The sequence below is a fragment of the Trachypithecus francoisi genome, unplaced genomic scaffold, assembly GCF_009764315.1.
Source record: "Trachypithecus francoisi isolate TF-2019V2 unplaced genomic scaffold, Tfra_2.0 Lachesis_group17, whole genome shotgun sequence".
Taxonomy (NCBI): domain Eukaryota; kingdom Metazoa; phylum Chordata; class Mammalia; order Primates; family Cercopithecidae; genus Trachypithecus; species Trachypithecus francoisi.
The window spans coordinates 41,144,256-41,431,591 of NW_022681462.1; the positions used below are offsets into that span (position 1 = coordinate 41,144,256).

The window sequence follows — 287,336 nt, forward strand, 5'->3', positions numbered from 1 at the left end:
ACTCAGGAGGCTGAGACAGAATTGCTTGAAACCAGGAGGCTGAGGTTGCAGTGTGCCGAGACCACACAACTGCAGTGTCCAGCCTGGCGACACAGCGAGACTCCATCTCAAAAACACAAACAAAAAGTATCAAAAGAAAAAATTGGAAAAAAACAAAACAAAAAAAACAATACCACGTGTGCTAACATGAAGGTGTATGGGCTGTGTTACTAAGAGGGAAAATGCCAGGTTGCTATTAACAGTCCCTATGGAATAATGTCATGCATATTCTGGGGACACAAGAAACCTAACAGGGAGGAGTGGGGAGCTTTAAGTTGGACAGTAGCCCTCACTTGTTAAGATATTCATATCTCCTAAGAATGATAGGCTAGGCGCGGTGGCTCACGCCTGTAATCCCAGCACTTTGGGAGGCCAAGGCGGGCGGATCACAAGGTCAGGAGATCGAGACCATCCTGGCTAACATGGTGAAACCCCATCTCTACTAAAAATACAAATTAGCCAGGTGTGGTGGTGTGTGTCTGTAATCCCAGCTACTCAGGAGGCTGAGGCAGGGGAATCGCTTGAACCTGGGGGGCAGAGCTTGCAGTGAGCCAAGATCACACCACTGCACTCCAGCCTGGGCGACACAGCGAGACTCTGTCTCAAAAAAAAAAAAGAATGATATAAGGTGAACTGTTCAGAAGCCCAGGTGATTCAAGTATGAATGAAAACCATGAGAACAAATTTTCTAAAAACTGTAGGCTTTTTTATTCAGTTAAGAGGTAGACAGATGAACATGGAAGGCTGTCCCATTTAACTTGACCAAAGTTCACATTCCACTTCATTCATCCATCCCACACTGCCAGAAATCTTCAAGATTGCCAAAAGGCTTTTCCTTCTTACTTCTTCTTAGCAGTCAGTCAATGAACTGCTTTAAAAAAGTTACTAATTTAAATTTTCACTGTGTTCAAAGAACCTCATCCCTCTAAGAAGCTCCCACATATGCCAATAGATCCTGCCACTACTGACAGGAGGGCAGAGTACCAATGACTCTACTTATATAAGAGACTACAAGGGAAGTTTTAGTTATATTTTTTTGTTGTTAAATCCCTGTGCATGTTAGGGCAGAAGCTGGTGAAACCAACAAAGCAGAGCATACTCTGTCAAATGGCTCTGCATGGTTGTTTAAAAAAAAAAAAAATCACAAGTCATCTTCAGAGACAACATTAAAACATAATGGAATTGAAGCCTGATACAAAAAGTAGAGAAATATGTACAGGAATTCACAGCCCAGAAGGAAAGGGGACCTCAGCAGGACCCAATGGAACCCTGGCTATTTTACATAGCTAATTTTGAGACAATTCATATTTAGCACAAAAGCAATTATAGCACAAGTAACACTTCCTTCCTCTGGCTCCCAAATAAAAAGACTCTTGTCAGTCTTCAATAACACCGTAATCATTCTTCAGGGGAGCAGGAATACCTAAGGTGGTCCCAAACATTGACACAAATTTTAATCTCAAACAGCTTCACATTCTGAGGATGACATATCTGAAGACTGCCATGATGGCAGCACTGATAACTCCAGAAATGGGGACTGTGACAAACCAGGCCATAAAAATGTTACGAAAGAGACGCCAGTCAACAGCCTTCTTGGACCGGAGCCAGCCAACAGACACAACAGAGCCCACCTAAAAGAGAAACAGACCAAGGAAACAGGTAATTAAACTGGCAATGGTATTTTGGCAAACAGACACCTGAGACTGTTTGGACAAGGAGCCCAAGTCCAAGTCCAAGACCAAGACAAGACCAAGTCCAAGAAAGCCGGTTTACAATAGGTTAAGAAGATGGGAAAATGAAGGCAGTTTGAAAATCCAATCATAATCTATACTAACGGTAGTAAAAGGACACAAGAACTATTTCTTTTCCCCTTCTAAGCTACTAAAATTTAATGAATATACACTGCTTATTTATTTTATTTATTATTTTTTTTTTGAGACAGAGTCTCACACTGTTGCCCAGGCTGGAGTGCAGTGGCACAATCTCGGCTCACTGCAACCTCTGCCTCTCGGCTTCATGTGATTCTCCTGCCTCAGCCTCCCAGGTAGCTGGGATTACAGGCACCTGCCACCATGCCCAGCTAATTTTTTGTATTTTTAGTAGAGACGGGGCTTCACTACATTGGCCAGGCTGGTCTCAAACTCCTGACCTCGTGATCCGCCCGCCTCGGCCTCCCAAAGTGCTGGAATTACAGGCGTGAGCCACCGCGCCCGGCCTATACACTGCTTTTAACAACAAATTGTGCTGTAAGTCTTCCTAATATTTACAGAGTGGCTGATATTAAACCTAATAAACGATTGCCGGGAGACACAACCTGGCAGCAAATAGATGACTCAGCAGGATCCATGATGGACCAGCTTAAATGCTCTTAAGGAAACCAGTTTCTTTCTTTTCCTATAATTATTAGATTATCATCAGACAACCTTAAGATTTGTTTTGTTTCTCAGTATTTCAATCCCGAGAGGCCCTGAATATATGCCTTCTGTAAATAAACTGCCTTGCCAACATTTTGGCAAGCCTCACAGACTTGTTAGAACCAGGCCTTCAGCCACCACAAATGGCAGCAGAAACCCACCTGGCCAGAATTAAAGCACCCACCAGTTTTTAAGCATACACCTACCCTGCTCTGAATGGCTTCCCCAAAGACAAAGAACACAATGGTGTCAGCTGGGAGCAGTAGCTCATGCATGTAATCCCAGAACTTTGGGAGGTCAAGCCAGGTAGATCACCTGAGGTCAGAAAGGAGTTCATGACCTGCCTGGCCAACATGGTGAAATCATGTGTCTACTAAAAATACAAAAATTAGCCAGGCATGGTGGCAGGTGCCTGTAATCCCACCTACTTGGGAGGCTGAGGCACAAGAATCACTCAAGCCCAGGAGGCGGAGGTTGCAGTGAGCCAAGATCACTGCACTCCAGCCTGGGCCACAGAGAAAGACTCCAACTCATAAGTAAATAAATAAAACATAATGGTGCCAAGTAGAAATGACTCTTGAGATTTTAAAAAAATATATATATTATAAAGAGACTACAATGAGAGAGGATTAAGTAACAAAGGAAGAGGTTAGTAACCAGAAATTACAGTAAGCTCTATATAAAAGAATGTTTCTATTATTTGGGGAGAATATCTATTTAATTGCTTAAACAAGAATAGACACAAGAAATTGCATGCTTGTCCTAGATTTATGAACTCTTCAAGATTCCAACTGCACAAAACCTTCTAAATCAAAGTATCAGAGAAGCAAAATTAAAAACCCTACATATTAGTAGAAGAACCATTTGAAAGACACACATTGGCATTACACTTACTTTACAATGTGTTGTACTGATGGGAAGGCCAATATTTGATGCAATCACCACAGTGAGGGCAGATGCCAGTTCAATACTGAAGCCACTATAGACACAAAAGGATTCTTGTCAGGAAGTAAGTTTGACTTTTTTGAGAAGCTAACACTACGCCTCAAGTTAACACAGTCCTGTTTTGTTCTACTCAGTCACAAAACCTCCACTGACATCTTTATGTGCTATAACCCCTAAGATCTATCTACTTTATTTAAATCAGGCCACGGATGCCCAGTTTCCTTATTCGAAGGTTTCAAGTTTTACGTTTTTCTGAAATCCCACTATTAAATAAAATTTGCCCTTTTATTTTGAAGAGTTTGGTAAACATTGAGTCTTAGCTCCCAAGTAAAGACAAATAAAAGGCAAGGATATGGAACTATCCCCTCTTAGCACACACAGCTTTCTCAGAAAAGTCATTTTCTTCAGAGACCCCCAGAGCTGAATGGGTAAAATGTCTGACCAAAATGTTTTAAGGGCCAGACAAGTAAAATCTAAAAAGAACACACCGACAATAAGAACATCAGGAACTTGGTTACGTTCAACAAGAGATTTGTGTTAGCACTCGACAGTATTGTATCTCTGAAAAAATGAGTACTGACATTTGTAGAACCTGCTCCACCTACTTACCTAGAGGGTGTGATCGGTGTCAGATCCTTGCCCATGGTCTGGATAACTCTTCTTCCCCAAACCCACAGACCAATACAGATACCAACACCACCATAGAGTAGAAGCCATATTGGTGTTGCCACTTTTGAAGAAACATCTCCCGTGTCATAAACCAAATATAAAGCAACCAGAGGCCCAATGGCATTGCTGGAAGAAACAAAGAGGACAGAAGTGACTTTTCAGGCAGAACTAGATCTTGGCAAGACCCAATCTGCTGAATGACCTACCAGGTTGTCTAAAGTACAGCTTTCAAGCTCATCTGGCAAAAGAGCTTTTCTTTCTAAGGAAATAAATGGAACCCCAACATATACAACAGAAATATGAACACAGCTCTGATGGAGGGAATGCCACACAAATGGTGGCCTCTTTCCTCCTATAGGCAGCTTAAAGCAACTCTCGGGTTCCAATAAACAGTTTACAAACCAAACTACAAAATCATTCTATATGAAAAACTTAAGTTTTCCATCTTACATCTTATCTTACATTCCACAATTCATTATCAAAGAACTGAATCTCATCCTGATAGACAAAAGCCTTCTCTGTGAAGAATATCTGTTTATATTTATCAACTACAAAAATAAACATTGTTTGTAATTCCTCCAAAGAATAAAATTGTACTGTCTCATTATGTCAAGAACTACTATTACCTCATCCTATTTGGATTATTTGGGGTCCCATAAATGCTAGGAGTACCACTACCACAAGCACAGGCTATGACAAGGACAAACAGTTTAAAAATAGGGTTAGCAACACTAAGATCAATGTCAACTGACCTTACGTCATTGCCACCATGGGCGAATGACCCAAAGCAGGCTGTAAGGATCTGCAGGAACTGGAAGAGGAGAGAGACTTCAGGCTTATCCTGGTCATACCATTCTTCTAGAGAGCCATGACTTCCTTTTCTGTCACCTAGACCCATCTCTGCCTTGACACTCATGTCTATCTCAGATGCCGAGTGAAGGTCAGACACAGCATTGCAGTAACTAGTGTAACTGTCCATTCGAATTCGCTTCCTGGAGTCTGCATTAGGCCACGTCAGCTTCTCTATTTCTTCGCCCTTCTGTTCACCTTCTTTGGCACGGAATGAATCCAGAGGCATGCCACATATTGCCATGGTATAGGAAGTATAGCTATTATTGCGCCTTAAGGGTTTGTCACCAGAGTCTCCCATGCAATCTCCCACCTTGGCCAGATGTAATTTATGGAGCAACTCTTTGTACAAGCCAGAATCCTTATGCACGGTGTGATACTGGTAGTGGCCACTGGAGTTTATTTGGTTGCTGACAGCTTGACTGAACTGGACAAGGTTCCCATTAGGCAACTGCACTGCACCTAGTCAAGACCACCAAGGTGACATTCAATACAAAAAGCATCAAATCCAAAACAATAAGCCTCCTCACCACCGCAGGTAACAAAGTGAAACCAGAAATTCCAACTCACCATTCACGGTGCTATCTATGCTGGTTTCCTCTTTCAAGTCCACGCTGGGAAGCCTCTCTCGCTCTGGAGCTTCCTCCAAATCTCCAAGTTTGAATGAGACTGTTCTCTCCTCCACCACAGCCTGGAGGGGCAGAGTGGCAGGCCCTATCTCAGAAACAGGATTCCTGTTCTCAATATCACTGACAGACAACTTTGTTTCTTCATGGTCTTCTTTCAAGCTATTCTTTTTTTCCATTAAGGGGCTTTCAGAAGGACTACACTTTATTTCTCCTAGGGAAAAAGAAAAGGGTTTTTTTGGTTTGGTTGTCACTATACTTTTTCCTCCACCCCCAAAAAACTCATCTCAAAACAAGAATGTATGTGAACTTCAGTTAACATTCAGGAACATTTTTCCTGCCCGCTTTATCATTTGCCAGCAACTCTCACTTGGGAACAACCAGCAATGCAGAACACCCTATGTCAGGGGTCCCAAAGTTTTTCTGTAAATATTTTAGGTTTTATGGGCTTCTGCAGCACATTCTTGTTTTGTTTTTATTTTTATAACCCTTTACAGATATAAGAACCCTTCTTAGCTCCCTGCTGACTCATTCTGTAGTGGAAAGTAGCTCAATCATGGGGCTGATAATCTGAAACTAAAAATCTTGAACAGTATCGAATTCTGTTCTTTTGAAAAGAGGATTCTCTCAAATTTCAGTCCAACAATTCAAGCAAAGTGGCACAGCTCAATGCAGGGAACTAAAGATGACAACTTTAATTTCCATCTCCATAAAACAAAAAGATGTGCATCAAGGCTCTAAATCCCACAGGCAGACCAGAGTATCTTCTGCCTCTCTCTCATGCCAGTGCTCAGTATGCTGACCTATCCATTCAGGCACCTCGAACTACAGACTTTCTGACATAAAGCAAGACGTATCTCATCTCCTCCCAGAGAGGGAAAATGAGGTCAGAGAGTCCTGAAAGCCTGGTTTCCACCGTGCACTCGGCACAGCCAGACTAGCACAGAACCTCTCGGAGGCCCCTCGGTTCAGCTGCGGTGACGCAGCATTCTTCCTAACGCCACTGCAGTCTGTGCATCCCTCACCTTCGAAAGGATAAACTTCAAATTGCTAACCCAGCCTTCACACAGATGAAAAGGGCAGAAGGATAAACTTGAAATTGCTAACCCAGCCTTCACATAGATGAAAAGAGCAGAAAATGACTCTTTAAAGGGGGGGGAAAAAAAGCCGGATACTAACCAAAATTTACCCAGTATTACAGGAGTGTGTTGTAATGGCCTAAATGATTCCTTCACATGACACCTGAAAATGTTTACTTCTAGAATCTGTGCTACAATTCTAGCAGACACGCAATGTGCTTGTATATGTATTTGTATTGTATACTGCAATACAATGTCTACATGTACTCTAGCCCATATACAACATGTACACATTAGACTTAGCTTTGCTTGTCTGAATCTGAAGTTATACACAGAAGTAGTTGGGGTATTTACCTCTACGAAAATATCTTGTATCTACCCCTTATTTTTCATTAAGGTATCCTTGTACTTCTCAGTAAATGTAGGCTATGATTTCTCAATTTATCTGTCATGTCACTGGCAACTGATCAAGGAACATTAAAAAAAAAAAAAAAAAATTCAATGCCCAGATTGTCTCTACAGCATAGACTGAATACTCTCTATCACTAAGTCTTAGGTCATGTAGGTCCATTTAAGAACACAGTTTGGACAACAAACCCGTATCCTCAAATTTCTCTTTAAAATCTCTTATTTTGCCAATCTCTCCTGATAGATTTTTACAGGTGGCCAAATAAAAAAGAAATAAACACAACATTATTAGATAAACGTTTCTGCTATAAGTTATTACTTACGTTCAATTTTTCTCTTCATCCTGGGACATACAAAGAACCAGACGATAAGGGCACAGAAAACTGCACATCCCACCGAGATGAGGATGGTACCCCACAGAGGAAGTTTGTCAAAGCCCAGCACTAGGAGATAAAATGGTGCATCTTGAAAACCCCAGGGCAACAGCCCCCTGCAATACTGTGTAAACCCTCCTCTGGGGACTGAGGCGTTCCCCATGCCAGCCCATCACCCTTGACAACTGCTGCCAGATTTAAGTGCACAGGATTACTGTGCTAGTGCCTATACAAATTTGGGAGAAAAACTCAATGGTCATCTGAAAATCCACACCAGCCTGGCCCACTTGAACACCTGCGGGACTCAAGTGTCCTATGCTTCTCAACATAGAGCCTTTTTCCTTTCTTCACCTTGGAAGATAACAAGGATCACTATATGCTAAGGACCTATGACTAGCTATGAAAAAGAAAGTGTCCCACGCCCTAGCTCATGATCATAACTGCCACATATTCCATTACCACCTACAAACTTAATGTTAAAACAATGTCTCAGTAGTCACATTTGTCATGCTGACAGAATTCTGTAAAAAACTGATGATATTCATTGTACTGGCCTTTAGTAAAATGCTTTAATGAGATTATCTCCTTGAAAGCAATATCAAAGATACAGAAAACAAGGATATTATCTATCAAAAATTATTTAAGGAATAGTTTTAAAAGTTTTGTCTTTCGGCCAGGCAAGGTGGCTCATGCCTGTAATTCCAGCACTTTGGGAGGCCAGGCGGGCAGATCACTTGAAGTCAGGCGTTCAAGACCAGCCTGGCCAACATGTCAAAACCCTGTCTCTACTGAAAATACAGAAAAAAATTAGCCGGGCATGGTGGTGGGCGCCTGTAATCCCAGCTACTGGGGAGGCTGAAGTGAATCACTTGACCCTGGGGGTACAGGACGGAGGCTGCAGTGGGCTGAGATTGCGCCACTGCACCCCAGCCTGGGTGACAAAGCGAGACTTTGTCTCAAAAAAAAAAAAAAAAAGTTTTGTCTTTCACATACACAAAAAGTTTAGTGGTCATTTCACTAACAAGTCTTTTCTTAAAAAAAGACTTGCCTAGCAACACTGGTCACATGGTTTAAGGATGAGTAATATTAGTCATTATCTGATTGTCATATGCATGCCAATATGCTCCAAACCATTAGCCTGTACTACAGACAGAAGTAAAGCACTGGCCAGGCACAGTGTCTCACACCTGTAATCCCAGCACTTTGGGAAGCTGAGACGGGCAGAGCACCTGAGGTCAGGAGTTCAAGACCAGCCTGGTGAAACCCCGTCTCTACTGAAAACACAAAAATTAGCCAGATGTTGTGGTGGGCACCTGTAATCCCAGTTACTCGGGAGGCTGAGGCAGGAGAATCACTTGAACTCGGGAGGTGGAAGTTGCAGTGAGCCAAGATCGCACTACTGCACTCCATCCAGCCTGGGTGACAAGAGTGAAACTCCATCACAAAAACAAAAAAGAAGTAAAGCACTATATAATCCTATTTAAGTCTAACAGATGTTATAATGATCTCTGGCTACTCAGGAGACTGAAGTGGAAGAACCCCCTAAGCCCAGGAATACAAGGCCAGCCTGGGCAACACAGCAAGACCCCATCCCTGAAAAAAAAAAAAAGGTAAATAAAAATATAAAAGATATTATAATGATCTGTAGTTGATATCTAGAAATAGCTTAGTTACTTCTGCTTGTTTTGCTTTATTTTGCTTGCTATGTATGAAATCACAGATGTTCCTCAACTTACAATGAGGTTATGTACCTATAAATCCATCAAAAAGTCAAACAACTGAAGACTGAACCATGAAGTCAGTAACTGTACTTATAAACTGGAAATTCTATTAAATCCCAAAATGATTAATCTTTAAAAATAGATACAAGGCCAGACGCGGCAGCTCACACCTGTAATCCCAGCACTTTGAGAGGCTGAGGTGGGTGGATCACCTGAGGCCAAGAGTTCAAGACCAGCCTGGCCAACATGGTGAAACCACGTCTCTACTAAAAATACAAAAATTAGCTGGGGCGTGGTGATGCACATGTGTAATCCCAGCTACTCTACTCAGGAGGCTGAAGCAAGAGAACTGCTCAAACCCGGGAGGTGGAGGTTGCAGTGAGCCAAGATCGCACCAATGCACTCCAGCCTGGGTGACAGGGCAAGACACCGTCTCAAAAAATAAATAAATAAATAAATCAGAAACAAATTGAGGTCCCTTCAAAATTGTAATTCTTTTTTTTTTTTTGAGACAGCGTCTCACTGTTGCCCAGGCTGGAGTGCAGTGACACGATCTCGGCTCACTGCAACCTCCACCTCCCAGGTTCAAGTGCTTCTCATGCCTCAGCCTCCCAAGTAGCTGGGATTACAGGCGCCTACAACCACACCAGGTTAGTTTTTGCAGTTTTTGGTAAAGACAAGGTTTCACCATCCTGGCCAGGCTGGTCTTGAACTCCTGACCTCATAATCCACCCACCTCGGCCTCCCCAAGTGCTGGGATTACAAGCATGAGCCATGGCAACTGGCACCAAACTACAACTCTATGGTGACTATATATCTTTTAATTTCTGCTTTCAATTTTGATCATGTGGTCACACAAACTAAAATATACATGAAAGTATTGTCTATCACAAGTTGGTCTACATTCCAAGTCAAAAAGGGAAGAGACTGGTTTTTCTCATAAACGATCCATAAAGGACAGAACAAAAATACCTAAGTTTCTGTTTCCAAATGATTCTAATTTCACTCAACTCTGAGCTTTGCTTCTACCACGTAAACAATGAGTGCTAAGAGCCTCAATAGGAGACTTTTTAGCTTATCACAAATAACTCATTTGACAATGGAAATCTGGCATACAAGCTTCTCTTCACCTGCACATAAGAGTTCAGTATATCCTAAGAACAATATTTTCTTAAACTTGTCTGTTTTGTTCCTGATCATTCCAAGAATAAAAGCAAGATTAAAAATACTTAGCTCCATCTAACAAAATGCACATATAATCCCTGAATCTAAAATAAGATAAAAAATTAAAGTATTGGCCGGGTATGGTGATCATGCCTGTAATCCCAGCACTTTGGGAGGCTGAGGCAGGTGGATCACCTGAGGTCAGGAGTTAGAGATCAGCTTGACCAACATGGAGAAACCTCATCTCTACTAAAAATACAAAATTAGCTGGGCGTGGTGGCGCATGCCTATAATCCCAGCTACTTGGGGAGACTGAGGCAGAAGAATTGCTTGAACCCGGGAGCTGGAGGTTGTGGTGAGCCAAGATCATGCCATTGCACTCCAGCCTGGGCAACAAGAGCAAAACTGTCTCAAAAAAATAAATAAAACATGAAAATATTTAGCTAACTCTATTTTGGGTCAGCAACTTACCACTTCAGTGCGGTTTAAGCAAGTCACAACCCATTAGTCAAAACTGAAATCATATCAGTGGGCCACAACAAATGTTAAAAAAAAAAAAAAGAGAGAGAGAGAGAGAATTTGAAAATATGGGTGCATAGCACAGAGTAAGCATAAGTGGCTTCACGACACTATTTCAGTTATCTTTTTCTCTGCATACATACACGTTTGTCCTCTATTTCATCCAGTGGGTCACAGTATAAAGAATAAAAATCATTGCCTATGTAGTCACAGACCATCAGGTTAAATGAGCCAAGATACCAAAACTGTACTGTCTTGCCAGTTATAAGTTACCCATCTTTTGTTGTTGCTAAACTTGTAGCACCATAATTTAATCCATGCCTTGCCTTAGTCCCAAACATGAAAGTCATCAACATTTCAACCTTTATATTCTCACAAATTATTTTTCCTCTTAGCTGCATGAATTCTTCTTCCAAGTGCACTTAGAGCAGGTGGTAAACATCCCAACTCTTCTCATTCAAGCAGATTCATGGGAGTTTAGTACTTAGAAACAATCGTATCTCCATTTGGGAGAGAAAAATGAGAATATCCAGCAAACCAGTCCTAAACGACTGATTACTGAAGATCAGATATAACTAATGACTTCAGTAGTTGAGGTCAGTATTAATTCCAGCATTTTTAGCATAGACAGGAGAAAGGGAAGGAGATGATCATATTATCAGTAGATCCTGTGAAGACTAAAGAGGAAAGGTCTGTAGTGATTTAGAATCTGAGCAGGTGTCTTTGGTTGAAAAACTATCTAGGTTAACTCAGCGTACACTAGCCTGCAGCCTTCTGAAATGGGCGCAGGCCAGCCACCTTCTAGGAGATTTCAGCCCTGTAAAGCAAAAAGGGGTAAATTGGGCATTTAATGCAAGTTTTGTAAACAACTTTAAATTCACATTTAAATATTTTGATAGGTACTTACACGGTGCTCCAGTATACATGATGGAAAAGAGGTTTATTCCAACTGTGCAGGCATAGAAAACTGGCAAAGCTCGCAAACCATTAGGAACTGGATCTGCCTGTAAAACATTATTAAGATCAGTATCTTAAAAGGTATAAAGGTTAACCCATTTTCACAGAATCTTAACAGGGTAGGTTTGGGAATTACAGTGCCAATAACTGTTCCTCCGGAGCAGTTTCCAAGGACAACTGGGTTTTACCTGCATTTGCGCTTGGAATTCTTCCTACAAAGGCTAATTCCAACTTCTACCTGTTTTTTTTTTTTTTTTTCTATTTTTAATAACAAGGCTAACTGTACCAGTGACTGATAACATCCTGAATAAAGACTGCAATACCCACATTCTAAGGTACCTAAAAGCCCTAATGTAAACTTGAGCACACACCTGAGGATAGGCTATACTCTACGTCTGTAAGAGATGTCAATAAACAGACTATGTTAGGATTTTGCTGACCTGACTTCATACCTTCAAAGACTAAAAATTCAACATGCAGACTACACCTACGGCAACCATCTTATCTAAACATCTGACAAAGATGCCATAATTGATGCTTCACCAAAGTTCAATGATAATAACTGATTGCACACAAGGTCATCCACTCACTCAACAGACTGTGTGCCAAGCACTATTCTGGGCACTGAAATATAGGAGGAAGACCAAGTTCCTGTTCTAATAGAACTGACACTCACCTGATTATTATTATTCACACTCACCTATATTATTCACTTCTAGTATGGAATAATATAAAATAGTGACAAATGCTGTGAAGAAAAATAAAGAAGGGTAAGAGGAGACTGATGGCGGGGGCACCATTCGGGTGGGGAAGAGTCAAGGAATGAGCATAAATGTAGTAAGCTAGCAAGTTGTGTATATTAACTAGGGGTACAGAAGGGGCAAACCACCTGATTATTTGGGTGCTGAATGTTCCAGACAGAGGTATCAGCAAGTGCAAAGGCCCTGAGGCAAAAATTTGAAATGTTTAAGGAACAGTAAGGCCAGTGACTAAAAACAAGAACTCTACCATACCTAGTATGTATTAATTCTATAGAACACCCAAGTCAAACACCAAAAGAATGGGAGGAGGCTGGGCGTGGTGGCTCACATCTGTAATCCCAGCACTTTGGGAGGCCAAGGTGGGAGAATCATAAGGTCAGGAGATCGAGACCATCCTAGGTAATACAGTGAAACCCTTGTCTCTACTAAAAATACAAAAAATTAGCCAGACATGGTGGCAAGCATCTGTAGTCCCAGCTACTCAGGAGGCTGAGGCAGGAGGATCACTTGAACCTGGGAGGCGGAGGTTGCAGTGAGCGGAGATTGGACCACCTCACTCCAGCCTCGGCAACAGAGCAAGACTCCCTCTCAGGAAAAAAAAAATTGGGAGCAAAGATCTGAATAAATACATGGGAAGGCTAAAAACTTTATAAACACCTTAACCTAAAAGGCTTAATGCTATCTTGATCACAATTCCAATGGAAAATCTTGGGCAGCAAAAACAAAGAGTAAAACCCTATAGCTTCTACCAATAATCAATACACTGGAAAGTTAGTAGCTTAAGACCAATGAAACAAGGGAAAGCGCAGACCCAAGTGTAAAGGTACCATTTCAAATTAGCAGAGATGGGCGCTCACTGAAAACCACTCTAAAATTTAACTCTTGTCTACAGTTTAATAGAGAATGTTAACAGATAGTGAAACAGTCAAAACAAAAACAATAGCCTACAGAAATCAAGAACTGTTAAGCATCCTGTTAAGCATCCTTAAATAACTAACTCAACAGTGGTCAAACTCTGAGGCCAGTCAACAAAATTAGGAAACTAAGGTGTGTATTTTTATTCTAAAGACTAGTCTTAAGAAAATGCAGGTCAGGTGTGGTGGTGGCTCACGTCTGTCTGTAATCCCAGCACTTTGGGAGGATGAGACAGGGGGATGGCTTGAGCCCAGAAGTTCAAGACCAACTTGAGCAACAGAGCAAGACCCCACCTCTATAAAATATGAAAAGTTAGCCAGATGTGGTGGCACACACCCATAGTCCCAGCTACTCTGGAGGCTGAGGCAGAAGGATTGCTTGAGCCTGGGAGGTCAAGGCTGCAGTGAGCTACAATTAAGTCACCGTACTCCAGCCTGGGTGACAAGACTTCGCTTCTTTTTTTTTTTGGAGACGGAGTCTCACCAGGATGGTCTTGATCTCCTGACCTCGTGATCCACCCGTCTCGGCCTCCCAAAGTGCTGGGATTACAGGCTTGAGCCACCGCACCCGGCCAAGACTTCACTTCTTAAAAAAAAAAAAAAAAAAAGGCGGGTGCGGTGGCTCAAGCCTGTAATCCCAGCACTTTGGGATGCCGAGACGGGCGGATCACGAGGTCAGGAGATGGAGACCATCCTGGCTAACACGGTGAAACCCCGTCTCTACTAAAAATACAAAAACTAGCCGGGCGAGGTGGCGGGGCGCCTGTAGTCCCAGCTACTCGGGAGGCTGAGGCAGGAGAATGGCGTAAACCCGGGAGGCGGAGCTTGCAGTGAGCTGAGATCTGGCCACTGCACTCCAGCCTGGGCGACAGAGCGAGACTCCATCTCAACAAAAAAAAAAGGGGCCAGGTGTGGTGGCTCAAGCCTGTAATCCTAGCACTTTGGGAAGCCAAGGTGGACAGAGCACATGAGGTCAGGAGTTCGAGACCAGCTTGACCAACATGGTGAAACCCTGTCTCTACTAAAAATACAAAAATACTAATTGGGTGTGGTGGCGCGCACCTGTAATCCCGGCTACTCAGGAGGCTGAGGCAGGAGAATTGCTTGAGCCCAGGAGGCGGAGGTTGCAGTGAGCCCAGATCGTGCCACTGCATTCCAGCCTGGGCGACGGAGTGAGACTCTTGCCTCAAAAAAAAAAGCCTCCAAAAAACCCAACCCAAGACTCCCACCCCCCAAAATTAAAACCCTTTAGGGTTTTAAAGACATTATGTGCGGACTTCTCAATAGATTTCGAAAAATATTTTGTAATATGGTTATCTATAAATCAAATTGTAATTGACTAGTCAGAAGTAGCAGCCTGTGTATTTATTATCCTGTATTATAGCCCAATTAAGTATTCCCCAAGGTAAACAAGTCTGAGGTACTCTCTATGCAAAGTTGTTGGGGATGGGGTAGGGTATGAATTACACTACTATACCAATCGTTTATTATGAAATACGGGTTCATGGTTTAAAAAAATAACAAAAGTTCCGGAGAAAGTTTCACAGAGTCTAGGAAGAAGGTAAAACAAGGAAGGTCTCTCATCATTGTACAGATCCACCTAACACACAAGTAAAACTTCACCTAGAAATAATGTGAATGCCTCCTCGTCTAGTCATGTGGGATGGGAAAGGTCTTCACAAAACCCATCTTCACCAGAATAGTTCACTTTTACGTATTGGATATTCTGGTTTTGTCTAAAGAAAAGGGAAGATATCCTAGATATATTTTCTAACAAATAAGAATGCCAAAAGCCCTGTTTCTGTTTTCTTTGACTAGAATTTAAAAATACTCAACAGGAGCACTGAAGAGTATTCCTTCCGTGCAATGCCAGTCCTAAACAGAACTAACTCACCTCCATTCTGTCTGTTCCCACCAGATTCCCAACATGCTTGGAACAAACATTCAGAGAATAGAAAATGTTTAAAAGCAATTTTTTGAAATTAAAGAAAAAAGTCATTTTAATCTTAATTTTCAAGATAGACATTTAAGAGTTGGAATATATCTTAAAAGTCAACTATTCAGATTTTAGCAGTTAGGATACCCAAAGCTTACCAGTCTAAGGATATTTTCTTGAAATTTAACTCCTAAAAGGAAGCAGAAATATTCATACTCATCTGAAAAACTCCTGCGACTGAGGGATTGGCCTGCAAGAGTGTGTGTGTGTGTGTGCGTGCACAGAGTGGGGGGACACCCTCAAAGTCAATACTGTTTTAAACACTATGCCAATCATTCGTCATCATTTGATCATGCCCATTCCCATACCCATATAAGACATATACAAATAAGAAATCAGCTACTACATCTAACTTCAGCTCTCACTAACACCGCAGGGGTATGCATTCCTCAAATGAGAGGTTCTGGGCACCTGAGAATCCTTCTTTGCACCTCAGAGCACCAGCATTCCCCCTCCGGGGAATAAGTGTTTTGTGGAGGCGAAACACACAAACCCTCTCCAAAAACAAAATGATCTACTACTCAGTAATCAACACAGGGCCAGTATAAGCCTTTACCAAGCAGGAGTTCACAACAGGAGATCCTACTAATGCTTCTGACTCTCTGTTAAGTAGCAAGATATAGGGTTCTAATAAAAACACTAAAAAAAAAGATCTGGTCCATCACTACTGGTAAGCCTCTAATTTAAGCATCCTAGTATCATACACTACAGTTGTAGGGAGGGGGAAGGTAGATGCTTGTCGTACCTATCTGCTGAATAAAACAGTACCAAACTTTAGAGTTCATAAATATCAATGAACTGTTTACTCTCAAATTATACCAAGCTAAAGATATTTCAAGTTTTCAAAGTGTTAAACTTTTTTTTTTTATTCTGCCAGATTCCAGCTATGGAAAAGTGATCAGTGAATCACTTTACTAGTCATAGAATTTCTACAGAGAAGAGACTAATCTTTCCCTAGAGAAGCTTAGAACTAGACCAGACAAGTGGGTCTGAACACATTTTTACCTGCTGGGATTTATGCTATCTCACTCAGATTTCTACAGTTTAGGAACATTTCTAAGAACTTACAATGGATTGTTAAGAGCCATTCACCTCAGAAAAAGGACAACTTTGTGTCCTGAGAAAAATGCATTTATTCTCACTGTACCTCAGTCCTATGCCAACATAATCCCCTGTCAACATTTATTCTGGAGCCAACATGACTTCTTGATAAAATAAATGCTATTGGGTCACTTAAAAGGGATTTTCAAATGGACAGGAAATTAAATGGTTGCCTGAATCTTTTTTTTTTTTTAGCCAAAAACTGCTTTTAACTGGTTCTTTTCACCTATTCTGAGAAATTGGAGTCAAGTCACTATGGGAGGCAGAGTCCTCATCTAGAAGCTTATAAACTGGTTATGACAATCAGCACTGCAGAGACCCATTTAACTGGCAGCTTACTAAAAAAGCCACAGGGAACACGGTCTTGAACTCCAAGCTTACGCATTATATTAGCCTGAATATAATGGTGGTTTAAACAAATAATCTGTATACAGCTACACAAAGCCACCCAAAATAAATTTCTGTACTTTTTTGCTCCCAGCTTCTCCTATTTCTTGGCACATCATAGTATTCAATTCTTCCTTCCTGACTGCCCTCTTGAGTATTAAAAACTTGCTTTCAGAGAACTCCACAACACACAAGACACGCACAGAACAAATAACTTTTTTTAACTTTCCAAGGCCGCATATCTATACACCAATCACATCTGCAAAAATACCACTGGGTTTGAAATCGATTGGGTGTGCTCCATGAAAGGTCTTCATACAGGGGAGAAAGGTTACCTTATGGAGGATGAATGCACGAACTAGGAAGAATAAAATTCCAGACATAATTCCAGAAAGCAGCGGGGACACGAACCAAGACATCACTGGAATAGAACACATTAAGAAAAAATATCAAATAATGAAAATCAGAAACCAGAAACCACTTTAAATGTTTAAGAGTTCAAAATTCTTTGGTCTGTCCCTCCACGTTAGAACACATACTCCCATATCTAATGCCATGGTAACAAACGACAAACACGAAAATGAAGAAGCCATTTGGAATTAAACATACCAATTTTTATCAGTTCAGACCACTTGACACCCTCCTGCCCCTTTGCCACGAGGGAGAAACCAATGGTTGCACCAACAATACAATGAGTTCCAGAAATGGGGAGCTTCAAAAACGAAGCAACGAGTTGCCACACAGCAGAACCTGAAACAGTCAAGTTTTATTAAGTAAATGGCAAAATTCCATTATGCAAGTGGCGCATTCAGAAAGGTTAATCTGAAAGGTTAAGCACAAAAATGGAACCACCCATGATACAAATCTGCTCACCCACCACGAAGAGGACAAAACATAAAAAGAACTTACCAAACATAGCACTGACTGAGCCGGCCATCAGCAGCCCTTGAGTCGAGTTGTACATCTCCACGTCAATCAGGCCCTTCCGGATGGTTTCGCTCACTTTGGCCCCCAGTAAGACAGAGCCCACTGTTTCAAAGATGCTAGCTAGGATGCAGGCTTGCTTCAGGGTCACTACACCTGAGCCCACAGCTGTACCAAAAGAATTTGCTACATCATTGGCTCCCACGGAGAATGCCAAGACAAATGCAATAACGAAGCCCAGGATGAGCATCCATAGGTGGTCCACCAAAGGACCAGAAGCGGCGGTAGCAGCTGTAGTACTGGTAATCAGCGTTGCCATTCTCTAGAGTAGTGGTTGTTTAGTAAGAGAACTACTGAGCGGCTTTCAAGATGTGTAAACAGAATATGAGGTATCAAAATTGCTATAATAAATAATATATATTATATAAAATTAAATACTGTAAACTACGGCACAGAAACCGAGCTGGGGAGTTACTGCTATACGCTGCGTATGGGCATCTGTTGTCTGGGGTTTCTTTGGCTCAGGAGGACTAAAAGCACGGAGCAGAATTCCATGGCGGAGAAGAGAAAGGACGCAAGTTCATCCTGCGGAGGAGGGGGGAAATAACAATAGCTGCGTGTCCCTGGGGGGCCAGTGGGGCACCCCGCTCTGCCCACGCGCCCGGGACCCCGCAGTGGCCCCTGTGGGCTACTCCAGACGCCCATCCCCAGCAGCACGGGCGAGACGGCCGGGCACGTGGCTCCAGGTCCTCCGCGGCCCGCGCGCGCCCAGCCCATCCCCTGCACTGCCAGCCCGCGCGCGCCCTCCGCGCGAAAACCGGAAAAGGGCCGTTCCCGCGCGCGCCTCCCAGGGACCGCCAAAAAGGCCCGCGGGCGGGCGGACGGGCGGAGTGGAGGCGGCCAGCGGCAACGAGAGAAACCAGTCGCGCCGCCCACGCCGGCTGCCTCCAGCGCCACGGCGTCCGCGCCCGGCCCCCGGGAGAAGAAAGAGCCATTACGAGGCGGCGCCACTACTCACCAGGGAAAAGGGAGGGCGGAGCGGGAGACGAGGAGATCGAGGAGGCGGCGGGAGCCACGGGTCGCGCCTGCGGTCGGCGAGCACACGGCCCGGGTCGGCGGCACCGGGGACAGCTCCGCGGGACTCACGACTTACCCAGGAAGCAGCCGCGGGGGGGCCTCAGCAGCCGAGAAGAAGCAGCACGCAACGAACACCGGCAGCCATCACTCTAGCGGAGCACGCCGCCGGCCCCTACTTATAGCCCGCGCCGCGACCCGCGTGACCCGCCGCGCCTCGCGCCGGCCCCGGAGCCCCGCCCCCGGCATGACGCAGCCCTCCTCGGCCCGGCGTGCCCAGCCGGGTGAGCCTGACGGTGGCGCTCATTGGCCCGGCCCGCGCCGGCGGCCACGCCCCCAGCAGGGAGCTGGTCCACGTGGGGCGGGACAGCCCCCTCCCTGCGGCCTCGCCCTGGAGTCTCCGCAGCGTCTGGCCCCGCCGGCTAATTACCGCCAGAGACCGAGGGGGACCTCGCCGTCACCCTGGAGGCCGTCATGCGGGGTTACAGAGGCTGCTACCAAAGTCATTCCTAGCTCCTCTCTCGGGGCTCTGGAAACCCGTCCGCGCCTCCAGCCGCACTTTCAGCACACGCATGACCTGCCGCGCCCGGTGGCCACACCCGTCCCGTCTGCCGGGTGACGCTGCGGGAGATCTTGCGCCCTGGGGCTCCGGATCCAGTTCTGGCACGTTGTTGCACCTGTGACTTGTCCTTGGCCTGGCACTGTCCCTCGCCTGGGGGAAGGGGGGGATGCTCACGTGGTCGCTTTGCTCCCGCAGTCATGCACTTGGGTGAAAACAGAAAGACTGAAGAGTCACGGGAACCAGCTTGTCTCCCCAGTTATGGCGCAGAGCTGCAAGGATGGCTGTGGCTCATTAATTTCTCCGTGACTGACCTGTGTTTGTAACGCCGCAGCTGTGGCGAGGGGGAAGGACACTGCTTCGAATTCAAATTCTGCCTCCTTGCTGCAGTGTGTCACCTTGAGCAAGTCCCAGATCTCTGACTGCGTTCTCACAGTTGTAAAATATTAACAGTGGCTGCCTACCCTGTGGCTGGAATTAAATGAATTAACGTGTGTGAATGTGACTCGAATTCAGTACATGTTCAGGAAAAGCTTATTTCCGCTTTGCTGTTACCGTGAATATTCCTGTTTTAGGATGTAGAAAAGGGTGGAAAGGGATGTTACTGCATCCTGAAAGCTTATCATTTTGAGGGAAAGATTGATTTCTGGCCCCCTGCGTGGTATATAGAGTAGTTTTGACATTATTTAGATGTGTTAATGCACATTTGGGGGTTGATTATATGGCTTAAGATCAAGACTAACCAGTCGTGCCATGGGAGATTAAGGTCGTGGTCTCTTGTCAGGATTGTAGTGAGATTCCAAAATTCCAGCCAGAAATACCAGTCTTAGAATGCTGTGAAGCCCTCCCCACATTTTTGCCATCTCTAGCAGGAGGGCACTGTATAGCAAAAACAGAGACATTGTAAATTGTTGCTGCCTGAGTCATTTATAGAGGATTAAACAACCTGAATGTCTTCTGACCTACCTATAACATTTGATGGAGTTGTATGAGCAACTTACAAAGTTGTAGGTCCCAAGGTGGGTCTGAAAAAGAAAGTTCATATCCGGGAGCACTGACCCCATAGTGTAATCCTGGCACCTTAAAACGTACTGTTCCCTCCACCTTCACGTCAAGGTTATGAAAACATTGAGTAAAAAGGATGATCTGTTCAAAGTCCTTAGTGTTCTGCCAATTTAAAACAGTAATTTTCAAAGCAGTTATTTGCGAGGAAATTGCCTAGAACTTCTCCCAGTGTGCGGTTGTGTGTGTGTTTGTTTTCAGTCTGTCCACAGGCGTACTTTTATAGGTCTGTGATAGTAGGTAGCTCTTCAAGTTGGCAAACACTTGCTGGACAAGCCCTGAGAGATTCATCTGAGTGAGAGAGCACTCTCCATCCCCATCGGAGTGGGTTTGCAGAGAAATCATACGGTAGAGATTCTAAGGAATTCCCTTGCGTTGCAAATGAAAACTATCTTCAGACTCTGATATAGTATAATCCTTCCTTTTTAGAAAGAAATCCTTATCTTTCCAACACTGAGATGCCTCTGCCTCAGTGGGCAGAAAGGGTAGAAAGGGAGGTGAGGAACTGGGATGGGCCCTCACTGCTTTGCCTCAGGATCAGTAGGGTATAGCCCTTGGAGACCAGGACCTTCCTTGGCTGGGACACCTTTATCCTCCCCTAAGGGAGGAGAGGTGGAAAGAAGTAACAGTGCCTTTTAAATAGAAATAGGAGGTAGGAGGACCGTCAGTTGTCAGTTTGTGCACAAATGGCATTGTTTCTGGCCTTATCTCTGAATGCTGGGGAAACAGGTCAGAGATCCTAAAGAGAGTCTAACCACTTAGAATCCAGGCATTGGCACAAACACCCTCTGGTATCTTAGGGAGATGGTTTGGTCTAGTGTTTAAACACATAGACTGTAAGACCAAACCAGCTGCTCTATTACTATTCCTGTGACCATAGGCAAATAAATTCTCTGCCTCAGTTTCCTGATCTGTAAAGGGGAGAGAGTGACAGATCTAACTCACAGTGCTGTTATGAGGATCAAATGAATGAATACATGTAAAGCCCTTCTAAAAGGGCTCTTACTCTCTTTGTTCAATAACTAGCTGAAGGCCTGTCATACATAGCCCATGTTTAAAATGAAGTATGTGTCAGATGTCAGGACCACCTTCTTCTCCCTGCCCTCTGATCCAAGCTTTTTGAGATTTCTTCCACGGCTCATAGTGAGGGGACACGCAAAGCGGGCTGCTGCCGGAAGAAGAGGAAAAGGGTTGCGGCTCCTGCCATGTGAATGGGCTCACTGGTCTGGCCCAGACCCTGAGTGCCCACAGGATCTTTGGTGAGTCACTGTCACTGAGCCTGTGAGCTGAGGGTCCCTCCCCAACCTCACCCTCAGAGAGGACAGAACAAGATGACCTGTGGCAGGCTGCAGAACACCATGCCGGGCACTGTGGGTTTGGAGTCTTCTTGGGGACATGTCCATCATTCACTAATTAGGTGGAGTTGAGCTGCTGAGAGCTAGGAAAGCTACTCTCCCCCTGATCTCAACCTAGCCCTGCGGAAGACCAGACAAAAGAAGGAAACAGTGCCATTTCTGCACTTTTTAGTTCAGAGAGGCACAGTCAAAGAAATGCATTTGAGGTCAATGTTCAATGTACATGAAGTATGCATCCTGGAAATAGTCTACTTGAAGCAGGGGGAGCTCAAGTGGGCATGGGAATGTTCTGGAGCCAGACCAGGAACAAAGGCGGCTTCAGAGGCTGTCTATGAGGACTTGAATGGGAGCAGGGGCAAGAACATCAAGGGAAGAGAAGGTAGGAGCCTTACAGTAAAGGAGAATCGGCTCCTTTCCACGCGCCAATGCCCTCCCCATCCCCAGATGAATGAGATAATAATAATACCTGTGGCTGGGCACGGTGACTCAAGCTTGTAATACCAGCACTTTGGGAGGCCAAGGTGGGTGGATCACCTGAGGACGAGAGTTCGAGACCAGCCTGATCGACATGGAGAAACCCCGTCTCTACTAAAAATACAAAAATTAGCTGGGTGTGGTGGCGCATGCCTATAATCCCAGCTACTTGGGAGGCTGAGGCAGGAGACTCCCTTGAACCCGAGAGGCGGAGGTTGTAGTGAGCCAAGATCATGCCATTGCACTCCAGCCTGGGCAACAAGAGCGAAACTCCATCTCAAAATAATAATAATAATAATAATAATAATAATAATATCTGTGATGCAGTTGAATGCTTACTGTGTGCCAGGCACTGTTTCAGGTGCTCTGCATGGATTGTCTCAGGTGATGCTCTCAAATCTCGGATGAAGTATTTTCCCCTTACTTTATAGACAGAGAAATGGAGGTACAGAGAAGGAAGCGACAGTTAAAGCTGCGAAGAACCTGACAAATTTCAAGATTGTAAGTGCCTTTTCCCAGGATGCCAGCAAGTGCTGAGGCAAGTATGATTGCCCTAGGTGCCAACTCTTATTTGCACTTAAGTTAACACATTTATTTCCTCCTTCTTTCCCCCTCATTTTTATTAACTCTGTTACTTTTACAGCCTGTATTTTGAGCTGCGTCAAACCCTGTCGGAATAAAAAAAGGACATTTCTAGGAGATCAGTCTTCAAGATTGGCCCCAGTTTCCCCAGAGTAAGAAGAGGCAGGAAGCCAGAGCACATGTTCTCTCCAGAAATAAAGTTGTTGCAGTGGTCTAACCATGTCTTAGAGTTACTGAAAACTCTGTTCTCTTGAGACTTCTCAAGAAAGGAAACCTGTCTTGCAAGACAAAATCCACCTGTAGTCAATTCCTACAGGAAATAAGTTCAAAATAATGTTTCAAGCAAGGGCCACATGTCACCACCACCACTTTCCTACCGGCTTTGGATGTGGCTGTCCTCTCTGTCTCCAGACATTTCCCATTTCCCCGGCATCTGTGGCTCTGGCCTGGCAGGGTCCAAGGGACGCTTGGGATCCGGGTGGCTTGAGAAGGGTACTTTCAAGCACCCAGACAGCCAAGCCCTGATATGGAGACTGGTTGAGACTGGTCTCAGGCCAGCATCCCACGGCAAGAAAGCTGAGTTTTGGTTGTGCCAGGCAAACTGGCGGGTCCATTTCTCTGCCAACACAGGAGTATGGGAGGTTGGTCTACCCTCTCCAGATTTTACATGCCTCCGTCCTGGCTGCACATGGCCTGGTCTCTTCCCTTTGGCTTTGAGTTCACACATGTGGGCGTGATATGGCATAGGAGCCAGAGGGAACAGAAACGCAGTTCTTAGAACTTGAAATGGTCCAGGTGTCTCTGGAGCCAGCTTCTGGACAGCACAGCATCCTGAATACTTCTTTAGAAAGACATCTCTGGTGACTTAAACTGGGACTTCTTGTTTTCCCCAAGGCCCAGTTTTCTCAACTCTTAAACAGGGAAGAAAGGCAACTTGCTGGAAACTTGGGAACTGTGTGTAATGAAGGTCCTGCAGCGGAAAAGGAAGGGTCAGCTTGCTGCCTGCACAGTCCAGGATGTGTGGTTTTAGGCTGAGAAACTGAGGGGGCAGCAGGACGTGAGTCATCCTCACAGTCATCCCAGAAGGAGGTGGAGAGTAACAGCATCTGGCTTTGTATGGCTTCCCTAGCCTTTCATTCATTTGTCTGTTCAGTCAACAAATAGCCTGCTATGGATCTAGTGGATCAACAAGATTGACCAGCCCATGCCTTTATGGGGCATAAACTCCTTCTTGCATTGAGTTTCACACTGAGGACTGGCCATGAATACAACAGCCAAGGAGGCAAAGTCAATCTCTCACTTCCCCCAACAGACCTGCCACTTCTGTACATGAACCGCACACCTCATCTTCCAGTACATCCTTATTTATCATTGGCTGTCTCTGCAGACCAGAGCACAGGAGACTGTGCCAGACCACTTGCTGTGCAGAATGCCACTGTGCAGACTCCACCACCGCAGAGCCTCCTGCTCCCCAGCATTCCTCTTCCAGGGTCAGTGCCCCTCACTCGTTTGATCCCTTCAGCAAGAGAAAGCTCCCCAACAAGACCCCCACAGAGCTTGCTCGGCACAAAAAGCTGAGTTTTCAGGGAGGGAGGAGGGCCTGGGGCTGCACCTCAGCTTTCCTGGTCCAGAAATTCAGGTGTTTGGGGCACTCAAAGAGAGGCTTCCACTGTTAGGGACTGTCTCGTGGGAGACTGAGGTTCTGAGCAGAACCGAGTTTCTTCATTTTCAGTGGGGAAGTCCATCTCCAGTGATGGGGATCCTCTTGCCTTCTACCTAGAGCCTTCCCACCCCAGACCTGCTGAGTGAGAATCTGCATTCTAACAGGATCCCCATGTAATTCATAAGCATGCTACAGTTTGGGAAGCAATCACAAGAAGAATGACTCTTGCTACCTGGTAAGTTTAGAAACAACATGTTAACACATTCCTTTTCAGTCAGATGTTCAAACAACACCACTTTTTTCTATTTTAAGTCCTGTTTTTCTGAGCAAGCATTCCTACTTGTTCTAGGTAAGGGATAGCTTAGCACATGGGCCCTGGGACCAGACTATTAGAAGTTAGAATCTCATCTACCATTTACGTGCTATGAGGTTGGGCAAATTGCTTAACTTCTCTGTGCCTCCCATTCTTCTGTAAAGTGGAGATAATAGGGTTGTTATGAGACTTAAATAAGTAAAATGCATAACACTATCCCTGGCATTTAGCAAACACTTATTTGAATATTGATTGAATTTGGGTGTCCCCCAGTTTTGTTATTTTGTTTTTATTTATGTATTTATTTAGTTTTTGAGATGGAGTCTTGCTCCATCATCCAGGCTGCAGTGCAGTGGCGCAATCTCGGCTCAATGCAACCTCTGCCTCCTGGGTTCAAGCAATTCTCCCACCTCAGCCTCCCGAGTAGCTGAGACTATAGGCTCCCACCACCATGCCCGACTAATTTTTGTATTTTTAGTAGAGACAGGGTTTCACCATGCTGTCCAGGCTGGTCTAAAACTCTTGACCTCAAGTGATCCACCCACCTCGGCCTCCCAAAGTGTTCAGATTACAGGCGTGAGCCACCCTGCCCAGTCCAATCCAAGTTGTTGTTTTTTGTTTTTTGTTTTTTCTTTTGTCACAAGGCCTCACTCTGTTGCCCAGGCTGGAGTACAGTGGTGCAATGTGAGCTCGCTGCAGCCTTGACCTCCCAGGGTCAGGTGATCCTCCTTCCTCAGTCTCCCCGTACCTGGTACTACAGTTGCATGCCACCACAAGTAGCTAATTTTTGTATTTTTTGTAGAGACTGGGTTTCACCATGTTGCCCAGGTTGGTCTCAAACGCCAGGGCTCAAGCAATCCACCCACCTGGTCCTCCCAAAGTTCTGGGATTACAGCCATAACCCACTGCACCCGGCCTAATTTTGTATATACCACCTTTACCATATTTTAGGATGAAGTGCTTCTGTGGCTGGTCTCATCCATTTTGCACAGATTCTTCCCAGTTTTATTTTCCAAAAGTGGTTTTCTTCCTGGGGGCAACTTACTATTGCCCCAAAATATATCCATTTGAGGACTGTTCATTTATTCAACCATTGAGCACCCACCACCTGCAGGGAATATGAAATTTTTAACTGTGACCTTGAATACTGCCTCTACATTTTGTTTTGTTTTTTTTACTCCTTCCTCTCCACCCATTTACCTCTCCCTTTTTAATGATGGTTATAAAATCAAATGTTAATGCTGATTTGTAAAAACCTTAAATATATGTATAGGACTCTCTTCTGTTTCCAGATACCTTCAAAGGCATTGTTTCATTTTATCTTCACACCTGTGTGATGTAGGCAGAGCAAGTTTTTTGTTTGTTTGTTTGTTTGTTTGTTTTTTTACGCTATCACAGGGAAATGGTCTGAGAGCCTACAGTTGGTCAAATAGCAAGTGTTAGAGTAGGGCCTGGAGTCCTGCACAGGGGGCCCTGGCAGGCAATGCATAAGAGACTCCAAGTCTACTGTTCTTCCTACCACCCTGTGTTAACTCCCCATTTTAGCCAGAGGAGTGACTTACAGGGATGGGGGTAGGGATGGGACATTCAGGCCAGAGAAGGGAAAGAAAGGGACAAGGGAGAGAGTACTGCGAAGACCCTATTCCATTGTCCCCACTAGAATGCATATTTATTAGACTTGTATTCTGGTTATTTCACAATATATGTGCATTAAAACAACCAGACTAATAGGGGAAATAGTTTAGGGCAAAAGGAGCTCAAGATTTTTAAAAATTATTGTAAAAATAATACATGCTCGCCGGCTGCAGTGGCTCATGCTTGTAATCCTAGCACTTTGGGAGGTCAAGGCGGCTGGATCACCTGAGGTCAGGAGTTTAAGACCAGTCTGGCCGACACGGAGAAACCCCGACTCTACTAAAAATACAAAAAATTAGCCAGACATGGTGGAGCATGCCTGTAATCTCAGCTACTCAGGGAGTCTGAGGCAGGAGAATTGCTTGAACTCGGGAGGCAGACGTTGCAGTGAGCTGAGACCACACCATTGCACTCTAGCCTGGGTAACAAGAGCGAAACTCGGTGTCAAAAAACATAAAAATAAAATTAGCCGGGCATGCCTATAATCCCAACTACTCAGGAAGCTGAGGCATGAAAATCGCTTAACCGGCGAGGTGGAAGTTGCAGTGAGCTGAGATCACGCCATTGCACTCCATCATGGGAGACAAAGTGAGACTCCGTCTGAAAAAAAAATAAATAAATAAAAATAAAAAACATGTAAAAACTATACCATAGAGAAGAATATCAAGTGAAAAGTGCTCCTCCTTAGAATCTCAACTTTCTAACTTTCTAGTCTAACCCCCCCACACACACTTTTAATCATTACTTGTAATATACACACACATATAAGGTATTTTTACTATAATATGTAGTATATACCTTTTTCTTTTTTCTTTTTCTTTTTTTTTTGAGACGGAGTCTCGCTCTGTCGCCCGGGCTGGAGTGCAGTGGCCAGATCTCAGCTCACTGCAAGCTCTGCCTCCCGGGTTTACACCATTCTCCTGCCTCAGCCTCCCGAGTAGCTGGGACCACAGGCGCCCGCCACCTCGCCCGGCCAGTTTTTTGTATTTTTTAGTAGAGACGGGGTTTCACCGTGTTAGCCAGGATGGTCTTGATCTCCCAACCCCGTGATCCGCCCGTCTCGGCCCCCCAAAGTGTTTTTTTTTTTAAATCAAATGAAATCATACCATGGGATTTCACAACTTATTCTTGATACCTTTGCACGTCACTGCATATAGATCTTCCTGCATGCCTTCTTTTATTATCTGCCGTGGAATAGACCATTATAAAGCATGTCCTTATGCAAGTGGACTCTCTGGGTCATGGGCTATGCAAATGTTTTCATTTTATATGATATTGCCAAATGTCCATCCAGCACATAAGAGAAAATGTCAGCTTCAAGGCTGGGGATGTTTTTCAATCCCCTTCTGATTACACGTGGCTGGTGGCATCATGGCCCATCGATATCTCCTTTACCAACATTAACCCCAGCTTTGGCGTCTCTAACTCTCAATAGAATGAAACCTCTGGACGCTGATCCTCCGCAGTGTGGCATTTTCTTTGCCTTCTCTTTCCAACTCTGTAGTGGTCATTGATAAACAAGCCTGTCTGTCCCTTTCAATGGCCCTTTCCATTTAGACCCTGGCCTCTTTCCTTACTCCATCCTCCTCCCAGCCTGCGCTTTCTGGAACAGCCCTACAAGAGCCAGCTGGTGGGTGCCTCCTTCCCCAGGGGTGTGGGGTGTGTGGTTGTTTTTGCGGCAAGGTCATCCTCATGGTCACCTCCTTGCTTGTTGATGTTCCCTGCTGTTGGCGTGGTGGTTGTTATGGGGTCAGCGTGGGTAACCAAACCCTGAAGAGACACAGCTTTGCTGCTAGGAAATTTAAATCTGTAGTTACTCACCATCTTGGCAAAGGCTGGCTCATAGCTGTTGCTGCCAACAGCGCTGATGATGAAACCAACCCTCGCCCTCACCTTCCAGTGGTTACCCACTTTCACTTCCCGTTTGTCTGCTGCTGCCTGGGCCAAGACAGGGGCACTCAGTGCCTCGCTAATGTTTACAGCCCTCTGGATGATTTCTAGCCACCAGCATTGATGGGCCCCATGATAGAGGAAGAAGAGAAGAATCAGTAGCAAATGGGAAAAAGAATAATTGCTGCTGCTCTGGGTCCCAGCCCTGAGCTATGAACATCCCGGCCATTCCCAGAGAGTGCCTGGTCCATCCAGTTGCCTGACTTCCATGCTACCTAACCACAAGAATAAAGACCAAGGCTGGGGGGTAGTGGGGCCAGGCACAAGCTGGCAGGCCTGGCACACAATGGAGGGGTAGGGGATGCAGCCTGTTGTGAAATCCAAGATTAGCCTCTCCATCTACCCCATCCACCTCATCTGCCTCTTTCTGTCTCATTTTCTCCTTTGTCCTCAGCAAATTCAGTACTTCCTGCTCACTGTCTCCTTCCCTTTTGCCTCCAAACATCTGTACTTCCCTGTTGATCGTACCCATCACTTCCACTGCCTGCTCCCTGAGACAGCAGTCTCTACCAGTCCACCTTCCTTCCCCTCTGCCTGCTCTCCTCTACCCTGAAAGGTAGTGCCCCCTTCCGCACCCCTGCTGAAACTCCTATTGCCCCTTAGCTTCAGACGCCCCAGCCTCTTCTCAGCACTCTTTCTGAAACCTCTGCAATTGATCATGCTAATAGAGCACTTCCCTAGGACTGTCTTCTCCCCTGACATCTGTGTACACCCCACCTCTCCAGTTCTGCAGCAGTTTCCTTCTTCCTTATCCCCAGTATCTGTCCCTCCACATTCTTTTCACCAAATTGGGGCTTCACTGAATCCATCCCTGCCCTAAATCACCACATCCACATGCACGTTTCCACCAAGCCTCCATCTCCTGGCCCATAGCTCTCAATGTGAGCATCTCTTCTGTTAAATATAACATTTAAACCAAATGTCTCAGCTTCTCACCTCCCACCCTGAGCAGCCACCCTCTCATGATTCCCCTGCTTCAATAACCAGAGATGCACCTCTCTTACATACTCTGAAGCTTCAAGCCTGGTGTCCTTTGCATCCAACTTCCACACGGTATCAGTCTTTACATCCTCTGAGATTTCTCCCAAATCAGTGCCTCTCCCAAATCAGAGCTCCCCACTCTGCCACCTTTTCCAGATTACTGAGTCTTGGGTGGCCCAGGCCTGTACACTTTCCCCATGTGCCTTCATCATCACTCCCTTATCCAGCAGACACCTCTCGGGGCCCTCTGTGGAATGGGGCCCAGCCATGCAGATTTTCTCCAGTCCACGCCCCCGTGCCCTTCCCCACTGGGGAACCTCCCTCTCCCATGCTCATCCCAGGGTTTACTTCCCCCAGGCCCAGTGTGCACCTCACCTCTAGAGAAGAGAAGACCTCCTCTCTAAATTCAACTCAGAAGTGCGGATGCCTGCCCCATGCATTGGGTCTGCCATTGTCTGCCCTCTTTGCCTATATACTTGTTTTGTTTTCCCAGCAAAATCAGCAGCTCCTGGAGTGCCTTGCATTTCTTCATGCCCTGCTAAGATGGGGGTGGTAAATTCATAAGCTTAGGGCCAGCCCAGAATGCGTATACAAGAGGTAGACAAGAAGGACGGTGTTGGCTGCACAAAACCCATCTATAGATTGAATGGGCCCGTGGGCCGCACCAGTTTGAGAACCTCAGCCAGGTGCCTGGCCCTGTCAGTGAGTCCATGAATCCTTTGTGGTGGATGTCCCAGAGGCAGCAGTCAGTCCCCAGCGTCTGGCAGACTGTTGGGGCGGGTGACCTGATTTCCCTGACCTGGTGTAGAAGGAACAGCCTGCCTCAGCAGGCCCAGAGGTGTCAGCTGCTCACCTTGCGGGCTGTGCTGCACTTGAAGTCAGGTGCTGCCACGTGGCTCTGGCTTCCTGTGAGATCTAACTAGCAGTCACTTTTCTCACTCATATACTAAGGAAAGAGTGGGCCTGCCCTTCCTCCACTCATGACCCACTCAAAGCTTCCCAGACCAAGTTCACTTGGAGTTTGTGGGGGTGATTTTGACTGGGCAGCATCTTTATGCTCTGAAGCATTTGGGAGGTGGGGATAGGGGTGGAGACAGAAGGACAAGAGGAGAAAGGCAGAGAGCAAGATGCAGGGGGAAACAACGTCCTAGAACCGGGGCCCTATTTTCACTCCTGTGGCCTGCCTTCCACCCCTGCCCTCCCACTGCCCCAGGCTAAGTCCACGGGCAGCCCTTGACACCTCTCAGGTGCATCCCAGCCTCCAGTCTCACCCCACGGCACCCAACCTACATAGGCGGCGAGACTCAGCTGCTGAACCATGAGTTTCACAAAGGCTTTCCCCACTGCCACTGCCTGCAAGACGAACTCCAGACCGTTCTGTCTGGCTGCAGCTTTCCATGACAGGGCCCTCCACTGTCTGTCCAGCTTTATTTTCCACTGTTTCACCAGGGGAAAAATGTTCTCTGCCCCGTCCAGCTTGTCACCACCACCTCCTGTGCACTGAGGCAAGTGGCCTCACGTGGCTACCTTAGAAAGTTAACTTCCTCAGGAATGTGAGCTGCTCCCAAGTCTATCCCCTCATTCTACTCCTGGCAGCAAGCCTGAGGAATGGCATAGTTTCCCGAATTCCACAGATGAGGAGAAAGGGGCTTAGAAGAGTTCAGGTGCTTCTCAAGACCACAGCATGACAAGCGGGAGAGCTAGTCTCAACTCAGGCCCTTTTTGCTCCACAGTTTAGGGTCTTCCCATGTAACTTTACTTAAAGGAAAACTGTAAGCTCCTGAGAATGTGGGCTAGGCTGTCATTTTGTTGGCAATGTGTACATGGGTGTCTTGGTTCATTCAGGCTGCTGTAACAGAGGACTATAGACCAGGTGGCCTGTAAGCAACAGAAATTCATTTCTCACAGGGAGGCTGAAAAGTCCAAGATCAAAACGCCAGCAGAATCGATGTATGCTGAGGGCCTGCTTTCTGGTTCATAGACAGCTGGCTTCTCACTGTGTCCCTGAAGGAAGGGGAGAGGAAGCTCTCTGGTGGTCTCTTTTATAAGGGCACTAATCCCATTCATGAGGTCTCCACCCTCATGACTGCATCACCTCCCAAAGGCCGTACCTCCAAAAGTTATCACATTGGGAATTAGATATCAGCATGAATTTGAGGGAGACTTTTGTTTGTTTGTTTTTGTTTTTGTTTTGTTTTGAGATGGAGTCTTGCTCTGTAGCCCAGGCTGGAGTGCAGTGGTGCAGTCTCGGCTCACTGCAAGCTCCGCCTCCCGGGTCCACACCATTCTCCTGCCTCAGCCTCCAGAGTAGCTGGAACTACAGGCACCCGCCACCACGCCCGGCTAATATTTTTGGAGTTTTTTTTTTGGTTCTTTTTTTTTTTTTTTTGAGACAGAGTCTCGCTCTGTCGCCCAGGCTGGAGTGCAGTGGCCGGATCTCAGCTCACTGCAAGCTCTGCCTCCCGGGTTCCTGCCATTCTCCTGCCTCAGCCTCCCGAGTAGCTGGGACTACAGGCGCCCGCCACCTCGCCCGGCTAGATTTTTTTTTCTATTTTTTTAGTAGAGACGAGGTTTCAACGTGTTAGCCAGGATGGTCTCGATCTCCTGACCTGGTGATTCGCCCGTCTCGGCCTCCCAAAGTGCTGGGATTACAGGCTTGAGCCACCGCGCCCGGCCTTTTTTGTAGTTTTAGTAGAGACAGGGTTTCACCGTGTTAGCCAGGATGGTCTCAATCTCCTGACCTCGTGATCTGCCCGTCTCGGCCTCCCAAAGTGCTGGTATTACAGGTGTGAGTCACTGCGCCCGGCCTTGAGACTGCATTTCACTCTTGTTGCCCAATGCAGTGAGCTCACTGCAGCCTCCCGGATTCAAGTGATTCTCCTGCCGCAGCCCCCCGAGTAGTTGGGGTTATAGGTGCGTGCCACCATGCCTGGCTAATTTTTTGTATTTTTAGTAGAGACTGGGTTTCACAATGTTGGCCAGGCTGGTCTTGAACTCCTGACCTCAGGTGATCCGCCTGCCTCAGTCTCCCAAAGTGCTGGGATTGCAGGAGTGAGTTACTGTGCCTGGCCACAAACATTATATCTAGTGACATTTTATCTATTCCTTGTGGGTTACAACTATAATATGTAACAAAACAGAGCTAGGTAAATAATTAAGAGGAGCAGTCATGCATTTTCTTTGGTTTGGTTTTGTTTCTTCTTCTTCTTCTTCTTCTTCTTCTTCTTCTTCTTCTTCTTCTTCTTCTTCTTCTTCCTCCTCCTCCTCCTTCTTCTTCTTCCTCCTCCTCCTCCTTCCTCCTCCTCCTTCCTCCTCTCCTCCTCCTCCTCCTTCTTCTTCTTCCTCCTCCTCCTCCTTCTTCTTCTTCTTCTTCTTTCTCTTCTTCTTCTTCTTCTTCTTCTTTCTTCTTCTTCTTCCTCCTCCTCCTCTTCTTCTTCTTCTTCTTCTCTTCTTCTTCTTCTTCTTCTTTCTTCTTTTCTTCTTTCTTCTTTCTTCTTCTTTTTTAAATTTTTTATTTTGAGACATTCTTGCTCTGTCGCCCAGGCTGGAGTGTAGTGGTGCTATCTCTGCTCACTACAACCTCCTCCTCCCAGGTTCAAGTGATTCTCTTGCCTCGGCCTCCCAAGTAGCTGGGACTGCAGGCATGTGCAACCATGCCTGTCTTATTTTTGTACTTTTTAGTAGGGACGGAGTTTCGCCATGTTGGCCAGGCTAATCTCGAACTCCTGACTTCAAGTGATCTGCCCACCTCAGCCTCCCTAATGTAATCCCAGCATTACAGGCATGAGCCACCATGTCCAGCCTGGGGTTTTTGTTTTGTTTTTTTGTTTTTTGTTTTGTTTTGTTTTTGTTTTTTGTTTTTTTTTTTTGAGATGGAGTCTCACTCTGTCGCCCGGGCTGGAGTACAGTGGCCGGATCTCAGCTCACTGCAAGCTCCGCCTCCCGGGTTCACGCCATTCTCCTGCCTCAGCCTCCCGAGTAGCTGGGACTACAGGCGCCTGCCACCTCGCCCGGCTAGTTTTTTGTATTTTTTAGTAGAGACGGGGTTTCACAGTGTTAGCCACGATGGTCTCGATCTCCTGACCTCGTGATCCGCCCGTCTCGGCCTCCCAAAGTGCTGGGATTACAGGCTTGAGCCACCGCCCGCCCGGCCTGTTTTGTTTTTGAGATGGAGTCTTGCTCTGTTGCCCAGGCTGGAGTGGAGTGGTGGATCTCAGCTCACTGCAACCTCTGCCTCCCAGGTTCAAGCGATTCTTCTGGCTCAGCCACTCGAGTAGCTGGGATTGCAGGCGTACACCACCAAGCCTGGTTAATTTTTGCATTTTTAGTAGAGTCGGGTTTTTACTGTGTAGGTCAGGCTGGTCTTGAATTGCTGCCCTCAAGTAATCCACCCTCCTTGGCCTCCCAAAGTGCTGGGACTCCAGGTGCGACCCACCATGCCAGGCCTGGTCTTTAAATCTTTATGAATGATAAAGGAATTATTCATTCCCTTATGTATAACCTCAGGATGTTAAATGTTTGTCACTGAGATGTTAAATGTTGAACCTGGGAGGCAGAGGCTGCAGCGAGCTGAGATCATGCCACTGCACTCCATCCTGGGTGACAGAGTGAGACACTGTCTCGAACAAACAAACAAAAAATTTATTAAGTGGTGAAGTATCTATACAAAGTTAAGGGATAACCGAGTTCTGTAATTGAATTACATCACTGCTCCCTGCCCTTCTACTCCACCATGGTGTGCCTGGGCCTGCCTCTCCCTGCTGTGGCTCCAGAGCCAGTGGTGACCCCCTGCCCAGGCAACAACAGGGAAGAGATGGGCACTTCTAGACCCCAAGATGCAACAGTTCCTCTCTTCCCATTCACACCCTCTTTTTGGCCAGTATTTCCCTAACCAGGCTCCCTCCAGCAGCTCAGTTGAAGAGCTAGCCATCTAAAAAAGATTAGCATTACAGTACAGTGTGACAAGAGCTATCAGAGAGCTGTGCACAAAATATCGCTGGGGCACCAGGCAGAGTTTGGGGCATCTTCGTAGGGTAGGGACGGGTGTGTTAAAGGAGTGAAGGAAAGATATAAGGCACTGAACAGGAAAGCTGCAAAGAGCAGGCCCCAGGAGCTTGAAGTCCATCACCATTGTCAGTAAGTCCCGCCTTGGCTTTTATTTCTTAATGAGGCCAGACTCTCTCAGTCTGCAGATCAGAGCAAGCGGAAGCCCTCATTTGTTTATGGTTTAATCCTAACCTGATCCTAGCTTGGAAGCAAAGCTTCTCTCACTTTAGCAGTGACAGCTTCTCTGTACACTTTAGGACCATGGCTTTCCACCTACAAGTCCCAACAAGCACTTTTTAAAAAATGGAATTAAAGAAAATATCAGAGTGCATCCAACAGAGTAAGTATTATTTCATGAAACTTTTGATTCAGTGACGTGTGTGTATGAGTCTGGGTGGTAATGTCAGATGTATTTCTTACTGTGGTTTGAGGTTTTAAAAGTTTAAGTGAAACTTTAAAGGAAAACATCTGTTCATCAAATATTAAGTATGATCAGAAACTGTATCTTGTTCTAGGGTAAAGAAAAGAGCAAGACTTAACTCCTTCATTTAGGAAGCTGTGAATCTGGGGGCGAAAAGACAAACCATACCACTAGGACAGGATGTGAAAACCACACACTGACAAAGTGGTGTCAGAGTGCCTGGAGCTGGGAGGAGGAGCCACCACCTTCCGGGGACCCAGTGCCCCTGGAGGAGGTGGTGTGTGGGCTGGTCCTGAAGCGGGCTGCAGGAAGAAGCATGTTCCCGGTGGGGATGGGGGGCGTGGACGGAGAGCTGTGGCCTGGTGTGGGAATCCAGGGCAAGGGGCTGCTGGACAAGGCTTGGGCAGAGGTGCCAGGAGGACACAGGGGCAATGATGACAGGGAGGAAACGATCAAAGCAGACCAGATACGGATTTTATCCTGTGGGAGATGTGGGATGTATGTGTGTGTATACACACACACACACACACACACACACACACACACAGAGTGGCACAATCTCAGCTCACTGCAACCTCTGCCTCCCGGATTCAAGCGATTCTCATCCCTCAGCCTTGCCCACAGGCACCTGCCCCCACACCTGGCTAATTTTTGTACTTTTGGTAGAGACGGGGTTTCACCATGTTGGCCAGTCTGGTCAGACATGTGAGATACTTTTTGTTGTTTCAAAAGGGGATGACAATGGGAAGCAGCAACTTGAGGGTCACATGTTGCATTTGTCCTCGTTTCAAGGATTTTTCTGGTTTATCTGAACATTCGTCCTGATTAAAACTTGGGATACGGTGAAGCAGTGGTCTGATAGGAATTCTCCACGTTTTCATTTTGTTCATGTTTCCTCCTTGCCCTCCAGCTAGACCCAGCGTTGGTATGTGGCCACTTTCCTTTCCCACAAAGCCTTTTTGCTTTCCCGTTTTTTTCTCATTATCCCCACTGAGCACCACCTCCAGCTCCGGAAGGGACCCAGAAGGGGAGAAGTGTTTTCTTCTAACACCTCTCCTCAGCCCTGGGGGCTACAGGCAAGCTGGCTTTCGAAAGAGATGGCAGGGCTGAGAACTTGCTTTTCAGCTCAGCGAACAGGGAGTGGCTTAGGAAGTAGAGATAAAAAAGAAAAGCAAAAATAACCAAAGGAGTAAACGTTTTTTGCAAAAACATTTTTTGGTCGTAGATCCAGAATGTAGCCTCTGCCTTCTCCTAGGTAATTGGAGAAGTAATTACTTGCAGCCCAGTAATTGAAAGGGGCAGCAAATATCCAATATCTAAATGTAGCTGTCTAAGGGCTAAAGTTAGGAACTGAAATGTACCAACCTCACCCCAGCCTCATTGTGGACATCTTCTTTCCATGACGTTCACCTTGACTTGGAACTCTTATGTAAGAGTCATCCAGCAGCGTGATGGACGTCCTATTGTGTTGTTCATACCTATGCAGAAGCCTTTGCTCTTAACACACCAAGCCCCTTTCAGCCCTTTGCTCCAAGTGTCTTCTGCTCTCTGGAATTCTCCAGCTCCTTTTCTATACCTACCTAAAATCCCATATCGTCCAGGAAAGCAGACCACACAGAGTGCCCAGAATTTTGAAAATCTTTTTGGTCTTTAAATCTTTTTGTTTTGTTTTGTTTTTGAGACAGTCTCGCAGTGTCACCCCGGCTGGAGTGCAGTGGCGCGATCTCGGCTCGCTGCAACTTCTGCCACCCGGGTTCAAGAGATTCTCCTGCCTCAGCCTCCCGAGTAGCTGGGATTACAGGCTCCTGCCATCATGCCCAGCTCATTTTTTGTATTTTTAGTAGAAACAGGGTTTCACCATGTTGGCCAGGCTGGTCTCGAACTCCTGACCTCGTGATCCACCCACCTCAGCCTCCCAAAGTGCTGGAATTACAGGTGTGAGCCACCATGCCAGCCTGGCCTTTAAATCTGTATGAATGATAAAGGAATTATTCATTCCAGTATGTATAACCTCAGGATGTTAAAAGTTTGTCACTGAGATGTTAAGTATTGTAGATTCTTGGAACTCAGAGACACTAAATCATCCTTCTATGCCTGGCTCAGAGCTGAAGATGTAATAGGATTTTGGAATTGAGATCTAATAAAAAATGTGGTGCAAAACATGAGTTCAAGTCCCTGGGAGCTTGGGAGCTTCCTTTGCGTCCTTCCTGAAGGGAAATTCCTCTTTTGTAAAACTAGAATAGTCATCGTACCTACCATTTAGGGATATTGCAAGGGTTAATGAAACTAGAAAATGTTTAGCATGTTACTGGGATTAATTATTTTTACTACAAAGTGGTAAGATAGAAGTCAAAGGGTACATTTTATTTGCTTGTTTCTGTTTGTATTCAGCTTTAGGGTTTTCCCTGTCCTTGTGAGTTTTATTTGTATTTATTTTTGAGTTGTGAAATATTAAAATGATTTTAAAAGTCAGGTCAGAACAAAAAGAGGACCAGGTGTGGTAACTCACACCTATAATCCCAGCACTTTGGGAGGTGGAGGCAGGGGGATAGCTCGAGCCCAGGAGTTCAAGACCAGCTGGGCAACATAAGGAACCCCCATCTCTGCTAAAAATAAAAGAAAATAAACAAAAAGAGATATTCCTAGAAGTCTCATTCCCCCTCATTCCCTTTATTTCCATCCTATTCCTACCATTCATCTCTGTTTTTTTCTTTTTCTGTTTCTTTTTCCTTGAACAAATAGGTAAGTGTTCTGTTTCCTCCTCTCAAAGGTATACTTGAGACAATGTCCTTTCAAGACCAGTTTTTCAGGACTCTGGCCATCTTTTGCACATGTTGGTTGGGAGGTTGGGAGGTGCTAGGCAGGCAGGAGCTCTGTGACAGTGGCCTTAGTTGTGTCCTCATCCTCCCCTCATTCTTCACGTGACTAGCTGTATCATAAATACTTACCCCAGGTCCCAAAGGTGTCTCTATGATTGGTAATGGGGCCACAACCCAGTTCCTGCTACCCAGGAGACTGAGGTTCAGGTTTCCTGCCCTAATGAAGCATCTCCACCAAGCTCAGCATGGCCTGCTGATTCTCCTGGAGATGGAGGCAATGCAGGCACAAGCTTGGATTTCTGAAGAACCACTCTTGGTACCTGCAGAGCCACAGCAAGTACCGGCCACACTCCTGCGACCTTCACGCCTTATGAGAAAACAGCACTTTATGCTTCTAATCTGTATCTTTTTTTTTTTTTAATGAGATCTGAAGAATCAAGGCCAGAAGACCCCTGGGTGTTTCTCTGTAGGAATTCATTTTAAGGAGAGAAAAACCTGAGTAAATTAAAGTTCGCAGCCCTGGGGCGGTGGCCCAAGGCAGTGGAGCCCCACCACTGGAGGTATTCATTGGAAAAAGCAGTGGGAGTGGAGAATTCTGTCTCCGAGTAAGCTGTCCACAAGTCTGCTTGGAGGCTGTGACTCATTCTGAGGAAAAGGAGTGCCCTGTATTCTGGAGGAGGCTGCTTTCTCCAAACAGGAGATCTGTGGCCAAGGAAGGAAATGAAGCAATCCAAGACTGATCAGCAACCATGGGGCAGGCGAAGCTAGACATCCCCGCCACCCCCAACTCTTTCTGTTTAATATTTGCCCTGTGCCCTCAAGGAACAAACAGCACTGAAGAACTGGATTCTGGTGAGAAGGGAATCAGGCCCTATCTTGGGCCCTCTCTGGACCTTCATTTGCCCATCTCGAAGGTGTAGGGGTGGACTGGACAGGGAGGAAACTGGCAGCCAACTCATGTCCCAACTCAGCCTATAGCTGCATTTTATCTTACTCACAGTTGGAAAAACAATTAAATTTAGATGCCTTTGCACAAGGCTCTTTTCCCCAGTTCGACCTAGCCACTACCATTTCCTGCCATCTTATCCTAAGTCAGCTTCACAAATTCAGGCTCCCTGCCTGCCCTTTGAAATTATTTGAAATGGCAACTCCAGCACTAGCAGTAACCAAGTCCCTTCCAGCTCTGGGGTCCAGGATTCTATGCGTCAGAGAAACAGTGAGCAGAAGCAGGGTGAGCAGGCTGCAATGGGATGAGAAGGAGATGATCCTTAGTCTCGGGATGCTACAGAGGGTGAGTGTGGCAGCATGCCAGGGCTGAGCATCTGCCAGGCAGCACCATCACGGCTTAGGGAGAACTCAAAACAGCCTTTTTTTACAGCCTCCTGGTGCATCCTGTTTCTCTGGTGCTGCTGCCACCAGCAAGTGGGCACCATGCCCACCCTGCAGTGGGCAGTGAGGGGGCTAGGTACCGATCTGTCCCGTCTCCTAAGCAGGTGCTGGGAAGATGGCGCCTGAGCTCAGGCTGCCCACTGCTGGGTGAGCATAGAAGCTGCTGTGGGGTCTGAGACCACAGAAAATCCCGCGGGGGAAGGAGGCACTGTCTCTCAGGTTCTCCACATTGGTGAGGTGGGAATGGCTTGGTTGTGTGGGCTGCTGCATCCCTGCCACCTTCCAAAGAAGACTTAGTCTCTAGGAAGATGGCCTCGGGTCATGTAAGTCTGCGTTTTATCAAAATCTCTTTTTTTTTTTTTTTTTTTGAGGCGGAATCTTGCTCTGTCACCCAGGCTGGAGTGCAGTGGTGCAATCTCAGCTCACTGCAACCTCTGCCTCCTGGGTTCAAGTGATTCTCCTGCCTCAGCCTCCAAAGTATCTGGGACTACAGGCACCAACCACCATGCCCAGCTAATTTTTGTATTTTTCATAGAGATAGGGTTTTACCATGTTGGCCAAGCTGGTCTTGAATTCCTGACCTCAGGTGATCTGCCAACATCAGCCTCCCAAAGTGCTGGGATTATAGGCATGAGCCACCACGCCTGGCCCCAAAATCCCTTTTCTGACATAGGACCCGGCACAACGATGTGCTCAGTAAATATATATTGAATAAATAATTAGGCCAGTGGTTATCTATGGTAGAAACTGCTCCTGTCTTGTTTGGAAGGGCAACTTTATTGTTTTTCTTCCTCAACTTCCTCTAACAGGCGCTAACCCCTGATGTCTACTCGGGGTCCTGCCTGGCTCTCCCAATTCCAAGGTGGTGCTCTGGCCTGGGCATCTTCCTCCAGGCTCCCCGGGGCATGGCTCCTCCTAGTTTCTCAGCCCCAACCCAGGTTCCTGCTGAGATGAGCACAAATCCCCCTTTTCTGTCATCATTTCCTTCTGCCTTCCCTTTGAACACCTGGATTCTCGTTCCACCTTGAGCTCTCTGGACTTGGAGATACTCTCTCCTTCCTGAGGCAGCCACAGGGGTGTTTCTAACCCACTTCAGGATTAGCTGTTGTTACTTGACACATGGACAAGTGTCCATGGGGTGGGGTGGGCAGCAGGAAGGGCTGGGAACTTCTGGTTTCTAGGAGGGAACTCTGGGGCCCCCTAGGGTTGTCCTGGGATAGGGCCAAGCCCAGTTTGGGACTGGGGTAGGGCCGCGTGGGACTGAGCTGAATACCCTGTCAAAGATGAACTTTTCTTCAAGCATATTTCAGGTGTTCTTACTTAGCTGTACCCAATGATCTCACCAGATTTAGGAGGACATGGGGCTCCTTCAGGTTTTTACTATTATATGTATTTCTCTTCCAATTTATATTTCCTAATCAACAATAGAGATCTGTTTTTGATTAGTTAGATAAGATACATAGGAAAAATTTGGCCGGGCACTGTGGCTCACACCTGTAATCCCAGCACTTTGGGAGGCCGAGGTGGGTGGATCACGATGTCAAGAGTTCAAGATCAGCCTGGCCAACATGGTGAAACCCCCATCCCTACTAAAAATACAAAAAGGAGCCGGGCATGGTGACGCACGCCTGTAATCCCAGCTTTTTGGGAGGCTGAGACTGGAGAATTGCTTGAACCCAGGAGGCAGATGTTGCAGTGAGCTGAGATTGAGCCACCGCACTGTCCAGCGTGGGCAACAGAGCAAGACTCCATCTCAAAAAAAAAAAAAAAAGAAAAATTCAAAAGGCTATAGAATCAGTAAAAAGTTATAGTTTCCCCCACCCACTCCCCCATTTCCCTTGCTCAGAGACAGTCTGCCACCATTTTCTCGTGGATCCTTCTAGAAACAATATTATGAACATAGTTATATGTACATAGGCATGAACACCTGCTATGATTCAGGCACTGTTCTTCTATAAAACATATATAAATCTTTGTTCTAGAGAACTTACATTCTAATAGGAGGCAGGGAGTCAGAGAATAAATGAGGTAAATCAAACGTATGACATGTTAGATGTTAATATGTGCAATGGAAAAAAACCTTACACAGAGTAGGTGAGTTGGGGTGTGATCCCGAGTGCCTTTCCCCTGGGCCGCCTGAGAAACCTGGGGCTGCACAGCTGGTGCAGCTCTCAATTCTGGTTTCTCACACACAGGAACCCCACCCTGCCCTGGTGAGTCACCCCTTTACTTGGCTTCCTGATGTTAAAGGGCAGGCCTCCCTCACTGCCTCAAGGCTGTTCTTCATCTTCAGCGTATATCCTGGGTCAATGTTGATGAGTACTTTGCTGGCTTTAATTAAGTGGTCTATGGGCTAGGAGAATAAGGATCAACATCATCTGGGGACTTGTCAGAAATGCAGATTCTCAGGCCCCACCCCAATACTACTGGATCAGAAACTCTAGGTTGGGGTTCAGCAGTCTGCATGGTTTTTGTTTTAGTTGTTGTTATTGTTTTAGAGACAGGGTCTTGCCATGTCACCCAGGCTGGAGCGTAGGGCTATTCACAGGCACAATCAAAGTGTGCTGTAGCCTCAAACTCCGGGGCTCAAAAGATCCTTCTGCCTCAGCCTTCCAAGTAGCTAGGACTACAGACGCACCCTATTGCGCCCAGCCAAGCATTCTGTGTTTTAAAAAGCCTTCCGGGTAGCTCTGATGCATGATAAAGCTTTTATGAACCTCTGCTCTGCGGAAATGCCTCACCATCTCACATGCCTACCAGCTGTGGTCATAAGCACACATTTTATATAATCGTACCAAGTTTTGAAAAATCTTTTCCAAGTTAAATCCTAGACAGGTATACAAATTGTATGTTAAGAAGTAACAAACAGCACTTTGGGAGGCCGAGACGGGCGGATCACGAGGTCAGGAGATCGAGACCATCCTGGCTAACACGGTGAAACCCCGTCTCTACTAAAAAATACAAAAAACTAGCCGGGCGAGGTGGCGGGCGCCTGTAGTCCCAGCTACTCAGGAGGCTGAGGCAGGAGAATGGTGTAAACCTGGGAGGCGGAGCTTGCAGTGAGCTGAGATCAGGTCACTGCACTCCAGCCCGGGTGACAGAGCGAGACTCCGTCTCAAAAAAAAAAAAAAAAAAAAAAAAAAAAAGAAGTAACAAATAAATCTTACAGCCCAATTATTTGAAAATAAGAATCAAGTATTTGAGTCTGGGCCTTCGAAATTTGACATGTAAGAATATTCATAGAAAATTGACTTACTCCTAAATTCCTATCCCTAAATCCTGTTTGGTTTTTTTAATTGCTTTTTAAATTTTTTGGGTTTTTTTTTTTTTTTTTTTGAGTCAGAGTCTCGCTCTGTTGCCCAGGCTGGAGTGCAATGGCACGATCTCAGCTCACTGCAACCTCTGCCTCCCGGGTTCAAGCAATTCTCCTACCTCAGCCTTTTGAGTAGCTGGGATTACAGGCGCCCACCACCATGCCCGGCTAATTTTTGTATTTTTAGTAGAGATGGGGTTTCACTATATTGGCCAGGCTGGTCTCGAACTCCTGACCTCATGATCCGCCCGCCTAGGCCTCCTAAAATGCTGGGATTACAGGTGTGAATCACTGCACCCAGCCCCAAATCCTGTTATTTAAAAGACGACAAAATTTGAGCCTAGGCAACATATCAAGACCCCATCTCTACAAAATCTTTTAAAGAAATAGCTGGGTGGCTGGGCTCGGTGGCTCGCCCTGTAATCCCAGTACTTTGGGAGGCCGAGGTGGGTGGATTATGAGGTCAGGAGTTCAAGACCAGTCTGACCAATATGGTGAAAACCGGTCTCCACTAAAAATACAAAAATTAGCTGGGCATGGTGACACATGCCTGTAGTCCCAGCTGCTTGGGAGGTTGAGGCAGGAGAAACACTTGAACCCGGGAAGTGAAGGTTACAGTGAGCCGAGATCATGCCACTGCACTCCAGCCTGGGCAACAGAGCAAGACTCCGTCTCAAAAAAAAGAAAAAGAAAAAAGAAATAGCAAAGCATGGTGGTGCATGCCTATAGTCCCAGCTACTCAGAAAGCTGAGGCAGGAAAATCACTTGAGTCCAGAGGTTCAAGCCTTCGGTAAGCTGTGATTGCCACTGCACTCCATCCTGGGCAACAAAGAGAGTTTCTGTCTCTACTGGAAAAGAAGAGAAGGGAAGAGAGAAGAGAAGAGAAGAGAACAGAAGAGAAGAGAGAAAAGAGAAGAAAAGAAAATAAAAGATTTGGAAATAAATGAAATTAAAAGTGCATAAAATATGAGTTATTAAAATACTGCAAAATAGTAGTAGATTTTTAATAAATTTTTAATAAATTTATCTTCCTTTTTACACTTTGCAGCAGAAACGGTGAATGGTACTTATGATCATTAGGCAATGTGTAAAGCACTTGATGTGTGTAATCTTATCACATCAGCACAAATGACACACGATCCAAAGAACATTTTTGGCTCCAACTTACAGATGAGTAAGCAGGCTCAGGGAGGATCTTTTCTGATAGACACTTAGCAACAGAGAGGGCCAGGAATTGGGTTCTGTAACCTCAGTCTGTGCTCATTTTATTGGAAGTCACATGTGTAGTTACTGGTATTATCTGAGCCTAATCCCTGGAATCTCTATGGTCAATTGGAGAGAGGCTTAGGGAGGTCAGAGGATAGATAGGTCTTGGCCAGAGTCCACCTTCCACTGGGTCAGATAGGATCCCAGGCACACCGTGTGGCTATTTTACCAGCCTTGCTCTTCTTATCCGAGGAATGTGGTCTGTCACGGTGGGAATGACCAATTAGAATCCTTGAAAGGGCCACCTACAACCAAGATAATAACCTAAAAACAATTCTGTGCCTGAAGTCATTGCAGAAATTAGTTCCATAAAGATTTGAAAGATGCAGGGCTAGTGATTTCCATAACACCACTATTACCTCACCTATTTGGTCAGTGCAAGAGGTAAATGGTGGTGGGGAATGAAGGTGGATTAACACCGACATATTCACGGGTTTGCTTATCCCACCCACAGCACTTCCACCAGCACCACTATTCATAGATTTAGAAATGCTTATTCAATTGCAGTGATGTCTTACGTATAAATTATTTGGCCATGGGACATGTTTTCATGATAAAAGGTGTTAGGCTATGGGCCATGGCTATGGAGTTCCTGTTTACTACATGCCACGTCTCCTAGCAGCAGGCAGCTTCACAGAATGAGAGAAAGACCTGCTGCAGCCTTAATTATGGTGGCAGTGTGGGCTCCACACCCGCGACTTTACAACGTGTAGTGAACCTTTGGATACCTCTTAGAATTTCCCATCAGGACCTAGGCAGTCATTCCATGAGCTGCCAGAGTATGGACTGCTAATGATTCACAGGTGAAACCTCTTCTAAGAATGTCCTAGACCAGCAGGCACTGTCTTACCCAAGGTCATGTACCCTTCCCAGTGTGGGGACACACAGCCTGTTCTAAGGATATGTAATACTTCTGTCCACAATGGCAAGCGATGTTGCCATTGGAAAAATGCTACAATGAGAACAGCATTAGTGGGATGAGAGCACATCCAGGACCCACTGGGCTCTCTGAGCCCAGCCATGTAGTGTGGGTGAAGCAGTACAGACGGGGAAGAGACCACTGCACTGAGGAAAACAGCTGGCAGAGGCCAGCGTGCTTAAGAACAGTGTCCAGGCCGGGCGCGGTGGCTCACACCGTAATCGCAGCACTTTGGGAGACCGAGGCCGGCGGATCATGAGGTCAAGAGATCAAGATCATCCTGGTCAACATGGTGAAACCCCATCTCTACTAAAAATACAAAAATTAGCTGGGCATGGTGGCATGTGCCTGTAGTCCCAGCTACTCAGGAGGCTGAGGCAGGAGAATCACTTGAACTCGGGAGGCAGAGGTTGCAGTGAGCCAAGATCGAGCCACTGCACTCCAGCCTGGCATCAGAGTGAGACTCCATCTCAAAACAACAACAACAACAACAACAGTGTCCGGCAGGCTGTACAGACTGCACTCTGCTCAGGCCAGTTAACTCTAATGATTCTTTTCAGCTACAAGTGCCAATGACTGGCTACTATGTAGAATGGGGTCATCAGGCATCAGAGGAGTTACATATGGCATTACAAGATGGCCAGACATCCCTTGATCCTGTAGCAGGACAAGCAGCAGACAAAACTCCTCAGACATCGAGTTACAGAAGGAAGGGGTTTATTCGACCGGGGGCATCGGCAAGACTTCAGTCTCAAGAGCCGAGTTCCCCAAGTGAGCAATTTCTGTCCCTTTTAAGGGCTCACAACTCTAAGGGGGTGCACATGAGAGGGTCATGACTGATTGAGCAAGCAGGGGGTACGTGACTGGGGGCTGCATGTACTGGTAATTAGATCGAAACAAAACAAGATAGGGATTTTCACAGAGCATTTCTATACAATGTCTGTAATCTATAGACAACAGAACCAATTAGGTCAGGGGTCGATCTTTAACTACCAGGCCCAGGGTGCGGCGCCGGGCTGTCTGCCTGTGGATTTCATTTCTGCCTTTTAGTTTTTACTTCTTCTTTCTTTGGAGGCAGAAACTGGGCATCAGACAATATAAGGGGTGGTCTCCTCCCTTAATCCCAGAGGAACATTTTGTGCCAGCACCTCCAGCTTCATGGAGGCATTGATACACCAAGTCCCTGAGGACGCCTGAAGCTGGTTCACAGATGGAGCCCGCTAAGTTACAGGCTGGTGGATGGTTCTTGGCCCCTGCAGCTGTGCAGCCACAGGGGAAAACAAAAGCTGTTTAACATTTTGCACACACAAGAAGGTACTACCCAATGGACAGAGCTGGGGACAGTGGTGATTTTCCTGAAAAACCCCTCCAAAATGCTCCTTGCTGCTTTTTCATTGATTTAGAGATGGTAGCCAGAGGGCTGGCAGTGTGAGCCTGTGCCTGGAAGCAAGACTAAATGATCAAGTCTCAACCCCTGTGGCAGTGAACATGATGATATCAGATTTTTTTTTTTTTTTTTTCTGAGATGGAGTCTCCCTCTGTTGCCCAGGCTGTAGTGCAGTGACATGATCTCAGCTCACTGCAGCCTCCATTTCCCAGGTTCAAGTGATTCTCCTGCCTCAGCCTCCCAAGTAACTGGGATTACAGGCATGCGCCACTGCGCCCAGCCTCAATTTTATTAATACTACACCACTGCCCTCTGTTTTATGGACGTGGATGTCCATAAAACTAGCATGAGTGGAATTCAAAACCTGATCAGACTTGTGCCTTCCAGCTGAATACACCATCACAGAGGCCACGGCATTCTGTCTACAATGCAGTACAGGAAGCCACCAAAATCTGGTAAATGAGCCTGTCAGTCAAGGGGCAAAGAAAACTCCAGGGCACATATAAACCCAGGACACCAGATTCTGGACAGTCCTGGCAAATAGGCTACATAACCTCCTAAATGTTCTGCTTGGGGATACAATTAGGCATTGCCTACAGTAGGCACCTTTCTGGGTATGGCATGGCAATGTAGGTCCTCACCACAGATAGGAGATACACGTAACATATATTTAGGGACTCGCAGATGACCTGTGTTACATACTGAGATTCCCTGAATGTATCTCATCAAATGATGCTGCATTTATAGTCAAGAGTACCCAACACTAGCCAGCCACCTTGGACATTCCCAGGACATCTCAGGACCCTCATCACCCACAGGCAATAGATGTCATAAAAGGATGGAATGAGGCTGGGCACAGTGGCTCATACCTGTATCCCCAATACTTTGGGAGGCTGAGGCAGGTGGATCGCTGAAGACCAGCCTGGGCAACACGGTGAAACTCTGTCTCTACATAAAATACAAAAAATTATCCGGGCATAGTAGTACACCCCCATGGTCTCAGCTACTTGGGAGGCTGAGGTGGGAGGATCACCTGGGCCCAGGAGGTTGAGGCTGCAGTAAGCCGTGACTGAACCACTGTACTCCAGCCTGGGCGACAGAACGGGACCTGGTGTCAAAAAAAAAAAAAAAAAAAAAAAAAAGAGAGAGAGAGATGGATACTTAATGGAGAAACTAAAAAGGGTACATAGAGAATCAAAGCTCAATTCTCAATAGAGTACACACTTAAAACAGACAATATGGTTTCTAAATGTGCCATTTCCCCAAAAGGGAAATTTTAAATAGAATCTGTGTGAGTTTGAGGGGTCGGGGAGGAGGCCCAGACTGGCTGTAAAAGACCCAAACCACACAATGTACTCTCCTCATTCCTCCTTCCACTCCCATGCTCACCCCTGGGGAAACCAAACTACTGGAATTAGCAAGTAGTCAAAAAGTCAGGGGGTGGGAAACTCTAACCTAATGCTGCTTCTTTTTTTTTTTTTTTTTTTGAGACAGAGTCTCGCTCTGTTGCCAGGCTGGAGTGCAGTGGCGCGATCTCAGCTCACTGCAACCTCCACCTCCCGGGTTCAAGCGATTCTTCTGCCTCAGCCTCCCGAGTAGCTGGGACTACAGGCGCCCACCACCACGCCCAGCTAATTTTTGTATTTTTAGTAGAGACAGGGTTTCACCATATTGGCCAGGCCGGTCACAAACTCCTGACCTCAGGTGATCCACCCACCTCAGCCTCCCAAAATGCTGGTATTACAAGCGTGAGCCACAGCACCCACCCTTTTTTTGTTTTTGAGACGGAGTCTCGCTGTGTCGCCCAGGCTGGAGTACAATGGCACAATCTTGGCTCACTGCAACCTCCACCTTCTAGGTTCAAGAGATTCTCTTGCCTCAGCCTCCCAAGTAGCTGGGACTGTAACTGGGACTATAGGCGTGTGCCACCACGCCCGGCTAATTTTTTGGTATTTTTAGTAGAGACAGGGTTTCACCGTGTTAGCCAGGATGGTCTTGATCTCCTGACCTTGTGATCCACCTGCCTCGGCCTCCCAAAATGCTGGCAATGCAGGTATAAGCCACCATGCCCGGCCTAACCTGATGCTTCTTTTACTGTCCAGCTGTGCTTCCTGAATCTGGGCAATTATAGATACTGACGATATTGATCATGAGTATGAAGTAACGACTCCCAAAGTGGTCCTGGCATGGCCCACTATGTGAGGGAGTGGAAGATGTTCTAGGTGGCACAAGTTGCACACACACACACACACACACACACACAAAGCTGCACTGCTTAGGAATAAATTCAGCCATATGGTGTGTATTAGACTGAGTGAGGACTGTAGAGACTAGCTATACCTATCTCATGGCCATGAAAAAAACATCAAAAGTCCAGGATGGTGGTGAAGGGACACCCTAGATCTCTCTTGGCTCTTGCCTGCAGAATACCTGGCTTGGCCTGTCATCTCAGAATCTTTTGGTCACATTGTCTGGGTTATCGCCACTGCCCTCGGTCTAACTACTACTCCCATTCTATTGAGAGACCTTAAATCGAGGACCTCTGACTTTAGAAGTGGAGAACCTTTGCCCAAGACATCAGAAAAAAATTCATTTTCTGGACACTTAGGTTTCTTTTCTACTTACCCCTATCCTATTATAGCTGGTATCTCTGGTCCCCTTCCACTACCTAAAAACAACAAAACTTCCTTGTGTTGCTCAATCTGTCTTACCCCTCCTGACCCTGCTGACAAACCTTTAATAGCTCCTCCTGCTTGGGCTCGATGGCTCACGCCTGTAATTCTAGCACTTTGGGAGGCTGGGGCAGGTTGATTACTTGAGGTCGGGGTTCGAGACCTGCCTGGCCAACATGGTGAAACCCTGCCTCTACCAAAAATACGAGAAATTAATCAGATGTGGTGACAAGTGCCTGTAATCCCAGCTACTTGGGAGGCTGAGGCAGGATAATTGCTTGAACCCAGGAGGCGGAGGTTGCAGTGAGCCTAGATCGTGCCACCGCATTCCAGCCTGGGGGATAGAGTGAGACTCCATCTCAAAAAAAAAAAAAAAGAAAAAAGAAAAGTTCCTCCTTTGAGTACTTTGGAAGTATTCTTCCAGGAACTATTCCTTCTTGCAGTCTCTTTCTGATACTTAAATTTCCTTTATATTGTTAATCCCAGCCTCCAGTCTTGTGAGAATTGGACCTTGACCTCATGTAGGCACTGTGCTGCTGCTGTGGTCACCCAAACCTATTAGAAGAATCTAATTCACCCTGAGCAGGACATAGCATTGAGACTAGGTTGGGCTATGATAGCCGGAAACTTACACTCTTACAGTTTTCCTCAAATGAATAGCATTTCTTATGGTGGATATCAGGCGTATAATTGCCTACCACACACCCAGCTTGGGCTATCAAGTGTGAGTGGTAATGGATGATCACATTGCCCTGGATTTTCCGCCAGCCAGCCAAGTAGGACACCTGAATTAATGACATACCTAACTGGCTTGGCTCTGGATGGGAAGTCTGATTGCAGCCTATCTTTTTCCAAGCAGGCCTAATTGTCCTCCTGGGAGTCATCATCATGGTTATTCTCATTTAGTGTTGCCTAAGAAAAAGCATTTGCTCCAACCCTCTACCAGTACATCTAAGGTAAGTGATGGAGAATTTCCAATCCAGGCATGGTGGCTCACACGTGTAATACCAGCACTTTGGGAGGCCCAAGTGGGCAAATCGCTTGGGTTCAGGAGTTTGAAACAAGCATGAGCAACAAGGTGAAACTCCACCTCTACCCAAAATTCAAAAATTACTGGGTGTGGTGGTGCACACCTGTTGTCCCAGCTACTTGGGAGGCTGAGGAGGGAGGATCGCTTAAACCCGAGAGGCAGAGGTTGCAGTGAGCCAAGATTGTGCCACTACACTCCAGCCTGGGCAACACAGTGAGACTCATCTCAAAAAAAAAAAAAAAAAAAGATTCCCAGTCTTGGTGCAGTGGCTCACACCTGTAATTGCAGCACTTTGCGAGGCCGAGGCGGGCGGATCACTTGAGGTCAGGAGTTCAAGTCCAGCCTGGCCAACATGATGAAACCCTGTCTCTACTAAAAATACAAAAAATAGCCAGGTGTGGTACCACACGCCTGTGGTCACAGCTACTCAGGAGGCTGAGGCATGAGGATTGCTGGAACCTGGAGGCAGAGGTTGTAGTGGGCCGAGATTGCACCACTGCACTCCAGCCTTGGGCAACAGAGTGAGACACCATCTCAAAAAAAAAAAAAAAAAAAGAATATCCAGAATTATCAGCAGGGTATGTGGAAGGTCCAGGGTGGTGTTGTAGAGTGCCAACTCCACAGTGTCCTGGAGACCTTGCATGTCTCCACTTAGGCCATGTAGACAAGGCTCAACCACAGTCTGACTCCCCTTGTGCAAGAGCACCCGAGGCTCCTGAAACATGGTGAGATTGTAACCGCCCAGTGGGTTCACTTTGCCTGCTGCCTAGACAGAGCCCATTTTTCAAGATGGGGGAATTACATGGAGAAAGAGTAATTCATGCAGAGCTGGCTGAGCAGGACACCAGAGTTTTATTATTACTCAAATCAGTCTCCCTGAAAACTCAGGGATCAGGAGAGAGATTCAAGATGGCCAAATAGGAACAGCACTGGTCTGCAGCTCCCGGCGAGATCAATGCAGAAGGTGGGTGATTTCTGCATTTCCAACTGAGGTACCCAGTTCATCTCACTGGGACTGGTTGCACAGTGGGTGCAGCCCACAGAGGGCGAGCTGAAGCAGGGTAGGGCGTCACCTCATCTGGGAAGCACAAGGGGTTGGAGAATTTTCCCCAGACCCAAGGGAAGCCATGAGGGTCTGAGCCTGACAAACAGATACCGCACTTGTCCCACGGTCTTCGCAACCTGCAAGCCAGGAGATTCCCTCTGGTGCCTACCCCACCAGGGCTCTGGGTTTCAAGCAAAAAACTGGGTGGCCAATTGGGCAGACACTGAACTAGTTGCAGGAGGTTTTGTTTGTTTGTTTGTTTTTCCATACCCCAGTGGTGCCTGGAACGCCAGCAAGACAGAACTGTTCACTCCCCTGGAAAGATGGGCTGAAGCCAGGGAACCAAGTGGTCTGGCTCAGCGGGTCCCACCCCACAGAGCCCAGGAAACTAACATCTACTGGCTTGAAATTCTCGCTGCCAGCACAGCAGCAATCTGAGATCCACCTGGGACAGTGGAGCTTGGTGGGGGGAGGGGCGCCCGCCATTGCTGAGGCTTGAGTAGGTGGTTTTAAGGCCACAGTGTAAACAAAGCTGCTGAGAAGTTCAAACTGAGTGGAGCCCACTGCAGCTCAGCAAGGCTGCTGCGTTCAGTCTGCCAGACTGCTGTTCTCTGGATAGGGCATCTCTAAAAAAGGCAGCAGCCCACCCAGTCAGGGGCTTATAGCAGACTTAAACGTCCCTGCCTGACGGCTCTGAAGAGAGCAGCAGACCTCCCAACACAGCGTTCGAGCTCTGCTAAGGGTCAGACTGCCTCCTCAAGTGGACCCCTGACCCCTGTGTATACTGACTGGGAGACACTTCCCAGTTGGGGCTGGCAGACACCTCATACAGGAGAGCTCTGACTGGCATCTGGCAGGTGCCCTGCTGGGTCAAAGCTTCCATAGGAAAGAACAATCAGCAATCTTTGCTGCTCTGCAGGCTCTGCTGGTGATACCCAGGCAAACAGGGTCAGGAGGGGACCTCCAGCAAACTCCAGCCAACTGGCAGCAGAGGGGCCTGTTAGGAGAAAAAGAAACAAACAGAAAGGATTAACATGTCCACTCAAATGACCCCATCCGAAGGTTACTAACATCAAAGGCCAAAGGTAGATAAATCCACAAAGATGTGGAAAAACCAGCGGAAAAAGGCTGAAAATTCCAAAAGCCAGAACACCTCTCCTCCTCCAAAAGATCACAACTCCTCGCCAGCAAGGGAACAAAACTGGACAGAGATTGAGTGTGACAGACAGAAGTAGGCTTCAAAATGTCGGTAATAACAAACAACTCTGAACTAAAGGAACATGTTCTAACCCAATGCAACGAAGCTAAGAACCTTGAAAAAATGTTAGTTGAATTGCTAACTAGAATAACCAACGTAGAGAAGAACATAAATGACCTGATGGAGCTGAAAAACACGGCACGAGAACTTCGTGAACAATACACAAGTATCAGTAGCCAAATCAATCAAGCAGAAGAAAGGATATCAGTGATTGAAGATCAACTTAATGAAATAAAGAGAGAAGACAAGATTAGAGAAAAAAGAATAAAAAAGAATGAACAAAGCCTCCAAGAAATATGGGACTATGTGAAAAGATCAAATCTACGTTTGATTGATGTACCTGAAAGTGACGGGGAGAATGGAACCAAGTTAGAAAACATACTTGAGGATATTATCCAGGAGAATTTCCCCAACCTAGCAAGACAGGCCAACATTCAAATTCAGGAAATACAAAGAACACCACAAAGATACTCCTCGAGAAGAGCAATCCCAAGACATGTAATCCTCAGATTCACCAAGGTTGAAATGAAGGAAAAAATGTTAAGGGCAGCCAGAGAGAAAGGTCAGGTTACCCACAAAGGGAGCCCATCAGACTAACAGCAGATTTCTCGGCAGAAGCCCTACAAACCAGAAGAGAGTGGCGGCCAATATTCAACGTTCTTAAAGAAAAGAACTTTTAACCCAGAATTTCATATCCAGCCAAACTAAGCTTCATAAGCGAAGGAGAAATAAAATCCTTTACAGACAAGCAAATGCTGAGGAATTTTGTCACCACCAGACCTGCCTTACAAGAGCTCTTGAAGGAAGCACTAAACATGGAAAGGAACAATTGGTACCAGCCACTGCAAAAACATACCAAATTGTAAAAAACATCGACACTATGAAGAAACTGCATTAACTAACGGGCAAAACAACCAGCTAGCATCATAATGACAGGATCAAATTCACACATAATAATATTAACCTTGGATGGGACGTGGTGGCTCACGCCTGTAATCCCAGCACTTTGGGAGGCCAAGGTGGGTGGATCACAATGTCAGGAGTTCGAGACCAGCCTGACCAACATAGTGAAACGCTGTCTCTACTAAAAATAAAAAAATTAGCCAGGCCTGGTGGCATGCACCTGTAATACTCAGGAGGCCGAGGCAGGAGAATAGCTTGAACCCAGGAGGCAGAGGTTGCAGTGAGCTGAGATCATGCCATTGCACTCCAGCCTGGGCAACAGAGTGAGAATCTGTCTCAAAAAAAAAAAAAAAATTAACCTTAAATGTAAATAGGCTAAATGCCCCAATTAAAAGACACAGACTGGCAAATTGGGTAAAGAGTCAAGAACCATCAGTGTGCTGTATTCAGGAGACCCATCTCACGTGCAAAGATACACACAGGCTCAAAATAAAAGGATGGAGGAATATTTACCGAGCAAATGGAAAGCAAAAAAAAAAAAAAAAAAAAAAAGCAGGAGTTGCAGTCCTAATCTCTGATAAAACAGACTTTAGACCAACAAAGATCAAAGAGACAAAGAAGGGCATTATATAGTGGTAAAGGGAACAATGCAGCAAGAAGAGCTAACTATCCTAAATATGTATGCAGCCAATACAGGAGCACCCAGATTAATAAAGCAAGTTCTTAGAGACCTATAAAGAGACTTAGACTCCCACACAATAATAGTGGGAGACTTTAACACCCCACTTGTTAATATTGGACAGATCAATGAGACAGAAAGTTAACAAGGATATTAACTTTCCTTGTTAATATCCAGGAATTGAACTCAGCTCTGGACCAAGCAGACCTAATAGACCTCTACAGAACTCTCCACCACAAATCAACAGAATATATATTCTTCTCAGCACCTCATCACACTTACTCTAAAATTGACCACATAATTGGAAGTAAAATACTCCTCAGCAAATGCAAAAGACCAGAAATCATAACAAACAGTCTCTCAGACCACAGTGCAATCAAATTAGAACTCAGGATTAAGAAACTCACTCAAAACCACACAACTACATGGAAACTGAACAACCTGCTCCTGAATGACGACTGGGTAAATAACAAAATGAAGGCAGAAACAAAGATATTCTTTGAAACCAATGAGAATGAAGACACAATATACCAGAATCTCTGGGACACATTTAAAGCAGTGTTTAGAGGGAAATTTATAGCACTAAATGCCCACAAGAGAAAGCAGGAAAGATCTGAAATTGACACCCTAACATCAAAATTTAAAAAACTGGAGAAGCAACAGCAAACAAATTCAAAAGCTAGCAGAAGACATGAAATAACTAAGATCGGAGCAGAACTGAAGGAGATAGAGACACGAAAAACCCTTCAAAAAATCAATGAATCCAGGAGCTGTTTTTTTGAAAAAATCAACAAAATAAATAGACTGCTAGCCAGACTAATAAAGAAGAAAAGAGAGAAGAATCAAGTAGATGCAATAAAAAATGATATAGGGGATATCACCACTGATCCCACAGAAGTACAAACTACCATTAGAGGATACTATAAACACCTCTATGCAAATAAACTAGAAAATCTAGAAGAAATGGATAAATTCCTAGACTATACACCCTCCCAAGTCTAAGCCAGGAAGAAGTCGAATCCCTGAATAGACCAGTAACAAGTTCTAAAATTGAGGCAGTAATTAATAGCCTACCAACCGAAAAAAGTCCAGGACTGGATGGATTCACAGCCGAATTCTACCAGAGGTACAAAGAGGATCTGGTACCATGCCTTCTGAAACTATTCCAATAATAGAAAAAGAGGGAATCCTCCCTAACTCATTTTATGAGGCCAACATCATCCTGATACCAAAACCTGGCAGAGACACAACAAAAAAAATTTCAGGCCAATATCCCTGATGAACATCGATGCAAAAATCCTCAATAAAATACTGGCAAACTGAATCCAGCAGCACATCAAAAAGCTTATCCATCATGATCAAGTTGGCTTCATCCCTTGGATGCAACCCTGGTTCAATGTACGCAAATCAATAAACGTAATCCATCACATAAAGAGAACCAATGACAAAAACCACATGATTATCTCAATAGATGCAGAAAAGCCCTTCGATAAAATTCAACACCCCTTCATACTAAAAACTCTAATAAACTAGGTATCGATGGAACATATCTCAAAATAATAAGAGCTATTTATGACATACCCACAGCCAATATCATACTGAATGGGCAAAAACTAGCAGCATTCCTTTGAAAACCGGCACAAGACAAGGATGCTCTCTCTCACCACTCCTATTCAACATAGTATTGGAAGTTCGGGCAATCAGGCAAGAGAAAGTAATAAAGGGTATTCAAAATTAGAAGAGAGGAAGTCAAATTGTCTCTGTTTGCAGATGTCATGATTGTATATTTAGAAAACCCCATTGTCTCAGCCCAAAATCTCCTTAAGCTGATAAGCAACTTCAGCAAAGTCTCAGGATACAAAATCAATGTGCAAAAATCACAAGCATTCCTATAAACCAATAACAGACAAACAGAGAGCCAAATCATGAGTGAACTCCCATTCACAATTGCTACTAAGAGAATAAAATACCTAGGAATACAACTTACAGGGGATGAGATGGACCTCTTCAAGGAGAACTACAAACCACTGCTCAAGGAAATAAGAGAGGACAAAAACAAATGGAAAAACATTCCATGCTCATGGATAGGAAGAATCAATATTGTGAAAATGGCCGTACTGCCCAAAGTAATTTATAGACTCAATGTTATCCCCATCAAGCTACCACTGACTTCCTTCATAGAATTGGAAAACTACTTTAAACTTCATATGGAACCAAAAAAGAGCTCACATAGACAAGACTATCCCGGCTAAGAAGAACAAAGCTGGAAGCATCATGCGACCTGACTTTGAACTATACTACAAGGCTACAGTAACCAAAATAGCATGGTACTGGTACCAAAACAGATATATAGACCAATGGAACAGAACGGAGGCCTCAGAAATAACACCACACAGCTACAACCATCTGATCTTTGACAAACCTGACATACACAAGCAATAGGAAAAAGATTCCTTATTTAATAAATGGTGTTGGGAGAACTGGCTAGCCATATGCAGAAAACTGAAACTGGACCCCTTCATTACACCTTTTACAAAAATCAACTCAAGATGGATCAAAGACTTAAACATAAGACCTAGGACCATAAAAATCCCAGAAGAAAACCTGGGCAATACCATTCAGGACATAGGCATGGGCAAAGACTTCATGTCTAAAACACCAAAAGCAATGGCAACAAAAGGCAAAATTGACAAATGTGATCTAATTAAACCAAAGAGCTTCTGTACAGCAAAAGAAACTATCATCAGAGTGAGCAGGCAACCTACAGAATGGGAGAAGATTTTTGCAATCTATCAATCTGACAAAGGGCTAATATCCAGAATCTACAAAAAACTTAAACAAATTTACAAGAAAAAAGTAACCAACCCCATCAAAAAATGGGCAAAGGATATGAACAGACACTTCTCAAAAGAAGACATTTATGCAGCCAAAGGACATATGAAAAAATGTTCATCATCACTGGTCATTGGAGAAATGTAAATCAAAACCACAATGAGATACCATCTCATGCCAGTTAGAATGGCGATCACTAAAAAGTCAGGAAACAACAGATGCTGGAGAGGTTGTGGAAAAATAGGAACGCTTTTACACGGTTGGTGGAAGTGTAAATTAGTTCAACCATTGTGGAAGACAGTGTAGTGATTCCTCAAGGATCTAAAACTGGAAATACCATTTGACCCAGCCATCCCATTACTGGCATATACCCAAAGGATTATAAATCATTCTACGCTAAAGACACATGCACACATATGTTTATTGCGGCACTATTCACAATAGCAAAGACTTGGAACCAACCCAAATGTCCATCAATGATACACTGGATTAAAAAAATGTGGCACATACACACCATGGAATACTATGCAGCCATAAAAAAGGATGAGTTCATGTCCTTTGCAGGGACATGGATGAAGCTGGAAACCATCATTCTCAGCAAACTATCACAAGGTCAGAAAACCAAATACTGCATGTTCTCACTCATAAGTGGAAGATGAACAATGAGAACACATGGACATAGGGAGGGGAATATCACACACTGGAGCCTGTCGGGGGGTGAGGGGCTAGAGGAGGGATAACAGGAGAAATACCTAATGTTGGTGATGGGTTGATGGGTGCAGCAAACCACCAGGGTACGTGTATACCTATGTAACAAACTGCAGGATCTGCACGTCACTCAGAACTTAAAGTATAATTAAAAAAAAAAAAAGAAAGAAAGAAAAGAAAAGAAAACTCAGGGATCAGAGTTTTTAAGAATAATTTGGTGGGTAGGGGTCCAGTGAGTCAGGAGCACTGATTGGTTGGCTTGGGGATGAACTAATAAGGAGTCCAAGCTATCCTCTTATGCTGAGTCAGTTCTTGGGTGAGGGCCACGGAACTGGTTGGCAGGTCCAGGTGGGGCCAACCACTTGTCAGAAATGAAAAAACCTGAGGAGACATCTCAAAAGACCAATCTCAGGTTCACAACAGTGATGTTACCTTCAAGAGTAATCGGGGAAGTTGCAAATCTCATGACCTCCCACATAACGGCTGGTAATATTTAGAGTTCCAGCCCCTCTCAACCTAACTTGGTGGCTGGTGGCCTTTCATTTCGTTTCACAAGAACAGATTCGCTTTTGGGAAGGGCTGTTATTTAAACTATGAACTAAATTCCTTCCCAAGGCTAGTTCGGCCTATGCCCAGGAATGGATAAGGACAGTTTATAGATTAGAAGCAAGATGGAGTCAGTTAGATCTGATATATTTCACTGTCATAATTTCCTCAGTTATAATTTTTGCAAAGGTGGTTTCAAGATGGGGTGATCTTCTTCAGAACTCTCCCAAGCCAGTTTATCACCTGCCTCCCTGGCTCTGGTAAGCATGGGACTCCACGCCTTGCCCTCCTCTGAGTACAGATGCAGAATGGAAAACACTTGGCTGGGTCAGGCACGGTGGCTCATGCCTATAACCCCAGCCCTTTGGGAGGCTAAGGTGGGCAGATCACTAGAGGTCAGGAGTTTGAGACCAGCCTGGCCAACATGGGGAACCCCGGTCTCTACTAAAAATACAAAAAAAAAAAAAAAAAGAACACTTTGGGAGGCCGAGGCGGGTGGATCATGAGGTCAGAAGATCGAGACCATCCTTGTTAATATGGTGAAACCCCACCTCTACTAAAAATACAAAAAATAAAAGAAAAAAGAAAAAGAAAAACCACTTTGGGAGGCCGAGGCGGGTAGATCACAAGGTCAGGAGATTGAGACCATCCTGACTAATATGGTGAAACCCCACTTCTACTAAAAATACAAAAAAAAAAAAGCCAGGCATGGTGGCGGGCTCCTGTAGTCAGCTACTCGGGAGGCTGAGGAGAATGGCATGAACCCAGGAGGCGGAGCTTGCCGTGAGCTGAGATTGTGCCACTGCACTCCATCCTGGGCAACAGAGCGAGACTCCATCTCCAAAAAAAATAAAATAAATAAGCTGGGTGTGGTGGTGCATGCCTGTAATCACAGCTACTCAGGAGGCTGAGGCAGTGAGATGAGATCACACCACTGCACTCCAGCCTGGGCAACAGAGCAAGACTCTGTCAAAAGAAAGAGGAAGGGAAGGGAAGGCAAGAGAAGGCAAGGGGAGGGGAGGCGAGGGGAGGGGAAGTGAGGGAGAAGGAGGAAAGTGAAGGGAAGGGAAAGGAAGGGGAGGGGAGGCGAGGGGAGGGAAAAGGAGGGAGGGAGGGAAAAGAAGGAGGGAGGGGAGGAAGGAAGGCAAGCTTGACTGTAGCTTAGGAGGGAGGGAGGGAAGGAAGGAAGGAAGGAAGGAAGGAAGGAAGGCAGGCAGGCAGGCAGGCAGGCAGGCAGGCTTGGCTGTAGCTTAGGAAGGAAGCGGGAAACACTTGGCTGTAGCTTAGAATTGGCACCCGCACTCGAGGGGAGGCGATTATAGAAGGCATGTATACAAGGCAGTGGGAATTGGGGACCACCTAGAATTATACCTTCCCATCCCTGACAGCATGCACATAGCTACCACCTCTAAAGCTGCTTGGCTGCAGTGTGGTATGGGCTTCATGTGGCACTCATGTTGCTGCCATTTGGCCTCTTTTGTTTTGGTGTTGCTCTGTGCAAGGGCCACGGGGACCTGGCACCTCTGTCTACTTGCGCTTTCACCATCTGTATAAGTAATATAAACTGCCTGATCTAAAAAATGGCTCCTTGTTGCTTTCCTGACCATGCATGTCAGCCAGGCCTTGCCTTGTGCTTGATGCATAGCAGCTGTGGCTCCCCCAGGCTGCTGCTTGGGGGCTGCTGCTTGGCCACCTGACAAGAAGATACTCGGTCTGCTTAGGGAGGAAAGAATGATACACACCGAAGGAACTGCAGGATGTGGCCAAATGTCCAGCAGGTGCTGGGGAGACACATACGGGGCTGGCTCTCCTCATGCTGCATTAAGTGGGACAAAGTTGGATAAAGGGAAGTTTGTTGATGCGAGAATGCTGCTGTGGGGTATGGGATTCTCACCTTAGCAAGGAGGTGAAGATAGTACTAACACTCCACTCAACAGTCTCATGGAAGTTAGGAAAAAGCAGTATCCGCCATGACAGTAGAACTGCCAGAACTGCGGTGCAACAGTGGATACAGGGATGAGATGACTCAGAGAAGCGGGCATGCTGGAGTGGATATACTACTGAGGACAGAAAACTCACCAGGTCACCACAGTCCACAGGAGAGCCGTGGGCACCTTCTGTTTATCCAAGTGAGGAGGAATGTGCTGATGAATGGGGCCACCAACATCAGCAAGAAGCTTGGTGGTGACTGTGGGCTGATAGTGGCAGATGCTGTTACAGAGCTGTGTTCCCAATACTAATGAGGATGAGTCCTGAAATAATAGAGGCCAGGTGACAACACTTCACTGCCAGAAGGAAGCTGGATGAGATTGCTGTCATACATGGCAAGAACAGATGTAGTGTATGACAGGCAGGGGAGTCTGTTCCCACAGAGAATTATAGAGATGGGCCAGGCACCATGGCTCACGCCTGTAATTCCAGCACTTTGGGAGGCCTAGGCGGGTGGATCACCTGAGGTCAGGAGTTCAAGACCAGCCTGGCCAACATGGTGAAACACCCCCGTCTCTACTAAAAAATACAAAAAAGTAGCCGGGCATGGTGGTGGGCACCTATAATTCCTACTGCTCAGGAGGCTGAGGCAGGAGAATCGCTTGAACCCAGGAGGCAGAGGTTGCAGTGAGCCAAGATAGTGCCATTGCACTCCAGCCTGGGTAACAGAATAAGATTCTGTCTCAAAAATAAAAAATAAAAGAGAGAGAGAGAGAATTATAGAGATGATAATAGGACATACTTTTCCTAAGGGCAAGATACAGCTTAATGTATGCAATCAGAGGGAATCAGGAAAGATGACAAAGGCTCAAGACACAGCTCAATACAAAATTACGATCCTTTGATCAGTTTCTAGACCTGAGTCAGCACCCCTTGACTGAAGGGGATGCCGGGCCACATAAGAGAGGATCCTACAACATCATGGCAAATGTATGTGGTAATGATTCCCTCCATTCCTTCTCCAGAAAGACCTGAGGACATGTACTCAGGTAAATGTACACTGGGGAAAAGGGAATAATCGGACATTTCAGGAACTATTGGACACAGGATCCAAGTTAACAATGAAAATCAGAGACTCAAACATCATCATTAAAGGAGCCAGGTAATACATGGGGTACCAGGCCAGGTCAAGCTCCTACTGGGTGCAACACAAGCTTCCAAGAGTCCTTTCCCAATGGAATCCACAGGATGCATGTAATTCCTCCAGCAACAGGTTATGACAACACATGTGAAACATTGTCTACCAGGGAGGCTCATTAGAGACTCAGTGTGTAAGGTTTTAATGCGGGGAAGGTACTTACATTGGCATCCACTGTCTGGCATGCACCAAAATTCTAGACTCCCAGCAGGAAAAGAGGTGTTCAGCATAAGCCACACTGTACAGACAGTTTAGATACAGTGAGACACTCTGATTAGAGAATGATGGAAATCCAACTGACTAGATGCCAGCCAAGGGCCAACCTTGCAAGCCGACTTTTCTGAGAATAGCAGGCTCAGGCCTGCTGTGTTAACTTTTTTCTACATAGACTGTTCACTTGGAATTATATATTCAACAAAAATATATTTTAAGAATGACAGTAAAATACATTTTCAGGCTAACAATATAGAGGGTTTGCTCCAAAAAGAACTGCCATAAATTCTTAAGGATGTGTTTATGCAGAAGAGCAATCCAGGAAGATCAGAGATGCAGGAAAGAACAAAGAACACTGATGGTACAGTACACTGTAAGAATGTCTTCTGGGCCCCAAAGAACAAGAGAAACACAGCATGTAAGGAGGCGAGAATGTGAGGTTAATGTAATCAAATATCCTTGTATAGTTGAAGGACAGTAGAGCTATTAATTAATTTTATACATGTTGATTATGAATGTCAAAATATCTAGAGTTAATAATTATTAGGCCAGGCATGGTGGCTCACACCTGAAATCCCAGCACTTTGGGAGGCCGAGGCGGGTGGATCACCTGAGGTTAGGAGTTTGAGACCAGCCTGGCCAACGTGGCAAAACTGCATCTCTACTAAAAATATAAAATCTCCTTGTCTCCCTCTTTCCTAATTTGGTCCTTCCAGGTCGCTGACCAAATAGCCAAGCCATTTGCCACAGCTCAGGAGTCCATACTCATACCTACTTCAGGCCTCTTCTCCCTCTGTACAAAGTGGATGGCCAAATACACTACTCAGCTCTGATGGCTGGGAAGATAACCCCTCATGACTATTTTGAGGGCCACCTTGCGTAGGGCTGTAGTATGATAGCAGTCTATTTCAGTGGACAGCAGTCTACTTCAGCTCACATCAACAAGGCCAAAGATGGTTCCATCAGTTGATCATATACACCTACCTGAGGCTATAGACATCAGCTGAGTGAATGGCTTCAATGCAACCGAGGTGGATGACCTGGGGATCTGGGCCATGTGTCCATTTAACTTACTTATGTTCTCGACCTGCTCCTGAATGACCATCTCTATCATACTTGAAAGGCAGCTCCAGGTGCAAAGTCACTGGATGCCCCATGGTCAATTTCACAATCTCTTTTAGGGCCCAGTGGTATGACAAGAATTGCTTTTCAAATGAATGGCAAATAATTGTCTGTTAGAGAAGGCATAGTTTTGCTCCAGCCTCTTTGTTGGCAATAGGGGGTACTTGAGGCACATCAACTTGTTTCAGACCAGTGGACCCCTACAAATGTCACCAATATGGCAACGCCTCTGAATTTTAGGGGAGGGGAGTCTTGTCTCCCACCAACTGGCATCTGGTCATTCAGAGTACTTGCCATATTTTGTTCAACCAAGTCCAGCTAGCATTATATTCTATTGAATGTCAAGATGATCAGGTCCCTGTGGCTCATACTGTGATAGAGAGGAGAAGAGTTACCATAGCACTGGGGCAAGATGGTAAATCTATTCTGCTGCCTTTCCTACATATGAACAAAACAACTTTGAGTCTCTTTACTGATGAGGATTGAAAAGAATGCGTTTATCAGCTCAATAGCGGCAGGCCAAGTGCCACAGGCTGTATCGATCTGTTCAGGTAAAGAGCCAGCCTAGCAGCTACAATTTCAGCTATCACTTGGTTAAGTCCATGGAAGTCCACAGTCATCCACCACAATCCATGTGGTTTTTTGAATATGTGAGCCAAATGGGGATATGATAGGAACCATCATCCTGCATCTTTAATATTTGATGGAGGTGCTGATCTCTGCAATTCTCCAGAATTGCATTCTCCAGAATGTGATATTGTTTTTTATTTCTCATCTTGACACTTGATGCTTGGACCTTCCTAACATAATTGGTGAGAGAAGTAATATTCAAGTTCTGCTACCCACTAAGTATATCCACCCCAATTAAGAGACCTGGAAATAACATCAAGAGGGAAGTGTGGGTCCACTAGTCAAACATGAGACAAACATGAGGCAGGACTCCGCTTATTACCTTGCCTCCTGTGCCCACTCTAGGCAGGGATCTATAGCGGCATTTCAGATTCTCTGGTACCGATTTCATGAACCTGGTACTCCATAGCCCTTGAGAAATCTAAGTACTTCCCTTTCTATAGTGGACAGTTACTCTAGAACATGGCTCGGTCCCTTTAACAAAGAACTGGAGGAATACTTGCTGCATATATTTGCAGTAGCATTGTTGGGTCCCTCCTCAGAGGGAACTGGGCTGCCCTTCTGTCAACGGGGACTGAGCTTGAGAACTGATGTGTGATTTTCTTTTTTTTCTTTCTTTCTTTTTTTTTTTTTTTTGAGATGGAGTCTTGCTCTATTGCCCAGGCTGGAGTGCAATGGCATGATCTCGGGTTACTGCAACCTCCGCCTCCTAGGTTCAAGCGATTCTCCTGCCTCAGCCTCCTGAGTAGCTGAGGTTACAGGTGCCCACCACCATGCCTGGCTAATTTTTGTATTTTAATAGAGATGGGGTTTCACCATATTGGCCAGGCTAGTCTTGAACTCCTGACCTCAAGTGATCCACCCACCTTAGCCTCCCAAAGTGCTGGGATTACAGGTATGAGCCATAGTGCCTGGCCAGACTTGTGATTTTCATTGTGGAGGATGACATAGGGCTTTACTCCCCAGATCTTCATTTTTCCTGGTTATACAGTCAAATAATACTCTAGGCAATATCCCTCATGGGATGCTGTTCCCCCCAAGGGACCGTGTGGACCATTGGCCATTGCCACAGGTATCTGCATATCACAACGCCCTGACTGCCAGTCCAAGCTTGCTGCTCATTCCAATAATTATACTCACTTTGCCTCTGATGGTTAAGTGCCTCCACCTGCCTCTGCTATTTCAGAATCCTGTCACTCCCATTAACCCTAGGGAGCCCAGTTTAATGGCATCGTATCTCACTGTCACTCGGAGTGTGGCCTATGGAGACTCCACCAGTGAGTTTCCCATTGATACCAGAAGCTCCCTCAATAGTGTACTCTACACTACATCCGGGGTAAAGGACCACGATGTCTGCAACACAGTCTCAAATTGTTCAAGGAAAAAAAAAATGTTAAGAACAGAGAGAGGCCGGGCACAGTGACTTACATGGGTGATCCCAGCCCTTTGGGAGGCTGAGGTGGGAGGATTCCTTGAGCCCAGGAGTTTGAGAACAGCCTGGGAAACATAGCAAGACCCCTACCAAAAAAAAATTAGCTGGGTATAGTGGTGTATACCTGTGGTCCCAGCTACTTGGGAGGCTGAGACAGGAAGATCACTTGAGCCCAGGAGGTCAAGGCTGCATGATCACACCACTGCTGTTGCCCCCTGAAAAATAGCAAGATGCTGTCTCCAAAAATAAAAGAACAGAGAGAAAGAACAGCAATATAGCAAATAAGGCAAAATGTCCACAAGAGGAAAATCTGAATAAAGATTTTATATATATATATATATATACACACACACACACACACACACATACATACACACACATATATGTATATGTGTGTGTGTATATATATATATATATATATACACATATATATACCTGGTTTTTTTTTTTTTTTTTGGCTGGGCACAGTAGCACATGCCTGTAATCCCAGCACTTTGGGAGGCAGAGGGGGGCAGATCACGACGCCAGGAGTTTGAGACCAGCATGGCCAACATGGTGAGACCGTCTCTAATAAATATATAAAAATTAGTGGGACGTAGTGGTGCATGCCTGTAATCTCAGCTACTCGGGAGGCTGAGGCAGGAGAATCGCTTGCACCTGAGAGGCAGAGATTGCAGTGAGCCGAGATCGTGCCATTGCATTCCAGCCTGGGCAACACAGTGAGACTCCATCTCAAAAACAAAAACAATGTTTTTTGATCACCTTTCCGAACTTTCCCACAGTAACTAGGACACTTGTGTTTTCTACATCTTGTGTCAAATATGATCCTTAGAAGTTCAGCAGGAAATATTTTTACTAGAATGGCATGCAGTAGCCTCCAGACAACTTCTGATTACATTCCTTTCTGATTTCTAAATGCATCTCTTTTTAACCCTTTACTTTCTTTATCTTTATTCAGTCTCCTGAAGGGTACATATAGTTTTTCCTGAAAGAAGCAATTTGGGATTAATCCTTTCAATCATTTTTTGCCTTGTTTTTATTTCCTGTTTTATTCACATCAGGTTTTAATTTTACTAATTCCTTCTTTCTAATTTTCGTACCTCAAGAGAGCTCAGAATTAGACGGATCAAAATCTTTTTTCATAATGCACTCTCATCACCATTCTCTGCATACCCTCCTTTCATTTATTTTGTGTTTTTAAAAATGATATAATAAACACTTGTGTAGTCAATGTCCAACCTAAGAAGTAGAAAGAATAAACTATGTACCTTTAAAATACAGGGCTATGGACTTCACATAACACCATTCAGTTAATAACTAAAGTTATAGCACTTTTTGTAATGACTCCCTTTTTACAGTATAATGACTGCCCAAAAACACACTAAATAAGTGCACTGTAAGAAGTAATACTTGACCTTAGGGTTTCCAGCAAAGACACACCCCAAAATCTCCATGTACAGTTCCCAGCCGGAGGCCTGATGTGGAAGCAGCTGCCTCTGGTCTGTGTGGGACAGCACCACCTCCTGGTCGGCAGCGGAGTCAGCATCTTAATTCCATGCACGCTTCCATGCTAGGAAACGCCCTTGCTCAGCCTTAATTTTGTTTCAAACGTATTTCGGGTGCTATAAGTTTATTTTCTGTAAAGTTTGAGGGCAGTGTAATCAAGAGCTCCCAAAAGATTAAAAAATTGAGGCCGGGCGCGGTGGCTCAAGCCTGTAATCCCAGCACTTTGGGAGGCCGAGACGGGCGGATCACGAGGTTAGCAGATCCAGACCATCCTGGCTAACACTGTGAAACCCCGTCTCTACTAAAAAATACAAAAAAACTAGCCGGCGAGGTAGAGGGCGCCTGTAGTCCCAGCTACCCGGGAGGCTGAGGCAGGAGAATGGCGTAAACTCGGGAGGCGGAGCTTGCAGTGAGCCGAGATCCGGCCACTGCACTCCAGCCTGGGCCACAGAGCAAGACTCCGTCTCAAAAAAAAAAAAAAAAAAAAAAAAAGATTAAAAAATTGGTGAGGACAATGGTGCAAGATGAAAAATGCACCTTCCCCCATGGTCAGGTCCTGAGTTCCTCTTTTGGGGAGGGCAACATATCTACATTGCACGAAGTTCTATGCACAGAATATTTATTTACATTAAAATTGTTGGGCCGGGAGCGGTGGCTCACGCCTGTAATCCCATCACTTTTGGAGGCTGAAGCGGGTGGATCACGAGGTCAGGAGTTTGAGACCAACCTGACCAACATGGTGAAACCCTGTCTGTACTAAAAATACAAAAATTAGCCAGACGTGGTGGTGTGTGCCTGTAGCCCCAGCTACTCAGGAGACTGAGGCAGGAGAGTTGCTTGAACCCGGGAGGCGGAGGTTGCAGTGGGCCAAGATAGTGCCACTACACTCCAGTCTGGGAGACAGAGGGAGACTCCGTCAAAAAAAGAAAAAAAAATTGTTGTTACTATTCACATAACATGTTTTATTTGGTTGTTTTTTTCCTATTAAAATTATTCACGTGTCTTGGATTGAGAGAAATGATATATTTTCACATTAAAATTAATAGAAATATTTTTTTCATATGCAGGTTTGTCACTTAGCAGCAAGGTTTTTAGAAATAAATTAGTCATTAAGGATAGGTATAACTTCAAAAGAAAGGTACAAATATCTAAATGATGGCAACAAAAGAATTAACATTAAAATGTCAATCAACCCAAGACTAAAACATAAAAATTAATCAAAAAGAGTAGAAAATTTTAAAGACCACATGAACTAGCATGATTCAAAGTAATTAGGAATAAATAATAAAGAAAAAAAAAAAAAAGTTGGCCAGGCGTGGTGGCACACGCCTGCAATTCCAGCACACTGGGAGGCCAAGGCAGGCAGATCACCTGAGATCAGGATTTCAAGACCAGCCTGGCCAACATGGCGAAACCCCATCTCTACTAAAAATACAAAAATCAGCCGGACGTGGTGGCAGGCACCTGTAATCCCAGCTACTCGGGAGGCTGAGGCAGGAGAATCGCCTGAACCCAGGAGGCAGAGGTTACAGTGAGCCAAGATTGCATCATTGCACTCCAGCCTGGGCAACAAGAGCAAAACTCTGTCAAAAAAAAAAAAAAAAAAAATTAAGCTTACTACTAATTGTTGAAGCAATACATAAATTAATTATCACAAGATTTCAAATAACAGAAAGAGAATGCAAGAACCCCTTGAATATTTCTCTTGTGATTTCAGTTCCTCTCCCAGTCCCAGATGGACTTGGGCACAAACATGCATGCACAGTCTGGAATGTATCACCAATTTTCCTCCAAAATGTGGGTACCATGAACAATAGCTTATGAGGTACCTATTTCTACACTTTCTACTTAATTTTATTTTTATTTTTTTAGAGATGGGGTCTCACTATGTTGCCCAGGCTGGTCCCAAATTTCTGGCCTCAAGCTATCCTCCCACTTTGGCTCCCTAAAGTGCTGGGATTATAGGTGTGAGCCACCACGCTTGGCCCTATTTCTACATTTTCTTTTCTTTTTAATTTTTCTTTATTTATTTTTGTTTTTTCTTCTGAGACAGTGTTTCGCTCTTGTTGCCCAGGCTGGAGTACAATGGTGCGATCTTGGCTCACCGCAACCTCTGCCTCCCGGGTTCATGCGATTCTCCTGCTTCAGCCTCCCGAGTAACTGGGACTATAGGCATGTGCCACCACCCCCGGCTAATTTTTGTATTTTTAGTAGAGACGGGGTTTCTCCATGTTGGTCAGGCTGGTCTTGAACTCCTGACTTCAGGTGATTCGCCCGCCTCGGCCTCCCAAAGTTCTGGGATTATAGGTGTGAGCCACTGTGCCTGGCCTACATTTTGTTTTTCTTTTCTCTCTTTTTTTTTTTTTTCTTGAGAGAGAGTTTTGCTGCGTCACCCAGGCTGGAGTGCAGTGGTATGATCTCAACTCCACCTCCTGAGTTCCAGCAATTCTTGCTCCTCAGCCTCCGGAGTAGCTGTAGCTGGGATTACAGGCATGCACTGCCACGTCCAGCTAATTTTTGTATTGTTAGTAGAGACAGGATTTCTCCATGTTGGTCAGGCTGGTCTCAAACTCCTGGTGTCAAATGATCTACCCACCTCGGCCTCCCAACATGATTGGATTACAGGTGTGAGCCACTGCACCCAGCCTAGTTCTACATTTTCTTGCCAACATTAGATATTATCAGACTTTTTAGTTTTGCCCATCTGAAGGACCAAAAATGTCACTGGAATCTACACTTCTCAAATGGTTAGAGAGATTGCATATTTTTCCTTTCCTCTTTTGTTAAGTTGCCTGTTCCTATTGGATCACGAGGTGTTGCTGCTGTAACAAATAACCACAGTATCTCAGTGGCTTACAACAACAAGCATGTAGTTCTTGATCATTTAAATGAGTACTGAGGTTGACCTGTATCTCTGCTCAGTTTCTTTTTTTTTTTTTTTTTTTTTTTGAGACAGAGTCTCGCTCTGTCGCCCAGGCTGGAGTGCAGTGGCCGGATCTCAGCTCACTGCAAGCTCCGCCTCCCGGGTTTACGCCATTCTCCTGCCTCAGCCTCCCGAGTAGCTGGGACTACAGGGGCCCGCCACCTCACCCGGCTAGTTTTTTTTTTGTATTTTTTAGTAGAGACGGGGTTTCACCGTGTCAGCCAGGATAGTCTCGATCTCCTGACCTCGCGATCCACCCGTCTCGGCCTCCCAAAGTGCTGGGATTACAGGCTTGAGCCACCGCGCCCGGCCTCTCTGCTCAGTTTCTATTCTCATTCCTGATCCCAGGCTGAATGAGCATGGTGCTCTAAGGCGACTCCCACAACATAGAGAGGAAACACAAAATGCAAAACTACAAGACGCATGCAATTTAAAACTTCTGCCCAGATGTGGCATATGTCACATCTTTTCACCTTCCATTGGCTAACACAAGTCTCACCAGCCAGCCCTGGCTGTGGGTCAGGGAAGCACCCTCCTCTAACAGGGTATGTGATGAAGGTGGAGGTGGGAATGTTTAATACTGACACAGGGAAAGAGTTGATAACTGGGAATGTGATTATTATCTACTAAACGTTTCCACTTTTCTTCTTCTTCTTTTTTTTTTAATTATTTCTGAGACAGAATTTCACTCTTGTCGCCCAGGCTGGAGTACAATGGCATGATCTCAGTTCACTGCAACCTCTGCCTCCCAGGTTCAAGTGATTCTCCTGCCTCAGTCTCCCAAGTAGCTGGGATCACAGGCATGCGCCACCACGCCTGGCTAAGTTTGTATTTTTAGTAGAGATGGTCATCATATTGGTCAGCCTGGTCTCGAACTGCCATTTATTTATTTATTTATTTATTTATTTATTTTTGAGATGGAGTCTTGTTCTGTAGCTCAGACTGGAGTTTAGTGGCACGATCTTGGCTCAATGCAACCTCTGCCTCCTGGGTTCAAGTGATTCTCCTGTCTCAGCCTCCCGAGTAGCTGGGATTACAGGCATGTACCACCATGCCTAGCTAATTTTTGTATTTTTCAGTAGAGATAGGGTTTCACCATGTTGGCCAGGCTGGTCTCAAACTCCTGACCTCAAGTGATCCATCTGCTTCAGTCTCCCAAAGTGGTGGGATTACAGGCATGAGCCACCACCCCGGGCACACAAGCCTTGCTTCAAGGTGATTCCACTTGGCATGTGATTCTCCTCCAGAAACACAGGTTATAAAGTGTTCCCTCTATGAACTGAGAGTCTCTCTCTGACTTTGTTTTTTGTTTTGTTTTTGAGGCGGAGTCTCGCTCTGCCGCCCAGGCTGGAGTGCAGTGGCGCGATCTCGGCTCACTGCAAGCTCCGCCTCCCGGGTTCACGCCATTCTCCTGCCTCAGCCTCCTGAGTAGCTGGGACTACAGGCGCCCGCAACCGCGCCCGGCTAATTTTTTTGTATTTTTAGTAGAGACGGGGTTTCACCATGGTCTCGATCTCCTGACCTTGTGATCCGCCCGCCTCGGCCTCCCAAAGTGCTGGGATTACAGGCGTGAGCCACCGCGCCCGGCCTCTCTCTGACTTTGATCTAATATAGACAAGTAGAATGAAAACATGGTCTGCCTGACACTTCCACTTCTGGCATCTCTCCAAAAGCAGGTGACCTTGATACCTACGAAAGCCCCATGCAGATGGCAGCCCAAGGGGAGCAAGGCCAGGGAAGGCCTCTCCTTGTTAGGAAGGACAGTCACATGATTTTCTTCCTGCGCACAATCTGAATTCATAAATTCTTTTTTTTTTTTTTTTTTTTGAGACAGAGTCTCATTCTGTCGCCCATGCTGGAGTGCAGTGGTGTCATGATCCCGGCTCACTGCAACCTCCACCTCCTGGGCTCAAGTGATTCTGCTACCTCAGCCTCCCTCATAGCTGGGATTACAGGCACCTGCCACCATGCCCAGCTAATTTTTGGTTTTTTAGTACAGACGGGGTCTCACCATGTTGGCAAAGCTGGTCTTGAACTCCTAACCTCAAATGATCAGCTCACCTTGCCTCCCAAAGTGCTGGGATTGCAGGCGTGAGCCACCGTGCCAAGCCTGAATTCATAAATTCTTGAGAGATGGGAGACGGCATTCTTTAAGGAGAATTTTGGATATAGAGGACACTAACAGAAACTAACAAAGCACTTTCATAAAATTCCCAAATTCTCAAAGAAAATTTAAAAGTCGAGTTAAGATCCATAAAATGTGCATGCCCAGGCCAGGCACGGTGACTCACGCCTGTAATCCCAGCACTTTGGGAGGCCGAGGCAAGGGGATCACCAGGTCAGGAGTTTGAGACCATCCTGGCCAACATGGTGAAACCCTATGTCTACTAAAAATACAAAAATTATCTGGGCGTGGTGGTGCGTGCCTGTAGTCCCAGCTACTCAGGAGGCTGAAGCAGGAGAATTGCTTGAATCTGGGAGGTGGAGGTTGCAGTGAGCCAAGATTGCGCCATTGCACTTCAGCCTGGCAACAGAGCGAGACTCCATCTCAAAAAAAAAAAAAAAGAAGAAGAAAAAGTGCATGCCCACAACTGAGTAAAAGACAGGACTGGGATCAGGAAATGCAGAAAATGTTAAATTTTAATTTAATGGGTTAATTTAGAAAACAGTGGCAAGTATTTTCTCCTTTTATCATACCTTCCACCTTTCTCATCTTTGCTGCAGATAAGGTCAAGTTCAGGGACTGTAGGACTTAAGGGGTAGGAGGCAATTCCTTCAAAACAAAAATGAAGGCCGGGTGCAGTGGCTCACGCCTGGAATCCCAGCACTTTGAGAGGCCGAGGAGGGCAGATCACTCGAGGTCAGGAGTTTGAGACCAGCCTGGCCAACATGGTGAAACCCCGTCTATACTAAAAATACAAAAAAATTAGCTGGCTGTGGTGGTGCACATCTGTAATCCCAGCTACTCAGGAGGTTGAGGCAGGAGTACTGCTTGAACCCAGGAAACGGTCCTTGCAGTGAGCCGAGACCACGCCACTGCATTCCATCCTGGGCTATAGAGTGAGATTCTGTCTCAGAAAAAGAAAAGAAAAGAAATACTTCTTTTCTTCTTTTCTCCTGCTTCGCATCTGCAATGGTGCAGGAATCCACAGATGTAACTAGATGCAACTGGTGAACTGCAAGAAGTTAAAAGCCTGAAGAATGCAGCCGACATGAAGGGCTTTTATTCATGCAGGTGATGTGATCTAAATGACTGACTGCTTATTTAGAAAATAGGAAGAGTGTGAGGGACGGCAGCAAGGGTGAAGAATCACCCCTCACCAGACAAGACTACAATAAAATTAATTGAGTCCTCATTTCAGCTTTAAAATTAACAAAAGGGGCTGGTCATGGTGGTTCACTCCTGTAATCTCAGCACTTTGGGAGGCTGAAGCAGGCAGATTTCTTGAGCTCAGGAGTTAGAGAACAGCCTGGACAACATGGTGAAACCCCATCTCTACTAAAAAGACAAAAATTACCTGGGCGTGGTGGCTCGTGCCTGTAGTCTTATCTACTCAGGAGGCTGAGGTGGGAGGATCATCTGAGCCCAGGAGGTGGCGGCTGCAGTGAGCCAAGATCACGCCACTGCACTACAGCCTGGTCAACAGAGTGAGACCCCATCTCATAAACAAACAAATATATAAAATGAACAAAAGGGGAACTGTATACCCAGGCTATAAAATAAATAAATAAATAAAATGAACAAAAGGGGAACTGTATACCCAGGCTATAAAATAAATAAATAAATAAAATGAACAAAAGGGGAATTGTATATCCAGGCTTAAGACAGAGTGAGGCCTTCTAGGAAAAAGGACAGCAACAGCAGTAACAATACCAAACCTTCTGCAGGGGCAGGGTGCAAAGAAATGGTGGTGAGAATGACAAGCTGGGGAAAATAATGCCTGCAATTCCGGACACCTTGGGACTGAGTGCTCCCTTTGAGAAATCTATGTGAAGGTCTATGGCAGCAGGTTTAAGCCCAAGGCAGAAGCCAGGACTAGAGATAACCATCTGTGAACCAATGACTTATCTGATATTCTCTATGAAGGAGATCACTGCACAGAGTAGAGAATAAGAAGAGGCCTGCTGTAAGCCTTGAAGAAAATCATTATGTCACAGCTGGGTGGGAGAAGGGGGAGGCATAGCTAGAGAGCTAGGAGGAAACCTGCAGAGTCCATGTAAAGAAGAAAGAAGAGTGGAAATGTGGAGGGCCACTAAAAATTTATTCTGACACCTGTTAAAACAGTAAGGAAAATTTTACTCAAGACGACTGTCCCTGTCTCACTTCCCACTGCCCTAGTTAATGCTTACTGGGATTAACCTCTAATTCTCTGTCCCAGGGTCTGCTTCTGGGGGAACCCGAGCTAAGACAGTGCATCATGAACCAAGGATTATGATTCAAGCACATATGGCACATAAACAAAAGCTGAGCATATGCCAAACCATAAAGGCTCGACACATTTCAAAAGATTAAAATCATATAAAATGTTCCCAACTCAATTGCAATTAGGCAAGATAACTAAAAACAAAAAACCCTCCTTATGTTTAGAAATTAAGAAATATGACTCTAAACTGCTAAATAATCTGAGGTCAATGGAGAAATCAAAAGAGAGTAGAGAAGAGAAAATAAGGAGCAAAAGGAGGAGTGAAAGAAAAAGACATTCAAGGAGCAGGACTCCTGTTGGCAGAGATAGCAAGAAGGAAACGAGACTGTTGGCTAAGTTGCAGCAATGCACTCGTGGGTTTTTGTTGTTACTGTAGCTACTTTATCTTCTATTTTGAAGAACGATTTGTTATTTCTTCACAGTTATGGGACAAGTGAAATTACATATCTTGCAAAAAAAAAGAAAAAAAACCAGAAAGTCACACTTTGTGGTAAATTTAAGTGTATTAGAAAAGAAAGCTGGATGCAGTGGATCACGAGGTCAGGAGATCAAGACCATCCTGGCTAACACAGTGAAACCCCGTCTCTACTAAAAATACCAAAAATTAGCTGGGTGTGGTGGCGGGTGCCTATGGTCCCAGCTACTCGGGAGGCTGAGGCAGGAGAATGGCATGAACCTGGGAGGTAGAGCTTGCAGTGAGCCAAGATCGTGCCACTGCACTCCAGCCTGGGCAACAGGCGAGATTCCGTCTAAAGAAAGAAAGAGAAGAAAAAAGGCTGAAAACCAGTGAGCTAAACATTCATTTCAAAAAGGTAGAAACAGACAATTAAATCTAAAGAAAGAAGAAAATAAGAGAACTAGCTGGACATGGTGGCTCACGCCTGTAATTCCAGCACTGTGGGAGGCCAAGGTGGGTGGACCACGAGGTCAGGAGTTTGAAACCAGCCTGGCCAACATGGTGAAACCCTGTCTCTACTAAAAATACAAAAACCAGCCAGGTGTGGTGGCAGGTGCCTGTAATCCCAGCTACTCAGGAGGCTGAGGCAGGAAAATCACTTAACCTGGGAGGTGGAGTGGAGGTTGCAGTGAGCCGAGATCATGCCACAGCACTCTAGCCTGGGTAACAGAGTGAGACACTGTCTCACAAAAAAAAAAAAGAAAAGAAAAGAAGATAACTAGTTAAAAACAAATGTACAAAATAAAGTGTCAACAAAGTCAAAAGTAATTTCTGTGAAGATTAACAAAATTGATAACCATCTCTGAAAATCGATCAAAAAAAGGAAAAGCATACAAATAAACAATGTCAGAAATGAAAAGGGAGTTATCACTACAGACTCTACAAACCTTAAAAAGATACTATAAAGATATTATTAACAAGTTGATGGCAATTTGAAAATGTAGATGTTTGTTTTAGTCTATTTTCTGTTGCTAAAGCAGAATACAATAGACAGGGTAATTTACTAAAAAGAAATTTATTTCTTATAGTTCTAGAGACTGGGAAGTCCAAGGGCATGGTGCCTGCATCTGGTGAGGGCCTCCATGCCGCATGATAACATGGCAGAGAGCATCATGTGTTCAAAGAGCAAAAGCAGGCCAGCTGAGGTCTTTTTTCCTTTTCTTAAAAAACCACCAGTCCCATCATGGTGGCCCCATCCTGATGACCTCATCTAATCTTAATTAACTCCCAAAGACCCCCACCTTCAAATATCAAAACAGACACAAGAAGAGACACTATGAAGTTCTTGCAGTAATTTAAATATAGGCACAATTTTTTTGCAGCCAAATGCTCTCAAGAAGTAAACTCTCCCCACCTCTTTAATCTGAGTTGGGCTTATGACTTCTTTGACCAATAGAAGGTGGTAAAAGTGATGTCTGAAGTTTCCATTTTCACTCTCTTGGACCCCTGAGACCATCATATAAAGAAGCCAGTCTAGCCTATTGTAAGAGAGGACACATAGAGATGTTCTAAAGTGTATTCTGGATCTCCATTTTGTCTGTTTTAATCACATTTCTTTTAGTTGCATGGCATAGAACCCCACTCAAGCTTACTGAAGCAAGTGGAGTGGGCTGAAAACATCCACCACAGTCCAAAGAAACGAGAGCTGGAAACAAAAAGCCACCAGGATCCAGACCCTTTCAGGGACCACAGGAACTTGCAGGGAGCCAAAGGCCTGTGGGATGTGACGAACTCAGCATTCCACTGAGGCTATATGATCAAACAGCAAACCGTTTATCATGAATACGGAATGTGGGCAAACTCACTTCTGTGCCTGCCCCAGAAGGTTTGCTAAGGGCAATAGCTTTCTGGTGCCACCGAGCTCCTTGAGGTTATCTACTGGGACATCTAGAGAATGCAGTCTTGCAAGCCTACTCTGGACCGAGCAGCTGACCTCTTCTTCTACTCCCTTCTCACCATATCTTTTGCCTAATAAATACGGGCGCTGTGTAAAGCTCAGGGCCCTTGTCCACTAGAGGCAAGGTGCCCCCTGACCCCTTCTTCCAATACTCTTTTGTCTCTTGTCTTTTATTCTGGCGTTTGCCCCCCTTTGTTCAGTCCACCAGGGATTGTGGCAGGTTACAGGAACTGATCACAATTCTCGCTCCACTACCTGGGTTTCCTCCTAGCTCAGACAAATGGTATACAATCCTGCAATCCTGAACTTACGGGATTTCTACCTGGCTCCTAAACCAATTAATAACTTCCTTTGTCTTGGAGATTAATCCCTAGGAGAGACTCCCATAGGCCAGGCTCATTCTTCCAAGCAGAGCATAACCCTTGGGTATCAAATGGCCAGTTATTCCAATTTCCAGAGGTTTGGGATCACCTCCAGGGAGGAAGGCCTCGTCTGAATGGTGAATGTGGGTGCAGGCCACGGGCATGCTCAGCTCAGCACTCAGGGGTCTCTCTATTGCATACATGCCTGTCTGCTTTCTGTTCTTTAGGACCAGTCCCTACTGGGGAGCCTGTATCAAACAACTGTGCCCATGGAGCCTGTATTCCTGAGGAGAAGCGTGAAGAAGCCACAGCAGCCACTGTTGGTGCCTGCCCAGATCCACTCATCATCTCTTCTGCATGTTTAAGGCTGCTCACTTGATCTCATTATACTCTGCTTAGGGCCTTCTTCTGATGGCAGAAGTGAACTTGGCCTATAAAGGGCAAGCCAGAAGTACCAGATAGTCAATGTCCATGAAAATATCCCTTCATGACAGATGGGAAGTTGGTAGATAAACACAATTCCCTTGCTCCTTGATAGGGTAACTGGGTTGTTCTGTAAAGTCCCCCACAGGTCCCCAGTGGGACTGAGTCCCAGTTGCCCAGAGTGGTAACTCACTTGATAATGCACCTTTTATTGACTGCCTTCCTCTCTATGTCTCCCTTCTCCATTCGTCTACCAGTATTTCTGGAATCAAATTCAAATTACCATCTGCATTCAAATTCTCAGTTGGCTTCTGGAAAAATGGAAACTAAGAACAGAAATCCAGTGCAGAGGTCAGGTGTGGTGGCTCACGCCTGTAATCCCAGCACTTTGGGAGGCTGATATGGAGATCACCTAAGGTCAGGAGTTTAAGACCAGCCTGACCAACATAGTGAAACCCTGTCTCTACTAGAAATACAACAATTAGCTGGGCATGGTGGCAGGCGCCTATAATCCCAGCACTTTGGGAGGCTGAGGCAGGGAGATCACCTGAGGTCAGGAGTTTGAGACCAGCCTGACCAACATGGTGAAATCCTGTCTCTACTAGAAATACGAAAATTAGCTGGGCATGGTGGCGGGCGCCTGTAATCCCAGCTACTTGGGAGACTGAGGCAAGAGAATTGCTTAAACTCGGGAGGTAGAGGTTGTGGTGAGCTGAGATCATGCCATTGCACTCCAGCCTGGGCAACAAGAGTGAAACTCTGTCAAAAAAAAAAGGCCGGGCGCGGTGGCTCACGCCTGTAATCCCAGCACTTTGGGAGGCCGAGGCGGGCGAATCACAAGGTCAGGAGATCGAGACCATCCTGCCTAACACGGTGAAACCCCGTCTCTACTAAAAAAACACAAAAAATTAGCCGAGCGAGGTGGTGGGCACCTGTGGTCCCAGCTACTCGGGAGGCTGAGGCAGGAGAATGGCGTGGGCCTGGGAGGCGGGGCTTGCAGTGAGCCCAGATCGCGCCACTGCACTCCAGCCTGGGCTACAGAGTGAGACTCTGTCTCAAAAAAAAAAAAAAGAAAAAGAGAAGGAAGGAAGGAAGGAAGGAGGGAGGGAGGGAGGGAGGGAGGGAACGAAGGGAGGGAGAAATCCAGTGCATAGCCTTCTAAGCCACACATCCTTCCATGCAGTTGTTTTCAATAATAAAGCCAGTATTTTCATCTCCATTGCCTAATGCCTCTAACTGTTGCCCAGCTGATTCTGAATTCAGCAGGGAAGAGGCATGTTATCTATCACCCCCCCGGCGAGCCTCCCAGAAAACTGAATACAGATTTGGAGAATGCAGCCAGGCACTGTGTCAAGCGCTTATAGTGCTAGCTACTCTAGAAGCTGAGGCAGAGGATCGCTGGAGCCCAGAAGTTCGAGGCTGCAGTGAGCTATCATCGCACCTCTGTGCTCCAGCCTGGGCAACAGAGCAAGACCCTTCTTAAAAAAAAAAAAAAAAAAGGCCGGGCGCGGTGGCTCAAGCCTGTAATCCCAGCACTTTGGGAGGCTGAGACGGGCGGATCACTAGGTCAGGAGATCGAGACCATCCTGGCTAACACGGTGAAACCCCGTCTCTACTAAAAAATACAAAAAACTAGCCGGGCGAGGTGGCAGGCGCCTATAGTCCCAGCTACTCGGGAGGCTGAGGCAGGAGAATGGCGTGAACCCGGGAGGCGGAGCTTGCAGTGAGCTGAGATCCGGCCACTGCATTCCAGCCTGGGCGACAGAGCGAGACTCCGTCTCAAAAGAAAAGAAAAAAAAAAAAAATATATATATATATATATATATATATATGTAACAAGTTGGGGAATGCTAGAGTAGAAGGCAGCGAGGGTCTTTCCCCCATGTACGGAGCATGAGTCAGGAAACGGCTGTGTGGCAGAGTTCACAAGGGAGGCAGGGTAGTCTCAACCCTGGGGCACAGCTGCAGTGGCCTGCTCTTCCCAGGCGCTTCCTTGGCACACCCGGTGAAGCTGGGGAACAGATGACTCTGCCCAGCCAGCTCTCCTAGGGCCCTCTCAGGTATGGATGGCAGGAATCAAAGCCCAGTATACATAGTCTTTATTTATTGGAAGTCCCGATATCCAGGAAAGCCAGGCCCGTGGCCAGGGCTCGGGACTCCATCTGGTCACTCTGCAGGGGAGGGGGGTTGGGGGGTAGTCATTCATGTCCAGTTTTCCTGCAGTCAGAGGAGTCCTCAGGAGGCAGGAAGTGGCTTTGCCTGTGGAGAAAGCACATCAACAACTAGTAGCACCTCCTCTGTGCCCAGCCTGGGGAACCTATGTAGACACCACAGAGGGAGACCCTGCAGAGCCCACAGTCTGGAGGGAGAAGGGTGTCAGGCAATGACCTTGGTCCTGAGCCATGTGAAAATGTCAGCTGTGGTGAAGTGTCATGGTGGGCAGAGAAGGCGCCATTCTGCTGTATTTACAGAGCACCTGCCGTGTACCCAGCAGGCAAAACTCTCTGACTCAAGCAGGGAGAGACAGAAAACAAATATGTTAACACTGGAGAAATTCTATGAAGAAAATTTAATCAGGGTAAAGAGCAGAGGCGTGTGTGGTATGGGAGGGACACGTACCACTTAAATTGTCAGCCACAAAAACACAGGACATTCTGTAAAGTCTGTATGCCATGCTGTAGGAGATGAGAATGTTTGTGTTCGCTATTGTGTAGACCAGACAACGTGGGAGGCCTACATCTCACTGCCCCTAGCTAGGAAGCAAAAATCGTTAACTGGGATGCCATCTCCAGGAAAGACGGGATGACGAGGAGGAGCTGATTGCAGTTACTCTGAGTGCACTGGAAAGCCACAAGAAGGTTTTAGAGGGGAAAGATCTGACCTAAGTCCCTGTAGTCCCTGTTTTTTTTTCTTGTTTGTTTTTTGTTTTTTGTGTTTTTTTGGAAGACAGAGTCTCGCTCTATCGCCCAGGCTAGAGTGCAATGGTGCAATCTTGGCTCACTGCAATCTCTGCCTCCTGGGTTCAAGCAATTCTCCTGCCTCAGCCTCCCTAGTAGCTGGGATTACAGGTACCTGCCACCACGCCTGGCTAATATTTTGTATTTTCAGTAGAGATGGGGTTTCATCATGTTGGCCAGGCTGGTCTCGAACTCCTGACCTCAGGTGATCCACCCGCCTCGGCCTCCCCAAGTGCTGGGATTACAGGCATGTGCCACCGCGCCTGGCCCTGATTCCCATTTTTAAAAGCTCCTCTGGCTGCCAGGGGAGAGAAGACTGTCAGGGCAGGGGTGGCCACAGGGAGAACAGGCAGAGGCTGGTTGCTGGTCCAGGGAGGGAAGCCGCAAATGGCTCTAAGATAGGAGGATGGGGTCTTCACTGTTCATATGCCCAAAAAGCTTGAAAGAGAGAAATGTCCCCAACAGCTGACTGAGAACAGTATGTGATCGTTAGGTAATGTTTTCTGAGGAGAAGTAAGTTTCTTCCGGCTCTCAGGAGTCGTAGTTTCTGCCCTTGGGGTCTGAACTCATCACTTATTCCTGCCTTACAAAAACAATTAATGCCTATGGGGCCTGGTAAGAAGGGCATCACCCCAATCTTCAGCCAACAGCTCCCCTGACACAGGCATAGGATATGAGCCTTGATGGAGGGGCACAGGGACCTTGGGAACTTGAAGACAGGGGAGGGGAGTGGGTGGGACATCAGGGAGGTTTTCTGAGAGAGGTGCCATCTAAGCTGGAATAGGAATTAGCCAGGAGATGGATTAGGAAGGGCAGTCCCGGCAGAAGGAAACAGCTGGACAAAAGCAGCAGAGATGTGCACTTGAGTAACTGCATGTTCACTGGGGCTGGAACATAGAGCTTAAGGGAGAAAGTGGGAAGAGGTGGGACCATGGGTTGCAGGGACTGCATCCCACAGGGCCCTGTGGGCTGTGCTGGCATTAAGACTTGGGTTGGTGGAAGTGAGAACCATGGAAAGGTTTGTAAGTAGAAGCAGAACATGGTCAGATTTCCTCTGAGATCAGTCTAGGATGATCACCAAGAACGATTGGAAGGTCAAGATGAAGCATAGGGCCCAGGAGAAGGATGGCCTGGTGGCCCAAGAGAGAAGACAGGGCTGCAGGGGCAGAGAGAAGGCCCCAGGAGAGGGTGCTCAGAGGGGCTGGGGAAAGATGTGACTTTCACCTTTGGAGCTCACAGTCCAGTGAGGAGGGCAGTAAACATCTAAAAGAGCATTTTTCAACCTTTTCCCATTACTGCCTCTCCTCAGGAGTCATTTTAGACTTTTGTTCTAATTGCCCAACCATGAGACTTACATATCACAGATATACTATATATCTAGCTTACATATTAGATACATTTAAAAGAGTGAGCTTTTTTTTGGCCACCTCAGCCCAGCCCCTCTCCAGTTGCAGATGAAGAGTAGTGGGAGAGAGAGGGTGAGGGAGGAGGTGGATGAAGTCAGCCTAGGGAATAACACAGAGAACCCAGCAAGGACCTGGAATTTTATTCTTAATGTGACACAAAGCCACTGGAGAGATTTAAGCATAGGTGTAATGAGACCAGATTTCAGTTCTAACATGCTCACCCAGGCAAGAAAAGAGGGAGGAAGGGAGACCAGGGAGAAGGCTGGGGCAGGTATCCTGGAGGTGGAGGGTGTGGGTGGTGGTGGATTAAAGCAGGGGCTATATGGGGCAAGAAGTGATGATGTTCTGGATTCTGGATGCATGGCAAAGGCCTGTGTGGTGGTGGGGTGGGGCTGAGGATGACTCCTAAGTCTTTATCCTGAAAAACCAGAAGGATGAAGGGGATGTTGTGGAGAAAAGAGATGAACTGAGATGAGCCCCTCTTACCTCCACAGTTGTAGGTGAGCGTGGTGGCTGCACCTGCTCAGCGCACTGCAGGAAGCGGCGCATATGCTCCGCACAGTTGCCCACAGCTGCCTCGTTCTGTCGAAGACACTCCTCGAAGGCCTCAAAAGGCTGAGCACAGGCCTGGCGGATCTGGCGGATGATTGGGCTGTGGGGATAGGGCAGTTGAGCCTCTGGGAGATTCCCACCTCACTGCCCACCCCCCACACTGTCTCATACTTGCCCACACTCACTGGGAGGATGTGCATTGGGCAATGCTCATCTTAAGGTAGTGACAGTCCCGCTGCCAGGATTCCGGCTTGGCCGCCACACACTGGCCATACTGCTCCAGCTCCCGGCCACAGTAGCGAGCAGTGACCTCCAGAGCTGCCTGCCTGTGGGACAGGATGGGCTGAGGATCATTCCAGGCAGCAGGCAAGCAAGGGAATCCGTTTTTTTTTTTTTATTTTTTAGAGACAGGGTCTCACTGTGGCCCAGGCTGGAGTGCAGTGGCATGATCATAGCTCACTGTAGCCACCAACTCCTGGATTCAAGTGATCTCCCTGCCTCAACCTCCTAAGTAGCTGGAACCACAAGCATAAGCCACCATGCCCAGCTAATTTTTTATGTTTTGTAGAGACAGGGTCTTGCTATGTTGCCCAGGCTGGTATTGAACCCCTCAGCTCAAGTGATCCTCCCACTTAGACTTCCCAAAGTGCTAGGATTACAGGCATGAGCTATGGTGCTTGGCAAAGAAAGGGAGTTCTGGTCTGGGTCTGAAGTATAACTAGGCGTTCAGGGCAGATGTGGGAGTCTGAAGGATCCTGAGATGGGGCCAAAGAAGTGTAGAGGTGAGGCCTAGCCCTGGGGCTTGTAAAGCAGAAGGGGAGCTTCTGGGGAGAGAGTGGAGGTTCTAAAACAAGGTCTGATTAATCTAAGGTAGGCCTTCTGCGTCCTAGAAGACAAGCCTTGAAATCCAGGCATCCCCCAGTAGGCCTGAGGATCATGCAGAGAAAACTTAGGGACTTAGAAGTAAGATCTAGAATTCCAGGGAGAGAGCTTCAGAGCCCTAAATGGGTTTGGGGATTCTAAAAGTGAGGTTTAGAGGTCCAGGAGGTGGGGTCTCAGGTCCCGGGGAAGAGTGTCTTAGCCAAAGAGTCAAGATGAAACCTGAGGCCGTGGTGCGGGACTCAAGTCCCAGGGGCATGAGGTCTGGAAGCCCTGGATGAGGTTGGTGCTCTGGGAATCCCGGGCAAGGTCAGAGTGGTCTAGGAACAAGTCTATGGACCCCATAGGTGAGGACTGGGGTCCTGGGCAGATCTGGAAGGTTCAATAGGTAAAGTTTGGTGATCAAGGGGGAGGAATCTGGAGCTCTGAGGACGGGTGTAGGAGTCCTAGAGGTCCCTAAATAGGTCTGTAGTCTTAGGATTTCGGTGTGAAGGGCCGGAGCAGGGGTACTGGGGGCAGAGCTTGGGTGAAGAGTGACTGGACCAAAGTCCTAAACCGCTGCGAGAGGGGGCGGGGCCTAAACGCTTAGAGGGCGGGGCTTGGGCATGCGGAGGGTTGTAACTCGTGAGGGAAGGCGCTGAATCCTGAGGGTCAGATCTCCAAGAAGGAGGGAGGCTGATCCTAATTCCGGAGGTCCTAGACTAGGTCTAGATCACTGGGTAAGAGAAGGGGAGCGGCCGCACGTATACGGTAGGCGCTCTCACTACTCACATCTCGAGACTTTTGCCAGCGTAGGTCTGTCCGGGGGGAACGACCCGCCTTTTCCGGTATCGGTTGTCATGGCGGCGCCCAGCCCAGCCTGTTTTTTTCCGGTAGCCAATTGAACTAACAACCCTTTCCCTTTAGGACTAATCTGTCATGGCGGCGCCCTACCTCTTCTTCCGGTCCCGACTCGTCATGGCGGCGCCCTGAGTAGCCACTTCCGCCCTCTTCTGGCTAGATTTATCCCTATTTCCGGCTTGCCATGGCAGCGCCCGGGGTTCAACGGAAGTAAGCAATGGAAAGTACGGTGGTGCCTCCGCTCCAAAGAGAATGCGCCGCTGAGTAGCGCCGCACCTCACGGGATTGAGTCGCAGACACAAGCGCTCCAAATCTCCGACTGGAGCTGGTGGGAAGCGGCTGCTGTTGCTGCGGCGTCTCAACATGTTGTTCCCATTTTGGTTGGGTGCTGTGGCGGTAGGCTGTTGGACTCAGGGATAGGGGGCCTGATTCCTAACGCCACGCTGCCACCATCGGCCTTGCGCAGACGCTGATAGTCCTCCTGGCACCCTGGTTCATGCGAGCGCTTGGAACAGGAGGGAAGAGGGAGAAACCAAGAGCCGAACTAATTCGGCGTGGGCCTCCCATTTGGTCAGCCTGGGTGACCCAGACGTTCCTCCATCCCTTAGTGTAGGCCAGGACAGACATGGTGTTTAATCCCGACTCCATAAGACTATCAAGTCAGTTACTTCCTCTCTTTGTAATTAATTCCTCCTAGTGTAGCAACATTTCCCCCTCCCTTCTCATCTGTCTTAAAAGTGTGAGGTTAGACATGGGCGTGAGTTTCCCCACTTAAAAGACTGGATATCCCCTGGTCAGAGAACTGAGCATCAGTCCTGCCATTTAGTTTGCAGATCTTTCAAGACTCTAGTCAAAATGAGCAGAACACTTTGCAGTTAATCATAGAGTTGAAGATGAACAAGAAGATGAACGAGAGCTACTTGACTGTGAACTAGTAACGACCACTTGGAGTCTCAGTGTGTCTGTAAAATGATGATGATGACAGTGACATCATAGAGCACATAGTGCAAGTGAACAGTTTGATACTGAGCTTTGAGCCTCAGGAGTTCTGGATAAGTGAGAGCTCTACGGGAGGCTGTAACCATGAGCTACCCTGGTTGGCAGTTGACATCCGAGGACCAGCACTGGTCATCTGAATCTGCCATAGGCACAGAAAGCTTTACACCTTGAGATCCCTCCATTCTTCTTAAACTTCCAAGTGTATGTTTGGTGGGAGAAGAGGGGAGGGGATCAACATTTAAACGCTCTGGAAGGAGTCAGATTAACTGTTTTTGGCTTCAAATGTAGACCGAATCCCTAAATTTTCCTCTACTGGGAGAACGAAATCTTAACCCATCCCGTTCCCTTGTTGGTACTCAGAAACGGATACCCCAAAGATGTATTTTGACATGCTGAAAGGCCCTAGAAGCTACCTCAGAAGATCTGTCTAACCTTTCTTGTTGGTGTGTGGGGGTGGGGATGCCCACAGGTACACAGGGAGGGAGTTTCTGAAATTTTCTAATCTGACCACGAAAGCAAAAAAGAAGTTCAATTGTCTTAAACCCGGTTTCTAGGGATCTCATTAAAGAACTAGGAAAAATCAACCACCTGTTAACAGAAAAACCAAACTGAAATGTCTTAAAGAGGTTTGTTTTGAGCCAATATGAGTGACCATGGCCTGGGAAACACAGGCTCAAGAGGTCCTGAGAAAGTGTGCCTGAGACAGTAGAATTACAGTTTGGTTTTGTACATTTTAGGTGGATAGCAATTACAAAGACATAAATCAGTACATCGAAGGTAAAGATTGTGTTCAGCTGGGTGCAGTGGCTCACGCCTGTAATTCCAGCACTTTGGGAGGTTGAGGTGGGTGGATCACTGGAGGTCAGGAGTTCGAGACCAGCCTGGCTAACATGGCGAAACCCTGTCTCTACAAAAAATACAAAACATTAGCCAGGCATGGTGGCAGGTGCCTGTAGTCCCAGCTACTCAGGAGGCTGAGGCACGAGAATTGCTGCAGAGGTTGTAGTGAGCCGAGATCACACCACTGCACTCCAACCTGGGTGACAGAGCATGACTCTGTCTCAAAAAAAAAAAAAAAAAATCTACAGTATTTTTATAATACATTTTGTAGTACCACTTATAACCACTTGGGTGCGTGGGTTGCCCATTAAATAAAACAGTTTACAGTTGACCCTTGAACAAGATGGATTTAAAGTGTACTGATCCACTTATACTCGGATTTTCTTCTGCCTCTGTCACTCTGAGACAGCAAGACCAACCCCCCTTCCTGCTCCTCAGCCTACTCTGTGAAGAGGACAAGGGTGGATGCCTTTATGATGATCCACTTCCACTTAATGAATAGTATATTTTCTCTTCCTTACAATTTCCTTAATAACACTTTCTCTCTAGTTTACTATGGCAAGAATACAGTATATAATGCATATATCATACAAAATATGTGTTAATCTACTGTTTATGTCATCAGTAAGACTTCAGATCAACAGCAGGCTATTAGTAGTTAAGTTTTGGGGGAGTCAAAAGTTATATGTGGATTTTCTACTGCATTGTTTAAGGGTCAACTATAGATTCAAGAACTACCTAGGAGTGTAGAGTTGACTGATAGCACTGGGACTGATAACATAACCTGAAGAAGTGTAAACAATGGTAATGGACCCCCAGCAACCCTGGAGTGGGGATGTCTAAAGATGGATGTCATCCACCAGGCAGCAGTTGGTGCTGCCAATGTGTCATGTATTGCAGCTTCTTTTATTGTTATTTGTTTATTTTTTGAGACGGCATCTCGCTCTGTCACCCAGGCTGGAGTGCAGTGGCACGATCTCAGCTCACTGCAACCTCCACCTCCCGGGTTCAAGCGATTCTTCTGCCTCAGCCTCCTGAATAGCTGAGACCACAGGCGTGCGCACCATGCCCGGCTAGTTTTTGTATTTTTAGTAGAGACGGGGTTCCACCATATTGGCCAGGCTGGTCTGGTAGTCCTGACCCTGTGATCCGCCCATGTCAGCCTCCCAAAGTGCTGACATTACAGGCCTGCAGCCTCTTTTACTACAACAGATATGGGAAAGAGTCACAAGTGTGGCATATGGTGGTGGCTTCTGCATTAGAAACATAGGCCAAGTGTGGTGGCTCATCCCTGTAACTCCTAGCACTTTGGGAAACCGAGGTGGACAGACTGCTTGAGCCCAGGAGTTTGAGACCAGCCTGGGCAACATGGCGAAATTCTGTCTCTACAAAAAGTACAGAAGTTACCTGGGTGTGGTGATGTCATAGATAGTGGATTTATCCTTCCAACACCAACAACTAAAAAATCTGGACAAAATAGGAGACAACAGAGTTCAGACACTGGAAACAAGCATTGTAGCACAGTGGTCCCCAAGAGAAAGGAGACAAATGAAGTGACACTAGTGGCCCGGCTTAACTCTGGAGAGTTAGTTTCCAGGCTACACAGCCCAGGGGTATCCCTGAGTTGGGACAAAGTTGAGAATTTGGAGAGGCCAAGGCAGCTAGAGTTTGTAAGACAGGGTACCAGAGAGTAGCATGACACAGGCCTGCAAAGGGTTTCCTGCACGTGTAGTGCACAGCATGTCTGTGAATACACTCCTGGAGGCCAAGGGAACCACCAGGAAGGTGCAGGCAGAGCAATCCCTAGAGCTTGCAGTTGTCCATGTTCCACCCCCAGCCACAGAGGAGACCATCACTGTGCACTGGATAAACTACTCAAAGATACTGCCTCTCTAGTGAGGCAAAATTAGCCCTAATGGCTGCTCTGGTCTCACCTAAGTAAGCTTAGAAACACTGAAGCAAGCCCTCAGTTCGAAGGAAAATGGAAATATGGCATGTGAAATCAAGATCTCCAGATATAGTAAATATAACCCTTATGACAAAAATAGCACAAAGGCCAAGAGACAGGAAAGTGTGTGCTGTTGCTAAGTTGTTCTACTACCTGGGAAATGATAGAATATTACATAAAAGTGCGACAAGTCTAAAGATTTACACTAGAAATTTTAAAAGAAACAACAAAAAATGAAAATGGGGGTAGGGTTAATAAGCCAACAATGGAGATAAAAATGAAATAATAAAAAATAAATTAGCCCTGCACAAGTATGTATGGCCATCTGATTTAAACCCTGTCACTCCGGCTGAAGAGCAGTGGTGCAATCACGGCTCACTGCAGCTTTGACTCCCAGGCTCAGATGATCCTCCCACCTCAGCCTCCTAGGGAGCTGGGACTACAGGCGCACACCACCATGCCTGGCTAATTTTTTTTAGTAGAGACGGGGTCTGGCTGTGTTGCCCAGGCTGGTCTCAAACTCCTAGGCTCAAGCAATCATTCCACTTCAGCCTCTCAAAGTGCAGGGATTACAGGTGTGAGCCACTGCACCTGGCCTATGGCCATCTGATTTTTGACAGAAGTGCAAAAGTAATTCAATAAAAGATTGCTTTCAAGTCGCAGTGCTGGAGCAATTGGATATCTACTAGCAAAAAAAAAAAAAAAAAGAATCTTGATCTAAACCTTACACCTCGTACAAAATGTACAAAAGTGGAAAATGGATCATAGATTTAAATATAAAGCATAAGACTATAAAACCTTTAGAAAATAACATACAAGAAAATCTTTGGGCTAGGTGAAGAGTTCTTAGACGTAACAGCAAAAACGCAAAAACCCATAAATTGGGCTTCATCAAAATTTAAATTTGTTTCTCTGCAAAATACCTGTGAAGAGGATGAAAAGACAAACTATGGACTGGGAGAAATTATTTGGAAAGCACTTGTGTGACAAAGGCTTTATATCTGGAATATATAATGAAGTCTTGAAAGTCAAAAGTAAGTAGACAAACAATCCGATTAAAAAATGAGCAGCAGACATTTCACTGAAGATATACAGATGGCAAGCAAACACATGAAGAGATGTTCAACATCTTTAGCCATTAGAGAAATACAAATTAAAGCCACAATGAGATATCACTACCCATCTATCAGAATGGCTAAAATAAGAAATAGTGGGCTGGTCCAAATGCAATGGTGTTTGCAGCAAATTGACCACAACCACTTACAGATTTATTTGTTCTTTTTCCACTCCCACTGCTTCACTTGACTAGCCTTAAAAAAAAAAAAAAAAAAAAAAAGTGACATCACCAAATGCTGGTTGGTCAGAATGCCAAGAAATGAATCACTCATGCATTGCTGGTAGGAATGTAAAATGGCACAGCCACTCTGAAAAGTTTGGCAGTTTCTTAAATGAAATATGCAACTACCGTATGACCTAGCAATCCCAACCTTGAACATTTGTCCCATGGAAATGAACTTATGTTTACACAATAACCTGTATAGTAGTCCTCCTTATCTGCAGTTTTGCTTTCCTTTTTTTTTTTTTTTTGAGACTCTAGTCTTGCTCTGTTGCCCAGGTTAGTGTGCAGTGACGTGATCTTGGCTCACTGCAACCTCTGCCTCCTGGGTTCCAGTGATTCTCCTGTCTCAACCTCCTGAGTAGCTGGGATTACAGGCGTGTGCCACCACACCCAGCTAATTTTTGTATTTTTAATACAGACGGGGTTTCCCCATGATGGCCAGGCTGGTCTCAAACTCCTGACCTCAAGTGCTCAGTACACCTTGGCCTGCCAAAGTCCTGGATTACAGGCATGCACCGCCGCGCCCAGCCAGTTTTGCTTTATGTAGTTTCAGTTACCCACAGCCTGAAAATATGTGAGTACAGTATATTTTGAGGCCACATTCATTTAATTACAGTATAATTATTCTATTTATTGTTGTCAATCTCTTACAGTGCCTAATTCATCAAAAGTATGTGTGTATAGGAAAAAATATAGTATATATAGTACATATAGCACATATGGATAGTGTATATACCATGGTTTCAGACACTCACTGGGAGTCTTGGGATATATTCTTCAAGGATAAAGGGAGACTATTATACATGATTGTTCAGATCAGCTTTATTGTTAATGTCCCAAACTGGAAACAACCAAAATGTTTAAGGTGAATGGTTAAACTGTGCACATATGTACTATGTATATATGCTATGTACATAGTATATCCATACTATGGAGTACTATATAGCAATAAATAGGAATTAACTATTGATACATGCAACTACCTGAATGTATCTCAAGGGAATTGAATGAACAGGCCATTCTCAAAAGATTATACTTCATGATCCCATTTACGTAAGATTCTTGAAATAAGAAAACTATAAAGAACAGATTAGTGGCTTCCAGGGGTTAGAAATGGGGGACAGAGATAAAAGGATAGTATGGCAGAGCTCTGTGATGACAGAACAGCTCTGTATCTTGCTTATGTTGGTGTTTTCGTCAGTCTACACAGGTGATAAAATGAAATAGAACTGTTTACCACACACAACACAAATGAGTGCAAGTAAAATGGGTGAAATTTGAATAAGCTCTGTGGACTGTCCCAATGTCAATTTCTTAGTGGTGAATCTATAATCAAAAAGCTAAAAAATGCTTTTTTTGGGAAATGTTTTTAGTGCTGCTATAAATAGAAATGGAGAGATGGACAATAGACCTCAGTTGTGGGATCGTTCAGTAGACAACCTGGAATAGTGTGCGAAAGTGTATGGCTGCGATTCTATTAACAGCAGGGAGAAATGTCAGTCAATGGAATCCAGTTTTTCCTTATTCTTCTCAACCAGTTTCCTGAAGCAAAGCCTATCTTTTCTATTAAATAGTGGTTTTTTTTGCTTTTTTTTTTTTTTTTTTTAGATGGGGTCTTACTCTGTTGCCCAGGCTGGAGTGTAGTGGCACAATTTTGGTTCACTGCAGCCTGGACTTTCCGGGCTCAGGAGATTCTCCCACCTCAGCCTCCTGTGTAGCTGGAACTACAGGCATGTACCACTACACCAGGCTAATTTTTTTTGTAGAGATGGGGTTTCCCCATGTTACCCAGGCTGGACTTGAATTCCTAGGCTCAGCCAGGAATTCAACCTGCTGAGCCAGTGTTGGGATTATGGGTGTGAGCCACTGCACCCAGTCTTTTTTATTTATAGAGACTGGGTCCTGCTCTGTCACCCAGGCTGGAATGCAGTGGCACAATCTCGGCTCACTGCAGCCTCGACCTTTTGGGTTCAAGCAATCCTCCCATCTCCCACCTCAGCCTCCCGAGTAGCTGCGACTACAGGGGTGTGCCACCATGCTTAGCTAATTTTTTTGTCATTAGTCTCAGCCCAGGCTGGTCTAGAACTCCTAGGCACAAATCATTGCTCCTGCCTAGGCCTCCTAAAATGTTGGGATTACTGGCGTGAGCCACCATGCCCGTCCTGCTAAGCCTATCTTGAATGATAGATTTTTCTGAGTCTTTTCCTATCTGCCTTATTTTATAATCAGTGACAGACCATCTAAACCAAACTCAGGAAAGAATTACCTTAGGAAAGCTTTCTTCATCAAAAAACATCCTATAATTGCACAAGTATATACAAGATGATCTATTATCAACGGTTTATAATGGCCAAAGATAAGTAGGTAGAGTATTTGCAGAAAAAAAGTTATAATGGCCAAAGAATGGAACAACTCAAATACACAGGGGATGGTATAGCCGTACAATAAAACACTGTACACAGGAAAGAAAACATAAGCGGCACTCTACACACTGCTATGAAAGCAGGTCAATATAAATGCAGAAAAAAAGCCAAGTATAGAAGTGTAGACTAAATATAAAATACTCACTGGAGGCCAGGCGCAGTGGCTCACACCTGTAATCCCAGCATTTTGGGAGGCCGAGGTGGGTGGATCACTTGAGGTCAGGGTCTTTAAGACAGGGTCTTCCTATATTACCCAGGCTGGCCTTGAACTCCTGCACTTAAATGATCCTCCCACCTCAGCCGCTCAAATAGCAGGGACTACAGATGCACAGCACCATGCCTGGCTTCCAAAATGGATGAATCTTATTTCACTATCCTAAGTGAAATAAGCCAGTCACAGGACAAATATTGCATGATACCACTATATGAGATATCTATCATAGTCAAACTCGTAGAAACAGGGTAGAAGAGTGGTTGCTAGGGGCCAGGGAAATGGAGAGTTGTTCAACAGGTATAAAGCTTCAGTTATGCAAGACAAGTAAGGTCTAAAGATCTGTTGTACAACATGGTGCCTATAATTAACAATACTATATCGTACACTAAAAGATTTGTTAAGAGGGTAGGTCTTGAGTTACGTGTTCTTACCACAGAAAACAAAACAAAAACTCAACAGCAACCAAAAAGCAAAAAACAAAGGGGCAGGAGGAAACTTGTGGAGATGACAGATATGTTTATTACCCTGATTGTGGTGATGGTATCAAAGGTGTGTACATATAGTCTAACCCATCAAATTGTATTCATTATATATGTAACAACTGTACTTCTATAAAGCTGGTAAAAAACACTGTAACTGTTTGTTTTTACTTCAATGTGGCTATAAGAAAATATAAAATTACATTATATTACAGCTTGCATTCTATTTGTATAGTACTGTCCTGCTCAAGATGTATTAACAGGGGTGTGACAGTCACTGCCTGCTGAAAGCAGGGTGTAGGGAACCTGGGGTTGGAAAGGAGACTTATCACTGTATGTTCTTCCATTTATCAATATTTCATATTTTGAGAAGACATGAGATTTTTGAACAAATATACAGAAAATCATTGTCAACAGTTAATCTACCAGCGAGATTCAAACCTTGCATTCTTGGTTTTCAGATTTTGGTTGAGAGTTCTAACACCCTTGAAAAATCTCAAGAGTAATCTGGTAATAATATCTTTATTGAACTAAAATTACATTTTGCTTTAATCTGATAGGCCTCCTAATCCAAAAGGTCAACAATCAAGTTAAACAACATCCAGTTTCACTTTGATGTTCATAGCTGCCAATTCAGCTACAAAATACCGAAAAACGTAAGGCACAGAAACAGTATCAATAGTGTCACTGCGATTACACAGAGTACAGTTGTATTTTCTGTTGCGCATGGCAGACCAAGAAGGGGGTGGCTTCTCCAACAGTGGAGAGAGTAAACTGCCACACTTCACACACACATGGGCTACTGACCGATCCGAACAGTTGAAGAGGCGGTCATGAAGGAGAAAAGATGTACCGTGAGCTAAAAGCGCATCCCGTTCCATCTCCCCAAAACGGATTCCACCCTGGACATTTCTTCCCCCAATAGGCTGGTTGGTGACTCTGTCTCGGGCTCCAGTTGTCCTTACTTGAAATTTGTCTGAGACCATATGACGTAAGCGCTGATAATAAACCACACCTATGAAGATGTCTGCTTCCAGTTCTAGCCCACTGATGCCACTATATAACCTCTCGGTGCCATAGAAATTGTAGCCAGCAGCCTTTAACATCTCACCAAAGTATTCTAAGGCCGAGTTCTCCTCTGAGAAGATGAAGGGCGTAGCATCATGGCAGAGACCATGCAAAGCTGCAGACTTCCCGGCCATACTCTCAATTAACATCCCGATGGTCATGCGGGATGGAAAACCATGGGGATTGAACAGAATGTCTGGGACCATCCCACTCTCAGTAAAAGGCATGTCCTCAGCCGGCCACAATCTGCTCAAAATGCCCTTCTGCCCATGACGACTGGCAAATTTATCTCCGATAGTTGGGTTCCGAGGCACTCTCATAGTGATGCAAACACACTTGAATTTTCCACTCCCAGTGTCATTACTGCACACTTTGATGTTATCCACAACACAATTTTCTTTACTCCTAGGAAAAAGTAAACCGTGTAAGGTCAGGCTATTTGTTTAAACTTATAGAGGTAAGTTTCATTGATATAATTAGTGCTTCATATAGGATATTTGTAAAACACATTTTTATTTTTTTTTGATGAGACAGGGTCTCACTCTGTTGCCCAGGCTGGAGAGGGATGGTGCGATTACAGCTCACTGCAGCCTTGACTTTCCAGGTTCAAGCAATCCTCCCACCTTAGCCTCCTCAGTAGATGGGACTACAGGTACATGTCACTAGGCTTGGCTAATTTTTAAATTTTTTGTAGAGATAGGGTCCCACTACCTTGCACAGACTGATCTTGAACTCCTGGGCTTAAGAGAACCTCCCATTTTGGTCTCCCAAATTGTCGGGATTGCAGGTGTGAACTACTGTGCCTGGCCTGCAAAACTCATTCTTACCTTTATTCTCCAATACAAACAGAGATGGTATGATTAGAACTATTGGTGATATTCACTACAGAATTATGTTCATCTGAAAGAAAACTAGCAACAAAGGCAACTGAAAAATTATTAGGAAGGCCTATTGAAATAAATTATATTGTAAAATAAGCTAAAATAAGACATTTCTAATAAGAGGTATGAGCTCAACATTTTGGCTAGGAAACATTGCTAACATTTATATATGATAAAGATGACAAAGTTTGGATAATACAGTTTTTTTAAAAAAAAGCACAAATAGGCCAGGCACGGTGGCTCACACCTGTAATCCTAGCACTTTGGGAGGCTGAAGCAGGTGGATCACTTGAGCCCAGGAGTTCAAGACCCTCCTGGGCAACATGGTGAAACCATCTCTACTAAAAATACAAAAAATTAGCTGGGCATGGTGGTGCGTGCCTGTAGTCCCAGCTACTTAAAGGTTGAGGCGAAAGGATTGCTTGAGCCGGGAGGTGGAGGTTGTAGGGAGTGAGATCACTCCGCTGCACTCCAGCCTGGCTAACACACTGAGACCCCATCTCAAAAAACAAACAAAAACCAGCTTGGATACCCAAACTTACTTATAGTACATCACAAAACTTTCCCCAGTGTTGAGGTTTAGGTAGCTGTAATACGGATCTCCATACTGCAGTTTTGCTCCTATAAACGGCAATCCGTCATCATCTAATTTCTGCAAAACCCGTGGGTCACCAGGTTTGATTCCAAACACTAGGCTACTATCTCCTTGTTTAATTTTTTCAGAGAGATCTATGAACTCAGACTTGTAGACACTTCCATGGGCAAAGCCTCGTTCCCAAGAGGCCTTATTCACAATCTGTGAAGTAAAAGAATCGTTAATTTAAAAGACTGAGGCCAAGTGAGGATTTTCAAAATAAAACTAAGTGGGACTATAATACTTGGTTTAGGATAACTGGCATCACATTTTAATTCTCCTCACATTTTCCAAATCACTGATACTAACTACAAAAACCCAGACATGGCCAGGCACAGTGGCTCATGCCTGTAATTCCAGCACTTTGGGAGGCTGAGGCAGGCGGATCACTTGAGGTCAGGAGTTAGAGACCAGCCTGGCCAACATGGTGAAACTCCATCTCTACTAAAAATAAAAAATCAGGCCTGGCGCGGTGGCTCAAGCCTGTAATCCCAGCACTTTGGGGGGCCGAGACGGGCGGATCACGAGGTCAGGAGATCGAGACCATCCTGGCTAACACGGTGAAACCCCGTCTCTACTAAAAAATACAAAAAACTAGCCGGGTGACGTGGCGGGCACCTGTAGCCCCAGCTACTCGGGAGGCTGAGGCAGGAGAATGGCGGGAACCCGGGAGGCGGAGCTTGCAGTGAGCCGAGATCCGGCCACAGCACTCCAGCCTGGGCGACAGAGCGAGACTCCGTCTCAAAAAAAAAAAAAAAAAAAAAAAAAAAAAATCAGCCAGGCATGGTGGCGGGTGCCTATAGTCCCAGCTACTCCAGAGGCTGAGGCAGGAGAATTGCTTGAACCCAGAAGGCAGAGGTTGCAGTGAGCCAAGATCGTGCCACTGCACTCCAGCCTGGACAATAGATCAACACTCTGGCTCAAAAAAAAAAAAAACCAAAAAAAAAAAAAAAACGAAAAACACCAAGAAAAACAAAAACCCAGACACACAGAAATAGCTTAAAATCTAATCATACTTAAATATAAAAGGTAGATATATCCAAAACCAAACTCCTCAAAATTTACTCATAATATGCACTCAAATATGCAAGATATATGTGTATCTGAATATTTAGTGGATATTCCTCAAGGCTTGCCCACTTTCAACTTAGACCAAGAACTAATCATTTAATAGAACATCATGTGCCAAATGCTAGGTACTTGGGTACACAAAAATATTCCTTCAGTAATTTCACAGTAAACAAAAAAGTTAAAAGATAAAAAGATTGGAACAACACTTCCTGGTAAAACTTACCATGGCATCTTCCATATCATAGCCAGTGTAAGAAATCACGGCAACGATGGCATTGGTCCCAATTGGATAGTTATCCATGTCATAATAATCATACATGGAGGGTCTCACCAAGGGACTCTGAGGAGTCTGAAGACGATACAGTTTGTTATCTGATCGGTCTTGATAAGTGAGAAGTGGAAAGCCCATAGTTTGCTTACCTACACGGAGAAAAACATCTTAGCATTTTCTGCTTTTTTCATCTTGATTATAGGTGTGATACACAACACTGGAAACAACTAAATATTCATCAGAGGGGAATGAATAAATAAATAATCATAGTAGTTATGCTTACTGTAGACTAATACATAAGCTGTGAAAATGAAGTAAACCTAAATGTACCAATGTGACCAGACCAGGAAAACCGTGCTGAGTGGGAGAAAGTGCAGACTGACATTTAATATAAGATTTATGTGCATTTGCAACACGCCCCAAACAATTCTATACCTAGTTTATGGATACATGTATGATGTAATAAAAGCTTTAAAAGGGGACAGAAAGGAAGCACACAAATTACAGGATATCATTACTGGGGGGAGAAAAGGGGACAGTAATTATTATGTAATTAGATTACTTTCTTACAGCGGAAGATGTATTTAACTCTAGGTAGTGAGTATGGGGTGAGATTCCTCTGTGTACTACCTCACAGTATAATCATTTCAGAACAAAATGATTTTAAAATATAAATACATACAAGTGAAATTTTTTAAAAAAAATTATAAACTTAGAGCTTCCAGTAATAAAGGGCTACTCTTACAAGACCACCCTCAACACATACGTATAAGATGCAGAAAAAAGGCCCCAACGACACATATAGCACTGGAGAGTAACCAAAAGCTGTCAGAAGCTGAGGAAGAATTTTTACTTGGATGAAAGGAACCACACTGGGTGAATTTCCAGGTTTTTAAGTATTTATGTATTTATTTTTGCCTTATGGCCTAGTGTGGCAGCCACAACTTAGAAACCCACAGTCTTACTGGCTTGAAGAACCAAGAAATAGAGTTCTGAGCATGACAACAATTGGGAAAGGGGAACGTTTCAGAAATGAGAGAACAAAGGGAGACCCTTAAATTCAGCATGTAAAATTAGGTCCAAATCTTTGGTGGACTCCTGAACTATGCATGCATGGGACAGATCAAAGCAGCCCACCTAAGGCTGAAGAATGTACTTCAACTGCCATGTTCACTAAGTCAAGTACCAGTGAAAACTAAAAACCAATCCTCTTCCCCTGGAGAATGTTAGGTGACATGCACTGAGCCAGGTGATGGACTATGTATTAAGAAGAAAGACATAAAATGAAAAACATTAAAATGTAATTGAAGGCCAAACACCACACTAAAAACAAACAAAACCAATCCTCTTCAGAGGACCCTAACAGGATCCAGGGTTTAAAACATATTCCTCACAACGTTCATAATACAATCCAGTATTACTGGGCATACAAATAAATGGTGAAACTTGACTTATACTCAAGGAGACTGATCCTGAGATGACCCAGACATTGGAATCTGCAGATAATGACTTTACAACACCCATCATATAAAACTATGCTAAAAATATAAAGGAAAACATGCCCACAATGAATGAAGATAAGAAATCTTAGAGAAGAGAGAAACTGTAAAAAAAGAAACAAGTCAGGCCAGGCACAGTGGCTCACACTTGTAATCCCAGCACTTTGGGAGGCTGAGGCGGGCAGATCACTTGAGGTCAGCAGTTTGAGACCAGCCTGAACAACATGATAAAACCCTGTCTCTACTAAAAATACAAAAAATTAGCTGGGCATGGTGGCACATGCCTGTAATCTCAGCTACTCAGAAGGTGGAGGCAGGAGAATCGCTTGAACCGGGGAGGCAGAGGTTGCAGTGAGCCAAGATCGTGCCACTGCACTCCAGGTGAGTGACACAGCAATACCCTGTCTCAAAAAACAAACAAACAAAAAAAAGTGGAAGTGCTGGACTTGAAAATGTAGTCATACACTGCATAACAATGTTTTAATCAATGTAGGATGGCATATATACTATGGTGATCCCACATTTTTACTGTATCTTTTCTGTCTTTAGCTACACAAATCCTTGCCATTGTCTTACAACTGTCGACAGCACACAGTACAGTTATATGCCACCCAGGTTTGTAGCCTAGGAACAACAGGCTATACCATATATTAGGTGTGTAGTAGTCTCTGCCATCTAGGTTTATGTAAGTTCGCTGTATGATGTTCACACTATGACAAAATCACATACGACTCCCTTCTCCGAATGTATCCCTGTCGTTAAGGGCATATGACTGTAGGCGAAAATTCAGTAGAAGACAGAATGAAAAGTGACTGTGATAATAGGTCAATAAAAATAATTCAATCTGGGCCAGGCACAGCAGCTCACACCTGTAACCCCAGTATTTTTGGGAGGCTGAGGCAGGCAGATCACTTGAGGTCAGGAGTTCAAAACCAGCCAGGTCAACATGGTGAAACCCCATCTCTACTAAAACACAAAAATTAGCTGGGCATGGTGATGTGTGCCTGTAATCCCAGCTACTTGGGAGGCTGAGGCAGGAGAATTTATTGAACATGGGAGGCGGAGGTTGCAATGAGCCAAGATCGCACCACTGCACTCCAGCCTAAGTAACAAAGTGAGACTCCATCTCGGGGAAAAAAAAAAAAAATGAAAAGATCCAATCTGAAGAAAATAAAGAAAAAAAGAGAACAGAAACTCAATGTCTTATGGAACAATATCAAAATGTTTAAATATATGAATAACTGATATCTCAGAAGGGGAGGAAAGAGAGAAAAGGGTAGGAGCAATGTTTTTAAAAATAATGACAAGAGTTTATCAATTTAATTAAAGTAAAAAAAAAAAAACAAAAAACAAATTTGGGGCCAGGCGCGGTGGCTCACGCCTGTAATCCAGCACTTTGGGAGGCGAAAGTGGGCAGATCACCTGAGGTCAGGAGTTCAAGACCAGCCTGGCCAACATGGTGAAATCCCGTCTCTACTAAAAATACAAAAATTAGCTGGGTATGGTGGTGAGTGCCTGTAGTCCCAGCTACTTGGGAGGCTGAGGCAGAAGAACCACAAACCCAGGAGGCAGACGTTGCAGGGAGCCGAGATCACACCACTGCACTCCAGCCTAGGCGATGGAGCAACACTCTGTCTCAAAAAAAAAAAAAAAAAAGAAACACACTATATTCAGAAGACTGCTGCTTTCTAACTAGAAATGACAGAGACTAAGAAAAGCCAGTGTAACAACTTTTAAGTGCTGGAAGAAAAATAACTGTCAACTCAGAATTGTATACCCAGTGAAAGATTCCTTCAAGTAAAGCAAAATAAAGACATTTTCAGATAAATGAAAACCAAGAGAATTTGTGGCCAGCAACCTGCCATATAAAAAAATGCTAAAGGAAGATTATCAGGCTGAAGGAAAACTGTAAACAATAAAAACCTGAATCTTACAGCAGGAATGAAGAGAACTGGAAGTGATAAATATGCAGGTGACTATGATTGCTTGTATTCTTCAAAAAATCAAGTAATAAGACCCCAGGCACACCCAAATCTATGGACATTCTATACCTTTTTCTTCAAAAATGTCAAAGACAAAGAATGGTTAAAGATCTGTCATAAACTACAGGAGACTAAATGGACATGCCAATTACATACAATGAGTGATCCTGGACTGGTTGCTTGTGGCACAGAAAAAAAAAAAAACTTGCCATAAGCCATATTTTTGGAACAAATGGTCCGCATATAAATAAGGACTACAAAAGACTATGCTAGTATCAAGTTTACTTTCCTGATTGTGACTATAACATCATCCCTCTTCCTTACCCATCTGGCACTGGTACATGTTCCGTGGACTCTGGTTGTGATCAGAGAAAGGGATGAAGTTGGCAATCACACTCAGCAGGCTGTGTGGAAAGAGTTCCTGGTGTGTGGTAACTCCAGCAAAAACCTCATCCTCAAAGATAGCGACATTCATGAAGATCTGGAAGAGCAGATGTCCAAGGCACAAAATAACTGCAACTGCTTTCACATTAACTCTTAACCATTTCTCAGAGTTCAGCACTCTAAGACTCAAGAGAAAACCGTCCCCACCCAGCATCATGAGTGCTGAAGGGATCAACTGGGAAGCACAGGGAAGCGACCAGTTAGAAATACCACTTGCTTTAAATCTACCACTCTAAATCTACCCCAGACCAATTGTGAAGGGGAATAGGAAGAAAAAATTTTAAGTAGCACAAAGCCTATAACTTTGCAACTGCAAATATGTAGGCAAAGACTGAGTGTGAATCTAATGGAATGTTTTCACTTCACCAGCTGAGGCAGTCAGGTACAAAGGAGCTCTGGGAGCTAGACAGGATGGGAGGCAGGTCATGTGACCACCAACCCTCTCAGGTTCTTGTGGAGTGAGATCAGACATGGGAACTGCTTTGTGCTGGTCACAGAGGAGGTGGAAAGTCTGACTTTCTTTCAAATGTCCAACTGTTATTGTAACACTAACAACCCTTTTAAAAAGGAAGAGTTAATTCTCTGAAAGTTGTATACTATACAAACAAGCACATACACTCATCCATCACACATAGGTATTTACCTGTTCCATAGTTCCAATTAGCTCTTCTTTGCCCAATTGCAAGTTCTGCACAGGCCGTACCAGTCTACAAGGAGTAGTAAAAAGGAACAATCCTGGGTACAGACTTGGTTTTCCTGTCATGGGTATAAGAACCACTTCCATCCAGGGAGGAATTCTTTTCTCTCTCAACACCTGTTTTCAACAAAAATAGAGTTTAACAAACGTGTCCCACAGCCATGGCTGTCGCTGCCAGTCTTATGCCCCATGGAATACCACTCATCCACACTCAGCCATGGTAAAAGCCCTACTTCCTTGGGTGCTTACCCCAGCTAGCAGACAAATCACTAACTACTGAGACTAAGGATAAAGTACACCATGAATGCATGTGTAGATACACTAAAGGAAATTCTGTCCTCTGTGATCTAAAATACAGTAGATTACTGGTTTTATTTGTAAACTTAATAAACCAAAAACTCTTGGGTGGGCCAGGCATGGTGGCTTATACCTGTAATCCCAGCACTTTAGGAGGCCGAAGTGAGTGGATCACTTGAGCCCAGAAGTTCAAGACCAGCCTGGGCAACATGGTGAAATCCCGTCTCTACAAAAAATAAAAAAATTAGCTGAGCGTGGTGGTGCGTCCCTGTAGTCCCAGCTACTTGGGAGGCAGAGGTGGGAGAATCACTTGAGCCCAGGAAGTTGAGGCTGCAGTGAGTCAGGATCATGCCACTGCACTCTAGCCTGGGTGACAGAGTGAGACCCTGTCTCAAAAACAAAACAAAAAAAATGCCAACAAACTCCTGTGTGAAAGGAGAAATAAAAATCTAAATTACAGAAACCTGGAAAAGAAAAAAAAAACAAAAAACCCAGGTGTCAGTACTCATAGGGATTCACAGCTACATGAGAGGATGTCTGGCGGAGGGGGACACTGGGAGATGTTGGTCAAAGAGTATAAAGCTTCAGTTATGCAACAGAATTAAGTTTCTGCAGATCTCAAGTACAGCATGTGACTATAGTTAAGAATACTATATTGCATGCCTGAAATTCACTAAGAGAGCAGATCTTAAGTGTCCTCATCCTCCAACCCTCCACAATGCTAACCAAAAAAAAGAATGAAAATAAATTATTTAATCAAAAGCTAAAAAAGAATAAAGTCAACCAAAAGAAAGCACAAATTATAAAAAAGATAAAATCTGAGACGAATGAGGTAGGCAGATCATCTGAGGTCAGGAGTTCAAGACCAGCCAGGGCAACGTGGAGAAACCCCGTCTCTACTAAAAATACAAAAATTACCCGGGTGTGGTGTGTGCACCTGTAATCCCAGCTACTTGGGAGGCTGAAGCAGGAGAATTGCTTGAACCCGGGAGGTGGAGGCTGCAGTGAGCCAAGATCACGCCACTGCAGCCTAGCCTGAGCGACAGAGTGAGACTCTGCCTCAAAAAAAAAAAAAAGAATGATTGTTTAATGGGTACAGAGTTTTGATGATGAGAAAGTTCTGAAGATGGTGATGACTGCACAACATGAATGTACTTAATACCACTGAACTGTACACTAGATCAAATCTCATACACTCTCTGAGCATCAAAATAAGTAGTAACAGAATATTCACAAAATTAAACAAGCATCTATAAATCTTTGCTAACATAAATAAATGAACAACTAATAGAAAAGAAAGCCCTCCTTACAGAATAGCAACTAATAAACATAGAAAAAATGCTGGTGGGGGAAAACACCATGTGGTAACCATCACAGTAATATTAACTCAGCAAAGAACCACCAATGGAATAGTAATTCAGCAAATAATTCATCAACTAGTGGGTGAAAATACGAAGAAAGGGGGCTCCACATAGCTTTCAACTATCTCTCCACAAGTTACTTATAACAGAGAAAAACAGAAACTGTACAGTGAATTAACCTAAAGAACACAACTTTGAAGGGATCAGTTAACATGAGTCATAACAGGACAAACCAACATCATGTGTTTCCTGAAATATCTTGAATCTCATCATGAGGAAGCAAAACATAAACCTAAATTACAGGAGAGCTGTGATTCCCAGCACTTCAGGAGGCCAAGGCGGGCGAATCACTTAAGGTCAGGAGACCAGCCTGATCCAGATGGTGAAACCCCACCTCTACTAAAAATAAAAAAAATTAGCCGGGTGTGGTGGTACACACCTGTAGTCTCAGCTACTTGGGAGGCTGAGGCGTGAGACTCTGACTTAAAAAAATAAAAATAGAAGACTGGTGGTTGGCAGCATCTAGGTGGCTTCAGGATGGGGCTGGTCACCAGAAAGACCAAGCCAGGATTAGAGGACTGGGACTTTCAGCCCCACCCTCAACTTCCAGGAAGGGGATAGGGGCTGGAGGTTAAGCTAATCACCAATGGCCAATGAGTCCATCAGTCATCCTACATAATAAAGTCATAACAACCCAAAGGACTGGGTCAGGGAGCTGCCAGGGAAGCCGGGCACGGGGTACAGTCCTGTGGTCAGGCTGCTTGGCAAGCTGAGGTGGGAGGATCACTTAAGCCTGGGACATTAAGGCTGCAGTGAGCTGTGACTGTGCCACTGCACTCCAGCCTGGGCAACAGAGTGAGACCCGTCTCTTTAAAAAAAAAGGAAAGAAAAGGAAAAAAGAGAACATTACTGAGACAACTGGTGGAATATGAATATCAACTATGGATCCCACCCACATGACCTTCTCTGATTTTCATAAGTGTACTGTGGTTATTGAAGAGAAAGTCCTTGTTCTTAGAAAAAGTATGCTAAAATCTTTTTTTTTTTGAGACGGAGACTCACTCTGTCGTCCGGGCTGGAGTGCAGTGGCCGGATCTCAGCTCACTGCAAGCTCCGCCTCCCGGGTTTATGCTGCCTCAGCCTCCGGAGTAGCTGGGACTACAGGCGCCCACCTGGTTTTTTGTATTTTTTTTAGTAGAGATGGGGTTTCACCGTGTTAGCCAGGATGGTCTCGATCTCCTGACCTCGTGATCCGCCCGTCTCGGCCTCCCAAAGTGCTGGGATTACAGTGCTGGGATCCACCGTGCCCGGCCGCAGTACGCTAAAATTTTTATGGAAAACGGGACACTGTCTCAATACTGCTCTCAAATGGTTCAAAAGAAAAACATTACAAAGAGCATACAGAAGATAAAGCATGTGGGGCAAAGCATAGCAACTGGTGGATTTTGGTAATGTACATACAGGGGGGTCCCATGTACTGATTAAACATCTTCACTCTAAGCGTAAAATTGTATCAAATAAGCCACGATTCCACTTATAGGAATTTAAGAATTAAAGATTTAAAAGCACAAGGACTTTAATAGATATCTGTACACTCATGTTCGTAGCAGCATTATTTGCAATGACCAGAAGGTAGAAACAACCCAAGTGTCCAACAGAGCACTGAAACGAAAACTAAAATTTAGTTTAAACATTTTTTAAAAATAAACACACAGAACAGAATATAAACCACAAACTCAGCCTGTTGCCAAAGGATAATTCTTTCAATGGCCATTATCAAAGCAACAAATACTCTTCACTAGGAGGAAATCCCAAAGATAAGTTATTCAAAGAATGTCATTCTACTTTTTAAAAATATATTTTCAAAACCTAGGAGGCAATGGGGTAGTTATCTTCTACCTTGCATATTTTGAATATTACTGAAATACCTGTATTTTGAGATCCCTTATATGCCACTAGTATTAAGAAGGGGGAAAAAAAGTTAAAATTAGTTAGATAAGCAGACTGAGGTACTTCAGTGAAACTCCCAAAGAATGTATATGGGTCAAGTATCTGTCACTGACCCCAACCAGTGAGGCCAGTATAAGGCAAGCCTCTGTCACCAGAGGGAATGCACAGGCATTCTGGACATTTTGACCCCCTGACCACTTGATCACTCTAGACCGCCCGGGGTTAACCCCAAAACTAGAAAGGAACTGAAAACCTAAGGTCAAGGGATAGGACAATTCACAAAGCCTCAAGCCCACCTTAAAATGACGAAGAGAATCTGCGATGCCTGGAGCAAGCTCCTTATCCACCCAGCCAACCATGACACCGTTGAGCAGGACAGGGTAGCACTCACTGTATGGCCGGTGGGGAGCTCCATCAACGGGAGTGACCCCTGGTAAACGGAACAAACAGCACAATCACATCGGAATGCTTCATCCAACATTCCAGATTCCCTCCAGATGGGGTCAACAGCTGCTGTATCAGTTCAGATATCAAATTATCCTTGTCTCTATAACAGGTACAGGCATTTCTTTTAATTGCACTTCACAGATATTTTAAGCAGGCTTATCAATGCCATTTTTCCAACAACACGTGTTCCCTTTGTGTCTCTGTGTCAACGTTTTGGTAATTCTTGCAATATTTTGAATATTATTATATCTGTTACGGTGATCTGTGATTAGTGATCTCTGATGTTACTACTGTGCTTGCAGATGTGGTAGAAATAGCAAGACAACTAGAATTAGAAGTAGAGACTGAAGCTGTGACTGAATTTCTGCAATCTCATAATCAAACTGAACAGATGAGGAATTGCTTCTTAGAGGATGAGCAAAGAAAATGTCATTTTGTTTTGTTTTTGAGACAAGGTCTTGCTCTGTCACTCAGGCTGCAGTGCAGTGGCATGATCATGGCTCACTGCAACCTCAACCTCCTGGGCTCAAGCAGTCCTCCCACCTCAGCCTCCTGAGTAGCTGACAGGTGTGTGCCATCATGCTTGGCTAATTAAAAAAAATTTTTTTTTGCCGGGCGCAGTGGCTCACACCTGTAATCCAGCATTTTGGGAGGCTGAGGCGGGTAGATCACAAGGTCAGGAGATCGAGACCATCCTGGCTAACACAGTGAAACCTCGTCTCTACCAAAACTACAAAAAATTAGCCAGGCGCAGTGGTGGGCGCCTGTAGTCCCAGCTACTTGGGAGGCTGAGGCAGGAGAATGGCATGAACCAGGGAGGTGGAGCTTGCAGTGAGCCGAGATTATGCCATTGCACTCCAGCCTGGACGACAGAGCAAGACTCCATCTCAAAAAATAAAAAATTTTTTTTTTTTTTGTAGAGACAGGGTCCCCCTGTGTCGCCTAGGCTGGTCTCAAACTCCTGGGCTCAAGCAATCCTCTCGCCTTGGCCTCCCAAAGTGCTGGAATTACAGGCCTGAGCCACTGTGCCCAGCAGAAAACGGTTTTTTGAGATGGAATCTCAAGAAATGAGAAGATGCAGTAAACACTGTTGAAATGACAATAAAGGAATTAGATTATTCCATAAACTTAATTGATAAAATAGCAGCAGGTTTTGAGGGGACTGACTGCAACTTGGAAATAATCCCTTCTGTGGGTGAAATGCTATCAAACAGCATCACATGCTACAGAGAAATCTTTCGTGACAGGAAGATTCAATTGGCGTGGTAAACTTCTTTGTTTAATTTTAAGAAATTGTCACAAGCCATCCTAACCTTCAGCAACCACTGCCCTGATCAGTCAGCAGCCAGCAACACTGAGGCAAGACCTTCCACCAGCAAAAAGATAACAAATTGCTGAAGGCTCAGATGATTTAATATTTTTTTTTAGCAATAAAGTATTCTTAAATTTGAAATATTTACAGCATAGTGTAAACATAAGTTCTATATGCACTGTGGGAAACTGAGAAATTCATGTGGCTCATTTTATTGCAGCGCTCTGGAACCAAACCTGCAATATCTCCAGGGTAAGCCTGAAGGCTTTTGTATTGCTTATAGAAGTTTAAATCGCTTCAGCAAGGACACAGGAAAGAAGTAGCAAGGGAACAGGGGCCTCTGGGAGGGAGCATTTCACTGCATGTCTTTTTAATATTTTGATTCCTAAGCCACGTAAATGCATTAAATGCATTAATCCCCAAAATGTAATTACAGTTGATCCTCATTATGTGAACATTTGCCTGCTTGCTACATTTTATCTATAACCACAAAATTAATACTGGGGATGCTTTCAAAGTCATTTCAGAACATGCAGCAAAAAAATTTGAGTCCCCTGATGCATACGCTCCCCACAGCTGAAGTCAAACAAGACGATGCCATGCTTTCTTGTCAGGTCATGCTGTAAACAAGTGTCCCTTGTCCAGTCTGTTCAGTGGCATGTTTTCAGCTGGTGTGATTTCACTGTTTAAATAATAGCTTCCAGGCCTGGCATGGTGGCTCACACCTTTTAATCCCAGCACTTTGGGAGGCCAAGGCAGAAGGAATGCTTGACGCCAGGAGTTTGAGACCAGCTTGGATAACATAGCAAGACCCCATCTCTACAAAAAAAAAAAAAAAAAAAAAATTGCCTCCAAGTGCAGCACTGAAGTGCTGCCTAGTGTTCATAAATGCAAAAAGGCTGTGATGTGCCTAACAGAAAAAAATGTGTGTTAGATAAGTTTTATAGTTACAGTGCTGTTTGGTTGAGAATTCGGTGTTACCACATGAACAATATATATTTTTAAAGGGTATCTTTTTTTTTTTTTTTTTTTTTTTTTGAGATGGAGTGTTGCCTTGTCACCCAGGCTGGAGTGCAGTGGCATGATCTTGGCTCACTACAAGCTCTACCTCCCAAGTTCACGCCATTCTTCCGCCTCAGCCTCCCAAGTAGCTGGGACTACAGGCGCCTGCCACCACAGCCGGCTAATTTTTTGTATTTTTAGTAGAGACAGGGTTTCACCATGTTAGCCAGGATGGTCTTGATCTCCAGACCTCATAATCCACCTGTCTCGGCCTCCCAAAGTGCTGGGATTACAGGCGTGAGCCACTGCGCTCGGCCTAAAGGGTGTCTTTCAACAGAAACACACAAAAAACAAGGCTACCTATTGATTAGCTAACAAAAATGTTGTAACCTGAGGCTCGAAGGAACCTTACCCTGTATTTCCCCTTGGCACAATGGTTCAATATTCACTGGTGACTTTAAAGACGACAAGTACTACAAATAATGAGAATCATATGAAATTAAGTAAAAAAAAGAACACTCTCCCATGAACCATAAATACATTCTGAAGACATCAAGTGTTTGTTAGAGTGTCACAGTTACCCACTTCGTGTTTCATCTGTCACCCCAATATGAACATCTCTATCGAAAGTCAGGTAGCGATTCTGTCTTCTTCTCCAGTGCCAGAGCGAAAAACCCTTCCCCATCTTTTTCTGCAGGTGGATATATTTTCTACCTCTCCACTTTATTCTTTTCTCCTTTCTACCCTCTCCTGGACTTTGACATTTTGAATCACCAGTAACAAAATTATTTTCCTCGTAGAGGATAAACCTTCAAATTACACTGATTATATCTTCTGAATCTTGAGCATTTCTTGATTACTTTCTGTGGGGCCCTCTTCTTATAGGCCTCTCTCTCTCTCTCTCTCTCTCTCTCTCTCTTTTTTTAAGATGGAGTCTCACTCTGTCACCTAAGCTGGAGTGCAGTGGTGCAATCTTGGCTCACTGCAACCTCCACCTCCTGGATTCAAGCAATTCTACTGCCTCAGCTTCCTGAGTAGCTGGGACTACATGCACATGCCACCACACCCAGCTAATTTTTTTTTTTTTTTTGGTATTTTTAGTAGAGATGGGGTTTTGCCATGTTGGCCAGGCTGGTCTTAAACTCCTGACCTCAAGTGATCTGCACACCTCGGCTTCCCAAAGCGCTGGGATTACAGGCATGAGCCACCACGTCTGGCCAGGCCACTCTAATTGGGAGAAGTACGTTTGAGCAGAACTTTGAGTCAATGCCCTTCTAGTTGCTTGAGAATACCTATCGTCTGATCCCCATGAACTGAAGTTTTACTGTATAAATATTAATCCCACTGGAGACCCTGTCCACAGACCACCAAAGACAGAACATTTCTAGTCTCCAAATCATAATTGGAGAACCCTGGGACTAGAAGACTGCAGAGAAGGCTGACATCTTTAGGTATGAAGGTAAATTCAAACCAAGTATCAAGCCAAGAATTAGACAGCTTTCTAGCCAAAGCAGAGACAGAGACAGCAGCTGTAAGGTTATCAGGAAAAATGGTTATGTATCTGATGACATTAGGGTAGACTGGAAAACCTCCTTTTAAACTGTCCTCCTGCAAACCAACACTATTTTCTACTTAGAAATGCAAAGATCCACCAAGAGATGTAAGGAGAAGTGACCCAAAAAACTACTCAATTGCTTCTGTACTTCCAATATTAACCACTAGTCTATTTCAGATGCTTTGGCATCCTTCTTATTCATTTATTTATTTTTTATTTTGGAGACAGGTTCTCACTTTCTCACCCAGTCTGAAGTGCAGCAGTGGCACAATCACAGCTCACTGCAGCCTCAAATCCCTGGGCTCAAGTGATCCTCACTTCCATTATCTTCTTTTTTTTGTTGTTGAAAGAAAAAACACCTATAACACTTAGTTTCTGCTGTTTTCACTTTCAAAGAATGCACTCAGCCTTCTATAGAGGAGCCAAGAAAGCAGCACAACTCCTGCACAGAAGGGTAAAAACGATTTCTTACAGAAAGTCTCTGCTGAATCTCCAAAAGCAGTACAACTTAACAGGTTAAAAACCACGTAATCTTGGCTGGGTGTGGTGGCTCACAACTGTAATCCCAGCACTTTGGGAGGCCAACGCAGGCACATCACAAGGTCAGGAGATCGAGACCATCGTGGTTAACATGGTGAAACCCCGTCTCTACTAAAAATAAAAAAAAATTAGCTGGGTGTGGTGGCGGGCGCCTGTAGTCCCAGCTACTTGGGAGGCTGAGGCAGGAGAATGGCGTGAACCTGGGAGGCGGAGCTTGCAGTGAACCGAGATCGCGCCACTGCACTCCAGCCTGGGCAACAGGGTGAGACTCCGTCTCAAAAAAACAAAAACAAAAACAAAAACCTCACATAATCACACAAGATGTTTATCACTATACACTACATACCCAAGTTGCAGAGCAAAGCCGCAATAGATGCCGTATACACACACTGTGTGACAACCTCACATACAGCAGTTAGGTGGTTCATCAGGCCACAGGGCTCCCCATCTGGGGTATGCACGGGACAAAGGAAGCCCCAGGACTCTGGCAGCAGCCTGCGTACTGTGGTGGTCCTCATCTTGGCAAAATCAGCCCCTCTGTGCACGCAGCGGAAATGGGAGAGGTAGCGTATGAAGTTCAGCTTGTCAGCCACAACACAAAGTCCAGAATTTTGGAGGAGCCCAAGACCTTAATAAAACAAAAGTCACTCAAAAATGGGCCAATCTTTTAAAAAACGGAAATTTTTGAGGCTTTGTGATGACAAAACCTCAGAGCACTCTACAGATTACAGAATGAATTATTACAACATTTATTCTCCTAGCTCTGATGAGTGGAAAGAGTTCGCAAAAAATATGTAAAATAATCCCCAGATTTCACAAACTGTATGAGCCCCAACTAGTTCCCTATCTCCTCTATGACCTCCTTTGTGGGAGAACATTAAATGAGTTAATAAAATAGCAAGTAGTTAAATTCATCTGAGAGGGTCAGATAATAGACAAGCAACTAAGAAGGCTAATCAAAGAATCGGCATCAGTAACACGAGTTTTTAAAAACAAAAAAAAAGGCTGGGCACAGTGGCTAATGCTATAATCCCAGCACTTCAGGAAGGCGAGGTGGGTAGTTCGCCACAGCTCAAGAGTTCCAGACCAGCCTCAGCAGCATAGCGAAATCCCATCTCTACAAAAAACACAAAAATTAGCCACGTGTGGTGGCTTGTGCCTGTAGTCACAGCTACTCGTGGGGCTGAGGTGGGAGGATCACCTGAGCCTGGGAGGTAAAGGCTGCAGTGAGCCATGATCCTGCCACTGCACTCTAGACTGGGTGACAGACTGAGGCCCTGACTCAAAAAAAAAAAAAAAAAAAAAAAAAAAATTCTGGGTTCCCAATTACCACTTTTTAAGTTTCTAGGGTCATTCTCTTTTTTGTTGAGACAGGGTCTCACTCTGTCACCAAGCTGGAGTGCAGTGGTGCAATCACAGCTCACTGCAGCCTTGACCTCCTAGGCTCAAGCCACCCTCCTACCTTGGCCTCCCAAAGTGTTGGGATTACAGGCATGAGCCACCACACCTGGCCTCTCAGGTCACTCTGAGGCAAGGCAGCTGGTTTAGAGACGGGCATGTACAGCAAAACATGCAGAATTCCTGTTAGGTAAGCCTTCCTCAGAGGTCTAAGTGGTCTTTTCATTTTCTAGAAGGAGGCAGAGAAAATGTATTTGGTTATCTGAATTAAATTTTAGCTATACAGACACCTTGTCTAAAGTCCTTCAGACCAATAGTCATCAAAGTCATAGTTACGAGAAATTTACTTTTTTGGGGGGGGTTTGCTTTTAAAAAGAACCTCTCAAGGACAGGCAAATCTACATTAAGCAAATAGTTTGAAAAACATAACTAAAATGATCTATTTAATTTTACCTGTTTTAGAACGCAGATTCCCAGTAGCAAAAAGGTATTCAAATGGTTTTGTAAGGTCTATTCCCATAGTAAAAATCCTCATCAAATTGTCAGTGTTCACGGAAACATTGGTCTTCTGAGCCTTCTTATCAAAAGCTATTTTAATAGACACTAACCAACCTTCCAGTTTTTCCTGAAATAAGAAAAAAAAATTAATATAAAATAGTATGTGAGCTAGGTGTGGTGGCTCACATCTATAATCCCAGGATTGGGTGGATCGCTTGAGACCAAGAGTTCAACATGAGACTGGGCAAAATGGTGAAACAAAACCCTGTCTCTACAAAAAATGTAAAAATTCGCCAGAAGCGGGTGGGGTGAGGGGGTGGGGCATGCCTGTAGTTCCAGCTACTTGGGAGGATGAGGCAGAAGGATCGCTTGAGTCCAGGAGCCTAAGGCTTCAGGGAGCCACGACTGTGCCACTGCACTCCAGCCTGGGAAACAGGGCAAGACCCTATTCTCAATAAAATAAAATTATTACAAACTTCATATTTATTCCCACGTAATCTGTACAATCTTTAACAAAGGTCCACTAACATACACTGGATATGGAAAACAGCCAAACCAAAAACCTGAAAGAGAGCTTTTCAGGTGCAAAAAGGATAGCTCTTCAATGTCATGCCCTCCTTCACCCATTATATTTGTTACACACCTAAAAGCAATCATGTGAACTACACAGCCCATCTTAGTCTATGCTGCCAACACTCACTGAAATGGTTAAAGCAGCCTGCAATTCCAGAATTACAGCTAGATTGAAGGAATGAGTTCTGGTATTCTGCAGCACTGCAGGTTGAATAAGTTAACTATATTTGTTGTATATTTTCTCACTGCAGCCTCAACCTCCTAGGTTCAAGGGATCATCCTGCCTCAACCTCCTGAGTAGGTGGGACCATAGGTATGTGCCACCATGCTCGGCTAATTTTTAAATTTTTTTTGTAGAGATGGGGGTCTCACTTTGTTGCCTAGGCTGGTCTCAAACTCCTGGGCTCAAGCAATCCTCTTGCCTCGGCTTCCAAAGTGCTGGCATTACAGGCGTGAGCCACCATGCCCAGCCTTATTGTATATTTTCAAAAAGTTAGAAGAGGGGATTTTGAACGTTCACAACACAAAAAAAGGATACATGTTTGAGGTGATGAATGTGTTAACTACTCTGATTTGATCATTATACATTATTTACATACATGGAAATACCACTGCATACCCCATAAATCTGTACAGTTATTGCATGTCAACTAAAAATAAAAGAAAAAAAGACTATACACCATCAGCGCTTCCTACGGGTGGTTCAGAAACCATTGAAAATACCCAAGAGAATGTTTGAAATGGGTTCTCTCCTATATTTGATATTTGGAAGAAAACCTGGAAGAGGTACACAGGTCACTTAATCACTGTATACCTTTTCCAGCAGGCCCCCGAGTCAACACATTAGCCATTGACTATTGATAATCCACCTCTTTAAAGTACCAGTGTTTGAACACTCACACTTGGAAGACCTAACTATTCTTCTAGAAGACAGCACTGGAAGTGCCACATTTCATTTCTGCATATTCTCTGGCACTGACACTGCATTTAATATCACTGTGGTACAGTAATATTAAATTTTCAGTACTTTGAAGGAATAAATTTTGGAGAGGTGTCAGAAGAAGGAATATATTTTATAAAATGTTACAATGAATCTCACAACTGACTACCCATTAGTAGGATTTGTAAGTACACTGCTAAAAATCTGTAATGTACAGATAAGGGAATTACCAGAGAGTGAAGGAAGTTGTTAGTTCACCCAACAAGGGTGCCAGCATAGGTTTGGTCTTTACCAAGTGAACCTAAAGGATCAAGTCTGAATGGAAGAGCCTGGCATCGCTGCTCTACTTCTGCGCGTTGCTGTTTAGATTCCTTTCTTGAGCCTACTTCTTCCTGTGTCATAAACATTTTTATCAGGTGTACACTGAACAGCTTCATGGTCAAGATGGAATAAGAAGCCCTGGATCTTGATAACTGATTTGTTTGTGTTCTGCCTTTTTTCATAACTATGTCTACTTCCTTATTTGGGTTTAAAATCAAAACCGGAAAAGCTAACTCAAGTGTTTTATGGTTTATCTATAAATAATACAGAAAATATAGTTGCTATTTTTCAATTTATGTTGCTCATTTTAATGTAAATAAAATGTGAATTTTTAACAGTCTATAATTCATCTTATGTCATCATGGTCATGTGTCTTCTGAAGATTGTTTTTATTCTCCAAACTCAAAGGTTTAAAAGCTTTAACACAGCTGGTAAGGAAATCAAATACTCAGCAATGAATTCTCTGACAAAGCCCCAATTTTCCCTTTGTTTCTCCTGTTGCTGAAACAGGTCACCTTAGTAATACCTTGCTACAGAAGACTCATTTCTTTTTTTTTTTTTTTTTTGCTGAGACAGGGTCTTGCTCTGTCACTTAGGCTGGAGTGCACTGGCGTGATCACAGCACACTGCAGCCTCCGTCGCCTGGGCTCAAGCAATCCTCTTACCTCAGCCTGCTGAGTAGCTGGGACTACAGGTGTGGCCCACCAGGCCTAGCTAATTTTTTAAAAAATTATTTGTAGAGACGAGGTTTTGTCTCTGGGCTGTTTGCCCAGATTGGTCTCAAACTCCTGGGCTCAAGTGATCCTCCCACCTTGGCCTCCCAAAGTGCTGGGATTACAGGTGTGAGCCACTGCACCAGGCGTTTTTATCTTTTTTCTTTTTGAGATAAGGTCTTGCTCTGTTGCCCAGGCTAGAGTGCAGTGGCATGATCACCCCTTATTGCAGCCTTGACCTCCTGGGCTCAGGGATCCTCCCACCTCAGCCTCCTGAGTGGCTAGGACCACAGTCATGTACCACCATGCCCAGTTAACAGTTTTTCTTGGAGACAGAGTCTTGCTCTGTCACCCAGGCTGGAGTGCAGTGGTATGATCTCAGCTGTAACCTCCGTCTCCCAGGCTCAAGCAATTCTCCTGCCTCAGCCTCCTGAGTAGCTGGGATTGCAGGAGCATGCCAGCGTGTCCAGCCAATTTTTATATTTTTTGTAGAGACAGGGTTTTGCCATGTTGCCCAGGCTAGTCTTGAACTCCTGAGCTCAGAAGATCCACCCACCTTGGCATCTCAAAGTGCTAGGATTATAGACGTGAGCCACCACACCTGGCCACTGCTAATAGTTCTTATTATTTCTGTAGAGATCTCTCTATGTTGTCCAGGCTGGTCTCAAACTCCTCAGGCTCAAGTTACCCTTCTGCCCTGGCCTCCCAAAGTGCTGGGATTACAGGCACGAGCCACTATACCCCCAGTTTCATTTCTTTTTCTTTTCTTTTTTTTCCTAATTAGGAATTGATGTAGAATGAAGACACATTTCTAAGTATGGAATACAATAAGCCCACCATGCTTCGCTTTAAGGAGATGGGAAATGTAAATTAACCTTTACTTGAAAGGTTAATTTGATAACAGACTAAATTAATAAGAGAAAACTTATGCTGCCTGCTTTCAATTTTTGTCAGGAAAATTCTAGGCTGCTGAAATTTTTTAATCTAATTTTATGGACAGAGCAAACAGAAACAAAGATTATTACCTTTCGGGAAGAATGTAAATAAGAATTACTACCTTAGATAAGAAATTAGAAGGCCGGGCATGATAGCTCATGCCTGTAAAGCCAAGGCGGTTGGCTCACTTGAGGTCAGGAGTTTGAGACCAGCCTGGCCAACATGGTGAAATCTTGTCTCTACTAAAAATACAAAAATTAACCAGGCATGGTGGCACGCACCTGTAATCCTAGATACCTGGGAGGCTGACGCAGGAGAATCACTTGAACCCGGGAGGTGGAGGTTGCAGTGAGCTGAGATTGTGGCACTGCACTCCAGCCTGGGAAACAGAGCAAGGCTCTGTCTCAAAATAAATAAATAAATAAAATAAAATAATAAAATAAATAAAATAAAATAGAAGCCAGGCATGGTGGCTCACACCTATAATCCCAGCACTTTGGGAGGCCGAGGCAGGTGGATCACCTGAGGTCAGGAGTTCGAGACCAGCCTGGTTGACATGGTGGAACCCCATCTCTACTAAAAATACAACATATTACCTCTTAGATTACATCGTTTTGGGGATAAGATGCAAAATATAAAATGCCACTGTATCAATATTCTTATGAAATCATTTTTGTGCCATGCCTACTTTATATATACATCTACAGTCCAATTTCACTACTCACAGTAGTTATGCTCTAGTGAACACTGAATTAACACACATGAAACCACAGATCCTGAGGAGAAATAACAGGGCTGGGTTCCTGCAAGTCTCTGGTCATAACATTCTGGTCAATGGATCAATATACAATCTTGTTTAATGCAAGCTTTTGTTGAAAGGCACCTTATTTAACATACCTTGTTAATTAATTAACACTGAACACTAAACAGAACTTCAGTGCTATGCTTACATTATAAATGGCAAAAACTGGCCAGGTGCAGTGGCTCATGTCTCTAATCCTATTACTTTGGGAGGCTGAAATGGGAGGATCACACAAGCCTAGGAGTTTGAGACCAGCCTGTACAACATAGTGGGACCCTGTTTCTACAAAAAAAATTAAAAATTAGCCGGGTGTGGTGGTGAATGTCTATAGTCCCAGCTGCTCAGGAGGCTGAGGTGGAAGGATTGCTTGGCCTGGGAGGTTGAGGCTGAGACCCTGTCTCAAAAAAAAGAGAGAAGTCACCAAGAAGAAGCACGACAATGTGAAAAACACAGCACTGAATACATCTCAAAAAGGACCATCTTTATAGTATGAGCTGAAACAGGAAAGCAGAGCATCACCCTGCCCCACCTCAGCTGGAACATCTGCCTCAGGAGACTCAAATTCTTCACCGCTCTGCTCACGTGTGTGAATAATCATGAAAGCACCGAGTAGTGACATTAGGGTTACAAATGAATTTTAGCCAGTGAGTGAATTCCCAAATACAGAATCTACAAATAATGAAGATCAACCATGTGTATGTATATAGGCCATTCGCTTTTTCTCATTAACACTATGACCAAGATTTGATGTGGTCTTTATATAAAAATACTAAGCAAATTTTCAAACCTGGTGTAAGCTAGGATTTTTGATTCCCTTACTGCTAAATGAACAAACAAAAAAGAGACCACACAAAATGCCCAAACTAGAAACTATAAGTATGCAGAAAATAGTACTGCTGGACAAAGTCACACCATTCCACAAGTGGTACCACTGGCCAAGGATGGACATAGCACGCATTTACCTTCAGAAACATAAGGAAGAGCTGACCCGGTGTAAGGACTTCTTGGTTCACTAAACTATCGGGATTGTCCTCCATGCACTCTCCTTTGGCTAAAGCAAAGAGCTTTCGTGTCATGAGACAAAGCATATAAAACTTTTCAGTATTGGATTTCAAGTGGATACAGATGCACTGGCTGTCAAAACAGAAAAAAAAAAAAAAATTAAAACAATCCAGTTGGTAATACTACTTAATGTTCTATTAAACAAGATCCCCAATTCAAGCTTACTTAACTTTAATTAAATAAAATTAAGCATTCAGTTTTTGAGCTGCACTGGCCACATTTGACGTGCTTATCATGTTGCTTGCGGCTATGTACTGGACAGCACCAGTATGCAGCTGGCTTCTTTAGTAATTATACAGTGGTTATATAAGACAAAGTCCTTGCTTTGGAGAAATAAAGTAACACAATCCCTGCAACTTTCAAACCGTACAGAAATAGAAACGTACATTTGTGTACACAGAAAGTAAAAAAGTAAATGTAAATGAATGAAATGTTCACAATTAGTGAATATAAGAATCCAATGTACTATTTGGACATTATTCTGGAAGTCTGAAATGATTTCAAAACAAAAGTTAAAAAGTACCATAAAATAAAACATGACTACTAAAAAAATACAAGTGAGGAGGGCCACAAAAACAAAGGTAGCCCCCGGCTAGCAAGGACCAGAATTCTACCCCAAAATTCATTCTCATTCCCAAATGACTCACCTGCCCAAACTGCAACCAATACAAAGAACCACTGACAACCCTCCACCCCTCCAAAAACATTTAGGCAAAGCACACATACTTAAACAGGAACTCCGCAGCTTGCTCATTTGGGTACCAGTCAGGAACATTGAGTTTTACTCTGAAGCATTCACCTAGGTAGTTAAGGACCTGTTTTTGTGTCGAACAACCTTCCTCCATTACAATCCTTAACATCTGAGAAACAGAGTTCCTAAGGAAAGAATCATCCTCTTTTCCTTTGATGAGCTCCTGAAATATCTGATAATCAGAAAAGCTGACAAGTGCCTAGAATAGGAAATAAAAGGTTTAATTGCTCACTAATAACTAAAATATTGTATCTATTCAGCAACAATTATCTTCTCTCATTATTTTTAATACCCAAGTAAAATTAGCACTCTGCTATTGCTGAATCAAAGTAAACTCTCTAAAATAAAGTATTCTTTGTATGATAGCCAGACAGCAATATGGCCTCCAGGGTCCTGACCTCCTGGTGTTCACACACATGTGTGGTTTCCTCCCATGCTGAATCAAGGCTGGGCTGCTTGACCAAGAGAATGTGGTGAAAAAGATGATGGGAGACTCCCAGGACTAGGTCACAAAGGGCACTGCAGCTTTTGTCTTCTGCATCTTCTGCCCTCTATTCTCTCAGCTAACTACGTGGAGGAAGACAGCTGCCTCAAGCAGCCTACAGAAAGGGCCATGTAGACAGCAACCCCATGAGGAGACCTCCTGCCAACAACCAGCACTGATTTGCCAGCCATGTGAGTGAGCCACCTTGGAAGTCCTCAAAATGACTGCAGTCCTGTCTGACATCTCCATGCAACCTCCTGAGACCCTGGGCCACAACTGCCCAGCCAAAGCACTCCCAAACTCCCGACCCGCAGAAACTGTGAGAAAGAAAGGTTTATTGATGTTTTAAGCTATTGAATTTTGAAGTAATTTGTTTTAGAGCAGTAGATAACTAGTACAGTATTATTTTAACAAGGAGAATCCATCCAATCTGTACAGGATACTACCGCCAGTGAATTTCTTCATAACAAAAGAATGCATTCATTAAGTCATACCTTAAGTGCAAATCCCAAAGGAAGAAAAAACAGTTCTTTCCGGTAAATAAAGTTCAACATAACAGTGCCATTTTCCAAGTAGTGGAGGTTCATATTGACAGCGGAATGTTCTTCCCTCACACAGTGCATTGAAACTCCTATTGAACCAAACAACAAAAAAATCAGAAACTCATTGGTACTATAATTGTTTCGATCTTTTTTTTTCCTGAACAATCTTACTCTCTTAGACACAATTAAAGCCAAATCACTAAGTTTAGCCAAGACTGGCAATCAAAAATGTTTCTAAACCTCAGCAAACGTCCTCTTGCATGTAAAATCTACCCAGATTGAGAAACACTAATGTAAAACAACTGAAGCTATGAATTTAAGCAAACTTTAAAGTTTCCCTCCAGGACAGAATCCACATCTTTTAGCACCTTTTTTTCCACCTTAAACTGTGGAGTCTGGTCAAGACATGGTGCTTGATCTAAAGGTTCCAATGGAGAAAAGTGGAATTTTAGATTTTAAGTTTATTTCAGTTTCAGGCAAAGATTGCTAAGACATACTACCATCAACTGATGCAAAAGAAAATGACTAGACATTGGGGCATGCTGTTTTTCTAGGTATAGTATGTATGGCTATCATTAAAGTCTGATTTTTAGATCAACTATCAGGACAAATTGTTTAACTGTCAGGGTTACTCAAGAATACAACATGCTGTCAACATGCATTGTCAGAGAGTGCTCAAACAGAGGCCAGGTGGCTGGCAGACAGAGAACCTGAGGGGTGTACCACAGTAGCCTGAACCAGAAGCCATCCAAGACCCACACTCACCTATGGCCAAGCCAGACTAACTTTCATCTTCATAAGTAGTAACAAAAATACACATGCTCTTTCAGTTAGCAAAAGTGAAACATAATAGAAAGTTGGTTTTCCACTATGAAATTTTTGTAAATTTTAAAAAGCTTATAATTGATAAAAATCATATTCAAGGTGGGCAATACCTTGAATATACATATACATGTACTATAATGATTTCCACAACCAAACTGATGAAAACATCAATCACCACCCATAGTTATCATTTGTGTGTATGTGTGCACGTGTGTGTGGTTGAGACACTTAAAATTTACTCATCAAATTTTAAGTAAGCAGTACAGTATTACTATCATCGCCAGGCTGTACATCAGATCCCCAGAACTTATTCATCTTGTAACTGCAAGTCTGTATCCTCTGACTGATATCTCTCCATTTCTTCCTCCATCCCAATTATGAAAACTTAACACAGGAATGCGCAATAGAAAAACAACAAAAAGCAAAAGAAATGCCAGGCACGGTGGCTCATACATGTAATCTCAGCACTTTGGGAGGCTGAGGCGGAAGGACTGCTTGAGTCCAAGAGTTTGAGATCAGACTGGGCAACATGGTGAAACCCCATCTCAACAACAACAAAAAAAATACAAAAATTAGCCAGGCATGGTGGCACACGCCTGTGGTCCCAGCTACTTGGAAGGGTGGGGTGGGAGGATCATCTGGGCCTGGGAAAGTCGAGGCTATGGTGAGCTGTGATCACACCACTCTGCCCTCCAGCCTGGGTGACAAAGTGAGACCCTGTCTCAGAAAAAAAAAAAAAAAGAAAGAAAGAAAGAAAGAAAAAAAAATATCAAAGACTATTTAGATGCATCTACTTAAAAAAAAAAGATTTCAAATTTTCCTTAAAAAACATTCTAATAATCTCCAGAACTTACCATACTGAGTATAACCAGGCCCTCTGGTTTTCCATTTTGGTCTTATCATTGCAATGGGAAAATTTCTCCGAGGCATAATCAACATTCGGATGACTTTTTCAATGCCATTGATTATAAAATAGCCCCCCATTTCCTGCCAAAGAGATGAATTAAAACTTGTTAAACAAAGACACAGGACTAACTGTAGACATGAACCTCATTCCTAGGCAAAGGTAGTACAACACACAGAATAGGAGCACAGAGGCGAAACGTACTATTCACCCCTTAAAAACAGTACACAGACACTGTCTTTGTGTGAATTAACAGTTTTTTCAAGTATATTACAAAGGTCCTAGGGACACAGGAAAAAAGTATGGAAGAAAAACAGGATACTTCTCTCTATCAGACAGACTCAACCTAACTTGCCTTCTGTCCCCTAAAATGACTTCAGTCTTCAAACAACACTAAAAAAAAACTTACTCCAAAGAGGCGTTGAAAGATAAAAACTGTAACCATTCTGCTTCCATACTCAAGTATGGTTTCCCAAATAAGTTCAAACACTTGATTGTATGAAAGTTTTGGAAACCAGAAATTTGGATTAGCTAAATAGAAAAATATTTTTAATAGCTCTGCTCAGTATCACATTTCTGCGATAAAGAGCTACTGTTTACAAATTGCCTACTATGAAACAGGCATATTAGGTACTCTATGTTATCATAACGTTTAATTCCCTTAACAAGGAGTGGGAGAGCTCTTATGCCCATTTGCAGCAGAGGAAACTGAGGCTCAGGGAGATTAACTTCCCCAAACCACAAGACTGATAAGCGGAATAGCTATCTGACACCAAAACCCTCTTCCCACCACATAACACCATCTACCTATTTAGTAGGCACAGTCTGTACGTCTTGATTACCTCAACTCAACACTGCAAAGCCACCTAATACAGCTGAAAGAAATGATGAAGGGAAGGCATGTAAGTCATTTAATATGAGCACAGAATCTTACTGTTGGCAAAGCAGACATTTTTATTTTTTTAGTGACAGGGTCTCACTCTGTCTCCCAGGCTGGAGTGCAGTGGCACAATCATGGCTCTCTGTAGTCAGGCCTCCTGGGCTCAAGCGATGCTCCTGCCTCAGCCTCCCAATTAGCTGGGACTACAGATCCATGCCACTACATGCCCAGCTAAATAGACATTTTTGATGATAGCTTTGTAGATTAAGACAGCTTGAAAAAAAAAAAAAATTCATGGAAGTATGTCTCTATCATTCAGAAAATTAGGGAAAATTCTACCAGTTCTTCCCCCAAACAATAATATTCTCTAATTTTATAGCCATTTTTTCATACTGTCTAGTTTGATGGTCATTCTGGGTCATATACTGTATGCAGGCAAGATACTGATATCTCTTTCACCTATCCAGAAATTGGAGCAGAGAAAGAAAACACTGACACACTTCTTGTCTTCTTACTCCCAACCCAGGCCTTCTCTACTGTCTCACGCCTAGACGCCCGTGATTACCTCTGCCTCCTCATGGTGCTCAATGAGGGCTTGTGGGGGAAGGCTGTGTAAGTTGCAAAGCTTGGATTTCACCATGATGGGAACATAGCCAAGAAACTGCTTAATGATTCCTTTTGAGATTCCATTCACTGCCCAGTTGATATCGGCCTAAATGAAAATGAGAGAAAAAGTTACTTAACGGAAATATCTGCATTTGCGAGAACAATGAGTATTTTCAAAGACTCAGGAAGAAGATCAATTAAATGATTTTATGCCTTAGATTTAGAAGGTGGGATCTCTTAGATAACGGCACCAAGAAAGCAATTTCTGGCATAAACTTTATTAGGCACCCGCCCTACTCCCAAATACGTGCAGTGCTGAGTCACACAGCGTTACTAGTACTCACTGTCAACTTCCCACGGTAGGTACTCCTTCGACCCCGGCATTCTGCTGGATAAACGCTGACCTCTTTGCAGATGGTCCCTTTTGGAACTGTAGGTGGACTGATAACAGCATCCAGAATAGTAAAAGAGATACGCTCATCTTTGAAAGCAAATTCAAAGGGAGGTATAGCCTGAAATGCAATTCACATGATTAAATTGCTTGCATTTCCAAGGCATTTTTTCTCTAAGACTCTTCCAAATCTTGTGTGTTCTACAAACATTGATGCCTATGATGCCATCATGACACACCTAAAAAGGACAGTTAAAACTTCACTAAATACTTAAAACCATAATGCATTATTAGTATAAGATTGTTTTGAGTGACTACATGTGTCAGAGACTGTAGCAGGCTCTAGGGATACAGCTGTGAACAGAACAAAATTCCTGTTCTCTGAACCAAGAGCCTTGTGTATTCTTACCTTGTCTATGTGCATAGCAAGACAAATGGGACTGCTGCTAATAGAGCAAGGATATGGAAACATCCTTTAGGATTCAAGACTAGATGCTTAATGTACAATGGCAACGTCATACTGAAGCCAGAGTCATGCAAAGGAAAAGATGGTGGCCAGGCTGGGTTTCCCCTTCCACAGAAGTTACTTCTTCGTACCATTCTGTGGGGGAAGCTTTGCTCTTCTGAGGAAGGGGCATCACCAAGTTCTCCTATATATTAATTACAAGCAACCTCCTAGCCTTTTCTTAGAATAATGATAATGAGGCCGGGCGCGGTGGCTCAAGCCTGTAATCCCAGCACTTTGGGAGGCCGAGACGGGCGGATCACGAGGTCAGGAGAGATCGAGACCATCGTGGCTAACACGGTGAAACCCCGTCTCTACTAAAAATACAAAAACTAGCCGGGCGAGGTGGCGGGCGCCTGTAGTCCCAGCTACTGGGGAGGCTGAGGCAGGAGAATGGTGTAAACCCGGGAGGCGGAGCTTGCAGTGAGCTGAGATCCGGCCACTGAACTCCAGTCCGGGCGACAGAGCGAGATTCCGCCTCAAAAAAAAAAAAAAAAAAAAAAAAAGAATAATGATAATGAAAAAATGGTGCCAAGAAAGAATACCAAGGAGGTATTCCTCCTTCACCCTCACGTGAGTTAACTGACCTTTTCTAAATTTTAAAATTTTATCTAAAGCTGGTATTATTTTAGAAATTAATATTTTATTTAAAAATAAAAGCCAGATGCAGTAGCTCACACTTGTAATCCCAACATTTGGGAGACCGAGGGAGGAGGGCTACTTGAGCCCAGGAGTTTGAGACCAGCTGGGCCACATAAGGAGACCCCATTTCTACAAAAAATAAAAATAAAAAAATTAGCCAGGCATAGTGGTGCGTGCCTGTGGTCCCAGCTACTCAAGAGGTTGAGGTGGGAGGATCACTTAAGCCTGGAAGGTCGAGGCTGCAGTGAGCTATAATCATGCCACTGCATTCCAGCCTAGGTGACAAAGTGAGATCCTGTCTCAAAAAAAAAAAAAAAAAAAAAGAATGGAGCTTTGCTTTCTCAAGACGCAGGTCCACTATCTAGATCGAAATACAGTGAACTGTTGTTATTCACAATAGTTATGTTCTATACGTTGCCATAAACACTGAATTAGCCAATACTGAACCACTGCTCCTAGGGTAAATACATGGTTAGCTTCCTGCGAGCCTCTGGTCACATTTCATCAACTGATCAATACAGTCTTGCATTATGTGTGTTTCTGTTTAAGGACAGCTTATTTAATATATATTATTGAGTCCGTAACTCATGCCTGAACAAAGCCTATGATTTCGTCCAGTGATCAATACACAACCTTGTATTATGTGTGTTTCTGTTTAAGGACAGCTTATTTAATATACATTATTGAGTCCGTAACTCATGCCTGAACAAAGCCTATGATTTCGTCCAGTGATCAACACACAACCTTGCATTATGTGTTTCTGTTTAAGGACAGCTTATTTAATATATATTATTGAGTCCGTAACTCATGCCTGAACAAAGCCTATGATTTCGTCCAGTGATCAATACACAACCTTGTATTATGTGTGTTTCTGTTTAAGGACAGCTTATTTAATATACATTATTGAGTCCGTAACTCATGCCTGAACAAAGCCTATGATTTCGTCCAGTGATCAACACACAACCTTGCATTATGTGTGTTTCTGTTTAAGGACAACTTATTTAATATATATATATAATTGAGTCCGTAACTCATGCCTGAACAAAGCCTATGATTTCGTCCACTGATCAATACACAACCTTGCATTATGTGTGCTTCTGTTTAAGGACAACTTATTTAATACATATATTATTGAGTCCCTAACTCATGCCTGAACAAGGCCTATGATTTCGTACACTGATCGATACACAACCTTGCATTATGTGTGTTTCTGTTTAAGGACAGCTTATTTAATATATATTATCGAGTCCCTAACTCATGCCTGAACAAAGCCTATGTTAAATGCATGTGTTAACATTTTCCCCAAAAGGCACAGCACAGCCTTCTTATGCTTAGGAACTTTATACAGAACTTTAATACTTTAATACTTTGCTTGGGGGACACTTTAAACAGCAAAATCACCAACAAAAAGCACAAAACATGGCACTAAATAGATAGTGAAGACAACCTCTGTTTATAGTTTAAGAACTTAAAACAAGAAGGCGGAGCATCACCTTGTTAGATCTCAGCTGGGAAAATGGATACTGAGCAACTCAACTTTTTCGCTTCTTCTGGACGTGGTGCTTTTGCAGTAGAAGTAAATTTTAGTGAGTAGGTGAGTTTGCAAATATAGAATCCCCAAGTAATAAAAATCAATTGTATTTTGAAAAGATTTTGAAAAGACAGACACATAAATTCTGACTCACAGAAAGGAGAAATTCACTCCAAAGAAACTAGGCAAAATTATGTTTTGTAAGTAAAAAATATAACTTTTTTTCCCTTGGCTTTATAAATATTAGTCATTTATGTTACTGTGTTTTACAAAACATTTTCAAATACTATATTATTATAGTACCGGCTAAGCTGTGGCATCATTTTCTATGCAGGGTCAAATTTTCTTCATCTACTTCAACCAAAACAATGTATCACAAGGGACTGAATGCAGAAGCAGACATGAGAATCCAGTTGTCTTTTCATTAAGCCAGACATTAAAAAGATGTTTAATAATGCAATTCATCTAATTTCTTTTTTGCTTTGGAAAATATTTTTCATAAAAATGTTAACATAGAATTGGTTTTTTTTTTAAATTTATTTATTTTTGATACAGAGTCTCACTCTGTCGCCCAGGCTGGAGTGCAGTGGTGCAATCTTGGCTCACTGCAACCTCCGCCTCCCAGGTTCAAGCAATTCTTGTGCCTCAGCCTCCCAAGTAGCTGGGAGTACAGACATGTGCCAGCACGCCTGGCTAATTTTTGTATTTTTTAGTAGAGATGGGGTTTCACCAGGTTGGCCAGGCTGGTCTGGATCTCCTGACCTCAAGTGATCCATCCGCCTTGACCTCCCAAAGTGCTGGGATTACAGGCAAGAGCCACCACACCCAGCCGATTGGCTTATTTTTAAATGAATTAGTGCTTTTCTAAAATTTCTTAATTTGATTTTTTTTTTTTTTAAAGACGGGTCTCACTGTTACCGAGGCTGGAGTGCAGTGGCACAATCATAGCTCATTCAAGCCTCAAATTCCTGGGCTCAAGTCATCCTCCCACCTCAGCCTCCCAAGTAGCTGGGACCACAGGTGCACACCACTATGCCCCGCTAATTTTTTAAATATTTGTAGAGATGGGGTTTCACTATGTTACCCAAGCTGGTCTTGAAATCCTGGGCTCAAGTCATCCTTCTGCCTTGGCCTCCCAAAGTCCTGGGATTACAGGTGTGAGCCACTGCACCCGGCCCAATTAACTTTTAATTAGGTATTTTTTCTCACAGAGATGATACTGTAAGAATCCAGGCACAATACAAATAACCCCCACCAAGTCTTTGTAAACAGTAAATCTTAATGGCTCCCATATTATTTGCCGAACAGAGATCAAGAATCAGACTGGCAATCAAAGCTCTCCACATTATCTCTATTCCTATCTCTCACAACACAAATCTTACCCAACAAAACCACAGGTAGGGTCCCCTAAGCATGTGACTCTGCTCTACCCTTCCCCTGGACGAAATGTACGTTTCTCACTTCTTGAACTCATCTAAATCCTGCCCTTTCTCAAACTCCTGGATTAGTTGCGCCGCCCATCTGCTCCCACCGTAGCCCACACAATCCCTTGGCAGAGCAATTCTCAAGAATATTGGCATGGACTGCTTTCATATCTTCACCCCTCCCACCCCCAAACACGACAGGGAGCACTGAAACGCATGAACTGTCTCTTACACGGGACTGCCTCCTCCACATCCTCTGAGCCTAGTGCCTGGAGATACTGGGGATGCTTACTAAACGAAACCTTTCCCCACCATCCTCACCTGAATTCTGCTACCACTACTCTACGCTAATAATGCAATTACACTTTTCGATTCAATCTTGCTTTTATGACTCATTTATACCTTCCTCAGCACCTGCTTAATTCATAACAAATGACGAGTAGTTTCTCTCTTTAAAGCTCTAAGAGAAGGAAACTGAAGGAGAACCTTGTACATTACACTGTACCTACAAATAAGTTCGGAATCTTTTGAGGTACGTTTTGGAGAGTTAAGTCTTCTAGTGATATAAAGCCGTGTGCATTGTGAATGGTTGGGAAGCACACCCCAGATAAGCCACTTCCTCACTCTCACAGCACCCAGAAACAGTCCAACAAGAAACTACGGTTCGCAATCGCTTTTCAATCCAGAAATCACGAATACATTTCTTAAGACGCCTCGACTACAAGTTCCACGAGGTCCAATTCCGCGTCCTGTTTAACATGTTGTGCTCTCCCGCTTACCCACTGAGCCTGTCAGGATCAAGGAGCACATGCATTTAGGGTCATACTGTGACCTCCCAGCCATCTCCCTGGTATTGGCCTCGCCGCGGCAAGGGCGCCAGCGGACGCCGCGCTCACCTGCACCGCGAGGCCGAGACCTTCGTGCACGGCGTAGTTGAAGGACTCCACATGCGCTCGCGTCAGCTCCTGCAACGCTGCCTTTTGCTGTTCCCGCGGGATTCCATAAGAGGGGTCGGTCAAGTGCTTTAGGGTAGGCCCGCTGGGCAGGTTCCGCCACCGGCTGCCGGGATCCATGCGGCCACCTGCACACCGAACGCCAGAGGCTCTGTACACGCCGGAAGTAGTGACCGGAGTCCCGCTTCCGCAGCCTGCTGGGAAATGTAGTTCCCTCTCGTTCCGCCTGCCCTAGGCCCTACGGTTTCGGTTTCATGGAGTCGACGTAGAACCAAAAACTTCGAGTGAACGGGCCGATTAAGGCCGTGACCAACTAGAGCGTGGCGGGCCCTCCCTTTCTCCCATCTTCCGCCCCACCCATCTCCCTCCTCTGCGACAGATGTTCCAGGTGGAAACCCGCTCCTCTCCCAGTTGAGCATGTGACCTCTTTGGCTCTCATTGGCTCAGTCAATTAGGGTTGGAGGAGAGCGGTCTTCTCAGGTTCTCTTCTGTTTCCCTCAACCTGTTCCCAGTCCCGCGCCGATGCCGACACTGGGGAGTCATCCGGCCAAAGTTGTTGCTTCAACGAAAAAGCGGATGCCAGGCCCGGGGCTGACTCTACCCAACTCCTAACTCGCGAGGCTCTTCCCTGGGAAGCCAAGGAGTGGTCGGGCCCCGCTAACCTCCTCGCATCTTCTGGACTGGAGTCCTGGGGGAGGCCTGGGGAGGGAGGTGGGATCGGTATCGGGCGGTCTCGGATGGAGGGGATAGGGCAGCGGGGCGTCCAACTGGATTTACAGCCTGAAGATCCTTTGCGTCCCTGTGAGCCTTTACCTCCCCAGAACATTGATTAATCAGGGAATGGCTGCTGGCCTTTCAACTTCATTGTGTGTGTGTTTAACAGCTATATTGCGTTATAACTGGCATACAATCAACCACACATTTAAAGTGTACGTGTTAAGTTTTGACCTATGTATACAACCATGCAGCCATCACCACAAAAGTTAAACCACCACTACCCAGTATCCTTCTGTCCCTGAGAGTCCCTCCTTACTGTCAACTTCCCCTTTTCCTAGTTCACCTGGTACTTTTCCTTCCTATATCACTTTTTATAAAAAAATTTGAGCCGGGAGTCTGTGTTGTACAAGCTGGTCTTGAACTTCCGACCTCAAGCGATCCTCTCGCCTATGCCTCTCTAAATGCTGGGATTACAGGCATGACCCACCGCGCGCGCCCAGCCAACTGAGTAGTTGTAGTTCTTTATATAGCCTATACTAGTCCTTGTCAGATACATGATTTGCAAATATTTTCTCCCATTCTGTGGGTTTTTACTTTCTTGCTGGTGTCCTTTGAAGCAAACCGTTTTAGTTTTGAAGTGTGTTTTTTTTCTTTTGTTGCCTGTCTTTTTATATCATATCTAAGACATCATCGTGTAATCCAAGGTCATGAGGATTTTAAAACATTTTTATGGGTACATAATTAGCATATTTAGGGGGTATATGAGATGTTTTGATACAGGCATACAATGTAATAATCACAGGGGGATAGATGGGGTTTCCATCACTTCAAGCATTCATCATTTCTATGTTATGAACATTCCAATTGTACTTCCTCAGTTATTTTTAAAGGTACAACAAATTATTGCTGACTGCAGTCACCCTGTTGTGCTATCAAATACTGGATCTTTTTCAATCATGGGAATTTTTACCTACATTTTCTACTTAGAGTTTTGTAGTTTCAACTCTTACATTTAAGTCTTTGACCCATTCTGAGCTAATTTTTGTATATGGGGTGAGAAAGGCATATCACTTTATTCCTTTCCATGTGGGTAGCCAGTTGTCCTAACACCATTTGTTAAAAAGACTATTCTTTCCCTCATCAAATTTTCTTGGCCTCCTTGTCGAAAATCAATTCACCATAGATGCAAGGGTTTATTTTTGACTCTCAGTTCTATTCTCTTGATCTGTATGTCTATCTACATTTGTCTGTATGTCTGTCTACAATACTACACAGATTTGATTAATATAGCTTTGTAATAAATTTTGAAATCAGGAAGTGCACATCCTCCAACTTTGTTCTTCTTTCTCCAGATTTCTTTGGTCCTTTGTATTTCAATATGGATTTTAGCACCAGCTTAGCTTGTCAATTTCTTTCTCTCTTTTCTTGTTTTGTTTTGTTTTTTGTTTTTTTGAGACAGAGTTTCGCTCTTGTTGCTGAGGTTGCAGTGCAGTGGCATGATCTCGGCTCACTGCAACCTCCACCTCCTGCCTCAGCCTCCCAAATAGCTGAGATTACAGGCGTGCACCACCATGCCTGGCTAATTTTGTATTTTTAGTAGAGACGGGGTTTTACCATGTTGGCCAGGCTGGTCTTGAACTCCTGACCTCAAGTGCTCCACCTGCCTCGGCCACCCAAAGTGCTGGGATTACAGGCATGAGCCACCATGCCCTGTCTAACTTGTCAATTTCTGCAAAGAAGGCTGAGATTCTTGATCAGGATTGTGTTCAATCTGTAGATCAATTTGGGGCCTGTTTTCATCCTAACAATAATTGTCTCCCAATCCATAAACATGGGATGTCTTTCCATTTATTTAGGTGTTCTTTAATTTCTTTCAGAGATGTTTTGTAGTATTTGGTGTAGAAATGAACTTTTGTTAAATTTATTCCCAAGTATTTCATTCTTTTTGATGTTGATATAAATGGAATTGTTTTCTTAACTTCAAGTTGTTTGTAATATGTAGAAATACCATTGAGTTTTGTATATTGATCTTGTGTCTGGCAATCTTGCTGAACATTCTAACAGCGTTAGTGGATTTCTTAGGACTTTTTCTATATGATATCTTGTCGTCTGCAAAGAGAGATCGTCATACTTCTCCCTTTCCAATCTGAATGCGCACTCTTCCTTCCTTCCTTTTGTCTAATTGCTCTGTCTATAACATTTAGTACAATGTTGAAGTGACAAGAATAAATATAACTGTTTTGTGCCTGATATTGGGAAGAAAGTTCCCAACTGGAGCTTTCACATCACCATTAATATGATGTAGGCTGTGGGTTTTTCCAAAGATGCTCTTTATCAAGTTGAGGAAGTAATTTATTTCGTTTGTTGAGAGGTTTTTTCCAAGAAAGAGTGTTGTGTATTGCCAAATGCTTTTTCAGTGTATATTGAAATGATCATGTGCTTTTTGTCCTTTTTTCTATTAAAGTGGTATATTATATTAAGTAAATTTTGTAAGTTAAACAAACTTTGCATTCTTTCTTTTCCCCTTCTCAACATTTGTTTTAGAATCGGGAGGTACATGTGCAAGTTTGTTACAAAGGTATACTGCGTGATGCTGAGGTCTGGGGTATGGTTGAACCTGTCACCCAGGTAGTGAGCATAGTATCCAATAGGTGGTTTTCAATCTTTGCTCCCCTCCTTCTCTCTTGGCGCTAGTAGTCCCCAGTATCTGCTGTTCCCATCTTTTTTTTTTTTTTTTTTTGAGACAGAGTCTCTGTCACCCAGGCTCGAGTGCAGTGGTGCAGTGGCGCAATCTCGGCTCACTGCAACCTCTACCTCCCGGGTTCAAGCAATTCCCCTGCCTCAGCCTGCCGAGTAGCTGGGATTATAGGCGCCTGCCACCACGCCTGGCTAATTTTCTGTATTTTTAGTAGAGATGGGGTTTCACCATATTAGCCAGGATGGTCTCAATCTTCTGACCTTGTGATCCGCCCACCTTGGCCTCCCAAAGTGCTGGGATTACAGGCATGAGTCACTGCACCTGGCCTGTCCCCATCTTTATGTCCATGTGTACCCACTGTTTAGCTCCCATTTTTTAATTTAATTTTTTTTGAGACAGGATTTTGCTGTCACCTAGGATAGAGAGCAGTTGTGCGATCTCGGCTCACTGCAACCTCCTCTTCTTAGGTTCAAGTGATTCTTGTGCCTCAGCCATCAGAGTAGCTGGGATTACAGGCATGCACCACCATGCCTGGCTAATTCTTGTATTTTTAATAGAGACGAGATTTAACCATGTTGCCCAGGCTGGACTCAAACTCCTGGCCTCATTTGATCTGCCCACCTTGGCCTCCTAAAAGTGCTGAGATTACAGGAGTGAGCCACCACGCCCAGCCTAGCTCCCACTTATAAGAGAACATACGTGATTCCAAACTTTGTAATCTTAGGATAAGTCCTACTTAGTCATAATGTATAATCCTTTTTCTATGCTGCTGGATTTGGTTTACTAGTATTTGGTTGAAGATTTTTTCCATTTGTATTCCCAAGAGATTATTGGTCTTCTATTTGCTTTTCTTGTGACATTTTTGTCTGGTTTTGGTATTAGAGTATTAAGAGTGACCTCATAAAATTGAGGACACTCTTCTCAATTGAGGAGTATTTTCTTCTCTTCTATTTTTTAGGAGACTCTATGAAATAGTGGTGTTAATTCCTTACCATCTGGCTTACCGTCTGGTCCTGGGCTTTTGCCTGTGGGAAGTTTTAAAAGGATTATTCCAACCTCTTTACTTGTATATTTCATTAATACAGAAATTGACAAAATTTGTTATTGATTTCTGATTTTATTCCAACGTGGTCAGAGAACATATGTAGTATGATTTCAATTCTTTTAAATTTATTGAGACCTGTTTTATGGCCTAGCATGTGATCTACCCCAGAGAATGTTCCATGTGCACTTGAGAAGGATGTGTATTTTGCTGCTTTTGGGTGGTGTGCCTTGTAGGTATTTGTCAAGTTTAGTTGGTTTATAGTGTTTTCTATTTTCTTGTTGATCTTCTGCCTAGTTTCTCTAGCTATTGCTGAAATGGAGTTTTGAGGGTTCTGACTAATTGTAGTTAAATTGCCTGTTTCTTCCTTCAGTTCTCTCAGTTTTTATGTCATGTATCTTTAGGCTGTATTGCTAGGTACATATGTTTGTAATTGTCATATTTTCCTAATGGACTGATCCTTTTATCAATATAAAATGTCCTTGACATACAGGTGGCCAGAAACATATGAAAAAAATGTTAATCATCACTAATCATCAGGGAAATGCAAATCAAAATCACAACAAGATATCATCTCATGCCAGTCAGAATAGCTATTATTAAAAAGTCAAAAAATAACACATGCTGAAGAGGCTGTGGAAAAAAAGAGAATGCTTATACACTGCTGGCAGGAATGTAAATTGGTTGAGCCACTGTGGAAAGAAGTTTGAGATTTCTCAAAGAATTTAAAACAGAGCAGCCAGGCACGGTGGCTCACGCCTGTAATCCCAGCACTTTGGGAGGCTGAGGCAGGCGGATCACCTGAGGTCAGGAGTTCAAGACCAGCCTAGCCAATATGGTGAAACCGTCTCTGCTAAAAATATAAAAATTAGCTGGGCGTGGTGGCACACGCTTGTAGTCCCAGCTACTTGGGAGGCTGAGGCAGGAGAATCACTTAAACCCAAGAGGCAGAGGTTGCAGTGAGCACAGATCACGCCCACCGCACTCCAGCCTGGGTGACAGAGCGAGACTCCATCAAACAAACAAACAAACAAACAGAGCTACTATTCAACGTAGCCTCCCATTACTGGGTATATATCCAAAAGAAAACAATTCATTCTACCAGAAGGACACATGCACCTATTGCTATTCACAATAGCAAAGACATGGAATCAACCTAGGTGCCCATCAGCAGTGGACTGGATAAAGAAAATGTAGTACATATACACCAAGGTATACTATGCAGCCAGAAAAAAGAATGAAATCATGTCCTTTGCAGTAACATGGATGCAGGTGGAGGCCATTATCCTAAGTGAAATAACACAGGAACAGAAAACGGGAGACCAAACATTAGATACACATGGACACAAAAACAGCAACAAGAGACACTAAAGACTACAAGAGGGAGAAGGAAGGGAGGGGAGCAAGGATTGGAAAGCTAACTATTGGGTACTATGCTCACTACTTGGGTAATGGGATCTGTTCCCCAACCTCAGGACCCATGTAACAAACATGCACATGTACCTCTAGAATCTAAAATAAAAGTTGGAACTATTAAAAAAAAGTCCTTCTTTGTCTGTAGAAACAATTTTTTTCTTAAAGCCTATGTTGTTTAATATTAGTATAGCCATTCCAGTTCTCTTTGAGTTACTGTTTGCAAAGTATATCTTTTTCCATCATTTTACTTTCAACCTATTTGTGTTTTTTAATCTAAAGTGTGTTTTGCCAGGTGCATTGGCTGATGCCTGTAATCCCAGCTAGTTAGGGGAGACTGAGGCAGGAGGATTGCCTGAGGCCAGGAGTTCAAGACCAGCTTGGGAAACACAGTATGATCCTATCTCTAAAAAAAAAAAAAATTTGTTTTGGAGAGATATTTGCACTCCCATGTTTACTGCAGCCTTGTTTACAATAGCCAAGATTTGGAAGCAACGTAAGTGTCCATCAGCAGATGAATGGATAAAGAAAATATGTTGCTTACACACAATGGAGTACTGTTCAGCCATAAAGAGTGAGATCCTGTCACTTCCAACAACATGGATGGAACTGGAGATCATTATGAAAGTGAAATTAGCCAGGCAAGTTTTGAAGAAAGCCAGGCCCTAGGTCTAAAAAAATTGCTTTAAATTAGCCAAGTATGGTGGCAGGTGCCTATAGTTCCAGCTACTTGGGTGGCTGAGGTGGGAAGATTACTTGAAACCAGAAGTTTGAGGCTGCGGTGAGCTATCATTACACCACTAGACTCCAACCTAAGCAACACAGCAAGATTCTGTCTCTAAATAATAAAAATGAAGTGTTTTTTATAGATAGCATATAGTTGGATCATGATTTTTTTTTAAAAATCAATTTGCCAGTCTCTACCTTCTGATGGAGTATTTAATTCATTTGCATTTAATGAAATTACTGATAAGGCAGGATTTAGCTACTATTTTGCTGTTGGTTTCCTATGCCTCTTGCCTTTTTTTCTCCTCTATTTTTCATTACTTCCTTCTTTTCTTAAATATATATTTTCTAAATATATATTTTATTATATATTCTTTTCTTAAATATATATTTTCTTAAATATATATTTCCTTTTCCTTGTCATCTTTTACTATATATTTAAAATTATTTTCTTAGTGGCTGATGTGTCTCCAGGTGGACTCTTTGAGTCTTTCCTACTTAGAATTTGTTGAGGTTCTTGGATTCACTTTAATGTTTTTCCTCAAAGTTGGAAAGGTTTTGGCCACTATTTCTTCCAATATACTTTTTATCCCCTTCCCCCTCTCTCACTTCGCTATTCTAGGACTTCTATTTTGTGTATGTTGCTATGTTTGATGGTATCTGAAAGGTCTCTGAAGCACTAATCATTTTTCTTTGCTGGTTTTTTTCTGTTCCTCAGACTGGATAATCTCAAATGGCTTCTAATTCACTGATTCTTTCTTTTACCAGTTCAAATCTATTTTTAAACTTCTCAAGTAAATTTTTCGTTTGTATTTTTGTACTTTGCAACTCCAAAATTTCTACTTAGTTCTATTTTATAAACTTCCTTCCCTTCCTTCCTTTCCATCCTTACTTCTCTTTCTTTCTTTCCCTTCCTTCCCTCCCTTCTTTTCTTTCTTTCTTTCTTTCTTTCTTTCTCTTTCTTTCTTTCCTTTCCTTTCTCTCTCTCTCTCTCTGTCTCTCTCTCTCTCTTTCTCTGGGTTGCTGGTAAAAGGATGAGTTAGACTCCCTCTCTTGCCATGTGATGCCTTCTGCCATGCTATGAGGCAGCAAGAAGGCCCTCACCAGATATAGCCCCTTGATACTGGACTTTTCATCCTCCAGAACCATGAGCCGAATACACTTCTCTGTAGCATTCTGTTATGGCAATACAAAATAGACTAAGATATGGAGGGATGCCTTGGGGAAAACACCTTTAAAATATTACTATACCTCTGGGCTATGGGAGAACTTAAGGTTAAGGAGAAGGACAGCAAGTGGAACCAGTCTTTAAGAGAAATTCTCCAAAGGCTTTGGACCTGTCCACTCTCAGGCGCCTAAGTAGCTGCCTGCCTGGGTCCATGTCTGCTTGCCCCCTGCACCGTGCCCATGCAATCTCTGCTGAGTCCACTGGGAATGTGTCATGCTGCATGTGAAACCTGTTCGGAGTGGGGTGCCAGGGCTTCTGAGCTTCTGGCATGGAAACCTTTCCTGTGCCAGAGGTGTATTTAGGAAGTGGAAGTGGCTACAGATGGCAGGCCAGCCATACAAAGTAAAGATGTTCAAAGCATTCAGCCTTATTGCACAAGAAGTTACAAGTTAATAACAATTTGCATTAATGAAACTCTTTCTATCCACAAGACTGAGCACCTGAGGTGTGTGAGGTTTATAAGTATTTAAAAACCTGACCTTGGTGAAATGCTTTGCAAGAACTCGATACACAAGACATGTAAGAAAAGATGGGCTGGGACTTTGGCAGCTGAAATATTCTCAGTGCTTCACTGAGCAGCTCATCCGTTTTGAAGGACAATCTGTTGGCTTATGTATCCGGTAACATCCTGGGGTCAGCAAATTACTGCCACATCTGGCCTGCTTTTATGTGGCCTATGAGCTAAGAACAGTTTTTGTATTTTTTAAGAGATGGAGAGAAAAAAAAAAAGTATGAAAAAAAAAAAAAGGCCCTATATGGTTTGCAAAGGCTAGCAGATTTATTATCCGACCTTTTACAGAAAGTCTGTCTACCCCTGAGTAACGGCATCATGGATTTATATTTACTTTATTATTTATTTATTTTTGAGACAGGGTCTCACTTTTTGCACAGGCTGGAGTACAGTGGTGCGAACATGGTTCACTGCAGCCTCACACCTCAGCCTCAAGTGATCCTCCCACCTCAGCCTCTGCCATGTGCCACCATGCCCAGCTAATTATATGGTGAATTTAAATGACCACTGATATCCTAGGACAGTCGAATACCTACAACAAGAACGAAAGGGCACAAAAACACTTGAAATATCATTACTTTACTTTAGTATTCCAGGCATTTTAAATATTCATACAATTGCCTTATTTCAGCAGTCATTTCCTCTCCAGTACAGATTTTGTGTCCAGGATCAGAGCCATGTATATCACTGAATTTTCTCTATAGCACCCGCATGCTACATGGGACCCACTCCGGCGCCTGTGTCTTTGCTAGTAGAGCCTCTCACCACACCTGCAAGAGGGCTGGACCTCCCCTTGCTTGATGTAGCCTCTACTGTGAATGAAAACACACTCTGAAGCTTCAATCTCAGTACATTTCCAGCACTCCCAGGTGTTCCATGTATGTGGCAATCATCCCGCAGAGCTAGTGACACATCATCTCAGCTAGTACCTATGCCAGCACCTGCTCCACTACATCACACAGATGCTGAGGCACTTAAATGTTCTTGGTAAAATGGAGTTCATAATTGCCATAGGAGTTGAGTGTGGGGAAGGGGACTTTCTCTCAATAATTAACACCCTTGGCCGGGCACGGTGGCTCACGCCTGTAATCCCAGCACTCTGGGAGGCCGAGGCGGGTGGATCACGAGGTCAGGAGATCAAGACCATCCTGGCTAACACAGTGAAACCCCGTCTCTACTAAAAAATACAAAAAATTAGCCAGACGTGGTGGCGGGTGCCTGTAGTCCCAGCTACTTGGGAGACTGAGGCAGGAGAATGGCGTGTACCCGGGAGGCGGAGCTTGCAGTGAGCCGAGATCATGCCACTGCACTCCAGCCTGGGCGACAGAGCGAGACTCCATCTCAAAAAAAAAAAAAAAAAATTAACACCCTTAATACATATTTAGCAGATCTATAATTTCATGTCTGTTTACATTTGTTGTCAAAGCTTCATAAACTACTTACATAAATGAAAGCATGTTCGAGTTTCCAAATGCCGCTATGACAAGCAAACAGAGAAACTGCTTAGATAACACCTGCTTGGGTCATAAATACATGTGGCAATATCTGGTCATTCTTAAAGAAATGCTTGTGTTTCCAAAAAGAATTTTTTCTTTTAAGTCATAAGCCTTATGCAATTCTTCCAAGGTAATAATGTGTTTGTCCTTCCTTCTCAAGTATGGTTCAAGGCATCTCAAGGCATATTGCTGTCTGAGGTTCTGATTTAACTGGCTGGGCAGAGAGGGGAAGAGTGGGCACTAACATTTTTTAAAAGTTTCACACGTCATTCGAGCATGTAGTCAGTGTTGAGAACCTTGGTACTAAAGGCTCTTGCATCTTCCTACTGTCACTTGTCCTCACCAAAAGCCCTTGAGGTAGTCCCTGGGTCAGGCAATGATCTCTTTCATGGGCTAAGAAACTAAGGCACAGAGAGGTTAACAGGCTCCTCTGATACTGTGCAGTCAAATGACAGAACCATGATTGCAACTGACATTTCCAAATAAACAATGACTCCTCCCCCAGCAACGGGCAGCACTTACATGGACCAAAAGTATGAAGCCTGACTGCGAGCCAGGCATGACCTTCTGTGTCAAGGACATCATGGAAGGGAAAGGAACAGTTCTGAACCAATCATTCCACATGAACAGAAATAAATACATAAAGCCAGGCTTGGGGTTGTGCACCTGTAGTCCCAGCTACCCAGGAGGCTGAGACAGGAGGATCACTCAAGCCCAGAAATTTGAGGCTGCAGTGTGCTGACTGCAACTGTGAATAGCCACTGCGATCCAGCCTGGGCAACATAGTGAGACCACGTCCTTGTAAAAAATAATAAAATTTTAAAATTTTAAAAAATATTTATAAACAAAATAAGTGCCTAAGATACTTATTGGAAGCCACATGAGGAATGAGGCATAACTTTTTTTCTTAAAAGTCTTACTTCCCTCATATATATGCCATTGAATCAGGTTTCTCAGAAAATCCATCAAGATTCACAGACTTTCTGACACCTGAATTCTTAGCTCTGTTACTGTGAGGGCTAGAAAACTCGTGAATGTCTCTGTAATTTGGGTCCAAAAGGTAATTACAAACCTGTGTTAGCATGTGACAGCATTACAAAAACGCCCATGCTTTTCCTGTCACCCGCCCACCTAGACTTGCCAGGGACCCAGAACCCTACATGTTCTAACTGGATATACAACTTCCCAGGATCCGATCAGATCTCATTCCCTTCTCTGAATTTCGCAAATACCAACCCGTCGGCTGCGCTGGGCCTCAAAGATTAACAATTACAACTGACTGTTTTATTTTGCTCTACAGGCAAACTTTTTAAAATCTGTATTCTGGATAACCTCCAGGACGTTTATTTTGTAATTTCAAATTTCCATGAGAGCCAATTCACCTGGGACCTTCTCCACTTCACCCCAAGGTAACACCCTCACATCCTATCAACTATTGCTGCACCTAAGAAATAATTTCTATCATTATTGCCTTTTTCATTGTAAGTTCCCACATCTCATCATGTTCAAGGAGGCATTGATTTTCTCCTCTTTTGTAAAAGTCTCACCTGACTGCAGAAATGTTTTCTTGAGCCAAGCAGAAATGAGGAATGGAGCACACATAGCCATGAAGAAAGAACATAGCACGTTCTGGTGGGGACAGCAGTTTTCAATGGGTTGCTGTGATTTCCAGGACACTCTAGGAAGGGCCTGTTTACTCAGCTTACGCTGAACACAAATGACATCTTGTTCTCCCTACTGCTAGTGATGTGACCTCCTGAAAAGCCTATAAAGTATTAGTTAATCCAGTAAGTGGAAGCCACTTCTAACAGTACACATTTGTTGAGACTTACAAGACACTGTGGAGCTGAAACCACTTCTCTCCCATTTTAGAAGACTTTCCCATTCAGGCAGGACATATACTCTCACATATACTCTCCTGATGCCTACAGGCACAGGAACTCAAATCCTTCCTGGAAGGAAACCTGTCCTTCTAGCTACTGCAGAAAGTGCTTGGGGCATAAAAAGAACAAAAAGGGGGAAAGCAACCTTTGTCTGGGACAGGGCCACTGGGGAGTGGAATTTTACTGATTCCTGATCCTCAGAGAGGTTTTTACAGAGATCTTAAAAAAAAGTGGGGGGGAACTAGGCAAAACTGCATTTAGAATTTTGGTTAAAGTAAAGAAAATTGAATCATCATATTTTCAAAGACCTACCATATTCAACCTATTAAGTAAAGCAATATATCATGTTTTTTTTCTCTCTCATGCTTATTTGATGCTTACAGGTTCAGGGCAGACTTGCCACTTTGTTTCTAAAACATGCAGAGAGCAGACTTAGGGCAGCATATGCTGTTCTGGGGCCCAACCCACACAAACCCTGACAGGTGACTGACCAAACGCCATCAGGAAGGTGATGAGGGAAACGACCTTCACCGAGAGGCCAGTGCACAAAACAAAACTAAGGACTGTTGGTGCATGCTTGTCCAGAGCTTAGTGGCAGAGTGTTATGGAAGGGATGGGTAGGGAACACACAGGCAACCTCCAATATGCTCTGACATCCAATCCACAGTCCAGAGCAGTGGGGCCGCAGCCAGGCATGGAGCTAAGGCACTAGGGCTGCAGTGGGTGGGAGGCACCGACCAGAGGTCCCAGTGCCCTGCCATTCCTGGGGAGAGGGGAAGGAGCTCTGCTCACAAGGCTGCCTTTGTGTACCAAAGTTGTTTTCAAAAGTCTCAACAGCATTGCTGAGTGCTCCACCTGGGAAGCCCCCTGAGCAACCCTCTCTTCGGGAGCTGCATCCTCTGCTCACGTGCCTTCTTCCATCTCATCTTTGCGAGTTGCCTTTCTTTCCCCTGCTGTGGGCTGGATAAAGAGCAATCCAGTCATTTCACCGTTTGCTGGAGCAGGACCCCGTGCTTTTTCCAAGGCAGCAGGGAGCGTCCCTCCATCACAGTTTGGTGAAGGCAGCTGGCTGGGTCTGAGGTTGCTCCACATCTGGGGGTGGGAAGACACTGGAAATGGCTATGTCCACGATGCCCTGGCACAGTTCTGCATAGAGCTTCCTGAAATGTGTTTTAAAAAATATCACTGAGGATGTTCATCAAAGTGCAAGCAAAAAAAAATAAATGTTTTTTGTTTTTGAGACAGGGTTTTACTCTGTCTCCCAAGTTGGCATGTAGTGGCGCCATCATGGTACATACACTGCAGCCTCAAATTCCCAGGCTCAAGGGATGCTCCCACCTTAGCCTCACAAGTAGCTGGCACTATAGGTGTGCACCACTGAGCCCAGCTAATTTTAAAATGTTTTGTAGAGACAGGGTCTTGCTATGTTGCCCAGGCTGCTCTTGAACTCCTGAGCTCAAGCAACCCTCTCACCTCGGCCTCCCAAAGTGCTGGGATTACAGGTGTGAGCCACTGTGCCTGGCAGTTTTTCTTGTTTTTGTGTTTTACCAAAATCTGCCCTAGAAATTCTATTTTGTGACCACATTTCTTAAACTGGTTGCCACTCAGCCAGAGAGAAAGGTCAGGTTACCCACAAAGGGAAGCCCATCAGACTAACAGCAGATCTCTCGGCAGAAACTCTATAAGCCAGAAGAGAGCGGGGGCCAATATTCCACTTTCTTAAAGAAAAGAATTTTCAACCCAGAATTTCATATTCAGCCAAACTAAGCTTCATAAGTGAAGGAGAAATAAAATCCTTTACAGACAAGCAAATGCTGAGATTTTGTTACCACCAGGCCTGCCTTACAAGAGACCCTGAAGGAAGCACTAAACATGGAAAGGAACAACCAGTACCAGCCACTGCAAAAACATGCCAAACTGTAAAGACCATCGATGCTAGGAAGAAACTGCATCACCTAATGAGCAAAATAACCAGCTAACATCATAATGATAGGATCAAATTCACACATAACAATATCAACCTTAAATGTAAATGGGCTAAATGCTCCAATTAAAAGACACAGACTGGCAAATTGGATAGAGTCAAGACCCATCAGTTTGCTGTATTCAGGAGACCCATCTCACATGCAGAGACACACATAGGCTCAAAATAAAGGGATGGAGGAAGATCTACCAAGCAAATGGAAAACAAAAAAAAAGCAGGGGTTGCAATCCTAGTCTCTGATAAAACAGACTTTAAACCATCAAAGATCAAAAGAGACAAAGAAACCCATTACATAACGGTAAAGTGATCAATTCAACAAGAAGAGCTAACTATCCTAAATATATATGCACCCAATACAGGAGCACCCAGATTCATAAAGTAAGTCCTTACAGACCCACAAAGAGACTTAGACTCCCACACAATAATAATAGGAGATTTTGACACCCCACTGTTAACATTAGATAGATCAACGAGACAGAAAGTTAATAAGGATATCCAGGAATTGAACTCAGCTCTGCACCAAGCGGACCTAATAGACATCTACAGAACTCTCCACCCCAAATTAACAGAATATACATTCTTCTCAGCACCACATTGCACTTATTCCAAAATTGACCACACAATTGGAAGTAAATTGACCACATAATTGGAAGTAAAGCGTAAAGCACTCCTCAGCAAATGTAAAAGAACAGAAATTGCCCAGGCGCAGTGGCTCACGCCTGTAATCCCAGCACTTTGGGAGGCCGAGGCAGGTGGATCACGAGGTCAGGAGATTGAGACCATCCTGGCTAACATGGTGAAACCCCGTCTCTACTAAAAATACAAAAAATTAGCTGGGCGTGATGGCGGGCGCCTGTAGTCCCAGCTACTTGGGAGGCTGAGGCAGGAGAATGGCATGAACCCGGGAGGTGGAGCTTGCAGTGAGCCGAGATTGCGCCACTGCACTCCAGCCTGGGTGACAGAGTGAGACTCCATCTCAAAACAAAATAAAAAATAAAAAAATAACAGAAACTGTAACAAACTGTCTCTCAGACCACAGTGCAATCAAACTAGAACTCAGGATGAAGAAACTCACCCAAAACCACTCAACTACATGTAAACTGAACAACCTGCTCCTGAAGTGACTATTGGGTACATAATGAAATGAAGGCAGAATAAAGATGTTCTTTGAAACCAATGAGAACAAAGACACAACATACCAGAATCTCTGGGACACATTTAAAGCAGTGTGTAGAGGGAAATTTATAGCACTAAATGCCCACAAGAGAAAGCAGGAAAGATCTAAAATTGACACCCTAATACCACAATGAAAAGAACTAGAGAAGCAAGAGCAAACACATTCAAAAGCTAGCAGAAGGCAAGAAATAACTAAGATCAGAGCAGAACTGAAGGAGATAGAGACACAAAAAACCCTTCAAAAACTCAATGAATCCAGGAGCTAGTTTTTTGAAAAGATCAACAAAATTGATAGACCGCTAGCAAGACTAATAAGCAAGAAAAGAGAGAAGAATTGAATAGACGCAATAAAGGGGATATCACCACCGATTCCACAGAAATACAAACTACCATCACAGAATACTATAAACATCTTTATGCAAATAAACTAGAAAACTTAAAAGAAATGGATAAATTGCTGGACACATACACCCTCCCAAGACTAAACCAGGAAGAAGTTGAATCCCTGAATAGACCAATAACAGGCTCTGAAATTGAGGCAATAATGAATAGCCTGCCAACCAAAAAAAGTCCAGGACCAGATGGATTCACAGTCGAATTCTTCCGGAGGTACAAAGAGGAGCTGGTACCATTCCTTCTGAAACTCTTCCAATCAATAGAAAAAGAGGGAATCCTCCCTAACTCATTTTATGAGGTCAGCATCATCCTGATACCAAAGCCTGGCAGAGACACAACAAAAAAAAGAGAATTTTAGACCAATATCCCTGATGAACACTGATGCAAAAATCCTCAATAAAATACTGGCAAACCGAATCTCGCAGCACATCAAAAAGCTTATCCACCATGACTAAGTTGACTTCATTCCTGGGATGCAAGGCTGGTTCAACATATGCAAATCAATAAACGTAATCCAGCATATAAACAGAACCAAAGACAAAAACCACATGATTATCTCAAAAGATGCAGAAAAGGCCTTTGACAAAATTCAACAGCCCTTCATGCTAAAGACTCTCAATAAACTAGGTATTGATGGGACGTATCTCAAAATAATAAGAGCTATTTATGACAAACCCACAGCCAATATCATACTGAGTGGGCAAAAACTGGAAGCATTCCCTTTGAAAACTGGCACAAGACAGGGATGCCCTCTCTCACCACTACTATTCAACATAGTGTTGGAGGTTCTGGCTAGGGCAATCAGGCAAGAGAAAGAAATAAAGGGTATTCAATCAGGAAAAGAGGAAGTCAAATTGTTCCTGTTTGCCAATGACATGATTGTATATTTAGAAAACCTCATCATCTCAGCCCAAAATCTCGTAAGCTGATAAGCAACTTCAGCGAAGTCTCAGGATACAAAATCAATGTGCAAAAATCACAAGCATTCCTATATACCAATAACAGACAAACAGAGAGTCAAATCATGAGTGAATTCCCATTCACAACTGCTTCAAAGAGAATAAAACACCTAGGAATCAAACTTACAAGGGATGTAAAGGACCTCTTTAAGTAGAAATACAAACCACTGCTCAACAAAATAAAAGAGGACACAAACAAATGGAAGAACATTTCATGCTCACGGATAGGAAGAATCAATATCGTGAAAATGGCCATACTGCCCAAGGTAATTTATAGATTCAATGCCATCCCCATCAAGCTACCAATGACTTTCTTCACAGAATTGGAAAAAACTACTTTAAAGTTCATAGGGAACGAAAAAAGAGCCCGCATTGCCAAGACAATCCTAAGCCAAAAGAACAAAGCTGGAGCCATCACGCTACCTGACTTCAAACTGTACTACAAGGCTACAGTAACCAAAAGAGCATGGTACTGGTACCAAAACAGAGCTATAGACCAATGGAACAGAACAGAGTCCTCAGAAATAATACCACACATCTACAGCCATCTGATCTTTGACAAATCTGACAAAAACAAGAGATGGGGAAAGGATTCCCTATTTAATAAATGGTGCTGGGAAAACTGGCTAGCCATATGTAGAAAGCTGAAACTGGATCCCTTCCTTACAGGTTATACAAAAATTAATTCAAGATGGATTAAAGACTTAAATGTCAGACCTAAAACCATAAAAACCCTAGAAGAAAACTGAGGCAATACCATTCAGGACACAGGCATGAGCAAGGACTTCATGACTAAAACACCAAAAGCAATGGCAACAAAAGCCAAAATTGACAAATGGGATCTAATTGAACTAAAAAGCTTCTGCACAGCAAAAGAAACTACCATCGGAGCGAACAGGCAACCTACAGAATGGGAGAAAAATTTTACAATCTACCCATCTGACAAAGGGCTAATATCCAGAATCTACAAAGAACTTAAACAAATTTACAAGAAAAAAATCAAACAACCCCATTGAAAAGTGGGCAAAGGATATGAACAGACACTTCTCAAAAGAAGACATTTATGCAGCCAACAGACACATGAAAAAATGTTCATCATCACTGGCCATCAGCAAAATGCAAATCAAAACCACAATGAGATACTATCTCACACCAGTTAGAATGGCGATCATTAAAAAGTCAGGAAACAGGCCGGGCGCGGTGGCTCAAGCCTGTAATCCCAGCACTTTGGGAGGCCGAGACGGGCGGATCACGAGGTCAGGAGATCGAGACCATCCTGGCTAATACGGTGAAACCCCGTCTCTACTAAAAATACAAAAACTAGCCGGGCGAGGTGGCGGGCGCCTGTAGTCCCAGCTACTCGGGAGGCTGAGGCAGGAGAATGGCGGAAACCCGGGAGGCGGAGCTTGCAGTGAGCTGAGATCCGGCCACTGCACTCCAGTCCGGGCGACAGAGCGAGACTCCGCCTCAAAAAAAAAAAAAAAAAAAAAAAAGTCAGGAAACAACAGGTGCTGGAGAGGATGTGGAGAAATAGGAACACTTTTACACTGCTGGTGGGACTGTAAACTAGTTCAACAATTGTGGAAGACAGTGTGGCGATTCCTCAAGTATCTACAACTAGAAATACCGTTTGACCCAGCCATCCTATTACTGGATATATACCCAAAGGATTATAAGTCATGCTGCTATGAAGACACATGCACACGTATGTTTATTGCGGCTCTATTCACAATAGCAAAGACTTGGAACCAACCCAAATGTCCATCAGTGACAGACTAGATTAAGAAAATGTGGCACATACACACCATGGAATACTATGCAGCCATAAAAAAGGATGAGTTCATGGATGAAGCTGTAAACCATCATTCTGAGCAAACTATCACAAGGATGGAAAACCAAACACCGCATGTTCTCACTCATAGGTGGGAACTGAATAATGAGATCACTTGGACACAGGATGGGGAACATCACATAATGGGGCCCATTGTGGGGTGGGGGGGAGCGGGGAGGGATAGCATTAAGAGATATGCCTAATGTAAATGATGAGTTAATGGGTGCAGCACACCAACATGGCACATGTATACATATGTAACAAACCTGCACATTGTGTACATGTACCCTAGAACTTAAAGTATAATAATAATAATAATAATAATAATCAAAAGTCAAAAATAAAATAAAATAAAACTGGTTACCACTCTATATACAAATGCTTCAGAAGGTTTTGCATGAAGATAAAGCATTCCCTTGGCAAATATTTATGGAAGGCCTTGCAGGTGAACAAGACAGACAACTGGTGGGGAAGGCAGGCGCTTTCAAGAGCGTGTAAGAGTCATCTTGCATTACAGGGAGGGGCACCCAGGAAAAGGACCAACTCAGCATAATTGAAGGGACACTGGAAAACTCTCCAGTGACAGGGGAAGACTCCCCGGTGGCAGGGGAAGACTCTCCGGTGGCAGCTAAACGAAGACCCAGGGATGAATAGAAGGAGGACAGAATGGATGACAGGGTAGAATAAAGAGGAAGGGGTTGATACACACACACACACACACACACACACACACACAGTTTCTTCTGATGAGTTAGTCTGATGACAGAGTAATAAGGGAAACTGCAAAGGCTCTGACTAGAGAAAATCAGAGCTAGGACTGTTCAGGGAAAGCTTCCTCAAGATGTTGTTTTGGTAAAGAAGCAGCCAGCCATGGTAAGGCTGGTGGTGGTGGTAATGGTGGTGGGGATTCCATACACAGGTAACAGAAAGCACAAAGGCCCACTGCAGATAAGAGCAATCAAGGGAAATGTGACTTGGGATGAAGCTGGAGAGGTGGGTAAGGCAGTGGCCTTGCAGATGGAGGGAGGAATCTGGTTTGTGTCCCAGGTGCAATGGGAAGTCTGGAGAATGGCATGGTCTGGTGTCCGCTTTACACACTGGCTGCTCTGGGAGGATGAATTTCACTGGGGAAAGAGCAGAAATGCACCCCAGTTAGAAGGCTCTATGCCAAAGCCTTCACTATGGTGGAAGATGACCTACGCAGGGGTGACAGTGCAAATGAAGGGCCAAGGACTCCGGAGGCTAGAGGCAGAACTCACAGGGCCCTGATGGGCAGGACTGGAGGGGAAGGGAAGGCAGAGGCAGAGGCAGGATCATTGTCAGGTTCGAGCTTAGTCTCTGTGGGGAGTGGGGGGTGGCGACCGACTGAGATGGGCAAGTCTGGGAGGTAGATAGGGGGACATTCTGGCAGGAAAGGCAGGTGCAGATACTAGTCTGTATCTCTGGGCTGTGATGTAATTTGGTAATTTCAAAATCATGAAGTTGGCTAAGATCACATACAGAGAGAGGAGACAAACACCCAGGCCTAAGATCAGAGGCACTGGATGAGGAAGATGGAGCTCAGCTTGCCCACACCTCCCCAGGCAAGCCTGCCTAGTACCACGTGCCCAGCCACGACAGGAAAGCAGCTCAGCGAGTGCTGTCAGCGGCCTCGAATGCTGCTGACAGGTCCAGGGGGTGGGAACAGAAAGAGGCTGCTGGAGGTGGCAATAAGGACTTGGCTGGGGACTTGCAAAGAACAGCTTCTGTGGGGCAATCAGGATGGGAGCCAGCCTGGAATGGACTGGAGCATGGATGGGAACAGAGGAAGAGAAGACAGCTTGTGCAGAGGCTGCTCTCCAGAAGCTTGGCTGTGAAGGGAACCGGAGAAGGTGTGATTGCTGGAACAGGATGTGGCATCGGGGAGGACATCTTTTTGAATAGTTGGGAAAATCTGCTGGGACTGTGTATGCTGATGAGAACTACACATCAGAGAGGGAAAAAAGTGACAATGTAAATGAGCGAGATGAGAGGACAGGATCAGCAGGAGGGTAAGGTCTAGAGCACCACAGAGGGACAAAGCCCTGAGAGAAAGGACAGTGGGTAAGACTGGGGACACTACTGTCGATGTGGCGAGGGAAGGTGCGGAGCCCTGCCTTCTTCTGCCCTTAGCCCATCTAATTCGCATTTCGCCTTCAGATCTCAGTTCCAACATTACTTCCCATCGTGGGCCCTTGGCTCAGTTACGTTACCTTTCAGCATCCTTTGTTCTCCATTAAAGCACTTGTCCTCATTTGTAATTGACATCTGCCTGGTCTCTCTCTGCCCACAGTCTCTTCCCAAGAAGGGTACAGCCTGTGTCTCTCTTTGCCCCCACTGTGAATCCATGCCTCATACAGAGTCTGGCCAGGTAGGCAGCACCTAATAAGCACTCATCAGCTGCAGAGACTGATGAACAAGATTGAATCATGCCTGTCGCAACCATCAGGCAATGGTAAAGGCCTAGCTTCTATGTAAAGAACAACTTGTGTGTTGATGCTGTCCCTTGCAAGTACAGGACTTTCTCTTAAACATTTTGAAAAATCACTCAATTTCTTCAAGATGTAGATGGGAACCATGAAAGGGTCTTGACATGATGAAAGTGGATCATGAAAGAAGAACTCTCAGCACAAGAGAATTGAGTCCAAGTGACTTTCCCTGAAACATAAGGCCCTCCACAGAAGGTCCTCTCTTACCTTCCTTCCTCCTTAATGACTCCATGACAGTCATACTACAGCCAGGCTTCTCCCGAGAGGAGCAGAAGTTCCAGAGGGCAGGTTCTCGGGAGCTTCTGCTCCTCTGGGCAGCTCCCAGGCCTGCAGAGCCCGAGACAGGGCGAGACCCGCAGGACACAGCACCTCTTTCGGAAGACTCTCCCCAGCACCCTTTGGTGCAGCTGAATCCTCTTTTCTTGTACCCCAGCTCCAGACCCACCATGTCTAAGATACCTTCTCAGACTCCTTCCTGTCTCAGGAGCCCCTGAACTTCTGGGTTGCCACATCACAGGATCCTGCTCACTCAGCTTGTCACATGGGTCTCTCTGGTGGTAATGAGCTTTAACACTCCCATGGCATCTACCACCCACCTGAGCACAGGCTATCTGCTTATATTTTTTTCTTTTGAGACAGTGTGTTTCTCTCTGTCACCCACTTTGCAATGCAGTGGCACAATCATGGCTCATTGCAGCCTCAACCTGCCAGGCTCAAGTGATCCTCCCACCTCAGCCTCCCGAGCAGCTGGGACTATAGGCACACAGCACTATGCCTGACTAATGTATGTATTTTTTGTAGAGATGGAGTTTTGCCATGTTGCCCAGGCTGGTCTTGAACTCCTGGGCTCAGACAATCTACCTGGCTTGGCCTCCCAAAGTGCTGGGATTACAGGCATGGGACACCGCACTGGGCCTATCTGCTTACAATACACAGGGAAATGGGAAAAGAAATGACACAGCAAAGCCCCTGCCAGACAGAGTCCTCCCAAGGGTCTCCTATCAATGTGGCATCCTCCCTCACAGCAGTCAAAGTGTCTACACTTGTACCCAGACTATTCCAACTGCAGAACCAACTTCCCACTGTGAAAACACAATGACGTGCAGGCTTACTGAGCACACGCAGGGGCACCATTGACCTCAATGAGCCACACCTTCAGCTCCTCATCCACCATGAAGTCAAAGCCGAAGAGCTGGAAGCTCTGGTAAGGGAGGTGCTTGGTGCTAATGGCAGGCTCCACGCTCAGGAGGCAGTTCCTATGAGGCAGGAGGGGAAATGCTCATTAGAACAGGGTGGTCAAAGGAGAAGGAAGACAGGAGGTATGCTTAGAAGATTTTATATGAGATGAATACAAATACCAGTTTTGACTTAATTCTCTTTCCTTTTTTTTTTTTTTTTTTTTTTTTTTTTGAGACGGAGTTTTGCTCTTCTTGCCCAGGCTGGAGTGCAATGGCGTGATCTTGGCTCACTGCAACCTCCGCCTCCCGGGTTCAAGTGATTCTCCTGCCTCAGCCTCCCAAGCAGCTGGGATTACAGGCATGCGCCACCACACCCAGCTAATTTTGTATTTTTAGTAGAAACGGAAACGGTTTCTCCATGTTGGTCAGGCTGGTCTCCAACTCCCAACCTCAGGTGATCCACCCGCCTCGGCCTCCCAAAGTGCTGGGATTACAGGCACAAGCCACCATGCTTGGCCTAATTTCTCTCTTTTCAACTTATTACCATTAGGTTATACAAGAGAACGTTACTTATCAAGCATTTGTTAGAAAACTCTGCAACCACTCATGTTCTTCCAGGCAAGAGCCACTTTCCCAAGTCTCAAGAAGCAGTAGAGTGCGGAGTCGCTGTGGCCTCTATAAATGAAGATTCCTCCAACAGCTGGGCTGCTGCCATGTTTGTTTACAACACATAAAACATTTCCATGTATCTTTGCCATGTAAAGAATGGACTTCCCTTTGGTGAAGGGCAGGATTTGCAAAAAAAACATGTTGACCTCTTGATTTCGCTAGTTCTAGTTCTAATGGCAAATTATTGCTAATTAAAAGATTTAAGAGCTATGCAAGTTGAAACTAAATGTTGAAAAAAGAAGTATTATTAGCAACAATGAATGGAAAAATGGCGCGATTTTAGTGACACAGAAAAAAGTTGAAAGTGAATCTCAGAAATATAATGAATGAACAAGTACATGAAGTCTCAGGTCAGGCCAAAATCTTGGACAAGTGATTGTTCAATGAGATAATTACATAAGGAAGTTGTCATAACTCCTGGCACCTAGGAAGCATTTAATAAATGTTACTGTTATGAACAATTTTTCATCATATTTCATTATGATAACCATTTATCTATTATTTAGGAATAATAAATACCTCTTACCTACAACTATCCCAGAAAACCTATGCCATTTCTGTTTTATAAAGATCTTTCCTGACTTTTCACCCAACTGAATGCTGGGGCAAAATATTTCTCTCAGTAAATTAAATGTGCTACAATAACTCTAGGGGTACCAAAGATAACTGTCCTTCTACACAGCTGTGTACCTGGAAGGAAAAAGATACAGGGGTCGGCTGGGCGCGGTGGCTTACGCCTGTAATCCTACCATTTTGGGAGGCCGAGGGGGGTGGATCGCCTGAGGTCAGGAGTTCAAGAGTAGCCTGACAACATGGCGAAGTCCCATCTCTACAAAAATTACAAAAATTAGCCAGGCATGGTGGTGGGTGCCTATAATCTCAGCTACTCGGGATGCTGAGGCAGGAGAATCACTTGAACATAGGGGGCAGAGGTTGCAGTGAGCCAAGATAGCGCCACTTCACTCCAGCCTGGGCAAAAGAGCAAAACTCTGTCTCCAAACAAAACAAAACAAAACAAAAAAAGATACAGGGAACTGTTGTCCACATACTAAGACGTAGCTCTAGATGCAGGTTTTGACTCATGACTTTAATAAAGAACTGAGGCCTTTGTGAACTTGAAGCCAGGGTCAATCCTCCTCCCTCGGCCCCCCACAAACTTCAATCTCCTTTTCTTTTTTCCTAAAAAGAAAAGTATTTTAATAGATACATTTAAACCTTTAAAAACTATTTTGGTTTAAATGGTTCTTTTAAGATGACTCATTTAAAAACCAATTATAATAAAAATTTATTCTCCCATTCATATTCAACCTGCATTGACAAGCACATATCACATTAAAAAAAAAAATACCTGTTCTACACAAGAATATCCTTAACTTTTGCTTTAATTAAAATATTCTTGGCCGGGCGACGTGGCTTACACCTGTAATCCTAGCGTATTGGGAGGTCGAGGCAGGTGGATCACTCTAGGTCAGGAGTTTGAGACCAGCCTGGCCAACATGGTGAAACCCTGGCTCTCCGCTTTAAAAAAAAAAAATTAGTTGGCTGTGGTGGTGCATGCCTACAATCCCAGCAACCCAGCAACTCGGGAGGCTGAGGCAGGAGAATTGCTTGAACATGGGAGACGGAGGTTGCAGTGAGCCGAGATCACACCATTACACTCCAGCCTGGGAAACAGAGCGAAACCCTATCTCCAAAAAAAAAGCAGGACACAGGGTCTCACTCTGTCGTCCAGGCTGGAGTGCAGTGGCCCAATCAAGGCTCACTGCAGTCAGCCCTGACCTCCCCGAGCTCAAGTGATCGATCCTCTCAATTCAGCCTTCCAAGTAGCTGGGACTACAGGCACACCCCCCTACACCCTACTACTTTTTTTGTATCTTGTAGAGATAGAGTTTTGCCGTGTTGCTCAGGCTGGTCTTGAACTCCTGGGCTCAAGTGATCTGCCTGCCTCAGCCTCCCAAAGTGCTGGGATTATAGGCATGAGCCACCGTACTTAGCCTGTTTTAATTAGAATATTCTTTAAAATATTATAATTAAGGAAGATTTCAAAGTTGAATAGATGCTCATGGTAAAAAAAGAGAGAGAGAAAATACTGAAATATAAAATGGAGGCCGGGCGCAGTGGCTCATGCCTGTAATCCCAGCACTTTGGGAGGCTGAGGCAGGCAGATTACTTGAGGTCAGGAGTTCAAAACCAGCCTGGCCAACATGGCGAAACAACGTCTCTACTAAAAATACAAAAAATTAGCATTGAGTGGTGGCACATGCCTGTAATCCCAGCTAGTCGGGAGGCTGAGGCAGGAGAATCGCTCAAACAAGGGAGGCGGAGGTTGCAGTAAGATGAGATCATGCCATTGCACCTCAGCCTGGGTGACAGATCAAGACTCTGTCTCAAAAAAATAAGACAAAATAAAATCAAATAAAATTGAAAGAAGTATTACATTCCAACATAAAGGAAAAACTGAGAATCAGAAGCCAAACTAATTTTGTTTGTCTTTTTTTGGCTGAAAGCTCAAGATTAATAATTCACTTTAAAGGATTTTTATCCATCATCAGAGACTCATACAGTGCATCTTTTTTTGGCTGGAGTGGGAAGTTAGGGGGAGGCTAGATGGAAAGAAAGCAAACCTGAGAGCTGCTGGGAGCATTTATAGCACCACAGCAGCCACACTCTCAGCACTGAACAATGCAGAGAGGGGACCGCAAACTTCCAATGAAGCTTTTGCCTAAAATAGGAATTCTTTTCCCAGCATACTTAATTTATCTGGTGTCAGAATTCCAACCACCTATATACTCCCTGAAGAAATGGGACTCCAAGCCCTGTAATTATTCTACTGGGCTCTATGTGAGAATACGGTAAGGAAAAAAGTCTCAGTCATTATGACAGGGTAGCACTGATGTGGTGGATGGTAGAACAATGGGACAGAACGGAAATCCTAGGAACAGACCCTCACATAAATGGCCACCTGATTGACTGACTGATTGATTGATTGATTTCTGAGATGGAATCTTGCTCTGTTGCCCAGGCTGGAGTGCAGTGATATGATCTTGGCTCCCTGCAACCTCCACCTCCCAGGTTCAAGCAATTCTCCTACCTCAGCCTCCCAAGTGGCTGGGATTACAGGCACACGCCACCATGCCTGGCTAATTTTTGTATTTTTAGTAGACACAGGGTTTCATCATGTTGGCCAGGCTGGTCTTAAACTCCTGACCTTGTGATCCACCCGCCTTGGTCTCCCAAAGTGCTGGGATTACAGGTGTGAGCCACTGTGCCCAGCCAGCCACCTGATTTGTAACAAAGACACACCACAATGCATTGGGGAAAGGATAGTCTTACGCACAAATGGCCCTGGGTCAATGGGATATCCTTGTGGAAAGACATGAAATTTGAAATACAACAACTTCAGATAGATAAGTCTAAAATATATGAGATAAAACCCAGATGTCTACCAACTACAGAAGGATTAAACTGAAATATTTACACAATGGAATATTACACAGTAATAAAAAGGATAAACTACTGTTATGTGCAATAATATGCATGAATGCCACAGATATAACACTGGAAAAAGCTGAACATAAAACAATAAATATGGTATTCCATTTACATAAAGTTTAAGAACAAGCAAAATGAATCTAAGGTGACAAAAGTCAGAAAAGTGGCTGTCTTTGGCAGGGAATATATATATTTTATTATTCATTATTATTGTTTTTTTTTTTTTTGAGAGGTAGTCTCGCTCTGTCACCCAGGCTGGAGTGCAGTGGCCCAATCTCGGCTCCCTGCAAGCTCTGCCTCCCGGGTTCAAGCCATTCTCCTGCCTCAGCCTCCCAAGTAGCTGGGACTACAGGCACCCGCCACCACACCTGGCTAATTTTTGTATTTCTTAGTAGAGATGGGCTTTCACTGTGTTAGCAAGGATGGTCTTGATCTCCTGATCTCGTGATCCGCCGGCCTCGGCCTCCCAAAGTGCTGGGATTACAGGCATGAGACCCCGGGGCTGGCTTGGCAGGGAATATATATTTTGAGGGAGTTCAAAGGAGTGTTCTGGGATGCTGTAAATGTTTTATATTTTTATTTACATCACAGTTAGGTTGAGTATATGCATAACTGAAAACTCACAAAACTGTACACTTTGTGCATGTTACACCTCATTTAAAAAATCTTTACTAGATTTAGTAAACTGTAGTAAATGAACACTAACGCTAAAAAACTACTTCCAGGAATATTTAGAAATAAAACCAAGAGAGAAAAGAGACAATAGAAACAGATCTAAAAGTCAGGAGTTGGCAAACTTTTTCTATAAAGGGCCAGACAGTAAATATTTTAGGTTTTACAAGATATGTACCACCTCTGTTGCATATTCTCATTTTTACAATCTTTAATATATAAAAAACATTCTTTGCCCACAGACCTTACAAAAACAAGCTATAGGCCAAATGCAGCCCATACACAGGGCATACTCTGGATTACTCTGCCATGGGTAATCTGGATTTTGGAGTTATCAGATAAGGATGTTAAAGAATTGCCATTCTCTTCAAGAAAATATAAGGCAAGTGGGAGAATTTCATAAGACAATTATCATAGGAAAAAAAGAAACAAATGGAAATTTCAGAACTAAAATCAAGAACTCAATAGGCAAGTTAACAGCAGCTTTTAAAAGCTTTTACCTTTTAAAAACTGTTAATAAGTTTTAATAGATAAAGAAAGGATTAGCAAACAAAGATGTCAGAAGAATGAGTACAACCATGGAGAGATAAAATGATACACAAATGCCGTAAAAGTGTGAGAAATAGGCCGGGCGCGGTGGCTCAAGCCTGTAATCCCAGCACTTTGGGAGGCCGAGACGGGTGGATCACGAGGTCAGGAGATCGAGACCATCCTGGCTAACACGGTGAAACCCCGTCTCTACTAAAAATAAAAAAAACTAGCTGGGCGAGGTGGCGGGCGCCTGTAGTCCCAGCTACTCGGGAGGCTGAGGCAGGAGAATGGCGTAAACCCGGGAGGCGGAGCTTGCAGTGAGCTGAGATCCGGCCACTGCACTCCAGTCCGGGAGACAGAGCGAGACTCCGCCTCAAAAAAAAAAAAAAAAAAGTGTGAGAAATAGTGAAAAGCATTAACAATCATGTAATCAGAGACCCAGAAGAAGAGCAGAATGGAACAAAAGACACAATGGAAAGTATAACATCCATGAATATTCCAAAACTGGTAAAAGATATCAAGCCACAGTGCAAGAAGCACTATGAACCCAAACGCAGGAATATGTACAAAGAAAACTACACACATCGCATAGTAAAATTTATAAAAACCAATGTAAAGGAATCTCAAAAATAGAGAAAAGATACATCAACAGCAATAGTAAGATTTCACCTGACTTCTCAGCAGAAAAGATGGAAGCCAGAATACAACAGTATGCACCCTTCAGAGTGGGAAAAGAAATTAACTGCTTACCTAGAAATCTATTTCCAGAGCAAATGTCCTTAACAAAATAAAGACAAAATATATTTTTAGACAAATAATAACTAATTTATCACAGCAGACTTTACTTAAAAACTACTAAAAATTAGTTTGTTTGTTTTTTTTGAGACAGAATCTTGCTCTGTAACCCAGGCTGGAGGGCAGCAGCACAATCTCAGCTCACTGCAACCTCTGCACCCCCAGGTTCAAGTGATTCTCCCACCTCAGCCTCCCGAGTAGCTGGGACCACAGGCGTGTACCACCATGCCCAGCTAATTTTGCCTTTTTTGGTAGAGACAGGGTTTCAGCATGTTGACCAGGCTGGTGTCGAACTCCTGCCTTCAAGTGATCCGCCCACCTCGGCCTCCCAAACTTCTGGGATTACAGGCGTGAGGTACTGCGCCTGGCCTAAAAATGAGTTTCTTAACAATAAGGAAAATGACCCTAGATAAAAGCAAGGGAATGTAGGAAAGGAAGAGAAACAACATAAAACGCGAAAATGTGTGTGAAACTCTAAATGAATATTAACTATAATCATAGGAATGCTGTCTTGTGAGTTTTAAATATACATAATATCAATTACATATATGTACCTACCATCCACTATCTTTTTTTTTTTTTTTTTTTTGAGACAAAGAGTCTTGCCCTGTCACCCAGGCTGGAGGACAGTGGTGCAATCTCGGCTCACTGCAAGCTCCGCCTCCCAGTTCACGCCATTCTCCTGCCTCAGCCTCCCGAGTAGCTGGAACCACAGGCACCCGCCACCTCACCCAGCTAATTTTTTGCAATTTTAGTAGACACGGGGTTTCACCGTGTTAGCCAGGATGGTCTCGATCTGACTTCGTGATCCACCCGCCTCGGCCTCCCAAAGTGCTGGGATTACAGGCGTGAGCCACTGCGCCCAGCCTACCATCCACTATCTTTAAGCCTCTTCCCTGTGTCCCTTTTGCCTTCCTTCTGGGATAGAAATAACCACTGTTTTGAATTTTATGTTTATCACTTCTTTGTTTTGCTTTACGTGTTTACCATACATGGGTATTCAGCTAAATAAAACATTATTTAATTTTACTTGTTTTTTAAATTTATGTAAGTGAAATAAATTTGTATGCATCTTCTATATAGCTCGTATTTATTGCTTTTTTTTTTTTTTGCTTAATATTGTATTTGTATAAATCCAGTGAAAATACCCTTCAGGAAGACGGTGAAATCAACACATTCTCAGGTGACAGAAAACTAAGAGGATTTACCAGCAGCAAAACTGTTCTAAAAGAAATGCTTAAGAGAGAAACTCAGAACTTTAAAACTTAAGGAAGTATATGGGTAAATATAAAAACTCTAAAAGAAATGCTTAAGTCTGAAGGGAAATGATACCAGAGAGAATCTCAGAACTTCGCAACTGAATGAAATACAAAAGTAGTATCTGGGTAAATATAAAAGAATATTTTTCTTCTTTTATAAAGTGGGTTTCTTATAGACAGTATAGAGTTTGGTTTTATAGTTTAAAAATAATCCAACCTGATAATCTATCATACCTGTACAAATACATATATATATAACTGTTGATAGCAAAAATAGTAACATTATGTGGTAGAGATTTCAATGCGTAGATATATACATATGATAACTATAACACAGAGGGCAAGAGTTAGTGAACTATGTTATAAGGTTTTTGCATTTTATTTGAAGTGATAACTTATTAACTCTAAGAAGGCTGTGAAACAATTGATAGCTATATTGTAATTCCTAGAGCAAGCACACACAAAAAAAGACAGCCAAATGCTCAACAGAAAAATTAAAATAAAACTCTAAAAATATTTCACATAATTAAAAAGAAGATGGGAAAAGGAGACACAAAAAACAAAAACTACAATAAAGGAGGGGACAGACAACAAATAATAAGATGGCAGATGTGAGTCCAATACAATAATTACATTACATTTAAGTAGTATAAACACACCAATTAAATGACAGTGATTATCATATTGGATTAAAATTAAAATACAGGGCCGGGTGCGATAGCTCACACCTGTAATCCCAGAACTTTGGAAGGCTGAGGCGGGTGGATCACCTGAGGTCAGGAGTTCCAAGACCAGCCTGACCAACAGGGAGAAACCTCATCTCTACTAAAAATACAAAATTAGGCTGTGCGCAGTGGTTCATGCCTGTAATCCCAGCACTTTGGGAGGCCAAGGTGGGAGGATCACAAGGTCAGGAAATAGAGACCATCCTGGCTAACACAGTGAAACCCTGTCTCTACTAAAAATGCAAAAAATTAGCTGGGCGTGGTGGCGGGCGCCTGTAGTCCCAGCTATTCAGAAGGCTGAGGCAGGAAAATAGTGAGAACCTGGGAGGCGGAGCTTGCAGTGAGCTGAGATCGCGCCACTGCACTCCAGCCTGGGCGACAGAGCAAGACTCCGTCTCAAAAAAAAACACAACACAAAACAAAATTAGCCGGGAATGGTGGCACATGCCCATAATCCCAGCTACTGAAGAGGCTAAGGCAGGAGAATAGCTTGAACCTAGGAGGTAGAGGTTGCAGTGAGCCGTGACCACGCCATTGCACTCTAGTCTGGGCAACAAGAGTGAAACTTCGTCTCAAATAATTAAAATAAAATAAAATAAAAATACAAAACCCAACTATACACTGTCTACCAGAAAACTACTTTAAATATAGAATATAACACCTAGGGACAGTATATAATAGAATATAATGAAATAAAAGGATGGAAACATACTCAAAACATGGAGATATACCATGGAAACATTAATCAAAAGAAAGCTAGATTGGTTATATAAAAATTAGATAAATAAATAAGAAATACTGGCTGGGCATGTTGGCTCACGTCTGTAATCCTAGCACTTTGAGAGGCTGAGGTGTGTAGACTGCTTGAGCCCAGGAGTTTGAGACCAATCTGGGCAACATAGTGAAACCCTGTCTGTACAAAAAAAATACAAAAATTAGCCAGGTATGATAGCATGTGCCTGTAGTCCCAGCTGCTCCGGAGGCTGAGGTGGGAGGATGGCTTGAACCTGGGAGGTGGAGGTTGCAGTTTTCTGAGATCATGCCACTGAACTCCAGCCTGGGCAACAGAGTCAGACCACCTCAAAAAAAAAAAAAAAAAAAAAAAAGAAAAAGAAAAAAAGAAAAAAAGAAAGAAAGGAAAGAAAATCACATAATGATAAATAAAAGAGTCAATTCCCAAAGAAGATATAATAATCCTAAATATATGTGCATCTAATAACAGATCATCAAAAGACATGAAGCAAAAACAGACAAAACTGAAAGACATATACAAATCCATAATTATATGTGGAGACTTCAGTGCCTCTCTTTTCAATAATAAATAGAACAAGCATCGCTTCTCAGCCTTTTGGCTAAGATCAAGAGTAATAAATAGAACAAGCAGAATAAGGCCAGGTGCAGTGGCTCATGTCTGTAATCCCAGCAGTTTGAGAGGCCAAGATGGGAGAATTGCTTAAGCCCAGGAGTTCGAGACCAGCTTGGGCAATAGGGCAAAACCCTGTCTCTACAAAAAAATATACAGAAATTAGGTGGGTATGGCGGAATGCACCTGTAGTCCCAGCTGCTTAGGCTACTTAGGTTTAATGCCAGGAGGTTAAGGCTGCAGCGAACCATGTTTGTGCCCCTGCATTCCAGCCTGGGAAGCAAAGTAAGACTTTGTCTCAAAAAATATAAAAATAAAAAAGAACCCTCTGCCCAACTACAGCCAAGTACACATTCTTTTAGTGCACATGGAACATTACTAAAAGACCTTCTGGGCCGGGCGCGGTGGCTCAAGCCTGTAATCCCAGCACTCTGGGAGGCCGAGACGGGCGGATCCCGAGGTCAGGAGATCGAGACCATCCTGGCTAACACGGTGAAACCCCACCTCTACTAAAAAATACAAAAAACTAGACGGGCGCGGTGGCGGGCGCCTGTAGTCCCAGCTACTCGGGAGGCTGAGGCAGGAGAATGGCGTAAACCCGGGAGGCGGAGCTTGCAGTGAGCTGAGATCTGGCCACTGCACTCCAGCCTGGGCGACAGAGCGAGACTCCACCTCAAAAAAAAAAAAAAAAAAAAAAGACCTTCTGAGCTATGGAACAAATCTTAGCAACTTTTAAAGATGAAACCACACAATGTCTCTTCCTGACCTAATATTTGGATATTAAACAAAAATTTCTAAATCACATGAATCAAAGATAAAATCCTAAGGGAAATTAGAAAATATTTTAATAAAATGGAAATGAAAACATAGCAAAATCTGTGGGATTCAGCTGACGCAAAATTTAGAGGGAAACTGAGACATGCTTTTATTTTTTTAAAAAACAAATATCTCAACCAGTCTGACCAACATGGAGAAACCCCATCTCCACTAAAAATACAAAATTAGCTGCGCATGGTGGCACATGCCTGTAATCCCAGCTACTCGGGAGGCTGAGGCAGAAGAGTCGCTTGAACCCAGGAGGCAGAGGTTGCGGTGAGCTGACATTGGGCCATTGCACTCCAGCCTGGGCAACAAAGGCAAAACTCCGTCTCAATAAAAAGAAAAAAAAAAAAACAGAAAGAAAAAAAAGAAAAATAAATATCTCAAATCAATTATTTAACTTTTCACCTTAAAAACTGGAGGCCGGACGTGGTAGCTCACGCCTGTAATCCCAGCACTTTAGGAGGCTGAGACGGGTGGATCACGAGGTCAGGAGATCAAGACCATCCTGGCTAACACGGTGAAACTCCGTCTCTACTAAAAAAATACATGGTGGCGGGCGCCTGTAGTCCCAGCTACTCAGGAGGCTGAGGCAGGACAATGGCGTGAACTCGGGAGGCGGAGCTTGCAGTGAGCCGAGATCGCACCACCACACTCCAGCCTGGGCTACTGAGCAAGACTCCGTCTAAAAAAAAAAAAAAAAAAAAAAAAAAAAACTGGAATAGGCTGGGCATGGTGGCTCACATCTATAATCCCAGCACTCTGGGAGACCAAGATGGGAGGGCTGCTTAAGCCCAGGAGCTTGAAACCAGCCCGGGCAAGACAGTGAGACCAAGTTCTACAAAAAATAAAAAAATTAGCCAGGCACAGTGGTGTACACCTGTAGTCCCAGCTACTTGGGAGGCTGAGACAGGAAGATCCCTTGAGCCAAAAAATTTGAGGCAGCAGAGAGCTATGATCACACCACTGTACTCCAGCCTGGGCAATAAAATGAGACACCATCTCTTAAAAAACAAACAAACAAAAAGCACAACTAGAAAAAGAGTAAATTACATCCTCCAAAAAGCACAAGGAAGAGAATAATAAAGTGCATAAATAAAATAAGCTGAAAAGAAAAGCAGAGAAAACCAACAAAACCAAAAGCTAATTTTTTGAAAAGACTGATAAAACTGATAAATGTGTAGTCAATCTGTCCAAGCAAAATAGAGAGAAAATATAAATTAGCCGGGCATGGTGGCTCATGCCTGTAATCTCAGCACTTTGGGAGGCCAAGCGGGGGGCTGGATCACCTGAGAGGTCAAGAGTTCGAGACCAGCCTGACCAATGTGGAGAAACCCCGTTTCTACTAAAAATACAAAATTAGCCCAGCATGGTGGCACATGCCTGTAATTCCAGCTACTTGGGAGGCTGAGGCAAGAGAATTGCTTGAACCCAGGAGGCGGAGGTTGCGGTGAGCCGAGATCGCACCATTGCACTCCAGCCTGGGCAACAAGAGCAAAACTCTGTCTACCAAAAAAATAAATAAATAAATATATATATATATAAATTCATGATCAGAAATGAAAGAAGAGACATCATTATAGAACCTACAGACATTAAAAGGAAAATAAAGGAACATTACAAAAAATTTTTTGCCCATAAATTAGACAACTTATATGAAACAATTCGTTGAAAGGCATAGACACCTAAAGCTCCTTCAAGAAGAAACACGTAATCAAAAAAGATACAATTAAGTTACCTTATTATATGTTTGATTTGTAGTAAGATACTACTTTCTAGGGTAATGTTCAAAGCACTTGTTAGGTACTGATTAAACTCCTTGAAGAACATTTCATTTCCTTCTTCATACTTCCCGTAGTTCTTTGAGTACTCTTTTTGAATGCAGTGATTGGTCAAATGGCAGGTTTTGTCTTGGAAATTATCAACATGATATGGTTCTGAAGCAGTCCGAAGCACACCCTCTCTATAGAGGTAGATATTATACTGATGATCCACCAGGACCCAGCTTCTGCAATTCAACAAAAACATGGCTTTACTCAAGTCATCCAAAGTTTCTGCATATTATATACATCAGTCCCCACATCTTGACTTCTTTTACGGGATAGGTGAGGAGTGGGAGGCAACTAGGGAAGGAGGACGTTTCTAAAACTATAAGAGGCATATAATGATTTAGCTAAGATAGTGAGTTATCACTACAGTGAGGCAAACAAAACATTTTACCATAAATAACAAGGAGACTTTGATCAAAAGATAAATAAAGCATTTTGAAGAGATTCAGATGGGTTGTTTTTGTTTTTTGTTTTTTTTTTGAGATGGAGTTTTGCTTTTGTTGCCCAGGCTGGAGTGCAATGGTGTAATCTTGGCTCACTGCAACCTCCGCCTTTCAGGTTCAAGCAATTCTCCTGCCTCAGCCTCCTGAGTAGCTGGGATTACAGGTGCATGCCACTACGCCCGGCTAATTTTTGTGTTTTTTTGTAGAGACAGGGTTTCATCATGTTAGCCAGGCTGGTCTCGAAATACTGACATCAGGTGATCCACCCGCCTTGGCCTCTCAAAGTGCTGGACAGGCATAAGCCACTGCACCCAGCCCTAGATGGGCTGGATTAAAGTTCACCTATGAAACCTCCATTCGTCATGTCTCCTCTTCTAGTAATCTTAATAGTGTTCCCCCTGAAGATGATTTGACATAGGGTTGATGTTCAAGAAGCAACAAATCATTATGAAGCCATCAAGGAGACAGAGTCCTTGGCAAGGAGCTGACAGCAAGGCCGAGGGTAAGTTGAAGAGGCAGAGCTGTTTAGCTTTAGAATGCACCACACAACCTCTTTCTCCGTGCCAAGCCCTTTGCTCAGAAACGTACAATCCCTGAGGTGTGGTCATAAAATCCACAGAGTGGGACACAAATAATGAAGTGAGGAGAAATTATTTGGCAAGGTTGCACAACCTGTTGTGTCTGAATTACGTGTTCCATGTACATCTCTCAGTTTATTCCATAAGCAAGATCATACATTTATATTCATTTCTTTGAATCCACAAGTTATTTTCATAGAAAAGATTTTTTTTCTTTTTGACACAGGAGTCTCGCTCTGTTGCCCAGGCTGGAGTGCAATGGTGCAATCTCAGCTCACTGCAACCTCCCCTCCCAGGTTCAAGTGATTCTCCTTCCTCAGCCTTCCGAGTAGCTGGGATTACAGGTGCCTGTCACCATGCCCAACTAATTTTTGTACTTTTACTAGAGATGGGGTTTCACCATGTTGGCCAGGCTGGTCTCGAACTCCTGACCTCAGGTGATCTGCCCACCTCGGACTCCCAAAGTGCTGAGATTACAGGCGTGAGCCACTGTGCCTGGCCAGAAAAGAATACTTTTTTAAAAAGAAAATCCATAATTGTAGTAACATTTCCTAGATGGAAAAAAGAAGAAAAAAAATAGAAAATTAGGTACAGAAGCTCAGTTCCGCTCAGCTGCGCTCAATTTTGGTAACATATTAAACATGGTCAAACTCTTCCTCATATTCCATGTCCCTCTCCCCACCGTATACCATGGCAGTTTTTTCAGATGAAGAAAAACAAAAGCTATGGACACGAATGCATTACCGAATGTCAAACTTGCGATGACCTGGCTCAAGCAGTAGAGGGTGCTCAAGATATTTCTGGATCACGTGCACTTGGCCCTGGTTGTCTATGAAATCGAGAAGCTCTGAAGCCTCTGATGAGATGAGGATGCCTTCACCTAACAGGGAAAAAGCAAAAGAGAAACTAGTCCAATTCAAACCAAGAGCTCTCTATAAAGCCAGAAAAGAAATACGAAAACGCCACAAGAGGCTTTCAACGTCCTGCTCACCTTTTTCCTTCCCTTCCTTACTCCAGTCTCCCACATGCTCCCTTCTCCCATCAAGAGTACCCAGGATTATCCTACCAACTCTTTCTCCGTGTGGGTCGTCAACACTATCTTGGCTGCCTACGACCATGAAACCTCAGTTTTACAGAAATTCAAAGTGTCTAAGCACTTAAAATAAATACTATTCTACTACTGATCACTGGTTACCACAATAAAAACTACAAAGACAATACCTCCCCTTCCTTCACTATATCTCATAGAACTACCAGGAAGGTTAAGGCATAAAGATGAATGTTCAAGTAGGTTCCTTGTAGCGTTGTAATAGAAAAAAACTGGATACATTGGAATTGTCCATTAACATTAAATAATTGATATATCTTTTTTAGTAGCTTGAAGTATAATTCACATACCAAAAAATTTTTATCCTTTGAAAGTGTACAATTCAATGGCTTTTAGTATATTCAAGAGTTTTAAACCATTACTACAGTTTTTTTGTTGTTACTGTTTGTTTTGAGATGGAGTCTCACTCTGTCGCCCAGGCTGGAGTGCAGTGGCACAATCTCAGCTCACTGTAACCTCCGCCTCCCGGGTTCAAGCAATTCTCCTGCCTCAGCCTCCCGAGTAGCTGGGATTACAGGCGTGTACCACCAGGCCTGGCTAATTTTTGTATTTTTAGTACAGACAGGGTTTCACCATGTTGGCCAGGATGGTCTCAGTCTTCTGACCTCGTGATCTGCCTGCCTTGGTCTCCCAAAGTGCTGGGATTACAGGTGTGAGCCACCATGCCCGGCCTACTACGGTTTAATTTTAGAACGGTTTCACCACTTCCCAAAATAAAAACTCTGTACCTATTAGCAGTCACTCACTACTCCCTCCTCACCCCAGCTTCTGACAACCACTAATCTACTTTCTGTATCTATGGATGTCTCATCTGGACATTTCATATAAACGGAATCACACAGTATGTGGCCTTTCGTGTCTAATTTCACTTAGCACAAAGTTTTCAAGGTTCATCCCCACTGTAGTGTGGATTAGTAGCATGTTCACTTCTTTCTTTGGCTGAGGAGTCATTTTTGTTCATTCAGTCATCAATTGATGGACGTTTGCATTGTTTCCATTCTTGTCTGCCTCTTACAAATAATGTTGCTATAAGATCTGCATACAAATTGCTGTGAACATATATTTTCAATTCTCAGGAATACCAGGTATGCAGGTGTGCGCCACCACATTGGCTATTTTTTGTATTTTTTTGTAGAGATGGGGTCTTACTGTTTGCTCTTTTTCTAACTGGATTGTGTGTCTGTTTTTGTTTACTGTTAAGTTTTTTTTTTTATTTTTTGAGACGGAGTCTCGCTCTGTCGCCCAGGCTGGAGTGCAGTGGCTGGATCTCAGCTCACTGTAAGCTCCGCCTCCCGGGTTCACGCTATTCTCCTGCCTCAGCCTCCCGAGCAGCTGGGACTACAGGCGCCTGCCACCTCGCCCGGCTAGTTTTTTGTATTTTTTTAGTAGAGACGGAGTTTCACCAGGTTAGCCAGGATGGTCTCGATCTCCTGACCTCGTGATCCGCCCGCCTCAGCCTCCCAAAGTGCTGGGATTACAGGCTTGAGGCACCGCACCCGGCCTACTGTTAAGTTTTGAAAGTTGTTTATATATTCTAGATCTGAGTCCCTTGTCATATGCATGACTTAAAAATCCCTTCATCCAGTTTGTAGCTCATCTTTTTATCCTCTAATGAGGTGTTTCACAGAGCGGAAGTTTTATTTTGATGAGGTTCAATGTATCAATTTTTACTTTTATGGATTATACTTTTGGAGTCAAGCTCAAGAACTCTTTGCCAAGCCCTATCTCCTTTTTTCTGAAAAATTATTAAGTCCATGATCGATTTTGAGTTAGTTTTTGTATGAGGTGTGAGGCTTATGTTGATGTTCATTTTTCTGCCTTTTGATAACCATCTTACCTAGTACAATTTGTTGAAAAATGTATCCTTCCTCTATTGAATAGCTTTTGCACCTTTTTCAAATAAAAGATGGGCATATATGCTTTGGTCTATTTCTGAGTTATCTATTCTCTTCCACTGATTTATGTTTCTTCTGTTTTTGAGACAGAGTGTTGCTCTGTTGCATAGAGGTGTGATCTCGGGTCACTACAACCTCTGCCCCCTGGGTTCAAGCAATTCTCATGCCTCAGCCTCCCAAGTAGCTGAGAGCACAGGCCTGCGCCACCACACCTGGCTAATTTTTTGTATTTTTAGTAGAGATGGGGTTTCACCATGTTGGCCAGCCTTGTCTCAAACTCCTGACCTCAAGTGATCCACCTGCCTTGGCCTCCCAAAATGCTGGGATTGCAGCCGTGAGCCACCACGCCTGGCCCCACTGATTTATGTTTCTATTTTTCCATGAATGCTATAGTGTATTGAGTACTGTAGCTCTAAAATACGTCTTAATATGAGTTAGCATGTTTACTTATACTTTATTCTTCAAGATGTTTAAGCTATTCCAGGGCTTGTGCCTTTCCATATGAATTTTTATTATTTATTTATTTATTGAGATGGAGTCTTGCTCTTGTTGCCCAGGCTGGGCCCAAGCAATTCTTCTGCCTCAGCCTCCTGAATAGCTGGGATTACAGGCGCCCGCCACCATGCCTGGCTAATTTTTGTATTTTTAGTAGAGACACAGCTCCACCATGTTGGCCAGGCTGGTCTTGAACTCCTGACCTCTGGTGATCCGCCCGCCTCGGCCTCTCAAAGTGCTGGGATTACAGGTGTGAGCCACTGTGTCCGATGCCTCCATGTAAATTTTTTATTTTATTTTTTTTTTATTTTTATTTTTTGAGATGGAGTCTTGCTCTGTTGCCCAGGCTGGAGTGTAGTGGTGTAATCTCGGCTCACTGCAACCTCCGCCTCCTGGGTTCACACCATTCTCCTGCCTCAGCCTCCCAAGTAGCTGGGACCACAGGCGCCTGCTACCACACCCAGCTTATTTTTTGTATTTTTAGTAGAGACAGGGTTTCACCATGTTAGCCAGGATGGTCTCGATCTCCTGATCTCATGATCCGCCCACCTTGGCCTCCCAAAGTGCTGGGATTACAGCATGAGTCACCATGTCCGGCGCCTCCATGTAAATTTTTTTTTTTTTTTTAATACTTTTAAGTTCTAGGGTACATGTGCACAACGTGCAGGTTTGTTACATATGAATATATGTGCCATGTTGGTGTGCTGCACCCATTAACTCGTCATTTACATTAGGTATATCTCCTAATGCTATCCCTCTCCCCTCTCCTCACCCCATGGCAGGCCCCGGTGTGTGATGTTCCCCCTCCTGTGGCCAAGTGATCTCATTGTTCAATTCCCACCTATGAGTGCTGCTATAAAGACACATGCACACATATGTTTATTGCGGCTCTATTCACAATAGCAAAGACTTGGAACCTCCATGTAAATTTTAAAAGAAGCTCCATGTCTATACAAAAAGCTTGCTGAGATTTTGAGAAGAATTACATAAACCTATAGACTAGTTTGGGGTGAACTAACATCTTTACTATACTATCCTGCAATCCATGAACACAGTATGTCAGTCCATTTCTTTAGGTCCTCTTTGGCTTCCTTCATAATCATTTTACTATTTTTAGCATACAAAGCCTAAAACTGTCGGTTAAATTTATACCTAAGCATCATATTTTCTCTGGGGTGACTACAAGTAGTATTGTGGGGATTTTTTGTTTGTTTTTAAGATGGAGTTTTTGCTTTCTTGATCAGGCTGGAGTGCAATGGTATGATCTCAGCTCACTGCAACCTCCGCCTCCTGGGTTCAAGTGATTCTCCTGCCTCAGCCTCTTGAGTAACTGGGATTACAGGCAACCGCCACCAAGCCCGGCTAATTTGTGTATTTTTATAGAGACAGGGTTTCACCAAGTTGGCCAGACTGGTCTCGAACTCCTGACCTCTGGTGATCCGCCTGCCTCAGCCTCTCAAAGTGCTGGGATTACAGGTGTGAGCCACCGTGCCCGTTTAAGTAGTATTGTGCTTTTAACTTTGGTTTCCACATGTTCATTGTTGGCATATAAAAATGCAGTTAAGTTTTGTGTGTTGCTCTCATACCCTGTAACACTGCTGAACTCACTCCTTAGTGAGTCATCACCATTTCTTATTTTAACCATTTTAATAAAAGTGTAGTGACAGCTCGTTGTGGTTTCAATTTGCTCGAATCTTCTAATCTATGCTTCAGATTTGTAGCTGATTTCTACCTGGGTCTCATGCTTTCAGTATAAGTGAATTCAATTCAGTTCATTAATTCAATGATTCACCTTTCCCAAACGTTAACGCCCTTTTCAACTACCTTGTTCCTGTCTCTTGTTCTACCATCTGGTGAGCTTCTTGAACAAGAAACTGCAAATCAACCTGGAAAAGCTCCCTTCTTCTCGTTCCCTACACATGACTCATGTTGTTTCATCTCCCTTAGGAATCAGGCTCAGATTTTTTGATATACCAGTATCAAAAATTATAAAAATAAATTTGAATTGTATGTATTGTTTTATACCTACAAAATAAGAAGACAAAAACGGTGATACTTTTAGTGACAGTTCATCATGAACTGCTCCCCGTTAGCTTACAGCCCTTTGAAAAAGCAATAGGACAACATAGAGCAAGAGCCATAAAGGCTTCATGTCATTTGACCAAGTAATCTCATGTTTCAAAATTATTCTAAAGAAATGTTCAAGAAACAAGAGTTTCTTGTGATCGCCCAGGTGTGATGCGCGATGGCTCATGCCTGTAATCCCAGCACTTCGGGAGGCCAAGGTGGGAAGATCACTTGAGCTTAGGCGTTCAAGACCAGCCTGGGTAACATAGTGAGACCTCATCTCTACTAAAAATCAAAAAGTTAACAGGGTGTGGTGGTGCACAGCTGTAGTCCCAGCTACTCAAGAGGTTGAGGTGAGAGCGGGAAGGGCGCGGTGGCTCATGTCTGTAATCCCAGCACTGTGGGAGGCCGAGGCAGGTGGATCACGAGGTCAGGAGATCGAGACCATCCTGGCTAATGTGGTGAAACCCCATCTCAACTAAAAATACAAAAAATTAGCTGGGCGTGGTGGCAGATGCCTATAGTCCCAGTACTCAGGAGGCTGAGGCAGGAGAATGGTGTGAACCCGGGAGGCAGAGCTTGCAGTGAGCTGAGATTGCACCACTGCACTCCAGCCTGGACAACAGAGTGAGACTCTGTCTCAAAAAAAAAAAAGGAAGGTTGAGGTGGGAGGATCGCTTGAGCCCAGGAAGTCAAGGCTGTAGTGAACTGAGATCATGCCATCATACTCCAGCCTGGGCAACAACAACAAAAAATATATATATATATACACACACACACACACACATACATACATAATACAAAATTGAAATTAGAAAAAAACAAGAGTGATCTAGAGCAAAGACATTTACTAATGTTTTCTGTAATAGCAGAAATAGCAGAACAATGAGGTTGTTTCTCAACAATAATTTGCTGTTAGAGATGTAGTGTGTTCCCATGCTCCAGGTGAGAGGTGAAGGTGGCTAGATTAGAGATAGGCAGTGGGCACAGTAAACAGTGGCTTCGTAATGGATAGAGTTTGAAGGCTGAGTCAACTATACAAAGCATGTAGTAGGTACCAAATAAATGCTTAACAAGAATAAAAGTTATTCATTCATCCTATTGGTTTCATTTTATAGTTCCCAAACATAATAAATTTATATCACTTATCTCCTCAACTCCTAAAGCAAAAAGTCTTCGTGTGGCATTTTATTCTCTCTTGACTTCCCCCTGCTGCTGGGTGTCCCTCTGCGTCTTGCCTTGGTGAGGGTCCAGGGATCACCCAGGTGTCCTCACAGTGGCCATACTGAATCCAATCCCAAACCCACAGGAGGATTCTGGAGTACCATGAATGTCTATTTCCTCTTCCAATTCCGTCATTTACCATTGGAACCACGCTGGGCGGCAGTACTTGAGAAAAGGTCCCAAGAGGGGAGACAGAAGTAGGTGAGGTACCTGGCTTGTGGCAAGAGTCCAACTCTCCCCCTTTCAGGATACCAGGTGAGGCCTTCCTGTCTCATGAGTGGTGGAAAAGAAGGTGAGGTCCCTTCTACCCAGAATAGAAATGAGTACCAATGGCCAGATGTCTTCCAAGGCAATACAAGAAATAAGTTCAAAATGGAATGAAACAGAGTCTCACTTTGTCACCCAGGCTGGAGGCACGATCTCGACTCACTGCAAGCTCCGCCTCCTGGGTTCACGCCATTCTCTTGCCTCAGCCTCCCAAGTAGCTGGGACTACAGGCGCCTGCCACCACACCTGACTAATTTTTTGTAATTTTAGTAGAGACAGGGTTTCACCATGTTAGCCAAGATGGTCTTAATCTCCTGACCTCGTGATCCGCCCGCCTCAGCCTCCCCAAGTGCTGGGATTACAGGCAGTGAGGCACCGTGCCCGGCCAGAACGGTTTTATAAAGAGCATATGAGGGCAGGCATAGACAGAGATTGTTTATGTGTTCATTACATTGGGCACTGCCTCTATTTTCAGCCTGATTTAATATTATAAACCTCACCCCTTACACGCATTCATTCAACACATATTTGTTGAGTGCCTATGAGAAAGGTACAAAGATGAGTAAGACAGAATGTCTGTGTTTGTGTGAAGCCTACAGAACAATGGGAGAGATGGACAGAGAAGTAGTATAGTGCCAGGAAGAGGTTAATGCCAGGAAGTAAATGAGGCAAGAGAAAGGGAAAGAAAGCAATGGACACAGAGGCTATTTCAGATTAGAAAAGCCTTCCCTGGGCCGGGCGCGGTGGCTCAAGCCTGTAATCCCAGCACTTTGGGAGGCCGAGACGGGTGGATCACGAGGTCAGGAGATCGAGACCATCCTGGCTAACATGGTGAAACCCCGTCTCTACTAAAAAATATAAAAAACTAGCCGGGCGCGGTGGCGGGCGCCTGTAGTCCCAGCTACTTGGGAGACTGAGGCAGGAGAATGGCATAAACCCGGGAGGCGGAGCTTGCGGTGAGCTGAGATCCGGCCACTGCACTCCAGCCTGGGCGACAGAGCGAGACTCCGTCTCAAAAAAAAAAAAAAAAAAAAGAAAAGCCTTTCCTGATGAGCCAGCATCTGAGGTGAGAGAAACAAAACAAACTATGTAAGTACATTCTAGGAACAGAGACAAATTTGGAATATTTGAGAGATACTAGGCAGTCTTTGTGTCTACAGTCCAGAGAGCAAAGCTGAGGATAGAAGGAGATGAGATCAGAGATATGGGCAAATGTCAAATGCTGCAGGCTACCATTAGGAATCTGGAGTTCATTCTAATTGCATTAGGAAGCCAGCTGGTAAGTTTCAAGCAGGAAATAACATGATTAGATTTATGTTTTGAAAACATAATTGTCCAGAAGGAGAGCTGGTTGAGAGTAGGCTCTGCAGTTACACACACTAAAGAGAACAGGGGCTTTGATTTAGAGGGGAAGCAGTGGAAATGGCAAGAAATAGTCTATTCAGAATGTATTTTGAAGGTAGAGCTAGCAAGAATTGCTAATGCATTAGGAGTAGACTATAAAGAATAGAGTAGTCAAGGATGAATCCTAGGTTTTAAGCTTCAGAGACTGAGTGAATAGTGGGATCATATACTAAGTGGAAAGCGTGAAGGAGGAGCAGGTTGGCATGGGCAAAGTTGGTAAGGAAATAAAACGTTCTGTACCACATGTATTCGGTTTGAAATGCCTTTTAGAGACAGTGAGGGTGTCAATGGATCCAGAGCTTAAAGGAAAAGACCCATACTGGAGATATACATTTAGAAGGCATCAGTACATAGATAGGTATTTATAACTATGTAACTAGACACGGTCTGTACCTTCAACGATTCAGATTAAAATAGGGTCGTTCATCTAAACACATCACAATAGGAACAACTCACCAGGAATAGAGGGGACAGCAGTGCCAACTCACCTTTGGCACCAGCTGATGACTTTGCAATCCAAACGTTGCCCTCTCCATCCTCCTTCTTTCTGTTATAAGAAGCGAGAAAGAATTCTCTTTCATCTGTCCTTGAGTTACTGATTGGTGGCTGAATTCCATTCTGTGCTGGAGCAACTGGGGTCTTGAGATTGGTTGGATAAATCACATAGGACTCAGGGAACCATGTGCAGGACTCAGCCAGTTCAGGGCTTGTCTTGATTAGCCTGGCAGATGACAGAAGAGGGTCAGCCTCCCTTCTTAGTGTACTTTATCACTCCCTTCAGAAAGGCCACTGCTTTCCCCTAGAGATCTTCCAGGAGGCAAAGCGTGACTCAGTCTTCTAACACCTCTGTTTGCTCTTAGTCTCCCTGGACAAAGCTCAAATGCATTACTGGGGAGCACACAGCTGTTAGATGCAACTTTAAAGGCATACCCCAGTTAATTCAAAAGGCTTAATGTCCAACACTTTCGCTCTTTTTAAAATGCATCTCTAAGGAAGCTTAACTGGACATAATCCTGAGCCAATACCTTTTCAACAAATATGTTGTTGAGCCAGACCCTTACTAAAAAATGAAATGGGGAAGAGAGGAAAATTTAAGTAGCAAAAAGACTATCCTGGCCCAACTCTCTATAGGAGAAAAGGTTATGTAAGAATCTCAATTAGAAGACTTTTTAAAGCCCTTCTTTTCTTGCTTTTAGCTCAGGCTGGCTTCAGTGACAGAATAAAAAAGGTATCTTTCTAATAGAACACAGGACACCAGTGGTCACAGTGAAATATACCTCCTGCTCCCCAAATACCATAACACCACAGAAGATAAAGTCAGGCAAGGCCCTTAGCACACAGGGGCTTCCCACTGCATCTACTCTGCAATCAGACCCCCGGAGCTAGAAGCACTGGTATCACATTTCACAAATTAGGAACTGGGTCACAGAGAAGCAAATTTCCTAAGATCATAAAGGTAGTGAGGACCAGCCAGCATGCAAGCCCCGAACTCCCAAGTCTTTCTTTTCTTTCTTTTTTTTTTTTTTTTAACAGCTCAAGCTACTACAAAACCCCCAAGTCTTAACTGGAAACCTGCTCTTACTCCCCAGGAATCAGAGACAGGGAAGAACCTGCCCACAGACATGCACTGGCCTTCCCTGAGCTGTGCTCCCTCTTCTGTTTAGAACAGAACTGTTAATGCCAAGTCCATGTTAAGATTCACCTACAAAACCCAGTCTGTGAACGAATGGTGGAAATAATGACATTTTAGATAGAGATTAAAAATAAATTTATTTTAAAGCGAAAGAGAAAGAACTGAAAAGCTACTTGAACTTCAAGGAACAAAATAAACATATTTTTAACTCACTGAAAGTTCAACTCCGTATCTGCATTGTCCCATGCAGTGGGCAGTAGTCAGCCACATATGGCCACTGAGCATTTGAAATGTGGTCAATGTGACTGAGGAACTGAATTTAAAGTTTAATTTTTTTTTAATTGGAGACGGAGTCTCACTCTGTCACCCAGGCTGGAGTGCAGTGGTACAATCCTGGCACACTGCAACCTCCACCTCCCGGGTTCAAGCAATTCTCCCACCTCAGCCTCCCGAGTAGCTGGGATTACAGGCGCCTGCCACTATGCCCAGCTAATATTTTTATTTTTAATAGAGACAGGGCTTCACCATGTTGGCCAAGCTGGTCTCAAACTCCTGACCTCAGGTAATCCACCTGCCTCGGTCTCCCAAAGTGCTGAGATTACAGGCATGAGCCACCATGCCAGGCCTAAAGTTTAATTTGCCTTTAATTTAAAAATGGATGCATCATAAAATATTTTTCCATTAAGCACAACTTTATTGATATGGTGAGATAACACTTTACTTTATTGTTGCATTGCAGCATGCACGTCAGGGCCATGTGTCATTTCCAGTATCACACACAAACACATCGCTATTCTATTCAGGGACAATAGATTGATTCAGTTCAAGTGATTTATTTCTGTGCACTGATGAAACATTATGATATGTTTATTACGCAGACAGCATGAGTTACAGTGCTAGCTACGTACACCACAATTGGTAACTTAGGTGAAACAGAATTTCTTCCTAGTTAAAAAAACATTTGGACAAATTTTTAAATTTAAAACAAAGGCATACTACTGACATGGAACTGGGTAGGGACACAGAAGCTAGAACTATGACAAGGACAGTAAGAGATTAAAAAAAAAAAACTGAAAGGTGACATGCCACAGATTCACAAGAAATGGTGACTGCAATAGGCTATGGTCAAAGTAAAATGAAAAAACGGTTGTGTAAAGAAGACTTTTTTAGCAAATACACAATAAATTTGGTAAGTATTTTCCTCTCAATGCTCAAAAAAATTAATGAAACTAGTGGCTGAAATCACAATAGCCAACATATTTTTAAGCAAATGTTTAACAGAGTCTGAGTTTATAATTTTGGGCAACTATAAAATGGCTTGGATTCTTACACAAAAACAAAACCATTTTAGATGCAAATGTGGTTTTAAAAAAACTATTTTAAGGAAAAGACTTAAAAATATAATTTACAAAAAACGAACAATCTTCAGCTGAGTCACAATTGCCCACAGACTACAAAACCTTTCTAACAATCAGAGATTGACTCAAAATTTGAAAAAATTAAGTAATTTCTTTAGCTTTAGGTGAACTGTGTGACATAAAAGATGCTGTCCAATTAATACTTTGGATGTTTTGCCTCAAAGGATTTCCAAATATATGAAAAAATGCTGTCAAATTGCAGCTTAAAAAAATATCAAACTCGGCAGGCATGGTGGCTCATGCCTGTAATCTCAGCACTTTGGGAGGCCGAGGTGGGCAGATCACGAAGTCAGGAGATCAAGACCATCCTGGTTAACACGGTGAAACCCTGTCTCTACTAAAAATACAAAAAATTAGCCAGGTGTGGTGGCGGGTGCCTGTAGTCCCAGCTACTCGGGATGCTGAGGCAAGAGAATTGCTTGAACCCAAGAGGTGGAGATCGCAGTGAGCCGAGATCGCGCCACTGCACTCCAGCCTGGGTAACAGAGAGAGACTCCGTCTAAAACACACACACATAAAAAAAAAACCTCATAGTATAGATATTTTAAAATCTTTTACATCTGTCACAGAATTTTACCTACATGCAAAAAATTACTTTCTAACATGACAGATAGGACTTCAGCTAGGTTGTATTAAAATATGGATTTATGGCCGGGCGCGGTGGCTCAAGCCTGTAATCCCAGCACTTTGGGAGGCCGAGACGGGCGGATCACGAGGTCAGGAGATCGAGACCATCCTGGCTAACACGGTGAAACCCCGTCTCTACTAAAAATACAAAAAACTAGCTGGGCGAGGTGGCGGGCGCCTGTAGTCCCAGCTACTCCGGAGGCTGAGGCAGGAGAATGGCGTAAAACCCGGGAGGCGGAGCTTGCAGTGAGCTGAGATCCGGCCACTGCACTCCAGCCCCGGCGAAAGAGCAAGACTCCGTCTCAAAAAAAAAATAAAATAAAATAAAATATGGATTTATGGCTAGGTGCAGTGGCTCACTCCTGTAATGCCAGCACTTTGGGAGGCCGAGGCAGGTGGATCACCTGAGGTCAGGAGTTCAAGACCAACCTGGTCAACATAGTAAAACCCCGTCTCTACTAAAAATACAAAAAACTAGCCGAGCGTGGTGGTGGGTGCCTGTAATCCCAGCTACTAGGGAGGCTGAGGCAGGAGAATCGCTTGAACTGGGAGGCGGAGGTTGTAGTGAGCTGAGATCGCACCACTGTACTACAGCCTGGGTGACAGAGTGAGACTCCATCTCAAGAAAAAAAGAAGATTTACTAAGATTTTAGTAGACTATCGTTTCCTTTACTACTTCATTTTATTGTATAACACGTGTTGGAAACATCTGGTTCATGGCATTATGTGTTACATATTGAAAACATTTGTGTTAGGTTTGCTTTCTGTTTGTTAATCTGAGACAGGGTTTTGTTCTGTTGCCCAGGCTGGAGTGCAGCGGCACAATCTCAGCTCACTGTAAATTCTGCCTCCCCGGCTCAAGCGATTCTTGTGCCTCAGCCTCCCAAGTAGCTGGGACTACAGGCGCGCACCACCATGCCCAGCTAATTTTTTTTTGTATTTTTGGGAGAGATGGGGTTTCACCTTGTTGGCCAGGCTAGTCTCAAACTCCTGACCTCAAATGATCCACCCGCCTTGGCCTCTCAAAGTGTTGGGATTACAGGCGTGAGTCACCACGCCCGGCCTTGTGTTAGGTTTTCTGAAGCAGACTCTAAGTGTCATGGATACAGTTGTTAAAATGGTTCTGTATATACTCGATGATTCTCCAGTTCACGGAAGCAGAAGATAATGAATTTAATGATACTGTGTTCTCTGCCAGTATTCACTGATGGAGAGGGGGAAGGGTTTTTTTAAATAAAGATTTACTTTTCAACTCCAATTCAGATTTTCTTGAAAATAAAATGAATGTTTGTCAAATCATTATTTTCACTCAGTAATTCATCATGTCAATAATCAAAATAAAAAATGACTGTCATTTGCATTTTCTCATCTATCTACACCCTGCATATAAACAAGCTAAATTTAAAGCTCCAAGGAAGGGAAAAGAAGACCTTATTTACGATCCAGCCAGACAGGTGTGAGAATGTATGTTCCAACTTCATAATATAAGTTGATAATAATGATTTCACATATTTTTATAACATCACTCTATGCAAAAAATGTTAATTGTAAAAGCATTATGAAAATTGGCTGCAAAAACAAAAAGTAATCTGAAGAACACTTTGTTGATATTGATAGAGTTATTTTTCAATATATTCAATACATCTTTGAATTTGATATTTACAATATTGAACTCACACAAGAGTTGGTGAATTTACTTGGACATTATTTCAAAAATAAGCTTTTACTTCATAGTCAAATCAATTCTAGAAAAGATGAACTGGTTTTGAAAACGTGTGCGCAAGATTAAAGGAAATAGATCTTCTGGCATTCAAAGTTATTGAAAAACTTTTATGTACAACCTGAGTACATAAATCTACTTCTTCAACCATATATTTTTTATGTAATCTAAATTCAGATCAAAGCTTTCCAATGAATATTTACTGTTTGAATTAAGATGTGCTACATATGTAAAATTCACATCAGATTTTGAAGACTCCAAATGAAAAAACAGAACATAATAGCTTTTTATATTAATTACATGTCAAAATAACATTTTGTATTTATTTAAATATAATAAATTATTAATTTAATTGCAGCTGCTGCTTTTCTTTTCTTTTTTTTTTTTGAGAAGGAGTCTCACTCTGTCTCCTACGCTGGAGTGCAGTGGCACGATCTCAGCTCACTGCAACCTCCACCTCCCAGGTTCAAGCGATTCTCCTGCCTCAGCCTCCCGAGCAGCTGGGATTACAGGTACCCACCACCATACCCAGCTAATTTTTGTATTTTTAGTAGACATGGGGTTTTACCATGTTGGCCAGGCTGGTCTTGAATTCCTGACCTCAGGTGATCTGCCCGCCTCAGACTCCCAAAGTGCTGAGATTACAGGCGTGAACCACCACGCCTGGCTTGCAGCTGTTTCTCTGCGCTTATTTTAATGTGGCTACTAGGCAGTTTATAATTACATATGTGGGTAGCATCCTATTTCTGTTGGACAGTGCTGGTCTATAAGATGACCTTGATTTGGAAGCCCTCATTTCCTGCACGGAACCAAGACCAGGCTCTGCAGGAAGTCCTTTGCTTTTGTCCCGTTTCCTCATGGGCCCATTTGGGAAGTAATCAGAAATGGAGATTTACTTACATCTATAAAACAGCAATGTTCAGGAGAGGAAAAGACAGCCTCTGATCTGCACCAGGAGAGGAAAAGCCCCTCAGGGTTTTAAGACTATGGCCTTGAGGCCTCAATGAAATTTCTGAAACTCCCTGAAGTGACAGGAGGAAGGACTGGGCTGCACAGGGTCCCGCACTGAACCCCACCAAGGCTCTGGGAAGCCTCCTGAGGGTGCACAGTCACAATGGCCAGGGGTCCCATTTGTGCAGATTAAAACTGTCCTGGTTTAACAGGAGCTACTATAGCCATGGGCAACCTGGCTGTTCTCTCTGAGCTGCCATTTTGTCCTATATAATGAAGGAGACTTTATTTCTAACTCTCTGGAGCCCTTTCAAGCCATATAAAATCATGGGAGAGAGACAAACGGATAAAGGGAACCATCATATCGCGGAACTACTACAAGCCCCTCACAGGACAACTGAGACAAAGATGGAAGCTGATGACCATGATGCATAGGTCTGCATACGTCATGTCACCATTACAAGGTGCTATCACAGATCACAATGCATGCCTCCGAGGGGCAACGAGCAGGTACTGTCACCACCATCCATCCCCATTTTACAGATGAGACACTGAGATTCTGATGCTCTCCAAGGTCACAGGTATTTATCACACTTGGTCACGACTCCAGCCCTAGACTCACTCTGCTTCACTGTAACTGTGACATATTCAAATATGGAGACCATTATTTTTTTACAGCATCCTCTGCTTCCTACTTTGTCTTTAGGGGAAAAATCATAGCAGAAAAGGTTTAATAAATATTTAATACGAATTTCTAAGTGAATAATCTGAACAAACAAGCATGTCCCATTTCTATTTCTGATTCCAGTGTAACAGTCATTTGCATTCTAAATATAAAACATGTCACAAAATGACTTCAGGAAGCCTCACACTCCTTCAGGAGTGGGATGAATCCTGATAAATCCATCATAGAGAGGAGTGGGTCCATAAGCTACCAAGGCCAATGAGCGAACAAAAAGCAGAAATGTTCCTGTAAGCACCCAACCTCGTAAATATCTAGAGCCCAGAAAAAAATGTTAGTGGGAAAAGAGCATTTTGCATTGAGTCATATCTCCCAGGACCTGGCTACACACACGTTCACCAGCCATCATGGAAAGAATACTGGAGGCCCACGACAGCCCTGATTTTCATGGCCTGACCCAGTGTTTCCCTACAGAAATAACAATAGCAATGACAACTATACTAACAGCAATAATAAGGAGTGCTTTCACTTACACACTATGAACAAGACAGGCACCATTCAAGGCCCTTAGCTAAATGAGCTCAATTAATCCTCGGAACAGCCTAAGGTAGTTATTATTATTTCCCCATTTGACAGCCAAGAAAATTAAGGTAGTATCAAATCTCATTATGCACCAGGCCCCTGTGCTATATAAACTTTACATGCATCACCTTATTTAATTCTCATAATAGCCTTACGAGGGAGGCACTGAGGCTTAGAGGGATGAGGAGATCTGCCCAAGCTAGTGAGAGGAAGAGCTGGGGTGAAAACTTACACTTTTGACTCTAGATCTTAATCGTTGTCTAACACTGTCTCCTTCCACTCTGTGACACCGTGGTGATACTTTGCCATAATCCAGCTGCTCAGAGATGGGTAGTGCAGTGGATGTTCTTATACCCTGCCCAGATATCCTTTCTGAGGGACCCGCTGCAGCCATGAGAGATGCATGCTAAGGACTATGTATGTCCTTTTCCAGGAACCAGCCCCTGCCCAGAAATGCCTGCAAAGCTAAGCCCTCCATCTCCTCCCACAGCCGATGGCTGACTGACAGTGGAGCATAGAGGCCTGGTCCTTGCTCAAAATGTGATGACTCTGAGGTGCCATTCACTCCAGTGCTCCTTGGAGTCAGGAGAGGCAAGACTTCAGCTAAAACCACCTCTTTACTTGGTTCTCCCCGTGCCCTGCCCTGTCCTTGCTTCCCGATGGGTGTCTCTTAAGAATCCTACCCCAGGAAAATGACTTACACAGGAGACCCTGAGTCAGGCTCTGCTTCTAGGAGCCTCGCCTCAGAGCCAGACAGGCTTTATCAAGCACCATGTTTTGGAATGCAAGCAAAGCAGCTTAGAGGACGCTTCTGAACTGATATTTGTTGGCTTTTAAAATAAAAGCATGCTTGTCCTTTAAACAACCCCACATTTTTGCCTAAGTGCTTCATTTAGGTAAAAAATGGAAAACAGCGGTCTTAACACTTACTTCACTAAAGAAGCTTTGCGACACAGTTTGTCAGCGCCCCTGTAGTAATTCACCAACTGTACCAGCCCGGGCTCGTGACCTAGGAAGGAAAGAGGAGGCTCAGAAAGGACACAGGACAGGTAGGGAATGACACTGTCAGCAGCAGCAAGCAGGAGAGAGGACAGCTGTGTCATGCCCAGCTTTTCTCTCTCTCATCTCAGGATTGGCTGTTATAAAATGGAAAATGGAACAATTTTGTTTCTCTGTCCCCAGGGACCCTCTTTCTCTCCGTATCCCGCTGGCAATCTTCAGTCTCCCCACAATGGATATTATAATATCAACCTCGTAGGCTTGCCAAGACTGCTGCTACCTTTGTTTGTATTTTCTTGTTAGGGTAGAGGGTATTGAGGGTATTTTTCATTTCACCTCTCCCTGACTGCACACTGCATTCCCCTCCAGGCTTAACACATACAGACTTGTCACTCTGTACACTAAGGCTACTTTAACAGTCATGCTTTCCACATCCATAACCTGGCTTTCTACACCAAGGAAGGAAGGAGAACCAGAATGATGCTGGTTTCAAGCAAGTGTATCTCTGCAAGCTTCTAGGAGATGAAGGTAGGTAGTGGAAAGGCCATGTGTATAAGATCAGAAACCCTGAGAGCTTTCTTCTGTGCCTCATTCCACACGGAAACTAATTTTCAACAGCTCTTATTACCTGTGGCCTTTTTTATAAAATTAGAGCAGAAAGGATATAAAGAAAAACAAATTTTTATTAAAAATAAAAAGTGTTTTCAGCCGGGCACTGAGGCACATGCCTGTTAATCCTGGCACTCTGGGAGGCTGAGGCGGGTGAATCACCTGAGATCAGGAGTTCAAGATTAGCTTGGCCAACATGGCAAAACCCCGTCTCTACTAAAACCACAAAAACTAGCTGGACGTGGTGGAGCACACCTGTAATTCCAGCTACTTGGGAGGCTGAGGCATGAGAATCACTTGAACCTGGGAGGCAGAGGTTGCAGTGAGCTGAGATTCCACCACTGCACTCCAGCCTGGGCGACAGAGTGAGACTTCATCTCCAAAAAAAAAAAAAAAACAAAAAAATAAAAAATGTTTTGTTTCAAGTCTTAATAAAACGCATCATATTTCCAGTAATAAAATCAAAGTAAGACCAAACGAAGGACTTTTCAGTTGAAAATGCCAGAAGTAAGAATAATTTATCTGAGAATGGCATACAGTCAAATCAAAAGTTCCAGGCAGGCATTAGCTGGCTCTCACTGGTTTCCCTGAGCAGACAGACCTGATTCCCACCTGAACTGCCTACCTTCTTATCCACAGGGCACCTGCCTTCCAGAGCCTTTACCTGGCTCTATAAATCTTATCATTGGCTTTCATGCAGTACACTTTAAACAAAGGTAAATATCGCTTAACAGTGATGGCATATAACCAATTTCATTGTAGGATGCTGTTTTCTTTCCCATAAAAACCAAATGTTGGACGGGTGCAGTGGCTCACGCCTGTAATCCCAGCACTTTGGGAGGACGGAGTGGGTGGATCACCTGAGGTCAGGAGTTCGAGACCAGCCTCACCAACATGGCGAAACCCTGTCTGTACCAAAAATACAAAAAATTAGCTGGGCATGGTGGTGTGCGCCTGTAATCCCAGCTACTCGGGAGGCTGAGGCAGGAAAATCGCTTGAGCCCAGGACGGGGAGGTTGCAGTGAGCTGAGATCGTGCCACTGCACTCCAGCCTGGGCCACAGGGTAAGACTGTCGCAAAAACAAAAAACAAAAAACAAAAACACACACACACACAAACACACAGCTCAAACGTTTACTGATCATCTCCTGAATTTGTGGTATCTGTTCAGGATTCAAATTCTGTAGGCTTCTGCTTCTCATTCCCAGGCTTAAGCACCAGGGTAATGCCAGTAACTCCTACCTCTGCCTGGGCGGAGCCATGTTTGTTGTTTTTAATGTTGGGATTCCACCTAAGCTTTCACAGCCAGGCACTGCCAAGAATATAGAGGGAAGTCAGGAAGTCTGGAAAGGGAAGTGGACAATGCAAGGAAGAAATAATTGTTCTCAACTATAAGCAATTCTTCGTCTCCTTTCAGATCATGTATTCTCTTCGCTAGGGTCTTCTGACACCGGTTAACAAAAGGGAGTCTCCAGGCACAGTCTCCATATTCTGAGATTCCTGGGTGTTCAAATGGGTCCTTCCATGGAGTCACCATTCTACATCACAAACTTGTATGCCAATGAAAAGTTGTCCCAGGTACTATCAAAAAAAGTGAGCAACTTTACACTGCAGCTCTTCATTCCTCCAACGATTTCAGTTTCACACAGCCCCCCTCGCCCCCCAAAGGCTCTGTCTATGGAAGCTCACCAATGACCAGTCAATTCCAAATGGCCTATATTCAGTTTTTACCCATTCGAATTCTGACCACACCTATTTCCAAAAACTGTTTCCTCTCCTGGACATAGAACACTGCTCTCTCTGGGTTGTCCTCCAAGGTAGAGGTGACTCTTCCTCTGTAACAATTTTCCCCTTGTCTTTGGAATACAATTGGCCCCCACCTCTGGTGAATTCTGGCAAGGAACATGGCTCCCCAGAGAGAAGCTGCAATTCCCAGATGACTGTGCAGAGAGGGAGGCCATGAGACTATGCTCAGGTCAATGGGATGTGAGTTGAACTGATCTGGGCAACTTCTGGATGACATCATTTACAAAGGAGCCGCTAGTCCCCTCCTATCTCCTGCGTTTTCCTACCCGTGGACAAGTGAGTAAGGTGGTGCCCAGCCAGCTTCAACCATGTGGATGAAGGCAATTCCCTCGGGGAGAACAGGGAAGAGAGGGAGGGCGAAACACAGACTCATGTGAGACCTTAATCCAATGCAGAACTGCGAAAACATGTTATTTGGTGAAACTAAGGAAAGGTTTATAATCAGACACCCCTACAAGCTTCCCTGGGCTAAGGTCAAATCTGCAACTCCTGATTTTGGAATCCAGGGGTCTTTTCCAAATCTTCTGACCGTTCCTCCGCCCCTTCGGGTGGCAGAAGCCTCAGGGGTTTCAACACCTACAGCTCCCCCTCCCGCGCCCACGCCAAGCAGGGAGAAATTCTCAGTGAGGAAGAGCTGCAAGATGACTCCAGCCTACGCCGGCCGCCGGCTCTGCGGAGCCGCGCCCCGCGCCGCTCTCGGCGCGGCAGACCGGCCCGATTTGGAGGCGTCGGCCCGGGGGAGCAGCTATACTCCCGCGTCAGGTCCCAGCCCCGGCGGCCGACGTCTCCCGGGCTGCAGGCACCGTTCATTGTCAGGAGGCAGCTGCGGCCCCGAGTGGCCGCACCGCGACTCCGACTCTAAATCCGAGTTGAGAGACAAGAAAGCATTAAAAACGACAGGTTTCGAGCTTTCTGAATCCCATTTTTGATATGCCCAAGAAGCGATCAAGGGGAAGATTTATGACCTCTAAAAACAAAAGCGCTGGTTCTAATGGGCCGCGGGAGGCGCGCAGGGCCGCTCCGGGGAGGGCAGGCAGGAATTGGGGAAGGGCTCACCCAGTCTCCCGAAGGGCAGCCGGTTCCTCTCTCCCAACATCAGGTTGAACCTGGGGTTGTCTCGCCGCAGCCTCTTCCAGTGACCGGTGGCGAGAAGCAGCCGGGAGACTTCGGCGTAGACGCTGCTGTTCTCATCGCGCACCACGAAGGTGTACATGGCGAAGGGCCGCGCGCCCGGGCCGCCGGGCAGCCGCCGCAGGGACCAGCTGGCCGAGAAGGCGGCTCAGCGCCGATCCCGCCCGGGCGCCCGCCGCGGCTGCCGTGCCTCTCCGGTGCCGGCGGCGCCGCGCCCGGGCGCCCGCGCGTCTGCCGGAGTGGAAAGCGCCGCTAGTACGCCCGCCCACCCCGGCGCGGCCCCGCCTCTGGCCCGTGATTCCGCGCGGCCCGGCCCCGCCGCGCTCTGGGGGGGCCGGTGGGCCGCGGCGCGCCTTCTTCCTACCCTCCTCGGGGCGGTTGCGGCGGCGCAGGGTTGGAGACCCGCGGCGGTGGGCGCGGCTTTACTGCAGCGCGCGGACTGGGCAGTGGACCCGGAGTCCGGGCCTGGGGCTTTTCCTCCCAAGCTCAGGGTCGCAGCCGGAGGGCGGGGCCGGCGGAAGATCCAGTTTGCAGGTTTCTGTCTGGGTTTTTTTCCTATTGCCAAAGGACCTTTTATGGATAAAACCCAAAAGTTCTAAGGCCCAGTCCTGTGGCCTAGTGAAGAAGCGCTTCCCCTTCCTCTTTGCTTAACGACTACGGAGACTCGGAGCGTCGGTTTTGTTTGGGTCGAGTGCTCCTTCCTTCGGCTGAGATCGGGGTGGCGCACGGCCAAGGGGATGACCTTGGACTCCGCTGGTGGAAGCAGGTCCCGAACCGGCCCCCTGGAGCCCTGGGCTCCGCTCTCTTTCTGCCTTTTACCGGCATTCAGCCACTTGCTTTCCCTTCTCCGGACCTCGATTTCCCCTTATGAGCGGCGGAAAGTGACTCTTAAAAGTCCCTTCGGTTCTGATAGCCCACTCTGAAGAACATGTTGCTGCATTTGAGGGACAAAGAGAGGACAATGATCATCAGAGTTCCCACAAGCTTCCTACACTCCCTCATAAATTACCCGCATCAGCCCTGCGCCTTGCATCTTTTACTCTCCTTTAGGGAAAGCTCTCCCCTTGTTGTTCCCCGATGCTCACGTTATCTACCCGAGCATATTGTAAAAGCGACCTTCTCCCTCTCATAGTTGCCCAAAGTCCACAGGGCCGCCAGGCACTCACTCGCTGGTCTTGCGCACCGGCTCCACCTGTAGGCATTCGCTGGCTGTGGAGAGCTTGCTCAGAGCAGAAATGGGGCAGACTCAGAGGTTCTGGGTCCTTGCATTTCCTCCAGAGGGATAGAGTTGGTCGAGAATGCCTTGCGGGGAGGCATGTACCCTAGGCGTGTTTTGGTGGTCCTCTGTAGGGTCGAGCTTCAGTTGTCCACAGCTGTAACTTGCTCATCAAGGCATCTTCTGTTGGCTTGCTTCCTTTCCCTGACTCACTACCCCATCACCTCCCAAAAAACTACAGTACTTGCGCTCAAATTCTTGTTCTAGGGGCCACCTTTTGGGGGAACTCGAGCCAGGACGCTGTATTTGCCGCTAGTCACAGCTGATCACCTTGAAAGTGACGTTCACTCCCACCATGCTACATCCGTTCCTCCCACCCACTGACGACTTCTGCGCCACAGGTGGCTTCTCTCTGCCACTCCACAACCGTGGTTCTCATTAGGAACACCAGTGACCTTTGAATTTCCAAATTCAGAAGCTACCTTTTTCCCACTCTTTGTAGTGAGCACCATTTTTGTTTGTTTTGGCTGTAGGTTCTCTAGGGTACTACTTATTCCCCACCCCACTTTTTTTGAGACAGAGTCTCACCATGTTGCCCAGGCTGGTCTCGAACTCCTAAACTCAAGCCATCCTCCCACCTCAGCTTCCCAAACTGTTGGGATTACAGGCGCGAGCCACTACACCCAGCTATTCCCTTTTCTTTGTAAGATAACTCATCTTCCCTCCTTGGAATCTTTTTTTTTTTTTTTTTTTTTTTTTTAATGATAGGGAGTCTTGCAGTGTCGTCCAGGCCGGAGTGCAATGGCGCGATCTCGGCTCACTGCAACTTCCACCTCCGGGTTTCAAGCGATTCTCCTGCCTCACCCTCCTAAGTAGCTGGCACAGGCCACCATACTTTTTATATTTTTGTATTTTTAGTAGAGACAGGGTTTCACCATATTGGCCAGGCTGATCTCAAACTCCTGACCTCAAGTGATCTGGCTGCCTTGGTCTCCCAAAGTGCTGGGATTACAGGCATGAGCCGCAGCACCTGACCCCCTTGGAACCCGTTTTTTGTGCCTTTTTGTGGGATTAACAGTGTCTGTTATTGATAAAGGAAATGAATATCTGGGCTTGGTCCAACAGGATTACTCTCTACCACTTTTGCCACAGCGACTGGTAAAACGTAGGAAAGTCATCCAAATCAGACCAATCTGATGGAACACTATCTGTGTGGGATAGCTTGCCACTATCTTGCTGTCTTCTAGGGGGATAATTTGTTCTGAAAATTCAGCTTTCCCTCCACCCTAGCATTAAGCCCCTAGTATTAAGCATTAAGCTGCTAGCATTAAGCCATGTGGATATGTGAATATATTCTTGCCAGTAGAATGGGAGCAGGTGATATGTATCAATTCCTAGCTTAGACCTCAGAATTTGGTTGTGCCTTCTTCTTCTGGAGACAGGACTTACAGTCAGCAGCAATATTGGAACAAAGAATGTAAGGAATTTGCCAAAACTGGCTGTATCCTGGGTTATAAAGTAAACTCCAGCAATTTCAAAAGATTGAAATAATTCTAAACACTTTTCTGACAATAGTGGAATTAAGTTGCATGGAGATTAAGTGATATTGTACACTGCGAAATAACCCATGAGTCAGTGAAGAAATCACAACAATATGAGAAAGTATTTTCTTTTCTTTTCTTTTTTTTGAGACGGAGTCTCACTCTGTCACCCAGGCTGGAGTGCAGTGGCACGATCTCGGCTCACTGCAAGCTCTGCCTCCCAGGTTCACACTATCCTCCTGCCTCAGCCTCCTGAGTAGCTGGGACTACAGGCACCTGCCACCATGCCTGGCTAATTTTTTTGTGTTTTTAGTAGAGACGGGGTTTCACTGTGGTCTCGATCTCCAGACCTCGTGATCCACCCGTCTCGGCCTCCCAAAGTGCTGTGATTACAGGCATAAGCCCAGTCAAGAAAGTATTTTCTAACTGAATGACAATAAAGATATGGCATATCAAAACTGGTAGGATACAGCTAAAGCTGTTTTTAATACAAATTTACAATCTAAAACACATAAGTTTTTTAAAAAAGACTGAAAATCAATTACCTAAGCTTCCATCTCATGAAACTAGAAAAAGAATAATAAGTAAAACCCAAAGTAAGTAGAATAAAATAAATCATAAGGGAAGAAATCAAGGAAGTAGAAAATAAACGTACAATAAAGGAATCAACAAAGGCAAAGGAGGTATATTAAAAAAAATTTTTAAATTGTTAAGCATTCAAGACCAACAAATGAAAGGAAGAACAATCAAAGTTAAAGTGAAAAAGGTCAGATGCAAGAAGATTTAACAATATTTTTAAACAAATTTTTCAATGAAAAAAGAAACATCACTGGAGATCTTGAAGATATTAAAAACAGTAAGATCCGGCCAGGCATGGTGGCTCATGCCTGTAATCCCAGCACTTTGGGAGGCCAAGGCGGGCAGATCACCTGAGGTCAGGAGTTTGAGATCAGCTTGACCAACATGGAGAAACCCCGTCTCTACTAAAAATACAAAAAATTAGCCGGGCATGGTGGCACATGCCTGTAATCCCAGCTACTCGGGAGGCTGAGGCAGGAGAATCGCTTGAACCCAGGAGGCGGAGGTTGTGGTGAGCCAAGATCGCGTGCCTGCACTCCAACCTGTGCAACAAGAGTGAAACTCCGCCTCAAAAAAAAAAAAACAAACAACAACAACAACAAAAAATAAGATCCTATAAACAATTTTTGCAAATGAATTTGACATGTGGACAAAATAGACTACTTCCTTGAAAACTCCAGTTTACCAAAAATGACACAGAAATACAAAACCTGAATAATTTCACACCTATTAAAGAGACTGATTCTATTCACAGATAATATATATGTAGAAAATTCTACCAAAAAAAAAAAAAAACCCCTAAGGGCTACCCACACATACATACACACAAAATGTTAGAATTAATAGAGTTAATAAACAAACTCAACAAACTTTTGGAACAGTTCAAAACAATCCACGAAAAAATTGGCCGGGCGCGGTGGCTCAAGCCTGTAATCCCAGCACTTTGGGAGGCCGAGACGGGCGGATCACGAGGTCAGGAGATCGAGACCATCTTGGCTAACACAGTGAAACCCCATCTCTACTAAAAATACAAAAACTAGCCGGGCGAGGTGGCGGGCGCCTGTAGTCCCAGCTACCAGGAGGCTGAGGCAGGAGAATGGCGTAAACCCGGGAGGCGGAGCTGCAGTGAGCTGAGATCCGGCCACTGCACTCCAGTCCGGGCGACAGAGCGAGACTCTGCCTCAAAAAAAAAAAAAAAAAAAAAAAAATTAAGAAAACAATTCCATTTATAGTACCATCAAATAGCCCTTTTAGTAAGGGAAAATTTGAAAAAAATAAAACTGTCACTTTTCATATTTGATATGTTCTATACATAGTGGATCCTGAAGAATCGACACTATTTGAATGAATAACTGAACATTGTAAAGTCACTAGATACAAGGTATATATACAGATATAAATTGTATTTCTATGTCAACAAGAAAGAAATAGAAAAAGAAATTTAAAAAAAGATACAATCTACAGTAGCATCAATATAAATGTGAAATAATTAGGATTATCTAATGAAAGCTGTGCATTACCTCTACACTGAAAACTACAAAGCACAATTGAGAGAAATTTTAAAAGCACAAAATAAATGAAAGGATGTACCATGTTCATGATTGAGTGACTCAAAATTGTTAAGGTGTCAAATTGATCTATAGATTCAATACAATCCCAAACAAAATCTCTGCAGAGCTAGTCATGGAAATTGACAAGGTAATTCTAAAATTTATATAGAAATGCAAGGGACCGGCTGGGCGCGGTGGCTCATGCCTGTAATCCCAGCACTTTCAGAGGCTGAGGCGGGCGAATTGCCTGAGGTCAGGAGTTAGAGACCAGTCTGGCCAACATGGTGAAACCCCATCTCTACTAAAAATACAAAAAAATTAGCTGGGCATGGTGGTATGCATCTGTAATCGCAGCTACTTGGGAGGCTGAGGCAGGAGAATTACTTGAATCGGGGAGGTAGAGGTTGCATTGCAATGAGCTGAAGATTGTGCCATTGCACTCCAGCCTGGGCGACAGAGTGAGACTCCGACTCAAAAAGAAAAAGGAAAAAGAAAGAAACTCCTACTCAAAAAAAAAAAAAAAAAAGAATAGCAAAGGTAATCTTTAAGAAAGTTGGAGGATTTACACTTTTACACTGCCAGGTATCAAGACCTGACTATCAAAGTTATAGTATGTAAGTACAAAGCTGTAGCAATTAAGGAAACATGGTTTTGGCATAAGAAGAGAAAAATTAACCAATGTAACAAACAACCAATGTAACCCATGTAGGGAAAACCCATTTTAAGTTGTTTGGGGTCTAAGTTTAGGACACAAAGAAAAGACATGAAGGGAGGAGTAGTTCAGGATTTTGAGGCTTGCTTTTTAGGAGCACCGCTCTTAGGTCCATGTAAGAAAACTTTAGAGGCTCTCACTCTGGCCCTGCTCTAGCCACATTCTTCCCTACAGATGAGTCATTCTTGAGGTCAAGGAGTTATGGCCACCAGGAGACTGTCACCCTCCCACTTTCTAGGCTATGCCAGATACCTGGGAACCAGAATTCACTGTTGAAAGATCAAAGCCTATTTCCTGGCCCTGCGCAGGCTTCCTCCGTGGGCCCATGTCTCAAGGGTCAGTGGCACTGCTGGTGTACGCACCCATAGGCCTGGGCAGTGGTCAAGGGGCGTCTGTTTGTGGGTGGGAAGGAATGGATGATCAGCTGTGAAGAGCAGAAGATACAGTGTCCTGGCTTGAATTCCTCAAAAAGGTGGCCCTGGAACTCACAATTCCATTGTATGTATATTATAAACAACTTGCTTTATAACAAAGGTGACATTGCAGATCAGTGGGGTCAGAGATGGGCTTACAGATGGAGCTGGGTCGAGGATATCCATATGGAAAACAAAATTAACCTTGACTCCTATCACATGCTATACTCAGAAATCAATTGCAAATGCGTTATGATGGAATACATTTAAACGTGAAAGGTAAAGCAATAAAGCTTGCTGGGTTGGCAAAGTGACTCATGCCTGTAATCCCAGCACTTTGGGAGGTGAGGTGTTAGGATCGCTTAAGCCCAAAAGTTTAAGGCTACAGTGACCTCTGATCGTGCCACTGCACTCCAGCCTGGGTGACAGAGCAAGATCCCGTCTTTAAAAAAAAGGACTTTTAGAAGAAAACAGGAGAAAATCTTTATGATCTTATACTGGGTAAATATTTCTTAAGAGGACACAAAAATCTCTATGAATAAAGGAAAAATATATGAATTGTCAGCCTTAAAATTAATAAGTCTCATTAATCAAAAGACACCATCAAGAGAATAAACAGGAAAGCCATAGAATAGGATATATATGTGTGTGTGTGTGTGTGTGTTTGTGAGTGTATATATGTACATACATATATGTATGACAAAGGACTCATATCTGGGATATAAAAGGGATTACAAATTAAGAATTAACTGGCAAGCCAATGAACAAAATAACTGAGTTGAATATTCATAAGGGACAACCTAAGAGGTAAGCCCTGAGCAAAGAGAAGATTTGGAGTCATACTGAGAAAGTCAATAAGGCATACGTTTGGCCAAAAAGCAGGCCCACATCTAATAGTTGTATACACATGGGAACCACATGTCTCAGTGTCTACCATATGTCTGAGTATTTAAAAGTTACAGACCAAGCCAATAAGCTGCTAAATAAAATGTCTATCTTCCTACTTTACAATCATACTTTTATAAGTATGAACTTCAAGGGCAGGAGTTTTAGAATTCTCAGACTCATAAGAGTTCCATGCCACAGCCTGGTAATACTGGGAGAGATGGCCTGGCCCCTGAACATAGTTCGCCCCCGTTTCTTCCCATCCCTAACTCCAGCCTGCACCACAAAGGCTGTGCATGCATGCATGGCATCACCGCAGTGAGGAAGTCCAAACTCCACCCACCCATCATCCCCCACAAACAGTCGCCCTTTGGCCACTGCCCAGGCCTAGAGGTGCATACACTAGCATTGCCACTGACCCCTGGGACATGGGCCCAGGGAGGAAGTCTGCACAGGGCCAGGAAATAGGCTTTGATATTTGGACAGTGAATTCTGGTTCCCGGGTATCTGGCATAGCCTAGAAAGTGCGAGGGTAACAGTCTCCAAGTGGCCATAGCTCCTTGACCTCAAGAACGTCTCATCTATAGGAATGTGGCTAGAGCAAGGCTGGAGTGAGAGCCTCTAGAGCTTTCTTACAGGGGCCTAAGAGTGGTGCTCCTAGGAAGCAAGCCTTAAAATCCTGAACTACTCCTCCCCTCATCTCTCTTCTTTGTGTCCTATACTTGGACCCCAAAACAACTTAAAATGGGTTTTCCCTCACCCCTACCACCACCACGATCACTCTGTGCTTTGCTTACTGTAACTACCTTATAGCTTCTCTTCTTGTTCTAGCCCCTCCACCTCTCCCACCTTCGCTGAACACTACCACCAAATTAATCTCTCTAAAGCACAGCATTCATCCAGTCTGTCCACACATCAAATACTGCAGGGGCTCATTGTAGCCAGAGCCCTGTTTCGTGATCTCTGCTCACTGCAACCTCTGCCTCCTGGGTCCAGGCAATTCTTCTGCCTCAGCCTCCCAAGTAGCTGGGATCACAGGCAGGTACCACCACGCCCGGCTAATTTTTGTATTTTTAGTAGAGACGGGGTTTTACAATGTTGGCCAGGCTGGTCTTGAACTCCTGACCTCAGATGATCCACCCACCTTGGCCTCCCAAAGAGCTGGGATTACAGGCGTGAGCCACAGCACCTGCCTGAATTCATGGCTTTTCATTAGGCCTTTCCACTGTATCTTTCCTGCCACATCTAATACATTCCCTCAACCAAATTGAAATGCCCTGATCATCAAGGTCAAATAACGGTTTGTCAGATGGAGTTTTAATGTTGAGTGTGTATCAACTCTTCCAAAATGGATGAACCATGTACTAGATGAATCATAAAAATCTCTATTCATCGAAACCTTTAATTAGCCAGCATTTTCTATCTCACAGTCACGTTGAATAAAATATTTATTATTTCTTCAGCCTGAGAGCTTGGTTGCTATTAAGCACTTTTTTTTTTTTTTTGGGGGGACAGAGTCTTGCTCTGTCACCCAGTCCGGAGTGCAATGGTGTGATCTCGGCTCACTGCAACCTCTGCCTCCTGGGTTCAAGCGATTCTTGCACTTCAGCCTCCCAAGTAGCTGGGATTACATGCACCCGCCACCACGCCTGGCTAATGTTTTGTACTTTTGGAGAGACGATGTTTCACCACGTTGGCCAGTCTGGTCTCGAACTCCTGGCCTCAAGTGATCTGCCCGCCTCGGCCTCCCAAAGTGCTGGAATTACAGGCATGAACCACCGCGCCCGGACCTCTTCAGCACTTTGGAGGTAGAACTGCCTCACCTTTCACTGGAGGCTTTCAATCCACACCCTGAGGAAGATACCCGCGGCCACTCTTCTATCCTCAGAGAATCCACCTGAGCCAGCCTCAAGTGCTAAGTTCATGTTGTTACCTTCACTCACTCATGAGGTCAAGGGCCATGTTGGTTCAGTTCAACACTTCAGCATCTCCCAAAGGGCCTGTTCTATGGAAGGTACTTAAAGATCTTTTGAAGGAGAGAAAGAAAATTTCTAATTGTAAACATTTGGTAAGATGAATTTTTACAACCAGGAAGTTAAGCAAGATAATTACAAAGTCTCATGAAAGGAAAAGTTTAAATGAAAATGCTTTTTCTGCCTTTCTTTGGTGGGTTGATGTCAGCAAACTCCCCTTGGATTTTTTTTTTTTGAGACGGAGTCTCTGTCACCCAGGCTCAGGCTGGAGTTTCTGATGGCAACCTCCGCCTTACCTCCCGGGTTCAAGTGATTCTCCTGCCTCAGCCTCCCGAGTAGCTGGGATTACAGGCGCATGCCACCATGCCCGGCTAATTTTTGTATTTTTAGTAGTGATGGGATTTCACCAGGTTGGCTAGGCTGGCCTCAAACTCCTGACTTCAGGTGATCCGCCCGCCTCGGCCTCCCCAAGTGCTGGGTTACAGGCATGAGCCACCACGCCTGGTCCCCTTGGATATCTTGCTGCACAAGTGTTTATGGACAATGGGTACCTTTTTAATTCAAAGTTTCTGCATGAACTCTCCCTATTCAGCTTGTAAATCCCAGCTATGCCCATTCTTCCACAAGAGTAGATTAGGGCTGTTTAATGACAACTTGAGCTTGTCCAGCAGGGAAAGGCCCTGGAAGGAAGGGTGGTTCTGTATACAGTTCCTGGAATACACTTCTTCCAGTGAAGTGTCAGGGAAGAGACACAGCCAGGTTATCAATGGTGTGTGGAATGGGAGTACACCTGAATATGGACATCCCAGAGGGAGAATGGGGGAGCCCCGCACCCGGACACAAACACCCACATGCACCTCTACCAAAGATTTCAACTCCTCTGGAGACAGTTTTTTCAGCTCAAGCAACCTGTTCTCCTCTTTGCTCTCTTACCATTTAAAATTCCCCAAAGAAGGGCTGGAAGTTCTCAAGAGTGTGTTCCAGGCCACCCAGAGCTCCAGACGTGGAAAGAGGCTTTGAGCTCCAGAACCAGGACCTGGGTTTTGGGATGGTGTCATTCAGAAATCATGATGACTGAGGTTTCCATGGGGACGATGGCGCTTGTAGCCACTTTAGTTGGAAAGTAACTGGGTCTGGGCCTGTAATTCTGCACAGGCCATGTGACAAAACGATGAAGACTCTGGCGCTCTGCGGCCAACCAGGCCTAACATCCCATATCTGCAGTTACTCTAACATCCCATATCTGCAGTTGCTCTAACATCCCATATCTGCAGTTACTCTAACATCCCATATCTGCAGTTACTCTAACATCCCATATCTGCAGTTACTCTAACATCCCATATCTGCAGTTACTCTAACACCCCATATCTGCAGTTACTCTCTGTGTGACTTGAAACATGTTTCTTGACCGCTCTGGGCCTCAAATTCTGTCTTTCAAGAATGGAATAATGATGTGACAATTGTGAGGATGAAATTACATGCAAAATGCCTAGTTACATGCCTGGTATATCATAAACTCTCTGTAAATAAGAAGTTACCAAGTTTAGATGCTGCACTTATATAATAGAGTAAAAATACCTTTCTGTCAGGAGAAAAGCAGCCTGTGGAGTGGAGATATCCCTGCTGGTGAACAGGAACATTTTCATTTTCTATGCAAAAGGGACTGCCCCAGGCACATAGTTAAGTTGGTGAAATTCAACTACACACACACACAGACACACACACACACAAACACACAGATATATATACACATACTTTTTTTTTTTTTTTGAGACAGGGCGTCATTCTGTCACCCAGACTGGAATGCAGTGGTGCAATCATGGCTCACTCTCACTGCAGCCTCGACCTCCCTGGGCTCAGGTGATACTACCTCAGCTTCCTAAGTAGCTGGGACAGGCATGCACCACCACGCTTGACTAATTTTTTTTGTAGAGATGGGATTTCACCATGTTGCCCAGACTGGTCTCAAACTTTTGGGCTCAAGCAATTTACCCCCGTTAGCCTCCCAAAGTGTTGGGATTACAGGCATGAGCCACTGCACCAGGCCTTCACACATCTTTTAACACTTTCTCTCACCTATTCCACATCACCAGGGCCCCACTGCGTGTCCCAGGTGCTGTGCTTTTAAGACAGCCAGGCACGCTCTGCACAGGACAGCTTCCCCCCATCAGATTACACCTGACTCTAAGAGTGAGATGAGTATGCAGGTCGTGACCCATGAACACGGACAAGGAAGTTACTTACTTCCACCTGTGGAAAGGATCATACAGAGCAATGGAAATGGGAACAGGAGGGCTTGGGGTGGTGTGCTTCAATCATGTCTACGGAACAGAAGGATTGGAGGAAGCCACAAAGTTTATCAATGGTTGGTAATGCATGGGGTTGTTTCTTTGTACTTTATGTTGAGACAGGTGCCAAGACGTCTCTGCTGCTTAATATATATAATATGTTACATAACGTATAAATGTTTACTGAACCAATCTGCTTGTGTTCTGTCACCCTTCTTCACTGCTCTCAGCAGCTCACTCAGGAAGCCAACAGACCCCACATAGATGTACTAGGTTGTAAGGTCCCTTGAGGCAGATGCCTTGACTTTATGTCCTTCCAAGTATTTCTCAAAACTAGGACAAAAAGATTTTCCATTTGAGTAAACTTATTAATGCTGAGGTTCAGTGACGGGTGCATTATTTTTCCTAGCAGTAAGGATTGTCAACAGAGACTTTAGGAATGACTTACTCATAAGGCATGCATCATTCATGCAACATTGAACATGTACTTGTTCCAGACAGTGTTGTAGGGGTGGAGGATTAAGACAAAGTCCTTGTCCTCACACAGCTTATGATTTTAGTGCATGCCAGAGGGAGGAAATTTTTTTTTTTTTGAGACAGAGTCTTGGTGTGTCGCTCAGGCACACAATGGCGCGATCTCGGCTCACTGTAACCTCCACCTTCTGGGTTCAAGTGATTTTCCTGCCTCAGCCTCCTGAGTAGCTGGGACTACAGGCACATGCCACCACGCCTGGCTAATTTTTGTATTTTTAGTTGAGACGGGGTTTCACCATGTTAGCCAGGCTGGTCTCGAACTCCTGACCTCAGGTGATCTGCCCACCTCAGCCTCCCAAAGTGTTGGGATTATAGGCAAGAGCCACTGTGCCCGGCCTAGATAGAGGAATTTTTAATTGGAGGAGCACATATTCCCACAGTTTTGGCTGCTGGAATTCTGGTTTGGGGTGATGGTTGTGGAAACAGGAATGCTTCCTGAAACCCCTCACATCTCACTATGTAGAGAAAGGTTTTCAATTTTTCCCCAATCAGTATGATGTTGGTTGTGGGTTTGTCATATATGGCCTTTATTATTTTGAGGTATGTTCCTTCCATACCCAGTTTGTTGAAGTTTTTTTTTTTTTATCATAAAGGGTTATTAAATTCTATTGAATGCTTTTTTTTTTTTTTTAGCATTTGTTGATATGATCATATGGTTTTTATCCTTCTTTCTGTCAATGTGATGTACCACATTTGTTGATTTGTGATACAAATCACAAATTTTGATGTTGAACCATCCTTGTATCTCTGGCATGAATCCCACTTGATCATGGTAAATGATCTTTTTAACGTGTTGTTTAATTCAGTTAGCTAGTATTTTGTTGAGGATTGTTGCATCTATGTTCATTAGTGATGTTGGCCTGTAGCTTTTTGTTGTTGTTGTGTGTCCTTATCTGGTTTTGGTATCAGGGTGATGCTGGCCTGGTAGAATGATTTTGGAAGTACTCCCTCCTCTTCAGTTTTTAAAAAGAGTTTGAGTAGAATTGGTATTTGTTCTTCTGTAAGTGTTTGGTAAAATTCAGCAGTGAAGCCATTAGGTCTTGGACTTTACTTTGGTGGGAGACTTTTTATTACAGCTTTGATTCTGTTACATTCATCATTGCTTTGTTGACATTTTCTACTTCTTCATGGTTCAGTCTTGGTAGACTGTATGTCTTTGACTTTATCCATTCCTTCTGTGGTTTCCCAGTTGTTGGTGTATAGTTGCCTGTAACAGTCTTTAGTGATTCTTTGTATTTCTGTGGTCTCAGTTGGTATATCCCCTTTTTTTGTTTCTGATTTTATTTATTCTGTCTTTTTTTTTTTTCAGTCTACCTAAAGGTTTGTTGATTCAGACTGGGGTGTGTGTGTGTGTGTGTGTGTGTGTGTGTGTTTGAGTCAGGGTCTCCGTTGCCCAGTCTGGAGTGCAGTAGTAAGATCTCAGTTCACTGCAGCCTCTACCCCTGGGCTCAAGTGATCCTCCCACCTCAGGCTTCTGAGTAGGTGGGACCACAGGCACACACTACCGTGTCTGACTAATTTTTGTGTTATTTTGAAAAGGCAGGGTTTCCCCATGTTGCTCAGGCTATTCTCGAACTCCTGGGCTCAAGCGACCCACCCACCTTGGCCTCCCAAAGTGCTAGGATTACAGGCAAGGGCTCCCAAGCCTGGTCTCAGACTGTTCTTAACCTGTGGAAAAGGTAAATCCATGTCATTAAAGAGAAAGAGTAACATATAAGCCACAGTGTTGCTGATTTGCCACAACTGGGCATGGTGCCAGACAAAGAGGCCCAGATAAGCCAACCTTGTACCGAGCACAAATTACCAACCAACAGCAGCCCAGTTTCATGGGGGTCAGGGCAGCCAGCCTTTAAGTTGGCCTCAGAGATTCCATCTCCTAGTATTCACACCTTTGTGTCCCCTTCCACTTTATAAGCATATTAGTGTTTGTGACAGAATATGGCAAAGTGAGATAGGTTGCTTCCAAGATTAGGTTAGAAAATACATTGTGGGCTCTATTTCCCTCTCTCTCTCCTCCATCCCTCTCCCCCTCTGTCATGACTCTCTCTGGGGAAATCAGATGCCATGTTGTAACAATTACAATAATATTTTGTTATTCAGTAGCTAATATGTGCCAGGCAATGTGCTAGGCACCTTACAAATACTTTTCCAATTAATCCTTACTATCGACCCATGGGGTTAATACCATTATTATTCTATACATATCACAAAGGAGAAAATGAGGCCTCGAGAAGTGAAGTAACTTGCTCAGAAGTTGGTCCCAACCTCTTTTGACTCCAAAGTCCATTCTCCTAACCACTCTCAGTGTGCCAGGGCAATAGTGGTAACAAAGAACAAAAATCTCAGAACCCAAGCAATTTATAGTTTAGTGAATGAGATGAAGCATGCACAAAGGGAACAATTAGAGAAAAATTACAAATGAAAATACAAATTTGAGATAATTTGCCCTTCCCACTCCCTTAAGCGATAATGACTAGAGGTGCTAAGGAAAGAGGAATGTTGGGCAAGGGGAATAATCAGGAAAAATTTCTCAGAAGAAATCGGTTTTGATTCAGATTTAGAATTGAAGGCAACTGAAAATATCACCTGAGCTGGTTCCAACATGTATTGATCCAAGGAAAAGTCAAAGGCATCAACATCTCTTTTACCTAGTTTTTCCCTAATGCTCATCTGCCTCCAAGGTCCGTTCCTAGTTTTGATATTGTACAGTAGCTATGCAAGATGTTACCATTGGGGAAAACTGAGCAAAGGGTATATGTGACCTATGTGACCTTCTGGTCTTTTTTTTTTTTTTTTTTTTGCAATTTTCTGCAAATGTGTAGCTATTTCAAAATTAAAAGGTTTTTTTTTGGAGAGGGGATGGATAACCATTTCCCAAGTGTGCCAATCAGTTGTCTACTGGCTCTTAACTCCATTCGCGCCCCCTGCATGCATCTCTGCATCTCAGGGCAGCTGGAAGCCTGCAAACCACATTTCCTCGACTTTCTTTTCAGTTGATTTTAAGTTCTGCCAGTAGGAGTCACTGGCAGTAAATTGGAAGATGATGAAAGCCACAGGCTTTTTCTTTTATTCTTGAGGCAGCAGTGTATCCCAGCAGCCTCAGTAGCCCGGTGACTGTGGGTCCTGGAAAACACCTTTCCTTTTCTTTCTCCAGGTCAGGTGGATGGTAGCACCCTGCAATTACTGAACTTTGGATCTTTGGTTAATCTCATTTCCCCTTTCAATTCTTGAGCCTTTCCAACAACTTTTTTTTTTTTGAGATGGAGTTTCGCTCTTGTTGCCCAGGCTGGAGTGTAATGGCGCAATCTCTGCTCACTGCAACCTCCGCCTCCTGGGTTCAAGCGATTCTCCTGCCTCAGCCTCCCGAGTAGCTGGGATTACAGGCATGCACCACCATGCCGGGCTAATTTTTTTGTATTTTTAGTAGAGATGGGATTTCTCTGTGTTGGTCAGGCTGGTCTTGAATTCCTGATCGCAGGCCGCCGCCTCGGCCTCTCAAAGTGCTGGGATTACAGGCGTGAGCCACTGCGCCCGGCCTCAACAATTTTTTAAAACACTTTTATTGAGATATAATTTACATGCAACACAGTTTATCCATTATAAATAACTTTGCAAACATTTTGGCAAATTCATGCGACCATCACTATAACTTAATTTTAGGACATTTCATCATCCCCCCAAAATTTCCTCGTGTCTGTTTATGGTTAATTTTCACTCTCACCTCCAGCCCTCTGGAACCACTGTCCTGCTTTCTGCCTCTATACGTTTCTCTTTTCTGAATATTTTGAATACATTGAATTTACAAAGTGTCGTCTTTTGTGTCTGGTCTCTATCACTTAGCATAATGTTTTTGAAGTTCATCCATGTGTTAGTGCATATCAGTAGTTTGAGCCTTTTAATTGTGGCACAGTATCCCATTATATGAAAATACTACATTTTGTTTACCTGTTCATCAGTTGATGGGCCTTTGTGTTTCCAGTTTTTGGCTATAAGAAATAATTCACAGATATGTCTGTATGTGGACTTACATTTTCATTTCTTTGGGGTAAATTCCTAGGAGTGGAATTGCTGTGTTGTGTGGTAAATTTATGTTTAACTTTTAAAGACGCTGCCAAACTATTTTCCAAAGTGGATCTACCATTTTATATTCCCACCAGCAATGCACAAGGGGTACAGTTTCTCTGCATCTTTGACAAGACTTGGTACTGTCTGTCTTTTTTATTATACTTGACGAGTATCTGTGTAGTGGTATCCAGTGGCTTTAATTTGCATTTCACTGATGATTATGTTGCTGTTGAATATCTTTTCATGGCTATTTGCTTATTAGTCATGTGTATTCTTTCTTTGGTGAAATGTCTATTAAATCTTATGCTCATTTTTAATTGGCTTGACTTCTTGTTGAGTTGTATGAGTTCCTTATATATTTTGGATACAAGTCCTTTATTAGATATATGTCTGGTAAACATTTATCCCAGTCTGTGGCTTTTAAAATCAATCTTCTTTATGGTATCTTTTATAGTGCAAACATTTTAGATTTTGACGAATTCCAATTTACTTATGTTTTCTTTTATAGATCTTTTTTTTTTTTTTTTTTTTTGAGGCGGAGTCTCGCTCTGTGGCCCGGACTGGAGTGCAGTGGCCAGATCTCAGCTCACTGCAAGCTCCGCCTCCCGGGTTTACGCCATTCTCCTGCCTCAGCCTCCCGAGTAGCTGGGACTACAGGCGCCCGCCACCTCGCCCGGCTAGTTTTTTTTTGTATTTTTAGTAGAGACGGGGTTTCACCGTGTTAGCCAGGATGGTCTCGATCTCCTGACCTCGTGATCCGCCCATCTCGGCCTCCCAAAGTGCTGGGATTACAGGCTTGAGCCACCGCGCCCGGCCTAGATCATTCTTTTAATGTCATATTCAAGAACTCCTTGCCCGGCTGGGCGTGGTGGCTCACGCTTGTAATCCCAGCACTTTGGGAGGCCAAGGCGGGCGCATCAAGAGGTCAGGAGATGGAGATCATCCTGGCTAACACGGTGAAACCCCGTCTCTACTAGAAAATACAAAAAATTAGCCGGGCGTGGTGGCAGGCACCTGCAGTCCCAGCTACTCCGGAGGCTGAGGCAGCAGAAAGGCATGAACCCGGGAGGCGGAGCTTGCAGTGAGCTGAGATCACACCACTGCACTCCAGCCTGGGCGACAGAGCGAGACTTCATCTCTTTTTTTTTTTTCTTTTCTTTCTTTTTTTTTTTTTTGAGACGGAGTCTCGCTCTGTTGTCCAGGCTGGAGGAGACTTAATCTCAAAAAAAAAAAAAAAAAAAAAAGAACTCCTTGCCCTTGCCCAACTCAAGGTCATGAAGTTTTTCTCCTATTTTTTTCTAGAAGTTTTGTAATTCTAGCTTGTACATTTAGGTATATAATCCATTCTAGTGAATTTTTGTGTAAAGGACAGGGTCTAAGGTCTTTTTTTAAGTCAGTATCCAGTTGTTCCAGACTATTTGTTAAAATATTACCCTGTCAAGCCTGTAATCCCAGCACTTTGGGAGGCCGAGACGGGCGGATCACGAGGTCAGGAGATCAAGACCATCCTGGCTAACATGGTGAAACCCCGTCTCTACTAAAAAAATACAAAAAACTAGCCGGGCGAGGTGGCGGGCGCCTGTAGTCCCAGCTACTCGGGAGGCTGAGGCAGGAGAATGGCGTAAACCCGGGAGGCGGAGCTTGCAGTGAGCTGAGATCCGGCCACTGCACTCCAGCCTGGGCGACAGAGCGAGACTCCGTCTCCAAAAAAAAAAAAAAAAAATATTATCCTGGCCACGTGCGGTGGCTCACGCCTGTAATCCCAGCACTTTGGGAGGCCGAGACCGGGGGACCACGAGGTCAGGAGATGGAGACCATCCTGGCTAACATGGTGAAACCCCGTCTCTACTAAAAAATACAAAAAAGTAGCCGGGCGTGGTTGCAGGCACCTATAGTCCCAGTTACTCGGGAGGCTGAGGCAGGAGAATGGCGTGAACCCAGGAGGGGGAGCCTGCAGTGAGTGGAGATCGGGCCACTGCACTCTAGCCTGGGCGACAGAGTGAGACTCAGTCCTCCCACCCCCAAAAAAGTAATAAAAATAAATAAATAAATAAATAAATAAATAAATAAATAAAATATTATCCTTTCCCTGTTAAATTTTCTTGGCAACTTTGTTGAAAATCAATCCTTTCGCCTCACCCTCCCAAGTAGCTGGGACTAGACTACAGGCATGGATCACTGCACCTGTCTCTACACCTTCATTTTTGAAGGACACTTTTAAATTCTGGATATAGAATTCTTGGATAATTGTTGATGTTTCCCCAGCACTTTGAATATTTTGTACAACTACCTCTGGCCTTATTTTTGAGGAGAAGTAGCTGTTAATTGTATTAAACTGTTCTCTGTACATTCTGCTTTCAGTGATAAAAGAGTCTTTGGCTTTCAACAGTTTGACTATAATGTGTCTAGGTGTGGTTCTCCTATTGAAGTTTGCTGAATTTCTTGGATCTGTAGATTAATGCTTTTCATTTAATTTGAGGAGCATTTGGCCATTGTTTATTCAAATATATTTTTCTGCTCTTTCTTCCCCTCTCTTCTGAAATGCCCATTGAGTATATATAGGTACACTTATAAACAACAGGTCTTCAAGGCTGTGTTCACTTTTCTGCAGTTTTTCCTCCCTTCATTGTCTAAGATGAATAATTTCTCTTTCTATCTTCAAGTTCACTGATTCATTCTTCTTCCATCTTAAATCTTTTGTTGAACTCCTCTAATGAATTCTTTACTTTGATTATTGCACTCTTCAACAACACATTTTCATTTTTAATATTTTTTTTTTTTTTTTTTTTTTTTTTTTTTTTTTTTGTTGAGACGGAGTCTCGCTCTGTCGCCGGGGCTGGAGTGCAGTGGCCGGATCTCAGCTCACTGCAAGCTCCGCCTCCCGGGTTTACGCCATTCTCTCGCCTCAGCCTCCCGAGTAGCTGGGACTACAGGCGCCCGCCATCTCGCCCGGCTAATTTTTTTTGTATTTTTTTAGTAGAGACGGGGTTTCACCGTGTTAGCCAGGATGGTCTCGATCTCCTGACCTTGTGATCCGCCCATCTCGGCCTCCCAAAGTGCTGGGATTACAGGCTTGAGCCACCGCGCCCGGCCCATTTTTAATATATTTTTTAAAGAGAGAATCTTGCTTTGTCACCCAGGCTGGAGTGCGGTGGCATTATTACAGCTGACTGCCACCTCAAATTCTTGGGGTCAGGGGATCACCCTGCCTCAACCTCCCAAGTAACTGGGATCACAGGCATGTGCCATGACACTTGGCTAAGTTTTAAAATTTTTTGTAGAGATGGGAGTCTCACCATTTTGCCCAGGCTGGTCGTCAATGGCTATGCATAGCTTTGTGTTGAGTCGATTATTAGATAAAGATTGTGTTCAAATACCTCAAACCAGTAAGGTTTGCATCATCTGCTGATGCATTTGAACATGGATAGAAGACCACATTAAAAATTTAGGCTGTGGGGGCCAGGCTGGTAATCTCAGCACTTTGGGAAGCTGAGACAGGCGAATTACTTGAGGTCAAGAGTTCGAGACCAGCCTGGCCAACATGGTGAAACCCTGTCTCCACAAAAATACAAAAAAAAAAAAAAATAGCTGGGCATGGTGGCACATGCCTGTAATCCGAGCTCCTCAGAAGGCTGAGGCAGGAGAATCACTTGAACCCAGGAGGCGGAGGTTGCAGTGAGCCAAGATCCTGACACTGCACTTTAGCCTAGGGGACAGAGAGAAACTCCTCTTAAAAAAAAAAAAAATTAGGCTGTTCTCAGGTCTTCCCAGTGTTTTGCTTTCTGATGCCACCTTTTGAGTCTTCTACGCTCACACAAAGCCTTCGTGTCAGCTAGTAGTGTGTGAGTTGCTGGACAATGCTCAGTCTCTGCCATACATGTGCACAGCATCATACAGGAATACGCTTGCCCTAGTTGCAACCTCAACCACAGGCTAGTAGAAATTTGACCTTGGCTCTCCCCACTCTCCTGCCTCTGGGAAATCAGTTTCACTGACTGATCCTGACTGTGGGTGTCATCCAGTACTCCTAATGGAGGGAGTTCCTTCAATGGCCGTCGAGAAACTGCTGGTCCTCGTAGGCTGTCCTCCCTGGCAGAACCCAACTCCCAGTTGGTCAAGCTGGGAGTGGGGGCAGTATGACTGGAATAACTGGGACTTACTCCTCAGATCTCCGCAAAGACTAGCAGGGGCTCAAGCATAAACACTTCTCAGATTGTTGTTTTCCTGTGGTCGCTTTCCAACCTGCTAAAACAACTCTTTTTTTGTTGTTGTTGTTGCAATTTTCTCCATCTTTTAGTTGCTTTTAAGGAAGATGATTTGTTGATTTCCTCACTCAACCACAGCCAGAAGTTCTGCCTGAACGACTATCCCTCCTAATACTTTTGTAATTAGTTCCTTGAATCAAATTTCCTCTGTTTCAAATACCTTGAGTGGTAGTTTCTGATTTCCTGACCAGACACAACTCAAACACCGAAATATTGAAAACGTATTGCAAGTCAAGGAATGGATGATAATTGGATAGGAAACAATCCTCAAAGGTTTGGCACCATTCATATGCCCTGATGTTCCTCACCCTCACACATACACACAAAAGACCAGAGTTTGGTATCACGTTGGTATAGATTTGAATCCAGTCTTAATCTACTTATCAGCTCTGAAATTATGGGCACAATTGTGAGCCTCCATGAGCTTTGGCTTCCTCATCTGTAGAGTGAAGGTAATAATATTTATCTAATAATGCACATGCTAAATGGCCTAGTCATCCCACAGTGTGTACATATGTTAAAACACCATGTGGCCTGGTGCGGTAGCTCACACCTGTAATCCCAGCACTTTGGGAGGCCAAGGCGGGGGGATAACCAGAGGTGGGGAGTTTGAGACCAGCCTAGCCAACATGGTGAAACCCTGTGTTTACTAAAAATACAAAATTAGCCAGGCATGGTGGTGCATGCCTGTAATCCCACTACTCAGGAGGCTGAGGCAGCAGAATCGCTTGAACCTGGGAGACGGAGGTTGCAGCAAGCCAAGATCGTGCCATTGCACTCCAGTCTGGGCAACAAGAGTGAAACTCCATCTCAAAACAAAAACAAAAACAAAAAACATAAAAACACCATGTTGTACACCATGAATATATACAATTTTTACCAGTCAATTTAAAAAAAGACTTATCTAATGAAATCATCCTGGGGAAAAAATGAAATTACGTATGGAAAACACCTGAGACACAATACATATCAACTATGTCTTTAAATCAATTTTCTCTCCAATTTAAGCACCCATTCCTTTTATTGTTCCAGCAGCCTGAATTCTTGAAATAGCAGACTGAATATTCACTCAAGAATCAAATTCTTACGAAAATCCACACAGGAGATAACTGGAAAGAAAAAGTCAAATTAAAGTGGTCGGCAATTCATCATTTGGTTTCATTAGTTCCAGGGCCTAATTTCCTTTCAGTTTCCCAAAACAGGACTTTTTGAAGACTCACAGTTGAACCTTATTTTTATGCCTGAATTGATTACAACTTTTAGCTTCTTTTACAGACTCTAGTCCAGTTCTTATTTCTGTGAATAAGCAGGACCTTCAGTACAGCAGAAACAGTAGACCTCTCTTAGCTCTATGCATAAATTATGATGTCTGCTTGTTAGCAATACTCTCTGTGACATCAGCAGCAGAGTCAGCTAACAGTTGCTGGGAGATGCCACAGTCTGGAACTCTACTACACAGATGGACATGGATTTCTGTGGCTTGGTAAACCATCTGGATTTCTTACATTTAGGGTGAATCCAATTATTTGTTCTTTCCTTTGGAGGGTGAAAAGTGTCTTCCCAACAAGGTAAGTAAAACTGTCCATGTTTTTCTCCTTGTTGATTCTCTATGTTTGGCTACTCTCTCATGATTGTCAATCAAAGGTGGATTATGGGATTTCTACAATTTATGCTCTGAATGTGATGATGTTGGCTGATCTCTAGATGTATTCAGAAATAGGAATAATCACATTCCTCTTTTCCCTATGCATTAAGCTCTTTGTTAACTGGGATCGTTTATTTTATAATACATTTTGGTGTCTTAATATGTTTCATTAATAGAGTTCATGCTAAAAAACATTGTGTGAGTTAGCCATTTAAAAACAAAAGACAAGATCTACTAAAGTAAACAAAAACAGTACTAGATACAACCACCTCCGTTTTTGGATAATTAAAGTGTGTTAGAATTCTACATGTCCTCCTTCCAGCTCTATAAGCACTTCATGTCGATCACCTGTAGCTGTGCAGAAAGGAATGTCCCAGAGAGATGGTGGGGGGGTGCAGGTGTGCCAGTTGGGTCTCCCAAACACAATCAAAACAGTTTAAGTAGAAGAAAAAAGTGTGTGTCGAAGGACAAATGCTTGCCTAAATCTAGGAGCATAAGCGATGTCCTCAGGACTTAGTCTCTCTCTCTGTCTCTCACTACACTCTCCTCAGTGCTTGTTCTATCCAGAGGCAGGCCCCTATCATGGGGGCAAAGTGGCCGTCAGCACCTCCAGGCACATAACCTGGCTCTCAACAGATTTCTGGGGTCAATCCTAATGGACAAGCTGAGATTATCTGTCTTCCCTGAAGCAATCCATGTAGCCAGGGGAAGGGTCCCTGGAAGCAGAGCCTGAGACAGTAGTTTGGGGGCACATGATGTATTGAAGAAGTGCCCTTCAGGAAAATCCTACAGGGGAAGGGGAGAAACAGGACAGGGCAGGGGAAGGAGTTAAGCAAGGATGTGGTGTCAGGTCAAGTCTAGCCTTGTCCGATCCATAAGATATAAGCATTGAGGACAAATTGCATCATAGTTGGCCTTCCCTAAAGGCAAGGGCTTACCTTTTATAATCTATTTCATTTGGTCATTGGCTGTAGTCTGCCCCTAGGGGAAAGATCACTCCCCAGGGAAAGTAGCTGTATCATCTCACGGGAATTCTTTTCCTATACCCCCTGATAAAGCATGCTTTTTTCAGAATCCATGGCTTCTAGTCCCACAGAATCTAAAGTTGGTGAGGAACAGAAACGCAAATTCCCCAAGTGGGATGGTGAGAAGGCCATTCCCCTCTCCACCATTTAGTCCCCATTTCAATGAGTTCTACCTTTCAGGAACACTGCATATCTAATGGCTATTGGTTTAAGGAGTGTGTTGCATCTTGAAGAATAGCACCCCATCCTCATAGGGCATAATCTCCAGGTCAGCACCTCAACTGCATCTTTAAGAGGCCATTCCACTGCTGTGTCAGGCTGGAAGCTTCTGGAGGATGCAGTACATGTTAGGAACAGTGGATCCTGTAGTCATGGGCCTGTGGCTGCACCTACTTTGTCATCAAGTGGGTCCCTTGTTTGGAGCCAGGTTTTGTGGAATCTCATATCTGTAAATCATTCCCACTGTGAGATCTCAAATAGTGATGCTGGCTCTGGCTCTGCGGGCAGGAAAGCCAAACCCTTACTCAGAACTTCTATCAATTCCAGTCAGGATAAATTGCTGCCCTTTCCAGAGTAGCAAATGTCCATTGTAATAAACTTGCCACCAAGTCCCTGGCTGGTTGCCACAAGGGAAAGTACAGGTGGCTCAGCATCTGTCTCTGTTGCTGACAGGCTGGACAATTACACCATTCGTGGTGAGAGGAGCCTGTGTTCTTAGGCCTCTGCATAGCCTCCATCTATGCCTTCATGGCTACTTCCTTCCTGAGGCCATGATGGAAGCAGCAGGATGACTGAGGGCAGAGGCTGGTGGACATCAATCAATTGAGTCACTCAATCCATGTATTGGCTTAATACCTCATCCACAATGGATGGTCCCTTATGAGCATTAACATGTGCTACAAAGACCCTCATACTTGACGTCCACTCTGATAGGTCCAACAATACACCTCTTCCCCAGACCTCCTTCTCCCTTGATCTTGCTATGCTGTTCCTTCCACTCCCCTAATCCACCAGTCAAGTCATTCATCACTGCCTGTGAGAGGATGTATATTTTTACTTTGGGTTATGGTATGGTTTGGCTGTGTCCCTACCCAAATCTCATCTTGAATTGTAGTTCCTGTAATCCCTTCATGTCATGGGAGGGACCCAGTTGGAGGTAATTGAATCACGGTGGCAGTTACCTGCATGCTGTTCTCATGATAGTGAATGAGTTCTCATGAGATCTGGTGGTTTTATAAGGGGCTTTTGCTTGGCACTTCTCCTTCCTGCCATCATGTAAAGAAGGATGTGTTTGCTTCCCCTTCCTCCATGATTGTAAGTTTCCTGAGGCCTCCCCAGCCATGTGAAACTGTGAGTCAATTAAACCTCTTTCCTTTATAAATCACCCAGTCTCGGGCAGTTCTTTATAGCAGCGTGAGAATGGACTAATAGAGGTTATTTCTGTCTCTACCCAAAGTATATGACCAATTGCATAGCCTGAATGTCTGTGCCCTGGAGGGATTCTCCTCATCCCTCTTATCTCTGAGTGGATCAACCATGCAATAGCAGTGCCTTTTCAGCTGGTACCAATATACTGAGCCAAGCCATCCCTGAATCACACTCAGACCCTTTGTCTTTCTGTCATCTGTTGATAATTGACCCATGTTGCTATGTGAGATGAGCTGAGAAAAAGTGGATCACGTGGGTGTCTGGCTCCTTGCTCATGCAGCTTAGTTATTTGCTCTGGATCTGCTTGAACGTGATCTTGGATGTGCCATTTCCACCTTTCAGTGGATTGCTGCAGGCTCTGCTAAACCTTATGGCTCTGGGTCTGACAGCATGCGGTTCCTGATGGGCAGTTCTGACCACATGATCACTTGATGCCCCATAGTCAGATGCACCGTCTCACCACACCTTGGTAGCATGTGAGGGGCTGCTTTTTAAATGATGTCTAGTTCTCTGCTGCAGATACATAACTTGCTGCAGAACCCTGTATGTCTATGCTGAGATTCTCCTATTAGGGTTCCACATGGCATCACTTTCTAATTCTAATCCATGAGGTATGTCCATTCACTTGGCCTAGGCAGCAGTTCTGTCTGTACTACAGCCCAAATATGCTGCAGTGCCCTTTTCTGCTTGAAGCGTCTATCAGAACTAACAGCTTGTTACTAATATCCAGTAAATGGGTTGGAATGATATTCCGAAGTGTGAAATAGTCCACCTTCAAAACCAAAAGGGATCTACCAAGCACTGCGCCTCTTTCTTTAGTAGTAAGATGTTCAAGGCGAAAAACTTGTTCCTGGCCGGGCGCAGTGGCTCAAGCCTGTAATCCCAGCACTTTGGGACGCCGAGACGGGCGGATCACGAGGTCAGGAGATCGAGACCATCCTGGCTAACATGGTGAAACCCCGTCTCTACTAAAAAAAATACAAAAAACTAGCCGGGCGAGGTGGCGGGCGCCTGTAGTCCCAGCTACTCGGGAGGCTGAGGCAGGAGAATGGCGTAAACCCGGGAGGCGGAGCTTGCAGTGAGCTGAGATCTGGCCACTGCACTCCAGCCCGGGAGACAGAGCGAGACTCCGTCTCAAAAAAGAAAAACTTGTTCCTGCTTTGGAGGGCCCTTCCTGACATGTCCCACACTTTTGGACTCCTATAATTGTCATCACTGTGCAAACTCCTGAATCTTTATGGGACCTACTTCCCACCCTCATGAAGTGCGTATGTTTCACAAAGGCATCCAGAGTACTTGCCAGTTCATGCTCATCAGGTCCAATTAATGTGTTGTCATCAATAAAGTGGACCAATGTGACATTTGGAGGAATGTCCCTGATGGTCCAGCTCTCTTTTGGTCATACTGAGACAGAGATCAGGAGAATTAACATAGCTCCTAGGTGGCCAGGCGCGGTTGCTCATGCCTGTAATCCCAGCACTTTGGGAAGCCGAGGCAGGTGGATCATGAGGTCAGGAGATCAAGACCATCCTGGCTAACACGGTGAAACCCCGTCTCTACTAAAAAACACAAAAAATTAGCCGGGCGTGGTGGTGGGTGCCTGTAGTCCCAGCTACTCGGGAGGCTGAAGCAGGAGAATGGCGTGAACCTGGGAGACAGAGCTTGCAGTGAGCCGAGATTGCGCCACTGCACTCCAGCCTTGGCGACAGAGCCAGACTCCGTCTCAAAAACAAAAAACAAACAAACAAAAAAAACAAAACAAACAAAAGCAAAAACAAAGAAACATAACCCCTGGGCAAGAACGTGAATGAAAGCTATGCATGTGAACTATTTCTGATCCTTCTTCCTGTTGAGTAGGAAAAAACCTCCTTTGCCAGATCTCTAGCCACATACTAGATTACTAGTGGCTGTGTTAATGTGCTTTAATAGTAGGGATACTACATTGTTATAGTAGCTCCATTTGAGGTTATTTCTTGGTTAATGTTGCAGCTGGCCACTGTGATACACCTTGAATCCAGGTGTGCAAGAGTCAATCTGATAAATTACTTGGGAACATAATGGGAAGTACCAGTGATGGATCTTTTTTTTTTTTTTTTGAGATGGGGTCTTGCTGTGTTGCCCAGGCTGGAGTGCAGTGGCCTGATCTCAGCTCACTGCAAGCTCTGCCTCCCGGGTTCATGCTATTCTCCTGCCTCAGCCTCCCGAGTAGCTGGGACTACAGGCGCCCGCCACCTCGCCCGGCTAGTTTTTTGTATTTTTAATAGAGACGGGGTTTCACCATGTTAGCCAGGATGGTCTCGATCTCCTGACCTCGTGATCCACCTGCCTTGGCCTCCCAAAGTGCTGGAATTACAGGCGTGAGCCACCGCGCCAGGCCAGATCTTTTGTTTTTGAGGATGGCACTCATCTTTGTCATTACCCCTGGGATGCACTATTGTTCTTGATACGTGATATTTGCTAAGGTTGTGGGTGCAGTTTCAGGGTGGGTCTTTGATCTTTGATCTCTACTGAGAAATTGAAACACACACACAAACACATGACGAAATCAAAGAACATACAGAAGGCTGAAACCAGCTACTCCAGTAATGGAGAGTCACAATCCCTTGCATTGTATGCGTGTGTATGTTTTAAGGCCACACAGTTGTAATCAGAGGGCCAGAAAAGTCAGTTGAATAGCAGTTTACTAAACCAGGATGGGAAAGTTTCCCTGATAAGCGTTCATGAATAACCTGGATGAGAGGTTCATTTTTGGGTGTGTATCATCCAAACAAAGGGAAGTTGCCCTGGGCTGATGAGGTGATGGGAGGTATGTGAGATTGGAAGCTGATATTGGGGGACTGCTTTTTGCCTTGGGGGCAGAACTAACCAAGGCGTGGTCATAAATCTGTGCTCACTTCAGCCAGTGATGTCTTGAGACTGATTATCATTTACTTTTTGGAGAGCAGTCCCTTTATTTGTGATGCTTCTGAGATGTAAACTCAATGATGATGCTGCTTGGCTAAAGAGTTGTTTTTCCTGACCTAGTGATCCACCCGTCTCAGCCTCCCAAAGTGCTGGGATTACAGGCTTGAGCTACCATGCAGGCGGATCACTAGGTCAGGAGATCGAGACCATCCTGGCTAACACGGTGAAACCCCGTCTCTACTAAAAAATGCAAAAACTAGCCGGGCAAGGTGGCGGGCACCTGTAGTCCCAGCTACTCGGGAGGCTGAGGCAGGAGAATGGCGTAAACCTGGGAGGCGGAGCTTGCAGTGAACTGAGATCTGGCCACTGCACCCCAGCCTGGGCGACAGAAAAAAAGAAAAAAAGAGTTGTTTTTATTAGTTTGTTCTGGCTAATTAATATGATTAGGGAGTTAAAAATTTGCAGAATTTCTTTATTTTTTTTTCTCCAGAGAAAGATGACAAAATTACTTTAAATAGTAGACCCTCTGATTTTGTGTGTCATCTCAGACATACTATAATAAATTATCTGGCACCTAGAATTCTATTGTAATAGTATCTGTTGTTTTGTCTCCTTGGTAGCCTCCTTCTGCAACAAAGCCCTGATTTTCAATGTAGAATCATCCTCCTTGACTTTTAGCAGATATGGTTAGTGGGGCCACATCCAATGCTGGGTGCAGAGCTGGGCACATAGAAGATACCTAGCCAGTCAGCATGTTCTCTTCCTGAGGCGAGTGCTCTTTCTCTACCCACATCCCTTCACCAGGTCAGTGCATCTATGCCCAGCTGCTGTGAGGCTTATCTACTGACAATCATAGGTGCACCCCTTCTCTAAAGAATTGACTGGATGTTTTGCTCACATCTATAATCCCAGCACTGTGGGAGGCTGTGGCAGTGGAATTGCTTGAGCCCAGGGGTTCAAGACCAGCCTGGTTACAAGGTCGTTAACTAGAGGGGAATTTCAAAGCCTGATCTACCTCAGGATGTGCTTGCCCTGCTGAGGGAGGGAGATGTTATATGTAAAGGAGCAGCAAGGCCTGAATAACAGGGATTAAGAGAACTGGTAGTGTGTACCTAGGAACAGACCCTGATGGCTAGGAGTCAAGGTTGGGTAGAAGGTGAGGCTGCATAAGGAAACTGTGATGGTTCGTATTAGGTGTCAGCTTGTTGGACTGAAGGACACCTAGATAGCTGGCAATGTGTCTGGGTGTGCCTGTGAGGGTATTGCCAGAGGAGACTGATATTTGAGTTGTTGGTTTGGGAGAGGAAGACCCACCCTCAGTGTGGATGGGCACCATCCAATCTAGCTGCCAGGCTAGAATGAAGAAGGCAGAAAATAGAATAAGTTTGCTTGTTGAGTCTTCCGGCTTTCTTCTTCCCATGCCGGCCACTTGCTTCCACTCCTCCTGCCCTTGGACCTCAGACTCCAGTGACTTCCTGAGAGCTCTTAGGCCTTTGGCCTCAGACTGAAGCTGCACTGTTGGCTTCCCTGGTTTTGAGGCCTTCTGACTTGGACTGAGCCACTACTGTCTCTTTCCCCAGCTTGCAGACAGTCACTTTATAATCATGTGAGGCAGTTTTCCCTAATAAACTCTCATATTTGTTCTCCCCTCTGGAGAACTCTAATACAGAAGTCTTCTCAAGGTGGGGGCATCTTTTACATAACACGAGATTTAACACCTGCAATGAGCCCCACAAGAAAGCTCTAATATACCGCTGCGGGTTCTGGAAGCTTCGGAAAATGAATGGCCCACATTAAATGAAGTACAGATGCCAGAACTATGGACAAAGAGTTCAAGAAGACACTCCATTTATCAGAGCTAAGAAGGCACTGGTGGGAGGGCAGCAGCATCAGTGAGAAGCACAGTAGCAAATTCTTCTGAAGGTCAAGGAGAAAGGTGGGGACGCTGTTACAGAACTGGACTTCCTGTTAGCAATGGGGAGCATAGGATCCCAGCACAGTAAGGACCACATGATAGCTCTTCAATGTCAGGAGGAAGGTGAACACCATTACTGTACTAGGCAGCAAGGTTGGAATCACAGTCAGAAAGATGTCTCTTGTTTATGTAAACTTGTCCGGTAATATCAACATGATAATTTACTTAATAAACCATCATTTTCTCATTACATTGAAATACCATGCCATTGTCTTACATTAAATTCTGAAATGTGCTTGATTTATATCTGGATTCTGTAGTCTGAATATCCTTGGGTCAGTTCAATACTGGGCTGATTGTAGTTTTTTTTAGGATATTCAACTACTTAAATATGATTAAGTATAGGAACTTACATGAGATAGATTTATTTCTCTCAAAATCCGAAGCTGGCAGGAGGTCCAAGTGATGTAGGCTGCTCCAAACTATGAGTGAATTCAAGGAGCCAAGTTCCTTTTTGTTTGTTTAGCCATCTCTTAGGGTGTTACCTGCATAATCTCACTATACCTATGTTCCAGCCCATGGTATGAGAGAAAAACAGGGGAGAGAAACAAAATCCTTTCTAAGGGCATAACCCCAAAGTCACATATTTTATTACATATGTGTGCCTTTAGTCAGAACGTAGTCACACTACCAATCTAGCTATAAAGGAGGCCAGAGAATGTGGTCTCTGACAGGTTGGCCTATTCTTAGATAAAACTAATGGGAAGAAGAGAAATGGACATAGGAAGTGTGGCAACCAGCCTTTAAGGTGGCCCCAATAATCCCTGACACCTAGTATTTACATCCTTGTGTCGTCCCCTCCCGTGTTATACTAAGTTGAATCTGTGTGTCCAGCAGCATAGGCAGGAGTGACAGTAAGTCACATCTGAAAATAGATTACAAGAAGATTGCAGCCACAGTCTTGGGGTCTCTCTCTGACCACTTGCTCTGAGGGAAGCCAGTTGCTATGTTGTGAGGCAGGCCTGTGGACAAACCCATATGGAAAGAACTGAGCGTCTGGCTTCCCAACAACCACACAGTGAGCTTGGAAGTGGATTCTCCAGCCTCCGTCAGGCCTTGAGATGTTGCAGCCCAGGCGGATAGCTTGACGACACCCTTGTGAGACACTCTGAGCCAGAACCACCCAAATAAACTGCAGGTGGATTCCTCACCCTCAGAAACTGAGGTAATAAATGCTTGTTATTTTAAGCTGCTATGTTTGAGGGTAATTATTACACACTCTGTTGCTGTATAACGAATTGCTCCAGAGCGTAGTGGCTTAAAACCCCTACATTTATTAGCTCATAGATTCTTTGAGTCAGGAATCTGGACATAATATAGTTGGATCCTCAGGCTCTGGTTGCAATCAAGGTGTCAGCAGGACCGCAGTTACCTTCAGGCTTGACTAGGAATAGATCAGCTTCCAAGCACTCTCACGTGGTTGTTGGCCAGATTCTACATGGGTTATTAGACTAAAGCTTCAAATCCTCAAAAGCTGTTGGCTGGAAGCCTCTCTCAGTTCCTTACTACATTGGCGTTTCCACTGGGCAGCTTACGACACGCCTGCTGGCTTCACTACAGTGAGCAAGAAAGAGGGTAAGAGACGATAAGCAAGAAAAAAGCCACAGCCTTTTGTAACTTAATCTTTGAAGTAATATTGTCAGAGGTGTTTGAACCAGAGCGACTCCATATTGAATAGGGGCAGGGTAAAATTAGGCTGAGACCTATTGGGGTGCATTCCCAAGAGGTTAGGCATTCTTAGTCATAGGATGACACAGGATGAGAGCACAAAGTACAAAGACCTTGCTGATAAAACAGCTTGCAGTAAAGAATCCAGCCAAAACCTACCAAACCCAAGATAGCAATGGAAGTGACCTTTGGTCATTCTCACTGCTCGTTACACGCGAATTATAATGCATCAGCGTGCTACGAGACATCCCCATCAGCACCATGACAGTTTACAAATGCCATAGCAACGTCCGGAAGTTACCCCATATGGTCTAAAAAGGGGAGGGAACCTTAGTTCTGGGAAGTGTCCACCCCTTTCCTGGAAAACTCATGAATAATCCACCCCTTGTTTAGCATACAATCAAGAAAGAACTGTAAGTGTTCTTAGTCGAGCAGCCCACACCACTGCCCTGCCTATGGAGTAGCCATTCTTTTATTCTTTTACTTTCTTAATAAGCTTGCTCTCACTTTACTCTATGAATTCACTTCGAATTCTTTTTTCGTGTGAGATCCAAGAACCTTCTCTTGGGGTCTGGATCGAGACCCCTTTCCAGTAATAATATTCCATCACTTTTTATATATTCTATTCATGAGAAGCAAGCAACAAGGTCCAGGCCACACTTAAGGGGAGGGGATTACACAAGAGGTTGAATACCAGGAAGTGGAGATCACTGGAGACCATCCTAGGAAGCTGCCCACCGTAGCCTGCTCTCTGGTCCCCAGTAATTCATGTCCCTCCCATGTGGCAAATACAACTACACCTCTCCAAGAGTCCCCAAAGCCTCACCTCATAACATCAGCTCTGAGTCCAGAATCTCATCATCTAAATCAGGTCCAGGTATGGTTGAGATACATCGCGTGTAGTTCCCCTAGTACAGCTCCTTAAGCACAGTTCCAGTTGATCTGTGGATTTCTGAAGCCAAAGGGGAGATATCTGCCCACCTCCCACACCCAATGTATTAGTCTGTTCTCGTGCTGCTAATAGAGACATACCTGAGACTGGGTAATTTACAAAGGAAAGAGGTTTAATTGATTCACAGTTCCACATGGCTGGGGAGGCCTCACAATCATGGTGGAAGGCAAGGGGGAGCAAAGCCACATCTTATATGGTGACAAGCAAAGAAAAAATGAGAGCCAAGTGAAAGGGGAAACCCCTTATAGAACCGTCAGTTCTCATGTGACTTATTCACCACCACGAGAACAGCATAGGGGAAATTGCCCCCATGATTCAATTATCTCCCACTGAGTCCCTCTCACAACATATGGTTATTATGGGAGCTACAATTCAAGATAAGATTTGGGTGGGGATATAGCCAAACCATATCACCCAGTATACGATGGTGGGACAGGCACAAGATTACCTCTACACACAAAAAAGGGGCAAATAGGAGGCACACAGGTGTTACTAGTCCATAGCAATTCTGAAATCCAAATTTTAGAACTCAGTCTCATTCCTGCTAAAAATAATTCTCCATGGTTCTTGGCTCCATCTTCTTTTGAGTGTAGTGGCACGATCTCGGGCTCACTGCAACCTCCACCTCCCAGGTTTAAGTGATTCTCCTGCCTTAGCCTCCCGAGTAGCTGGGATTACAGGTGCCTGCCACCACGCCCGGCTAATTTTTGTATTTTTAGTAGAGACAGGGTTTCACCATGTTGGCCAGGCTGCTTTCGAACTCCTGACCTTGTGATCCGCCCACGTTGGCATCCCAAAATGCTGGGATTACAGACATGAGTCACTGTGCCCTGCTTTTTTTTAAAAAAAAGGAAAGGTAGCATCTGTTTTCTCAGCTGCTTCCTGTCCTGCTAGAATTTTGGAGGTTCAACAATCCCTTTTTATGTTGTACTGGGTCTGCCTTTTCCACTCCAAACTGACAGACATAGATTTCTCAGGACATTTGTGGGTCTTTTTATGTGCTCGCTTAATGTGTTAACCACATTAGATGAAACCCTACAGATCTCTCTGGATAAACCCTTCACTATCTTGAGCTCCTGCTGGGAGGCTGAGGAACAATACTCTTAAGCTCCCTTGAGGTTTAATTGTTTGAGACAATCTGAGAGCAACACCCTTAATCTCTTTAAAAGGACCTTTGTGTGACTGAATATGACTGTGATCCTTTCGTCTCTCTGAGATTTTAACATTAAGTTGTATATACATAGAAGTAGGTAACCAATGCTGGGAGCATTTAGCATTCTCCACCATATAGTGGATTTAAAGGCAATTCCCCGTTATTATTCTTTGACTTAGTGTCTTGGTGATTCTCAAGCATTTATTTTCCCATATAATTTTTGAAATCCTTTTAGTTAGCTCAAACACATTGTGTAAGAACTGAAGTAATATCCATACATTATTAATGTTGGGGGGATTTTTATTCCTGTGATAGTGAGTCTCCCCATTCAGATATGGTGTCTCTCAATGTACTTCGTTTTAACATCCTCTACAAAAGTTTATTCAAGCTAAACTCATGTCTTTGACGTTATTTTTGTTTCATGTTGAATTTAGTTGCTATTCAGTGACATGGTTTTCCTTTTCCATTTCTGATTTTTGTTCATAGAGAAAATATGTGCAACTATTTAACCAAATTTACTTATTTCTTTAAGATTGTTTTTGTTCCTTTTTTCCCGCCTCCCCCCCACCCCCCTCCCCGCCCAAGACAGAGTCTTGCTCTGTCACCCAGGCTGGAGTGCAGTGGCACGTTCTCGGCTCACTGCAAGCTCTGCCTCCCAGGTTCAACCAAGTTTGCTGCCTCAGCCTCCTGAGTAGTTGGGACTACAGGCGTGCACCATCACACCCGGCAAATTTTTGTATTTTGTATTTTTGGTAGAGATGGGGTTTCACCATTTTGGCCAGGCTGGTCTCGAACTCCTGACTTGATCTACCAAAGTGCTGGGATTACAGGCATGAACTATCACACCTGGCCTGTTTTTGTTTCTTTTCTAAACTATCTTGGATGGTTTTGCCTATTTTCCAACATTTAAATGGATTATTTCAATTTTTTTGGTGGGGGAGGGTAACGGAGTATCCCTCTGTCACCCAGCCTGGAGTGCAGTTGCGCAATCTGGGCTTACTGCAACCTCTGCCTCCTGGGTTCAAGCGATTCTTCTGCCTCAGCTTCCTGAGTAGTTGGGATTACAGGTGCGTGCCACCATGCCTGGCTAACTTTTTTTTTTTTTTTTTGTATTTTTAATAGAAATGGGGTTTCACCATGTTGGCCAGGCTGGTCTCGAACTCCTGACCTCAGGTGATCTGCCCACCTCGGCCTCCCAAAGTGCTGGGATTATAGGCATGAACCACCGTGCCTGGCTCCGATTATTTCAATTTTGATCTAATTATATTGAGTAGAATTTTGAAAAAAGATGTTTAACAATGGTGGCAGATGATATTTCTAACTTGAAACTGACAGATAAAATTGGCTCTGTGTTTTACTCTTTAGTATAAAGCTTTCTCTTGATGACTAATCATTTTACTTGGAAATTTTGAAAAAAGTTCAGAAACAGGCTTTTTAGTATTTATTGATTTAATCATATTATCCTAGTTTAAATTATTGATTTAATATACTGTGATAGTTGAATATTTTTAAAAAATAGTCTTAACTTTTTGGACAGTTTTGGACTTACAGAAAAATTAAGAAATTAGTACAAAGGGCACCTATATGCCCTACCTATATGCCCTGTACTCAATATCTCCTATAACCAACATCTTACACAAGTATGGCATATTTGCAACAATTATTCAACTAATATTGATTTGTTATTATTAGCTAACATCAATATTTTGTCCAGATCTCCTTAGGTTTTACTTAATTTTATTTTCTGTTCAAAGATCTCATCCAGGACACCACATTACATTTAGTGGTCATGTGTTCTTACTCTCTGCTTGGCTGTGACAATTTCTAAGACTTTCCTTTTTTTTATATTTTTATTTATTTATTTTTATTATACTTTAAGTTCTAGGGTACATGTGCACAACATGCAGGTTTGTTACATATGTATACATGTGCCATGTTGGTTTGCTGCACTCGTTTACTCATCATTTACATTAGGTGTATCTCCTAATACTATCCCTCCTCCCTCCCCCTATCCCATGACAGGCTCAAGTGTGTGATGTTCCCCACCCTGTGTCCAAGTGATCTCATTGTTCAGTTCCCACCTATGAGTGAGAACATGCGGAGTTTGGTTTTCTGTCCTTGCGATAGCTTGCTCAGAGTGATGTTTTCCAGCTTCATCCATGTCCCTGCAAAGGACATGAACTCATCCTTTTTCATGGCTGCATAGTATTCCATGGTGTATATGTGCCACATTTTCTTAATCCAGTCTATCACTGATGGACATTTGGGTTGGTTCCAAGTCTTTGCTATTGTGAATAGTGCCTCAATAAACATATGTGTGCATGTGTCTTTATAGCAGCATGATTTATAATCCTTTGGGTATATACCCAGTAATGGGATGGCTGGATCAAATGGTATTTCTAGTTGTAGATCCTTGAGGAATCGCCCCACTCTCTTCCACAATGGTTGAACTAGTTTACAGTCCCACCAACAGTGTAAAAGTGTTCCTGTTTCTCCATATCCTCTCCAGCACCTGTTGTTTCCTGACTTTTTAATGATCACCATTCTGACTGGTGTGAGATGGTATCTCATTGTGGTTTTGATTTGCATTTCTCTGATGGCCAGTGATAATGAGCATTTTTTCATGTGTCTGTTGGCTGCATAAATGTCTTCTTTTGAGAAGTGTCTGTTCATATCCTTTGCCCACTTTTTGATGGGGTTGTTTGATTTTTTCTTGTAAATTTGTTTAAGTTCTTTGTAGATTCTTTTCTTGTTTCTGATGACCTTGACATTTTTGAGGATACTGGTGAGATTTAGCCCTGTTGATGCTGACCTTGATCACCTGGCTGAGATGGTGTCCATGGTGTTTCTCCACAGTAAAGTCCCTCTTTCTTTCTCTTTCCTTACTGTACTCTTTGGAAGGAAGTCCTTATGTCGGAGGTGTTCAAACTGGAGTGACTCCATTTTGAGTGAGGGCTAGGAAAATGAGGCTGAGACTTGCTGGGTTGCGTTCCCAGAAAGTGAGGAATTCCTAGCCCCTAGATGTTTATGGTTAAGGGAACAGATGAATAATGTTTACTAAATAGATGCAGACTTGGGAGTGTCCAGATATCCCGATATCTGGAGAAGAAGGGCGTTCCTAATTTTGCTTTAAACATAATATCGATTCTTGCAAAACATAGTAATTAAGAAAATTAATCGTTTATCACAAACTCCTGTAGCAGAGCACATCTCCCCAAGATCTTTTTTATCATACATATGCATATGTGTGTATATATGTACATATGCATTTATCATATATACATACATATATGTATATATGATATATATGTGTGTATATATACACATATACATATATACACACATACATATATATACACACACACACTAGCATTGTACCTAAGGTGGAAGCGTTCCTCCTCTTACTTTCAGGAACGCCCTGCTCTATGGAGTAGCTGTACTTTCACTACTTTACTTTCTTTAATAAACTTGCTTTTGCTTTGCACTGCAGATTCGTCCTGAATTCTTTCTTGTGCGAGATTCAAGAATCCTCTCTTAGGGTGTGGATTGGGATCCTGCTCCCTTTCCTGTAACACTTATGCACAGCCCACACTTAAGGATTGGAGAGTTATGCTCTCCACTATTTGAGGGTGCAATATTGACATCCATCATTTAGAATTCTTCCGCATGGGAGATTTGTCTCCCCTATTTATTTATTTGCCCAATCATTGTTCATGGATATTTATTTCATACTTTGGGTGAGAATCTAATGTTACTTTATGTTGTTGCTCAAATCATGCCACCTTTGGCCACTGGAAGTTCTTTCACTTGCTCCTGTGTCCCTTTGACAAACCTCCATCAACGTGGGTTTGGTTTTGTTTGGGAGCACTTCTTTATTTTCTGCCATTTCAAGAGGTTCTGTGCTTACCTTCTCTATTTCCTGCTGCCGTCCTAGAATCAGCCATTCCTCCAAGGAATCCTGGTCCGTTGAGTTTGTAATGTTGAAGCGTCCTCTCATTCCTCAAACCCTAATTAGTTAAGGAGTACTATTCTTTTTCCATATATCATTGGATTTCATATTCTAATATTTTGATTACAATTTGATATTTCTTACTAGTATTTAAAATTAAAGCAATGTTAGCCTTATAAGATAAACAATGAAGCTTTGCACCTTTTCCAAGTAGTGAAATCGTTTAGGCATTGTAAGGATTGTTCCTTCTTTAAAGGCCAGAAAGAATTCAGGGATTAAAATCATCTGGATCTATGACCTTTTAAAATATAGGCCTTTATTATTTCACTCTCTCTATAGCTAATAATTCATTCAGGCTTTCTGTTTCTTCTGGGTCACTTTTGTTTATATTTTGACAAGAAATGTTTTTATTTCCCCTTCATTCCTGAAGATATTTTCACTGGGTATAGAATTAGGATGAGCAGTTCTTTTATTTCAGCCCTTGAAAATGTTTGTTATTTTCTTACTGTCCCACAAGTTCCTGGATCTCTGTTCATTTCTTTTTCAGCCATTTTCTCTTTGTCGTTCAGTTTGGGAAACTTATAATAACCTGTCTTCAAATTAATTGACTTTCCTCTGTCATCTCCGTTCTGCTATTGAGCCCATTCAATGAATTTATTTTAATTATATTTTCAGTTCTAAAATTTCAAAATTTTTCTTTCTATGTCTTTTTTTCTTGAATTGTAATTTTTAAAATTTAAGTGTGTTCAATTACTTGTTGAAGTATGTTCATGATAGCTGCTTTAAAATCCTTATCAGGGCTTTGTTGGGTATATATCACCTGAATAACGTACATTTTTACCTATTAAGTAATTTCTCACCATCTAGTCCCCTCCCACCCCCTCACTCTTCCAAGTCAGCATTGTCTATCACTCCACACTCTACGTCCATGTGTACACATTGTTTAGCTCCCACCTGTAAGTGAGAACATGCAGAATCTGTCTATGTGTGACTTTTTTCACTTAAGATAATGGCTTCCAGTTTCATTCATGTTGCTGCCAAAGACATGATTTCATTCTCTTTTTATGACTGAATAGTATTCCGTTGTGTATATGTACCACATTTTCTTTATCCAATCATCTGTTGATGGATACATAGGTTAATTCCCTATCTTTTTTTTTTGACAGAGTCTTGTTCTGTCGCCCAGGCTGGGGTACAGTGGTGCGATCTTGGCTCACTGCAACCTCCCACTTCTGGGTTCAAGCGATTCTTGTGCCTCAGCCATCAGAGTAGCTGGGATTACAGGCATGCACCACCATGCCTGGCTGATTTTTTTTTTTTTTTGTATGTTTAGCAGAGATGGGTTTTCACCATGTTGGCCAGGCTGGTCTCAACTCCTGACCTCAAGTGATCCACCTGCCTCGGCCTCTCAAAGTACTGGGATTACAGGTGTAAGCCACAGCACCTGGTTGATTCCATATCTTTGCTATTGTGAATAATGCTGTGATAAACATGTGAGTGCAGTTATCTTTTTGATATAATGATTTCTTTTCCTTTGGGTAAATGCCCAGTAGTGGTATTGCTAGATTGAATGGTAGTTCTATTTTCAGTTATCTGAGAAATCTCCATACTGATTTCCATAGAGGTTGTACTAATTTACATTCTCACCAAAAGTGTATGACCTTTTCTCTATACCCTTGCCAACATCGGTTATTTTTGTGTTTTTAATAATAGTCATTCTGACTGCTATAAAATGATATCTCATTGTGGTTTTAATTAGCATTTCTCTGGTGATTTGTGATGTTAAGCATTTTTTCATATGCCTCTTGGCCATTTGTATGTCTTCTTTCAAAAGTGTCTATTCATGTCCTTTGCCCATTGTTTAATGGGACTATTTGTTTTCTATTTTGTTGTTGTTGTTGAGTTGTTTGAGTTCCTTGTAAATTCTGGACATTAGTCCCCTGTCATGCATAGTTTGCAAACATTTTCTCCCATTCTGCAGGTTGTCTGTTCACTCTGATGATTATTTCTTTTGCTGTGCAGAAGCCTTTTAGTTTAATTAAGTCACATTTGTCTATTTTTGTTGTCTGTGCTTTTGAGGTCTTTGTCATCAATTTTTTGCCCAGATCAATGTCCAGAAGAGTTTTCGCCAGATTTTCTTCTAGTGTTTTTGTAGTTTCAGGTCTTACATTTAAATCTTTAATTCATCTTGAGCTGATTTTTTTATATGGTAAAAGATAGTGGTCCAGTTTCATTCTTCTTCAGGTGCCTATCCAATTATCCCAGCATCATTTATTGAAAAGGGTGTCCTTTCTCCACTCTATGTTCTTGTGGATTTTGTCAAAGATCAGTTGGCTGTAATATGTGGCTTTACTTCTGGATTCTCTTTTCTATTCCATTGATCTATGTGTCTATTTTTGTACCAGTATCATGCTGTTTTGGTTACTACAGCCTTGTAGTATAATTTGAAGTCTGGTAATATGACACCTTTAGCTTCGTTGTTGTTGTTTCATAATTGCTTTGGCTATTCCAGCTCGTTTTTGGTTGCATGTTAATTTTAGCATGTTTTTTCTAATTCTCTGAAAAATGACATTGGTATTTTGATAGAGATCCCATTGAATATGTAGATTGCATTGGGCAGTATGGTCATTTTAATTATATTAATTCTGATCCATGAGCACGGGTTATCTTTCTATTTGTTTGTGTCATCTACAATTTCTTTCGTCACAGTTATGTAGTTTTCCTTGTTTAGATCTTTCACCTCCTTGGTTACTTGGTATTTTATTTTATGTTATTTTTGCAGCTATTATATATGGTATTGCCTTCTTGATTTGGTCCTCAGCGAGATCCTTATTGGTGTATAGAAACACTACTGATTTTTATACATTGATTTTGTATTCTTAAGTGTTACTGAATTCATTTATCAAGTCTAAGAGTTTTTTGGCAGAGTCTTTAGGTTTTTCTAGATATACAATCATATTGTCAGTGAACGGGAATATTTTGCCTTCTTTTACAATTTGGATGCCTTTTATTTCTTTCTCTTGCCTGATTGCTCTGGCTAGGACTTCCACTACTAATTTTTTTTTTTTTTTTTTTTTGAGACGGAGTCTCGCTCTGTAGCCCGGGCTGGAGTGCAGTGGCCAGATCTCAGCTCACTGCAAGCTCCGCCTCCCGGGTTCACGCCATTCTCCTGCCTCAGCCTCCGGAGTAGCTGGGACTACAGGCGCCCGCCACCTCGCCTGGCTAGATTTTTATATTTTTTTAGTAGAGACGGGGTTTCACCGTGTTAGCCAGGATGGTCTCGATCTCCTGACCTCGTGATCCGCCCGTCTCGGCCTCCCAAAGTGCTGGGATTACAGGCTTGAGCCACCGCGCCCGGCCTCCACTACTAATTAATATGTTGAATAGGAGTGGTGAAAGTAGGCAACCTTGTTTTGTTTCAGTACTTAGAATGCTTTCAGCTTTTCCTCATTCAGTATGATGTTGGCAGTGGGTTTGTCATATATGGCCTTTATTAATTCGGAGTATGTTCCTTCTATACCTAGTTTATTGAGGGATTCTATCATGAAGAGATGCTGATTTTATTAAATGCTTTTTCTGCATTTATTAAGCTGATCGTATGGTTTATCGTCTAATTCTGTTGATAAGATGCATCACATTTATTTATTGATTTGCATATGTTGAAGCATCCTTTGCACCCCTGGGATGAATCCCACTTGACCATGGGTTATTACTTTTTTGATGTGCTGTTGGATTTGGTTTGCTAGTATCTTTTGAAAATTTTTGCATCTGTGTTGATCAGGGATATTGGTGTGGAGTTTTCTTTCCTTATGTGTCATGGTCTGTCCGATTTTGGTATAAGGTATTACTGGTCTCATAGTATGAGTTAGAGAGAACTCATTTCTCCTCAATTTTTTTTTGGAACAGTTTCAAGAGGACTTGTATTAGTTCTTCTTTGTACATTTGATAAAATTCAGCTATGAATCCATCTGGTCCTGGGCTTTTCTTTCTTGGGAGATCTTTTATTACTGATTTAATCTAGCTATTCATTATTCATCTGTTTAGGTTTCCTATTTCTCCCTGGTTCAATATTGGGAGGTTGCATGTTTCTAAGAATTTATTCATTTCCTCTAAGTTTTCTAGTTTGTACGCATATAGTTGTTCATAATAGTCTCTGATGATCTCTTGTATTTCCGTGGTATCAGTTGTAATGTCTCCTTTATCTTTTCTGATTTTGTTTATTCAGATTTTCTCTTTTCTTGGTTAGTCTAGGTAGTGGTTTATCAATCTGTTTATCTTTTTGAAAAATGAACTTTTCATTTCATTGATCCTTTGTATTTTTTTGTTTGTATTTCATTTAGCTCTGCTCTGATTTTTGTTATTTCTTTTTTCTGCTAACTTTACATTTGGTTTGTTCTTGCTTTTATAGCGCCTTGATGAGTGACGTTAGGTTGTTAACTTGTAATCTTTCTTTTTTTTTGATGTAGGCATTTAATACTATAAACTTTACTCAGCACTGCTTTTGCAGGTTTCAGTATGTTTTGTTTTCATTTTTATTTGTTTCAAAAAATTTATAAATTTCTGGCCAGGCGCAGTGGCTCACATCTGTAATCCCAGCACTTTGGGAGGCCAAGGCGGGTGGATCACCTGAGGTCTGGAGTTCGAGACCAGCCTGACCAATATGAAGAAATCCTGTCTCTACTAAAAATACAGAATTAGCCGGGTGTGATGGCACATGCCTGTAATCCCAGCTACTTGGGAGGCTGAGGCAGCAGAATCACTTGAACCTGGGAGGCAGAGTTGCGGTGAGCCAAGATTGCACCATTGCATTCCAGCTTGGGCAACAAGAGCAAAACTCCGTCTCAAAAAAATAAAAAATAATTTTTTTTTACATTTCCATCTTAGTTTCTTAACTGATGCAATTATCATTCAGAAGCATGTTGTTTAATATCCACGTTTTTATAGTTTCCAAAATTCCTCTTGGTATTTATCTCTAGTTTTTATTCCACTGTGGTCTGAGAAGAACTTCATATGATTTTAATTTTTAAAAATTTGTTTTGGCCGGTTGCTCACACCTGTAATCTCAGCACTTTGGAAGTCCAAGGTGGGTGGATCGCCTGTGGTCAGGAGTTCGAGACCAGCCTGGCCAACATGGTGAAACTCCGTCTCTACTAAAAATACAAAATTCAGCCAGGCGTGGTGGCAGGAGACTGTAATCCCAGCTACTAGGGAGGCTGAGGCAGCAGAATTGCTTGAACCCAGGAGGCAGACTTTGCGGTGAGCTGAGATCGCACCACTGCACTCCAGCCTGGGGGGCAAGAGCAAGACTTCGTCTCAAAAAAAAAAAAAATTTGTTTTGTGGCCTGATATAGGTTTGTGTGGGAGAATATTCCATGTGCTGATGAGAAGAATGTGCTGCAGTTTTTTGGTAGAGTGTTCTGTAAATGTATGTAAAGTCCAATTGAAGCCCAATGTTTCTTTATAAATTAACCATTTCTTAAACTGCTTCTATTTCATATAGTTTGTGAGTCCCTTCGCCATTGTTTGAACCTCTGAATCTATCTCACTGTGCCTTTGTCCCATTTTTTAATGTTTCTGCTAAGCTACAACCTAGCCCATACTTGTGAGATCCTGAAAATATCTCCCCCAACTTATCCCTTTGATATTTCATAGATTTCTTTCTCATCATAGAAGTAAAAGTAGATGAACATCAAGTCAAAAAGAAGTAGGTTTACATGTCAGTCAGTGTGAGTTAAACTATGTTGCAGCTTCTGTTCACAGACTAAGAGAGATGGAGTCTTTCCTCTTGGATGACGTCAGCTCTGTGATACGGAACAAAGGCATTGAGAGAATCATCTCACCAATGATCGTTCAGCTTTGCCATCTCCTCATCTCAATGGAGAGGAAAGAAGTGGAGAATGAAGTATTTGCTTCGTTGGAGACGATGGCTGAGGAATTGGCTAAAGCTTGTGAAGACTTTGTGCAAGTTGCCAAAAGGTAATTCTTTCAAAGAACACAATAAATTTTCACTCTGACAAATTTGCAGAAGAAGGAAAGTATAACTAGAGACTTATTATAATCTTCTTAAGTGCTTTTGGAAAGAAGTTGGATGAGAAAAAAATAAATTGATAAAACACACAGACACAAAGCAAATTTATTTAATATGTTGTTATTTATTACTTGGGGTATAATTTAAGTATGCAAACATTTCAGAATTAGTTGACTGAGTTTTCCACTAAAAACAAGTTGTATGTGCCATCAGAGGGTTTCTAGATTATGATTTCATTTCACAGATGAATTATCTTCTATTACAGGGATAAGAATTTTCAGAGTTGTCTAAACACAATTTTCAGGTCTGTCTTTTAGTGCATTTGGGCCTGATTCTTTATTAGTAAACCTGCATGCAAATTATTTTCATATTAAGTTTCAATTCCAGGGTTAATACAAAGTAGTTATAACAACAAAACCAACCTCTATTAATAAACACTGAATACCACCACAAAAATGTTACTTTTTCTTTTTTGCCCAAAACCTGCCTATGTTTGAATCTTAGCAACACCGTCAATTTAATGCAATCGTATAAAAATTCTGCAAGCTTTGTTTTTTGAATGGAGCTTGAAAAGTTGATACCAAAGTCCACATGAAAAAATGAAACATGGCCGGGCGCGGTGGCTCAAGCCTGTAATCCCAGAACTTTGGGAGGCCGAGACGGGCGGATCACGAGGTCAGGAGATCGAGACCATCCTGGCTAACACAGTGAAACCCCGTCTCTACTAAAAATACAAAAACTAGCCGGGCGAGGTGGCGGGGGCCTGTAGTCCCAGCTACTCGGGAGGCTGAGGCAGGAGAATGGCGTAAACCCGGGAGGCGGAGCTTGCAGTGAGCTGAGATCCGGCCACTGCACTCCAGTCCGGGCGACAGAGCGAGACTCCGCCTCAAAAAAAAAAAAAAAAAAAGAAAGAAAAAGAAAAAATGAAACATAAGAACAATTAGAAGAACCCTGGAATAAAAAGCTGTGGAGTGAGAATAGCTTGCCAGATATTAAAACACATTCTAGATCCTCTAATAGGAAAGTATGTGATACTGTCATATGAAGAGGCAGATTGACCACTGGAACAGAATAAAAAGCCCAGAAACACACAACTACACATGGATCTGTACACCACAAAGAGTGGACTTCAGTGTATGCAAATTTGAAAAATGAGCCAGGCTGGCCGGGCGGGTGGCTCACGCCTGTAAAGCCAGCATTTTGGGAGGCGGAAGCAGGTTGACCGCCTGAGGTCGGGAGTTCAAGACCAGCCTGGCCAGCATGGTGAAACCCCGTCTCTACTAAAAATACAAAAATTAGGTGGGCATGGTGGCAGGCGCCAGTAATCCCAGCTACTCGGGAAGCTGAGGCAGGAGAAACGCTTGAACCCAGAAGGCGGAGGTTGCAGTGAGTCGAGATAGCGCCATTGCACTCCAGCCTGGTGACAGAGGAAGACTCCGTCTCAAAAAGGAAAGAAAGAGAGAAAGAAAGAGAGAAAGAGAAAGAAAAGAAGGAAGGAAGGAAGGAAGGAAGGAAGGAAGGAAGGAAGGAAGGAAGGAAGAGGCTGTTAGGAAGTCCTGTGGAGAAAGGCAGACTGTAACAAACAAATCTAACAATATTACAAATGCATGATACAGCCTCACTGAAAGGGTTATGGGGAGAAGGAGCTGACCTAGGCAACTTTGGAAGACAGTCCTTTTGACTATATACTGTAAAACTAAAGACATAATTGTATATTAGCACAGTATTCTAGTTAGTAAATTTGTTTATCAGTAATCTTGAAACTACCAGTATAATAAATAGATAAATACAGTGTAGATACTGAAAGTCGGGGTCTCACTCTCAGAGAAAAAAGTTACAAATAAGCAAGGGGGGAAGGTTAGAATGAGCCCTGTGGAGTAGAGTGGGAGGTATTAGTATGAATGTGTGTGTGTCCACGTATACACATGTATAATACGCTAATCTGTGTTTAGCTATGGTGTTTTTGCTGTGTCTTCTGAGGAGCCCTAGAAGCAGTGACATTCCAGTATTTCTGGAGAAATGCCTGAGAAATTCTAGGTCTGGGGCCAGGAATAAACAAAGTAAGGCTGGAACATCTTGTAACACCAGAAGGAAAAGAAAGGATGGAGGCATGTTAGAAGGACATGTGGTGGGCTCAATGATGGCCCCCAAATATGTCCAGATCCTAATCCCCAAAACCTGTGAATATGTTACTTACATGGCAAAGGGACCTTGCAAATATGGTTAAGAACCTTTAGATGGGAGATGATCCTGGATGATCTGGGGGCCCCAAGGGGGTCAGAGTGGTCCTTATAAGAGGGATGCAGGAGGATCAGAGAGAGGAGAAAGGAAGATGAGGGTGGAAACAGTGATCTGAGTGATGTGCTTTGAAGATGGAAGAACAGGCCACAAGTCAAAGCACATAGGCGGCCACAGAACCTGAGAGAAGCAAGGAAACAGATTCTCCTCTCAGAGCCTCCAGAAGGAGCCAGCCTTGCTGACACCTGACTCTGGTCCATTGAGATTCACTTTAGACCTCTGACCTCCAGAACTGTGAGATAATACATTCCTGTTGTTATTAAATTTGTGGCAATTTGTTATAGCAGCAATGGAAAGCTAATACAGGACACAGCCAGTCTGAACCAGACAATGGCTGAAGCTAGACCAATTCCAGCAGTAAAATAAGTAATGAGAGGTGAAGCCAGCTGGACTTCCTGGGTCGAGTGGGGACTTGGAGAACTTTTCTGTCTCACAAGAGGATTGTAAAACGCACCAATCAGCACTCCATAGCTAGGATTGTAAAACATACCAATCAGCACTCTGTAAAATGCACCAATCAGCGCTCTGTGAAATGCACCAATTGGTGCTCTGTAAAAATGCCCCAATCAGCAGGATCCTAAAAGTAGCCAATCGCAGGGAGGATTGAAAAAAGGGCACTCCAATAGGACAAAAATGGAACATGGGTGGGGACAAATAAGGGAATAAAAACTGGCCACCCCAGCAAGCAGCAGCAACCCACTGGGGTCCCCTTCCCCGCTGTGGAAGCTTTGTCGTTTCGCTCTTCACAATCAGCTTTGCTATTGTTCACTCTTTGGGTCTGTGCCATCTTCAAGAGCTATGACACTTACTGCGAAGGTCCACGGCTTCATTCTTGAAGTCAGTGAGACCACGAACCCACTGGCAGGAACCAACTCTGGACACAGTAACGATAGTATTGCATATAAACTAAAGAATAAAACAAATATCCATGAGCCTATACTACATTTACACAATAGGAAGGGAATTCTACACTTCGAAAGTGTCATGCATGAAAGACAAGAAAAGCCCAACAACCAGTCAACAACAAGACTGAGAAAACATGATTAAATGCAACATGACATCCTGGCTGGATCCTGCAACAGAAAGGTGACATTAGTGGAAGAACTGGCAAAACCTAAATAAAATTCGTCAGTTAGGAGTGGTGTACCAATATTAATTTCTTAGTTTTGATAAATGTACCATGATGATATAAGGTAAGGGAAGATGGGTAAAGGGTATACAGAGTAAGGCCACAGGCATTTACCTTGAAGATATGCCTCCATCAGTATGTTAATACATATATATAAGGTTATTTATTTCGGCATTAATTGTAATTGCAGGCCAGGCATAGTGGTTTATGCCTGTAATCCCAACACTTTGGGAGGTCAAGGTGGGTGGATCACCTGAGGCCAGGAGTTCGAGACCAACATGACCAACGTGGTGAAACCCCGTCTCTACTAAATACAAAAAATTAGCTGGGCATGGGTGGTGCATGCCTGGAGGCTGGAGGCTGGAGGCTGGAGAATAGTTTGAACCCAGGAGGTGGAGGTTGTAGTGGGCTGAGATTGCACCACTGCACTCTAGCCTGGATAACAAGAACGAAACTTTGTCTCAAAAAAAAAAATTGTAATCGCAAAACATCTGGAGCAACACAGACACCCACACATAGGAGATTCATTGAATAAACATTCAGTGATTAAATATTCATTGAATAGTACATCCACACATTAGAATATTATACAGCTGTTAAGAAAAAGCAAGGACCATCTTTAAAAGCAGATCTGGAGTGATTGCCAAGATATAATGTATACAAAAAAACAAAGGAAATATGTAGTGTGTATGGTAGATGCTGTGATACAGCACGGAGATCCCTTTGGGAACTGAGGACTTAGTGCTGCAGGCAGAAAGCCCTCAGATGTCAAACCACTGTGGGGTCTGCCTCTACTGAAAAGAACTGGCTTGCCTAAGGTTACATTTTTTCCTAAGTTGGCCCACGTTTAATGACTGATAGATGGGTGGTATAAAGAGCCCTGGCTTTTCACCTAATATGGGACAACTCTGAAGGGCCATCCCAGTTTCAAAATTCTCCATAAGGTTAGCTGAGGCTCTGCTCAGGCCACGCGGCAGCTCAGCTTCTCCTTCTGTCCAATCCTGCTCTGTCCCTTTCCTTCCTGGGGGTTAATCTTAGGACACTTTCTAGTAAATCTCCTGCTCACTAATCACCATCTCAGTGTCTGCATCCCAGAGGCAGCCTGTGACAGTATGCTACCTTTTGTATAAGAAATAAGGAAGAAATTAGCAAATATATACAATCGTCTTGTTGTTACCAAAGAAACACAGCAAAGGTAAAGCTGACTAAAAGAGATTGGTTCCCTGCTGAAGTCAGTGTGCTGGGATGGAGGCGAGCAGGAGAGAGGGACACTCTCTGGCTATATGCTTTTATGTAATTTTGACTTTGGGAACCATATTAACGTTTTCTATGTATGCAAAAACATTTAAATCTTCAAGGATGGGGAAAAAACAAAACATAAACTAATGTATCTAAATGGATTATAAGTTAATGACAAATCACACTGAGGAAAAATAAAAAGAATAAAGGCAAATAACTTTTAAACAAGGTACTTTAATATCAACCTTAAGTCTAAAGCTGAAGAAACCTGCAAACTTATATTGAACTCCACTTTGTGAGTTTTAAAAATGGTATGGGTTAGAAATTCTGAAATTACTTCCTGGGTTCTGTACTCATAGAACAAATGAGTAAATGTACTGAGGAAAATTGGGAGGCAGGTTTCTCACTAATGGAGAAGGGAATGAGGGTAGGATAGGGAGAACCCTGTGGTGTTGTATTAAAATCGGAGGTGTCAGCACGAACTCATATTTGTGTGTCTATACACTGGTGTATGTGTATTCCCTTCCTGTGTCCACGGGGAAGACTCAGAGGCAATGATACCCAGAGAGCAATAAGCATACCTGTTATCCAGATCTTAGTTCTAAATACCATCTGTTACCAAAAGAGCCTGGAATCCTTGGAGAAACAGCTGATTCTAAGACTGGGGTAAGAAAAAATAAATGATGAACCTGGAATATCCTGTTTACAAAAAAGTAAGAAAAGGATTTCTTAGAACAACTGATGGGAACATATCAAAAAGACACAAGGAGTCAACTCAAAGGGGCAAATTTGGGACAAATATGGCCCAATATGGGATAAAATGAGCATCAAAATAACATGATGATAATGGATTACAACCCATGGAATAAAATAAGAATCAGAGTTCATAATGATAAGAAATGAATACATAAAGGGATACTCTTCCTTATAGTAGAATGACAACAAATGAATGTAGAAGAAATCAGGCAGTTAGATAATTATCATTTGGCAACTATCATAATGACTGTTTTAGGCAATGTTATTTATGGACGCTAAAATTAATGGGCAAAAGTTGGACAAGGAGTTGGATGCTTATATTGTCTCAAGGTGTCTTCCTGCAAGGTTTTCATTAATTACAAAGGGGAAAATAGTTTTACAGAGGAGAATGGTGGCAGGTATCACCTTATCCACGTGATGTCAGTTAGCGTTACTATTATTGGGACAAAAACAGCCTCATGTGCCTACTAATACAATGCACTGAGAAGAACACAGTGTCACTCCTGGAGAATTACTTCCCAAATGTATAACCTGAATCTATTAATAAAACATCAGACAACCCGAATTGAAGGACTTTCCACAAATAACTGGCTTGTACTCTTCCTAAAATATCAAAGGTCAAGAGAGAGAAAATCTCAGGGACTCTTCTAGAGATAATTAAACCCTGGAGGACACTGTGCACTTGCCTAGTTTCAAGTGATTGGAGCTCTTCTTTCTGGGATTCCTCCAGGTGGATTGGGGGCTGGTTTCTGATGTTCTAGCCCTAATTGCATAGGGATCTAGGAATCATGTTCGAAGAGGTCCTCTGAATTGGAGCTGACTCATTCTAAAAAGAGAATCAAAGCAGAGCAAAAGGTTTTATAGTGATCCCTGTGGAACATTCTAAAAATGTAGCTGTTTATTTTTTTAATTGACAGTAATTGTATATTTTCATGGGAGGTACATAGTGATGTGATACAATGTATAGTGATCAGATCGGGGTAATTAGCATATTTATCATCTGAAACATTTGTCATTTCTTTTGTTGGGAACATTCAATTATCCTCCTTCTACCTTTTTGAGACCATATATTATTGTTAACTACAGTCATAGTATAGTGGTACAGAACACAAGAATTTAGTCCTTCAATTTAGCTGTAACCTTACATTCTTTAACAAATCTCTCCCTATCCATCCTTTCCCCCAACTCTTCCCACCCTCAGTTCTACTTTTTACTTCTATGAGATCAATTTTTTTTAGCTTCCACATATGAGTGAGAACATGCGGTGTTTAACTTTCTGTTCCTGGCTTATTTCACCTAACACGATGTTCTCCAGTGGTTGTGTTACTGAAACACCAGGGTTTCAGTCCAGGTTCTGCGGCTCACCACGAAGAAAGCCAGCCACTGAGACAGCAATTATTGCCAAGGAAGAAGGCTTTAATCAGGTGCTGCAGCCTAGGAGATGGGAAATTAGTCTCAAATCCATCTCCCTGACCAATAAAGTTAGGAATTTATATAGCAGAGAAGAAATGCAACAGTGAGTAAGAAAACAAGAACTAGGGAGGGGCAAGGAAGCAATCATGATGAACGGGAGGCCTGGTGTTTCATTGTCTGTTTATGGTGATCTGGTGAGTTTCTATTCTTTGATACTTTTTGAGAGGCCTTGGGGGGTCCTTTCCTGAGGAAGGAACTCAGATAAAACAATGTAAGTTTCAAGTTTTAGGATCAGAAGGGTTAATTTCTGTTTACTCCCCACCACCCCCCTTGAAAAAAAAAAAACTGTCTATGGGAGTATTGGGTCAGTTTAAGTTGGCAGAATCCAGTTCTTTGTCCTTATAAGGCTGAAGTTCCTGTTTCCTTGTTGTCAGCCACAGGCTGCTGGTCTTTGCTCTTGGAGGCTGCCTGCATTCTCTATGGCCCCCTCCAGCAATGGCAGGTCAAACTCTCCTCATGCTTTGAAACCCTCTAACTTCTCCTGCTGCATCTCTCTCACTCACTTGTCTGTCCACCTTTTCTGCTTTTAAAGGCTCATGTGATTACATTGGGCCCACCTGGATAGACCAGAATCCACTCCCTATTTAAAGGTCAGCAGATTAGTAAGTTCAATTGCATCTGCAATGTCCCTACACAGCTGTATCTAGATTTGAGTTTATTTGACTAACCAAGGGACAAGAATCTTGAGGAGGGAGGCACGGGGGCAGGGACAGGATGCATCTTTAGAATTCAGTCAACCACAGCGCTTTACAGTTAAATGTAGTCACATTCTCAGATTGGTAACAGTTAAGAAACTTTGAAATACTGGCTTTGCATTAGATAATGGTACAGATGGTCCCAATTTACCATGGTTCAACTTAAAATTTTTCCACTTTATGATGGGACAAAAGTGATATACATTCAGTAAAAACTGTACTTTGAGTACCCATACAACCGTTCTGTTTTTCACTTTGAGTATGGTAGTCAATAAATTATATGGGATATTCAACACTTTATTATAAAATAGGCTTTGTGTTAGATGAGTTTGCCCAATGTCAGTGTTCTGAGCACATTTAAGGTGGGCTAGGCTAAACTATGATGTTTGGCAGGTTAGGTGTATTTGCATTTTCACTTTTTGGTTTTTATTTTTTTCTTAGAGTTTCAGTGTGGTGGCTCATTTCTGTAATCCCAGCACTTTGGGAGGCCGAGGAGGGTGAATTGCTTGAGCTCAGGAGTTCGAGACCAGCCTGGGCAACATGGCAAACCAAAAATACAAAAAATGTGCCAGGCATGGTGGCTTGCACCTGTGACACCAGCTACTTGGGAGGCTGAGGTAGGAGGATGGCTTCAGCCTAGCTGGTGGAGGTTGTAGTGAGCTGAGATTGTGTCACTGCCCTCCAGCCTGGGTGACCCTGTCTCAGAACAAAAAAAAAAAAAAAAGAGTTTCTGTTGTCCAGGCTAAAGTGCAGTGGCATGATCTCAGCTCATTGCAACCTCCACCTCCTTGGCTAAAGCAACCCTCCCACCTCAGCCTCCTGAGGAACTGGGACTACAGGTTTGTGTCACCACACCCAGCTAATTTGTTTTTTTAAAGACAGGGTCTCACTATGTTTCCCAGGCTGGTAAATGCATTTTCAATTTGCAATATTTTAACTTACAATGAGTTTCTTGGAACATAAACATAAAATCCATGTTTAATTTTATAATTGTGATGATTGTTCTGTAGTTTTGAAAATGAATACCCTCACTGGTATTTAGTGTGGATTTAAGGAATCCACACTAAATCATTCTGGGATAAAGGGACATCATCCCTGGGACTGTCTACACACACACACACCACACACACACACACACCCCACAGAGACAGTGAGAAAAGCAAATGTGGAAAAATCATAACAATTGGTGAATCTAGTTAAAGGATATAGTGGAGCGGCGGTCCCAACCATTTTGGCACAAGGGACTGGTTTCACGGAAGAAAATTTTTCCATGGATGGGTGTTGGGGGTGTTGGGGAGGGGGTGGATGGTTTCGGGGTGAAACTGTTCCACCTCAGGTCATTAGGCATTAGATTATCACAAGGAGGGCACAACGTAGATCCTTCGCGTGTAGAGTTCACGATAGAGTTCGAGCTCCTATGAGAATCTAATGCCGCCGCTGATCTGACAGGAGGCAGAGCTCAGATAGTGATGTTCGCTTGCCTGCCACTCCTGCTGTGTGGCCCGGTTCCTAACAGGCCACGGACCAGTATGGGTCCGCAGCCCAGAGTTTGGGGATCCTCGTATTAGTCTATATTGTACAATTCTTTCAACTTTTATAAGTTAGAAATTATAGGAAATTATAAGTTACAAAAATACTGTTGAAAATATTCATGCTCGGCCGGGCACGGTGGCTCAAGCCTGTAATCCCAGCACTTTGGGAGGCCGAGATGGACGGATCACGAGGTCAGGAGATCGAGACCATCCTGGCTAACACGGTGAAACCCCGTCTCTACTAAAAACTACAAAAAACTAGCCAGGCGAGGTGGCGGGCGCCTATAGTCCCAGCTACTCAGGAGGCTGAGGCAGGAGAATGGCGTAAACCAGGGAGGCGGAGCTTGCAGTGAGCTGAGATCCAGCCACTGTACTCCAGCCTGGGCGACAGAGCGAGACTCCGTCTCAAAAAAAAAAACAAAAACGAAAATATTCATGCTCAAAAGTTATGAGAATTAGATAAAAAGAATATCTAAAACTGTACATGGGTTTTCAAAAAAATAGAATTAGTATATGACTCAACAATGCCCCTTCTGGGTATGTATCTGAAAGAAGGGAAAGTAGGGAATGGAACCAATATTTGTACACCCATGTTTATAGCAGCATTATTCACAATGACCAAAAGGTAGAGACAACACAAATGTCCATTGAAGGGTGAATGGATAAACCAAAGTGTGGTGGATTCAAACAATGGATTATTATTCAGCCTTACAAATGAAGGAAATACTGACAGATGCTCCAACATGGATGAACCTTGAGGACAATATGCTCAGTAAAACAAGTCATTCACAAAAAGACAAATACTGCATGATTCCACTTATATGAGGTGCCTAGAGTAGTCAGACTCACAGTGAAAATAGAATGGTGGTTTCCAAAGACCCCAGGGGTCAGGGGCAGAGTTTCAGTTGGGGATGATGAAAAAAGTTCTGGAGATAGAGAGTGGTGATGGTTGCACAACAGTGTGAATATACTTAATGCCACTGAATGATACACTTAAAAAATAGTTAAAATAGGCCGGGCGCGGTGGCTCAAGCCTGTAATCCCAGCACTTTGGGAGGCCGAGACGGGTGGATCACGAGGTCAGGAGATCGAGACCATCCTGGCTAACACGGTGAAACCCCGTCTCTACTAAAAATACAAAAACTAGCTGGGCGAGGCGGCGGGCGCCTGTAGTCCCAGCTACTCGGGAGGCTGAGGCAGGAGAATGGCGTAAACCCGGGAGGCGGAGCTTGCAGTGAGCTGAGATCCGGCCACTGCACTCCAGTCCGGGAGACAGAGCGAGACTCCGCCTCAAAAAAAAAAAAAAAAAAAATAGTTAAAATAGTATATATATATTTTTATAATATATATATTATATATATATTTTTAAGACAGAGTTTCGCTCTTTTTTGCCCAGGCTGGAGTGCAGTTGTGCAATCTCGTTTCACCGCAACCTATGCCTGCCGGGATTCAAGTGATTCTCCTGCCTCAGCCTCCTGAGTAGCTGGAATTACAGGTGCACACCACCACGCCCAGCTAATTATTTTTATTTATTTATTTATTTATTTTATTTATTTATTTATTTTGAGATAGAGTCTCACTGTGTTGCCCAGGCTGGAGTGCTGTGGTGTGATCTCGGCTCACCACAACCTTCACCTCCCGGGTTCAAGCACTTCACTGCCTCAGCCTCCCGAGTAGCTGGGATTACAGGCGCCCACCACCACGCCCTGCTAATTTTTGTATTTTTAGTAGAAATGGGGTTTCACCATGTTGGCCAGGCTGATCTCGAACTTCTGACCTGAGGTGATCCTCCAGCCTCGGCCTCCCAAAGTGCTGGGATTACAGGCGTGAGCCACAGCGCCCAGCCTAAAGTGGTAAATTTTATCTTATGTATATTTTACCACAATAAAAAAAGATACAGAACTAGGGTGAAGGTGGGGGAAACTGTACATGGTGTGACCCCCGTAAGAAATTGCCAAAATATTTATAATAATTAAGAGTTCAAGAGCAGAATGATTTTATACTAATTTAATACTACTTTGTACATTTGAAGTTTTCTAACACAATATATTTTATTACAAAAAAAGGGACACTAAATTTTGGGAGGAGCTAAACATCATTTTTGTCTGTTTCTGTGCAAATGCCTCTGTTGTACTGTCTGTTCCTGGCAAGGTAAATTATTTATACACAGCATTATCCGTGCTCATGACCATGGGAAACAGTCCAGCCCATCTATTAGGGCCGTACTGCAAATAATTCATATTGGTCTAGCTCCTCTGACTTTCAGAACAAGCTCCTTGAGCAGTTCTCAGGGAAGTCCAAATGGAGTCAATCAGCACAAAACGTGCTAAGTGTTTGGCTGGCAGTCTGAGCCTTCCCTTCTGCTGCGCAAACTATCAGGAGGCCAGAAGGAATTTGCTGCATCAGCAGTCCCTGGACCAGAGTTTGGCAGTAGGGCGGAGTTTTAGGCAGGACCTTTCAAGAAGAGGCCAACACAGTTAAGTGTTTTCTTTTGCATAAAAATATATGATAAACATCAAATGTATCATATAATTAATATGGATGAGTTGAAGGAAGGAAAGAATTACCTATAAGCCTACAACCTAGAGATAAGCATTGTGAACATTTCTGCATACTGTATATATATTCCAGATAGTTTTCTTTTCTTGTTCTCCTTTTCACTCCCTATTCCCATCCTTTTCCTTCCCCCATCTCTCATTTTCCTTTTTAAAAAGTCATACAAAGAAATATCTGTGTAAGTATATCTACCCACATGCAAATATACACATGCATATGCATGTATATGTGTATATATAAAATAAGTCACACGATTGATAGGCCCCTGCACTGCACATCCCCTGAGAAGTCCCATTCGCTCCAGGGCTAGGTGAACAGTGCCTCCGGGGTAGTAGAGTGCACGGCATAAGCATCACAGCAGCCCTGAGAAAGATGGTGGTTTAACTCATCTCCCCCTCCACTTCCAATTCCAGTCTACACCAGGATTAAAGAGGAACTCATGTTTTCTTCTTCAGTGGTTTTGAACTTACCTTTAGATTCCCTAATCCATTTAGAGTTCACTCTTATGTATGTTTTGATATATGGATCTCTTTTTTATATTTTTCTAAATGACTACCCCGTATCCCAGCAATATGAGATGCCACCTTTATCTTTCATCTTTTCATATGGAGTAATTTTTTTTTTTTTTTTTTTGAGGTGGAGTCTCGCTCTGTCGCCCGGACTGGAGTGCAGTGGCCGGATCTCAGCTCACTGCAAGCTCCGCCTCCCGGGTTTACGCCATTCTCCTGCCTCAGCCTCCTGAGTAGCTGGGACTACAGGCGCCCGCCACCTCACCCGGCTAGTTTTTGTATTTTTAGTAGAGACGGGGTTTCACCGTGTTAGCCAGGATGGTCTCGATCTCCTGACCTCGTGATCCGCCCGTCTCGGCCTCCCAAAGTGCTGGGATTACAGGCTTGAGCCACCGCGCCCGGCCCCTCATATGGAGTAATTTTAAAAAATTGAATACAGTACAGTGTGTGTCTTAGTCTGTCTTGGCTGTTATAACAAAGTTCCATAAACTGGATAGCTTATAAATAACAGAAATTTATTTCTTATAGTTCTGGAGACTGGGAAGTCCAAGATCAAGCTACCAGCAGATGTGGTGTCTGGTGAGGTCCTGCTTTCTAGTTCATAGAAGTCATCTTCTAGCTGTGTCCTCACCTGGGGGAAGAGGCAAGGAGTCTCTCTTGGGCTTCTTTCAGAAGGGCACTATTCCCATTCATAAAAGTTCTGCCCCCAAAACTTAATTACCTCCCATAATTACCTCCCATACCTCCCTTTTATTTAATACTATCACATTGGGGGTTAACATTTTAACATATGAATGGGGGATACATACAGATATTCAGACCATAGAAGTATATATGCAAAATTATAGTGCCCTAGATAGATAGTATTATCTCCTTCTAGGAAAAGAAGGCGATAAATTAAATTAAATTAAAATTAATTTTATTTTATTCTGGTGGGCAGCTAAAGTAGGGACAGCTCACCCTTATCCAATTAAAGTCTTGAATAATTCAAGACTAGTTTCAATCTTGTGAGATGTTTATTTCCAGTATGTTCCTCCTCTGAAGGGATGGATTTCCTGAAAGCCTAGAGTATTTATCAGGTTCCCTCCACATTGACGAGACCTGCACCCTAATTTTTGTTTTCTCAATGCTGTGATACTATTGGTCTCAGCATAGCTGCTGCCGTCTGCATGATTTTTCTGCCTCTTGACCTGTGTTACTTAGGAATAAGATGCTGGGTGCTGGCTGCCTTGGTAGTACTCCAGGACCTTAAAACAACTGTTTTATTTTACATTTTAAAAATTTGGGGTTTTTTTGTTGTTGATGTTTATAGACAGGGTCTCGCACTGTTGCCCAGATTGGAGTGCAGTGACATGATCATGGCTCATTGCAGCCTTGACCTCCTGGCCTCAAGCAAACCTCCTATCTTGGCCTCCCAAAGTGCTGGGATTACAGATATGAGCCACTGTGCCTAGCCTAAAAATATTTTCTCCGTCTTCCACAAGTGTTCTTGGTGGAAAAATTGGTCTAATACCTTCATAGTTTGAAGCAGAAGTTTGAGAACATTCACTGTTATATCTCAAATCAGTGGTCTGAAAGATTAAGCCAAAAATATCGTGCAAACCAGAAAGTAAAAGCAGAAATTATGCATGACAAAAATAGTCGAATTGGAGGATAAATCCAGGACACTCAACTTGCAAATCATGGAGCTTCTAGGAGAGAAATGAAGAGATTCAGTAGAGGCAATAATAATTCAAATGGTAGAAGAAATTTTCTTTGAGCCAATTTATGACCCAAATGTGTAGATTATAACTGTACCTGGGTTCTGGGTGAGACACATTGGTAGGATTCCTGAACTCTTAGTACTTTCAGACCACAAAAAACTTATTTATAGAGGGAAATCATTTAGACTAGCCCCAGGTTTCTTCTCTGCAGCTCTGGAGGCCTGAAGATGTGGGAATTAAGTCTCCAGGCTGCTGAGTGGAAGGGCCTTCAACTCAATGTTCTACACAGAGAGCTCATCATTAAGCAGACAGTGGGAAGGATAAACATGTAGATCTTCAAGGACATAGTGAATGCATCTCCCCAACTGAGAAAAATATCCAGAAACAACTCTAACTAAATCACAGAGAGCAGAGACTACAGATAAGAGAAGGTAAAGAAGAGACAGGATAATAGTATGGTATCCTGACTGTTAAGAGTCAAATTTCTTAGAAGAGAAGCTGCAAAGCTAAGGGAGGTTCTAACTGCAGTCTCAGATGAAGAACACTCAACTATCTCAGCCAAACTTAAAAGCAGGGGTGGAAGTGAGGGGAGAAAAGAGGATGGAAACATAGTTTGAAGGGCCAAAGGAAGAGGGAGGAGAGCAGGGAAGTTTTATTGAGGAGTTTCTATTGACTTTCTCCGCATGATGTAGCTTGTACTCAAGTCATATTAGGACACAGCCATGGCATTGCCTTAGTGCTGGACCCATGTGTCTCTCAAGTGTGCACCTCTGATTCTCAGTGGCTTTGTTTTTCTCCCTTCCATTTTAACATTCAGAAATGAGAAAACCCAGAAAGCTAGGCTGGCCAGGTGAGGGCCTCAGTTCTGCAACTGAGCAGCTGTTAGGATGTGGCACAAAGCCATAGTAATGGGCTGAGGGACCTAAGTGTCAATGGCAGCTGATGGACAAATTCTCTCCCAGGAATCAAAAGTAAAGGAAGGGAAGGAGACAGCTGGCATGCATTCTCTGCCCTCTCCCTGGTCCCCCAATGTCTTGGTATTTCACTGTGCTGGGTTATTTGGGGCCAGTAGTGTGATTCTCTGCACTGGAAATTCAGGGGACATTTCACGTGTAGGTGACTGGGATGTTTGAGGCAGGAAGGGATGAGGGGCATTGAAATTTATTGCCACTCTAAGGGACCTGAAGCTGGGAGGAGCGTCTCAACAGTCACTCCCCCGGCACTCCCATGTCCTCCTAGCCTACAAATCCAAGGGCATACAGCTCTGCCTCATTTCTAAAGAATAACTATTAAAATGGTGGGAGCTGGAGGGAGTGGGACTTTTATGTATTTATTTATTTTGTAGGGTGAGGAGTTATTATTCAAAGAGAAATGCTTGAGATCACATGAACAAAACAGTTGCTGTAGACATCTATGTTCATTCATGGAAACTGATTTTTGTTACATAAAACCTCACCTCTTGATAGGATGGATTAAAATGAGATTCTAGATATTGTTTTCTTTCTTTAAAAATAGATTTATTGTTTTTTGTAGTAATTATTCATGTTCATTGCAGAGAAAATTAGAGTAATTAAAACTGAAACAAAGCAGATTTTAAAATGCCAAGATATAACCATAGTTTGAGGATTATCCTTCTAGAAAGACTTCTCTATGTCCACCTGTATACAACTGAAAACAAATGGCATCTTGCCATACATGCTATTCTGTAATTTGGGTATGGTATGGTATGGTATGGCATGGTATGTGTTTTCTCAATACTGCATCTTGGAGAGGATTCCATGACCAGACTTCCAGTTCCATTGTAATGGTGACTTCGTGCTTTGTAACTTCTGTGTATGGTAATTTCCTATAGTTATGTTTCTCTTTTGTAACCTGTTACAAATGTAATATATCTGTCTAGGCTTGCAGGAGACTCTGAGGAGGAGTGGCTCAAGGAGGAAATGGAGGCTGCTGCCCAGTCTCTGACCCTCTTTGGAAGGAACATCACACTGGTGGCTCAGAGACTCCATCTTCAGCCAGAATGTCAGCACCACCGGGAGGAGCTAGTGACCGCAGCTCAGCAGATCCTGGTGAACACCACAAAGGTGAGGCTGGTGTCAGAGCTGGCTGGCTGGTCAGTCTGGACAGAGAGCTCATTGCTGTCCTCAGTAGCAGACGCCTGCCCCAGAGAGAGAAACCTGCCCAAGTTTCTGCCAGGACCGCATGCAGAGTTGATCACCAATTTAATAAATGCTAAATGCAGAACCTGTCTTAGAAAGCTGGGTGGACGGCGGGCGCGGTGGCTCATGCCTATCATCCTAGCACTTTGGGAGGCTGAGACAGGCGGATCATGAGGTCAGGAGATCGAGACCATCCTGCTAACACGGTGAAACCCCGTCTCTACTAAAAATACAGAAAAATAGCCGGGCATGGTGGCAGACGCCTGTAGTCCCAGCTACTCGGGAGGCTGAGGCAGGAAAATGGCGTGAACCCGGGAGACGGAGGTTGCAGTGAGCAGAGATCATGCCACTGCACTCCAGCCTGGGTGACAGAGTAAGACTGTCTAAAAAAAAAAAAAAAAAAATAGAAAAAGAAAAAAAAAAAGAAAGAAAGCTGGGTGGACATACTGAGTTAGGGTCTATGATCTTCAACCCACTGTGCAACCCACTTACCCCCCACACTTAGCCACCAACTTCTAATAAAAATATTTCATCAGAGAGGTCATTTTCCATCTTGCTTTTGTCCAGGAGCCAGGGGAGAGGCTACTGAAACCTCTGTAACTCTCAGCCTATTTGGCAAACCTGGCTCCAAAGTGAGGGCTCTGCTGCACTGGCATAACTGGAAGGATCTCAGGAAGCCAAGATGATGCCTCAGCCTTCAAATATTCCCCCTTCTCCATCCCTGACATTCCATTATTACCACACAGCGTGGTTCTCATTAGAATCCATATGCCTTGAATATTATTATTCAAATATTATTGTTAATCCTTAAAACTTTAGTAATGTGGGTTATGCACAGGTATTTGTAAATTAACAGGTCCTTATTAAAGGAAGGTTGGAGATAGGGAGTAGAGAGTGCAGAAGGGTTTGGGGTACCTGCTGATGAGAGGAGGACAGGCGGGAAGGGCAGGCTCTTGGAAGTGCTTTGTACCACCTCTGTTGGAGGGGGTAGATAAAGAGCTGTCTGAGAATGGCAGGGTGTGGCTAGGAAAGATTTCTCACAGGCACTGCCTGGACAGGCCGCCCCTCCGGCTCCCACCATCCTCATCCAAATAGTAAGTTCTCGCGAAACGTGCGGGTTACCACGTAGCCAGTCCACTGCTCCACCCCCACCTAGACAGCTGCACTCCAAACCCAGGTTGTACCTCACAGTAAATGTAGTTCAAACGCAAGAAGCCTTAAATTTTCATAGAATCTGACGTCTTCTTATAAACACTACTCCTAAGCGACTTTTTTCTCTGAGATTCTACACTCTTTAGTCTTGGGAGGTGAAGGGGACGAAATATTTGTAAAACCAAGGAGGGAGTAGCTGCCATTGCTCTCGCCATGGCTCCGGAACCGGCAAGCACCTTCGAACCTCTCTGCCTCTCCTTGCCCGAATAGGTACTGCTCCTTGAAGACGCGGCGATGGCGAGGAAGATGGTGCGGGCGGCTGGTTGGTGCCTGACCTGCCTGGACGCGCTGGAAGCGGCAGGAGACGCGGCCTCGCTGCGCGGCCCCTTCGCAGACCTGGCCGTGGCACTGCTGCGCCTGGGGGAACTGGTAGCGCAAAGGCCAGAGGAGCGCCTGGGCCGCGCGGGCCGCCTGCTTCGGGGCTGCGTCCCCCCACTGATCGCGGCCGTCCGCGGCCACCTGCGGCATCCGCGCGATCCGCAGCTGGCCACCTCCCGGCGCCGGGTTTGCGCTCTGGCCAGGACGGCCCTCGGCGAGCTCCTGGTGCGGCTAGACCCTGGCGCCGCAGCCCCGGCGGCCGGCTCGTGGAACGGCGCGCTTGCCCGACGCCTGAGGCAGTTGCACCAGCTGCTGGTGGCGCCGGAGCCCGAACCCCTGCACCTCGGCTTGCTGGACCCGCCGCTGGCCGCCGTGGTCTGGCACTGCATGCGCCTGGCCGCCTGTTCTGCCCCGCCCGAGAGGCTGCACCTGGTGGCCCGCTGCGGCCGGCTGCTGCAGTTGCGAAGCGCTGGCGCCCGGCGCCTCGCGGGGATCAGCGGACCTCCGGGGAGAGGCCAGGGAAGGACTGAGCCAGGACGAGAGCGCGCGGCGCTGCGGGCCGCGACCGAGGCCCTCTTTCAGGGGTTCCGCACTGGGCTACTCCGCCAGATCCTGGACACCTTCACGGACACGCAAAGTCCTCTCCTAAGGCTGGTCCAGGAGGCGGTGGCGACTCCCGCAGACAGCGCCCCTTGTGATGACGTGGCCTTGCCAAAGAGGCTCCAGCTTTTCCTTGCTACTTTCCATGACAGGGCCAAGCAGATGCTCAGAGTGGCTCGCTTGGCATTGGTTTGCTGCCCACGACAAGAAATCGGCAGAGACATGGAGGCCGCCATGGCAGGCATTTGGGGGCTTGTGGTGAGAGTGCAACAGCTTTTCTCAGGAAGCCCCCAAGGGTCTGGCCGGGACTGGAACCCTGTCACCCTGCAGGCCCTGCTTCGGGCTTGGGCCAGGGAATCCGAACACCTGTTGGCATGTTTTGATGATGTTCTCAGTATTCCTGAGTTCCTGAGTGTGTCCATTCAGGAAATGACCAAGCACTTGGATTTCTTTACATGGGCTTTGGAGAGTGGAGATTCCAGAGAGCTTTCCCTATGTGTGGCATATCTACAGGGCCGGGCCACACACATAGCACAGGTAATGAGCAGATGTGTGGGCCGGGAACGAGATCCCATTTTCCGGAATGGCCTGAGAGTCTTGATCCAGCAGCTGGAGCAATCTTCATTGGTCTTGCGTGCAGCTGCTGAGCGCTGTTCACATGAATATGGCTCTCCAGACACTGATGCATTTTTAACCATGGCAAAACATCTGATCTATTCAGCTCAGAGCCTCAAAGAGGGGCTGGATGGGACTAACCACCCAGATATCCTCAGCCCCCTTCGGGACCAAGTCCACAGGTTTGACATTGCTAAGAGACAGCTTTATTTCATTCTCCCCAGCCTCCAGAGCTCTGCAGCACCTGAACTGAAATATCAGAGAGCTCCTGGGTTAGGCGAAAATGACCCAGGCACCTCCGATCCACCAACGGACCATTCTCCCCACCCTTTGATTCCTGACATCTGTCCAAAGAGGAGGGGCTCTCCACCCCCTGCCATCAGCAAACTCTTCCTTGCTGTAGAGAGCCCTGACCACCAGGCAGTGGCCTCAGCTTGCACCAACCTGCTGGAGCATGATGCAGCTGTGGGTGCGGCCCAAGAGGCCCAGACTGGAGAGGGGCCACTGGGGCCAGAGAGGATGATGGAACTCCAGGGTATCTCAACACTGGCACCTCCTATTATTGACCTAGCAAAAGAGATAGCACATTGCACAACTGCTAGAACTGATAGACTTCTGGAAGTGGCTCTCCAGCTGAACGGCAGGACCAGGGAAACCAGGCAGGGTTTGGCAGCCATGGCTGGTGACTGGTACCCTCTGTGTCAACAACTGTTTCGCCACAACCCAACAGCTGATCTGCCAGAGAGTACAGCAGTGTTCCTGGAGCTTCAGCGGAATTTAGCCTCAGTGGTTCAACTAGCAGCTAAAAGTGGTCCCATGGATTTGGATAAAAACAGACTTGATTCAACTCGCCATTCAGAAGTGCTTTTACAAATGCAAGGCACATTGAAGGAGGCAGAGACTCATGCTAAACAGTTGTTGGACAAGGTTTTGGCCTTTGATGGTCTCCAAGCCCCCGAGTCGTGGGAAGAAAGTGTTGAGGATGGGTGCCTTCTATGGTCAGTGGCTGTCCAAGACCTGCTCCAGTACATGGAGCATCTCAGTGAGAGAAAAGGCCTGTTCCTACTGCCCCTGCGGCTGGCAATGAAGAACCAGCAGGGATTGCAGGAAGGGTTGGATCAGGCAGCAGATGTTTCTCAGAGGCTACAAGAGGCTGCCAGGCTGTCCAGCCTACTGTGTGGGGATGAGCAGGAAAAGGGTGAGGTGTCCTTTCTGCGCAGGGAAGTTCATGTACTCACAGATGCTCTGCTGGATGTGGCACAGATCTTGGCCTCCTCCCCCAGACCATCTCCCAGCCTGTCCACACGCTTTGAACTTCTCAGTTTGGAGCTCACCCTTCAAGCCAAGGCCTTGACTGGCCACCTCAGCATCATCAATGCAGACTACGAATGTGCCTTCCAAGAGGTTATCTGCCCAAGGCCTTCTGTCTGCAAGGACCCCCAGACTAGACCAGAAACCTCCCTGGAAAGAATGGTGTCTGGTATCCAAGCTGTAAAAGAAATTGTGGTAGAAGGTCAAGAGTACGGGCCCTGCCAGGAAGACCTCCTTATGACTCTGGAGAGCATTCTGACCCTCACCAAGGAGGTGGCCCAGAGAATCCCTGTGCTCCGAGAATACCCAGAGGAGTGGGGAATGCACATCCTAGGCTGGCTTCGATGGGAGTGGGCAGCCAAGGCCCACTATGCTGTGACCCAGCTGCAGGCCTGGAAAGGTGGTCACACCAAGGCCTGGAGACATCTGACCCAGTGCTTGAAACCTGGGGAGGAGCCAGCAAGGGCCCCAGAACAGGATTCTATGCAGCCCCAGTTCTTCTGCGAGGAGGATGCAGCAGAAGCCACTGAAATGGGCAGTGTGGATTCTCAGAGTGCTGCCCCTGGAACTCCCCTAGGGAGCTCAGTGACGACCTGTATTGCTGAGCCAGCTGTCCCTGGGACAACCACAGTGGACCCGAGCATGGTAGGATTCTCAGCATTTTTCCTTCACCCCCACCTCAGTTCTCTTTCTAGTAACCAAGGACCCTGGCAAGTTCCAGAAAAAGCTGTCTTGGTGTCCATGTGTGTAATTCACACTAGGCAGGCAGCACACGCAGACTTTAGGAGCCCGAACTTGGGAAGGAGACTGTCTGGGCTGTGCCTGCCTCTACCGTTTCCTTGTTCTGAGATCTCAGAGAAGCTTTGTAGTCATTTGGGGCTTCAGTATTTTTCTTTTAGAAAATGGGAACTTTGATAATTTCCTGATGAAGAATTAATGAAAGCATGCAAAATATTTGCACTTGCCTAGCATATAGTAAGTATAAATGATGTCTGTAATTATTACTGTCGTCCATGAAGTTTTTTCCTGATGACTCTAACTGGAAGTGATTCCCTTGCTGTGACGGACAACACTCCTCCTCTGGACGGAGATGCAGATGCTACCTCTCTCCTCAGTCCGGGTTCTATTGTTTGAATCCAACTTGAATCAGCACAGGCAAGAAGGATTTATTGGAAGGATGTTGGGTCTACTGAACACCGTTCACACACATTCATTTCTTTCCAGGGCAGCAGACAGGATACTTAGGCACCATGGGTCCCAAACATTTGATTTACTTATTTTTGCCCATGACCAAAGTCAGTGAGAGTTATCATAGGTTGGCAGTGCCTGAGAAGTTTCCAAGCAGAAATGCTCAGCCCAGCATGTGATGCACAACCTGAGCTATCCCCGTTATGACCTTATGCCTAGCTGCACTAACCCCCTCAAACTGTTCCCTGGGTCTTCTCCTGAGATGAAACCAACCAGACCATGTGTTTCTCTGCCCCACTGCTCTTTACTTCACATGCCTCAATATGATGTCATTACCATGTGAAGGGACCTTATTCCCAAAGGAGCAGGGAGGAGAGCAGGCACAGTTCCCTTTTTCCCTGCAGCCTGACTCTTCTGTGCTCGGACTCTAACTTTTAGGCTTGCCTCACTCCATATCTCCTGGTCTCATGAATTCAGGTGCCGTGCAGCCTCCTCCTTTTCTTACCAGTTTTTCCATAGGGTCTTCTTGATATATACTTAAAGCCACTGGATTCACTGACTTAACATATTCTGTTTCTGTCAGTTCACCTGATACATTCCCCTTCTCATCAATATCTGCTGAGGGAGCATTTCTCATAGGTGCAAGGCAGGGTGACACTGGCCATCCAGAAGCAGGAGAGAGCAGCAAATTCTGCAGCCCCCATTACCATGCCTGTCCATGAATGGACATCATCTCTCCCATTGGAGGTTTCTTCTGGATGAAGAGCAAAGCCTCATGATTCCAAGGTTTCTACCCCAGGGAAGCACTGTCCTTGTACACACACAGTTCCAGTGTGAAAAAACCACAGGAAAAAGGACTCTGCCTGGAGGGCTTATCCTCAGGTGTGTGGGAGAATCGCCATCCATGTTGTGTGTCTGACCCACTCTCCCATTCTCTGGGGCTTCTGTGGTGCAGAGACACACCCTCCATTCAACCCAGAACAGCACCTGGCACAGCCGTCAGAACCTGCTGAGGGAGCTCATGGGTTTGGGAAGGGGCTTGTGCATCTTCTGGGCACTTGTAAGTCACCATCTGGAAATTCTTTATTCCAGTTATGAGGGTCTCCAATACACAGTCCTAGGTCTCTTTCGTGATTGAAGACCCTAGGGACATTTCTAAATTTGGACCTTAAGAGGTTGCTGACTGTTAAATATGGGTTGAAAAGAATATTTCCTAGTTTCCTAACCCTTGAATCAAGGACTGCCAAATCACATTTGCCATTTTCTCCCTTCTTGGTCTTTGGTCATTGCAGGTGAGTCTTAGTGTCAGCTTTCTCTCCCCTTCTCTTCTCTTCACCTATGCCTGGGCCCCATCTGGGTGGCTTGCTGGCCCTCAGTGTAATTAGTCCCACCACAGAAGAGGCTTCAGCATTCAGGGGACATCCCATTCTATCTAAAACAAGGCCAAAAAAGCAGTAGAGTACATTGCAAAGGTGTCAGATGGTAGGGACGACTTAATTGAAGAAGTCAACACAAAAACAATAGCAAAGCCAGGTGACCTCTCAATGTGTGCTAGCTCAGAAAGGCTAAACTATCAGCAACTGAACTTTATGGATTCCGACTCCTTCTTTAGGTCCTTCCTGCCAAGCGCAGTATCTGACATATTGCTGGTGCACAGTAAGAGATTTTGAATGCTGGCTAGGATGCTGAAGACAGTCTAGAAGTTCAGAAGAGGTTCAAAATTGGGGTAAAAATGATCAGAGGAGGCATGAGCAGATTTTCTAGATGTCTTCTAAAAGGAGGGCAGTGTTAAGTTGAGCTTCAAAGGAAGTATGAGGCTGAAATTGCAAATGAGGATGGGAAGAACTTCCCAGGCAATAACAGCTCTGAGATGAGCTTGAACCCAGAGGTTCTCCCAGCGCTTTTGAGATTTAGATTTGCTCCTGATGTGGAAGTGGATACTGTGTGGTTGGAGAGGGAGGCAGCCTGCAGGTAGGCCTTCTCTGTGGATGCTCTTCACCCAGCTCCAACTATGCACCTGGCTGGTTGCTGTTCTCGGCATCTGGACAACTTCTGAGTCAAATGTGAGAAATTAGGATGCTTGGACCACGCTTGGGGCCAAGTGCCCAGGTGATGCACCCACATTCCAGGTCAAGTCACTTAGAGCCCATCCTCTGCAATGTCCTGGTGCCAGATGCACATATGTCCTCTCATCTGTCACATAACAGCTGCCCACTTAAAACACCCATCTGAGCTCTGTAACTACAGCCTAAGTGTACGATCCATCCATGTCTTGGTCCATTGAGTGCTGCTATAACAGAATACCTGAGACTCCATAGCTAATAATGAAAAGAGGCTTATTTGGCTCATGATTCTTGTAGCTGGAAAGTTTAAGACCAGGCATCTACACCTGGTGAGAGCCTCAGACCGCTTCAAGTCATGTGGAAAGCCGAACTGGAGTCACTGAGTACTGGTGAGACAGGAAGCGGGTGGAGAGAGGTGCCAGACTCTTAAAACAACCAGCTCTGGAGGGAGCTAATGGAGCAATGACTCTCTCACCACCCCCCGACCCCAGGGAGGACATTCATCCATTCGTGAAGGATCAACCCCCAGATCCAAACACCTCTCACCAGCACCACCTCCCAACATTGCCACATTGGGGATTCAATTTCAAGATGAGCTTGGGTGGGGAAAAACCAATTTTATCCAACCATAGCATCCCAACCTGTCCACAGATGATGAGTTTTCTCATTCCACCATCATTAGCCACAGTGCTCTTCCAGGGTGCTCAACTGTGAGGGAGGATGACAAGGACACTGACTAACAAGGTATGGGTGAGGGACACATGCACCCAGCAGGTCTCTCCACAGGGCTGGCACAGGTGTCCTTTGATTTCCACTCCTTTCTTGGTGAAATATTTGCTGTGCTTATAGCCTCAGAGCATATAGAATCATGAACCTCTATCTCCCAATTTAGAGAGAGTCTACCGTCATATTCATGACCTTGCACTTTACAACAGCTACAATTTTTCCCCTTCTGAGGCATGAGTCTGCTACTTTGGGGAATTTGGGGAGAAGCAGGAATGGGGGTGGGCCTGGAGGTTCTTTTCACCCATGTTCCCTGCCCCACTTGCAGCAAGGGCACAGCCCCTGACCTTGAAGAAATCAGGGTCTAGTGGGTGAGTTAGAGACAGGGACGCTCTTGACCATTTGTTACTGGATTTACCTCCAAGTGCAGAGCAGCTTGTCTTGATTCCAAGGTCTAGAAAAGGCCTAAGGGAGGCTTCACTAAAGGTTCAGTAGGAAAATCACCTGGCCTCGCTGTGAGTGCTCAACCCACTGCTAGATATCAGAGGCTGCTCTTTTTCTCTTTCACTAGAAAGTAACAACAACTGGCCAGGCATGGTGGCTCATGCCTGTAATCCCAGCACTCTGGGAGGCTGAGGTGGGTGGATCTTGGGTCAGAAGATAGAGACCATCCTGGCTACCACAGTGAAAGCCTATCTCTACTAAAAATACAAAAAATTAACCTGGTGTGGTGGCACGTGCTTGTAGTCCCAGCTACTCAGGAGGCTGAAGCAGGAGAATCACCTGAACCCGGGAGGCGGAGGTTTCATGAGCCAAGATCGTGCCACTGCACTCCAGCCTGGGCAACAGAGCGAGACTCTGTCTCCAAAAAAAAATGAAAATAAAAAAATAACAACAACCAAGTTAACAGGGAAAAAAAGTCACAATTATTCGCAACAATTGTTCCCTTTCATGTAGAATAACTGACATGAAAGTGTTTGGGCTCCCAAAGTTAAAACATTCAAAGATGCCTGAATTTCTTCAAGGGGCTACAGACTCCGTTCTCCCATGAAAGGCCTGAACATTTACAGAGGAAAACAAAGTGTGATACTTTAACTCTTCTGGGATCTAAGTGTGCCAGATTTCTGTTTATACAAATTCTGGGTGAATGCAGCCTAAATTAATAGGGAATCATTTCATCTCCTCTTCTCACTTGGAGAAGATTGCCGAGAGCTGCTAGAATTGGTAAATTGGGGGTTTTTCTTTAAAAAAAGAAAAGATAAAAAGGACGTTGACTTCTCCACTGTATTTTAAAGGTCTGAGTGTCAGAAATTTATGAGTTCTAGCCTGTTGTCTTTCAGCAGCAAAGCAGCCCCCAATCCCCATCCCCCCGCTGCCCAGCCACAGCAGCGGTGCCCGCTGAGCTGAACCAGCCCCTCCCAGAGGACGGCAGCACGGACAGGGACAGCAGAATCACCCGGATCACTCGAGCGATGGCCAAGGAGGTGTTCCTGATGGCTCAGAGTTTGAGGAGGAGAGGATGTGTCCTGGTACTTGGGCTTCAGTCATCCGTGATGGTGGGAGGACTGAGGATGGTGTGGGGACATGGGGCTCCCAACTGCTGCCCTCCAGGAGCTGGGGTAGCCCTAGGCAGCTCCCAGAATGGAAAGGCCACACTGCGCGGTCATTCAGCACTCAGCATTTTATGTACTGTCTTCATTCTGGGCATATCATAAAGTTCACCTCACGTCTCTTTCCCTCTCTTCTTTGGGGCTCAGTTACAAAGACTTTGTCTTATTCCACCAGCGAGGATAATTTTCCAAAATCTACAACTTAGTAAAATCAAGGTCTCTTTCATACTCCAAAAGGATGAACTGAAGGGAGGCACTGACATCTTTTTTTTTTTTTTTGAGATGGAGTCTCGCTCTGTCACCCAGGTTGGAGTGCAGTGGTGCAGTCTCAGCTCACTGCAAGCTCTGCCTCTCGGGTTCAAGCCATTCTCCTGCCTCAGCCTCCTGAGTAACTGGGACTACAGGCACCCGCCACCATGCCTGGCTAATTTTTTGTATTTTTAGTAGAGACGGAGTTTCACCGTGTTACCCAGGATGGTCTCAATCTCCTGACCTCGTAATCCGCCGACCTCGGCCTCACAGAGTGCTGGGATTACAGGCATGAGCCACTGCGCCTGGCCTGATATCTTTTTAAATTCCCTGAAATAGAGGAAACGAGGACTGCAGCCACCTCAAGGATAGCTGCTCAGGAACAGCACAGCCTGGCCAGGAGAGCGCTGCTCCCCACTGGCTTCGGGGGGCCACTTTCAATGATGTGTGGCTTTCAATGATGTGTTAGAACAATGATGTGTTCTAACTCTCTTTATCCCTTTCCTTGATTAAATTTGGTTAAGCATCGTTTAATATCAATGCACCAACATGGAAAAAATAAAAGAAGTCCATCTACTGAGTGTGTAGACTAAAAGGAAGCAATTGAATGTCACCAAGAGCCATTCAGGAAACCCCTTCCAGTGTGGGTCTGCTGAGTTCTATTGGCTCCAAAATCCATGGCTGGGCCACATGTGGCCCCACTTTCTCACCCTGGCAGAGAGGAGTGTCCAGGAGAGAAGAGTGGGTGTCAAGGCGGCATCCCCTGACTAGGTAACTACAAAGCCAAACCCAGCAGCCCCACCCCACTTAAGACATGAACCTTTTCTTGTCCTGTCCTGCTCCCAACCACTGCCCACCACAGCCAATCAGCCTGTTGAACACCTGTGTGCCAGCAGCAAGCAAGAGCCACTCCTGCAGTCCTTATCCAGGTTAGGGGACTGCAGCGGTAATGTGTGTAAAATAAAATATGAGAAAACGGGATGACAGGGGCTGTCTCTCACCCTTCCCTCTCCTGTCCTTTTAGTATTCCTTTTCATTCTTAAAGACCGATGCTTCTAAAATTAGGCAACCAAACCCCATTTAGTACAGGAAGAAAGCTGGTAGAGGCAAAGAGCTCACCCTGACCCAAGACTTATTCAAAGAGAAGCCAAAGATATGTTTTAGGACTCACTTGCTAATTCAAAACAAATTCTCAAGGGTATGAGGACCCACGTATTCTCCTAGGAGGTCGTAAACAACTAGTGCTGCCTTGGGTATCTTGGGTGGGTCTTGGTTTGGGATTGCCAAGACATCAGTCTTTGAAAAGGAAGGAGCAGCACAATGCCACATGACCTGGTACAGGTCTGGCTAGTTTCGGAACAGCTGCTTGAGTCCTGCATTTCAAAAAAGCTTTCCCTGTTTCCAGAGGTTTCTCCCACTGGCCTGCCATGAGGTTGGAATTGCTTAGAAGTAGGTATGGACATGGCTGCACTCATTCCCTTCTGATTGGAATTGCAAATCCCTCTAATGTCAAGTTTATTAGGGTTGCTTTCTTGTTGACTGGACAAGCTGGGGCCACATGCCGCACAGGAGAGAGAGCCAAGAAGTGGTTCCCCACCAGGGCCAGCCACTGAAAAGCATGGGGCAAGCAAAGTGAAGTCCTGCCCTCTGAGTTAGTGTCCGTTCTTAATGGCATTTAGGAGGCGCCTCCGCAGGGCAGCTGCAATAGCCTGATGCCGCTTTTCGTGCTTGCTGACAGCTAGAAAGCCCCACTCCTTCCTGTCCCCGCTTGTGCCCCTCATCTGGGCAAGCCAATAGGAAAGCTCAGACTCGGCCTCCTTTGGCACCAGTGGGAAGTTTAAGCCACATAACCCTGGCCCTTGTGTGGAAGCCCTCATCCCAGCCAATCAGTGTAAAAGCCAAGCCAGTCTCCTTTCCTTGCTCTTTCAAGCCATGTCAGACCTGGTTGGTAGTCTGCCTGCTCTTCGGAAAGCCTCCTTCTGTGACTGACAACCCTTTTCATACCTTCTGGGTTCACATTTGGCATCATCAGTCCTGATACCTGAACCAGATTTGGGGAGGGGAAGTCCATCCTCTCTGCAGGGTGCCAGAGCCTACAGCAGCAGGACTCGTGATGTTTCCTGGGTTTTCCTCTTCTGACTATGTCTACTTCCTATGGCCTGTTGAAGGGCCACTTACCTCCTCATCCCAGACAAGGAGGTGAGGTTTTGGTGTGGCTCTAATATTTGCTGAAGCAGCCTATCTTTTATTTGTGTTAGTTGCCTCAACATTCACCTTTTTTTTTTTTTTAAAGAGACAAGGTCTTACTCTGTTGCCCAGGCTGGGGTGCAGTGACACAATCCTAGCTCACTGCAGCCTCAACCCTCTGGGCTCAAGTAGTCCTCCCAACACAGCCTCCTGAGTAGCTGGGACTACTGGCACACCACTGTGACCAGCTAATTCTTTTATTGTAGAGATAGGGTCTCACTGTGTTGCCCAGACTAGTCTCAAACTCCAGGCCTCAAGCCATCCTCCCACCTTGGCCTCCCAAAGTGCTGGGATTACAGGCATGAGCCACTGCACCTGGCTGTTTAAGATTTCATTTGAATAGAGGGTTCTGTTGCTTAAAAAAATAAGAAAAGGAATGGAAAAGTTGATTTAGTCCAAATCTCTCTTTTAAAGTAAAGAAAAATGAGGTCCAAAAAGGTCAGAATTTCAAATCAGCTAATGAATCGGTGGCTACAGTCTCTGAATCATTAGTTTCCAGCTGGTAAGCTCTACATGTGACTGTAGTCCTTTGGCCCTGGGTTCCAGCCCCCACCCCCTTCAACCTGGATGTTTCCCATACCTGGCCCTCGCTAGGAACCTCATACCTGCCCTAGACCTGCTGAAAACTAACTTTGAGCCTAGTGGAGGCCACAGCCTCTGTGGGGATGGGCTGGATCATGACCAGGAGGCTGGACTTCCTTCTCTTCAGCAGCCCCACACAGATAGATGGGCCCCTGCCACCTCTTCTGCTGGCTTTCAGGACAGTAAACTTCTTGCTAACCCAGGAAGATTTGAAGCCTTTGGAGGAGGTTAAGGAGATCACAGTTTAAGCTAAAATATATTTATTTTGTGGGCTGAAGTAAGTTGTGCCAAGCAAGTTTTGGACACTTTTTGGTTTACCACCAATTTCTTGATATTCGAACTCTCATTTCTTTGATATAGACCAAAGATCAGCTCATTACTTCTGCTAGGAAAATTGCAACGTCTGGACAAGACTTCGCCAAACTCATCTGCGTCATTGCTAAGAACTGCATAGATCAAAGATGTTCCCAGGAGCTTTTGTGTGTGGTGGAGCAGGTTCAAACAATGAGCAACCAGCTCCGCATCATCTCCAGGTAAGAAGTAGCTCTGCTTTCTCAAGACCTGGGAGTGGGGTAGGGGTGACGTCATTCCTTTAAAAAATATACTTCTTTTTATTTTTATTTTTTGGAGACAGGGTCTCTGTCACCCAGGCTGGAGTGCAGGGGCACTACCATGGCTTACTGCAGCCTCAATCTCCAGGGCTCAAGTGATCCTCCCACTTCAGCCTCCTACATAGCTGTGACCACAGGTGCATGCCACCATACCCAGTTGATTTTTTTTGTTTTTTTTGAGACGGAGTCTCGCTCTGTCGCCCAGGCTGGAGTGCAGTCGCGCAATCTTGGCTCACTGCAAGCTCCGCCTCCCAGGTTCACGCCATTCTCCTGCCTCAGCCTCCCAAATAGCTGGGACTACAGGCACCTGCCACCACCCCCGGCTAATTGTTTTTGTGTTTTTAGTAGAGACGGGGTTTCACCGTGTTAGCCAGGATGGTCTCCATCTCCTGACCTCGTGATCCACCCGTCTCGGCCTCCCAAAGTGCTGGGATTACAGGCGTGAGCCACCATGCCCAGCCCTGATTTTTTTCCCTTTTTGTAGAGACGAGGCCTGTCTATGTTGCCCAGGTTGATCTTCAACTCCTGGGCTCAATAATTGTCCCTCCTCTGCCTCCCAAAGTGCTGGGATTACAGGTGTGAGACATCACACCCGGCCTTTTAAAATTTTTTATCCTCCAAGAGTTTACATTTATTTGGGAATTATTAAATAAATATTCACAATATTTAAAAATATTGGCCAGGCGTGGTGGCTCAAGCCTGTAATCCCAGCACTTTGGGAGGCCGAGATGGGTGGATCACGAGGTCAGGAGATCGAGACCATCCTGGCTAACACGGTGAAACCCCGTCTCTACTAAAAAATACAAAAAACTAGCCAGGCGTGGTGGTGGGCGCCTGTAGTCCCAGCTGCTCGGGAGGCTGAGGCAGGAGAATGGCGTGAACCCGGGAGGCGGAGCTTGCAGTGAGCTGAGATCCGGCCACTGCACTCCAGCCTGGGCGACAGAGCGAGACTCCGTCTCAAAAAAAAAAAAAAAAAATTACAGAGGGCAAAAAACACACTTAAGCTAGAGCCATTTCTCATTTTATCACAACTACATTATATCTGATAATATACACAAGAAAGTAAAAAACGATTTAACCTGGGAAACTAGTTTCTGAGCAAATGTGAACATAAAGTAACTGTAAGAAATTTTTAAAAGTCAAATGTGTTAGAACTTAAGTTGCCCTTTAACACTGGTTTCTACTCCTTTCAAAACACCAGGCCCTGACTCCAGTGATACTGCCGTGTTTCCAACACTGCAGGGTTAATCTACAAACACAAAGGACTGGTCTTACTTTAAAACAATGCCTGGGCTGGGTGTGGTGGCTCACACCTGTACTCCCAGCACTTTGGGAGGGTGAGGCGGGTGGATCATGAGGTCAGGAGATCGAGACCATCCTGGCTAACACAGCGAAACCCCATCTCTACTAAAAATACAAAAATTAACTGGGCGTGGTGGCAGGTGCCTGTAATCCCAGCTACTCGGGAGGCTGAGGCAGGAGAATTGCTTGAACCTGAAAGGCGGAGGTTGCAGTGAGCCAAGATCACACCATTGCACTCCAGCCTGGGCAAAAGAGCAAGACTCCATCTCAAAAAAAAACGAAAACAAAAAAAAGCCTGAATTTTGACCATTAAATCTCATTTGTGTTTTTACTAATCATATCTAACAAAAAACAATTGCATTTTAAAATACATTAATTGCAAAGTAAATGTACTGCAATTGTCATCTGCCAAAGATAAACAATGCCAGCATGGTGCTTATGTGAAAGTTAATCTATTCAATATGCTCAAACTCTGGAATTGAGCAATTTTCATTAATTGTTTCCTTATAACAACTTCCCTGTTGGTAATCTAGAACATCATAATATAATTATAGAATCAGGTTTCATTTCAACCTGAGTCCCTGCGTTTCTACAGCGGCACATTTACCAACAAAAACTTCGTTTAATAATTTTTTTTTTTTTTTTTTTTTTGAGACAGAGTCTTGCTCTGTGGCCCGGGCTGGAGTGCAGTGGCCGGATCTCAGCTCACTGCAAGCTCCGCCTCCCGGGTTCACGCCATTCTCCTGCCTCAGCCTCCCGAGTAGCTGGGACTACAGGCGCCGCCACCTCGCCCGGCTAGTTTTTTTTTTTGTATTTTTAGTAGAGACGGGGTTTCACCGTGTTAGCCAGGATGGTCTCGATCTCCTGACCTCGTGATCCGCCCGTCTCGGCCTCCCAAAGTGCTGGGATTACAGGTTGAGCCACTGCGCCCGGCCCGTTTAGTAATATTCTTATGGAAGAGCTTCATAGTTAGAACTATTACCAATTGTTGTAAGACATAAAAATTGCATTGCCAAAATCAAGGCATATAAATTGTTTTTAAATTAAAAATAAAACCTGGCTTCTGTTCTCCAGGAAATAATATTTCAGGCACATCATTTTCTTAAGATTAGCTACTGGGCCCAGTGCAGTGGCTTGTGCCTGCAATGCCAGCACTTTGGGAGGCTGAGGTGGGCAGATCACTTGAGGTCGGGAGTTGCAGACCAGCCTGGCCAACATGGTGAAACCCCATCTGTACTAAAAATACAAAAATTAGCTGGGTATGGTGGTGCATGCCACTGTAATCCCAGCTACTCAAGAGACTGAGGCTAGAGAATCGCTTGAACTTGGGAGTCAGAGGTTGCAGTGAGCTGAGAACTCGCCGCTGAACTGGGCGACAGAGGGAGACTCTGTCTCAAAGATACAGCAACTACAATTAATTTTAGCATTGCAAATATGAGTATTGTTGTAAGGGTACCCAAGACTTGCTTTAATCAGGTAGACATGGATATGAAACACTCAGACATGGAAATGACCATCATGAAAGGGGAAGTCGTTACACTCACAGATCCCTAGAAACAGAAGGCACAGATGCCATGTAGGGCCACCAGGGAAGCACCAGGGTCGGTCAAAAGGCAGAAGTCAGAAGGAACCATGGGCAAGAACATTGACTGTGGTTTTCACAGGAAGGAATGGGTGAGGCAGGGAAAGCAGGCTAAGCAGTTTAGGACTGGTTAGTTTGAATCATTTTGTTGGGCTCTGGGGGTCTAGGGTTGTCTCTAGCTGTCTGGAACCTGGCCTTGGGATGATTAGGACAGGTGACTAGCGGCTTGGAATGTTAGAGCTTGATGAAGGAGGTGGTTGGGGGCTGTGGGCTCTGGATTGATTGGTTCACGTGTGGAAGGTGTGCTTAAGAGGTGAATCATTTACTATCCCTAGGAACTGACTAGCCCTAGGAAGTGGCAGTCTCCGAAATACAGACAATAAAAAGGCATGATTGTTTTAAACACAGGTTTATTTATCAAGCTGTCAATCTTCTAAAGGATCTGGAAGTCCTGAAATTTTGCCAAAGTTGAAGTCACTTAAGTTTCACAGCATTTTCATTCTCAGTGGTAGAAAACAACTTGTTTAACTAAATTTAGTTACATTCAGTTTCAAACAAATACCATTGAGATGTGTAATTCAATTAGGAAGTATGAGCCTTATTTCTAATTAGAACTTTTTTTTTTTTTTTGAGACGGAGTCTCACTCTGTCACCCAGGCTGGAGTGCAATGGCATGGTCTCGGCTTACTGCAACCTCTGCCTCCTGGGTTCAAGCAATTCTCCCACCTCATCCTCCCAAGTAGCTGGGATTACAGGCATATGCCACCATGCCCAGCTAAGTTTTGTATTTTTAGTAGAGATGGAGTTTCACCATGTTGGCCAGGCTGTTCTCAAACTCCTGACCTTGTGATCTGCACACCTCGGCCTCCCAGAGTGCTGGGATTACAGGTGTGAGCCACTGTGCCTGGCCTGATTAGAACTTTTAATCCTAGCCCCCAAAACAGTTCTATACAACATTTTTCATTCTCTTTCATTAGATAAGGTAGTTGGCATTTGTTCTGCTTCTCAGTTATTTTCATTGAAAACATACTTCTTAATTTATAGATACTGTCATATTTTCTTAAATAAAACTTGTATTTTAAAAAGTTAATTTAGACCTTTAGAACATTCTTTCTCTGTGCGGGGCATGGTGGCTCACACCTGTAATCCCAGCACTTTGGGAGGCTGAAGCAGAAGGATTGCTTGAGGCCAGGAGTTCAAGACCAGCTTGGCCAACATGGCAAAACCCCATTTCTCCTAAAAATACAAAGATTAGCCATATGTGATGGTGCATGCCTGTAGTCCTAGCTACTCATGAGGCTGAGATGGGAGAACTGCTTGAACCTGGGAGGCAGAGGTTGCAGTGAGCCAAGATTGTGCCACTGCACTGCAGCAGCCTGGGTGACAGAGCAAGACTGTCTTTAAACAAAAAAAAAAAAACTTTCTCTGAATAGTCCCCAGTCCTCACAGAAGCATCCCAGCTTTCTGAAAGAGAGTCACATTGTAAAATCTCCTAGTACTTATTTGAGATTGCATCTGTTACTTGGAGTAAAATCCACTTTTCTCCGTCAACTTCCAAGTGTAAAGGCCTCCCTGGCAAGAAGCAAGTCCTCTGAAGAGCTCCTAGTGGAAAATGCACAGCAGCTCCTCCAGGCTGTCTTCAAGACCATGAGGGCTGCAGAAGCTGCGAGTCTCCGGGTAAGTGCTGACTCAGAGAGTGGGGGCTGGCCTGGGGTACACATGCACACCACAACTCAGGGTCACAGGTCCACAGACACGTGGCAAGCTGGAGACATTCACAGCATACCCTACCTTCCTCTTAGTGGCTATATTCAACTTCGTTCCTTTCCCACACCTGTCACCTGATTCCTGTGTATTTCAGTTTGGCTAATTTCTCTCAACCTACCTTCAGTTTCACTGATCATTTCTTCACCTGTATCTAGTCTTCCGACGAGCCTGTGAAAAGCATTCTTTATAGCTGTTACCATGTTTTTTCTTATGTGTAGCATTTCTGGTTTTAATAGTTTTTTTCTCTTTATTAAAATTATCCATTTGTTTGTCCTTTTTGTCCGCTTTTCCCACTCATATTATTTTAATTTTCCTATCTAATAATTACAGTGGGCTCTGGGATATAGGGGTTGTCTCTAGCTGTCTAGAACCTGGCCTTGGGATGATTAGGGCAGGTGACTAGCAGCCCTGAATGTCAGAACTTGATGAAGGAGGTGGTTGGGGGTGTGGGCTCTGGATTGGTTAGTTCGCATGTGGAAGGTGTACTCACAGGTGAATCATTTTGCCCTAGACAAAACCCTACACATAGATGCGGACTTTTCTTGTGTTGTAGCTCCATGGGTTCTATACACTCACACTAGCCTATTCTTGGCTGTTAGCAGTTTGTTAAAGTTTTGGACTAAATCTTCTTATCAGATTATATGCCAGCCCATCTTCCTCCTGTGCTGTGTTCTATGTAAGCCGGTGCTTACCTCTGTCTCTCCTTGGAGGTGGCTGTCTTTTCTAACTAGTTAGTTGCCCTTCAACCTTAGCTCTCTAATCGGTTCAAGAAAAATTATATTTTTGTAGATTATCTGACTTTTTCCTCCTTTTTAGGATGAGAACAATACTCTTGCCAGCTTTCTGTATCCTAAGTGGAAGCTGGAAATAGAAAGTATTTGAGTGCCCACCAGAACACCTTGCTTGGGGCCTCTGTGTGTGCTGTCCCACATGTGCGAGACCCACCCCTGTCCCTGCACTTCCACCGCCCCTGCCTGGCTCCTTGTTATCCTTTAGACCTGAACTAAAATTCCACCTCCTCCGAAGGGATGACACACCTTCACTATAGCTAAACTAAATCACACTCACTTTCCTCTATCTTAGTATGTTGTATGATTCTTTTGTAGCACTCGTCACAGTTTGTAAACATACATTTGTTTTCATTCCTTGCATTTATTTATTTGTCTGGCTCTTTTCTTAGAATGTAAACTCCATGAAGCCACAGACCTGACTAGTGGTCTAGTGTGTTGAGGTGTTGAAAATAGGATGAGAGTTTTCATTTCAAGTTTAAAGAAACTTGGTACCAGTTAAGTTCATAGCACATAGATGAAACATGCTCAGTGAAAAAACATTTTTAAAATGTGCAGATTTCAACTACAAGTTCCAGAGTTCCTTGAATATAAAGAAAGCTGAGAGAAAAGCTCAGGCCTGGCCCCTGTGGAGCAACATCTCTCCCTCCCCGCGAGCTCTGGTCACAGCCCATGGCTTTCTACTGATCCCGCAGTGCCAACCACATCACTGAGGCAGAACTGCTGCCTTTCCCCCATCTCTGGACTGTTTGGATGCAAGAGAACCTGAGAGCCGGGCTGAGCATCCGTGGCATACACCTGTGTCCTGGCTCTGCTTGGGCCACCATCCTAAAGACCCATGGATATTTTGCATGAAGCAAACCGAATAAAGTAATATCCAAAGGGAGGAAGAACTTGGAGTGGAGGGAAAATTTCTAAAAACCAGCTACATTCTCAGAACTTTCCACTGGGATCAATATAAAGCCCTTTGGTGCATTTTGCTCCTTCTTTCAGAATGGGTAGGCTCCAATTCAGGGCAGCTGTCCAGATGTGATTCCCTGATCCCTGTACAATTAGGGCTGGAACATCAGAAAGCTGGTCCCTACCTCACTCAGAGGAATCCCGTAAGGAAGACTCCAATCAGCTGAAGCTGGGCAAGTGCACAGGTCCCCCAGTGCTGAATTATCTTTCTGTCCTCCAGGGTTTGAGAGAACCTTCCCCAGATCCGGAGGAACTGGAAGTTGCTGCCTTCTGCCGGCAGTGGAGGAGGAAGCTGCTAAAGCACAGACTTCAAGAAACCTCAAACATGGCCTGTGATGAGCTGGGCTTGCGGAATACAAGCACTAAACCACCCCCAACACTCGCTACCCTGGTTCAGGAAGCAGTATAAAAGCGAAGAGATAGCTCCCAGTCAAGCACCCTGTTAACCTGTACTCTGACCTGACACTCTGGCAGCCTGTGGGAAGCGCCTTTTTTTTTTTTTTTTTTTTTTGAGACGGAGTCTCGCTCTGTCACCCAGGCTGGAGTGCAGGGGCGCGATCTGGGCTCACTGCAAGCTCCGCCTCCCGGGTTCACGCCAGTAGCTGGGACTACAGGCACCCGCCACCACACCCGGCTAATTTTTTGTATTTTTAGTAGAGACGGGGTTTCACCGTGATGGTCTCTATCTCCTGACCTTGTGATCCGCCCGCCTTGGCCTCCCAAAGTGCTGGGATTACAGGCGTGAGCCACCGTGCCCGGCCTGGGAAGCGCCTTTTAAGTTGAATCAGACTGCAGGGTTACAGGGTGACGCGGTGGTTTTGGGTGGGTGCAGTATGGCCAGGGTCCAGCCTTGCACAAGGCTGCCCTGACAACATTACTTGTTAGGGAACATCCCTGGGACCCTGGTGAGGCTGATTTCCTTGTGAGAAGGACACACGTTTCTTGGCTTGGAAAGAACAGCACATGTAAACTGTGGAAGGAGAGGGAAAACATCCAAGTGCCGTCAGCTTAAGCCTTTATTAAGGTGTTATGATGGGAGACCATTCCCAGAATGTTCTGCAGGGAGCCAGGAGCTGAAAGATGTGTAAGTTAGATAGAGGCGGTGAGTCAGAGCTCCCCTTGCTCAGGTATGCAGACACTGTTCAAATTTCAAACTGATGGGAAACAGGTGTGCTAGTCAGGGGACAGGATGCAAGGACTGCGCATCGGGGCCGCTGAGCTCAGGTGCTATCTTGTAAATCTGGGTTTAACATTTGGGATGGAGAGGAGCAGTTGGGAGCTAAGGACTTAGCCGAGGCAGTAGGAGTCTTTCAGTTCTTCGGTGCCTTTCACAAAACCTATTTGGGTAAAGGAGAGCAAGGAGACTGGTGACCTTCACCTCAGAGGCTGAAGCTCAGGGCCAGGAGCAGAGACCTAAGTCCCCGCCAAGGGTCAGGGAAGGAGGCTGGGGGTGTAGACTGGGATTTGGGTTACCCTGGAGGCAGGGGCGAGGGTCTTGCTTGTCTGGGGGGCCACTGTAAGCCTCCAAGATTCCAGCGCAGCCCTTTTGGGGGAGGGGCCAACTGGATACTGCATGAGATTGAATTGCCCTGAATGGGGTGGGGTGGTGGCTTGGATTTATAGTAAATAAAGACAAGGATTTTTCCTTTTTTTTTTGAGACGGAGTCTTGCTCTGTCGCCCGGGCTGGAGTGCAGTGGCCGGATCTCAGCTCACTGCAAGCTCCGCCTCCCGGGTTTACGCCATTCTCCTGCCTCAGCCTCCGGAATAGCTGGGACTACAGGCGCCCGCCACCTCGCCCGGCTAGTTTTATTTTTGTATTTTTTAGTAGAGACGGGGTTTCACCGTGTTAGCCAGGATGGTCTCGATCTCCTGACCTCGTGATCCGCCCGTCTCAGCCTCCCAAAGTGCTGGGATTACAGGCTTGAGCCACCGCGCCCGGCCTTTTTTTTTTTTTAAATAAAAAACAGGGCACACTTAGGTGAGTTTTGACCCACATGCCCCTGTGAAACCATCATCACAGTCGAGATGATGAACATACACATTGTCTGCCAGAGTGTCCTCAAGCCACTTTGTAATCACCCACCTCCTACCCAGTCCCTATGATGAATGATCTGCTGATTCTTCACATGTCTGTCTTAGCATAATTTTTTTTCAAAGTTCATTTATATTGTAGTATGTATTAGTACCGCATTCCTTTCTATTGCCAAATATTGCCATTGTTTGGATATACCACTTTGTATTTATCCATTCATGAGTTGATGGACATTTGGGTTGTTTCCACTGTTTGGCTATTTGGAGTAAGACTGCTATGAGCATTCGTTTAAGTTGTCAAATTTATTGACATAATATTGTTCATAATATTTCTGTCCAGGTGCTGTGGCTCATGCCTGTAATCCCAACACTTTGGGAGGCCGAGGTGGGTGGATCACCTGAAGTCAGGAGTTCGAGACCAGCCTGGCCAACATGGTGAAACCCCATCTCCATTAAAAATACAAAAAAAATTAGCTGGTCATGGTGGTCCACGCCTGTGGTCCCAGCTGCTAGGGAGGCTGAGGCAGGAGAATTGCTTAAACCCCGGGAGACAGAGGTTGCAGTGAGCCGAGATTGTGTCACTGCACTCCAGCCTCCTGGGTGACAGAGCAAGACTTCGTCTCAAAAAAAAAAAAAAAAAAAAACCTATAATACTCTTTTTTTTTTTTTAATTATACTTTAAGTTCTGGGATACATGTATAGGACATGCAGCTTTGTTACATACGTATACATGTGCCATGGTGGTTTGCTGCACCCATCAACCCATCCTCTAGGTTTTAAGCCCTGCATGCATTAGGTATTTGTCCTAATGCTATCCCTCCTCTTGCCCCCAACCCCTGACAGGCCCCAGTGTGTGATGTTCCCCTCCCTGTTTCCATGTGTTCTCATTGTTCAGCTCCCACTTATGAGTAAGAACATGTGGTGTCTGGTTTTCTGTTCCTGTGTTAGTTTGCTGAGAATGACGGTTTCCAGCTTCATCCATGTCCCTGCAAAGGACGTGAACTCATTCCCTTTTACGGCTGCATAGTATTCCATGGTGTATCTGTGCCACATTTTCTTTATCTAGTCTATCATTGATGGGCATTTGGGTTGGCTCCAAGTCTTTGCTATTGTGAATAGTGCTGCAAAAGAAGACATTTTTGCGGCCAAAACAATATGAAAAAAAGCTCATCATCACTGGTCATTAGAGAAATGCAAATCAAAACCACAATGACATACCATCTCACACCACTTAGAATGGCAATCATTAAAAAGTCAGGAACCAAAAGATGCTGGAGCAGATGTGGAGAAATAGGAATGCTTGTACACTGTTGGTGGGAGCGTCAGTTAGTTCAACCATTGTGGAAGACAATGTGGTGATTCCTCAAGGATCTAGAACCAGAAATACCATTTGACCCAGCAATCCCTGCTGAGACCAGCTCGGTCTTGGAGACCCTATCCCAGTGGCACTAGAGGAATTAAAGACACACACACAGAAATACAGAGTGTGGAGTGGGAAACCAGGGGTCTCACAGCCTTCAGAGATGAGAACCTTGAACAGAGATTTACCCACATATTTATTGACAGCAGGCCAGTCATAACATTGTGTTCAGAATTGGTGAGTTCTCGGTCTTGCTGACTTCAAGAATGAAGCCACAGACCTGGTGAGTGTTACAGTTCATAACGGTGGCACGTCCAGAGTTGTTCATTCCTCCTGTCTGGAGTTGTTCGTCCCTCCCGGTGGGTTCGTGGTCTCGCTGCCTTCAGGACTGAAGCTGCAGACCTTCACGGTGAGTGTTACAGCTCATAAAGGCAGCACAGACCCAAAGACTGAGCAGCAGCAAGATTTATTGCAAAAAGCTAAGGAACAAAGCTCCCACAGACTGGAAGGGGACCCAACCAGGTTGCTGCTGCTGGCTCAGGTGGCCTGCTTTTATTCACTTATCTGGCCCCACCCACATCCTGCTGATTGGTCCACTTTACAGAGAGCTGATTGGTCCGTTTTACAGAGAGCTGATTGGTCCATTTTGACAGAATGCTGATTGGTGCGTTTACAAACCTTTAGCTAGATAGAAAAGTTCTGGAAGTCCCCACCTGTCCCAGAAGCCCTGTAGGCTTCACCTCTTACTGGCACTTGCCACAGGAGTTTGCAGCACCTAGCCTTTGCCCTCCGGCAGCCCAGAGGGAGCTCATCCCAGACAATCGAGGAAAAGAGGCGAAGTAAGAAAGAGACAGAGACCCGCAATTGTGGCCAACGACCCTGCAAAGAGGGAAGGGCAGTCCAGGCATGGGACCCAGCCTCCAATCAAGCCCAGCAGGCACCGGCCAGCTGTGCCGACTGTGGGGCCTGCCAAGCCCATGCCCACCGGGAACCCACACTGGCCCACAAGCGCCACACACAGCCCCAGTTCCTGCCCACGCGCGGCTCCCTCTGCACCTCCCTGTGAGCAGAGGGAGCCAGCTCTGGCCTCAGCCAGACCCAGAGAGGGGCCCCCACAGCGGAGCAGCGGGCTGAAGGGCTCCTCTAGCGTGGCCAGAGTGGAGGCTGAGGCTGAGGCCAAGGAGGCACTGAAAGTGAACGAGGGCTGCTAGCACATTGTCACCTCTCAATCCCCCCTCTAAACAGGACACCCCAACTGCTGTTGGGAATTTGCCCAATGACTGCTCTAGCTACTTCCTGCTGGATAGGGGCGAAGAAGGGGCCCTACAGTTGTAGAGTCCTCCAGAGGGGAATTCCTTAGGCCAGTGGAAGGGCCAGCAGGTCAGTCCAGGGGTCCTCGGTAGAAGTTGTTAGTTGAACTCATTTGGGGTTCCATTTGTTAGACCCTCTGTAGCTTGATGGCCTTGATTCTAGAGGAAACAAATTTGACAAGCAGGTTAAAAATACAGGGTCCAAAGGCAAGTAACAGCAAGATGGTTACCATGGGACCTAGAAAGGGGAGAAGCCATGCTGCCCAACTCCAGAGGTTGGTGTAAGAGTTCGAAAGACGTTGTCTCATTTCAGAAGCCTTTTCCTGTAAACGCCGGGTGGCATCTTGTACTATCCCTGATTGATTAGTGTAAAAACAACACTCTTCTCCTAAGAAGGTGTAGAGTCGTCCTTTCTTGGCAGTGAGGGGGTCTAGGCCTCAGCGGTTTTGGAGTCATTGCTGCCAAATGGTCTATTTGGCATTGTAGTTACTATCCTTACTGGATAGATTTTGTTATTTCTTGCGAACTGTCTGAGAAATCCTTTGAGAGTGTGTGGTAGTAGGATAATGAAGTAGATAAACTGGCTATTCTGGCTCCTGTAGCAGTAGCCATTCCTAACCCTATAAGTAGGGGTATTGGTTGTATGGCTCTGCACTGACGGACTTGAGCTTTGAGGGGTGCTGATAGGGTCTGCTTTCCTGGGGCAATGTTAATGTTGGGACTTAGAAAGACTAAGGTGCAGGTGCCTGTCCAGTTAGTGGGGAGGCAAATATAGGTCGAAGATCCACATAAGTAGAATATGCCTCAGCTGGGTAGACTGAAATTTACCCTGGCTTTTAAAGGAATAAGGTACACTGTTTTTTCTTTACTGCTTCCATCTCTCTTTCTTCTCTTTGACTTCTTCTTTGTTTCTCTCTTCCTCTCTCGCTCTGACTTTCTGCCTCTATCTCTTCCTCTCTCTGTCTTTTTCTCTCTGTGTTTCTCTCTGTGTCTCTCTTTGTCTCTCTGTTTCTTCCTCTCTCTGTCTTTCTCTGACTTTCTGTCTCTTTCTCTCTTTCTTTCTGCTAGACTTTCCCTGCCTCTGCCAGCTGCTTATGCTGGTGTTCCCACCTCTCCTTCCCCTTTTGATGGCTTCGGCAGTGTAAGACTGCCACCTCTTTGGGTATTTGCACCGCATGCAATAACTCCACGGTTTCCTTGTGGTATTTAATGGGGGATCCCCCAGAGGTTAGGAACTCCCTTTCTTTCCATATTGCGGCATGGGCATGTAGGATTAGATAAGCATACTTGCTATCTGTATTCACGTTTATTCTTTTTCCCTTTCCCAGTTCTAAGGCTCAGGTAAGTGCCACTAGTTCTGCTAACTGGGCACTGGTCCCTGCGGGGGAGAAGGCTTACTTTCAAGTACATCACTAACTGTGGCATAACCTGCCTTTCATATCCCATTCTCCACAAATGAACTTCCATCGGTATATAGGTTAAGGTCAGGATTTGCTAAGGGGACTTCTAAGAGATCCTCTCAGGCGGCCTAAGTCTGGACTATAATTTGTTGGCAGTCATGCTCGATTGGTTCCCCATCCTCTGGGAGAAAAGTGTCAGGGTTAAGGGCCACACAGGTACATATTTGAAGCACCGGTCCCTCAAGTAGTAACGCCTGGTATCTAAGTAGGCAGTTGTCTGATAGCATAAACTGGGGGCGGAGCAAGATGGCCGAATAGGAACAGCTCCAGTCTCCAACTCCCAGCGCGAGCGACACAGAAGACCGGTGATTTCTGCATTTTCAACTGAGGTACTGGGGTCATCTCACTAGGGAGTGCCGGACAATCGATGCTGGTCAGCTGCTGCAGCCTGACCAGCGAGAGCTGAAGCAGGGCGAGGCATCGCCTCACCTGGAAGCGCAAGGGGGAAGGAAATCCCTTTTCCTAGCCAGGGGAACTGAGACACACAACACCTGGAAAATCGGGTGACTCCCACCCCAATACTGCGCTTTAAGCAAACGGACACACCAGGAGAATATATCCCACACCTGGCCGGGAGGGTCCCACGCCCATGGAGCCTCCCTCATTGCTAACACAGCCGTCTGCGGTGATCTATCCGCAAGTCAGCAGCGAGGCTGGGGGAGGGGCGCCCGCCATTGCTGAGGCTTAAGTAGGCAAACAAAGCCGCTGGGAAGCTCGAACTGGGTGGAGCTCACAGCAGCTCAAGGAAACCTGCCTGTCTCTGTAGACTCCACCTCTGGGGACAGGGCACAGTTAACAACAACAACAACAAAAGCAGCAGGAACCTCTGCAGACGCAAACGACTCTGTCTGACAGCTTTGAAGAGAGCAGTGGATCTCCCAACACGGAGGTTGGGATCTGAGAACGGACAGACTGCCTGCTCAAGTGGGTCCCTGACCCCTGAGTAGCCTAACTGGGAGACATCCCCCACTAGGGGCAGTCTGACACCCCACACCTCACAGGGTGGAGTACACCCCTGAGAGGAAGCTTCCAAAGTAAGAATCAGACAGGTACACTCACTGTTCAGCAATATTCTATCTTCTGCAACCTCTGCTGCTGATACCCTGGCAAACAGGGTCTGGAGTGGACCTCAAGCAATCTCCAACAGACCTACAGCTGAGGGTCCTGACTGTTAGAAGGAAAACTATCAAACAGGAAGGACACCTATACCAAAACCCCATCAGTCACCATCATCAAAGACCAGAGGCAGATAAAACCACAAAGATGGGGACAAAGCAGGGCAGAAAAGCTGGAAATTCAAAAAATAAGAGCGCATCTCCCCCTGCAAAGGAGCGCAGCCCATTGCCAGCAACGGATCAAAGCTGGTCAGAGAATGACTTTGACGAGATGAGAGAAGAAGGCTTCAGTCCATCAAACTTCTCAGAGCTAAAGGAGGAATTACGTACCCAGCGCAAAGAAACTGATAGCATAAACTTCCTTTGGCACCTAGTATGCCCATGAGTAGTCTAGACAGTGAGAAAATTTCCTTGTATTATTTTGGTAGCCTCTAACACTAAGATGGCCACCACCGCAACTACCCATACACAGTGAGGCCAGCCTTTTGCTACTACATCAACTTCCTTACTTAGGTATGCCACTGGTTGTGGAGTTGTCCCACAAGTCTGAGTGAGGACTCCAAAAGCTATCCCTGCTCTCTCTGTGATGTATAAAGAGAAATTTTGTCCTGTGGGAAGGCTTAAAACTGGAGCTTGTGCTAGGGCCTGCTTTAAGGTTTTGAAGGTTGTTTATGCCCCTGGTTCCCATTCTACTAGGTGAGTATTTGCCCTGTGGGTTTCCTTAATTAGAGTATAGAGGGGCCTGGCTATTGCGCTGTATCCGGGGATCCATAGTCGGGAAAAGCCGGTGATTCCAAGGAACCCTCACAACTGTTTTAATGTCTTACGGTGAAGATAAGTCAGTATAGGCTGTATTCGTTCCTTGCTGAGGGCCCTGATCCCTCTGGCTAAGATTAGGCCTAGATATTTGACCTCCTGAAGGCAAAGCTGGGCCTTCAACCTAAACACCTTGTACCCTTGATTAGCTGGAAAGTTCAAGACATCTAGAGTAGCCTGCTGGCATGAGGCTTCCAAACTGGTAGCCAAAAGTAAATCATCCACATACTGAAGGACCAGAGTGCCTGGACTTGAGAAATGGCCTAGATCTTGGGCCAGTGCCTGACCAAAGAGTGAGGACTATCCCTAAACCCTTGGGGCTAGAACATCCACTTTAAGTTGGGACTTGTGGTCTGTGGGATCCTCCAGATTTACAGAACCATGAGCCCTGTTTTCTCTATTTCAGTATATTTTCTGGATGTAAACTCTGAATTGGAAGCTGGGCCATGTGATGACATCTGTAGGCCCTAGGTACTCTAATTTCCAAAGGCCCCATTCTGTCATACAGCATATGACAACCCTGTGCATCCATGTTCTACATTGTTTGTGCACTCATATATATAATCTTAGTGATATACAAGCATTATGAAAGTAACTTTGCTTTTGAAATCATACATCCACCTTTACAATTTTCTTTTTCTTTTCTTTTCTTTTTTTTTTTTGAGACAGAGCCTCCCTGTTGCCCAGGCTGGAGTGCAATATTGTGATCTCCGCTCATTTGAACCTCTGCCTCCCAGGTTCAAGCAATTGTCCTGCCTCAACCTCCCAAGTAGCTGGGATTATAGGTGCCTGCCACCATGCCTGGCTAATTTTTGTTTGTTTGTTTTTTGTTTTTTTTTTGCTTTGTTTTGTTTGAGATGGAGTCTTGCTCTGTCGCCCAGGCTGGAGTGCAGTGGCGCGATCTCGGCTCACTGCAACCTCCTCCCAGGTTCAAGCAATTCTCCTGTCTCAGCCTCCCAAGTAGCTGGGACTATAGGTGCACACCATGATGCCAGGCTAATTTTTGTATTTTTAGTAGAGACGGGGTTTCACCATATTGGTCAGGCTGGTCTTGAACTCCTGACCTCAGGTGATCCACCCACTTTGGCCTTCCAAAATGTTGGGATTACAGGCATGAGCCACCATGCCCGGCCGAATTTTTTTGTATTTTTAGTAGAGAGGGTGTTTTGCCATGTTAGCCAAGCTGGTCTTGAACTCCCGTCCTCAAGTGATCTGTCCACCTCGACCTCCTGACTTGCTGGATTACAGGTGCTTTACAATTTTCTTATAACATTTGAAATCAAAGTCCTTTTTGAAGTCTCAAACATTTTTGTAGATTTTTGAAAAAGCTGGAGGGCTGGGTGCGGTGGCTAATGCCTGTAATCCCAGCACTTTGGGAGGCTGAGGCAAGAGGATTGCTTGAGCCCAGGAGTTTGAGGCCAGCCTGGGCAACATAGTGAGAGCCCACCTCTTGAAAAAAAAAAAAATGCTAGGGGACCTGGGAATGTGCACACACCTCATGGATAGAGGCCCCTGATTTGAAATCTTGGTCTGTCATGTCATAGCTAGCATTGGCTGAACTCCTGCTGAGGAACAGATGTTGTGTGAGGTACTGGGAAGAGGGAGGCAAATACAAAGAGAACTCACAGTGCAACAGAGGAGACATAGCCAGCCAGTTGAGATGGAATCTGATCAGTACCATGGGAGCACACAGAGAACACTCAGTCCTCCCATGCAGATCCAGATGTGTGATAGACCAAGTGGAGAAGCCACCAGAAAAGGGTCTTGACTGCCAAGCCAATGAGTTTAGATGTCCTGTAGAGATGAGGAAGTCATGGAGGGCTTTTAAGCCAAGGAGTGGCGGGATGCTAGCTGCATTACCGGTTGCTGCATAGAGGACTTCAAATGGTGTTCTCTCCCCGTGTTCCTTGCACCTTTGAGGTGATTCAGGAGTGGCATCCAGCACCCCCACCCCAACTTCAGCCAGAATGTCTCTGCTGTTATCCATGTTGTACACTGGGGTTTCACAGAAATGCTTCATTTGGAAAACATAGAATGTAAACTCCTTGAGGACAGTCTTTTCGTTCACTAAGGAACCAAGTATTGGCCCTGAGTAAGTGCTCAATAAATATTTGATGAGTTAGTATGAATATGTGATGCGGGGAATTTATTTGAGTGTTGGGATAGTTTGGATTATTATTCAGCAATTACTTACCCTGCTACCAGTTCCACTGTGGCAGAGCACATTTTCCTGGACTAGATGTTAGTCTTGGCTGTGTAATTTGCTGTGGCAACGGAATGTCAGTGGATGTGATGTGAGCAGAGACTTGAAATGTGCTCGTATAGTTGGATTTACCCCTCTATGTTCCTGTGTTTCACATTAAGAATATGCCTTCAGGCTGGGCGTGGTGGCTCACGCCTGTAATCCCAGCACTTTGGGAAGCCAAGGCAGGTGGATCACTTGAGGCCAGGAGTTCAAGACCAGCCTGGTGAAACCCCATCTCTACCAGAAATAGAAAAATTATCTGGGCGTGGTGGCACAGGCCTGTAATCCCAGCGACATGGGAGGCTGAGGCAGGAGAATGGCGTGAACCTGGGAGGCGGAGCTTGCAGTGAGCCGAGATCGTGCCACTGCACTCCAGCCTGGGAGACAGCAAGACTCCGTCTCGAAAAAAAAAAAGAAAAAAGGGAAAAATATGCCTTCATGAGCTGCTGACTAAAGAGAATAGGATGTGGACCTTAGCTGCAGCTTGACAAATGGATACACTTGTGTAACCACCCACACTCATTCTATAGTGTTTTCCAGGTCCTCAGAAGTTCCTCGTGCACCTTAAAAGGAAAATTTCCCCATCCCTTGCCCCAAGCAAGCTTTAATTTGCTTTCAGTAACTACAGATTAGTTTTGACTGCTCTAAAATGTTATATAAATGGAATCACATGGTAACTTTTGCATCCGAATTCTTTCATCCACATTTTTGATATACCGCATGTTGCTCTGTGTGTCAGCAGTTTGTTACATGTTATGGTTGAGGAGCATTTCATCTGTGGATATAGCATATTGTCTTCAGATAATATGCTATTGGCCGTTTATATATCTTTTTTTTTCTTTGCCTTACTTCTTGTTTTTGTTTGTTTGTTTGCTTGTTTTTGTGTTTTTGTTTTTGTTTTTGGTTTGAGACGGAGTCTTGCTGTGTCACCCAGACTGGAGTGCAGTGGCACGATCTCGGCTCACTGCAACCTCTGCCTCCTGCGTTCAAGTGATTCTCGTGCCTCAGTCTCCTGAGTAGTTGGGATTACAGGCACCCACCACCATCTATTTGCATGTTATAGATATTTGGATTCTTTGCAGGTTTTTGCTATTTTGAATATAGTCTGAATGTACGAGGTATTGTGTGAACAGATTTATTATTTCTCTTGAGTAAATGCAGTAGTCTTTTCCTCTCTGTGAGGGAGATACTCCAAGACTCCAGTGGATGCCTGAAACTATGTTTTCCCTATACATACATACCTATGATAAAGTCTAATTTATAAGTTAGACACAGTGAGAGTAATAAACAACTCACAATAAAATAGAGCAATTATAACAATATACTGTAATACAAGTACAATAAGAGTGACTTGAACACAAGCCTAGGGATTCTGCAACAGTCAATCCGATTGCCAAGATGGCTACCGAGTAATGGGCAAGTAGTGTATACAGAGTGGAGACAGTACCCAAAGGGATGGTTCATGTCCCCAGTGGGACAGTGAGATTTTTATCGTGCTACTCAGAGCAGTGTGCAATTTAAAACGTACAAATTGTTTATTCCTGAGATTTTCTATTGCATATTTTTATTTATTTATTTTGAGGTGGAGTTTCATTCTTATTGCCCAGGCTGGGGTGCAATGGCGTGGTCTTGGCTCACTGCAACCTCTGCCTCCTGGGTTCAAGTGATTCTTTTGCCTCAGCCTCCCAAGTAGCTGGGATTGCAGCACCTGCCACCATACCTAGCTAATTTTTTTGTATTTTTAGTAGAGATAGGGTTTCACCATGTTGGCCAGGCTGGTCTCCAACTCCTGACCTCAGGTGATCCTCCCACCTCAGCCTCCCAAAGCGCTGAGATTAAAGGCATGAGCCACCACGCCCAGTCTCTGTTGAGTATTTTTGGACTACAGTTGACCTTGAGTAACCGAAACCAATAAAAGCAAAACTGCAGGTAAAAGGAAACTACTATGTGTGGGAGTAGAATTGTTGAATAAAATGCTACTTGCATTCTTACTTGTATGGGAAACTACAAAACTATTTTCAAAAATGGTTGTTCCATTTGACATTCACACCACCTGTTATTGCCAATCTGTAAATTTGTTCATTCTCAAAGGTGTGTAATGACATCTCATTGTGATTTTAATTTGCATTTCCTTAATGACTAATAACATTGAGCATCTTTTCTGGTCCTACTGGCCGTTTTCATATCTTTTTTTCTTTGCCTTGCTTCTTGTTTTTGTTTGTTTGTTTGCTTGTTTTTGTGTTTTTTTGAGACAGAGTCTTGCTATGTCACCCAGACTGGAGTGCAGTGGCACGATTCCGGCTCACTGCAACCTCTGCCTCCTGGGTTCAAGTGATTCTCGTGCCTCAGTCTCCTGAGTAGTTGGGATTACAGGCACCCACCACCATGCCCAGCTAATTTTTTGTGTTTTTAGTAGAGATAGGTTTTCACTATGTTGGCCAGGCTGGTCTTGAACTCCTGATTGCCTCAACCTCCCAAAGTGCTGGGATTATATAGGTGTGATTATAGGTGTGAACCACTGCACTTGGCCTGGTTGCTTATTTTCTTAACAATGAGTAATAAAAGTTTCCTATATATCCTATATACAAGTCCGTTGTGTTACTAGTATTTTATTCCAGTCAGGGACCTGCCTATTTGTTTTCATAAAGATGTCTTATAAGGAGGAGAAGTTAAAACTTTTTGGTGGAAGCAAATTTATTTTTTTCTTTTCAATTCATGCTTGTGTGTTATATCTAAGAAATGTATGCCTACCGCAAGATTGCAAAGATTTTCTTCTCTCTAAAAAAAACTTCTCTATAAGTTTTTTTCTATAAGCGTGTGTGTGTTTATTATTTATTGCATATGAATATCCACTTGTCCCAACACCATTTGTCATAGAGTTTATGCTTTCCCCATTGAAATACCTTGGCAGTGCCTCAGTGTTGACCATGCACGTGTGAGCCAATTTCTGATTTCTATATTCTGTTCCATTGGCCTATGTGTTTATCCTTATGCCAATCCTATACTCCTTTGATTACTATGGCTTTACTGTGAGTCTGATTACGTTTGTAGCTTAATTGGAATGTTTAAACCATTACGTTTAATAAAATTATAGATATGGTTTGTTTTGCTCCTTTTCTCCTCTTCTTCTGTCTTCTTTTGGATTACTTGAGCATTTCTTTATAGTTCCATTTTACCTCCACATTGTTCTATAAGCTATACTTCTCAGATTTATTTTTATATTAATTGCACTTGGGTTTACAATATACATAATTAATTTAGCATAGTCTACCTTCATATGATATTTACTACTTCATCTATTGCATATCTCTCAATAATACACTTTCCTCTTCTCTCCTATGCGTTACTATTGTCATACATATTTTATAAACCCCACAATCCAGTATTATTATATTTGCATTAAACAGTGTCTTTCACAGAAATTTAAAAGTCTGACAAATTTTTAAATATTTACCTAAATATTTACTATCCGAGGCTTTTCATTCCTTTGAATCATTTACTTCTGCCCAAAGAACTTTCTTCAACATTTCATATCATGTAGGTCTGATGGCAACAAATTCTCTCAGCTTTTGTTTGTGTGAAATCATCTTTTTCTCTCATTTGTGAAAAGTGTTTTTCCTGGCTACCTAATTCTATGTTGAGTTTCCTTCAGTACTTTATAGATGTCTTTTCATTGCCTTACGCTTTGCTTGGTTTCTGAACAGAGGTCTCCAGTTATTATGAGGCTTATTTCTCTGTACATGATATGCCTTTATTTCTGGATCCTGGATACTGCCCATGGCAGGGGCAGGGTGTGGCACATCCAGTGGTGGTGGTGGTGGTGGTGGTGGTGATGGTGGTGATGGTGGTGGTGGTGGTGGTGGTGGTGGTGATGGTGGTGGTGGTAGTGATGGTGGTGATGGTGAGGGTGCTGGCAGTGGTGGTGATGGTGGTGATGGTGGTGGTGGTGTTGTTTGTGATGGTGGTGATGGTGATGGTGTTGGTGATGTGATGGTGATGGTGTTGGTGATGTGCGTGGTGGTGATGGTGATGATGCTGATGGTGGTGATGGTGATGGTGGTGGTGATGGTGGTGGTGGTGATGGTGGTGATGGTGATGATGGTGGTGATGATGATGGTGGTGGTGGTGGTGATGGTGGTGGTGATGGTGGTGACGGTGATGGTGGTGGTGGTGATGGTGGTGATGGTGATGGTGGTGATGGTGATGATGGTGGTGGTGGTGGTGGTGATGGTGGTGACAATGATGGTGGTGATGGTGGCAATCGTGGTGGTAGTGGTGGTGGTGATGATGCTGGTGGTAATGGTGGTGATGATGATGGTGGTACTGGTGATGGTGGTGATAATGGTGGTGATGGTGGTGATCATCGTGGTGATAGTGATAGTGGTGATGGTGATGATGATGGTGGTGATGGTGGTGGTGGTGATGGTGGTGGTGATGGTGATGATGGTGGTGGTGGTGGTGGTGGTGATGGTGGTGGCAATGGTGGTGGTGATGGTGGCGATCATGGTGGCAGTGGTGGTGGTGATGATGCTGGTGGTGATGCTGGTGGTAATGGTGGTGATGATGATGGTACTGGTGATGGCAGTGGTTATAATGGTGGTGATGGTGATGGTGGTGATCATCGTGGTGATAGTGATAGTGGTGATGTTGATGGTGGTGATGGTGGTGGTGATGGTGGTGATGGTGATGGTGGTGGCAATGGTGGTGGTGATGGTGGTAGTGGTGGTGATGGTAGTGATGGTGGTGATGGTGGTGGTGATGGTGGTTGTGGTGGTAATGCTGGTTGTGGTGATGACGGTGGTGATGGTGATGATGATGGTAGTGGTGGTGGTGGTGGTGATGGTGGTGATGGTGATGGTGGTGGTGGTGATGGCAGTAATGGTGGTGGTGATGATGGTGGTGATGGTCATGATGGTAGTGGTGGCAGTGGTGATGGTAGTGGTGATGGTGATGATGGTGGTGGTGGTGGTGGTGATGTTGATGGCAGTGGTCATGATGATGGTGGTAATGGTGGTGGTGGTGGTGATGGTGATGGTGGTGGTGGTATGGTGTTGCTGATGGTGGTGATGATGGTGGTGGTGTGATGGTGGTGGTGGTGGTGGTGGTGATAGTAGTGCTGGTGATGGTGTTGTTGATGTAGGTGATGGTGGTGGTGATGATGGTGGTGGTGGTGATGGTGTTGCTGATTGTGGTGATGGTGGTGGTGATGGTGGTGGTGGTGTGATGGTGGTGGTGGTAGTGGTGGTGGTGATGGTGATGAATGTGGTGCCGGTGGTGGTGGTGGTGGTGGTGGTGATGGTGGTGGTGGTGGTGATAGTAGTGCTGGTGATGGTGTTGTTGATGTAGGTGATGGTGGTGGTGATGATGGTGGTGGTGGTGATGGTGTTGCTGATTGTGGTGATGGTGGTGGTGATGGTGATGGTGGTGTGATGGTGGTGGTGGTAGTGGTGGTGGTGATGGTGATGAATGTGGTGCCGGTGGTGGTGGTGGTGGTGGTGGTGATGGTGGTGGTGGTGGTGATGGTAGTGGTGGTAGTGGTAGTCTGGGGTGCAGGAGCAGGAGGTAGTAGTGGCCTGAGTCTGGTGGCTGGCAGCCAGAGGTCTTGAGGATCCTGGATAGGTAGTCATCCAGAATCATCTGCCTGTCTTCCTTGTGGCTTCTGGGAGACAGGGAGGGCGAGGGAGTGCTGGGTGGGCACCCCCTCCCGCTAGCTTGGACCCTTCCTTCTCTTCATCCTGCATGGGAAGGCAGCCCAAAATCACGTTTTAGTATTCAACAAAAACTGTAGAGGACCCTTACATAGACGTCTGGAGTTCTGTGTCGGCCAGTGCCTTGGTTCCTCTCATCTCTACCTCTGCTCCATTTAGCAAGATTGCTGCGCAGCTGCACTCTGCCCGGGATCCCCCGCTCTGTGGTCAAGAATGGGACTATAGGGTAAAAGCTGGGGCGATTGCAGGGCTTACCTGATTGGTTTTCTTTTTTTAATAGATCATTGTCTTTCATGGCCTATTATCCAATGCCTAATAGTAACGTCGTTTATTTCCTCCAGCTTTCTAGTTGTTTGAGGGAAGAGGAGGAATCCAATGCTTGTTATTACATCTCACCCAGAAGCATCGGTCCTGGTCAGTGGTTTTAACAGGAGGATATAGACCTGTGTATAGGTAAAGTTAGTGCAGTACAGAGACAAAACAGAAAAGGGATGCCTGGAAAAGCAAATTCTTAGGCGAAGGAGGTCCTAATCGATTGGAAAATGGGAGGTACGGTCTGGTGCGGTGGCTCACGCCTGCAATCCCAGCACTTTGGGAGGCCGAGGCAGGCGGATCCCTGAGCCCAGGAGTTAGAGACTAACCTGGGCAAATGGCAAAACCCCATCTCTACAAAATACAAAAATTAGCCAGGCGTTGGTGGCTCGCACCCGTAGTCCCAGCTACTCGAGAGGCTGAGGCAGGAGAATCGCTTGAGCCCAGGAGATGGAGGTTGCAGTGAGCCGAGATTGCGTCACTGCACTCCAGCCTGAGCAACCGAGATTCTGTTTCAAAAAAAAGTCAGGGTGAGGGGGAGGTAGGACAGACACCTCTTTCTCTGAAATAAAAAGAAGAGAGGCAAAAATCGGTTAAAAATTGTGAAAACCTAGGTAAGTCTGAAGATTGGAAAAGAAAAGAGGACTAGGCAGACAGTTCTTCCTCCCCCTCTCTGTCCTGGTCATTTTAAGGGTTAGATAAAATAGCACTCAAACTATAATACCCAGAAAACTTGTATTAAGATATTAAGGAGAAGGAAAACATTTTTCTTCTGTATTAGCATTTTTATGAGACTTAGCAGCCTCCTGAGATGGTTTACACTTAATTCACATAATTAGTATGAGGGTGCTTCTCTTAACTTCCTGCATATAACTCTGAACTGAACTTTTTTTTTTTACTAATTATCTGAACCCAAAAGGCAACTGGCACTAATTCTAAAACCAAACTAAACCCTGGTACATCTGGTATCAGGTACACCTGATACAGCTGGTATATCAGTACAACACACACATGCACGTTTAAACAATAAATGCATGCATAGACCCAGAAACACATTTATCATTTTGATTTTTGAATAATAAATTTTATCTTTCAAACTAAGGATATTTGACTGAGGAGATAACCAAATCCTGTAGATAGGATCTTGATATAATGTTAATAACTTAAACGTTCCAAACTAGTCTTAGAGCAATTATGAAACCGAATCCTTGGTGAGGTCACCCCACTGCTAGCTGGGCCAATGATGTCAGTTTCCGTTGTTTTCTATACTCAGTTTATCACATAAAATCCCAGCTCAGCCTGCACATCTGTTTTTTCTCTGGGACTCATTTTAATTTCCTACCTAAGTTATCATCCAGCTATGCTTGCTCAGCCTTACCCATGCCACCCTCTCTGCCTTTCTACATGTATGGAAGTCCTCTTGAGCAATGCATTACTAAATTTTCAGTGTCTGCCTTTTTGGAAGTGGATGCCAATGACTAAATTGCCAACACTGCCTCCTGAAACACTGAGTGAGATATTTTGTTAGGAAACCCTAGGCTCTGTGTGAGAATTGCACACCCTTTGGGACATCGGGAAGACTCTCTGGGCCAGTGTTCAGTGGAAATAGCAGCTAAGGCCTCGGAGAAAACCCTTAGCTTCTGTTGCCCAGGCTGCTGTAGTGAGCTCTGGAGCACCTCACACTCCAGCTGCTTGACAGGAAGTAGACTAGTCTTCGGTGTCTATTGGGAACTACTGTAGTAGCTCACAAAACTCAGAAGTGGAAAGAATCTGCCCAATTTGCTTTATAATGTATCTGGCCTTCCTCCTTAGCTCATACCCACTGATTAGCAAGAAAAAAAAAATTAAATCCCAAACTGGTTTAAGAGCTTAGTACTATCTAATCTGTCCCTAAGATGGCATCTGGGTATGAGGGAGGGAGAAGACAAGAGTGGTTTTCATGCCTTCATGGCATTAGGGTAGGGTAGGCTTTGTGCTGGTCCTGGAGTTACTACTGGTTGATAATCATTGCACTAGTCACTAATCACAACAGCTGCTGGCCTCTCATGCTGTGCCTACACCTGGGGAAACGGTGATTTTTTTTGTGTGTCTTTTTGCTTGGAAAGTGCTTGCAGGGAGGACCAACCAGCTTCCCTCATTGTCTATGCTTCTCCTCGGCTCTTAATGGCTGAAGACCCTTGGGGAACCACTCCCTTGTGTAGTCACCTCATCCTATCACAAAGGGCACTCACACTACACAGGAACTGAGAGTGCCCCAGGAGAATCAGGACACCCTGAGCAAACACTCTTGCCTAAGCTTGGCTGCCCTATGTTAGCCGTGGGACCTTTGCACAAAGTCTCCTCCCAGAATCTCAGACACTTCCCAGCACCCACAAAGAAAGAATTCTGGATGCACATCTGGTCAACCCACTCTAACCCTTTTCTCTTCTTCTTTTTCTTGGAATTGTCCAAGGAGAGACAGACTTTCTTCCCTGACTCTATCCTCCACCCCATTGCTCGATAGTTTAGCCCTCCTTTGAGTAAAATTCCAGTTATTGGTATGTTGAAAGGAGGATAAAGGAATTTAGACAACCATTTCAAGCCAGGCTAGGATAAGTCTGGTTTTCAGGTGTCAAAGCTGAATTATTGTGTTTATTTGCTTTGCATTCCTTATAACAAACCATAATAGTCTCGTCTCTTCACCTCACTGTCCCAGGTGGCTGGTTGTCACAAGCCAATGATGCAATCGTTTGCAAGCTCAAAAAAAAAAAAAAAAAAAAAAAGTGAAAATCCATTAGTAATTTAAAAAGTATTTTAAAAACTGTTTCTTTTCTCTCTTTTTTTTTTTTGAGACAGAGTCTCGCTTTGTCGTCCAGGCTGGAGTGCAGTGGCGCAATCTCTGCTCACTGCAACCTCCGCCTCCCGGGTTCACGCATTCTCCTGCCTCAGCCTCCCAAGTAGCTGGGACTACAGGCGCCCACCACCAAGCCCAGCTAATTTTTTGTATTTTTTAGTGGAGACGGGGATTCACCGTGTTAGCCAGGATGGTCTTAATCTCCTGACCTTGTGATCCACGCACCTCGGCCTCCCAAAGTGCTGGGATTACAGGCGTGAGCCACCACGCCCGGCTTGAAAACAGTTTCTGATTCTCCTTAGGGGCAGGAGGTGGATATCAGGAATGGAGAGAGGTTTGGCTCACTTTTGGAAAAAGTGCTACCATGGATAATCAGACACTTTGAGGCTACTCAAGAGACCTGCTCTATTGCATGCTTGTAAGATCAGTGGGGACATTTGCACTCTTGGGTTGTGGCTAATGTGCTCCATATCGGAATTTTGCTTTGCTTTGTAGGAATGTTTTAGGTATTTTTGCTTTCTCGGAAGCCGTTAATATGACAACATTGCCCATGTGTCATTACTCCAACTTCAGCAGCTGATTGATTTATTGTCTTGGAAACCCCTGAGGGAAAAAACAATCAGCATTCTTTCTTACTCATTAAGTACTTAATGTACAGTAGAAAATAATTGCAAGTATGTGAACCTTTCCAAAGTTTTTCTAAATTGAAATTAATTTCTTCAGTCAATAAATATTTATTGAGCACTTCATTGATGGGGTTTCTAATAACTTATTGTAGTAAAAAAAAAAGTAACCTACATGTATATCTCATGGTGAATGTTTAATGAATATGTACTTCTGGTCTATATTTATTTAACTCCATCTGGTCAACTACTTTAGCTTAAAGTAAAATTGTAACCACTGGCGTAAACTTGAGTTCTTTATCATTTCTAAACCTTTGGTTATCAGATAAAGAGAGGGATTTGAGATCATCTAGTCTGAAGTCCCTTTTGAGGCTTAAAAAAAAAAAAAAAAAAGACCTTTATGAGTTTAATTATTCCCTAGATAAAATTAAACTATTCTTTGGGCTGTAAATACCATGTCCTGAGTGGACATGAAGTTTTGCTGTATATAGAGGGGTCAAACCCCAGTCTTTGGATAGCAAAAGTGAATCTGTTAAATCATCCAAGAGTGATCCCAGCTGGCCCTTTATGGAAGACGTGGAAGGAGTGAAGGTGATAGATCCTATTTTCAAGTACTGAGCGGCCAATCACTTCAACAAAATACAGAATGTGCTTCTAAAGCCCCAGGAAAGAACCTGGAAATGGTCAACCCTAGTTCTCATTTTGTAAAACCTGAGAACACCATTACTTGAGAAGTTATTGTTGAATTAGCAAAGTCAAATTAATTTTGCGCTAAGTAATGATAAATATAAACACCTGCCAAAAGCCACTTGCAGACAATGGAATGAGGTCTTGAGAGTTGCAGCTAAAGTTGGAAACTGCTATTCTAAGAGTTTGTGCTGGTTTCTGAGTATTGAAGAGCAGCCATGTTGTTGTAGTTAAGAACACTGGTTTGGACCCAGGCAGGTGTGTTTAAATCCCAGCTTTGTCACACATTAGTTGTGATCTTAGGCGAGCTATCTATTCTCACTATGCTGTTTGCCCATCTTTAAAATGGGAACCAGGGCTCACCTTACCAGACTGTCCTGGATACTAGCTATGGATTTGATAAGATGATGCACATAAGCCCTCGAGCACACCATCACCCAATTCGCATATATTGAGGCTTTACTGTAATTATCATAAATACTTTGGGGCTCAAAAATGCTGGGTAGACTAATGTGCCATTGCGGAGAATGAAGTCAAAGGGGTGAAACCAACACCAGTGTGAGGATGGCAGAGTTGGGCATTGTTTGATTTGAAAAAAATTAGCAACCCTACATCCACCATACTTGATTTGGTCCCTTTAGTTACTAAAATGTATCCTTGTGTGCTTGATCATTTGATATCCACCACAAAGCAATGTGGCTTCATTCACTTTGCAGTAAGCCATATTCAAAAAGCAAACCATCTTATTACTCATCTCTGTATGTCAACACCTAATACCATATGCTAAATGCTCAATGTTTCCTTTTTTTTTTTTTTTTTTTTTTTTGAGACGGAGTCTCGCTCTGTCGCCCAGGCTGGAGTGCAGTGGCCGGATCTCAGCTCACTGCAAGCTCCGCCTCCTGGGTTTACGCCATTCTCCTGCCTCAGCCTCCCGAGTAGCTGGGACTACAGGCGCCCGCCATCTCGCCCGGCTAATTTTTTGTATTTTTTTTAGTAGAGACGGGGTTTCACCGTGTTAGCCAGGATGGTCTCGATCTCCTGACCTCGTGATCCGCCCGTCTCGGCCTCCCAAAGTGCTGGGATTACAGGCTTGAGCCACCGCGCCCGGCTGCTCAATGTTTCTTAAATGAATGAATGAATAAATCTGTATTTTGTAGATGAGGAAAGCAATGCTCAGTGAAGTCCTGACTTGCCCAATATTACATTGCTCAGAAGAGAGGGTACCAAGTCTAGACTATGCTTTCTCTTAAGGAAGAAGCTTCTGACAGAATTGCTTAGGAATTACATCCAGTAATCTACTAGGCTCCCGTTTAAGACAATGTGTTCTTGACCATTGAACATGTTAGAACAGAAGCCAGAAAGCATCTTTTAATGACATTTCCTGACTTCAAGGGAAGCATGACCATTTCTCTGAAAGCCCTTCCTGCAATGAGATCCCATTTTGATCCTAAAGAGTTCCTGCTCTATTAAGCAGTACATTGGCTAACAATGTCTTAGGTTCAGATCTTCTAACAGAAAATTAACTTTAGCTAGTGTAAGAGACGTTTCCTGGAATGAAGGTAGTATCAGGAAATGGGGCTTTAAATGCTAACAGCATCTATGTAGTTAAATGAAGCACAATTTCGGTGTACCAAAGATACATTGAAGGGCAAACAGTTTAATGCTATCCCCCTTTTTTCCCCAGGAAAGTCTGGGATGGGTTCCAATTATAAGCTCTTAAATGTGCACATGGTTCCCCTATGTTCTGTCTTTAAATGCTGAAGATTTATTAAAGCAAAGCATCACACTGCCAGACAGATGTTATTAGAAACATTTTTATTTAAATTCAGACAATAGAAAGGTATTGCAGAAAAAAATTACAGAAACTTGCAACAACAGTATGGAACTTGGAAAATTTATTAGTAAAGAACGAGAGGAAAAGTTATTCCTATTTTTACAAGTACTTGGTTAGTCCTTAATGGAATAATTTATCAATTCAGCAAAGTGTACCCCCTTGCTGGTGTCTTTTGAGCAGACAGTAGATTAACAATGTCACTAATCTACTAAACTGGTATCTAGTAAAACCTTCCAAAGTAAAATAGTCAAGGCAGCATTTCCCCAACATTTGAGATACAACTTGGGGGAACTGAAATAATTGCAGTAGAAAGTTTTAAAAAAAAGTCATAGTGAATAGGTATAACCTGGATTTCAGCCCACAGATATTGTTTGTGGATCTGATGGAAAAGAAACAATCTTAAACCTGGACAACTCCCACCCCCCCCCCCCCCCCCCCCCGCTCCCTGGCCCCAACCAGCAACACACAAAGAAAGATGCCCTGCCTAGACTGTGCAGGACAAAAACCCTAGACTAATAACAAAATGACCTGGGCCCTGGAGCCCTGGATCTCTGCCAAACCCTTTCTGAATCCTGGGTGAATGCAGCAGTGGGTTTAGGGTAAGGAATGTAAAAAATTTTTAAACTTTGGCAAGTATACAAATGACTCTTTTTTGATTGTCACTTTTATAAGGAAATATCATTCTACCCTTGAAAAGATATTCTTCTCTCATATGTGATTTCTCTCTCAAACACTTCAGGGCAAATTTCTGTAAAACAGAGGTGGACTCAAACCGCTATTTTATAATGGTTAGTTTATCATTTTTCACTTTCTCTATTTAAAAAGTGTATAAAAAGTATAGTCTAGGCCAGGTGTGATGGCTCATGCTTGTAAGGCCAGCACTTTGGGAGGCTCAGGTGGGTGGATCATTTGAGGTCAGGAGTTCGAGATCGGCCTGGCCAACATGGTGAAACCCCATCTCTACTAAAAATACAAAAAATTAGCTGGGCATGGTGGCAGGTGTCTGTAATTCCAGCTACTCAGGAGGCTGAGGCAGGAGAATTGCTCGAACTTGGAAGGTGGAGGTTGCAGTGAGCTGAGATGGCACCACTGCACTCCAGCCTGGGTGACAGAGTGAGACTCCGTCTCAAAAAAAAAAAAAAGTACATATGTATACACACACATAGTCTATCACTGATAACCCCAAAAGGTTGGTGGTAATGGAGGTTTGAGAACAATATGGTTACTTTTTTTAATTGAGCCTCTGTATATTTAATTTCTTTACAATAAATTACATATCAGACCTCTGATAATGCAAATTTCACCATTCCTTTCAACCTTAATATTCTCATGAAGGTATTAAAATCAGTAATGAGCCAAGAAGTATGGGGCCTATGTGCAGAGCTGATTTTTTCTAAAATGCTATGATTAGCTATATATTCACTTTTTTTCTTATAAACTCTAAGCTTAAAAAACAAGAGGGTCAATAATAAACAATGCTGTAAAATACTATTCCAAGAACTCACAATCTTCTTTGAACTCACAGCTCTTCTTTATGCCTACAATAATTTTGCTAACAGTAGCATGACTGTTCTATTCCAAAGGGTAACGAAAGGTGTTTAAAGACCAGATACAAGATCCAAAATTAGAGTCAAATCATAACTTGAAAGGGAAAATTACTGTTCGTGGTGTCAGGATAAAAGGAATTTTAAATGCTATTGATAATTCACTAGGTTAGGCCTAAGTATTTATTTTAAAATAAAAGACTGGCCAGGTGCAGTGGCTCACACCTGTAATCCCAGCACTTTGGGAGGCCGAGGCAGGCAGATCACTTAAGGTCAGGAATTTGAGACCAGCCTGGCCAACAGGATGAAACCATGTCTCTACCAAAAACATAAAAAATTAGCTGGTTGTGGTGGTTCACGCCTGTAATCCCAGCTACTCAGGACGCTGAGGCAGGAGAATTGCTTGAACCCGGAGGTAGAGGTTGCAGTGAGCCAAGATCATGCCACTACACTCCAACCTGGGCAACAGAGCAAGACTCCGTCTCAAAAAATAAATAAATAAAAATAAATAATAATAATAAAAAGATTGGGCCAGGCATGGTGGCTCATGCCTGTGATCCCAGCACTTTGAGAGGCCAAGACTGGTGGATCACTTGAGGCCAGGAGTTCAAGATCAGCCTGGCCAACATGGTGAAACCCTGTCTCTACCAAAAAAATACAAAAATTAGCTGGGTGTGGTGGCACACACCTGTAGTTCCAGCTACTCAGGAAGCTAAGGTGGGAGAATTGCTTGAACCTGGGAGGCGGAGGCTGCAGTGAGCTGAGATCGCGCCACTGCACTTCAGCCTGAGCGACAGAGTGAGACTGTCTCAAAAAATAAATAAAAAAGAGGCTGAGCATGGTGGCTCACGCCTGTTATCCCAACACTTTGGGAGGTTGAGGCGGGTGGATCACCTGGGGTCAGGAGTTCGAGATCAGCCTGATCAACATGGTGAAACCCTGTCTCTAGTAAATACAAAAAACTAAGCTGGGTGTGGTGGCACGTGCCTGTAAGCCCAGCTACTTGGGAGGCTGAGGCAGGAGAATCACTTGAACCCGGGAGAGGGGAGGTTGCAGTGAGCCGAGATTGCACCACTGCACTCCAGCCTGGACAACAAGAGTGAAGTCTCTGTCTCAAACAAACAAAAACAACAAATAAAAAATTAAAAAAAAAAAAGAAGAGACTGGCTATGCAGTTACTTTTCTGGTTACAGAAAAAATCCTGCAGACATTTATAGGAATAAATTATTGATCAATCCAAACTTTCACCATGAAGTAATCTCGTAAGTCTAGAGGACTCTTAAAGTTATGAATGATTATAGAAACATGGAGCTCCTAAATTGCTATATCTGTCTTCACATTGCTTGGGGTGAGGGTGGGGACAAAAAAGAGCAGGTGGGCTCCCTGTGTCTACTGAAAGAGATATAACACGTAAGGTGCATTCTTCCTAATGCCGTCAGGGAATACTTCTGCCACACCTGTTTAATGGGTGACAGCACCTGTAAAAGTGACACTTGGATGGATGTCAGGAAGCCATCAACAGGCAGTTAACAAAGCACCCACTGTGTGCCTACAACTAGGCTTGTTCCTATGGCAAGTATAAAAATAAGGAGATACATGTGGGTCCTGCCTCCAAAAGCATAAAATATTATTTCAAATGTGCTTTTTGTTTCTTATTTTAAAATTAGAAATTCTAAGTACTATGTAGATGTTAACCTTTCTTGGGTCTGTATCCTTTCCAGGAAAGGCAGGTTAATATGGTGGACTTTGTCACAACCGGCAGATACTGCTGATAAAAGACATACTCAAACAGAAAACTCCAGCAATATAGTGATTGGTAGCTGCTGAAACTTTCTGCAAACCACATTAAACTGCTTGGGGAAAAGGCATTATGTAAATGCTAAGGTGTAATACCTAAGAAAATAGCTTTGAACCCTTAGGCCCTGTTTGGTTATATATGTCAAAGCTTAGATTTCCTAAACTAAGTCTTATTTAAACTAATTATAGTTTACAAATGCTTATGTATTTTACTGAATTTTGAACATAATCTCATCAAGTACTGCCAAACCATTTTTGAAAGATAATTTGAGAAATTAACAGAAAGCTCAATTTTTGAAGCTTGCGGGGGTGGGGGGGGACCCTATCAGTGGGCTGCATGACTGCAGACCACCCCCACTAAGGTACAGCCTTCAACACAGTCCAGCCCTCCAAAAACATCAGGGAAAACATCTCCACTACAGATTCCATGTCATGCAAATGGAAAGATGTGACAGCCTCTTTAAGATCTCATATCCTAGTCCCTAGGAGCTTCCTAACTTCTACTGGCCATTAACTAAAGAAACACAATACCTTTATGAAGTAAGTGGTCTTTCAGGAAAACCTCAATGGGACATGCCTGAAGAAATACATATTACAGGCTGGCTGTGAATACATCTGTTGTTTCGGTGGCTCTTACATTGAATGAGCTGGCCACTTTGCCTAAACATGCTATGATTTAAACAAACACACCATGCACCATGAACTGTCATAGCATTTTTAACCCTCCATCAATACCCAACCTGTATAAAATGGGCAGAGAAGTCAGATCTTGAAGAGACGCAGGTCTATATAGCTCTAAGGTAGGGAAGTCCTGTCTTCCTGATACACATGTTGGGAAATTGCTAACTTGATGGGTTAATATTCACTCAGCCTCTCAGGAAATTCTACTGTTGTGTCATCAGTGCATGTCATCTGAAGCTTCGTAAAATTGCTAAACCATACAAACCACATCATGTTATTTTGGAATTTGTACAACTTAATGCACCCTAATGGGAGCATAATGATTATGTTCATTCAAGCTATAAAATAGTTTTATATTTACAAATACTTTACAAAAATAATTCATACTTTACATCAAATGTGATCAATAAAATTAATCCAATTTCACAGATAAGCAACTAGATATTGATATAAATTGCACAGAAATCAATTCAGAACAAAAAAACATGAATTTATTATCTTTAAACTTCCAGCCCTTGTAAGTCCTTCCTAACCTCTAATTAATTCAGCAGAGTAGCTGAGCTACAAGTTCACACAAGATTTACTACTCTTCTTCCATGCTTAAAATAAGTAGGAGGAACACTACTCTTTAAAGTTCCATGGCTAAATGATAATCAGAAACCTAAGCACACATCATTTCACAATTAGGCTCTTTCAGTTGCAGCCTAATTCGGGAGTTTGAAACATTCAGCTGGGAAATAGAGGGTCCATATAGAAACAGACCCAACTGTTGAAACAGAGTTTGAAATCACTCCAACATCTGATTTGTTTTCAAGGTTCACAATGAGGTCTTAACCAAGGTATGGGAAAGTAGTTGCTGAATCTAAATTGTCATGATCTTGTGTGTTTCATTTCAACCCCCGATATATCCACTCTATTCAGCATCATAGTAAACAGGTATAGAATTTCCGTCACAAACAGTATGAATAATTAAGTTACATCTCAATGGATGAGCCTATCCAGACTCTTAAGGCTCAAGTTATTTCTGTTATCTCTAAATGTGTGGCTTCTAAGAATAGGAACATAAATTACTTTTCGATCTAACAGTGCAAATCAAATTACATG

General features: G+C 44.3%; 5 protein-coding genes and 1 long non-coding RNA gene across 8 annotated transcripts; 2 read left to right on the forward strand and 4 right to left on the reverse strand.

Annotated features, from left to right (window-relative positions):
- Nucleotides 1-723: 723 nt before the first annotated feature.
- SLC20A1 (solute carrier family 20 member 1) lies at nt 724-19,074 on the reverse strand. Its single transcript, XM_033175442.1, has 11 exons — nt 18,866-19,074; nt 17,833-18,432; nt 17,533-17,673; nt 17,259-17,344; nt 11,715-11,811; nt 7,353-7,472; nt 5,487-5,756; nt 4,820-5,378; nt 4,008-4,193; nt 3,348-3,432; nt 724-1,670 (listed from the first exon to the last, which is right to left on the reverse strand). The coding sequence occupies exons 2-11, from the start codon at nt 18,164-18,166 to the stop codon at nt 1,509-1,511; spliced, it is 2,040 nt and encodes a 679-aa protein (XP_033031333.1). The 5' UTR covers nt 18,167-18,432; nt 18,866-19,074; the 3' UTR covers nt 724-1,508.
- Nucleotides 19,075-34,630: 15,556 nt separating this feature from the next.
- On the forward strand, nt 34,631-76,696 carry LOC117062192. Its single transcript, XR_004428249.1, has 3 exons — nt 34,631-34,881; nt 49,584-49,683; nt 76,049-76,696. It is a non-coding gene; the product is annotated as an uncharacterized LOC117062192 (long non-coding RNA).
- Nucleotides 76,697-78,326: 1,630 nt separating this feature from the next.
- CHCHD5 (coiled-coil-helix-coiled-coil-helix domain containing 5) lies at nt 78,327-83,018 on the reverse strand. Its single transcript, XM_033175447.1, has 4 exons — nt 82,810-83,018; nt 81,345-81,485; nt 81,094-81,259; nt 78,327-78,503 (listed from the first exon to the last, which is right to left on the reverse strand). Coding segments are annotated over exons 1-4 (333 nt in total). The 5' UTR covers nt 82,812-83,018; the 3' UTR covers nt 78,327-78,479.
- Nucleotides 83,019-90,287: 7,269 nt separating this feature from the next.
- POLR1B (RNA polymerase I subunit B) lies at nt 90,288-127,296 on the reverse strand. Of its 3 annotated transcripts, none has more exons than XM_033175443.1 (15): nt 125,756-127,296; nt 120,711-120,878; nt 120,326-120,472; nt 118,831-118,963; nt 117,104-117,240; nt 116,101-116,324; nt 115,275-115,446; nt 109,983-110,154; nt 108,478-108,759; nt 103,572-103,705; nt 99,614-99,784; nt 98,851-99,007; nt 94,998-95,194; nt 93,612-93,865; nt 90,288-92,608 (listed from the first exon to the last, which is right to left on the reverse strand). In XM_033175443.1, the coding sequence occupies exons 1-15, from the start codon at nt 125,930-125,932 to the stop codon at nt 91,711-91,713; spliced, it is 3,423 nt and encodes a 1,140-aa protein (XP_033031334.1). In that variant the 5' UTR covers nt 125,933-127,296; the 3' UTR covers nt 90,288-91,710. The 3 variants fall into 3 exon arrangements, with proteins under 3 accessions (XP_033031334.1, XP_033031335.1, XP_033031337.1); XM_033175444.1 differs by having other exon boundaries at nt 90,288-92,593; nt 125,756-126,486; XM_033175446.1 differs by lacking the exon at nt 108,478-108,759.
- Nucleotides 127,297-135,521: 8,225 nt separating this feature from the next.
- On the reverse strand, nt 135,522-182,014 carry TTL (tubulin tyrosine ligase). Its single transcript, XM_033175448.1, has 7 exons — nt 181,276-182,014; nt 177,736-177,814; nt 169,681-169,913; nt 161,477-161,612; nt 159,621-159,890; nt 147,492-147,635; nt 135,522-138,686 (listed from the first exon to the last, which is right to left on the reverse strand). Exons 1-7 carry the CDS (start codon nt 181,430-181,432, stop codon nt 138,572-138,574), a joined length of 1,134 nt encoding a protein of 377 aa, XP_033031339.1. The 5' UTR covers nt 181,433-182,014; the 3' UTR covers nt 135,522-138,571.
- A 20,795-nt stretch (nt 182,015-202,809) lies between these two features.
- LOC117062832 lies at nt 202,810-260,284 on the forward strand. The gene is made up of 8 exons (XM_033176728.1): nt 202,810-202,939; nt 223,831-224,046; nt 239,889-240,072; nt 241,570-244,848; nt 249,518-249,706; nt 253,226-253,398; nt 257,920-258,037; nt 260,096-260,284. Exons 2-8 carry the CDS (start codon nt 223,841-223,843, stop codon nt 260,282-260,284), a joined length of 4,338 nt encoding a protein of 1,445 aa, XP_033032619.1. The 5' UTR covers nt 202,810-202,939; nt 223,831-223,840.
- The last annotated feature ends 27,052 nt before the right edge of the window (nt 260,285-287,336 follow it).

Coding starts and splice junctions, on each gene's coding strand:
- SLC20A1 (XM_033175442.1), bottom strand. CDS start 18,166: ATGGCAACGCTGATTACCAGTACTACAGCTGCTACCGCCGCTTCTGGT. Junction 7,473..11,714: donor CATGTATACTGGAGCACCGT/GTAAGTACCTAT, acceptor TTTATCTCCTAG/TGCTGGGCTTTGACAAACTT. Junction 4,194..4,819: donor CATGGTGGCAATGACGTAAG/GTCAGTTGACAT, acceptor TGTTTCTTCCAG/CAATGCCATTGGGCCTCTGG.
- CHCHD5 (XM_033175447.1), bottom strand. Junction 81,260..81,344: donor GCCCAATGCACATCCTCCCA/GTGAGTGTGGGC, acceptor CTATCCCCACAG/CCCAATCATCCGCCAGATCC. Junction 78,504..81,093: donor GCTCACCTACAACTGTGGAG/GTAAGAGGGGCT, acceptor CTTTCTCCACAG/GCAAAGCCACTTCCTGCCTC.
- POLR1B (XM_033175443.1), bottom strand. CDS start 125,932: ATGGATCCCGGCAGCCGGTGGCGGAACCTGCCCAGCGGGCCTACCCTA. Junction 120,473..120,710: donor CCTACCGTGGGAAGTTGACA/GTGAGTACTAGT, acceptor ATTTTCATTTAG/GCCGATATCAACTGGGCAGT. Junction 93,866..94,997: donor ATGATATGGAAGATGCCATG/GTAAGTTTTACC, acceptor TTTACTTCACAG/ATTGTGAATAAGGCCTCTTG.
- TTL (XM_033175448.1), bottom strand. CDS start 181,432: ATGTACACCTTCGTGGTGCGCGATGAGAACAGCAGCGTCTACGCCGAA. Junction 169,914..177,735: donor CGCAAAGCTTCTTTAGTGAA/GTAAGTGTTAAG, acceptor GTCATCTGCCAG/GCTAATCAAGACAAGCCCTG. Junction 138,687..147,491: donor GGTGCCCCTGCGTGTGCTCA/GTAAGCCTGCAC, acceptor AACACATTTCAG/GAAGCTCTATGCAGAACTGT.
- LOC117062832 (XM_033176728.1), top strand. CDS start 223,841: ATGGAGTCTTTCCTCTTGGATGACGTCAGCTCTGTGATACGGAACAAA. Junction 249,707..253,225: donor GGAGGAGAGGATGTGTCCTG/GTACTTGGGCTT, acceptor TCTTTGATATAG/ACCAAAGATCAGCTCATTAC. Junction 253,399..257,919: donor CAGCTCCGCATCATCTCCAG/GTAAGAAGTAGC, acceptor TCAACTTCCAAG/TGTAAAGGCCTCCCTGGCAA.